Source organism: Amblyomma maculatum, chromosome 10, assembly GCF_055883805.1.
Source record: "Amblyomma maculatum isolate TAMU_Amacu chromosome 10, ASM5588380v1, whole genome shotgun sequence".
Taxonomy (NCBI): Eukaryota; Metazoa; Arthropoda; class Arachnida; order Ixodida; family Ixodidae; genus Amblyomma; species Amblyomma maculatum.
In genome coordinates this window covers 30,807,557-31,020,056 of record NC_139353.1, presented here as the reverse complement: position 1 = coordinate 31,020,056, position 212,500 = coordinate 30,807,557, and the positions used below count along the sequence as shown (strand labels likewise).

The 212,500-nt window shown below is 45.8% G+C and overlaps 5 protein-coding genes and 1 long non-coding RNA gene across 9 annotated transcripts in view; 1 reads left to right on the top strand and 5 right to left on the bottom strand.

Moving 5' to 3' along the window:
• LOC146176055 (uncharacterized) overlaps nucleotides 1–20,396 on the bottom strand; it is a 34,280-nt gene extending 13,884 nt beyond the window's left edge. The window contains exons 1-4 of the mRNA XM_084581244.1: nucleotides 20,114–20,396; nucleotides 19,903–20,038; nucleotides 19,524–19,766; nucleotides 18,481–18,859 (exon numbers count right to left, since the gene is read on the bottom strand). Of these exons, the coding sequence (XP_084437370.1) occupies nucleotides 18,481–18,859; nucleotides 19,524–19,766; nucleotides 19,903–20,038; nucleotides 20,114–20,220 (865 nt within the window). The 5' untranslated portion in view covers nucleotides 20,221–20,396. The remainder of the gene's footprint in view (nucleotides 1–18,480; nucleotides 18,860–19,523; nucleotides 19,767–19,902; nucleotides 20,039–20,113) is intronic.
• A 25,544-nt stretch (nucleotides 20,397–45,940) lies between these two features.
• On the bottom strand, nucleotides 45,941–69,783 carry phtf (putative homeodomain transcription factor). The gene is made up of 20 exons (XM_084582385.1): nucleotides 69,470–69,783; nucleotides 68,598–68,665; nucleotides 68,039–68,095; nucleotides 67,850–67,919; nucleotides 67,346–67,442; nucleotides 65,722–65,830; nucleotides 64,576–64,700; nucleotides 63,988–64,214; nucleotides 62,569–62,832; nucleotides 61,134–61,492; nucleotides 60,450–60,581; nucleotides 60,222–60,264; nucleotides 59,679–59,761; nucleotides 58,570–58,781; nucleotides 57,248–57,344; nucleotides 55,681–55,812; nucleotides 53,880–53,966; nucleotides 50,359–50,514; nucleotides 50,014–50,109; nucleotides 45,941–46,886 (listed from the first exon to the last, which is right to left on the bottom strand). Exons 2-20 carry the CDS (start codon nucleotides 68,634–68,636, stop codon nucleotides 46,737–46,739), a joined length of 2,535 nt encoding a protein of 844 aa, XP_084438511.1. The 5' UTR covers nucleotides 68,637–68,665; nucleotides 69,470–69,783; the 3' UTR covers nucleotides 45,941–46,736.
• A 12,248-nt stretch (nucleotides 69,784–82,031) lies between these two features.
• Pabp2 (poly(A) binding protein nuclear 1) lies at nucleotides 82,032–84,465 on the bottom strand. The gene has a single exon (XM_084582384.1). It carries the CDS (start codon nucleotides 84,240–84,242, stop codon nucleotides 83,574–83,576), a length of 669 nt encoding a protein of 222 aa, XP_084438510.1. The 5' UTR covers nucleotides 84,243–84,465; the 3' UTR covers nucleotides 82,032–83,573.
• Nucleotides 84,466–84,930: 465 nt separating this feature from the next.
• Nucleotides 84,931–174,052, top strand: Lpin (phosphatidate phosphatase LPIN). 4 transcript variants are annotated; one of them, XM_084582381.1, is made up of 18 exons: nucleotides 84,931–85,140; nucleotides 143,095–143,325; nucleotides 144,560–144,655; nucleotides 145,201–146,027; nucleotides 149,177–149,445; nucleotides 149,672–149,840; nucleotides 150,600–150,761; nucleotides 151,540–151,704; nucleotides 153,916–153,985; nucleotides 154,557–154,682; nucleotides 155,799–155,935; nucleotides 156,624–156,795; nucleotides 157,377–157,525; nucleotides 158,524–158,763; nucleotides 160,599–160,716; nucleotides 161,053–161,156; nucleotides 162,448–162,716; nucleotides 172,638–174,052. In XM_084582381.1, the coding sequence occupies exons 2-17, from the start codon at nucleotides 143,146–143,148 to the stop codon at nucleotides 162,650–162,652; spliced, it is 3,189 nt and encodes a 1,062-aa protein (XP_084438507.1). In that variant the 5' UTR covers nucleotides 84,931–85,140; nucleotides 143,095–143,145; the 3' UTR covers nucleotides 162,653–162,716; nucleotides 172,638–174,052. The 4 variants fall into 4 exon arrangements, with proteins under 4 accessions (XP_084438507.1, XP_084438509.1, XP_084438506.1 ...); XM_084582383.1 differs by lacking the exon at nucleotides 84,931–85,140 and adding an exon at nucleotides 108,577–108,639; XM_084582380.1 differs by lacking the exon at nucleotides 84,931–85,140 and adding an exon at nucleotides 115,483–116,213.
• On the bottom strand, nucleotides 155,950–176,140 carry LOC146176051 (uncharacterized). The gene is made up of 3 exons (XR_014701490.1): nucleotides 176,017–176,140; nucleotides 156,860–156,937; nucleotides 155,950–156,093 (listed from the first exon to the last, which is right to left on the bottom strand). It is a non-coding gene; the product is annotated as an uncharacterized LOC146176051 (long non-coding RNA).
• A 14,232-nt stretch (nucleotides 176,141–190,372) lies between these two features.
• The window catches only part of LOC146176050 (prolyl 4-hydroxylase subunit alpha-2-like), a 25,786-nt gene continuing 3,658 nt past the window's right edge, over nucleotides 190,373–212,500 (bottom strand). Inside the window, exons 2-7 of the mRNA XM_084581243.1 lie at nucleotides 202,799–203,030; nucleotides 200,559–200,807; nucleotides 198,698–198,863; nucleotides 195,227–195,418; nucleotides 192,381–192,656; nucleotides 190,373–190,642 (exon numbers count right to left, since the gene is read on the bottom strand). Of these exons, the coding sequence (XP_084437369.1) occupies nucleotides 190,412–190,642; nucleotides 192,381–192,656; nucleotides 195,227–195,418; nucleotides 198,698–198,863; nucleotides 200,559–200,807; nucleotides 202,799–203,030 (1,346 nt within the window). The 3' untranslated portion in view covers nucleotides 190,373–190,411. The remainder of the gene's footprint in view (nucleotides 190,643–192,380; nucleotides 192,657–195,226; nucleotides 195,419–198,697; nucleotides 198,864–200,558; nucleotides 200,808–202,798; nucleotides 203,031–212,500) is intronic.

Sequence of the window (212,500 nt, the reverse complement as noted above, 5' to 3'; positions counted from 1 at the left end):
AGCGGGGCGACAATATGCATGCGGGTAAAGCTGCGATGAATGGCCGAAGGGCGCGGCAATCACCCTAAATGTGCGCACTCACACCCCACTGTTACTCCCCTGATGGGGCTGGAACAGGTAGGTTACCGCCGCTTGCGGCGGGGGCTAGCCTGCCACAGAATTTTTATTTGTTGTAGGCCGTCATTGCACCCGCCACCGTTTCGGTGGTGGACGACGGCTGTTGTTGCGGAGCGCGTCTTTCTCTCCCTCTTCCTTTTCTTTCTTCTCTATTTTCTTTTCTGTCTGCACGAGGCAGCGGAGGTGGCTCAGCTACAGAGCCGTGCATTTTCTTTTCCTTCTTCCTACAGCCACAACAACAACAACAACCCAATTCCTATAACTGATAGAGTTCTAAATCTCCCCTAGTCTCTCATTCTGAAGCACGAGGTGGCAAAACGACTGCAGTTTGATTCCAGGCTCTACTGATTTCCTGGTAACGTTCTTGTTTAGGGCAAGTCGTATAAAGCGTTTATTGTAAGCTGTAATAGCACTTGAATATCTTCGAACAGTTCAGCGAGGTGTACTCGCTGTTTTTGACATGTGTTGCTCACATATTGCGGGAGCCTACAAGGTTGATGTGAGCTCTTGTTAGAACTTCTGCATTACAAAGGATGACAAAAATATAGATTGACTTTATACTCGGATGATGCCCTCATTGAGGCTGGTGCCGAATCCACAAATGTTCTTGTAGATGAGACTGCTTGTAGGAACGCGAGGCACTGGTCTAATAGTTCGGAGGGAACAAATGTGCGCGACACTATCAAAATTAATAGTGCTTACGTAAAACTGTATTGAAGGCAATAAGGAAAACAATACTGTCAAGTACGCTTATGTTTCATATTGCACCCACACGCAGTTAAAAGGTCACAAATATTTAGGCTTAGGAAATTAATAAATCAGTCCGCAAGACATGGCTGAAACAAACGAGAGTACATCGGCTAACATGAAGCCAACATTTAGCTTTTAAGAGAAAAACATTATCAATGAGTATTAATGTGGCTTCAATATCCCGTATAGTTAAAAAGTATTTTCATCTGATGCGCATGACGTCATACTTCCCCGTCCATTAGAACCCGTACGTTCACTGAGTCGCCCCGAGAGTGTTAAAGAGCTACAGAAATGGGTAGGTTTAGGATCACTGTTAAATGTTTTCAATGTGTTGAACGAACGCTTTTGAGCAATCGCCCTAAGTATAATTCATTGGAACAAAGTCAACGATTTATTATTATTTTTAAAAACGGCTTTTTTTTTTAATTGGATGGATAGATGGATGGATGGAATATAGGAGCGTCCCCGTTGAAACGGGGTGGTAGCAGTAGCTATCATGCTCATTTTTCGCGGGCCGATAGAGTGGCGCCTGGTGGCGAACTTTGTAAGTATTCTTAATACCACTGACGTCACTGGTATCAGGCTGCCATTCGCTGCGGCCACGACGGCCGAGGCATCACAGACTCCGTTAGCTGCGAAAGTCGTCTGCTCGTGCCCTGCGTGAACCCCTGAGGTACAACGTGAGCGAAGTCAATGCCTTGGTGCACATGGTTCAAGCGGTCTCACACACCGCGGAAAGACCACGATGGGAAAGGAACTTTTCGGAAGCATGTCGTTGTCGCCCGCCAACTTGCTCTCCGACAACTGGGCAATAAACACTGCGGAAACTTGTTGCTCATTGCGGCGTCCTTGTCGGGAGCCGCCGCTCGCTTAGACACAATTTCGCCCGAATACCAAGCTGTGAAAATTAAATAGCGCAACAGGCTTTCCTTTAGCCTTAGCTTGCTTTGGCGTAGGGGAGCACGTAAATGCTCGCGGACATCGTACAGATGAGGCAACGCTTTCGTGCACAAGTGTCGCTTTCGTGTGTGCGAATCTTGTGATTGTGGAGAGAACATTCACCAATTTTAGCGAATGAAAATGGCCATCGAGCATAACTTCAGTGAACTGAATTCGACGATTGCTCACATCGCAGGACACGCATAGAATCACCGTTGTGACGCGGTCCGCTGAACGATACTGCAAGCGGGCCGGCAAGAGTCGTCGACGATACGTGTGGACAGCAAATTAAACTTATTGAGGACGGTTGCTGAACGCTCATCTTATCGAGATTATTTTATTATGAGATAGGCTTCCCTGCAATGCGGTGACGAAAGAGGCATGTTTGTTGCAACGGTGAGGCCGCTGACCCATTCCGAAGTGCCGTCCACTGAAACTGACTAGGCCTAGCGACGAGTAGGGCAGTCAAGGGGCGGGCTTAGAACAGGGTTCGCCTGCGGGAGGTGCCGTTACCGAAAGCTCCGAACTTCTGCAGGCATGCTGCTGTTGCGCAGAGCATAGCAAGCAGTCTTTATGATAGCGTTTGTCTTTTCTGATACGAACGTGTACTGCATCAAACCACACACAGCTTCACTGCTGCACCGCTCCGTGATCAAGGCTATGGCGACTGAAATTACGCCGTTAGCCAACTGTCACCGCGCCGTCTGCGGCAGCCTTCCCACAAGTTTTAGAGGGTGAAAATGGCGATCGAGTGTAGTTTTGGCTATAGTGAGCTGTAATCTAGAACTGCTTAAACGCTTACAGTCTTCACGAAGCGCCGCTATGACTAGGTTCGCCGAACATGGAGGCGGCCGGTGAGCTGTCATATTTGGTCATTTTTGCAAACGTAAGCGGTCACCGTGCGCACGTCTGAATAGAGAGATTTAGCTTACCGTGATACGCGATCCGCCACCGTGACCCACTACCGTGCGTGGGCGGTGCGCACACGCGGATTGGCCCCGACGCGTCAGGTCTGTGTGCCGACATCTAAAGCCCACCGACATCCAGTACGTGGCGCCATCTATCGGCGTTAAGGGGATCTGGGCATGCGCAGTGGAAGGCGCGGTGGCGGATCACGGTAGCGGTTCGCGGATCACGGTAAGCTAAAACTCTCTAATAAGTCAGCTCGTCCTCAATTCTCTAATTACCGCTGCCGCATATTTCTATCAGTGGCTCCAGAGCCATTCGCCGTGTTTTGTGCGTCCGCTGCTTCAGCTCGCGTCCACGTTGGAGAGACGCCGCAGTGCAGTGTTTAGCCGCAGTAGCCGAACAGGCGAAACGAGCGGAGCGAGCGCTCCAATCGTAATTAAACAAACCAACTGTTCGGTGACATGTTTGTCGGCGGAGCAGGATCTTGGCTTGTAATCTTCCTTCTTTTTTTTTTCCGCTTTTGTTGCCGCGCGCTCCAGGCGTATCATTCTTGAGAGGTAAAATTCAGATGTCATTTTCGGTTGCCGCTTTCTCTGGTTCTCTTCAAGCTATATAGATCAAAAATTCTTGCGCGATGGTGATGGAGCATTCAATATCTATCAGCATTTTCACTTTTCTTTACCTCAAGCCTCGAATACCGATTGGGTATGTCTTCCGTACAACTGAGTATAGACCATACGGAAGGCACGGGTTCTAACAGAAAGAGACCGTAAATCGGCGTTTTTCTGCAAAGGTAAATGGCACTGGCTCACCCAAAACTTGCTATAAAAACATCTAAACTTTTACATAGTGACCGTCAGTGGAAGCGCCGAAAATTTATGAACCATCATGCTCTTGGTTTGCTTTTTTACATATGTGCATATTCAATCGCCATTTTGAAGTGACATCAAATAGAACAGGAGTTGGGATTTTTCACTGTTCAGTGACATACTGTTCGAACGGAAGGAGTTGCCGAATGACATTTCAAGGACATTCTAAGTTTATATTACGCAAGGCTTTAAAAAAATGTTTTCACGTGAATGCGTATTCAAGGCAAAAAGTGAAACGTGAACAAGAGAATTCAGATGCCTTCACGCACGCACGCACGCGCGCACACACACACACACACACACACGCGCGCGCGCACGGACGCATGCACAAAAGGAAATTAGCTCATCGAGTTGAAAATAAATTGAATTGCATTTAATTGAATTTAGTTGAAAGTAAGCAAGTTTTAGATTTCTGAAAGGCATTCTTCGTGCCTTCCAAGCAAGCCTAGCCTGCGCAAGTAATGGGGTTTAATTCACCGGGTTTTTTTCTTTGTTTTTTTTTTTTTGGCGTCCGTATTTTAAATCTTCTTTGTTGTTGACAGTTCGGCGAGGGTGTAGCCAAGTGACTGGCAGTACAGGGAACAAAAAGGTGGCGCAGTAGCTAATCTGTCCAACTCTACGCTTCACTGCCGCCGGGTAATATTATAGTGGAGAGAATAGTACAGCCGTTAGTGTTTTGTCATACGCCCCGCAATGGCAAGGCAAGCAAACTAGAGCACAGTAAGCCAAAACTGTGGAGATCAAAACAAAGGGCACGCAGTGATTTATAAACCTCAGCGTAACCACTCATAGCCACAAATTTAATTGCGAATGCATTCGTTATAATTATGTTCATTCCTTCGGCACCCCGCTAACGGCATTAAAGATTTTAAAAGCTGAAAATCTGAAATGCTCACTTACTCTTTGTCGTGGCATCTGTTCGGGAAGAAAAAAAAGCAAAAGAAGAGAAACATGACCAATGCTGTTAAACACTCATCGGGAGGTGTAAGTGTATTTAGCTGTGAAAAGAGATCGAGGAAGCTCCTTTTTGAGCTCGGTGTCGGACGCACTGACATGATGAGCAGTAAGATTGATTTCTAAGGGTTACATGTAATGCTAATTTTCGAATGCAGACTTGAAAGTTGTCTTGTTTCTTTCCAGAATTGCGTCTAGCCCGAATCAGCCTCTAGTTAATGCGAAAACATGTTATACAAAGTCTGCACAGGGATGAATTAGGAAGCAAAAATATTACTTTTTAAACACATACTAGCTTTAACAGACAGGGTACAATTAGGTAACTTTGTGGATCGGCACTGGTTGAAGTAATAGAGCAGATAAGCGTCTAACAAGCTTACAAGGAGAAACTAGCAACATGAATACAGAATTACAATTATAAAATAAAAAAGAGCAAAACGAGGTTCTCACATTGTCATTGGTAATTGTAAAGAATGAGCGCCTTAAGGCATTTTAACCAAGACTGATAAGCATTTTTCAATTTTGAATGTAGCGCTTTCAGAAATGAAAATGATGAAATGATAAGTGTAATCCACCAAACATCCCCGCTCACCAAACTATTCGTTGACGCGAAGCGGGTACATAATCTTTCTTACGCACATACCCTGCCATCCATTGCATCGATGGCAGCTGAGCTAGATTAGGCCTAAATTAACCCATAGCAGCCTGTTTCGGGAAGTGGGCCGTAACACGTACGCGCTCGTGATTTCTCTTGACAGTGGAAAGAAGGAATTGAACGGCGGCGCAACACGGAAACGGACACAGACAAGAAGGGGACACCACATTCTCTTGACACCATTATTCTCTTGACAGTCCACATGTATACCCCGCTGTCACTTCGGTGTTAGGTCCTAATACGCGCCACCTAGATAAAAGACGTTCAGACCGTATCGCCTAATGACGCGCCACCTAGATTAATGACGTTCCGGCCGTATCGCCTAATAGCGCAGTTTTCCGATATCCACTAAAACGTGGGCAAAAGCTGCGCTTGTGCCTCTCCCTTAGGAACTTATACATTATGTTCCTACGTGGCTCTTCCAAAGGTCGATGCCGCATTTCAATGCTAATAGCTCATAGCAGTAAGAATCATTCAGTGAACAATTTTCGCCCATTACTGAGAGAAACCCACCCGAATTTCAGCAGGAATTACTCTGTTACTTCGAGTGCACACTTCGATGTTAATCCAATAGACTTTCCCTCTAACTATGGGGCTGTTGGTGATACCATTACTCTTCTACTTCGCGTTCAGGCTTCGACGTTGTTCCACAAACCTTTCCTTCTAACCATAGGACTAGCCCTGAGACCATTACTCTGTTACTTCGAGTGCACACTTCGATGTTAATCCAACAGACCTTCCCTCTAACTATGGGGCTATTGGTGATACCATTACTCTTCTACTTCGCGTTCAGGCTTCGACGTTGTTCCACAAACCCTTCCTTCTAACCATAGGACTAGCCCTGAGACCATTACCCTGTTACTTCGGGTGCACACTTCGATGTTAATCCAACAGACCTTCCCTCTAACTATGGGGCTATTGGTGATACCATTACTCTTCTACTTCGCGTTCAGGCTTCAACGTTGTTCCACAAACCTTTCCTTCTAACCATAGGACTAGCCCTGAGACCATTACTCTGTTACTTCGAGTGCACACTTCGATGTTAATCCAATAGACCTTCCCTCTAACTATGGGGCTATTGGTGATACCATTACTCTTCTACTTCGCGCTCAGGCTTCGACGTTGTTCCACAAACCTTTCCTTCTAACCATAGGACTAGCCCTGAGACCATTACTCTGTTACTTCGGGTGCACACTTCGATGTTAATCCAACAGACTTTCCCTCTAACTATGGGGCTATTGGTGATACCATTACTCTTCTACTTCGCGTTCAGGCTTCGACGTTGTTACACAAACCCTTCCTTCTAACCATAGGACTAGCCCTGAGACCATTACTCTGTTACTTCGAGTGCACACTTCGATGTTAATCCAATAGACCTTCCCTCTAACTATGGGGCTATTGGTGATACCATTGCTCTTCTACTTCGCGTTCAGGCTTCGACGTTGTTCCACAAACCCTTTCTTCTAACCATAGGACTAGCCCTGAGACCATTACTCTTACTTCGAGTGCACACTTCGATGTTAATCCAATAGACCTTCCCTCTAACTATGGGGCTATTGGTGATACCATTACTCTTCTACTTCGCGTTCAGGCTTCGACGTTGTTCCACAAACCTTTCCTTCTAACCATAGGACTAGCCCTGAGACCATTACTCTGTTACTTCGAGTGCACACTTCGATGTTAATCCAATAGACCTTCCCTCTAACTATGGGGCTATTGGTGATACCATTACTCTTCTACTTCGCGTCCAGGCTTCGACGTTGTTCCACAAACCTTTCCTTCTAACCATAGGACTAGCCCTGAGACCATTACTCTGTTACTTCGGGTGCACACTTCGATGTTAATCCAACAGACTTTCCCTCTAACTATGGGGCTATTGGTGATACCATTGCTCTTCTACTTCGCGTTCAGGCTTCGACGTTGTTCCACAAACCCTTCCTTCTAACCATAGGACTAGCCCTGAGACCATTACTCTGTTACTTCGGGTGCACACTTCGATGTTAATCCAACAGACCTTCCCTCTAACTATGGGGCTATTGGTGATACCATTGCTCTTCTACTTCGCGTTCAGGCTTCGACGTTGTTCCACAAACATTTCCTTCTAACCATAGGACTAGCCCTGAGACCATTACTCTGCTACTTCGAGTGCACACTTCGATGTTAATCCAATAGACCTTCCCTCTAACTATGGGGCTATTGGTGATACCATTACTCTTCTACTTCGCGTTCAGGCTTCAACGTTGCTCAACTAAACATTGCCTCTAATCATGGGATAGCCACTGAGACCATTCTTCTGATACTTCATCTGCATGCTTTAATATTGTTCCACTAAGCTTTCCCTCTAACCATGGAAATACCACTGAGACCATTGCTCTGCTACTTCGCGTGCAGATTTCGATGTTGTTCCACTAAACCTCCTCTCTAACCATGGAACTGCCACTGAGACCATTACTGTGATACTTCGCGTGCACAATGTTCCACTAAATCTTCCCTCTATTATGGGACTGCCACTGACACAGTTACTCTGCTACTTCGAGTGCACATCTCAATGTTGTTCCACTGAACCTTCGCTCTAACCGTGGGACTACCGCTGAGACCATTACTCTGCTACTTCGCGTGCACACTTCAATGTTGTTCCACTAAACTCTAATTGCGAGACCGCCATTGAGACCATTACTCTGCTACTTCGCGTGCACACTTCAATCTTGTTCCATTAAACCTTTCCTGTAATTGCGAGACTGCCACTGAGGCCATTACTCTCCTACTTCGCGTGCACACTTCAGTGTTGTTCCACTAAACCTTTCCTCTAATTACGAGACTGCCACTGAGACCATTACTCTGCTACTTCGCGTGCACACTTCAATGTTGTTTCACTAAACCTTTCCTTTAATTACGAGACTGCCACTGAGACCATTACTCTGCTACTTCGCGTGCACATTTCAGTGTTGTTCCAATAAACCTTTCCTCTAATTACGAGACTGCCACTGAGACCATTACTATGCTACTTCGCGTACATACTTCAATGTTGTTCCACTAAACCTTTCATCGAATTACGAGACTGCCACTGAGACTGTTACTCTGCTACTTAGCGTGCAGGTTTCGGTGTTGTCCCACTAAACCTTCGCACTATCCATGGCGTGCGGCATTTACAATTAACCATTCTTAATATAATAATTAACTTCCATGCTCCGCCACCGAGTCATAGCAATTCGGGGCATGTTATGACACCCTCTGGACTGCGGACTGAATTGGAACAGTAAAATATATGCTCCATTGACTGCCCATCACTCTCGCGATACTCGCGCGAGCAATAGGTGCAGCCTGACAGAGAAAATGTGCAGGCGTTTACTTACTTGCAGCTGTTTTGACAGGAAGTGAAAACAAGGCGAAAAGAATATTCAACACAATAATCGCGATCACGCATGCACAGAATTGAGGCGTGGCGTATGCTTCGTGACAAAAAAAAAATTTATATCAGTGTTTATCAAATGGGGATCCGTGAGTGTTTTTCGGGGTCCGCGATATCCACATCCACAGAAAAAAAAGCCAGAGTAATAGCTCTGGCCTGGCTGAGAGCATTTTTGCAGTTTTAAAATCTTAGAGGTTCAAAGCCGACTTTTATTTCCTAAATGCGAAAGAAACGCGAGAAGGGCACGGATACGGAGAGGATGTGCAAGAGAGGGAGAGAAAGCGGGTAGCTTTTGTTGACACCGGCATTGGTGAAACTCGAGCTCTGGTTGCACTGCTCGACGGGGCTGCAATGCGAAGCGCCTCTGGTTTCCAACGAGCGATAAGAATGGTATTGGGAAGAGTCGAATTCCTTCTTACAGTATGCATAACGGTGCCGCTTCGCCTCTAATTATACGGTCTAATTATACGGTATAATTATGATGCGGTCGAGGTCATGCAGCCGTTATGATATGGTGGACACGGTGTGAGGAGTTGGTAACTTCGAGTGGCAAGCGAGGTGTCTTGAGAGTTCTAAGATCGCGCGTTACCGAATTCCATTAACGCCAGCCATCGGTTGCAGTGTGCCGGTAACGCCATGTTAAAACGGTTTCTTGTACACTTCTTCTTCTTTCTTCTAACCTTCTTCTTCTAACCTGCGCACGGTTATAAATCATCTCGTAATAAATCTTCTCATGAAATGAAAAACAATCATCGGCTCTCTCGCCTTTTCTGCTTCGTGTGACTGGGCCTGAAAATCAGTGCAACAAATGCTATCTGTGGCTGTCGCACCTTTTACTGGCGTCCAAACTGCCTTACGAATGGACAGTGACAGCCAAAACACCATCGGGCAGCGGCTCATTCCTGCCAACCTCTGTTTTTGTCTCTTACTCTAGTCGCTCCACAGAAGTAGCAATTATTATGAGCTGCTCATGATGAGAACCATTGATAGTAAATTTCGGACTCGTAATCCTTAAAATTAAAATCGCCTCGCTCGTTATGTGCAGAACTGTAACCCCCCCTTTATGTGGAAATGGAACGGAAACAAAATAGGAAGAAAAGAACGGTATAGTCTTAATCTCAGTGTCAATGCGCCGCTGTGGCAGCGGAAGGCAGGTGAAGAAAAAAAAAGATCAGTTCAGTCAAATTTTTACTGCCTTATGTAAACAGGAAAATGTATTCACATGATGTGGCGAGGAAAGCCGGATGAAAAAGAGAAGAATTGGTTTAGTGACATTTTCACTCGACTTGACGCAGCCGGATGAAAAGAAAAACGCTCTCCGGCTGCGACGAGGAAGGACAGACGAGGAAGAAAAATGAAGAAAAAGAATGTTTTAGTGATATTTTCCCTCTTTAGTTACTTTTGCAGCCTGTTAAAGAAAAACACCGGCTGTGACGAGGAAGGGCAGAAGAGGAAAGAAAGTGAAAAGGTTTCATACACAATCTTAGCATAGCCTCACTCGTTCTATTCTGTTAAAAAAGAGAGGACTGCACTTACTTGCTGTCACGTGAAAGGGCAGGCAGGAAAGAAACAAAATAATAAATGTTAGTCATACCCGCTTAGTCTTGACGCATATGATAGATATTAAACGGCTAACAATAGGTCATAAATGCTTTTCTGTCACGCTTTTTATTCACTTTTTTTGTCGCCCTAGCTTCTTTTTCGACACAGATTTTTATTTCCTTGGTAACAGGACAAAACATAGAAGGTATGACCGCACACAAAACAGCCTCAGTTTTTTAACTTGGTTTAGGTTCTATGTGGTTTCTGCCCACCCTTCCGGCATCTCGGTGTCTCGAATGACGTTGGGCAAAAGGGCATGAAATCAGGTGCCATTTCGTAATCGCAGCACTGCGATTTTTCTTTTTCATCGACATCGAATAAAATTACTTAGACTGCTTCAAATAAACTACTAAATAAAATAAAACTGCCTTTTTAATTTTCACAAAACGGTTACGTCAGCCCGCGTAGCGGGGTGTAAACCAGTCCGTCTACAATGACGTATATATGTCATGGCGCAGCAAAGTGGTCTAACGCTATGTTGCACAGGTGAATGTGTTGGGATCTTCGCTGCCACTCTATATATGTAGAATTGTTATGAGCGGAATCAAAACCCCGTGCACACGACTTGAATAGTTAGAAGCTGAATAGAAGTTGTTGTGTTGTGTTGGATTTTATGGCACATAGGCAACTAAGGCCACCATGCGCCAAACTCAGGGTGAAGCAGTTCTTGTTAAAAATAACTCAGAGTTTGTTCATTAGCTTTACATCTTAAAAAATCAAAAATAGAAGAAATTTTGACAATGGCATTCTCTCCTAACAAAAGACTTGGATGAAATGGAATGTGTTTATTATAGAAACACATGAAATATTTCCTCCTGATTTCCTCGTATTTCGTGCATGATATTAAAATGTGGTTTACTGTCAGTTGTTCATTGCATGTCTCACATGCAGGTTTTTCTTGTCAGAGGAGTATGAAGTTGTGTGTGAGATGTGTATGTCCAATGCGGAGGCGGCACAGGATCACTTCAAAAAAGCGCTCTTTATGACTCGATGACTTCCATTCTTGAACTATAGGCTTTACGAAGTGTAACTTGTTATTTGTTTCATTATCCCATGAAGCCTGCCATTTAGCTCCTAGTTCAGTCATTATAAATTTTGTGCAGTCTTTACGGGGTATGTTGACGTGATTTATTTCATAGATATGTGCGCGTGATGCGCATTTGTCCGCTTTTTCATTCCCCTGATCCCCACGTGGCTGGGGACCCAGCACATGTTTATAATCTGTCCTTTTTGATTGGCTTTGACGACATTGTGGATGATATCTCTAATTAAGGGCTCCGTTGCATTTTTGTGGTGCAGTGCTGTAATTACACTTAAAGAGTCAAAGTAAATAACACTGTTTTGTATGTTTTCTTTCATAATTATTTCAACCGATTTTTTTTTCATTTTTTCATTTTTAATTTTTATTTTAATTTTTTTTTTTCAAGTAGAATAGAAGCTCTGGCACAGAAATATCCGTGGTGCCCATTGTCCCAGCTCACCAGTTCGCTGCCTTTGCAACGTTATGGCTGCTATGGAAATTGTGACGAGAGTGAGACTCCAATTAACGACCATCTCTTGGACTCGACGCCTCGACATACGCTGGGAACCGAACCCACGACCTCATGCATGGTCGTGTGACTCAGTTGCTATGGTAACTGTATCACATGACCATGCATGAGCTTCTATGCAGCTGTGCCACAGTTGCACACAGCATAGTTGACACACTGTTTCCATAGCAACTGTGACGCAAGCGAGGGCATCGAACCCACGACTTTCTCTGGGACTCGAACCCTCAACCTCATGCAAGGTCATGTGATGCAGTCATACATCGTTATTTTTAAGGTGTGTACTTAGTTCGGGCAAGGTCGATATCTTGAGTTTTTTCCCCACCAACTGCGCACTTCCTATCTCAACATTACAACTACGATTTCCCGTTTTATAGCTCCCAGTGCTTTTCTTAGTTTATGCACAGCCGTTTTTTGTTAGCGCTTCTTTTTTCGCCTCATAGATCAGTACAAGTAAGACATCCCTACTGAAAAACGAAACGTTCTACGGGGCAATAACCTCCCACAATCTCATCAAATCACATAGACTCTCATACGGTGCACATCATTATCATATCTTCCATAATTTATGTTAATGTGCAAGTAACTATGAGATCTTACGCAATTATATGCGACTTCTATGTGATTTCTTACGTGAAATGAGTGAGACTATGTGAGAAAATGCGAGGTTATTGCCTCATACCATTTTTGCAGTAGGGATCAGTTGCACACTTTACTTTTGGGGGATACTGGCAGGCTGCTAGTGACGATCTGTGAGTGTTGACCAAATGCATATAGTCACAGTCTTATTCTCACGGTTCTAGAGCTGAAGGGGTCAACTAGAAAGCGTAAAATGTATTTTACACCACTCCTGCATAAACAAGACGGTAATAAAAATGTACTCACTCCCTCCTGAAGTGTTGAGAGAAGGAAGAAAGAAAACATAGGAAAGCAGTTTAGTCAGTCGTAGCATATACTTTCGAAATGTAAATAACTAGACGCACATTATTTGTTGCGATGTTGCAATTGCATTTCTGTCTTTTTTTTACTTTCCGTGCTGTAACTTAAAATATAAATCAACCTCATTCTTTAGTCGAGCACAAATAAGTATGTCTTTCCGAGTTAGTTACGCAGGTTTATTTCCTAACCCTCCACGACAATTATCTTATTCTCCTGGTCCTTCCAAATCTGAAAGGTTCAACTAGAATGCATATAATTTATTCCACTCCTGCATAAACATGTCCGTAATGAAAATTTACTCACCACCCGCTGAAATATTGAGAGGAAGAAAAGAAGAAAGTATAGGAGAGCATTTTAGTCACAGTCGTAGCATATACTTGCGGGATGTAAATAACAAGGAGCTCGTTAAATGGTGCAATACTGCAACTACATTTCAGTTGTCTTTATTTACTTTTCATGCTGTAACTTGAGCCTTAGTAATAAAGAAATCTATAAAGCAATATCTTTCACTCGTAAAGTATCATTAAGAGGGTATTTCAGGGTTAATTATTACCAAGGCTTATTTCCGAACCCTCCAAGGCGAGTCGGTCCGGCAGCAAAGCGTGTAGAAGATATCCATTGCAGGGCAAAGTCCCTCTCATATCTCTCGAATTAACCAGATCCTCCGCTGGCTGCATCCACTTAATATTGATGTCAGTGTGAAGAGGACAATGAAGAAGAGCAGAAGACGACAAAGTTCCCGTCTCGCGATCTGCCTGGACGTCCCTGGACTACGCTAGCACCGGCTGTGTTACCGGCTCTGCGGCCTTCACACCTCTTTTAGTCAACGTGTCATCTGATGGAGACGTGCTGGGCATATCTTTCATGTACCGGACGCCCCCTTTAAGCCGCGACTCCGGCCAAAGGCACTCCCAGGGTAGACACGCCTGTTCACCAGGGCAGCCGGCTACTACGTGGCCTATCTCCCGAATCGTCTTCGCCCCAAGTTTTTCAGAGCACATTCGTCGGCTAGTACTTCAAGCTATAAAGTCTTCCGCCCTTACTTTAAAGGCCAACAAATGTCACTTCGCCTATGAGGAATTGAAGTTTTTAGGCCACGTTCTCAACAAGGAAGGAGTTCTTCCCGATCTCGAGAAAACTGTTGCACATTCGTCGGCTCGAGGCAGTACTTCAAGCTATAAAGTCTTCCGCCCTTACTTTAAAGGCCAACAAATGTCACTTCGCCTATGAGGAATTGAAGTTTTTAGGCCACGTTCTCAACAAGGAAGGAGTTCTTCCCGATCTCGAGAAAACTGTTGCACATTCGTCGGCTCGAGGCAGTACTTCAAGCTATAAAGTCTTCCGCCCTTACTTTAAAGGCCAACAAATGTCACTTCGCCTATGAGGAATTGAAGTTTTTAGGCCACGTTCTCAACAAGGCACTGCTTTGGTAGCCATGCGGATTAAGGCGTTGATTTTACCTTTGTCTGCACAGGAGAGGTTCAGGTAAGGAGAGGTGTAAAGAATGCGACTGAGCACAAATGCATGTAGTACCTTTAAATTGTCAGCTTCATCTACCTACCGAAGACCACTAGCACGGACAGGCTCTTAAAGCTAGGACTGCACAACAATATACAAGAACTTATAGAGGCACATCGGTACACACAGTACCTTCGGTTGGCTGGCACGCAAACAGGACGACATATACTGGATACTCTCGACATTCGCATACCCGCACATGCTGAAGAGTTAAACCCTCTCCCTCAGGCCGTGCATTCAGCGCTTATCCTCAAACCTCTTCCTAAGAACGTCCACCCAGAACACCATCAATCCCGCCGCGTGGCGCGAGCCAAAGCTCTCCATAAACACTATGGGACTGCAGAGGATGTCCGCTGGGTGGACGCTGCATGTGGTTCAGACCGTTCGGTAGCTGTGGCCTATAATCCAGCAGCCCCCCCCCCCCCCCCACTCAATCACTTCATAGACCCTCCCTGTAACTCGGAAGAAGCAGAGGAAGTGGCTATAGCCTTAGCAATCGCCCAAACAGATGCGGCTTACATACTTAGCGACTCCAAAACAGCCATACTTAACTTTGCCCGCGGACGCGTCCATCCTCCCGCGTGGCAAATATTGAGAATGTGCACCCTGAATTCTGACAGGCGTATTGTGCTTATATGGGTGCCGGCTCACTCTGGCGATCCCGGAAATGAGGCCGCCGATAACATAGCCCGAGGACTTATTAGCCGGGCAAATGGCGACCCATGCCGGAATTTCTCGAGGGAGCGGGCACATACATTTTCTGAGCTCACACAGCAAGCACGCCTTGCCCGCCGACTCTACCCCCCTCCCCACCGCCAGCTGTCTCACTCCCAACAAATCCTCTGGAGGCGTCTTCAAACCCGAACGCTTCTCACTCCTCAACGCCTATCCTACTACCGACCCGTTTCCCCTGAGTGCACTCTCTGTGGAGAGTTGCACGCCACGATGGACCACATTCTTTTCGGCTGCCCTGCCGATCCTCCCCCGCAGGGACAGCCCGCCATCGGATCATGGGAGGAATGGGAGGCCCTCCTTACGTCGCAGGACCTGGACATACAACTTCGCTGTGTGGACCGGGGTGCCAGTGCCATGGCCCTACGTGACCTCGTAATGTGAGTGCCGTGCGGTGGCCCTGGGCCCTTGAAGGGTCCAAACTCGCTCGTTTAATAAAGTTTTTTCCTCCTCCTCCTCCTCCTCAACAAGGCAGGAGTTCTTCCCGATCTCGAGCAAACTGTTGCACATTCGTCGACTCGAGGCAGTACTTCAAGCTATAAAGTCTTCCGCCCTTACTTTAAAGGCCAACAAATGTCACTTCGCCTATGAGGAATTGAAGTTTTTAGGCCACGTTCTCGACAAGGAATGAGTTCTTCCCGATCTCGAGAAAACTGTTGCCATCTCGAATTTTCTGCCGCCACAAGACCAGAAGGAAGTTCGGCGCTTCCTCAGATTATGTGCGTACTACCGTCGCTTTGTGCCAAACTTCTCCAAAATCGCCGCGCCCCATACGTATCTCACCAAGACAGATGTACAGTTCCAATGGGAAACACCGCAGCGGCAGGCAATTCGTTAGGCCTAAATGTTCGAGGTATCCACTGCAGGTGAAAGCCACTCTCATAACTCGAATTAATAAGGTCATCTGCTGGCTGCATTGCACTTAATATCACAAGATTCTTAATTTCATGCGCCCACCCAATTTTCTTCCGCCCACAGCTACGCTTTCCTTTCCTTGTAATCAAGTGTGCTATACCATTGGCGTTCATTGGTTATCTTCTCTTCGCATTACATGTCCTACATTTACCATTTTATTCTTTTGGATTAGGACTAGGTCATTAACTCGAGTTTATTTCCTTGCCGACTGTACATTTCATGTCGCTTAATGTTACGCCCACCATTTCCTGTTCCATAGCTGTCAGCGATTCTCTCAATTTAAACGAAATCCTTTCTTTAGCGTCCCCTTTTTTTCTGCCCCAAAGATGAGCCAGCCGTTATATTCTTTCTTTTTGAGGGATATTGGAAAGCTGCTAGTCATGATATGAATGGGCTTTTAAATGTGTTTCATATTTCTCTTATTCTCCTAGTCCTTTTAAATCTGAAAGTTTTAACTATAGAATGCGTAGAAATTATTTTACGCCACTCCTTCGTAAACATTACTGTAATGGAAATGTATACTTACAAACCGCTGAAATGTTGAGAGGGAGAAAAGAAGAAAACATAGGAAAGCATTTTAGACACAGTCGTAGCATATTCTTTCGTAATTTAAATAACAAGATGCTCGTTATATGCTATACAATGTTGCAACTGCATTTCAGTTGTCTTTCTTTACTTTCCGTGCCGTAACTTGAACCTTAGTATGAAATAAATATATAAAGCAATGTATTATATTGCTTAAGCACAAATAAGTGTTCTTTGCGAGTTAATTATGCAAGTTTATTTCCTAACCCTCTAAGACGAGTCGGCTCGACTGGAAGGCGTCAGATTAGGCCTAAAGGTTTTTCATGCACTCACACATTCGTGTGGACAGGATGGAAAAGGTTATAAAAAGTGTACTTACATCCTGTAACGGTGGATAGCAGAACAGGAAAAAAGGACACTTTAGTCTCATTTGTCAACAAAATGTACAACTTACAAACAAAACGGTAGCCACAAAAATGTTTCTGCCGATGCTGAGGCGCATCTTAGTGTGCCACGTCACGCCGCTGCGGCGCATGCGCAATCAAAAGAAGCCCAGAAAGTTACTACCCTACTGAAAAACGAAAAGTTCTACAGGGCAATAACCTCACACAATATCCTCAAATCACATAGACTCTGATACGTTGCACATCATTATCATAATATATCTTCCATAATTTATGTTAATATACAAGAAGCTATGAGATCTTACCCAATTATATGCGACTTGTATGCGATTTCTTAAGTGAATTGAGTGAGACTGAGAAAATGTGAGGTTATTGCCTCATACAATTTTTTCAGTACGGTAGTTTTGCTTTAAGATGCAGTGCTTGTCGACAATGGCATCTCTCTCCGATACGAAGCCAGGAATTCGAACAAGAGCTGTCACGTTCAGGTGCCCAGCTTCAGCGGGTTACAAAAAAATCCCTGCTGCTTATGCGCGGGAGGCTTTTATACAGGCTGCCAAGGAAAGGCATTTCTTACGCAAAATAGTGCTTGTTGAGGTATATATACAGGGTGTCCAAGCTGAATGTAACCAAGGTTTTAGGAAAAATAAAGGGCCGCGTATCTCGATGACAGTGAGAGCTCACGGGCGCAGCGGCACCCGAATCTAAGTTGCCCGCTAGATCACTTAGTGTAGTGTAGTGACACGGCCGCTCGATGGAAGCGCGCACTAGGTGCGGCCTGCTACATCGCCCGAAACCCGCGGGAGGCGCCTACTTCCCGTCGCCACCGCCGCGGCGCCACCGTTCGGGGACAGCCGCGCGCGGAGAGCTGCGCCTGGCTGCGCTTTGAGCGAGGCGTCGGTACGGTCGGAGCTTACTGTTTTAAGGATTTAAGAGCTCCGTTTCACACAATTTTGAAACATGAATTCCTATATACTGTCATGTCTAGTGTGAACATGTCAGCACTACCGCGTTTTCTTCGCAAGGATGTATATACTGGCGTGTACACCAAAAACTTATTGTGACGGTAGTTCAAAGCCGCTCGATAGTTCGCGCTTTACCGTGATGTGCATTCGGGTCAAATTGGTTGTCAGATGAAAATTTCACTCGTCTGTCAGCAATTGGAAGCTGTTCAGCGGCCAAGGTAGCACAATGCATTATCCTTTACATCACAATGTCGCGAATTCATTGCGTGTCATTTTCATACCGTTTACTCATTCTTGCATAAAACGCGTATACAAAAGATTGATGTCAACCTCTTCTATGCTGCCAGCGCAATCCAATAACAAAATGTGATCCTACTGTGACTGGGCGACTGTACTCTACTGTGCAACTTACAGCTAGCATTCAACAATTTCTAGTCTCAAAATTGCGCATCAAGTCTTCCAGTTTGAAACTAGCTTACCCGCGATCAGAAAAATTGCTTAATGCTTCGCTAATATTCAGCACATTTCCGTGGAACATCAAGGTTGTAAACTGTTTTAATTTAGAAAAACAAATGCATTTAGTATAGTGAAGTTGTGAATTTTTCTAAGCGCAACTGGAGCCGAGGAAACCACAAACTGCTTCAGCAAGACTAGATACATTTATTGCACAGTTACACAAAAAGAGGAAGAAGACGTTCACAAACGGAGAACCTTCCTGGAGAGAGGTTTACGGCATAACCTTAAAAGTCGCTCCACTGTTGCGTTGAGATTCCCGGCCCAGTTCGCTATCAGTGGGCGCAGCAACTTACTTAGGAATATCTTGCAAAGCTCCTCTGTGTGGGCACGGTTGTTTTTTTCGCAGATTAGCTGCGGGTACTGTGTAAAGTGCGGAAGCAAAACTGAAATGAACAGTTCACACAGCTTGCTGCTTCGCCGGACCTCTTGAGATTTCATTATCCGGTTAATGAAGACGCACGTAAGCTGACAAAGCTTGATTGCTTCCATTTTGGGGTATACCATGCCTCCTTTGTCCATGTTTTTCATTAGCCCGTAAACAGGGTCGGTTGGCTCTGGTTCCTGCAACAGGGTCTTGCACGACTCGCACGTCACCTGAAAACCATCAGAAAATATCACATAAACCAACAACTTGGTATAGTGGTAGACAAATTTGGAGCTTTCTCCTCTTACGGATCCCCATTAGCATATATGCACTTGCTACCCGCTTATTAAACACATCCCTTAATTACCGCCTCTATCCCTCTCATGCATACTCTTTAGCATACAGTCGGAGGCAGCCACATTATGTGAAATATACCACCCGACACAGATATAAAGCCCCGCTTTAACCAAGTCATACGAACGTCCCTGTGTAGTCTCGGTGTAGCGTGCCTGACTCATGATCCAAGGATCCCGGTTTCCATTCCCATCTCACCCTCTCATCTTAATGAAGCTGCAGAGTTCGCGGCTCCTGCCAACTTTATCATGTCATGTGGTCTCGTTGCACCACACATCCCGCCGAACAATCAGGGTCCGGCCACATCACCTGTAAAAAACCTCCTGCCACAGACATTCCCACGGCGTTTTGCCGACAAGGCGGTCACCATTGTTTCTGCAGAACGGGGCTTTTAACGCTATCGCATTGGCTCCTACTCAGACAATCTCAAGAGTATAAACAAATATTGTATGCATAGGTTTCTTTGCTTCCAAGGCCGTTCAGACAAGAGGAAAATTTAAAACAATGTGTATGTTTATGTAAAAAAAAAACAGTTCATACCTTTTCCTGACATGTTCTAGCAACATAACCAGCGAGAAACGCTACTGGTGCCACCTCAAAGTGTTCCTCTGCTTCAGAACACAGCGTTAAAGATCCGAGTTCACTGGTCAGCTCCCTGGTAGCAAATTCAATGGCAGTTGGCAGGGCATATGTTTCAGCATCTGGACTTGTTACCCTCAGCGCTGCTTTCATTTCAGAAGAAGTGGGTGCATTGCCACTTCTCGCTGCTTGAAGGATGAAAACCTGAAAAAAAAAAAGAGAGGAATGTGACCTTGCATATTGTACCAGCGAAAGACACGGGGACACAAGAACTGGCCCAAGTGATCACCATGTTAACGTGACCTTGATGAGCACACTTTGGAATATTTTTAAGCAGTACCTTTAGCAGTTTCTCCGCTGTCAAAAGTGCAGTCCTGGCATCCACCCGGTCGTTGCCGCCGTTGAACTGCCGAAGACAGCTAAATAGCGATTCCACAGGGTCACTGTTTAGCCCGCGTGTTAAGACATAGTGGAAGCTGCAACTATGAAATTCATTTGAGTAACCTGTTGCAAACAACGTAAAACTGAACCGAAAAAAAAAAAGAACCTACTTTAGGTGGTCAAGAAGATATTCAATCAGTGCCACTGTTGACCGTGTTGTCAGGAGTGTGGCTTCGTAGGTCTCTTTTGTGATTCGCCTCGACCGCCCAGCATTCATTTGGAGGTCTTCCAAGTAACAGATGAAATCTAGCTCCAGTCAGGAGAGTCGTTCATCATCTGTTAAAAAGAATGCTTTCTCATGCATCCCGCTTGCCTTCACTGCACCGATATCATGTAGGGCATACCATTTCGCAACCATTCGCATGAAATATATTGTAGCCGAGCTGTCTTTGAAGTGGCATGCTTCAGGATGACATTCCGGGTTCTCTTGAAGGAATTGTAGCGTTGCTATTACTGCCGGAGAAAAGGTTTGAGTGGCCCTGCAAACTTTCATTTTCTCCAGGTTGTTTGGTTCAACGTGTGCACGAGTAAGGAACCTGACTGGCTTAACCAGTAGCTCTGACTGAATTTCGAAGAGCTCTCTGTCATTCTCTGTGAAATGTAAGGAACATACCAGAGACCTGTAGCTAGGCGCCCACTTGCTACTTTTTCCCGCTTGTCTTTGGCGGGAGATATTCTTGAGCCACGCTTCACTACGCTGGAGGTCGCATGGGAACTCATGATACCTCACGGTAGGGTCTTTTCTCGCGTTTGTGTCGCAGAGCGGCACACAGCAGTTTCGCGGCATTGCGCCACACGCGTGAGACGGACCACCGCACGTGCGCACAGCAAAAAGCACGAAGCGAGCCCAGCACACAACGCAAACGCGTCCCGTCTAGACGTAAACGAGCTCACACACGCGCACACAATAAAACTTGAGTTGATTACGCCGATCTGAGGCGAACGCGTCCAGAGACCAACAAAACCGCGCGCCCCGAGCCCGCAATCCCGACGGTGACGTGTCCCTGAACAGTAGCGCCCTCAGCAGAGACAGCGGGCGCAACTGTAAACTCCCTAAGGACACGCTCGCCCATTGACGGCGGCGCGATGCAGCAGGCCGCACCTGCGTTTCCATCGAGCGGCCGTGGTAGTGAAATGATTAGGGCAAATCAGTGGAGGCACATACGTCGATTCCAATGCCTATAGATTAACTGGGCTAGAAGACGCATCCCAATCAGGTAGCCAAATAGCATGAAATCACTCGGAACGCTACAAGAGAAACGGTTGAGTAACAGTTTTGGTAGGAGAAAGAACAAATCTGGAGCCATATTGAAATGATGCCTAAGGAACAGTGTTTATATTGTGTTATATTGTGTAGGCGACCGTAGCGTTCCGCACTTAGTAGAGCATCATGGTAATGGAATGCATCAGCGCTTTATTTACATACAGCGCATTATCGATCCTGTGCACTGAAAAACCAAAAATTCTACAGGGTTCTACCTCAGAAAATCTCATCTAATCGCATAGACTCTTATATGATACACATCATTATCATAAAATATCGTACATAATTTATGATAATGTACAAGAAACTATGCGACCTTATGCAATTATGTGCGACTTGTATGACTGAAAAAATTGTATGAGGCAATAATCTCACATTTTCTCACACAATCTCACTCAATTCACATAACAAATCACATAGAAGTCGCATATAATTTCATAACGTCTCATAGTTTCTTGCACATTATCATAAATTATGTACGATATTTTATGTTAATGATGTGCACCGTATGAGAGTCTATGCGATTAGATGAGATTTTAGGAGGTTATTGCCCGGTAGAACTTTCGGTTTTTCAGTAGGGAGTGTGTAGCAAGAAAGTACAGGGGCAGCTAGGTCAAGCCACTGTAACCTATTTCGGTTCTAGGCAGACTTTCTTTTCTTGTCAGTGTCGGTTTCAACAACCGAACGATGGCACGTCAAATTGTTACCCTCAGCGACCATCGGTTATCCTCCCTTTGCGTTACATGTCCTGCCCACATCCCATTCTCCTTGATTCCCATTAGAGATGAAATCAACTTATTGCACACTTCCTGCCCCTTCAGGCTGCACTTACCATCTTCCGTTCTCTGCGGTGTCCTCAATTGAAGTAGAACCCTTTTCGTAGCCTCCACGTTTTCCCCCATAGATGAGTACCGGTAATACTGCTGTCATATACTTTCCTTTTGAGGGATACTCGTGAGCTGCTAGTTATGACCTTAGAGCTAATGCTTGCCAAATGCGCTCCACCGCAATCTTATTATCCTAGCTGTAGAGCTGAAAGGCTGTACTATAAAGATTAGAATGTATTTTGCATCACTCCTACATAAACACGACTGTAACGAAAAATGTAGTCGCCCCCTGAAATGTTAAGAGGGAGAAGATAACGTAGAGAGGAATTTTAGTCATCGTCGTATACAAGACACTTGTAAACTTCCTTCGGAATATAAATAAATACAAGACACTTATAACATGCTGTAATGCAGCAATTGAATTTTTGTCCTTTTTTATTTTCTTGTTGTAACTTGCTGTTTACTTGAACTGTTATGATTAAACCGATCCTCCTCCGCTCACTAAGCATATGCTTTGGTGTTATTTCCTGTTTATGCAGTTCATTTCATGGGCTTTCGTGTATCATTCAGTCATGCGAGACGCCAGGTTAACTTGCGGAGAAAATACTCGACAAGAGATCATATGACACCGTCTGTATGGTAATGAAAAAAATGCGCCGCATATATCGGGCAAAGCCCACCACTTCTACTTCAAAAAGATCTTTCGCGTTGGCTCTTGGCGCACAATAATACCAACATTCTCGGAAGTCAAATAACTGCTAATTAACGTTTCCTAAGGTGTGGCTAAAAACTAATCCAAATAAAAGCATTCACGCTCTATCTAAATCAACTGTACATTTAGATAATCAAGTTCTTTTGCTCGAATTACCTTTTTTTCCTATATCCCAGGACTCGTTAACTGCCACCTGCGTTGAGCTACTGTTATTGTTCATAACCCACTTTAAGCCACTACCGGAAGTTAGTCTTGTCTTTATTACATCTTTACACAACACATTGTTGTAACCACCATGAACCATGTGTGTTACTACAGTATTACATGTCACTACTCGCTGTCCGGCGCGACAGCACATGAGAACACGCGTGATTAAAAACAGATTTCCGCACAATATGTGCTTTGTTTACGCGAACAGAGCATGGGCTAGCACTCGTGCATTTTAAATAAAGTATTGGAAGAGTATCAGGAGCAGGGTACACTGAGAAATATGATAATACTGAAAATGATAACCGCAAACACCGGAGTTGCCCTGCACCACCGGCTGTCGGTAACGACACAGATGAACCGGCTGAGTGAACTGCGAAGCAAGTGCAACGCCTGGATGAACTTTACTTACCGGAGGGACCTGTTAAAGGAACAAGAAAAATGGGAGCTTAAGCTTCGCCCTGATAGTAGACGAGATAGCAACTAATATTCCAGGGGTAAAACCTTTAAAATCAACTGCCTATCCTGATTTGAAGTTTAAGCCCGGTAGAGGTTAAATCGAACTTCTGCGGCAGTCGGCTAAGCCAAGTGTTTCGCATGTGTATATCACAGTATAGTTAGTGCCGAGTGCAAGTATATAAGATAGTTAATAGTTAATGACGAGGTAAGCAATGCAATTAAGCATGTAAAATATATTTAGTGAACCATGCGACATATCATTGGATAGCTACTGATGAAAACAATTATTATATAATGGTTAGTAATTACTATAATTATTTGGCTGCATTAATTAGTGCAATCAATAGGCATTCAAATATGGTGCGTAATGCAATGCATCGTTCGATAGCTACTGACGAGCACAGTTGCTCGATAAACCACATGTGACCGTGTTGACCCCCCCCCCCCTTCCCCCATTTTTTTTTATCCACGACGCAACTACTCAGTACCTTTAGTACGACCGACTACGGCAAAATGACTAATCACTTTCAATTTTTTTACGGCACAACTCACCACTTTCAGTTACGATGGAATACAACACGACACGACAATTTGTTTTTTAATTAGAATTAAAATAATTAGAATAACATTGTGCTACGCCTAGACCTCGCTCGCTTAGTCTTGGTTTAGCGTGAAAAAAGCGCCGAGTTTTTCGCGTAGCAGAGCTTTAGAGAATAAGTCATCATCCTGTCGTAAACTCGCTCCACTGGCACTAACGAGCAGACTGCGTTAAAGAAAGGTTAATTAGCGGATTTTATCAATTAGCTTCCCAATTAGTATCGTTTCTACAGTAACCAACATCCGCCGTGACTGAAGGTTTTTTTTTCCTGAAGACATGTTTTCCATTTTGAACTTCCTCTTCATAGAAATTTTCTAATGTGTTCGTTTAAACAGCCAGTGTTTAACTCGAGTTTCAGATCAAGAACACTCGCTAACCGTAACAAACTCATGCCCCTATATGTTTGGCGCTTCGCCTCAGTTCCAATTCCACAAACCTCTCTTCCCTTACCACAACTATTGTTACTCCTGAGCTCCTGCTTCACAGCCGGGTTTAAATCGCTGGCCTCTTTTCCATCGCAAATCTAAATTCACATTAGGTCTGGAGTGAACTCGCGACGTGAAAATGGATAACTTAGGGCAACCTCCATCCCCGGCTGAAAACGACGACATAGATGAGCCGGTGAGGGCTGGGTGAACTGCGCCCCAAGTACAATGCGTCGATGGGCTTGCAAAACTTTACTTACCAGCGGTAGCTGTTAGAGGAACAGAAAAAAGAAAAAAAAAAGGAGGACGCTTAATCTTTGCCTTAAGTGTAGACACGATAGCGGGCGTTTCTCTGCTTCATCGACTATTTGAGCGTAATTAAGCCCGACTACTCCAAGGGTACAAACTCAGAAATCGATCCTGGGCGATTTTAGCGCCCCCATCACTCTCTGGGGATACCCCGTGAAGAAGAACGTGGCCGTACGCTGGTGGAACTTATGTCCCTACCCACCTTTACTTTTCACACCGACCCTGCCCACCCAACTCGCGTCGGTGACTCCGTGACACGTATCCGGATCTTACCCTCACCAGAAACATCCAGTATGGCTGCTGTAAATTGTAAGGGGTGGCCCCTTAAGGACCACCTTCATTCATATCCAGCTTTAACTTTAAGCCTGGTAGAAGTCAGATATGACTTAATCTCTGTAGCAGTATGTATGTATGTATGTATGTATGTATGTATGTATGTATGTATGTATGTATGTATGTATGTATGTGTGTATGTATGTATGTATGTATGCATGTATGCATGTATGCATGTATGCATGTATGTATGTATGTATGTATGTATGTATGTATGTATGTATGTATGTATGTATGTATGTATGTATGTATGTATGTATGTATGTATGTATGTATGTATCACAGCATAGTTAGTGTTGGTACAAGTATCCAACCTAGTTAACAAGCTAGTGACTAAAGGCTAATCAATTAGGTATAATCAATCATATGTGGTATAATTACAGCACTATACAATGTGTAGGTAGATGACTACAGACGGGAGCAAGTATAACCTGATAGTAATTGTTTTAATTCATTATTTCAATTGATTGCAAATACTAATATATTATATATTATTAGATCACTAATGTCGAGAGCAAGTATAATCTAATAGTTTGGTTAATTAAGAACTACAATTAGTGCAATTCATTAGCATTGAAATTTAGTTTATCGTTCGATAGCTACTGGTGAGCCCATATAGTTTCAGCATTGCCTAGTCATTGCCAAACCACGAAGAACAGAGTAAATTAGGTTTCACCGTGTTGCACTCCCCCTCCCCATTTTCTTTAGCTACGAGGGACTACGAAGCGATTGATAAGTACTTTTATTACGACGGACTATGGTACAATGACTAATCACCTTCAGTTTCCTAGATAGAATGGACTGACACACGACGACTCACCTTTTCAGTGTTTCAGCTATAGTTTTGTTTTGTTTTTTTTTTTAGTTTTTACAGATTTAATTTTTGATCATTTTTATCTATAATTGATCAATTAGCCTTAGTATTCATCACCCGCTCCGCTTCTCATCCATTACCTTGCACTAATCGAAAAACGACAGGCCTTTACATTTACTGCCCCGTTCCGAATACTTACAACTCCCGACAATACCCGAGTCGAAACGACCCCCCCCCCCCTTCCTTCCCCCACCCGAGAAGGTATCGCTAGATTTCCGAACCTTTTTCCGGAATATAATAAAAGCGAGAATATCATGCAAGAAAACTAACTTCGACTTTCGTTCTGTCATCTCACTGCAAACTTTATTTCAAGCTCCCTTTCATGCAATACGCCATCAGCCTTCGCTACAAGTCTTTTCTCATCTAGTCGTACCAGTCGTCATAAAGCCGGAATCAAGGCGTGCAACAAGGAGGCCTTCAGTTTATTATTGTAAAGCATTGCAGCATTTAAATTCGCTGCAGACAGCTGCATCTTACTGTGCTTGTATTTAAGTATCTGGCCCTGAGCTACAATAAGCAAGCATACGAAGAGTTCACTGCTAGCCTATAGGCCAAACGTTTTTGTAAAATTTCCTGTTTTCCTCAGCGAAGTAAGAGCAATGTGAACGCTGAAGTAGACGTCAAAGTGCACTTACTGGCCTCCGATGACGATGAGGCCTCTTTGCCTGCGAAAGAAAACGAAAATAGTCATTTAAGTAGAATACTTAACAAAGCGACAACTGGCGAAATTTTCGCTATTTTTCAAAGCAGCGCGGCAGGAACTGCACAGAGTGCAAACACACTACAAAACGTGGACAGAACAATTTAGGAGCGAAGATCTTATTCTCCAAGCCGCATATTCGGCGTTTTCTCTCTAACCGGCACTAATCATCCCTGCGCTAATCAATGGCGCTAATCATGCCGAACATGACTATTTTCAAATAGCACATTGCAATAAGTACAGTCTTTGCCAAAAGTAACCAGGCTGCGTGTTCCGCTTCTCATACGGGTAGTAGAGAATTCGTACTTCTTCTGAACCTGTAAATCTGTGCAAAGTAAAGGCAAGCTCCTGTCCTCACGTATTAACAAGTTTTGACACTCTGGGAATCCATGTTGGCTTTAGAATACAAGCGACAAGCAAATCTTGCAGCCTGGTTACTTTTGGCAAAGACTGTACGTGTTGTGCAAATGCGCACATATGTATCTTAATTGCGGCAACGGGCGATCGAAGTGCACTTGATCATGAAGAGTATAAAATCAGCATGCATCACATCGTATGCGTGTGTTCACTTTAGATGTGATGTACGCGTAGCCGTTTTCTTGGCGATATCAATTGTGGCCTTGTTGACAGGTAGAATAAATAACCCGGGCCTTTTCGCCGTTCATTACACCGCACAAGCAAAAAATATCCCGGCTGGTTAATGACAAAACTTCTTTGTCATGTACTATATTAAAAATCATCAGATTAACCGGGATTTTGGCGTCGGTTGACGCGAGTTGCACACAGCCGACCGCAGCTTGTTGGCGACAACAACGCTAGCAGACGGTCCCCCGGCCTGCCCTCTACCATTTGTTTAGGAAGCAGCCAGTGCCGATTCTGCATCTGAACTGGTGTAACTTGCGCTGCACGCTTAAGGCACCGTCGCAGAACTTTACTGAACTGGGGCAGAGAGTGCAGCTGAATCGAACGTACCTATAAGCACGGTTCCTGTACACGCTAGGCACAGCCATGGAGGCCGGGCCTAACGAGAGAACGGCTCGGTATATAGATACCAAGCAAAACAATGTGTAACCTTGTTTAACTAGTGCTTCCGCTCGTCACACTGGGTATAACAGAGTTAAACCACATTCTTTTTTATAATTTGCAAACTTTTATTTTTAAACCTGCAAAATAATTATAAAAATGTGGGGCGGTTTGTGCAAGTGGGTTTTACAGTAAGGCACACATCATATATTTGATAGAGTTTGATGATTAGACGATTAGCTAAAATTACCTGACTATTCATTTAATTATTTATAGATACTGTAATCTAGTACAGATGATAGGAGGATGGGAAAACATTAACTATACAGGCATATAAACACTCAAACTCGTGACTTTTGCAGGCACTTTTAAAACGTCAGTACAGAATTCTGGGTAACAGTCTCGCTTTAGGTTTATTTTCATCTCCGTAATCGCCCCCGAAAAAAAAAAAGACTACTTAGAGCAGTTAGATCGCGTGTTCAAAACGATTATTATTAGTTCATGCCTTAGTCTTGTTATAACCTGAGGAGTAAGCAAATAATTGGAAGTATTAACATCATACTGGCACTCTACAAGCTGAAAGAGAAACTGATCAGCACACATGACTGCGCTCACTCACTGGGGTAGTCCGCTGCGATTCACGAGCTCAGTGATAAATACAAGTCGATCAACAACGGCATTTGCGAGAACGCGAATACTTAGAGGCAATATAATTTCTGAATGCGAAGAAAATTTCCTGTCAGAAGATTGCAAAATACAGCATTTGAGTTGAAAATACAAAGCCTGACCCGACCTAAGAACCGAACTAAAGGTAGGCAGGCCGAGCAGCAACTCACCCCCCAGCATTCCAGTGGCGAAGAGCACTCCAACGACGGCAACTATGCCCACGACTAGCAGAACGAGGAGGATGACCATTCCGCCGCCACCTCCGCCACCGCCGGCATCCTTACTGCGGAGAACGACACACATACGCACACAGCTCATTTCAGTTTCTGGCGCGCAGCAAATACCTCGCGGGACACATTCTTTAACTGGCAAGACCAGATAGAACGATGCTATAATTTTTTTCCTTTCTTTCTATTCGTCTTTATTAGTCTAAATGGAATGCGTTTGAATAAGGATTTCAAAAAATACAGAACGTCAACAATTTTGTTCATCTGCCAAGATAGGGAGCACAAAGCTGGCAAACTGACATGCGTCAGTCATGTCCTACTTGAGGTGGAATTGAAGGAAACAGTTGTTGCCGCTTTTCAGGCACAAAAAGACGTCACATTTGGCGCACTAAGCCTGACACGCCTTTATGGCAGACAGCACAGCGCCCCCTGACCTGCTGCGTTGACTGCGACTTCCATAAAACAGTGTTGTTTCCATGGCTACAAGAAGATAATTACGTTACTTGTCGGCAAAAGAAAAAAATATGAAGTGATTAAAAGCTAACGTTGCGCGGTGCTCATTTCACCTTTATATGAACACGGGTACTCAGATTCCCGCCATAAACCCTTCTTACAAAAAAAAAGTGACCTTGAACAGCTCATATACAAGCGGTAACGCAGGGATAGTTCTAAACAAAGTTTTTTTGTGTGTACCTTTACGTGTCCTGTATCAGTTTCAAACCAATTGTGGATATAAAAACGAACAGCCGACTGCACATTATTGACGGTAAATGTCTACCTTATTCTGGCAGCTCAACAATTTTGTACACTATGTATTTTGTCCTGCACTGCCGCTTCTGTTGCAAAATAGGTTATACTATTCTGCAAGGGCCACTTTTAGAGACGCCTTTACAAAGAAATAAAATTGTCGCCACCCTCAACTTCGAATATCGGCTCCTGCTGAGGCCAGAACTCTGCCAACGTGGCGCGCGCGCGAAGAAGACGACGACTACACTTGGGGTTTGAACACGGTCATCACGCGCCATCTATTTACGACTCGTACAACTTTATTTCAGAGCCTACTTCATAAAAGGACTAAATTTAGATGAACACGTTCTAAATTTTAGGGAGAGGCGTTTTGTGGCTGCCAATAGTGGGTCAACAATATTGTTGATCTGCTGGTTTAAGGGGGCCCCAGAAAAGGGTACGTATTTCGAATTCGCGTTGTTTTCAGAAAAATTGTTTTCGCCCTTACACCTAGAGTCATCTGACTGGTAGAGACACCAGAACCCAGATATCAGTTTGGTTGCCATCATTTCCGGTTCTGGGGTTAGCACCAATCAGATGAGGGCGCAAACGGCGAAAACAACACTTTAATAAACAACACGAACTCACAATACGCTCTCAGCTTCAATTTTGTTCACTCAAAAAATTTGTCCTGTTGCTTTTTCTGCCGTTGAATTCCTACAAGTGACGTAAAGTCTCCATATAAGTTTGCGACAGTATGCAAATGAGTATGTGTGAGAAATTGCAGGGGCAAAACTTAAGGGATTAGTCCTAAGAGACTATTAAAGTGTTTGTACTCGAATGAAAATCCGCACAAGAACCACAGACGTGTGATTCACGTTCCTTGTGAACCCCAATTTTCGGTGTAGTTCAAAATGCTCCTTAAAAGAAACAATGACATACTTTCATATGTATACTACATAAATATGTATTACAGAAATTAGCCTCCTGTATAACTCGCGGGCCAGATGCATTAAGATAAAATAAAGTGAGATCCCTTTAAACTTTCAAAGCTAAAGGAAGAGCTGTGACAGCTGTTTATATGTTTGACAGTTGTACTGTTATTGCAAATGTGAAAGGAAATGTGAAAGGCCGTCGAAAATTCCCGACACGGAGTCCAGCAAAGTTTTCTTTCGAACATCGTTCCGCGAAGTGACTAGCAAAACTTCACATAGGGTGCGTTCCAATTCCTTAGACGTCATCGTAGACGTCTACACATTTGAGTAATGAAAAGCGTCTACCAATCTACGCTTTGCGGTACCTCGCGGCATGAAAGAACTAAAACGTTTGAATAACTATTTAATGATTTTTTTTTAACTTTACGATAATACAGGTGAAAACCACGTTCTTAGTGGTTTGCCGATTTTTTTGCAGAAATAATATTGCGTGTTTAATCATCACAGCGCAAATCGAATATTGGTCGGTCTACTTGTAGCAGACCGTACCGACCGTACAACTGAAAAACCAAAAGTTCTACGGGGCAATAACCTCATAAAATCTCATTTAATCGCATAGAGTCTCATACGGTGCACATCATTATCATAAAGTATCGCACATAATTTATGATAATGTAAAAGAAACTATGAGAACTTATGCAATTATATGCGACTTGTACATGATTTTTTATGTGAATTGAGTGAGATTGTGTGAGAAAATGTGAGGTTATTGCCCCTTACAGTTTTTTCAGTAATGGACCCGCTCACGGCAGCTTGACGAAAGAGAATGTTAGTGACGTTTATACTCTTATTACTGATGCTGAAGTGTACGTGCTTCTCGAATGTGCTGATGTACAAAGCTGTAAGCATGAAAAAATGCAAAAAAAAAATGTAAACTTTAGAGGATTACGGGGTGAAAGTGATATCCGGCTACAGCAAAAGAAAAACTTTGTGCCATTACGCCTGTCGTCTGCTGTCATTAGGCGAAGAAGCCAAAGACAGCAACTCGTTTTAATAATATACAGGCACGCTAAAATCAACGCGCAACAAGCCGGCATCGTCAAGTGTGCACTTTCTTCCGAGGTTAACTGAAAATGCACGAAAGAGTTTGCCACGGCTACTACAGCAAGAGAGAAACACATGCGTGCCGTACAGCAGCCGTCCTGACTCCCGGCGAGGTGCCCAGAAAGCGACGAGTACGTCGATAGCATCGAGACTCAATCTATAGTCATCGCCAAATTAAAATTCGATCATGTAACCAAACCAACAGCATCAAACTCTTTAGCAAACCTCTCAACCGCGCGCTTTCCTCTAGTGCGTGATTCAAGAATCTACAGTGCTATGAATCTCACGCCCATTAAGGCAGCTGAACTAGCCTCTGGCTAGCGTACGCAATGACGCAACTCATATTCGAAAGATCGTGCATATGCATACTGTGGCGCTCGCAAAGAGCACGACCACCGCACAGCCACTGTAACCACCGCAAGAACGACTCGCTCAGAGCGATCCGCGCACTGTCCGCCATGCCTATATGCAGCAAACTAGCCTGCATCGATGTTGACTTCGGCGAAGCAGTCTTCGTGAGATTGATTGATTGATTGATTCGATCGATCAATCAATCAATCTCACGAAGACTGCTTCGCCGAAGTCAACATCGATGCAGGCTAGTTTGCTGCCTATAGGCATGGCGGACAGTGCGCGGATCGCTCTGAGCGAGTCGTTCTTGCGGTGGTTTTTCGAAATTTCCGGAGTCCTCCACTACGGCGTCTCTCATAGCCTGAGTCGCTTTGGGAAGTTAAACCCCATCAAATCAATCAATCGATTGATTGATTGATTGATTGATTGATTGATTGATTGATTGATTGATTGATTGATTGATTGATTGATTGATTGATTGATTGATTGATTGATTGATTGATTGATTGATTGATTGATTGATTGATTGAAGGGGTTTAACTTCCCAAAGCGACTCAAGCTATGAGAGACGCCGTAGTGGAGGACTCCGGAAATTTCGACCACCTGGGGTTCTTTAACGTGCATTGACATGGCACAGCACACGGGCGCCTTGCTTTTCGCCACCATTGAAAAGCGGCCGCCGAGGCCGGGATTCGATCCCGCGTCCTTGGGAGCAGTAGTCGACCGCCGTAACCACTGCGCCACCCCGGCTTCGTGAGAAGTGAAACGCGTCTCAAAATGGCGCCTCTCCGGCTAGCCGTATAAATAGACGTCTACTAGGGGGTATTGGAACGCACTCATAGTCGTCTCCACAGAGTCATATCGCTTTTAGAAACAAAGCACTGTGAAGAACCGATGTAAAACCACCAGTACCTAGCGATGGTATAGTACGCTCCCACATCTCCCATCACTTTCTGTCCCTAGGCAAAGTGCATTCTTCGTTTCCTCTCGGAACGACAACCAGGAACGCGACAACCTTAACCGACCTTTGCCCTGTCAACTACAGTCGCCATCGCTGCCGTTTGCCGATGCCCCAGTCCAACGTTACTAGAACGTTGCCCCAGACTACACAGCGCCGCGCCGCGGCCACCAATGGCGGTGCACAGAGTTCCCCCGTAGAGTCACGTCTGAGCTTCATGACCAGAAAAGAAATTGTTTGCGTGTAAAAACGGCTGGCAGTGAAGACGCCTGTGTGTAGCGTTTGTTAACTTATTCTTCAGCAAAATAAGCCTATTTGCTATTACAATTCAGCAATTATCGATAAATGTGAACTTAAATCTCTCCCTTTTGCCCCTTTAATTACTGTCGCCCAAAAGAGCATGAAGAAAATGACCCCCCCCCCCCCCCCTTGCTTTTCATTTCCAACTCTGTGCTCCCCTAGTCTTACGAATTTTAGCGAACCATCATAAGGGTAATTTCCTTTTATTTTTTTCATTGCATTCTATATTTCCGAGAATAATTGGCATTTTTTTTAGCAATTCACGCCATCGGTTTTCAATACTGCGCCTCTGCCACAAAATCACTGCGAGTACTGCATCTAACGGTACCGGAGGAGACTCCTTCCCGGAAATAACCTTTCTCGAACTCTAGCCCTTTGTATGTGACGTCACTTCAGTAAAAGTTGAAGTTCGTCAGTAAAGATAGATAAGTGCTTTCTGAGCTAAAAAAAAAAAATAAATGTCAATTTTTGTCTGGGAACAGCGCTTTTTCATTACGAAAAAGGAACAAAAGTACAGGAGCCCCAGTACTAGCCATTTGTGCAAGGAAGTGTAACTTTGTAGGAAACGTTTGTCACTGAAACGATATAAATAACATATCAATATAATAACACACTTTCTGACTAGATTGAATCCCGAACCTCGTCTCCTTCATTCGCCCTTCAGTGTATTAAGTTGGCTTCTTCCTGCTACACAGTAGTCTAACAGTGAAGCCCACACTCTTCCACTCCATGTATACCCGGATATGGAGCACCTATTCGACGTGGAGTTCTGAAGCCGGCATCAAATGACGGTTACCGATAATGTGAAAGTAAGAGTCACAAGGTGATCAATCGGTCCTGGTTATGCGAGCAGTTTTGTGAAGTGCCACGCATCGCCGTCTCTAGCTATAGTAACCAGTCATAGTGAAAAGCGCCCTTCAGTGTATTAAGTTGTAAGTTGGCTTCTTTCTGGTACACAATAGTTTAACAGTGAAGCCTACACTCTTTCATTCATGTATACCCGGATATGGAGCACCTATTCGACGTGGAGTTCTGAAGCCGGCATCAAATGACGGTTACCGATAATGTGAAAGTAGGAGTCACAAGGTGACCAATCGGTCCTGGTTATGCGAGCAGTTCTGTGAAGTGCCACGCATCGCCGTCTCTAGCTATAGCAACCACAGTCATAGCGAAAAGTTATGTGGCGATGAGGCATCATTATGCGCTAAACGCAGGCAGGCATCGTGCAGCAACTATTAAGTGTCCTCCGAACAAGTTACCTCACCGCAAAAACACTGCGAGATTTGTGCCAACTGGTACATACATGAGGAGGAAATCAGTCATAAATGCGAAGGATAAGAAAAAGGATGTACTAACAATTTGTATTTATTGAAGAACCACGCTCCCATTTAGGCGAATAGAAGAAGCGCAGCGCTAAAAGAACAATGATAGTCGGCAGACAGAAGTACGAGCAAATATTGCTTGTAGTCTAAAAAGAAGATTTGAATGCTACAGCATTAGAAGCTTTATTACGAAAAACGAAACTGCATGGACACCTTTATGTGGCTATGGATACGAGGTTACAAGGGTGGGGCTTTCCGCATATCTAATTATACTGGCACAAGTATCGCTCCTCTATAAAATTAGGAAAACTTTTACGTGCAAAATGTTCTTGCTAACTGATGGCGTACTGCTATCTGGGCAAGTTTTGCGCACTGCTGCTTTTAAAAAAAATTTAACTAGAAAAACTGAACAAAATGATGTAAGCGCAAGCTTGGTCATATTTCTGGGACCTTACCGCGTTTTTTTTTTTTTGTGAACTATCATCAGCTAAGTTGCGACGCCTTTTTTCATTACGCAAATCAATGAATTTGCAGCCATTATCCGAGGAAACAAAGTGAGAAGATCCTGTGCTAGTTCTTTAAATGCCCAGCGAAATGTGCCACCTCGGAGCAAAAACCGTGTCTGAGAAAAAAAGAACCGAGCTCAGAGACAACACTTAATGTTCCCGGAGAAGAGGTATAATAAAAAGAAACTACGAAACTTCATACGGTAAACAGACCCTGTCAGTGTCACAGCAGTTAAACCCCAAACAGTCGTCAGCACGCCTTCCCCTTCTCACTTTCCTTCAGGGCTCAGACATAACGTTTCTAGATATAACTCTACAGACTGATAGTCTAAGTTGGTGAAGAAATGTAATGACTATTTGTTAGGTCTACCACAGATATGCGCGGGATATTTTGCTGCAGGCAGAGACTAATTCAATAATAAAAGAGCGATACAATGAGATGTCGGGATCTAGCGCTTTAGACATGCCCTTAAGAAATATCCTTTCATTCTCTCTCTGTTAGCTCGTCAGTTGATGGCTACAAATTTTAGTTTGCGACAAAGTGCCCAAATATGACAAAAGCACCAAGCTTTCCAACTGGTAATCTGCAACCTCCGCTTCGTTTTGATTAAACTTACCACGCTTCTCGTGAATAAATTTAGAGTGAAGCACGTAGACTTACACCATGGACTGTTCCGATCCTCCGGCTGTTGATGGCTCCGCAGTTGAAGCTGAAAGATGATATCATTATCATATTTATCCCGTTTAAGTACACAGAAGAATAAAGACTAACTGTCCTCGCGAACTTTCTTATCTTACTGACCATGCACATGGTTCCTCGTCGCCTTTCTCTGAGCCTTCATCATCATCATCATCAGCCTGACTATACCCACTGCAGGGCGAAGGCCTCTCCCATATTTCTCGAATTAACCCGGTTCTGTGCTAGCTGCATCCACTTGACCCCTGCGAACTTCTTAAACTCATCCGCCCACCTAACTTTCTGCCGTCCCCTGCTACGCTTTCCTTCCCTTGGAATCCAGTTTGTTACCCTCAGCGACCATCGGTTATCCTCTCTTCGCACTACATGTCCTGCCCATGCCCATTTCTCCTTCTTAATTTCCACTAGAATGTCAGTAACATGAGTTATTTCTCTGACCCACTCTGCACGCTTCCTATCTCTTATTGTTACCCCTTATTTATTAATGTTACTCTGCGCCTCATTTTCTCTTAAAACCTATTTTATAACTTCAGTAATCACAGTTTGTTTACCCAAATTACTTGCTTTAGTCATGCCTACTTCTCTTTGATGTTAACTGGGCTACCATTCAGTGGCACTTTTTTTTTTCCACGTCAGCTCAGCTTTTACTCATTTCCTAACGATAGTACCCTAGATTATCCGCGTCAAGGCACTGGCGTTCTCTGTCACTGAAGCTGAGGACCATTTAAATAAGAATGCGACGACCAAAACGCAAATAGATGCTTCTTGAAGTGCAGAGACGTACTAGCGTAGGCGTCAGCAATATAAAAAAATGCTACTTTTCGGAGACATCTAGCGGCATCAAAATATTCAGTCTCTCCTCTCTTAAAAAAAAAAAAAAAAAAAAAAAAAAAAAAAAGACGAAACATGCCATAGATGCCTGCACCACAGAAGCCGAGTCTCAAGATTCATGCAACATCACAACATGCAGCATCTCAAAAATCTTGTCCTCCATGAGGGTAAATATCTTTAACGTCACAGTGACACAGAGCACAACATAGCCCGGGCCAGGACAGGCAATCAAGTCAGCTAAACTTTTCTAATCTGAAACACTAGGCAAATGTAATGAGTTATGCCGGCATGCTGCCACACCTTGTCTTTTTCGAGCTCATTGAAAGGCGCTGCATTGCGGCTGGCTACGAAATCCATAAGAAAGGAAAACCCATAACAGAGTTAAATATCCAGTCCGACGTGCTGAGAAAAGCCGAAATTGGCGCTCCCACTCATGTCACGTGTCAATGCAGCAACTGGTACAAAGACAGGGATGCGACACGGCATAGTGGCACGAGGGCAGGACGTCCGATCACAGACTACAGCGAGCCAGAGGCAACTATGAGCGAGGGAAGTCTGAGGCAATGATTTCGAGAAAACTACTCTGTGTCCACTAAACCGTTAAACCTCAAGCACTAAATATTAGGGCTAAAGCAAGCGTGTGCGGGAGGCGTCCTGCCTTTGTCCCCATAGCGGCAGTTAGACGTAGAGGCCTGACAATTTCCAACAAGCCTAATCGGGCAATGCTTGGTCAATTTCTCGCCTATTCGCGTACACTCAAGGGGACGAAGGAAGGGATACTACGGTCAAAATAAAAGGCTGTACTCACCGTCTCCCATAGTTGCGGCCGGTTGTGGGCTCGGAAAATCCTAGGGCGGAGCTGAAGACGAGACGCGCGACCACCGGTTACGGGTGCGTGCGCAGGTCTGAGGCGCGCGGGCACACGCGAGGGACGCTGGTCGTCCCTCGTTTTTCTTTCTCTTGGGCTCGAGCAGGGACTGGCCATGCCTTTCTTCCTCTTTTTGCCATCAGGGAGCCTATGCGCACAGCACATATCTACAGCCTGATGTGCCTTAGGCGGTATGGAATAAGCCTCATTCTAATTTTTGTAACATCGTCACCATCGTCAGCCAGACTACACCCACTACAGAGCAAAGAGTCCTATATCCCTTCAATTAACCAGGTCCCGTGAAACCTGCATTCATTTTATACAGCCGATTCTAACTAAACCACATGCCTACAAATAATTCTGCTGCAATTTTGCAATGATGGCTGCGTGGAAGACTTTCTCCCTGTTAAATAACGTTGGCGCCATGTTATGTCAAAAGTGGGCCCTACAGAGTCAGTCTGCTACAAGTATGCTGCACATCTGGCCGGGACTAAAGCCATGCTAAGCTTCTGAGTATACTGATCCCCCATCTAGATGGACGCCCATTGAGTGAAACTAAAATTTTAGGCCCCTGGCCACGGCGATCGTCTGCGGTGAAGGCCTCCCAGGCACTGCTCCGCTTTATGAGAACTACAGGCCTAATCGAAAGACTGAGTTTGCTATGACATGACTGTGACGTGATGTGATGTGGCGTGTCTGTTATGTGACTATGTGGCTGTAGTAACTTCAACTATCCCTCTCTGGCAACTTTTATGTCCACTTATCCCCTTCCCCCAGTGCAGGGTAGCAAACCGGTTGCTTTTACTAGTTAATCTATCTGCCTTTCCTCCTCATCTTCCTCCTCCTCTTCCTCATAATAGCTCACATGTAGCTTTGGGACGTTAAGCGCCATATACCGTGTCGTGCCATAACTTTTCATACCGTACAGAATATGGTATACAATACAATACTGCGCAGTGACAAACAGGATATATGAGCTCGCGGGTGGGCACTCTCAGGAAAGCTTTGGGCAAACAACAAAGTATGAGGCAGACGCAGCAAGAAATAGCAGGACAGGAACAGCCCACACAACGATGATGATTAAAATTTATTCAACGAACAATAACTGCACAAATACGGAAAAGGCAACCACGTTAAACCCATATCAAGAATCCACATGTTTTCAATGTGGAAGTTGATGTAGGTGCATGGCTAAAGAATTTTTTTTTTCTCATGGCAGTGATGGCACACGATGAGAAAAGCCTCGGTTATCTCTGGACAAAGTCGATTACAAGGGCGTGGCGCAGAGTACAAGGTTGGGCCACTTCCGGTCGTGTGGTTCATTTAGCACGGTAAGTCTAGTACGGATGCATATGGATTAAAGTCACCGACATCGTTTCCTTCTCTTCGCACCAAGACATTGCCGAAAGTCTAGGAAATTATTTTTCCGCTAATGTTCAAATTGCTAATTTGTTTCACAGAGCCAGATATTGAGGGGAAACTTCTGCAGTTTCTGTGTTAAGATCGAAATGAAATTGTCTATATATTTTGCACAGTGTTCGATTTTCCAAGTGAAATTTCTTACCTCGACACGGTGTGGTTTTCCCGCAATCAAATTTTTGAGATAATCGTCCCTGTCATGAGCCGTACTCTGTGCTGAGGACGTCATGGGTTGATCTGACGCGCGCGGAGCACGAATTTTCAAGCGGTGTCGCGACACAGGAGTGTACTCACAGTGATGTTATGAATACGCTACAGTAATGGGTCACGGGAACCTTTTGCTCTGCTGAGGGGTCCTCCAGAGAAGGACGTACCTGGAAGCCCCCCCCCCCCCCCCCCCCCCCTTCCTCTCTACGTTAGGGCTCTGATTATCGCCACCCGTTTTACGACCGTTCGGCGCGAGCGCCTAATTATTTGCTTTGGACATCATTTGGGAAATTATCCACTACTGCATAACAGCACCTGGTAGGTTGAGTTGTTAACCCTTTTCAAAGCTCTTCCAGATTTTTTCTTTGTTTCAAAATAATTATGATTGTTACTCTACTCCAAACATTATGTTTATTAATAAGTATTAGTGTATTAGCTTTATTAGTGCATCGATACACTTCTTTACTTTCCCGGTTTGCGTCAATGTTTATCGCATAATCATCTATGAAAATACCTTTTCTGCACGCCACTACAGATTCGCCAAGTCCCCACGGTGAGTGCGTGCCATGTTTCAAGAGGCCAAAAACAACAGCAACCACTGCGTGCCGTCCGGCATGCACGATTTCTGCAGCAGTGCATAATTAAATGTGTTATCATTCCCGCGTATGAGTGGGCTTTTTTCCTTTTTTTTTTTTTTTCGCTTTTCTTGCCTGGTACAACATGCAACCAGATACTGCTGGTAGTCTCATAAAAATAGCGAAATGCATTGATTCTTGTCAGTTTGTTTCAAGACTCTAAAACATAGGTTTCATTTTACATGTGTCATGCCTTTCAATTCACATACATGCATGCTTTTATATCACATATTGATAGTGTTGTCATTCTACCTTGTATGTCTAAAAAGCTAGTCCAATAATTTCCCAGATAAGCGCAGCGGCACGATGGACAACTTGAAGGCAGTAGTAACACCTGTAAGCGTGATCAGCATGTTAATTATAGATCATACGGTCGTACACAAAATACATGCGCACGACATGACATGATGGTTTGGTTTGTTGGGTTTAACGTCCCAAATCGACTTGGACTATGAGAGACGCCGTAGTGGAGGACTCCGGAAATTTCGACCACCTGGGGTTCTTTAACGTGCACTGACATCGCACAGCACACGGGCGCCTTGCTTTTCGCCTCCATCGCAAAGCGGCCGCCGAGGCCGGGATTCGATCCCGCATCCTTGGGCACAGTAGTCGATCGCCCTGCACCACCCCGGCGTTTTTATCTTTATTGCCATCTTCAAAACCATATTTTACACATGCAAAATATTACGCTACAAACACACCACGTGGGTTAAAAACCACGCCAGCTCGGGCTGCGTGATCCATTAAAGTTCAGGCATGTGCAGCAACGCTTCAATTCTCGGAAGCCATTCAGACACTTGGTCTTGTGTCTTGAAAACATCAATAACGCTAGCAACGGATTCTCGAAAATATTGCCGTATTTTCCTCGCATCAATGTCTGCATGCCTGAAAGACATTCTGAATCGCCAGATACTGTGCAGGCCCAATAACGTGATCATGTCCAGGGGTAGCCCACCATCATCTTCAATTGGTAAAAATCTAATTCCGAATGCATCCACGGGTAGGTCTTTTTGAATCGTTAGTTGTAGAATGTCCCAGAAAAAAAAGGCTTTCTAACAGTCTAAGAAAACGTGTTCGATAGTTTCCGGCTTGCGGCATATGAAGCAGTGATTTCCCCAAAGTACAAAAAACCCCTTCATTTCTAAATAGGTCTTAACTTCTAGTGTATTACTCTGGAACTTGAAGAAGAAAGTTTTTGCTCCTCCTGGTACAACCATATTTTTCAATCGTTTAAGGACTGAATTCCATGGACCTGCACGATAAAATGATCTGTACAATGGGATCGGGAGAAACACATCGCACAATTCCATATAATGTTTCTTTCGCGTCGTAGCGGATAAATATTCAAGTGAAAATCGGGCTTGCAAGACACGACATGACTTGTACCCTTGTTTAAGGATTCCAAAAATTTTCCCTTGCATGCTCGCCGAACTTACAACTAAATTTGACAAAACTCTTCTCAACCTAACCTGACATAGATCGTAAAAATGGGTCCTTCATATGTCAAAAGAACGCAAAACGGTTAACCACTTGGCGCAAATACAGAGCGGACGTGATGAAACAAGCTGGTTCGGTTGGTGCGCTCCCAAGTACTTCCCTACACAAAAATGGCGAACACACGGTACAATCTCTGCACGTATTCACACGAGAACAATGCAGTGTTTGTAACACATACCATATTTTGGTAACAACAAATAAATTACAAATCGTAGCTCGTGCAAACATAGGCCAACCGAATCATTTTAGACTCTCGGCCTTCTCACGCACGTCCAAAACTTGGTCGGTAGTTTTCCAGCGGCACTCCTAAATACTTCACTGGGGTTGTTACCAAAGGCATGTTCACGAAATTCGTCGAGGTTGTGGGCCACTGCAGTCTCCATGCTAGAACCCTAGGCACTTATCCCAATTCACAGCACTGCCGCTCACAGAACAAAAGTCCACCAATTGGACAACATTGCGCGTGCTTTCGTAGTCGGCATAGAAGACAGCAATGTCATCGGCATACGCGAGTATTTGGACTTCTGCTGCATGCAGACGGAAACATCGGACACTGCTGCTCTCGATAATGCTCAGACAGAATGGTTCAATATACAAGCAGAAAAGCAATGGTGACAGGGGCAACCTTGAAGTACAGAGCGGTGCATTTGGATGCGCTCACCCAATTTCTTGGGTGAGAGCATCGGATTCGAACAAGCGATCTTTACTTGACTTGAACCGATCTTACCGAACCTGAACACACGACCTTCTCGGCCTCGAACCCTAGCTGATGTAGATATTCCATTTCCATTATCATCCTCACTATATTTGACAATAACTTTCATCGCTATCACCACTATCTTCTTTCAGTACAAGCTATTTTAAAAACCTTACAAAATGTCATGCAGAGCTATGCGCCACTGGATGACAAAGCCTGGAAATGATACGGTTTTTATGAAAAAAAAATATGCAACAAGACAAGGATCCTTTCCAACTAATTAGCAGCGATTGAATACCACCGAGTTGCCTTATTCCGACCATGGAAAATACCTAGCGAAATAATGCGACAAAATAGTTTATAATGGCGGGCAAATTGCACCAACCTGTGCTGTTCGCTTTCTTCTGTTTTGTTTATAGCGTGGACCGATCACATTCTACACTGTTCGACTCGGATCCCATTCCACAAGCGGGCATACCACGCTACGTGAAATGACGCCGAACATACATTCTTCAAAAAACGCGAAGCGTGCGGTCTATTGTTTGGCCCTTGTTAGCGAGAGCGGTGTAGTCCTGCTTTGGTCAACTTTGATATGCAGGAAAGCCCACATGCGAAATCTTGCATGGAGCTTTCAAAGGGGAGCCGATTCAAGCTGTCACCGACAGGAAAGCATACATTGAGAACCTCTGACCTCTGACGTACGCGTAGCAATTAACAGACGTGATGATGATGATCGAAAAGTCTACGCCGGCTGCGGCCATCAGCTGTGAATTCGCCATTGGACCCTAGCCGGCACGCTGAACTGCATGCGCTGTTCGCGGCATGATCGCTGTTTGTTTGATGAAGCCCGCTCGCAACGCTCTCGAATTTTAGGCTTTAATTTCTTTACGGATTAGGAGAGAGTGTATAATGAATTTACCTAGAAAATCCGGCATTTTGTTCGGTTTCGTTAATGAGGTTTGTTATCAATTTATCAATCATGTGGATTTACTTGGGTGACAGACCTCCTACCAACGCTCATCCTATCTTTCACGTCCCAGCATGCAAATTCCTCGGAATCACCCTCCAACGGCGCTCGCAGCGCGGTCAGCCCTGTGTCTTTTGATTTTTCATCTAGTTCGGCGAAAGGTCAAGAGGCATGTGGGTTTGCACGAGAAACAGGCATGTCAGCTCACACACGTGGCACCTCATTCAAATCCTCTGCTCTGCACACCCATATTTTCATCTCACCCAGACCCAATACACCAAGCTATCAGACGCCCTGCTATTCATTTATACCTGTTTGCGTATGCATGCCTCCATCCAAAACCCCAATATCGCGTTTCTGTTTCTTCCTCTGGACCTCGTCAAGCTCCACGTGGACCGCCAGATTGCCCGGCTCTCAGATCCTGCAGCAGGCTGAAATTCTTTTGCACCGACATCCCTCAATATATTTCAAACGCCGTGCTCTCATAGAATCCCCGCCTCGCCCCCATATCGCACGAAACATATGCCCCTTATCCTACACAGACGGGCCGCCGAGAGGCCCGCCCTTCACGTCATCCCGACTCTCCTTTCTCCCGCGTCACTGCTTTTACGCGGACGACACCCTGCCACCCTGTCATCAAGCGGCAAAATCGAAGGTGCCGCGGATTGCGTCTACGAACCGCAATCCCTTTCACCCATCTAGGGCCGGCCTTACTCCCGAGGCCCGTGGTTCGCGTAGGCCGATCAGGTCTACGCGACATCCGTAGGCCTGATAGGCGCCCCTTTCTCGATGGCGCCCTGTGCAACCGCACTGGACGCCTACACCTAAAGACGGCACTGCTCCCACCACTTGCATGGCAGATCCATACACAGCCCTCTCTACAACAGAGTCCTTGAGCTTCTACCCATCGCTCATGTCATCTTTCACTCATGTCATCTTTCCATGCTCTTTCTCTTACACCACATGAACAGACTCAATGGCTGCAGTGTGATTGTGTTGTATGCAATTCCGCACCCCTGCCAAATACCTTCACAATGAAATTCTGATGTTTCTCTCCTTACAAAACCCCCATAGTAATCGTTATGTGGTTACCATGGCCTAGACGGCGTTTACAGATAATGAACGGATATACCAGCTCGACAATACTCTACACATGGCACTTGCGATCCCCTGGTGGAGTCTGCTCTCCGGTGAGGATCATGAAACACTACCCTCACTTGCGCGAATCTCTACAAGTACTTCTCTTTGTCTGAATCTATCCACTGGTTGTATCCATTTGCTTGGAGGATCAACGCTAATAGTCTAATACTTCCCACTTTCGGTACTTCTATACGTGCCACCTCAATCAGTATGTCCATCAATGTTTTGGATTATACACAAAGAGTTCAGATTTTTGCGGCGAGAATAAGAGCCCCCTGTCAGCTGCATACTCGACAATGGTGTCAGTAGCAGACTGCAATAGGTTCTCGACTTCCACATCGCTTCCATGGTTTACCCAAAAATTGATGTCATCCACAAAGACGTTAAATTTTAGTACCTCCAACTCTGCAAGTTTACTATAAATAATTAATGCAAAATGTGTAGCGCGACTTAACGGTCGCCATGTGTCTGAAACAGATTTACAAAGTGATTGATTCCGCTTAAATAAAAGTTTAAATGGAAACACCAATGCTTTTTTAGACCTCGGATTTTACTGGAATTTTCACTGTTCTCTCCAGTTTGCTTGTCATCTGTACAAACATTTTGCAGCAGTTAGATGCCTTGTAGGCATGATGTCACTGGATGCAAGCCCACTCCAGGACAAACATTTGAGCTTCTTGTAATCACTTCTGACAAAAGGGCCATTTTTTCAAACTACACCAGCTACACCAGTATAGAAAATCTCCATACCTCCAATGGATTTTTGCTACACTAGTGTAGCTGGTGTAGGTTAAAAAAATGGCCCTAAATAGTTGTCAGTGCAACTATAGTCATTGCGCATATGGCACGTTTTGTGGCCCTAACAGAGATATCATCAGCTGGCCTGTCATGACGTCACAGGCTGTTTGAAGCATATTTTCGATTTCCCAGTCCTTGGTTATGAATACTCTCACTCGACCTTTTGAAAAACTTTTTTTGAATCGCAGAGAGAGGGCTCAAAGGAATGTAATAAGATTATAAAACTCAAAATACTCTCGGAGTTGCCCTTTAATGGGGCCATGGGGCCATGAGAAGCAGTTTACTAAAAGTAGAAAACGTGTGCGAACCATTGGCATTCAGTCAGTCCTCTCTGCAACATTCTTAAGCTAGGTGTGTTAACAACGCCAATACCGGCTGTCAAAAATGATGCTTCTCCCCTCCCACCGCAACTTAGTGCACGACCGCGCACAAGAGAAAGTCGGGAGAACCCACCGCGATGACAATCACTGCACCCCGTCTCACTCGCATCACTTAGGAGTGCCCAATAAGATAGCGCACGGAGAAAACCCTGTTGCCGTCAACGGAAAAAGGGCAGCTGCGAATGGGCGTTGATGTGCACTTTAGCGGTGAAGAGCCGCCCTAATAAGTTGAGAGCGATTGTCAGGAGCACTTTTTAAAATTACTTTTAAGTTATAGGCTCCACGGAGATTTCTTAGATTTGATCGTAAAACTCACAAAGGTGACCACTATGGATTTCTTGCATTAAAATATTACCACGAACAGTTTCAGGGTCCTTTTAAGATTACTCCATTGAACCTGTATCTGGGTGTTTGCAGTATAAACTGCGCATCCTTCGTTCAATTCGTCAGCGTGGAAGCACCGCAGAGGACCAGCTAGAGGTAGTTATCGATCACAACACTGAATTGCTCAACTTTGTTCTAATGTATAAATCTGTTAAATATTCGATTTAATAGTCAAAGCCCTCTTCTCTTTGTATTCATATTATATTTCAATAAGAGATTTTCAATGTTAGCAATTCCTTGTGTCAGTTCAAAAACACCAGGTAGCATACCGACGACTAGTATTGAGAAAAGAGTTGTTTAATGAAAGGAAAGGCGGAGAGACTAGTATTGAAATGACTGAGCAGCTAAGGCAGACAAAGTTTTGTGCCAAAACAGCACTTTATTCAACAAGAACCAGAACATGGGTGCACAAAAATGACCCCAAAATTGCCACCCACAGAACCGCACGCAATGTTCTTGCTCAACTCGCACAACACTTTAAGTCAACAAAAGCCACATGTTCCCCACAAACACACCGGAAAAAGATGGATACCTTAAATGTTTTAAAAAGTGAGAAAATAATGCTGAGAAAACGAGATGCCTGTAAGTATGTATGTGTATGAAATTTTTTTTTTTTCAAAATATCGCAATGTTTTTTCCTCAACAAGGAAGCATGAGCAACTCCTTTTCACTTGCTAAGAGTAAAAAATAATTGAAAACATGTTGGGGCTTAACCTTAAGCATCACAATTTCAGTGCGTACACCATAAAAGCCAGTAGCCAATGAGTGTGGCGTTTCTTCCTAAATTTAACGTACTACTGCGAAACCTCAACCGATGAAATCTAAAATATCTCCTTTTGAGAGCCACCAATGATCTTGAAAGATCGCTAAAAGCTATCACATTGTATTTGCAACACACCTACACAAACGGTCTCGTGAGATTTTTTTTCTCCCCTCATCACAAGATCAGCTACAACCAATAAATTTGGCAAAAACATACATGAATCTGCATTGACACTAACTTTGGTTTGGTTTTAGCTGTACAACCTTGGTTTACACTTTGGGTGAGGGGTAGTGCTCTAGTGAGAAAAAAAAAGAAAAACGCTTCGTGGAGTGCACACACAATTAGGACAACACTAGAAAGCGCGATTTCCTGGCAAGGCTAGTGAGGCTCAATTTCCTTTTTTCTTTTGTACGTTTTGACATGGCATGATTACCGTTGAGGAAAAAGGAACTAGGGTAGTTTTTCTTTCACAACAGCAGCAGCAGTGACAGTGGAGTGTGTTGAGTGTACTGTTCTACATGCTCAGATCTCTTGTCTCGCACTATATCCCGCTACCTTCCTCTTTCAATTCCTGAGTGGTGGGGGCACAGCAACATTGTACCTTAGGGACGCGAACTCAACTCTTCACTTGATTTTGATTTTATGCAGCTTGAGCTTGAAGCCAAACAGCTCGGTGAGCGCCGCTGAAAACGCCGACAGGCAGACCACTTTGGTGATGTTGTACAGGTAAGGGTTGGCGCACAGACCTGAAATCTTGAATGGACTTTCAAGTTCCTGCAAAACAGAGATAGGAAAGAATTTATTTTTTTTTAGGCAGTGTGCCTCCTTAGTTAGCCTGACAACATGCTCTCCGCCCTTAATTATACTGCGACTACTTTTTCCAAACGTGCTAGTTGCTGTTTTTCAGAAAAGATTATGCGGAAGAGTAAAAAATTTAATTTTTCCTTTATTTGGAATTCATAATTTTCTATATTAAACTCTAGCTTTAAGTGTTTCTAAGAAAACTTCGTAACTTGCTGAACTGTAATTGTAGTAGCAGTAGTGACAAACTGCTTTTCTCTTTTTTTCTTTTCATTTTTTTTCTCTCTTTTTTTCATTTGGCCTGATATGTGATTGTATCGAAATATTATAAGCGTGCTAAGCAACTGTTACACATTATATACCCTATAAACCGGAATATAGGTCGAGATTTTTTCGCAAAAAAAGCAAGCTAAAGTCACCCCTCATCTTATATAGCGGTCTTTAGCGGAATTTGAGGCACAGTCTGGCAACAAGTGGCAAGCCTGCTCGTGAATGGACAGCCAAAACCGTATCGACATCCTGCAGTTTCTGGCATTTTGTCTTTCCGTCCCAAGCCCATTTATCTTCGCGTAGGCTCTTTCGGTTGACCTATCAGAGTATGAAATGCCTCTTTAGCAATGAATAACAGCATGTGGATGCAGTTTACAGTGGCTTTCCAGAAAGAGTGATGTTCGCTGAAGCGAACGGCGACATGGCCGCTCTCTCAGCGACAGTTTGGCATGTGGTGCTGCAGCTGTTTGCATGCAGCCTTTCAAGAAATGCTGCGTAATCAACACGCTTGATGGAACTAGATGACACACTCTGGGAGGTGGTGAGCAGCAAAGAGTCGTCTTCCAACGATGCTGCTGAGATCGTAGCTCCGGTGATGCAAGGACAAAGCCGATGTAAATATGTGCACTTCTCTACTTTTTCCTTGTTTAATTTTTATTTATTTTTTTTCACTTCAAGGTAAAGGGGTCGACCTATGTTCCCACTCGACCAATAATTCGGTTTATACCGTACATGAAACCTTTGTAGAGGATCAAACCAACATATGTACAGCAAAATTTACACGAAGCTACCCAATAATACAGTGGAACCCTGCTGTAGCTTTTTTCAAGAAACCACAGAATAGAATAAACGCATCAGCTGGTAGACATGCAGTACTGTGCAAAAATGGAGAGATAATGCGAACTGAAATAAACTGCATGCCAGCATTCTATGACGGTGAAGATGCTGTTGTGGACACATGCATTAGGGTGTCCGCCCTTATGTGCCTGCCTGCCGTCAGATGTGCCATTTCACACAGGAAAAGAGTAACCATAGCAATTGTCGCGGTCTTTCCACTTTTGCGCCCGTCTGTGCTAGCAGAAAAGGGCGTGAAAAATTGTTGCCAGCTGCTGTAATTTTTTTTTAATTCTTCCGAGTGCAAAAAATTTCCCTGTAATGAGGTTTTGTGGCTCTGGCCACTGTCCTTCATGTGCAGGTTGCCAACATGGCCTCTGACTGCTGTAAGGCCGACCTGAGCAGTCTTGATGTCCCGGAACGGAAACAATGAGGTGCCAAGACCAATAAGGTTGAAGCTGCGGCAAGCGTACAATACTTTCGCAGTGGTCGCTACCGTCATATACAGTCCTCTCCTATTGGAACCTATAAATTACATCCTTTAAACTGCAGCAGACAAGAAAAGAAGCAGAAGAAACAAAAACCTTGGCGCCAACTTATGCAACCCCATCTCTTATAGTGCTGCCAGCGCTTTTGGTCATTCACTGAACTTGTGTCGAAGCCGCAACAGAAATTCACGGTGTTTAGCGCATGTTAAGCAGAGACAGTCAAGATACTGCCACAGTGTGCAACGTTACCGCAAGTTCAAATTCGCAACGAAGCTTGCATTCGAATGAGAAACACTGCCATAACTGTGACCTAACAATTGCCTTTGCATTGTATAAGTTTCTATGGGAGCTAAAGCCGAACTGGCTCACTAGAAAGCAGCAGCTGAGAAAAGGTGACACCCGGTAAGGTAACAGTTCGGTCCTACTGCAGCAGCTATTGGGCTGTTCAGAAAGGTTCTCATTTAGGAAATGCAAAAGATATGCAAAAGCATGCAAATGACAAATCTGTACACTTTCAAAGGTAGTGACTACCACAACTATACAGAACGTTGACTTTTGGCTCAAGTAGCTTTAGTACAACAAAACAATTTTATAGTCAGCATTGTCAGTATCTAGGCAACACATCCAACTTAACTATCTTTGAGGCAGACAAACAGCACACCTATTTACCTGTACCAAAAACCTAAAGAAAAAAAAATATGTGCAGCTACTTTTGTAGATGCATCTTAAGTTTCATAATAAACTGATGCAAAAGAAACAAAAAGAAAAACAATGTATTAGCAGGAGGCAGATCACCACATGGTATCCACCAATGACTCATTTTTTTTACCACTTAACTTTACAACTAAATTTTTTTTCTTCTGATGTTTCAGCTCTGGTTTCAACACCTGGATGACAGCTATGAAGACATAAATTATAAGTGGTCATACGAGGCAGAAGAAAGCCGCAATACATCTCTGCACTTTCATTTATTGCCTACCTGGCTACTGAAACAGGTTGGCCGAATGGTTTGGTGAAGCAACAAAATAGCAATTATATTAGTTTCCAATGAAAATGACCCTTAAAATATGCCATCCAATTATTAAGCTACAAATTTGATCATTGACTAATTACAAACTTAGTGGGCAAACATTATGTGTTGGGTCGTGCATAATGATGCCTTATGCATCTTTATAAAGGAGAAAACAGCATAAAATCTACACCTATAATCCTTTATTGTGGCTGCCTTTCTCTTCCTCAAGGAAATGTTAACAACCACACTGTCCAAGTTAATCCTGGCTTCTTCATCGGAAAGCAGATCGAGCTGTATTTCTGTAAATAGGATAGATAGGATTTCTGTACCTGTAGATAGTAAACCCAACTGTACTTCTATACATAGCCGTGTTCCCATTAAAAATCTACCACTAGACTATTTAAGCGTCCCGACAATGATCTGACAAGGATTACACCTCACACTCAAGAAAAAAAAAAGAAAGACTCAGCAGTTTCATTCGTGAAAAGAACTTCACCTTGAGTAGGTCGGCGGCCAGTTTCAGCACGTTGTTGGCGAGCATTAGTTCTTCCTTCTTGTGGGGCTTTTGCTCCATGTGCAGATAGAGGTTGATCTAGGTGGGGTCGACAAGTGGGCAAGAAGAAAAAAGGCAGCTGAGAAAAAAAACATGCGGCAAAGCAAAAGATGCCGGCAGCACAAGTCAGGAAACAAAAGTAAAGTTGCGGTTCATCGTCCTAATGGCATGACGTGCGTGCTTACGAAAATGGTGTACCGTACTCCTATCTCCTTAGCCATAGCCTGCTCTTAAATAGTATAATGCGCAACTTTCGGCCGCACGAGGGACGGGCGAGGGTGCCCTCACCTGCTCCGTGATGAGCACCGAGAGGTTTCGGTACTTCTTGTTGATCTTGGAGCCGAGGATCATGAAACGCATGAGGAAGATACCCAGGCACATACTCCAGCAGACCATCTCCCAGCAGTAGAGGCGCTCGGCAAACTGCTCGTTCTCCTTCAGCCACTGTCGGCAGCAAGAGAATTACCAAACGTGCACACTGTCAGTAAGTATGAACTACTCAATTCAGGAAAACAGAAGACCCAGGGCAGAACAAGCATGCAGTGCCAGAGGACACCTTGCAGCCTTACCAAACTCTAGGGCACAGACACTATGCACTTTCTGTACTCTCTTACTGTGCAGTTTCGTCTGGCTATTACTTACTAATCCAGGCCAGTATATTTATTAAAGACGGCGGTTCTCACTGGTCAAAATTCGTGTGCTTGCAGATAGTGGCAACCCCTGCGGTCATTTAAAGTAAACTGTATCTGAGTTGGAAACTTTCAGATTCTTGACAAATGCACAACCACCTGACAAATAAAATCAGTCGAAGAGCTGTAGCGGGAAAACATTATTAGACACAGAAGCTGCAGCGACAACATAGACGAAGAAGAAAAAGTAAAAGAAGCGATTTGCAGACGCATAGCTTTTATTGGCCGGTCTAGGTGGCGCCACAATTCATAAGCATCCAAAAATATGTACTAAAACTAGTCACTTTTTGAAGTAGAGTTTTCCAAGTGGTGTAATCAAAAAGCTCTGCCCACAGCCACAACACAGAAACTGAATTTCAGCCGTCCTGCTTGAGACAGTTTGCCACTACTTTTCCTGTCTTCCTAAGATTTTGCCGCATCAAGCCACAACATGTTGAGAAATGATAGTGAGAAAGGTTGCTTCTATCCCAAGCCATGCCAATGTAGTCATTCAAGTGCAAGGAGTCCCAGCTTGGGAGCAAAACGCTTACAGATATAGCGCAAGGAGAGTGTGCCAATGCTGAATGGCAGTACACGTTGTTTGTGTTAAGTAATGCCTCTTTCAGACAAGAAGACTCAGGTGCAAATGGTGCTATCTAAAGTGTCAACATCGTCCACAGAAGGAAAAAGGCATTACACACTTTACAGGTCTCTACGAGTCGTTCACTCATTTTCATCGCATACTTTTAAACACCAAGCGCTAGTATACTTGGTTAATACCAATGAACCCCAAACTAAGTAGCTCTTCAGCAGTCAACTATGACAGCTTCATCCAATCTCTGAAAAACAATAATTTTCTATACACTGTCTGCAGTCTGCTAGTTTTGACAATGTTGAAGTAGGGAGTGCCATTTTTAAGCACTGGTTTTGGGGTTTAACGTCCCAAAGCATCTCAGGCTATGAGAGACACTGTAGTGGGGAGCTCCGGAAATTTTGACTACCTGTGCTTCTTTAACGTGCACTGACATCGCACAGAACACGAGTGCCTTGCTTTTCGCCTCCATCGAAAAGTGGCCGCCGCGGTCAGGATTTCGCATCCTTGGGCACAGCAGTCGAGTGCCCTAACCATTGCACCACTGTGGCAGATCCCAGTGATGAATAGGAAGTTACAGAACTTGGAAAATACTTCCATGAGCATGACTCACTTGTAACGACAGCAGAGCAAGTTCTATTTAGTAGAAACTGGTGCAAAAGCAACACAGTGATCGACTTTTGGGTAAAGAATACGGAAATTTCTTTCCCCCAACCTGGATAAAAATAACACAAGAGTAGACAGATTGGCTAGTTGGTACTGGGTCACTTTAACAAACAGCAAAAAGGATGGGACAAGAAAGACAACAGGACCAAAAAGAATAGTGCAATTCTTAAAGAGTAGAAAATTTTGCTATTCGCAATCCCAACAGCAGTGGAGAGAAAGTAATGCCAAGTACATAGCATGCTTAGCAGGCTTCAAAGCCTCCACGCAACTGCATGTGCTCTGCGTGCATGAATACGGGCTCACGATGACGTGAGAACTAACTTCTCTCTCTTGCAAGCATGTCAAGTATGCGCTGATACCCGCACCAACACAACTGACAAAGACTCTGATGGGCAGCAGTTGATTTCTTATGAGCCACACATGAGAAATCTTTAACTCCTACTCACTGCACCGGGAAATCATGAGCATCAAGTGACTCGATGGGATGTGCACATTTGCCATGAAATGATGGAGTGTTAGTGCCAAAACCTACACGAAATAGCACTTTTGTTCCTCACATTAACTTTGCCTTTACTGCGGAAACATGGAAAAATTTGCCTTTTCGAGCAAAACCGGAAAGCGGCCTAGCTGACAAAGCTCAGAGCAAATCGTGCTGAGGCTACTATTCTACTCGCACGAAGAGAAATAAACAGTAGAGTGGAAGACGACCACAAGGTAGCAAACTGAGGCATGGTTCGTGCACGTACATAATGAAGACAGATTGGAAAAGAAATAGAAAGAAACCAGAGAAAAGCAGTGCATCTTCATCCCTTCTGCGTCCTCTGCTACACTGCCGCTCCTCTTCTTGCCTGGCATTACAAAAAAATCCAGCGTAAAAAAAATTATTTCGGTGAGCTTTCTTCATCTCATTATATGCGAAAGAAGAGCTTTACCCTTTTTGCTATCTCAAGATTACCCCCCATATTATATGCGAGTTTTATTTATATTTATTATGCGAGAGCAATAAATGCTTAAACTGCTGTTATTCTTTTCCTATAAGGCCAATTCGTTTGTTCTCATTTAAGTATCTGGACAAATTCTGCATGCCTACACATCATTTTTGGAAGCACTCCTGATAAGACAAACTTCAAATAAGATGAACAATTTTCACGGTCTCTTGGAGTTCGTCTTAAAGAGAGTCTACTTGGCACGTGTGCTACCTGGCATTCATGATGAACGGTGCATAATGAGCTTGATGGCGGCATCACTGTTAGCAGCTGATGCAATGAGCTGGTTCAATGGATGACACTGACAATCACTGGCATTTTCATTCCACCTTACAGCACTTGGAAAAAGTGTGCATGGCGACTATGCAGTTGCCCCAACTTTTTCACAAGTATGTCAATGCAATGGTACACTGTGGACACTGGCAGTCCTTTTGAAAGACGTTCTTTTCTCAGAGATCACAGAGGCAGATGTATACCAATTTGAGGAACATGGGGAAGCAAAGATTCTGCTGCATTTCTAAGTTTTAACCGACCATTGCAAAAAATTTATTAATAAAATGCAATGTTGCACTTAATTAATTACTGGGACCACTTCACCATAATGCTGTAACATCCAAAGGTAAAGGCGATGTTTGAAAAGAGCAATTATGTTGCACATCAACCCTAAACAGTCCGAAACTGTGAGCCGGCTTTGTGACCACTGTGACGTTAACGCCACCAGATATAGATGCGTGGTATTAGAAATCATCAATGGCTCACAATTATCAAATACCAGTCACACTTATCAACACAGACCTCAACTCCTCCAATGGGAGGCAAAAATGAAAGGAGGCTGGGTAAAATGACACTACTCGCGAAATGACGGCAAATTCCTAAACAGAAATGCTGTTACCATACCTGCACACAGAGTAAGGACAGAATGCACACGCCAATGATGAATGCCGTTGACACAATGACATCCACTGATCTCTGGGGGCCATGTTTCTGTAAAGAGAGGAAAAACGAAAAGGACGGTTACAATTAAAAACCCCAAAAAGAAGAGACACAGGCGGAATAAGCAGTAGGTTAAGCAAAATGAGGTGAATAAATTAGGTTAATAAAAACAAAGTGAGCAAAATAGAGCAACACTGGCAATGAGTGATATGACCCTGCATGGTAATTTTTTTGCACTTATTACAGTACTTATTAACATTATTAACAGGAACAGCTGTAAGTACTCTTGGCCGTAAAATATTTCACCAGTTTAATTTTAGAGCGATGGCGCTACAGGCACCATTCTTCAGAAAACACTGTCGACATAGTCAACATTTGGTTCCGGAAGGTGGTAGTCGCCATATGGTCAGGTACTCATTGTCAATGGGTTGCTTGATGTAACGAGACCACATGATATGATAAAGCTGGGAGGAGCTACCAACTCAGGTAGCCAATTTGAGTTGAGAGAGTGGGATAGAAATCAGCCACCCAGAACCCTTGAATACCAATTAAATTAGGCCAAGTGGCATGTTACATCAACTGCGCTGATGACGACTGTGACGTACAATGCAGGAACGGGCACCCAAAAGCTGGGCTACCAAAGAGGCACAAATTAAAAGATTAGCGATTGTCATAAGCTGCCTCACATATACACCAGAAGTTACAGGATCTCCTGCCTCACATAGAGAACGGAACGGGATCTCCCCGCTTTTCCGAGCATGCTTCGACATGATTCTCAGGGGCAGCGACCGGCAAGCGCGCGTCCTTGACGATGGGCCGCAGCGCAACTAGCCGAGCGTATAAAAAGGCAGACCGCAGCATGCCCACGGCAGTGCGCTCTTCCGGGCCTCTCTCACGGCCACTCGTTCTGGGAAAGTGTCTTATTTTTTCGCCGAACCTGTGATTAACTCATCGTTTCCCCTCATCTTAGAAGGCCGTTACTACCTATCAACTCTGTGCCTATGATGCCTCATCTAACAAGAAAGCCATGAGAATTCCTTTTTGCCAGACTGTCGGTTAACTGAATATTGTTTTCGCCTTTGTTTATACCTTGATCTGGCTAGTATTTTTTTCGCTGTGTTTTCTGCGTAACTCTTGCACCTACTAACTATATCTGGAATACTCGTATTGTTATCTTTATAGTCTTCTTTTATCGCAATGTTTTGTTCAATTTCGGGTTTTCCCTCTTTTCATTTACCGAGTCACCTTTTATCACTATCGTGCTGTGGCATTTCTTTTTTTTTGTTTGTTCAATTATTATGCAGTGTAATTTGGACTACTAACTATAAATATCCAATTTTTTGCAAACAAAACAGTGACTTTCTTGAACTTATCCCTCAATCACACACCGACAAACATACCTCACAGGTTGTCCTGCCTAACTTTTAACTGTGTCCTCAAACCTCATAGAGGTGTGGCGGGTAACTGTATAGGGGATCCCGCGCCTCTGTTGACCGCAAAGGCGGGGGTTTGCGACAGTGATTAAAAGAGTAATGAGATTCGTGCATGCAAACGGGGGCCCGCAATAAGAGCCAGAAGGTAAGAGAAGTAAATGCTGTCGCATCATACCCTTAAAGGCGAAGCTTAAGTGTTCCCCGAATTTTCCCCAGAGGTTGAAGAGTGCAGTTTTCATCCCAGCCTACTGTTTTAAAAATGATGCACACACAAAGAAAGTATGCCCCTTTCGATGGGTCTGTTATGCCTTAAACTTGAAGTACCACTTTACCTTGAGGTAGGACCGCACAGACAACCAGGTCTTTATGTTTCGCACTTTGTTCAGTCGGAAATGAGGCAGGTCTGAACGCAGCGCTCTTCTTGCTGAAGTAAGGTGGCAGAAGTACTTGGCGTAGAGAAACCTCTGCAAAGAGGAAAGGAGGCAAGAAATTGAGGCTCACTGTTATGAATACTATGAGGTGTCTAGTAGAAGCTACTGAGTCAATACACACGAAGACAGCTCCTGTTCATGACTGATATGAAGTTCAATAAAACAGAGTTGAGCTAGTTGGTATATACTGAAGAGAACAGCAGTGCTTAGACAAGAGACAATGAAGGAAGACAAGACCGGCAACAAGACTGGATGAAAAGGATGTCTTTTTTTTCCTAGACTCTTGTTATTTGATGCCGGTCCCCATGTTCTATCCTGACATATGGTACTGCACCAAGTACTGATGCCAAAGAATAGCTATTTTCAGGGTTTGGCGGCTATGAAACCATTCCCAAAACCATGGAATTATACAAACTTTGACTTCTGAAATTCCACGTGGCATCTGCATTGGTGATAACTCCTTTGCAACGCTCCTTTCTATAATTTAAAACAAATCTGATAACTGTGACGCTGCCGCAATCAGCTGGTAACTGATTTTTGCTTATGACTAGCTTTCTTTCATAACTTTTCTCATGATAATGTTTAGAATTCCTGGCCTCCCCCACACCCCCAACCCCCTTTCACAATGACCAAGAGGCCTGTAAAGCTTTTACATAAATATAAATTAATAAGCACACATGAGCATCCTGTGGTGTTTCCTTTGCAGAATACTTCACCCCACCTTAATTTTTTTCTTCAAGCAATGTGAATATGTCGCTGCTGTTGGCTTGGTAATATTTGCATGTAGCACGCTCTGTTCATGTAACTGACACAAAGAGCAAACTCTTCTTATGAGACAACAGTTTAAGCAGCTATGCAGCCATAAATATGCAACCATCAGGAATTGTAACTTGAAACCAATGAACATTTAGTCAGATTTGCTGAGCTAAGATTTAAGGAGGCATTATTAATAGTACATCAAATGCTATCGGGACCAAAGTGTCAGTTTGAAAAAAAAAACTGGCTGTTAAAATTATGTAAATTGGAACTAAAGATTTGGTTTGGTTTGGTTTGTGGGGTTTAACGTTCCAAAGCGACTCAGGCTATGAGAGACGCCGTAGTGAAGGACTCCGGAAATTTTGACCACCTGGGGTTCTTTAATGTGCACTGACATCGCACAGCACATGGGCGCCTTGCTTTTCACCTGCATTGAAAAGCGGCCGCCAAGGCCGGGATTCGATCCCGCGTCCTTTTGGGAACAGTAGTCGAGCGCCGTAACCACTGCGCCACCCCGGCGGGGCAAATTGGAACTGAAGAAGTTTATTGTTTACAAATTGGAACTAAAGAAGTCTATTGTAAACAGTGTATGGATCTCCAGTAACTACACTACACAACAAGTGTTTGGTCACTGCAGCTGGTGGCAAACTTTAAGCCTTATTATAAGAAAAAAAAAAAAAAAGAGAGACGTGTTAGGGTACTCGTTTCCTACCTGCTTGAAGGTTCTCTCAGCGACTGACAGCAGGAAGAAAAATACGGCTCCGAGAGAAAAGCGCTCGATGAGGGAGATTGTCACAAGTGCGGACGAACTGTAGAAAACACAACATGAGCACTGATCAATTTTAGTCAGTTTTATGATTTGTCACAGAATATATTTATATGTTTAAACAAGAATGGAATCCTCCTTTATGCATAGGAAATGGAATACCTTTAAAAAAAGGCTTATGCTCTGACACTAGGAGGCAAATGAGAAAACTGGACACCGTAAATGAATTCAACATAGCGTTGTCCTGTGTTTAACCAAAATAACAATGTAACTTAATCACATATGAGTAATTAACGAGCTCATTCCATGAGAATCCAGTGGTTCTCATGGAATTGGATTCAGTTCACAAAGGGATGTGATGCGTATAGTTGAAGTACACTTATCAGTTATACTGGTACTATAAGAAATGGTCTTACGCATGTCTTATCTCTCTCCAGTCACCAGTTTAGCTTCCATTTTTCTTTCTGCACAACAGATCCCCACCTCTGTTTACAAGATGCATTAGTTGCAAACCATGTCATTTTCCAGTTTGTAAGAGTGCTACAGCTCTTTCAGGCCGCCATTTCTGCATCACAGTCACAGCAACACCATGAAGGGCATTCCACTGGCATATGCCACAGTGACATGTGTGACGGTGATGTTCAAGACACCTGTCGGTCGGCTTCACAGCACACTGCAGAGAATGCCTACACACTAGGTTCAAATCGGCATGCAGTGTCACCTGAATCATGCATATTCGACAATGGAAGTGATTAAAATGCTTACGTCCATATCTAGATGTCACACTTGGACACCGAAATGCATCTCAAATAACTGCATCTCTCTAAAAGCTTGCTTGCTAATCTGTGCAGTGACTCAGATACTTACAGTAAATATATTTGGTACTGCACACTTAAACGATTCGATGTTGATGAAAGAATGACTCCCCTTCAAGATCTTTATCGTGCAGCCACCGGAGACGACATGCCTACCATGATGGCTCAATTTTTAGGGGTTTGGCGACTGACCCGCAGTTACCAGATTTGAACCAAGCCGCAGCAATAGTGCTTCGATGGAGACGAAACAGTTTAAGCAAGCGTTAGGTATCCCAAGGCGGTCCAAATTAATCCATAGCCTCCCCTTGAGCACTCCTTTCTCTATTTCTTTTTTCCCTCCCACTTTCCTCTTTACCCTCACAGTGCAGTTTGGATCTTCACCGACAGATAAGACAGGTACCAGTGTAAAACTGTTGCAGGGACAACATGCCAAATGCAATATGGCATACGCACCTCCATCTGGATTGGTAGAGAACATCTTGTATCACTTCAGGGATCTTGCGAACTTCCAACGGGAGCCCCAAAACAAGGGCCTCCGTATCTAGCTGAACACTTTCTAGGGCTGACGAGCTTTGTAGCCTGAAGAGCAGCGGCAGTGTTGCTGTCACTGCTGTCAGCACCAAGCCCAACAGGACATACTCTCCACTGTGTATCATGCAGTCCACCTTCGTGAAAGAGGGCAAGGGACAGAAAAACAGTTTTGAGTTTACAATACCTGTTTGACAACACTCAGTTTTATGTGGCCCTGCCTGAAATGCAAGCAAGACAGACCTTAACGCTTCAGCAAATGTGGCTCATAAGACAGACACCAAAAAAAAGTTGCTGCTTAGTGTACAAGAAAACTAACTGTGTATTGTTTACATGGAAAGGTAGGCAGGGTTAAGAGGAGTCCTGGAGTATTTTTCACTGCAACTCGTCGCAGCTGCCATGTCACTCCATATGACAATTTCACGTTTTCTGAGGAACTTCTGCTCTGCTAAGATGTGTGGAGCTACGCTCGCTGTGCAAGATCTATGGTTTTGCTGACAATCAACTAGTGCTTGCCAATGCCACCAGAATCATCACTACAATGGTAAACGATACTAAACCGACCACTTCACCTCTGCAGACTTTTCTAGCCCAATTTCTGCCTCTGAATTTCGGTTACTCAGAGTTACATGTTTTTTTTTCCTTTTGTGAGACATTTATACCACACTGCTTTTTCTTTTTTTCCTGCCGCCTTTCTCAGCAGTGAAATTGCAATTGCACACACTTCTCCACCTTCCCCAAACAAGGGCAGTGAATGATTACGTTTTATCTTTGGCTTTACGGTAAAGGCTACAAAAGGATATTGGAAGAGGTTAGTAAAGTTAACCATGGCCAAATGCTGCTGTTAGGGTGAAAACTAACTCCCTCGTTCTATTAACCAAACTGCTGTAACGCCAAAAAATGACACTTACTTCTTTCAATGCGACACTACGCATATAAATTACGTAATTTGCTAACAAGACACAACAGAGCTCCGTCTATGCTGCAGACATGTTTCTCCAGGTAGACAACAAATGATGTGATTGAAAAGTCACCTTGTGTACTATGGCTGATGCTATGTCCATCACAGTCAGGTCGACCTTTTTGCACTCTCCATCTTCCCATATTGTACAGCTCACTGCAAGAAGAGGTACATAGAAGGACTACTTCCCACAATGCACAAAATGGTGTACAGCTTTACTATCAGCCCTCCCGTTTTCAGTACAGCAAACTACAATTAACGGCAAGGAGTTTAGCCATAGATAATATTTTACGTTAAGATATCAAACGCCTCTGGTACTTTCAAACAAGACGTGGAATTCACACTAACTGTTTCACAGCCCATCTGAGACAGGAAATGATTAAGGCGACTCTGGCTTTTAATGCAAAATGCATCAAGCTCTGGTACAGTGCAGGAGCCAGGTTGGCTGCTTTGAAAACATAGGCCAATGAAAGAGAAACCATCATGTTTACAGCATGCAGTATGTTTCCAGGTTTGACATATAGTGCACAAAGGGTATTTATTATTATGCTTTGCGCACGACAGCAGATATGTTGAAGGTTTGCACACCAAACGTAATCAGCTTAGCACTGCTTACCTTTGTCTAGGCTTGCTTGTCCTCCAGCAAGTGGACCAGAGTTCTTTACAAGACAAGGCAAAAAAACAAATGTTGAAGATGACGCACAGGTAATGCAACTAAGATCAGCTAGGCACTTTCTCGTTCTTCGACACAACAAGCTTTCTTACGGACCAAATATTCAGTACTTAAATGTAAGAAAGAAATAAATTGCCCACTGAGCTGCAGAGAGCAATAAAGCAAACTCACGTCAGCTCCGTCCAAGCCAAACGGGTCCTCTGGCACATCCTCTTCATCGCCATCAAGCCCCTCGGAACTTGACGTATAGCCGTTGCAGTCAGTGTTGGAGAGCAGGGGCCACTCAATATCTGACGCTGGAGGCTGCAGTTCACAAGATAGTACAGAAGTGTTCACAGGTATGAGTCGCGACTACCGTCTTGCAGCTCGCTTAATTCAAATTTTGTTAATTTGTGCCTCTATTATCTCGCACATATCAATCAGCATAAATTCATAAGCTACCACATTACAAGAAATACCACCCGATATAAATATACCCATAAAACCCACACCTGCGTGGCCTGACGGTAGCATGCCTTACTCATCACCCAAGGGTACCCGAAGGTTCAATACCCATAGCACCCATCCATCTCGAAGGCGACGCCCTAGTAGGCAGCTCCTGCCATGTCATATGGTCTCGTGACATCACACAAACCACCGACCAATCAGTATGGGGCCATGTCACCTGCCAACTACCACCCGCCAAAGCCATACTTGTGATTTTTCGCTCAATGCCGACGTCAGATTTTCTGCAAAATGGTACCATTTAACACTATCACATTATAAGAAAATCTAGCTATTTCGGATGTTAAATTTTATAGACAACTTTTGATTCTGCATGAAAACCTTCCAGTGTGAAACATTACAAGGCCATACCTTGACGGGAGTATTGGGAACAGTGGTGTCCTTGTCCGAGTCGCACGAGCTGTTATAGTCACACTGTGGCAGGCGGATAGCAGGCAGCGCCGGAAACACGCTCGCCGACATGCGACGGTTGCGTAGGCTGGTCCTTAGCTTGGCGCACTTCTTCGGAGGTAGGTCGGGAGGTGACGAGCGGCGCCGCTGAGGTTCCAGCCTGTCTTCATCGTCCTCCTCTTCGTCTTCAGCACTCGGCCTGCCGAGAATGGCCGTGCTTACCGCATCCTTGTTCAGGCAAGAAACGGGACTGGCTTCCATTGGCGCCGTCGAGCACCACTGGCCAGGGAAGCTGCTCGCTTCAACAACGTCATGGCAGACTGAAAGAAGTTCACCGTGTCATACTTTTTTAGGATGTTCAGTCATGCCCTCAGAGACCCTATGCTAGACCAGACACCACGTTTGCCATTCAACAGTTTGGGGATGCCTTAAAGGACAGAACCAATAAGCTCCAGCTTGCTGTGCCTGCAAACCCCTGTTAATATTCATGGTTACCATCATACTAGTTACCACCAAGGTTCCCATCATTAAGGTGGGCCATAAAAATAAATAGGCAAAATAGTACCCTGTTCACATGCCATGGTTGCCAGTGGGCGCTGGACTCAATTAGAGTTTTTTTCGGAGTTCCATTATCCACCTCTCCCAACCACCAAATCAAGAAGGTATGTACATAGCTGTCATTGCCTAACACTCTGAGCAAAATGATGATATTTGTCGTGCCCTGTAAACCAGCCTTTGCAACGAAATTATATTAAGTGATTACATTTGTGTAATGCAAATTCTCTGCAAATGTTTCTGCACGCTGACTTGGCAACATAGTGCCAATGTAGTCATATTCCTTTCATCCACAGCAGAGCGAGCAAAAACAATGCGATAATCTGAATGTTTTCCAATGGCGCTAATGATAGCCATTTTCAAATGTCACCTACCATTTAGAAATTTAATCTCCTCCCATCCCTGCTGCTGAACTTTCTAGAGAAATTTCGAATTCTGTTAAAATTCAAATTAAAAAAAAGCATATAAAAGGAGAAGCTTGGTGCCAGCCAGAAATGCTCATAAAAGCAGGTCACACTCATAATATGTGTTGAATATGCCTCCAAGTTCGCAATATGATCTCAATTTGAATTTTCCTGGAAAGTTCACACCGCCAATGTCTTTCTTAAAAAATATCTTACAGCTTACCACTCATGTCCAATTTGCATGCAATCTCAAAGGAATGGTGTCAACTACTTGTCAGAAATATACAAAAAATTTGAGTTGCACTGAATAGGTGATGATCGACCTTAAGACAGATATGCAAGCTAAATGATGTCTTTCTCTGGCTGAACTTCACTTAATTATGTGCTACACATAAGCCTCTCAATTACATTTGAGACAGGATGTAGTCATTGCTTACCATCGTGGCTTCGGGAACGTTGCTTCCTGGCCACAAAAAACTCTTCGTCATCAGAGCTGACATCCCTCTTGGTAGATATGTGGGTCGCGGATTGATTGTTGTCATCTTGCCCTATGACTGAGTGACCGCCCACCTCCACTAAGCTTGACAGCTTGTCCTGGACTTCCTGGGGCACAAAGTGTTCCTCGGGTCCATTGTGATTGGACAGACTCTCAAGGCCACTCTCTTCGTCAGAGTTCTTCCGGTCATCTAGGTGGGCAAAAACTTTGAACAGAGGAGACAATACAGCATGTTAGCTCACTATATCATATACACGCCCACTGGTTGTAGATTAAAAAAAAAAGCTTCCTAGGAATTTTATTAGTGGCAGCTACCAGCAACGGGACTGTCAAAAAAGGGACCCTCTGTATACCCTCTCGCCAAACTTGATCTTAACTAAGAGCGAGTAGTGTTCCTACAAACAGAATGCAACCGCAAAGCTTCTTTCGTTTCTTGCAGCTATTCCATTGTGTTCACTAAAGCTTATAATAACTGCACTTCTGTTATACTTGCTGCCACACTGTGCAAAACATAAGTATTGTTATATAGTTGTCATTCGATTCGTATTTAAAAATGCAGATTTCTGAATATGTATGCGAAAACTACCAAATTACACCGAAAATTTTCGAATTCACCACAGTTTCACTGCACTGCGCGCTTCACTGCAATGCTTGAATGCGTGACTGTGGAGTGACGCACTCTCAAAATGCAACGGGACCGTTTTGTAATGATCTCTTTTGACAAGCTGGCCTTCCCTACAGTGTGGACAAGGTACAACAAATGACGAAACCGAGAAAAAAAATGTTCTCACTTTGGCTTCACCTCAAATGCAGACAAACATCGCGCAGGTGTTCATCAGATAAAGGTAACGTGATGCAAACGGCTTTCAGCTGTTTTTTTCATGGCTATCTGGTAATTAATTCGAGTTTTTGGTTAACTCAGACATTGTTTGCTCGTCCCTCAAAGGCTGAATAAATGAGAGTTTACTTTATTGAACAGCAATATGACAGCTCCATCTATAATTCATGCAGATCCTTTCTGTACAAAAAATTAGTATATAGAATCCTGTATGATATTTATACTGAAATTTTAGTAGGGCGCACATTTCTGTTAAATTCTTGTTTCATTTCATTCGCAAATGCCATGTGAATCCCACAACAAACGAGATGAACAATGTTAGCTACTTTTCAATTTTCTATCTTTTCTTATTAATCAGATATCGATTCGCTATTCAAAGGCATTTTATGTCTATATCCCCATTCAATTCATATTTGAAAATTTCTATTTTCGCACACCCTTATTTCAGATTACCTGTATCACGCTGTGTGGCAAAGATTCCTACAGCAATTACAAATGCCAGAAAGCAACAGAATTACTCACTCTCCCCATCCGGCTGATTGTTTTGGTTGTTTGGAGCCATAGCCATGGAGATGCGGCTCGAATTTCTAACTACGTGGCTCATGTTTTCAGCGGCAGATCCACAGGACGTCCTGTTGACTTGAAACTCGGACCATACACTGTCCGGCTTGTCTTCTGACGCTGTTCCAGGAGATGACTTCCCCTCGTAGTTGCACCTCAACCTGGCTTTGCGTTTGGGGCGCTTCCTCCTAGAAGACGAGTGAAAACTATATCTGTTAACACTTCACAACAGACCTGTGTCCACTAACGGCTGGTGTGTAACCCACTATGGTGGCTCAAATCCTTAGAATGGAGTCAACAAATGATGGAGATAAAACATAAAAGACACCTGCATACCATACCATGTTATAGTGCATGCCTACTTCAGGAACACCGAAGTCAAATTGAACTCGACTACAATTACAGAGGATTACTATTGAAAATTAAGCCTTTATATACGACAAAAAATCAACACACAAAATTTGGATGTCTCCCACACTATATAAAGATGAATGATGGCAAACAAAAAATATATAAGAGCAAACGCAATGCACGCAAAAACGAACTCACGCTTTGGTCCTTTGCATGGGATTCAGCGGCCCGTTGGTGGTGTAAGTGGCCACAACTTGGGCGTGCATAATACCCAGCACCAGCATCATGGCTATGGGCGTCAGCACCTCCGTCAACGTGTTCTCCTGCAACAACCAGCCCATTATGTGATGACACAGTACAACGACAAACTGTCGCACGTTCGTAACTCAAGAGAAACACAGCAACTTCAACTGCCCTCCAGATCGGCAAGTGTTAACATCGGTGAAGGTGTTTTCTTTTAAAACACCGTAACCTCCATGCTACTGCAGCTTCAGACCGAGTCGGGTGATAATTGCATAAGGAATAAAAAGATAAGGACATCTGGAGAGCTTTTTTCGAAAGTTGTCGAGAACTCAAACCACACGAGACCCATATGCAGACACAACATCCAGCATTCAGAACAAGGAAAATAAAATTAAAATATCTTCTGCCGCAGCCCAGATTAAAAAGAGCAGCAAAAATTTAAGCCTCTTCTCACAACTTAAGAACCAGGCTATAAATAGGGTGTTATGTCCGTTTATGTGTTCTTGGCTACCACATCACGTCTTCAGACCAAGTTATCCTGAATCTATATAGTATTTAAGTGAGCGAAGCATATGTCTGCTATCATTTTTATTTCGTTTGCTTCCCGAAGCCTTGTTTTGATACAGGTGGACAAGTTAAGCACTATTGCTTGTTAATAGTGCCAACGTTACGCTTTTGAGTATGCTTGGCGAATGACCCCCCAAAAAAAAAATACTCAAGGGTGCAGATAAATTTGTAACCCAATTTTCATGTGCATGCCGTGAAATGAAAGTATGAAAAAGAAACAAACAAGAGCATTTTTCCAAACAGCATGAAGGACGGGATGAGAGATAGATGTGACCTTCTGTGGTTTTTCTATTGCCCAGCCTAGCAGCCTCTGAGTGGTTTCCAAGAGAAAGCTTACACCTCCATGCACAAGTCCAACTTTTAATGCTTGTGTAAAAAAAAATTTTTGAAAAGATATTTTTATGCTGGTCCGGCAACCTCTATTAACATAGCCCCTTCATCACAAAAAACTGCAAAAATCAACAGCCTGCTGATCCAACAGGGCTCTGCAAGATTCTACTCACGCAGGACAGTTTGGAAAACGTTCGAACTCACCGCAATGAGAGCATCATCTTGCGATGAATGCAGGTAGACGGAGCATAACTGTAGCCCGTATAGGACGAGAAGAAATAAGCATATGCGGCGGCTAGTCTGCTGCTTCCACCTGCAAAAGTAAAGGGGGTCGCAAAAGCAGCTTCAACCTCGACTCAGACCAAATTCTGATAAAAACACGCTGAAACTATGCATACACTTCCTCTGATGAATGAAACCTCCGTATCTGCACTGTCTGCTACAAAACACATTGAAAAAATTCTTTTGACATTCTTTCAACAAAATGCAGCTACAATCTCGACTCTCACACACCGAATTTTGATAAAAAACACGTTGAAACTATGCATATACTTCTAGGTACGAATTAAACCTCTGAGGATATCTGCACTGCCTGCTACAAAACACAATGAAAACATTCTTTCAATGGTAGACCAGCAGGCACTTTATATGGCTTGCTTCTAGTTCTCAAGGAAAAAAGCGTCTACTGTGCAAGCAATCATGATCAACCTTTTTCATAACAACAAAGTGTAACAGTGCCCAGCCTGTCACAGATGCAAAAGAATGCTGGAATTTCCAGAAACTCTATAAATCTCCAAAATACATTAGCAGTGGATGCATGACTGCAATATAATTTTTTTTTTACTTTGCCCATTCAATCTTCACCTGTGAAAAGCTCTCACTCATGATAACACAACATAAAAGTGTGTAGATGATCAGGATATTTCTCCCCTAGCCACCTAAGAATGTTTCTGTAGCTTTTTAAACAACTTCTAGTCAAGCGCTCGCCCCCAAACCATAAAAAACAGTGCAAGAGCAACCAACAACAACTGGCACTACTAGGTCACGTTAACATGCACATGGTATTGAGCACTTTCCTGAGGTCATGTTCGCTCAAAATAAAGCCGTGGCAGTAAAGTCACCAAGTTGATTTCTTTATGAATTCTTTTTTTACTATAAAACCAACAGCAATTAATTTTGCTTATTCTATATTGACTCTATATGCACACCCTAAACAAATGTCTGGAGACCATTCCCCAGCATTTATCCACAAGAATGCCAGTGCAACTGGATCCTTTATCAGCACTGATGCGGCAAGACATTGCTGCAAGCAGCGCTGCCTTCTTGCTGGACATTGCATGATTTCTGGCGACTGATAAAAGATAACAAAGAGTTACAATGAGGGGCATCCTGTTTACTGCCAAGCAGAGACATACGAAAGTAAATGGTTGAAGTGACCTCGACGAGACAGTTAAAATGACCATGCAGTGTATGTTGAACAGAATATCAAGAGTCTTGGCTGCTTGTCCTGGCCTTTGGCAATCCGTACAAGAAATAATTGCGTCAGGTAATGGCATCATAATATCAGCGTGTTATTGACAGCAGCTCAGAACTACTTCACCATTAAAATACCGATAACTTCACTTCCCACTCTGAAACTAATAAAATGATACATTTTGTTCATCAATGCAGTGGAAAAACTTCCAGCCCCTGATTAACTTAGTCTCTGCACTGAGGCACATATGGAATCAATAAATCATAACCATAATACTGTCACAGAGGAAAGCATCAGTAACAAACAGTGCTACGGCAGGTTAAGCCAATCAAAATGTCAACACCGAATACGCACCAGCTATAGTAGAATGGGAACAATAATACTCTGACGACTCCATTAGTTGCTAATGCCAGCCAACTGTTTTGTGGCTTTGACTTCTTAAATGTAGATCCTAGAAAACAAGAAATGAGTCAAAGGTGAATGATAAGCACGCTGTAGAGAGGCAAATAAAAACATGCCCCAGTGGGGGCTTGAATGGGAAGCAAGTGAATGACATTCTTCATTATGCAAATAGATATACCAGTGCAAGTATGTATGCATCCAAGAGGCACAGAAAGTAAACAGAGCATGGTACTATGGTTTACCGGCACCTGCTCGTGATTTAGTGGATATCAGGAAGCACAGCGGCCAAGCACAGCCATAAGCTTAATGTAGCTGCATGCGAGCCCGTGTTGTTTGGGATACCTTTCCACTTGGTTGTGTGGAAATGTGGTCAGAATGCAATGCCATGCTCTATTTGATTTTAATGTCACTTGCGTGCTTTGCAGCCCAACATTTAAAAGAAGAGGTCGCACCTACCTCGAACCAAGTCAATGTCGATAAGCTCTGCCTTTATCCTGGCAGTCTTCTTGGGTATTGCATTGACACCCTGGAAGTAAAAAGAAGAAATATATCGAGACTCGAAATAGAAAAATGTCTCAAACCTCAAGAGCATGAACAGTGGTGATATATTGATTCCAATATCTCTCACAGGTTGCGTGTACTTACCCTTAAGATTCGCTGTTCTAAATTTCGGCCCCATATGTCCTTGTCATAGGCACCAATCTAGGGGGTGAAAAAATGGTCACAACCTATGCTTGCTTGATACTCATACGGAGAACTGAACCTAGCCTAGAACATCACAGTTTTGCATTCTTTAGAAGCTTGGATGTTGCATTCCTCAACTTTTTTCTCCATTTCTTTACTTCATCCCAACACTGAGTGTGCATGAAACTAGTTCAAAATTAATTTATAATTTATAAGTTAATCTATACGTCTTAGAAGTTTCAATATAATTATATTTTTTGCAACTGTACTTTTCCAGAAAAAAAAATGACACAATGTTAACAAGCATGCCCTAGCAGTTCCATACCATCTAAATCTACTACATATACTGGTTTTTCTCAGATTGCATAAAGAACTAGTTTCACACACTAACGCATTTTAATCAGCAACACTTCACTGCACCTAAATAGCGGAATAACAATGAGGTGCCAAATAAACGACACAGCCTAATTCTTAAGAACACGTCTCTGGGATTGACGAAGATACGGAACGTTTTCCTCACCTTCTTCTGATACCATACCAGCGTGTCATCGAGCCCCATATCATTATCCGGCTCTCAGCATTGAGCACCTGCGAGTGTCATAAACGGTGATGCAGTTATATAAGTTATCTCGTAGTTATATACAGTGGACGGCGTGCAGTTATTTGCGAACTCGCTTTGCACGTTTCGTAACGCGGCTCTGTTTCGTCGTTTCGGGGAACAATCAGTCTCCTTTCAAGCGCAGCCGAGGAGCTGGTTGCGCAACTCTACTCCTCCTCGGCGAGCGAACAGCGTCACACGTCTCTTTCTTTTCTTAACTCTAGAGCGCTGGCGCGGGGACATCCTTTCGCTCGAACCTAGTGGAACGGCGGGCAAAAGAGCCTACGGCAACAGCTTCGGCGCGCGATGACGGCATCTCCAAAAGCAGCACGCTGCCCTGTGCAGCTGACTTTCGTACCGGCGCCCGCATAAAGTTTTTGCGCAACGAAAACCTGCAGCGCGAAATCAATATCGCGTGGGAGATTCCGTTACCTCTTTCGCGGCGCACGACGTGCGCCGGCGTAGTAGAGGATTGAAAGAGTCACACAGCAAAAAGAACTATGCTTCGGAACGATCAAACTCATGGGAGGCGCAGATTCGCCGCCAGCCGATAGGCGCACAGGCGTGCGCTCTCAATCAATCAATGAAACGAGATGTGGCATCGCGAATCCTCCGCGTCAGCTCAATGAACCAAAACCAACACGATCACCGCGGTCAAACGACGAGTGTTCTAAATTCGCGCGAATCGTGCGGTTTAAGAATGCTTCAAGCTCATCAGGAACAAAACGCGACTGGCTATGCAAGCACGACAAAGCTATTCTCAGTCGCGTTTTCCCTGTGATGGATCGGCTCACCTCGGGTGAAACCGCAGTCCCGATCGCAAGCTTACGATGTGGCGACTGTCGTTCCTCCCAAGCGACGTCGACGATCAGCAGCTGTCGGTCACAAAGGCGTTTTACGCGCGGTGGTTGCTCGACAGCAGTTCTCCTCTGCTCAGCTGACTGACGATTCGGACCCGCCGGCAGCAGCGCCTGTGCTGCTCTTCCCGATCTTGCCGCACTGCCCTGCGGCTGAACGTCGCGCATCAAAATAGAGGTAGCGCAAAAGACGCTGTAGGAAACAAGGAGACGGGGGCGAGGAGAACTGGTTGCCGGGCCAACCTAAGGCCGCAGCCAGCTGGTCCAGCCCGCTCTCCTCCTCATCGCCATCCCTCCTTTTCTTTCGCCAGACTTTAGAAAATCGTCAGCGTGCCCGCACAGCTATATGACAACTATATACGCGTACACCAAAAAACTCCGCTGCACAAAATGTGGCGCTACGGTTGGTAGTGACACTTTTTTTCCAAGAACTTGCTTGCAGCAAACTTTTCATGTTTATGGTACACACACACACACACACACACACACACACACACACACACACACAAATATATATATATATATATATATATATATATATATATATTATATATATATATATATATATATATATATATATATATATATATATATATATATATATATATATATATATATATATATATATTAAGAACCACAAACAACTACTCAAATTCATTTTTTTCCCTCGCTCTGCAAGCCGGTTATATTACACATATATATATTAAGAACCACAAACAACTCCTCAAATTCATTCTTTCACTCGCTCCACAAGCCGGTTTCCATTTTCGCTTTCGCTGCAATCTGCTTGCACGTGCGCACGCTCTAACGGATAGCTTACCATTTGTGCAAAGTCGGGCGAAAACGCCGACAGCGATCGTCTGGGATACTTTACACCACTTTTTTCTTCAGCATGCAGCCCTTACTGCTTTTTTTTTTTTTCGCAATGGCGTAAAGGCCTCCTGTCGGGGAATAGCCGATACGATAAAGGTACAGATGTACTGCGCCGTCCCTTCTTCAAAAACCAACTCCAATGCTGTGCGCTGTCAGCGCACGTTAAAGATCCCCAGGTGGTCGAATTACTTCGAAGCCCTCCACTACGGCTCCCTCTCTCTCTCTTTTCACTTTCACTCCCACTTCCTAGTTCATTTCCCTTACGGCGCGGTTCAGGTGCCCACAGTAACAAAACTGCTTGCAGACATCATATAGACCAACACCGATCTGTGACGTAAGCACGATGCGGTGGCGCTTCTAACGCTAGCGTGGTCCGACTGGGGGTGAAAAATAGGCTTAGCTCCCATAGGAATACATGGAACCGAAACATTCTAAAGCAGTTTTCTCATTTCACGGGTCATATGTGGTGTCGTTATTCGGTACAGAGCAACCATGAACGCCCTGGAATTGATCGTGGAAGTGTGAGATCTCATTACCGAGGCGAAGTATTTTTAAAACACCGCGAAACGTATGGGGGTGCGAGTTGGGAGGGCGACCCATACAAACGCATGTAAACACAACTTACCGCAACATTTTGCTCGGTTCAGCAACGTTGAACCCTTCTCATTTTTTGGTGAACGTCTTGTACGACGCCCCGACGTCATGTTGCATGGCACACTACATTCCCTTGCAAGTAATGCAAGTCTGACGACTTGCGGGATCGTTCACAACGCGATAAACTGACTGCGCATAGTTGCAGACGACCATACACCACAGGCGCTGTCGCTAGCAGACGCTCTGGAGCTGGAGGCGGCCGCGGCCAGCTACGCTGTCGTCTGCTGCAATGCACGAATCTCGTTCGGTTCATATTGTCGTATGGCGTTTGAAAACTGCTTTTTAAATGTAATTCTGTCTATGACTAACACCGGAGCGACAGTATTATCAAGCTTATTTACCCTATGTGGCAACATATCAGACTGTAAGCAAAACAGCGCGATTCGCTACACCCAGCTTGCTTTTGGCGGTGTCTGGTCATAACACAGGTTATTCGGGAAGTTTTTAAAAGTAGACTGCCTCCGTAATGACGCACCATACTTTATCATACACTTCTTCAAAGCGCTGGTCAACTTTTAACGACCGGCCACCACTTCTGATGCTCTGCGAAATGAGAAAAATGTTCCGGTAAGTTGTGTTTACATGTATTTCTACGGGTCGCCCACCCAACTCGCACCCCCACATGTTTCGCGGTATTTTAAAAATACTTCGCCTCGGTAATGAGATTTCATATTTTGACGATCTGTTCTAGGATGTTCATAGTTGCTTTATATCGAATAACGACATCACAGGTGCCCCGTGAAATGAGAAAGCTGCTTTGAAATATTTCGATTCGATGTATTCCTATGGACGCTAACCCTATTTTTCACCCCCAATCGGCTGCGGCGCCGCGAGCGCCCCCTTTGTTTGTAAACAAGGTGTTGGTCTATACCCTCGTTGCCACCTTGGTCACACCATGAGAATATGGTAGATCCTCAGCTACAAAAGTAGTTGGTCAAAGCAGTTTCATCAGGATTGCATTAATTCTCCAAAGTTGAAGGGTTACTTTTGTATTCTGCACAACTCACAGTGGCAGCATTAACCCTGCAGACTGGATGCATCTTTTGTAGTTTCTCCTTCCACTTCATGAGAGAGAAAACCTAGCTGCACAGTCTAGAAACAACCTTCCACACATTTTGCGTGATGCAGCCTACTATACTTACGAGAAGGCAGCACTTTAGGCTGCCAGTGTCAGTCTCTCTTACTACTCTAGCCTACAGCTGGCTATTCTGTGTACCAACCTTGGCACCATCTGCCAAGCTTGCCACCTGGCTGTCAGCAAGTGGCAAGTATGTCACCCCTATAAGGTTTCCGTTGCAATGGGTTTTTTTATGCAGTCACGCAAAAATTTCTCATAGCTCAATTGAAACACTTAGCTCTAAGGACTCCATGAGTACTGTTTGGAAGTAAATGGCCTAGCGCCAGAGATCCAAGGAAAAAGTACTGGCACATTGCAGCTTGCCTACAAAAACGAGTAGTGGAAGTGGCATCTGCATTTTATTCTTTTTTCTGCATTATAAACACTGCTATTAAATTAAAAAAGGTGTCTCTGTCACGAGAATATGGTAATCTGTCAGTCCAGGCCAACTGTATTAGTTTAATCTGCAAAGTGTGAAATTTCTATACACTACCTTTGCAAATTAAGTCAAAGGAGCAAGCCACAGATTCTACTTACCAAAGGGATTAGCACGGCTGTGTTCTCTTCTGTGCAACAATGACATTTATATATGACACACAGTCTTGAACAGTATGCTGATCATAATGCTTCACTGTAGAAACAACCGTTGTACATACTGCTTCAACGAGTTACGCCACTGAAAAAGTAGTGAGCGACATAAAAAATTCCTTGCACAAATGCATTAACGGTACCCTAGACAAGTGTGCCAAGAAATGCGTGCTTTTTCAGAGGAACTAGCAATCAAAAGCCTCAGTCTCACACCCGCAAGCTCAATCGTTTCAATGATTTATTTCTGTTTGTTAGAGGATGATGGGATGGACCCCCCAATCCAGATGGTTTCCAAAGCAACTGGCTTCCATGTTTGCACAGAATGATGAAAATACGTACCAGAGAACTGCAAAGAAACAGAACTTTAGCCAGCACCGAAATTTTGCTTCAAACCACCCCTTTTTACAAAGGTTATAATCAACTGTGTTACGATTGGCTCAAAAGCTATTGTGTAATCAAGTAATGAGAAAAAGCATAATTGCAAATATCACAGAAACATGTTTCTAACCTTTCAACTGTACAGTATACACCATGCAGGCATGAAAGGCAACGGGTTCCAAAGTGTTTCCAAATTCAAACTGAAAGGTAACATAGTCTATGATAATAAATGATTTAGGAACTATTCTTCGTAACTAGGCTTCCTCAACTTTACAGCGCCCTCATAATGAGAGTTTCTTTCACAACTAACCGTTTGTGAGGCATTAAATTCTGTGAAGCTTCACAAGCATACAATTTATAAAGTTGCACTTTGAACGACTCCAGAAACCGAGTGGCATTAATTTCAAGTCAATTCAACCACTGGTGTTAAAGGAAAAAAAGTTGTAAACATCTGTACCATTCATAAGAACTCAAAAGTGGTACACGCACTTTTCTCGAAGCATAAAAAAAAAGCTCCAAAATTCCACAAGAAATTTTCTGAAAAGTGCTTTTATATCCACTATTACAAAAATTTTATAACCAGTTTACTACCAGAATGGCTTAAAGCCTTAACCATCTGATAAAACTTGGCATTTAGCTTCAGCTTAGAAAGAGCGTTATAATCTGCGTTTCAGTGGTTGAGCCCCTTGGCACAGCGGGGATTGCTGATGGTGCAGATCCTTACGCTCAATCATAGACTGAAAGGCAGGAGAAGTAACAGTAATAGTAATAGCCTTCCTAGGTTTTGCAATGATGCAACCTTTATAACAGCACCACGCAAGACTGGCACATGTCATTTTTTTTTTTTTTTTATGGCTTTTACAATTGCAACGAACCATTTCACTTTGGAACAGAAGTGCTCCAAAGCCGATCGTTGTTTGACCCCTTTGTCTGCAGGCGCCCGCTCCAAAATGAATTGAAAATGAAATGAACCAAATTTGTCTTTGCTGTCATCTTCACTCTGAACAAGTTTTGTTAGAACGAAGCATCAGCTTGAAAAGTACATATTTCCTATATTAAGCTTGAAAATTTCCCCATCTGTCAGCAAAACTGAATTACTGACATTAATAATGCAAGCGAACCTCATAAGGGAAGTGCTGTCTGCCAAAATCCAACCTGATAACAGTATTGGGTTGGTCAACAAGGTTTAACGTCCCCAATCAATTTGGGCTAAATTAGGTTTGCACGTCGCCGGTCGGTAGCCTATGTGCATCTTCCCACTGGAGGCTGTTTACTTGGTCCTTGTTTTCAGTCTCCAAGTGGCGCCCTCACCCCGGCTGCCAATTCCTCAACTAATGGGGCAAATGCTTAAGCAAAAACAGTGCCGGCAGCAAAAGACACTGGAAGGAGACGCGTATTCGGTGACGGGGCCTGTGTGTCGCACTGCCCCGCATTGTTCGCAGGCAGCCTATCGTCTTTTTTGAAGAAGCTTGCGCTTGGCCAGTTGGAAAGTGTAGTGCATGGAAGGCTATGGGCATATATTTCATGCTAGAAACACATTCAAGCAATCTCACTGAAATGGATGCCCTTACTTCTTTTTTATATACGACCAATAGTCCGCTAGGCTCATTTTTTTTATTACTGCTGTTTCGAAGATGGGTTTATTTGCCATCCAAGATGAAGAGCTAAAATTAATTTGTGGAACGGATGCTGCGAGCACCAGCATGCCATTGATCAGTTAAAATTTAAAGAAAACTCCCCAATTTTCTACGGTACGCACATTTCCGATTGACTACTTAACTGGCCCCCAAAATGCTGGGAAAACTGATTTAAGGGAGTGTTCTGGTGCCAGAAGGGCAGGTTTGGGCAGGGGCTCTTGGTGGAGAGTCGGAGGAGAGAGTTCGGAGTGGTTCAAACTCTGCACTAAAATCGCGCTTCAAGAGGAATGAGGAATCGTTACGTGTAGCGCAAGCCATGCTGGTCAACCAGGACAGGGTCTCGTTGCAGGCAAACTCTGGCCTGACATTTCCAATCATTTGACATGGTAACGACTGCCTGGTCGAAGTGTAAAAAGTTGTAAATAGTATATAATCAGTTGTACATATGTGCCAAGAAGTATGTGGAACGCACTCAAATAAACCACATGTTTACCAAGGGTCGACATTGCAAAAAAACAACTGGGGTGAAGACCAAGCCTAACTGGCTACGATGGATGCCATAAAAAGCTGCGGACAATTTTGACCATCTTGGGTTTTGCAACATGCGCAGATATCACAGAGCCCACAAATGCCTTGTGTTTTATCTCCACTGAAATGCGGTCGCCACGGCCAGGATTAAACCCAAGTCCACGGTCCAACGGCTCAATAGTCAAACTCTGTATGCACTAAGCCACCGCAGCTGGAAAGCAGTTTTCTCAATAACATCATCATCATCATCAGCCTGACTATACCCACTGCAGGGCGAAGGCCTCTCCCATATTCCTTTAAATAACCCGGTCCTGTGCTAGCTGCATCCACTTGACCACTGTGAACTTCTTAACCTCATCCGCCCACCTGCAGCCCCCTGCTACGTTTTCCTTCCTTTGGAATCCAGTTTGTTACCCTAAGTGACCATCGATTATCCTTTATTCGCACTACATGTTCTGCCCATGCCCATGTCTTTTTAATTTCCACTAGAATGTCAGTGACTTGAGTTATTTCTCCGACCCACTCTGCATGTTTCATATCTCTTAATGTTACCCCTCAGTTCAGTTCAGTTCAGTCGTTCAGTCGTGTCCGACTCTTCGTGACCCTATGGACCATGTCACGCCACGCTTTCCGGTCTTTCACCATCTTCCTAACATTACATAACTTCATCTGCAGTGCCTCGAGGATGCCATCTAACCATCGCGTTCGCTGCCTACCCCTTCTCCGGCAACCCTCAACCTTTCCCAACATCAAATCTTTCTCCAGCAACTCCTCTCTTCTCATCAGATGACCAAAGTAGCTGAGCTTTAACTTTAGAATTTGACCCTCCAATGAGCAGTCAGGGTTTATGGTCGACAATATCGACTGATTTGATCTTCTGGCAGTCCAAGGAGCTCTCAAGAGTCTTCGCCAGCACCACAATTCAAATGCGTCAATTCTTCGGCGGTCAGCCTTTTTCACAGTCCAACTCTCGCATCCATACATCACAACTGGAAAGACCATAGCACGAGCTATATGGATCTTGGTTGGCAGACTAATGTCTCTGCTCTTTACTAGGCGGTCAAGGCTAACCATTGCTCTCTTTCCCAGAAGCAGGCGTCTCCTAATTTCATGGCTGCAGTCTCCTTCTGAGGTAATCTTGGAGCCCAAGAAGAGCAAATCTGTCACAGCTTCCACTTCTTGTCCATTGATGCTCCAGGACTTGATAGGGCAAGACGCCATGATCTTTGTCTTTTTAATGTTCAGTTTAAGCCCAAACTTCTCACTCTCTTCTTGTACGCGCATCAGAAGTCTCTCGAGTTCCACTTCACTTTCTGCCATTAAAACGGTATCATCTGCATATCTAAGGTTGTTGATACGTTTTCCAGCAATCTTCACTCCAGCTGAAGACTCGTCCAGACCGGCCTTCCTCATGATGCACTCTGCATATAGGTTAAATAGGCAGGGCGACAGTATGCAGCCTTGCCTCACTCCTTTCTCGATCGGAAACCAGTCAGTAAGACCATGCCCAGTTCTGACTCTCCCATGCCCAGTGGCCTCTTGCCCTTCATACAGGTTCCTGAGGAGACAGATGAGGTGAATTGGAACTCCCATCTCTTGGAGAGCTTGCCACAATCTGCTGTGATCTACGCAGTCAAACGCTTTTGCATAATCAATAAAGCAGAGGTAGATGGGTTTCTGGAACTCTCTTGCTTTTTCCCCTACCGTTTTTCTTTCCATAGCCCTCTGTGTTGTCCTCAACTTAAGTAGAACCCCTTTTGCTGGCCTCCACGTTTCAGCCCCATATAGGTAAGACGCAACTGTTGTACACTTTCCTCTTGAGCGACGCCAGTAAACTGCTAGTCATAATCTGCGAGTGCTTGCCAAATGCACTCCATCCCAATCTTACTCTCCCTGTTATTTCCCTCTCGTGGTCCAGATCTGCGCTTACTACCTGTTCTAAGTAGACATATTCGCCTACTACTTCCAGTGCTCCGCTACCTAACATAAACTGCTGCTCCTTCCCTAGGCTGTTGAATATTACCTTAGAATTCTTCACATTGATTTTTAAGCCTACATTTCTACTTTTGCTGTCTAGGTCATCAATCATTCTTTGCAGTTCATCCTCAGAGTTACTTAGCAAGGCAATGTCATCAGCAAATTGCAGATTACTGAGGCATTCTCCATCTACTCTTATCCCTAACTGCTCCCATTCAAAGTCTCTGAATAATTCTAAGCAGGCTGTGAATAATACTGGGGAGACTGTGCCTCCTTGCCTAACACCTTTCTTTATAACTATGGTTGCTGTGCAGCCTCTATACAGTGTGGCGGAAAAGTATTCCAAGACGGTTCCAATAAAGTTGCAGAACACTGTATATATATATTAGAGCACTTTCCCGTACGTACGGCTCATCTACACCTTGATTTCGCAATGCCTGCATGACCGTTGAGGTTTCTATTGATGTCAAATGCTTTTTCGTAATCAATGAATGCTGTGTATAAGGGCTGGTTATATTCCGAGCATTTTTCTATCACCTGGTTGATGGTATGGATATCATCAATAGTACAGAACCCTTTCCGAAATCCTGCTTGATAACCTGCTTGACAACAGTACACTCTCAAGGCCCAGTAAATTTGCTTAGAAGCTATGCCACTAAGTATCGTTTAGAAACCAGCAAATTTAGACACTTGGCGTGCATTAGGAAATGATCTTTCCCTGCAGCTTCAGTGCACCGAGTCAAAACTTACATGTGCACTTGCATAAACAGACAGCACATTGGTGACATCACTTAGCGAAAAATAACAAGCTGTTTAAAAGAGTATAGACACACAATTTTGGGGTTCGTGTTTTCTCCTTTGTAATGATGCATAGGACATTACTGTACACGAATCACTACGGCATATTCGCCTATGACTGCTGAATAGATTACAATCAAATTACTTTTCTCACCTGTTTCGGTTTCAACATCTGAGAGATAGCTGTGACGTAACAGTCAAGTCTAGGTCACGCGGGGGATGAAAATATAGCAATATAATCATTGCGCCATTTGAATTCACTACAATGATAACGCCAGCCTGCCTCAAGAGCAGAAATCTCTAGAAGCGAAGAATCAGCGATTATATTGCTTTTTTTTTTCGTGCCGTGCATCAATACATGGTTGTGACGTCATAGCTATTTCTCGGATATTGAAACCGAAACTGGCAAGAAAGCGAAATTCAATTATTAATTACTCAGCTGTCGTAGACGAAAACTGCGTGCGGATCGATATACAGGAATGACTTACGCATCATTAAAAAGAAGTATGCCACCAAAATGCGGTGCCTATAGTCCTTTAAGAGTTCGACAGATAGCTGCACACAAAGACTGCTCCATGGGTGTACCACTGTTTTGTCTGTGTAGATGAAGAGCACAAGTATCGCTACCCAGCCAAGGGCTAGGTAGCAGTTCGATTCGAAAGCATCGAAGAATGTAACCTAAAAGGCAGAACATACCCACAGCAGGTAATGAAAACGTTGCAAGATTTTCTCAATATAAAAAAACAACAGAGCAACAAGTTGTTTTGAACAAGAGGATTCAAAGTGCAGCCTTTTAAATACACCATTTATAATGTAATAAACTGGCATTTCGGTGTTTATTTATTGCATAATGATGTGCTTCCCAGTGCATCGGCTGCACTGAAAATTGGTTACTGCTACATTTTTTTTTGTATTCATAATGGAGAGCACAAATTAAGGTAGTCGAATTGAGTAGAATTATGCTACACTCGATATACGAGCGTGAAGACTTCTCTTAAGGCAAATTCCACTGGTATACCAGCAACAGAAAAAATGACCTGCAAAACATATTTTTGCAAAGTTATGTTTGCAAGTTTATGTGGTTATTTATTCATTTTATTTCACAAAGAAATAATAAGAGCGAACTAGAAGCAGGTTGACAACTCGATGAGATGGCATCTTGCTGTTACGTAAGTAGAAGTCGTCTTACTCAAGGATAAATTTCACCTAAGGGTTTTTTTTTTACTACAAAGAAAAAAAACAAAGGTGAAAATTATTGAAAGCGACTGTCTAAGAAGCTTAATGAAATCAATCTACATCACGACCAACTACTGTTAGCTTTCTTTATGACCAAAGTTTGGACATTTAGGTTGAAACCATAACTAGACGATAAATTTAAGCCGAATTCTGTTTTTCACACGGCTTTAGCCAAAAAAGCTTAGTAGACTTTGCATGAACAGCATAGTTAGCTTACTGCTTAATGCGAGTTAATGCTCAGTGAATGTTGACAATTAAAAAGAAGCCAACTCAGTCAAGCAGGTTTATTACCTGCACGTAGACACAGGCATGAAATTGCAGATCTGCATTGCAGAAAATATCACGTCCTAGCTACCGTGACAATTGAGAAGTTCCATAGCTGCCATCGAAAAGTAGATTACGTGATGTTCTGCTCTCTGATTCGATACAGCATGGCAACCTATTTTAATGATAAAAGCTATTTCTTCTACAAGGATAGTTCCAAGATTTATCATGTGTACCAGAACTACTGGCAAATTAACCATTCACGTTAAAAAAACTTCGAGATAACTGTTGAATAAAAAGGATTGCTAAATTGCTGAAGAATGGCAGTAACTCATTCACCAAAAATATATATTCTCAAGAAAAAAATTTCATTCTGTAATCAACACTCCATAGAGTCAGCCTAACATACAAAAAAAGCCCTACCTCTATTATAACCTTGTCAGTATATAAGATAGTAGAAATGAATGCATTTCCCTCAAACCATAAGCATCCTTGGTTTATCTCTAGGTTCAGGAATTCCTTTCATTTCAAGACCCTACCAGACCCTCAGATCATGCCACAAGTCCTTGTAATATAACTACCTTTTTCATTCAAAGCAAATAAGTCAGGTCCGCCAAAACGTGGCTGATGTTTACGGAGCTGACTTACAGAAAAGCCCTTCCCAAACCAAACCCCTTACAGACAGCTACAATGCTGCCATCCAGCTGGACCTCTCATGCAGATGAAATTAGCAGGTGTTTGTTGATAAATATGCGTTCACACCGCTGCATAAAGAAGAGAGTCAGCTCAAACACCTAGGTAAGATTGCCACTGAATATTGACTAGCACTAATTTGCCCCAATAAAAGAATGAAATAGTAAAAGCCATGATGAACATGCTGGCCGAGAGCCCGTACTTCAAAGATTTCAGTTTAAGGGAAAGATTAAATAGCGCCAACAAAGACCTTTTAGGGAAATACACGTTTCATAACTGCCTCGGTTCCTCTCGTGCATTTCCGTAAAATAACTTGGTTGGAGTCATTCACCTTTCTCCTTACCAACCGACAGATTTCTGTCGAATGTTTCTTTAGACTCTGTTGGGAGATTTTGCAGTCCCACAGGCTAGACTATCAAAGGGAAGTCTGGAGAGCAGCAAAGGTCGCCTCCCTAGCTTCTAACGAAAAACTTGCTTCTGTCGCCATATTCTTCCACCAAGGCAATAAATCCCATCCCCACTGCTGCCAGCACAAATGAAAGAAAACTCTGTAGATGCTGGCACGAATTAAAACATTCGCAACGATTTTAATTGATACTGCATGCATGGCATCAAGACTCCCTTTCTTCCATTTTCCACCTTTCCTTGTAGATTGGAGGAATGCAGCTTTGCTGAAGCTGGAAGTAAATCATCCCGAGTGTCAGGAAAATATTAGCAATTCCGAGTGCCGAGGCTAACGAATCAAGGAGGAATTGTCTGCGTTCGTTACCCTAAAGCATTCGACTCCCATCAGCGAGCCGAGTTTCTCGTAAGATGGTTCATGAAACAAAATACACTTTAATGAAACTCGGATTCCTTTCTGCAACGTTCTCTGGCACCATCTTCGTAGACCACCGAATGTGCTGAACTTTTCTGTGCGACAACGGCAGTTTTCTCATCACAACCGCCCACCCGCGCATTGAGCTCAATGCAGCCAAGCAGGACAGTGGGACCCAATATGCCGCAGGTGCTGTCGTAGCAAAAGAGCTACAATGAGATGGGGTCGAGTATAATCCCCTCCCACTCTACACCTGAACATATTCTGTGCACAGGTGTGCACGCCAAACATTGTGAAGTCTGCCTGCATCCAAACCCAACTGCTGTCGTTTCCTGCATTCGCCGGCTTTGAAGTAGTGTAAAAGTATCCGGTAATATTAAAATTTAAGTGGTTTTGCACCAAATAAACTGCAACAGCTATGTCGAATGTCAGACTGCCTCTAGCAGTGAATGGGAAAAAGTAACTACCTTTCAGAATGCGCACCGCTGCCTGGCAGTTACCATGTAAAAAAGACGAAGTGATGACTACATCACCACCATTGTGACCACACAAGAGTATGAAAGCAGAACAGCAGCCTTTCTGCTTATCGTGCAGAGCATGCGGATGCCAACTTATCTTTGATAAGGGACTTGTTGCTGGAAACAATGCTGGTAACTGAAAGGAAAAATGACAGTATGGGGTTCCCTCAATCTATCTCTTTATCGCAGAAATTGTATGCACACCTGCAGTCATGGCAAACTGTGCACATGCGCAGTGCCACCAATCATGTATCATGTACGGCCTGCATGTATTACACGTTATGAAATATAAAATGCAATACTACTATTCTACCCTACTAAAACAAACACGGTCAGTCTTGTAAACATTTTTGGAAACACAGTGACCAAAGGTTAGTGTTGTGTACAGAAACATTTTTTTTTATTTTTGAAAGATGAATGATAATTTTTTTTTTTTTTTTCACTTGTGGATTGTAAGGACTCTTCTTTTGGGCAATTTTGGTATACTCTTCTTTTTTCAGCATTGTCCTTCAGCAAAAACATCCATATTGCTCTTTTCAAAAATTTGAAAAAGGTTGCTGTCCCGTGCACACTTAATGGTGAAAGAACAAATGGTCGAGGCACACTCAACTGATTTGAAGCTGATGTGTAAAAAAGCGAAAAGGGAACAGTGAAGAACAAAAAAATAAGATGAAAACTGATTGAAGAGCACCTTGATCTATACCTCTGGCAGGCAAAACAAAAATGCACATCGATGTAAGCACACACAAATATGATTGCAGGAACCAATGCCATGCCTTTCTATTTTTCATCTAACAAATGACCGAAATAAAATGAGTAGGCAGCTTTTCAACTGCTAGACACCCATAAATGATGAAAACATTTTCAGCTAACATCACACTTAGCTCCTCCTTCCACTGCATGACTAGGCAGGGCTTTTTTTTCTTGTTTGGGTTCCTCGTGATTTTAAGAGACTAGGCACTAGTCATTGCCTAAATTAGTTTCATGTGCTGAACTGCACCACCTTCAGTCACCTCGCGTTTCCTTGCCCAACTCCCCTTAATGTACTACTGTCACTCTCCTGCAGCGGCATAGGAATGGTTTACAAGCAACATAAACAGAACAAGGAAGCTCTCCCCTCTCCCCCCACATTTCCCAGTCTCCCTTTAACTGTGCAGGCCAAATGTGAACACAAAATCCAAAAAACGGCAGGAAACAAAGCAAAGCCAGAAAGCAAGCAGAAAGAAATGCCCAAACGAGCAAATGTGAAACACAACTATAACAAGGTACCAAACAAACCTGCCTGGCTACAATTAACGTTTTCATGGACTCTGCAGAATGAGGTCTTCCTTGCCTCGCCTAAAAAAAAAAAAAAAAAAAAAAAAAAAATATCTAATAACATTGACGAGATGACTGCTTTCCTTCTGATGGTAGGCATTAAGCGTCAAACAGACCTCCCTGAAATGGCATTCACATGAAGAACATCAGCTGGAAGCTAACGCGGCAATGCGAGTCGCTGGCACCCATTTTCACGCATAAAAACGAAAACAAAGAATGTTAGAAGCTTTTAACCCACCACCCAACAATGGCGAGATAGTCCTGCATTTTTACCTCCTCCGACCCAAGGAGGGCATGCGCGTTTCCCGCACCACTGCCCAAGAATACTTCACAGCAGCATTTCGGCGAGACAATTTCTGCTAAGCGCAGGAAGGCTTTCTTTTTCTTTTTACCGAAGCAGCTGATCTAACCAGGACACGGAAGCGGTGGTCATTTAAGAATTCCGACGCTGGGAATTTGGTATCGCAAGGCCGGTCCAGTGACAACCACCGTTTCAGTGCACTGGCACAATCAGCTGCGTACTGACCGAATTGGAAAGGGGGTGAAACAAGACGAACAACAGACAAAGGAAGACGCGCGGGGTGAGCAGGAAAAGGAATAAAAAAAAAAAATTCAAGGGTCGTCCGAAGATGCGCGCGTTCGCGGTCTAGTATGGGTAGAACCACGTCGCCCGGCGCGGCCTGTAGGCTCGCCGGGGAAAGCGGTAGCCACCACCGCCGCCGCCGTAGTACATGCCGCGGCCGGGCCGCCGGAATCGGCCCCGGGGCGGCCTGTTCGTTGAGCTAATGCCGGGTCGGTTGGTGCGCTTGGTCATCACCTTGATCTGGCGGCCACGGAAGAGCGACTCGTCCAGCGCCATAGCCGTCTGTATCGAGTCCTTGTCCGTGAACTCGATGTAGGCGAATCCCTTCGGGTGGCCCGAGAACTTGTCGCACAGGATGGTCACCCGGTTAATGGAGCCGCAGCCGTGGAAGTGCTGCTCCAGTTCTTCGGCCGTGGCTCCGTAGTCAACGTTGCCTACGTAAATGGAGCGCGCGTCCACTTCGATCTTTTCTTCCAGAGTTAGGCCTAGCGAGCCTCCCGGCGGGCTAATGCTCATCTGCTTCTCGACCTCGCTCTGCATCTGTTTGAGCTTTTCGGCCTCCTCTTCCATCTCGCGTACGCGGGCCTTGATGGCCTCGAGCTCGGGATCATCCAGGCTGTGCTCGTCGCCCAAGCTCTCGTCCAGCAGTTCGGTCGTCGAGTCGTGCGGATGATCGCCGTTCTCCTGGGCCTCGGACAGCGCGTCGCCGTTCTCGACGGGATTGTCCGCCATGCTTCTCGTATCGCTTCGCTGTGCTTTTTCTACCACTCGGCCGACACACACAAAAAAAACGCACTGCAGCCCACCACTTGACGCCGGGTTGCGGGCGGGCGCTGCACTTCTCGCTGATGTCGCAGACGGAACGCGCACCGGCAAAAAGCTCACATGAAATGCTACTTTCTTTTTTTTTTTTTTTTTTTTTTCCTACGCGGCGACAACCACACACAACCACACAAATTGAAAGAGCAACCTTTGTCTGTTAATTGGATTGGATTGGATTTGGATTGGATTGTTTGATGACAATGGCTAGTGGTGATGGCGATTTGATTGCTCGAAGCCAGGTAGTTTCGACCGTTTCGACGTTCATGTTCATCCTTGAAAAAAAGCAGCAAATTATCAACCAGCGTTAACAGCGCACTTTATTGGCGACAAAAATAACGCGTCATTTTCAACAACGTTAACCACTATAATAAAACTAATTTACTTGTTTTTATTTTTGAGCAATCAAGAAAGCTGAAAAATGAATTTTTGTTATTATTAGTACAATAAAGTGCAATAAAAATAAGTTTAAATGTATATTTTCGCTCACCATTGTTGATAACACAAGCTTCAAATTTATTTTTAAAGAAATGTAATTTGTTGCCTCGCTTTCGCTGATTGCAGCGCCTAAAGCGGCAAGTGGCTGCAGTGCGCGGCGTCCTGTTTTTGCAGCTCGCGATGTCTGCACTATGTGTGTGTTCTCAAGCGGCTAGATAAGGTTTTTCAGGCTGTGGACGATGGGGACTCCGCGCATTGTAATTTTTCTCGTATGACTACCCGACGCATCCACCGTTGGAACGTTTCGTCGGTGCTGCCCTTCGAGAAGTCCTCATGGAGTGTCGGTCTCAAGTGAGCCAATGCTGAACGAGAGGTGAGGATTTCCTCTCGGCTGGCGAACAGCTGATCGTTCCGCACTTTCACTGCACCTCTCTCCTGTGAGCTGATGCAAATGTCACGTTAGATTTCCGTCGAAACATTTCGTTAACGCTCCGTGTTCCTGTTACGATTTACACCCTTGTCATAGAGCACATCGCTTTATCAGAAACTTTTTACTAAGCATCAGCTCTGCAGTGCGACGTCGTGCCGCGTGGTAGTTGTCTAGCTTCGGATAGCGGGTAGTGTAGTTTGCTTTTCTGAATGCGAGAGTTGAATTTGAAGAGGTTGGCATCCACAATTCATGTTGCGACTTCCAAAGTATTTTACTGGCTCAGGCCGGTTCGCGTTTTCGTGTGGGAGGTTCATCCGGCTCGCAAGTAGTGCCGGACCAAGCAGGTGAACGCGCTCTTTTTTGTAGTTATCGATATCGCATCGCTCAAATAAACACCTGCAGCACGGCATTGCCACCCTGTCCTTCACCACAGTTCTAAACCATCCGCAATTTGAGTTTTGCGAAATCCAAGACGTGATCGAATATTTGCGGCGTAGTGCGCCTTGTTTTCTTCCACGGTTGCCCTTAGGACGGCCGTGAAAACGATTGATTTTCCTTCCTTTGTTTTTTTTTCATACTTGCATTTATGCGGCATGCATCGTTTTCAGTAACCCACTTGCCAAAGTGTTGGGTGCATTCTATCTTGCATAGCTTGTAATATGTGCTCGTGCTTATTCTTCGTACGGTGAATTTTCCACTGTTATGTATGCGCCTGAAACCGGCGCATGACTTGTACCGAGGCGCGTAAGTGCAATGGAGGCGCACTCGATCGCCGGCACGCTGTGCTTTTGACTTTGGGAGTGCGTGATAGCGAGGTCAGTGTGTGTATTTTTTTTTTTTTTTTATGTTTACGCGAAGGTTAACCGTAGGCATGTTGTTCACCATCGATCGTCGTGGGATTCGTGACTTCTTTGCTGAACTGCTGACGCGCTTCACTTTTTCTCAGTTCTTGGTCGGCCAACCCTTTTTAGTTTGTTTTTGTAGAGTCCGAGCGTGCGACCGCACGTGTGGCTTTGTGGGGATCTCCGTGACGTGCCGTGGATGTAGGTCGCATGGCACTGAAAATGGCGTATCGCGTGTCTTTTGTGTACCTACTCTCTCGTTTTCTTTCTTAATCTGCTTGGTCTAAGGAAAAGTACGATCTGCAGAGGATGACAACAAAGGGATGCGAAGCGGGACATGCGACGAAGAGCCTGCGCACATACGCTGCGCCGCCGTCACTCTAGGGCACTGTACCGTCACTGTGCAATTTTTCTGTGCACTTTCGCTCTTTCTTTTCTTGGTTGATGTTCATGACTTGGTTGGCTTCACGGCGTTTTTGCCGTTGCTTGTGTTATATTCGCTTTCTCGTGCCCTTTTCCGCTGTGCGCAACATTTACAAATGGTGGTTTTCTCTACTCTGGTATCAGAAAGCAAGCATTCTGCGTTCTCCTTTTACGGACGAACGTTCCGTTGGTCGAGGACCATACGGGGCAGCACCGAAACGTTCATTGATTGATGAACACTTTATTTTTACGCATGCGTTCGGCGTTGGCGACATTGCATGCAGACCACTGCTGACAAAGAGGGGCAATATTTGGTCAAATCGGTACCGCTCGGAGATCAGTCGTGACTCGTCTGCGCCACCCCATGCCATGCAGCCATAGGGCTAACACAACTGAGCCGGCAGCTCATTGATTGGCTCAGTTGCGTACTAGTCATTGTATACTCTACTAGTACACTTACTGGCACCGCCGTCATCGGCGCTGTAAGGAGCAAAATCTTAACCAACGCGTTTTAAAGTAGGAAAAATAGTGAACTCCAGAATGGTGCCTCCCGTTGCTCCATGGCATGGATGTTACGGTGCATGGGGTCTATATCTGAGGGCATGTCCGCATAATGAGGGTGATTAAGTTTATGGGTTCCTTGCTAACGTTACAACGATGTTTCTTGGAGTCAGACGGTTAACCTTCGCGTTAACAGTATTTCTAAAACAATGATCCTCCTGCCGCGCTGGCTGGGTGGTTATGGGGGCTCAACTTCTGGTGCCAAGGACACGGGTTCGATCCCTGCAGAGGCGGGCGGAAGGCAAAAGGGCCGTGTACTTTAAAGAATGATGGAAAACATAGCAGATCAAACAACAACACAGAAAACCACAGACAAGGACGATGATGTACTGACAACTAAATTATTGAGCTCCGCGTACCTTCTTCTCTTCACTTCATCTACTTGCAGCTAAACTTTTTTCTTCACTTCATTGCCCTGCAGGTATGCGTAAGAAGTCCATTTCCTTCTTCATTACGAATGCAGAAGGCGTACTGACACATTGGTTGGTTGGTCGGTTGATTAGAAGAGGGGGCTGGGGGGGTTAACGTCCCAAAGCGACTCTGGCTATGAGAGACGCCGTAGTGCAAGACTCCGGATATTTCTACCACCTGGGGTTCTTTCACGCGCACTGACATCGCACAGCATACGAGCGCTTCGCCTCCAACGAAAAGCGGCCGCCGAAACCGGGATTCGACCCCGCATTCTTGGGCATAGTAGTAGCCTTAACTACTGCGCTACCCCGGTGAGGCGTGCTGACACATTGTACATCGGGCATCGTGATAGCCCAGGCTTCTAAAATCTGTCACGTCAACTTAGCCTCGTTCGCTTTCAAAACTTGCGCGTTGTGAAGGTCGGCTGGGTGTTTTTCGCATCACACAATCTTTGCAGTGCACCGCTAAATGACCCCAGGTGCTCGAAATTTCCGGAGCCCCCCCCCCCCCCCCCCACTAAGCCGTTCCTCATAGCGTGTGTCACTTTGGGACGTTAAACGCTATAAACCAACAATTTAGGATCCACGAAGCAAACTATCCACAATGATAACTGAAAGCCCAGACCCACTACACACAGCATTGGCCAACGCTTTTGATACACGCAGTTGGTAAAGCTTATTTGGAACTGATACCATGGGCCCCAGTCGAAAAGCGTGTCCCATGATCAGTAGTAGTGAATTCGTAATGTAACACGATAACGTTAAATGCCCCGTTTTTGGCGTTGTAATCGAAAAATCATGTGCGTTCACGTGGCATGACTGCGGGCGCTGATTGGTGGGCAGGTTGTGTGAAGTAATGATGGCACATGTTGTCGCAAGGTTGGGAGGAACTGCCGACTCGGGTTGGTCATTTGAGGTGGGAAGGTGTGGTAGGAATCAACGTTCTAGAGCTATTGAAGAATGCAGAATCGGGCCCGCTTTTCTTGGGCCATGTCGTACGTTCGTGCGGCATGGCTAGAACGTGGTATCATATCTACGTCGGGTGGTCGCTTACGATTGGTACCTACATACCCTGGTAGCTTAGGACTGTGTGTTAATGAGGATGTTTGAAGTATTAGAGACGCAATTCGGAAAAGGGATTGTGAACTAAGCGAGCAGAAACTACACGTTTGCGAGCGAGGAACCGCAAGGAGAGCCACAGACGAAAGCCATTAAAGCCCATAATTTTAAGGCTGCAACTTTTGCTTTGCGTAAGCAGTCTTTTGTAGGGACATTTTAGTTGAAAAATGCCAGTACCCTAGGAACAGCGTTCTAAAAAGCTCTTGGGCATAATTTTACGAAATGTTTGATCCTCATGATTGGCTGGACCAGCGGATCGCTGGAGCCCGGTTAGCAGTCTCGCGGACGTGCTCATTACACAGCTTATTTCCATCAATTTCTTGGCCAGGAATCCACCTTCCGTAGTCGTCGTCAATGTTTAGAATACACCCTTATAAATGTCTGCTTCGGGATCATCTCGAAGGCGCTTTGGAGGATTTTTCTTTTTTTTTTCAATATATGCAGTATCCTGCTGTAACATGTACTAAAATATAGCTATTTAAATTGTCTCTAAAGCACGCACAAGAAGTTTTGTTTAATAGTTATACACGACATGAAAAAAGAAATAATGGCAGAATTTTAACGTGATGAAATCATGTGGGGCGTGCGAAAGGAGGAGGAGGAAAAAACATTTATTTAAACCCAATAACTAGGCACTGGTGATTAGGAAAGCTTCGGTCAAAGCTGGAAGTTTATGGAGACGACTACGTGCAATGTACAGCGTGAGAGTGTGTTGCACTCTGCACGCGGGGCGATACAATGTTATGTGCATATTTCACACGAGAAATTCCTGGGTCCGAATCCACTCCCCTCAGACTCGTTTTATTTTTTTATTATTATTATTTCTTTGCCTGAGTTCGGCTTATGCGAGGCACATCTGTGTTTGAATTGCTAGCGCCAGGGTACGTGGGCTGTGACGTCATGACCTGATGGGCCAATCAGGATTAAGTCGCACAATTAGATCCAAGGTCGTTTCTCGGTCGTGGTGTCCTTTCGCACTAAAACAGGTTTCTGCGTACCTGTTGGAAAAAAAAAACAAAAAAAAAAAAACGAACAGATGCAAAAGGCATGACTATACAAAATGTGCTAGATTATCTCCTTTCTTAGTTGCGATAATTTGGCACGCCCATTTGTAAGTTTTTCTATGGGGCCTATTGCTCGCAATCAGTGGTCACTACCAAGTTCGCGCGGCAGTTGCTGGAAGTCTTACTGACCTATTCGCCTAAGTACATCGATAACATTTAGTGACGCCAAATTTTAAAGAACGCAAATCATTAAAAAAACAACAATTAATATATGGTATGCGGTGAAGTCCATGTTGTATGCGTTCCAGCCTCGTAACCTGACTATATTGCCAAAAGCGTTGGTGTTCAGCTCGATCGTCTGCGCATATTACAGTTTGCACAGTTCCTTGCGTTCTCAAACGTTTGTGCTTTTATGGTCGGCACATTTGCGGAGGGTGGCACGTTTCGAGCTGGTTTGCCATCAACATTGAAAACTCGCTCGAGGAGCCCTTTGGAAGCTATGTTGTCAAATTCTATACTCAGTGTGGCTGAAAAAACTTCGCACTCGGTTGATGTTCTGAAAAAACCACCACCACCAAAGCTGGAGCTTTCGCTGTTTCTGGAATTCGGTATTCGTTGTTGAAACCTATGGCGCATGCGAGCTAAGTTGGAAGTATGCTTACCTTGGACCACTAATTGAACTTGCAGGCTGCTCGTTGCTTGAACCATAATCGGAGCAGAACTGAGAGCTCGCTAAGTCTTCTTCGGACCATTTGCTATGGTGTTTCTTTAACCCGTTGTAGAAGTAGGGGGGATACAGGTGCCGAATTATTAGAGAGCTCGACGCCGTTTCTGTTGACATTTGAGTCTATCTCACTCTGAATGTTTTTATCTGCGATGTCGCTGCATACAAGAAAAAAAAAAAAAAAGAAATAGTGCGCTACTCGTGAACCTAAACTGCCAAGGTCGATCTGCCTCCTAGAAGGGTCCTACTTGCTGCACTTCTAGGAAATTGGAGCATTGATAGCTCGTGCAGAACCATCATGCAATGTGGTCAATGACCCACTGGTCGGTCTGTTAATCAAGGGTTAATACTTCTAGTTAACGCGTTAAAATAATGCCGATGGTATAACGCCCATACTTAAATCTTAGTGCAAACAATGTAACGCTTCATTCTCTCAATCATTTTACATTGCAATTTAGCGATTGTATAACGCTATTCAGATATTTGGTGCTACCTCTGACTGCAGCGACACGTGCGGGAAACTCGGGCAAAGCGTTGCCTGTTGACCTTGCGAGCTGATAGCGCCGAATGAGATAACGTGTCTAACACTGGGACGTGACAGTTGAGGACGTTACATATTGCCGCATGCGTTGCACCGGTCATCCTTTGTTCATTGGCTGTTCACGCAACGGTTGGTGGTGTATTTCGCAAACTGTTTTTTTTTATTTTATTGCCTCGTTTAAACACGCATTCGTACAATGATAGCGGCTTTCGAGTTGTGGACATTGAAACCGTTATCTAATCGCGGTGCTTGTCAAGTGGAAGCTCCGGTATGCCGGGCATTATCAGCAGGGTCCTTCTGCGCCTGTAGTACGTGTTTCGCGCCTATATTGCAGGATTGCAACAATCGCTGCCTCATGAATGTGCGTTGATTTTGAGTTACGTTAATACCATTACCCGGGGATTAGAAGTACTCGTTGCTGGAGAGTTGGTTCGTGGGTTCTGTATAAGCAAAAAATAAATAAAAAACTTGCGCAAAAAAAAAAAAAAATATTGAAGAAAGAGACGTGACGACAAGGCAGAGCGCTCTGTCCTGTCGTCACGTCTTTTTCTCCCTCAACTTTTTTTTGCGCAAGTTTATTCCTCTTTTGGTAATATTGACCAACTCGCCCAGACGAAAGCACCTGTTGAACTTGTACATAAACAGGAAAATGCGCGAACATGAAGAACACGGAAGACACGAGGTCAAGTACGGTCTTTTATTTGTCATTTATGTTTGCGGATTTCCTTGTTACTCATGCGGCATACCTGCCAACTAGCTGTCGCTAATTTTCTGTAAGCTGCGAGCTAGAGGCCCAAAGGGCACTCATAGCACACGCAAGCGAGGTGGCCCGACTCAGTGGAGCCCTGGACTAGGGGCCCACCCACGGCCAAGGAGGACACAGACTTCAAGGCGAAGAGTCCGTCCTCTACCGCTACTACCTCTTAAAGAGCCGATAAAGTTTTTATTCACTCATTCATTCTGTAAGATGTACGAATCTGGAGTAGTCTTAGGACTGACGAACCGTGCGTCAAATTTTGTGAAAAGAAACTTGTACATCAGTCGGACGCCAGGGGGAAACAGAACGGTTGTTTTATTGATGCGGTGCCCCTTTATAGGGCGATGAACGTATGTGACTCTGTCTTCTGCTGCTTGCACGACTGATGTGAGATACTCATGGAAATGCAGTGTCAGGGGGAACATGCGATCAGTACATAACTTGTGTTTGCAAAAAAAAAAAAAAAAAAAAAAATAATAAAGTAATAAGTAAATAAGAACGGTGCCATCGCTGGCGGTATCACTATATAGCCGTCACGAGAGGGTGACATTTATAATCCGTGGAATAATAATCAGCCGCTGCAACGTTGTGGTGACCTCTGTCGTATATCCGAGGGGCCATGATTGCACCTCCAAAGTTCGATAACCGCCTTTGCTGCGTTCCGACTCCTAGCGGCAAACAGCGCGGTTTTAGCAGGCTAGAGAAATGCTACTAGAGAAATGAAATGCTGCTAGAGAAACGAACGTTGTTGGTGCGTGGCGATGCGCCCGCGCCCAAAGCTGGAGGCGCTAGTTGTCAACAGCAACGTCAGTGGTGACTCCTGACGGCATCTCTGCAGGTTTTATGCTTCACTAGGTGTTTTAGCGAAGCCCGTCACAGTTTTCAGAAATCGCTTTTTGAGGCAAAAATGTACAGCATTTCTAACACAAGTGTTGGTGGATGTAAAAAAAGAAAAAAAGCGGATCGTGTAACCACTTATAATGCAACTAGGTTGCAATAATTAACCATTTAACTATTACCAGAATCCTTCCCAGCGTTGAAGGACTCTGTTGTTAAAAATAGGCTTCTGGCTACAATTAGGGAATTGTGGCTGCCCACTAGGAAATTAAATTTTAGTTTTTAGAATTTAGGAAAACGGAATTACCCTCAGAACTTTGTCCCGACAAATTTTGGCGCTAGGGCGCAATTTAAAGCTCGAGTTTTGATGGTTTGGTTTGGTTTGGTTTGTGGGGTTTACCGTCCCAAAGCAACTCAGGCTATGAGAGACGCCGTAGTGGAGGACTCCGGAAATTTCGACCACCTGGGGTTCTTTAACGTGCACTGTCATCGCACAGCACACGGGCACCTTGCTTTTCGCCTCCATCGAAAAGCGGCCGCCGAGGCCGGGATTCGATCCCGCGTCCTTGGGAACAGTGGTCGAGTGCCGTAACCACTGCGCCACCCCGGCGGGGTGAACCCATATAGTTTTGAACCCATCGAGTTTTGAACCCATATAGGAAATTACCGATATTTTACATATGTATACGATTAGCACCGCGGACGGTCGCTTTTTCGAAATTCTGAAATCGCCATTGCTAATGGTCACCTACAAATCGTACTGATTGAAACCAGGTGCATATCTGTTTAGATAAAAAAAAAATAACTATCGAGTTTAGTTAACCAGGTTTTTATAGTGGGTCAGAATTATTTGGACAGCAGTTCTCAACTGTAGTTCATTGTCTCCGGCATTTTCGTTAAACGAAATAAACTTTTTAGCATTTGAATACGCCAAACCAAAGGCATAGGAAATTCTCGACCCAGTCATTTCACGTGATTGTTACCTTTTTGTTGTTTTTTTCGAGTTCATGTCGAGGCTATGTCCGCAACACTAGAAATCTCGCCCACGCTGCATTTCCTTGCCCAAGATCGCCATACAACGTGAAAACTGTAATTTTCTTGTACACTGTAGCGAAACTATCATCCCAGAACCGCAGCCCTGCATGTTTGGCCGTCGCCCGGCGTATATGGGGTTTGCTTTTGTCGTTATCTGGAAGCGGCGCTTGTTCCTTTGTCGGTTGCACGCTGCTGTGGGCGGGGAGAGTTTCCGGCAAACGGCGCTGGTTGGCGATCGCTCGCTCTTTAGCGTCCTGTGCCGTTGACCCCAACTGGAGGAGCAATGGGGTGCTTCAACGTCGGCTTTGGCTTTTCTGTTCTCAAGAAGGAGACGGCGACCCTAGCGACAGCCCCGGCGTACGTGCTCTTTCCCTTTCCTTTGAGGCCGCAACCCCTCCGGCTGTGCTGCTGACTCATTCCTTTGTTGTTCTTTCGTAAGAGCATTCGCTACAGCTGCGATGCTCATTCTTTAGATGTACCGTATCATCGCCGGTGCCCTTGTTGGTTCGCGCAATAATGGACGTGTTACTTGCTGTAGGGGGATAAGTGGGTCGCGGGATTTATGCCCTTTTACAATGTGTCACGCGAGCGCAGCTGCGCTGGCTGTGCGCTCAGTGTGTCCCTCGGCATCCTATGCTAAGGATGCTGTAATAGCTCACTGTACGACCTTCCGACGAATAGCGGGCGAACAGACTACAGTGTCTCGCCTGCTTGGCCGAGCTATTGCGCCATGGGGTCCAGTGGCGTATGTGTCCGGCTACTAGTCTGAGTTGCGGACTGCGGACGTAATGAACCGCGACGAATGGTCGTGACCGCCGTCGCCCGTTCTTTTGTTTTTGTTTTACTTTGTGCGCGTGTCTGTGTTGCGCGGTCGCCCGTGAGCTTACGTAATGGACCGTGTGTCGCTTTTCAAGGGAACCAGACAGAGCTATCGGGTTCCTGGGGGCTGTGGAGGATGAAAAGCTGGGCTAGCCGATCAGGAAGTGCGCGAAGCGAGACGAGCTCGACAAAGGGAGATGGAGCAGTTAGTACTGGAACGGCCTTGGGAACGAATAGGGGGCGCGTCTGTCTGTCGGTGTGCATTGGCTCCCTCTCCGATAAAGTGGGTACAGAAAAAAAAAAAATCAATATTATGCTCATGTCCTCGAGCTTTTCTTCCCACGTGTTTAATTACATGAAAGCTTCTCGCGCGGTACTCGCAGTCCAAAGGCGTGGCCGGTTTTAAGCTTACGCTTTGGTAACTATTTGGGCGTATCGTTTGAACGAATCCGACAATATCCCGAATGATATCACTCAATGACAAATCACAGAATGGGAAAACGTGAAAAGAAATAATTTTTTTGAGAAAAACGGAACGGAACTTGTTCTCGTTGGCGTGAGTGAAGTAAAAGCAACCCCCCCTCCTCCTTCTCCCCTCGTCCCTGACCTATCGAATTTATCGCCTGTGATTTTCTGTTATCCCGGGGAAAATTAAAGTTGTGTGACCGAACCGAATATAATGCTCTTTCAGTGAGTATTTCTTTAAAGTATCATTCATGCCCCCCCCCCCCCCCCCCCCTTCCCTACTCGTGCGCTCATTATGAATTAATCAGAAATATGCTTTCATTAGTCCTGCTGTTTTGTCAGTGACTAACTCGAGTAAAGAAAAATATACCCTGCGTCACGGCGCTCTTTTACCGAAGCAGCCCTTGTGGCATAAAAACAAATTTTTGTCGTCTTACTTTCTTACATGATAGCGGGGGATCAGGAACTCCGCAAGTGCATATAGTCCATTTTAATATTTTAATGCCAAGTGTCTTATAAGGTCAAGATTTTTTCCAATGCATCTGCGCAGTTGTATAAAATGTCATTGGTATTTCTGAAACATACGCCGTCGAAAACAATTTCTTTCTGCAGTCAGCAGTCTTACCGGGTTTCACCGCCAGCCCGGGCATATAGCTTCAACCGAGTTCAGCAATATAGCATAGCAGATTGCAGCGTGAGACAACATTGGTTAACTACTCCAGGCGCAAACGGATTGCGCGGGAATTAATTTAAACGTAGTTAGTGTATACGTTTACGTTACGAGGCGGGGGGGTGACGAACCAGGGGTGACAGTTTCCTGTAAGAAAAATTTGCTGTGGGAAAACCGCGCTGGAACTTTTTTTTTTTTTTTTTCCACGAGATTATTCAAGAAATGCTGCTTCAAGTTCGGAATAACCTGTGCAATTACACCTATCATGAGGGACAGTTTCCACGTCCTGTCCCCCTCGGGTCTCACTAATGGCTCCGAAGTTCGCACCGATAAATGCCAACTTGATAATTTCAGCAGACTCCGTTGGATACGTACTCAATCAGTTGGCACGGCTATGCGCTTGAGTGCCAACTGAATGAATGTTCTGTATTTGGCGGACGGTCTCTTCCGCCCAGGTCGCGTAGCGGTGGCCTTCCTACACCCCTCCCCATCCGCTCTCTGGTCGAGGCGAAACCGTCGATACCAGGCGGCCTGTCTGCCTTTCTCGTCTTACGCGTGGGCGCGCCTCAACATGTACCCGCCGCAGTCGATAACGTGTAGTTCGCGAGCGTTGCGGTTAAGGCGTGCCAAAGATAGCAGCCTGCCGAGGAGTCCGTCTATACGTGCGGGCGGAGGACTCCGGCAGATGGCTATCCGCCGCGTACACGTAATATGGGCTCCGCCGCGTAGTACTACACGCTTGGATGCGTACGCACGTACTGCCGCGCTCCGATATGTGCCTCTATGCGACTGCAGGAACTCTTATTTGTATTCACGACCGAAGGAGGGGCTCCTCGCATCGCAGTTGGCGGTGATTTGCTTAGTTTTCCGGTCGAAGGGTGCGCGTCCTGTGATGCATATCTTAAGTTCATCGATGTAGGAAGAACAAGTTCGACTAGCTGCTATGGCAGAAAGAAAGCGCACGCATGCATCCGACGAGAAAGCAGCGCGCGGTGACCAAAAACTAGGGATTCGCTTGGCTGACAACAGGCGCGCAGCCGTACTCAGCAGTGTCACGACTCACGAGGTGGCTGTACTTACACCGGCCGGCTAAAGACTGGCAGCTATGGGCAGACCAATCTTCTCACGCCTTACCTAGCGGGAATCGGGAAGTTACAATGCATATTTGTTGTAACAAGCCGTCGGCGCACTCGCGTGTCAGCCCCGTAAACCGTCACATCTTCTGTACAGAATGCGTGAGAAAGTTTCAAACGCATCCGAAAGTTTGCTTGTCTGCGACGGCCATAAGCAGCTGTAGAAACGTCTACGCCCCGCCGGGGTGTTGCGGTGGTAAGATGCGCCCGACTACTGTGCCGGAGTTCCCGGGTTCGATCCCGACCTCGTCGGCTGCGTTTCGATGGAGGCGAAACGAAGAGTCGTCCGTGTGCTGTGTGATGTCAGCGCACGTTAAAGATCCCCAGGTGGTCGAAATTACTCCGTAGCCCTGTTGTTGTGGCTGTAGAAGGAAGGAAAAGAAAATGCACGGGCTTGCTACTGGCTCTGTAGCTGAGCCACCTCCGCTGCCTCGTGCAGACAAGAGAAAATAGAGAAGAAAGAAAAGGAATAGGGAGAGAAAGACGCGCGCCGCAACAACAGCCGTCGTCCACCAACGAAGCAGTGGCGGGTGCAATGACGGCCTACAACAGATAAAAATTCTGTGGCAGGCTAACCCCCGCCGCAAGCAGCGGTGACCTACCTGTCCCAACCCCATCAGAGCTGACTCTCCGTAGCCCTGCACTACGGCTCCTCTTTCTCTATATCTACTGTCACTCCCACCCTCCTCCTTCCCTTACGGCTCGGTTCAGGTGTCCACGGAAATAAATGTGACAGATATTGCGCCTTTCCCTTCCTGTGAACCATATATTATTATTATTATTATTATTATTATTATTATTATTATTATTATTATTATTATTATTATTATTATTATTATTATTATTATTATTATTATAAACGTCTACCGTTTTACCTTCAGTTGGGACCATGCGCGGTACTTATCCTGCCAAAGTCTATACCTGTTATGCATGCGCACGCCGCACACACGTCTGCTTCCTGCTGGCGTGCCTACTGAAGCGAGCCGACTACAGCGGCATGGTATGGGAAGCGGGTGGCTTTAGCTGTAACCAGTCTTCCCTTTTTATGCTTCATTCGCAGCTTTACTACGACGCTACCTGCTTTATATCAGTGCCTTATCTCTTCCTGAACTTCAGCTATAGCTTTCGGCGTTGTAGCTTAATTCTGAGTTCTTGTCGGTCTGCAGTCCATTAAGCCCGGCGCTGGGTTGCGTCCCGAGCTCACTGTACTCGCGTTGTGGCTGCTGCAATCTCATTACCACGGCTACTGAGATGCCACTGCCGCTGGCATCAGTGGCCGCCGCGTGTTGTGGCGCACTACGGCTGAGATGCGTCCTCTTCTTCGATGCGAACGGGGCCCCGTCCGACGAACAGGTGAGCTGTTGAATTCCACGTGTGTACAGAGGCGTCCGTGCGCTGTGCGATGTCAGCGCACGTTGAAGATCCCAAGGTGGTCGAAATTACTTCGTAGCCCTCCACTACGCCTCCTATTTCTATCCACTTTCACTCCCACCTTCCTCCCTTCCCTTACGGCGCGGTTCGGGTATCCACAGAAGTAAGTGTGACAGATCGCCCTTTCTTTCCTGTGAACCAATTATTATTATTATTATTATTATTATTATTATTATTATTATTATTATTATTATTATTATTATTATTATTATTATTATTATTACGTACACCGCGCGTCTCCATCGTCGGCTCTAATTAGAACTGCACCAGTCCGAAACTTCGCGGCTAAGTTGTAGACGTGCTCGGCTGCACCCACGGCACAAACTCGTCATTTGGCGGTGCAAGTCACGTGATCACCTGTGCTAGCCTTCGGGCTGGAGCAGCGGCCCAGGTAATACAGGGGCGCAGGCCACGTGACACGTGCGCCGTCTAACGCTGCTCGTGGCGTCCGGGGCGTGGCTGAACGCACGCGGTTTTCGGGTAGCATCGGATGCATGGGTTCAAAAAGGAACACTTAAATCTACACAGTGCCAGATGTATTAGCCTTATATTCCTCCGGCTTTGCACTGTCATCGTCCCATCCGCGAGATCCATTGCGCTGCAAACTGATAAAACTACATGCTGCGAGCGTTAAATTAAACGCGAATAGTACACTTGTAACGAGATCAGCAAAGTGGTACAATGTGTGTTGGAGGTGGGAGGGTGGGGGGGGGGGGGGGGGAGGTGAATGCTACCACACTTGATTTTAACAGATGGATCCAAGATCGATTCGTGGCGGCGGCTTCTCTTTCATCTCTCCAGCAGGTATTATTTTTGTGTTGGCGCCTTATAGATATCTTGTTCGCGTTTCATTTGATGCTGATGATCGACAGCCCTTGTGCCAGTCTCTATTTTGTCAGCTATAAGCCAACCATGTATAACCTGGTGCGCTGACACTTTGCATCAGTCTCAAATTCTGGCGGCCATTGACAGGCCACTGCCACTACTACACCGTAATATCCCGAGTCATAGCAAACACACCCTCCCACCACTAGAGAACAGGCATACACTCAGATTCGGGAGCGGGAAGGGGGGGGGGGGGGGGACTTGCTCGCGACATTCGTAAGAAAATCCGCTGCTTTCGTCGTGTGAGGGTAGCTCCAAAAAATATTACAATGCGAAGCTACAGCGCGTCTTTCATAGCCCGAGTCGTTTTGGGACGTTAAGACCACATAAACCAAACCAAAACAAATCAAAGCCGTCACTGCGATCCGCCTGCGCCAAAAGTGAACGCCGTACAAAATAGAGTAAAAATATCGAGAAAAGATTAGAACAAAAAATGAGCCACCAGTAAAAACCTAGGGAGAAACGCATCCGAGTTACAAGTGAGGGTATTTTTCGTAAACTTTCTACAGATGGGCGATGACATAGTTTTGGCATAATCGATGTTTTACCTAATTGAAGGGGGGGGGGGGAGGGGGGACTTGACGTATTACGGCACTATTTTTCAAGCTCAATGGCAATGGCAGTCATGCGTATTGCCCTCACTTTGTTAACCATTTCGACAATCTTTCAGTTCAGTTCAGTCGTTCATTCGGGTCCGACTCTTCGTGACCCTATGGACCATGTCACGCCACGCTTTCCGGTCTCTCACTATCTTCCTAACATCACATAACTTCATCTTTAGGCACTTACGAGGTGGGGCCGGGGGATGAACCGACCGCGGCCCTCCCGAGACAGACATGTTACTCCTAAGCCATGCGGTCACATTCATACGGCTTCGTTAAAGCGAGGCTTCATTATTTGTGTCGGGTGGTCCAGGTATAATGTCGTAGATTACAGGTGTATGCTATTGACTTTGTATAACCAGAAACCGAAATGACAACACAAGTGTTAGCGCACGTAATTTGCATTTGGCTATGCAACCACGCACTTTGGCCGCCCTGTTCACTTTAGGGACGGGCGCGGACTGTAGTGTGCTTCTGATGACTTTCACTCGACGTAATGAACTCTCTCCACGCCGTGCGCAAGCGTTTCTGCATAGCTATGGGTAGCACTAAAGCTCTGGGATGGGCTGGTTTATTCCACTCACACTGGAAGAATTGAGCACGGTCAACACGAGAGCGGTGGAACTGTCATGCAGGCAGTGCACGTCGGGTGCAGTTCTCTCCTGTCATTACATGTTTGTTTTGTCTTTGTTTTAGCCCCGGGCAGTGTGTTGTTGATATCAACAGGCTACTAGGTGCTGTGCGTAGCGGGGGAAATGCGAACAAAACACGCTGCGACAGAATCTATTCGAGCCCCCGGCCGTTGTTTCCCGGCGTCAGTCGCCGCCCTAGCGTCAGCAACGGCAGCTGTCCCCCGCTTGACTCCCGGCCAGATAAAAGCTGCCTCGTCACGGCGCTTCAACCGCGCACGCGACCGCTGGGTCCGTCCCCACCGAGCGAAAGACAATGGCGGTGTAGTGCCCCTGTTGCGCCAGCCCGCGGTGGCAGCGGGCCAAACAAACCCTACTGCCGAGCGCCGGGAGGATGGTGACGCGCGCTATCTCGCTCCAGGGTGGAGAAAAACAACGCAAATCCAGAGCATATACATGAGGCTGTACGTGTCTCTCTCTGCGATGTGTGCGTGAGGGGCATTGCATTTTCTGCCCCGGCGGAGCTGCGACCGTGTCTGCAGCCACGCGTACCTCGTGGAGAGGAAGCCAAGTTTATTTGTTTTGTTTTTTTTCTTTAATTAAGGGGAGCTGTTTTCGCTGACGTTGTAGGTATCGCCGCATACGTGACTATCGGTTCCCTGCCGCAGTAGGGAATGGAGCCGAAACAGGGAGGATGAAAGTCTCGAGAGTGCACTGCGTCTAAGCAGGGCCTGGAAGCACCTCACGCCCTTTCCGTTGTTATCTCGTGAAAGTGAACTGCCTTCGTCCTTCTAAGCTTGCTGTCTTTCGGAATGCATCTCGTAGCGACTCCGCTGCATTACCTGGTGATACTGTCGTGCAGTGGTACATTCATCTCAGCTGTGTATGCACCTATACCTTGTTTTTAATCGCGATCGTAGATTCGCTAGCGTTTTTCACGCTTTCCTGCGTTCTGACCGAACTCTATGGTGCTTTGGCAGTTAGAAGTTGTAGGGCACTGCTAATACAAAGGACGTTGGCCGGTTTCACGACTTCCGGCATCTACGCAGTTGCTGCTCCCGTGCACAAAATAAGCGCAGGTGGGTATAGAGTATATGTGCAGACTAACGTGCTCAGTTCAAGCGATCTCCGTGGTCTGGTGCGCGCAGCACGCGCTATAGATAACTCGATAACGTTCAATCGTGCGACAACTGGCAGCGTGTTCGGTAGTCGTCTGATGTGATAGCGTTACAAAGACCCCGTTCTGGAGAAAGTGGGGCGCTGTAAATGAAAAATCGCGGTAATGTCTCTCGCAGGTGGTAGCTGGCAGGTTGCGTGGCCTGGCTCTGATTGGTGGGCGGGTTGCGTGACGTAATGATGACACATGCTGTCGCAAGGTTGGGAATAGCTGCCGACTCTGTTTGCTCATTTGTGGTGGGATAGAAATCAACCTACCAGGGCTCGATCTTGGATGCCCTGTCAGGCACGCTACATCTACTAGACCACGCAGGTATGTCCGTTACGGCTTGGTTAAAGTGGGACTTTATGTCTGTGTTTTAAGTGTTCCTTGTAACCGGTAGCTGGATAAAGTGGTAGCTTAGAAATATCTACTACTGCGGATGTTTGAGATATTAGAGCTGAATGTTAATAAGGGACTGGAGCAAAAAAAAAAAAAAAAAACGAAGATTCGCAAGGGACATCACACACAGAAGGGGGACGCATTAACGCTAGCGTGCCCCACACGTCCTTGATGACAAAGCTTAAGTGTCCACCATAATCCAGAAGAGTAGCGATTTGGGCCGGTTGGTAAATCATCACAAGGTGTGGAAGCGTAAAAAAAAAACAAAAAAAGAAAAGAAAAAAAACGCAAGGCCCGGGACAGGTAGTGGACGGGACGAGCGCTAACCTTCAACAGAATTAAAAAGACGTACCCCATGATTATTTCCTCCTATGCATTCGGAGCGTCGTATGACTTTGACGCCGTTTGCGAACTCGCCAAGTTCAAGTTCAAGATAACTTTATTGCCGTTGATGTAGAGGCCCCTCCAGGGGGTTTCCAAGGGAGAGGGAGCCCAGCAGGAGGACATATTTCGCAAAGCGCGTCCCGTGCCAGACGGATTGCTCGAGCGTGTTGCTCCAGAGCCCGGAGGAGAGCATCCAAAGTTTCTTTCTCTGCGATTCCATCAATATGCGCGGGAGAATTCGGGGCACTTCAAAATGAGATGATCCTGATTGGCTGTTGTCCCACATTTGGAGCAGCTGGCCACCATCGCAACGCATTGGGCGGTTAAAAGTGGCATGCACTTTGCATCGAGTCTGCCAAGATGGTCGCCGTAACATTCACTCCTGTACGTCTCCCACCGCAAACACGTACCGCGTACGTGCGGTGCAGATCCTCCGCGCTCCGTCCGAGATTAGAGGGCGAACATCTTTGCCGCCGCTGCCGCCGCTCTCTCCAAGGTACAGTTGTTTATTCAGTATAGGCAACAGCTTGGCGGGAGCGGCGGCCGACTTGCGTAACACCGCCAGCTCGCTTCTTCTTCTAATCAATGTTTGTTTGTTGTTTTAAACGCCCAGTGTTTTCTCTGGGCCACGTACACGACGTATGCCATTACGAATACTTTATTTGTTGTTGTCGTGGCTGTGTTCGCGCCCGAACGCGGTCCCGTTTTATCGAGCGTGCACTGCTGCACGGTTTCGACACCTCTCCGGCGGGTGCGTTTTATGCCGGCGGCAGCGTGTATATACGCATTGCGCCTCGGGCCATGCATGGGGGCCACTGACTCTGCAGTCATGACGTCACTGTGACGTGCCGCGCCGCCTGTGCGCGAAGCGAAATTTGTACTGGCTGGAAAAAGTGTGCGAGTAGGGTTGCATATCCTTTTTGGCGGCCGTTTTATGTCTCCATCGAACATGAATATTTTCCCGCCCAAATAATGTAATACGACCTTAAAGGAGACAGCTCAAAATACCAGCTGTTGATCTTTTGAAGGGATGTGCGGAATTGCCCTCAAATGATAAAATTGATGGAAATGGCAACATCGAAATTCCGCGACTTACTAAGTAAACATTCGGAATGGTCCTGGGTATATGTTTTTTCTGCGGTGCTTATTAGACTTGAAATAGCCGTGGAAAAAAAAAAATTATATATATATATATATATATATATATATAATATTGCTGCAGTAGCCGCAACATACGCTTAAAATTGTCAGACAACCTGCGACTCCGCTCACCCTTTCGCAAAGTATTTATTTATTTATTTATTTATTTATTTATTTATTTATTTATTTATTTATTTATTTATTGTACCCTCAGGGCCAAAGGCATTACAGTCTGCCAAGATCACTGCGTTCGCCTGAAACAATGGTCACAGCTAAAAATAGTACCAGCTGCAGTCTCAGAAAAAGCTGCGAGTTCACTTTGTGGACAATTGTGTACATATAGCGTGTCGAAGAGATCATAGTCTACTCAACATGGCCGTAAAGACGCAGGACAGCTCAGCCTACGCTGTTTGTACTCTATACATATTTTTATCTTTCTTGGTAAGACGTCCTGCGGTATCAGCCTAATTTAATCAAACTTAGAGCAATAAAGGGACATTGAAAAATTAATTTAAGGTGGCCTGTATCGATCTGTCTATTTGTTGTTGCATTTTAATCACTGGATTCGAAGAAGGCGGAGCTTTTTGTTCCCTGGAAAGGAAAAAAAAAAATAATAATATGCTTCCGTGTTTTCCACCAGCATATACCGCAGTGTCTCAACGCGTCTACCACACATATAACTCAAGGTGGTTAATTCCAATGTGTTTATACGTACGGCCACCTTGATTAATTGACACCGGCGTCCACTTCCCGCCGTGTGAGCGTACAGCAGCAAGTCTTGCCGTCATAATCAGCGCCGCGTCTTCTATAATTCAACGTAATGCTGAAAGTAATTTTTTTTTTCAACACCAACTTTCCTGCGACAGTGACTCTGTCCTGGCGAACGAAGCTTCAGGCGATCGAGATTTAATGAGAAAAACTGCAAGGAGTTGCCCGTGGTGTTGCTTCACGAAAGGCGCGCACATAAGCAGCCTTTCCCCCCCAGCTGCAAAGAAGTGTGTATCGCACTTGCTTTCCCTGAGTTACCTGCGGCGCTTGTAGATTGACCCTGTCGCATATTATTCATCGTGCATGCATGCACTGATAATTGCTGATGCCGCTGCCTCTGATACAGGCTGCTGCTCTTTTTCGGCTGTACTGTCAGTTCGTACGCAACATTGTGCCGTACAGGCGTGGGTCAGTGCAACAGTGTGCCGCGTATCATAGAGGAAAAACCCGAAGTATGTACATTGCGTTTCGCTCGTCCGACTCTTAAATGCTTGTTAATGCTAAACTCCGGCTAACAGGTATCTTGTTGCTATTCTTAGAAGGAGAGTAGGGGGGGGGGGGGGCATAACGCCGCTACGGCATATACGACAGCGGCGTAGTTTGCGCGCCTTTTTCAGAACTGGCCTTGAGTAGACTTCGAGAGGCTTTGCATTATTCTCAGGCCATGTGTCGGGAGCATGATTATGCCGTGCGCGCGCTGGTTAATAACGGCTGCAGCCAATCGAGCCGCGCGTGCTCTCGGAGCGGCTGAAAATCGCCCCGGTTTGTAATTACATGCGCCTCCCGCTCCCGCAAGCCTGTCTCAGCCGTCGGAGCTTCAATGAGTTATGTTTTCGCCCTGGTTCCGCCGAACGGTTTCGCTGTCGGGCGCGTTCTTCGTAACGCAAGGTCAGACGATATGAAGAGGGTGCGGCTGTTGACGTAACTGCAGCCTCCTGCATCACGCGTCTGCCTTGTCGCTTCAGCGTTGTAATCACCCTTCGTAGAACTTGTTCTCGTTTGGTTTCCACTGGTTAGACGCGCGTATCCCACACCGCATGCGAAAAGTGTAGGCGCGTCAGTGCAGATTTGGCGTCCGTTAATTGTCGGTATGTAGAGAACCAGGAGCCAGTTGCCGACTGTAGTCATGCGGGTTTATGGGGTTTAACGTCCCAAAGCGACTCAGGCTATGAGAGACGCCGTAGTGGAGGACTCCGGAAATTTCGACCACCTGGGGTTCTTTAACGTGCACCGACATCGCACAGCACACGGGTGCCAATTGCTTTCGAAAAGCGGCCGCCGAGGCCGGGATTCGATCCCGCATCCTTGGGCACGGTAGTCGAGCGCCCTAACCACTGCACCATCACGGCGGGGCGGTAGCTCACGAGTATAAACTGATTGTTTTCATGGACAAAGTATAGAACATAGAGAGAAGATATAGAAAACTGGTGATTATGACGGGACTCAGGGAAAACAAAACTTAAACTTATGGATACAAGATATCCTGTAAAATATGCACTGCAGAAACGAATTGCTAGCTCTGGCTTGGCCGGCTTGTGTACAAGTAGTCAACTTTGCCATTTTGGTAGTTATTCGCATGACTAGCTGCCCCGGGTCAGTTACTGTTCTGCGTGAGCCATAGGGGTCCTCAGGAAAATTAAGGGTTTGCTTCTATTTGACAAATTCTATTATTATTATTATTACTATTGATAAAGATTGATTGATTATTTATTATACAAGTACGTTCTTAACCTCTGCATCGCATTTTCCATGGCGCAGTCTTGATTTACAGCCCCGCCCATTAATTCGTTTTTAGGACGTACCGCGATGCCAACGAAGAGGGGGTCTCAACAGCTCCTGTCAATCGAGCCACCACTGCAAGAAGCCCCACTGCTGCAACGAAGAGATGTGTAAAATTCATACTCAAATACATACTTAAACATCCAAAACAACCGGCGGAGGTCCCGGAAGAATTATGTCCTCGCATAGCCCTCCTGCTCGCATTTTGCCCGTGTGACATAATTGGCGGACCTCCATGCGACGACTGTTTTCCCGTCTTTCGTATGAAAAACTGTGACGCAACCGTCCGTCTACTGCGTTCCGGATGACGTCACATGATTTCTATTTGCATATAGCGTACATCTTCTAGCCATTTTGGAAATAGCGCACGACAGGAATTCCTGCCGACGACATACAAACTAAGCAAAACGAAAAGAAACTTAATTTGGTTTTGAGGGATAGAGCAAGACCTGTCTCACTTCTCTCTGGAGTTCTAAATCGCACCGTGAGGGAAACGGGGAAGGTGAAAAGGAAACAAGGAAGAGGTGCCTTAGTGGAGGGCTGCGGAATAATTTAGACCACCTGAGGATCTTTACATGCATGCTCTGACATCACGCAGCACGCGGGCGCCTTTTGCTATTCCTCTCTGTCGAAGCGCGGCCGTCACAGACTGTTCGAAGCCGGGTACTCGAGGTCAGCAGCCGAGTGATCCAACGACTGAGCCACCGCATCGTTTAAGCATTAATGCATTCGCCTTTACAGCACGCAAGCAGTCCAGAATGGCACACGTTGATGTGGTTATTTAAACAGTCGTTCCTCAGAATACGCAAATTAATCCAAGGCAGATGGGCTATAACATGACCAATCGTCCATAAAAGCAACTTTTGCTCAGGTCGTAAGATAGTAGGAGCCGTATGGTGAAAACTTAGTGCACTGGGTAGCTGGCCAAATATTAAACTGAGCATGTGCATAATCGCCGTTCTCAACAGATGTGGCGCGGGCAGCATTGCACTTAAAACAGCCTTCTTGAAATGAGACATGGCGACCTTCGCTAGCTTCCAACTGTCCGAGCTTTTGCGGTATAGTCCGTCCCTAAAACTCAATTATGGCGTAAGAAGACCGACACCTTCCTTCACTGCCAGTGGTTTGTCGCCGCAACTGTGCATCACGTATCGGTGGACACATAAGTCGTGCAGTCTTCATTTAATGTTGTCTGTTATCGACAATATAGTCGACCTAATCTCCTCACCGCCAAAGTTCCGGTCATTCGTTGACCGAACTGCCTTACTGCTTCTGTCAGGACATTTCAGAACACGCACGCACACACACGCACACATGCACGCACACTGCCCCGCCGTGGTGGTGCAGTGGTAGGGCGCTCGACTATGTATACTGTGCCCAAAGATGCGGGATCGAATCCCGGTAGCGGCGGCCGCTTTCCAAAGGAGGCTTGAAAAGCAAGGCTCCCGTGTGCTGTGCGATGTCAGTGCACGTTAAAGAACCCCAGGTGGTCGAAATATCCGGAGCCCTCCACTACGGCGTGTCGCATAGATTGAAGTCGTTTGGAACGTTAATCCCCGTAAAAAAAACCGAGCCAAAAATGTTATGTTGATAAGGTAAACGAGCTGAAAGCTTTAACAAATGCCATTCTGCGCCGTGTAAATTGTTGTCTCGTATGTCGCCAACCAGTGTGGCCAGTTGAAAACGCCGTTTACAATTAGGATGCTGACACCACCAGAACTGCTGAGCAGGTGTTCGCGCGATGCTCGAGCCACCTGTTCTGGGCAGTATCCTCCTAGCCTCTTGTCCCCTCTTCTTTTCCCCGTTTACTTGGTTCGTCACGTTCGTGTTTCGACAGATCCGGCAGCGGTGGGAGCCATCAAAGGCGTTCACTCGCGCAAACGGCTTCCTCTTCCCACGCCGTCGTCGCACGCACACACGGCGAGCGCAGCGTCGCGGTAATGAAAAGGCCGCTGCTCTAACGAGCTTAGAACGACTGCAGCGTCCGATTACGACATCGACGCGCGCGACGCGACTGTCCGGAACTCATTTTCGAACTGTCTGCGACGACAGGCCGCGCAGTTGCCCGAAGAGAAAATATTTGCAAAAAAAAAAAAAAAAAAAGACGCCGCACAGTTGCCACCCATCTATATCGTTCCTATTGGGTTTACATTCTCTCTCTCGCACACACACACACACACACACACGCACACGCACGCACACACACACACACACACACACACACACACACACACACACACACACACACACACACACACACACACACACACACACACACACACATTTCGCACATTATCTCGAAAATGCAGAGCTCCAAGTCGAAAGCTGGTGCATTGTGTGAACGTCCGCGTGTCGGCATAAAGCCCGAACGTCCCTGCGTGGTCTAATGGTTCCATGCCGATTCGGGGCCCCGGGAGGTCCCGGGTTCGACTCCCACCTGAACTTTCCGATTGGCAGCTGCCAACTCGCGTAGCGTTCTATACGCCCCTTCGATTCCTGTAATCCATATGACGTACCAGCTTCCACATTTCAAGAAGCATGCTGGCGATGCTTCGCTCACAACGTCCACCGCTACCGAGGCAGCTTCCTCCTCCACATTCCACCTTTACCTTGTCCGCTGCTACCTTCGACTCCTCACGCATATCATCTCACTGGAATTCGGGAGACCGCCCACGCGGCACACTGGATGCATGCCAAGGACACCGGACCGAACTGTCTGCAGGGCGTCCACAGACTCGTACCGGAAGCTAGCGAGACAAAGCACGTACCCTTTCTGCACCCTTTCTTTCATTTCCCTCTCTCCGTCTCGTCACCCATCCTCAGTTGTCGATCGTTCGTGTGTGAACAGCAAGACCACCGTTCAGTGAAAGCCGCCTTTCCCACGCACAGCGACGCTTCTGGTGTAGCGTTGGTCACTGCCCGTCAGGTTGGTGTCCGGTCGCCCACCCGTCGGCCGTGTTTAGGGTCTGTGCGTCTGCAATGTTATACGTCTGGGGGTTGTCGGTGACTTCAGTGCGACGACACTCTGTCTGGCAGGAATTTCAGGGCCCGCTGCTGGATGGCGCTGCCGTGCTGTTCGCATGGTGTAGTGCGTGCCAAAGGGATTTTTCTTTTTTGCGGTATGTTTAACGTGGTTCCCATTTATTAAAGTTCTAATGTGGCAAAACCGGAAAACTGTGCGGCATCTGCGGACATTATTTAGAACTGGGGTCTCGATCTTATCTCTGCAAGCAGGCCGAATTGACCAGCTGTCTCTCTCAAGGGCCAGTATCAAAACATCGAAGGCGAGGACAGTAATAAAGGAGAAAGGGCAACGGATTTCTCATGCCAACTATGATCACCTTTTTTTTTTTTAGCTTTTCGCCGCCTTGAATATAACATGACAATGGGGATTGCATTATACATTGCGACTGGCCAAAATATATGTATGCTTAGTTCATGCTTGCATGTAAGACAATGTGAGCAACAGCAGGCTCCAAATTACAGCGGTGGTGAGGTACGGATCAAAAAGAAACCGAGGCGTTATATCAACATGGCGCCATGGAACGAAGTGAATCTTTTAGGCCCTGTCAGGTTACTGGGGCCTCTACTTGAGGGGAACCCGACAGTGCAGGAGCGTTTCCTGTCGCAGTTATACTACTGTTAGTACAAATAGTATTAGTAGTAGTGTGCATTTTGTTTTGCTCTTCTGGCGAGATTTTGCGGTTGACTTGATTTTAATGAGTCGCCCTCTTCGATTGTTCTATGACAAGAACAGTCGCAGATCTCAGTTTACCCGTTTTGACGTACTTCCCATTTGTTGAGCGCAGAGCCGCAAGGTGCCGCCACTGAATAGCTGTGGATGTAGGTTGCGGTTGTAGAATTTATGATTTTCAATAGGTATACCGGCACACATCGTGCCTGACGTGCGAGCATTGCGGTTGGGCGGCCGGTGCTCTTGTGTCACGCCGTAGTTCTATGGGCCTACTGTCGGCGTACACTGATTCACGAACTGTTTGCATGGGAGTGAGGAAGTACTTCGAGATATGGTATCTGCATTCGCCGTCGGCGTGCCCCACCGGCGTCATGCACGTGTCAGCAGTGCTGCGCCCTCTTCTTGTCGCGTACTGATCTCAACGGAGCGATAACTATGTAAGACGTCGTTCACTTGTGCATGCACCCTTTGGAGTTAGTAGACATATCTGTGCGCGTTCAGCACGAACTGTACAACGCGTGGCCGGTTCATTCACTGTGGTTCGCACTTTATGGCAGATCAATGAGGCAGAGAGTTCTAAGTGTATGCCTGGGTGAAGAAGAGCACGACAGGAAAACCATCTTTCTCAGCAGCTTACGTAACTTTTCAGCCTACGACGTTACACAGATGCGTTGTACGCGTTCTGGCCTCGTATATTCATTTCGTGTTGTAGGTTTTACTTGGCTCGACTGAACTGAGATTAGAGCCGAAATGCCGCTAGAGCAGGTTAGATGTGCCCGTTTGTCTTTTTCCCCTTGGGGCCGTCATCATGGTTCCCGTGACTTCGTGCAGGCCTTCTAGTACAGTACCGGCTGCGAAACTCTTTAAATCCTGCCGGAGACTGCAGCTGTTAGATGGCTCTGAGCAGTATCGTGGCGCCCCCGTATACAAGCTTAGCAGCTAACTTCTATAGTTTCATACCTTTTTCGCTGCATACAGGGTCTGTTCCGAAAGTATAATGAGACATTACTGGTGTTGCGCACTTTTGAATGCAATTGGGATACCAGTTTCGGTGGATGGAAGTCCTTCAGCTTCATAATGCGACAAATTCAGTTGACTTCGAGCAGACAAAGCGAGTGGAAGGGCTTGAGCTTGTACCCGTGTTTCGGTGCATCGAGGAAACTGAAGCGAACGTCGGAAGAGAGATACGCGGTGCAGATGGCAGTGAAGCCGTCCAGCCCAGCAGCGGTCCAGCTTCCCGCTGGACCGCTTTTGATTTTGCCTCTGTAATCTCACACATACTCATTAGCATACAGTGGTAAGTTATATATCAAAGACCGCCTGACGTAGCTACGCATCTTCGCTTTAACCAAACCGTATATGAACGTGCCAATTCGTTGCCTTGGGGCAGCGTGGCGCATTCCGGTTTCGCCCTCCCGTCACGAAGGCGAAGCCCGAGTTCGAAACTGGGTCACACCACGTGATCTCGTGACGTCACACAATCCGACGACCAATCAGCGCACGTCCATATGTCACTTGCCGACTGCCGTGATTCTTCGCTTACAACACTAACGCCGAGTTTTCTGGAGAATGGGACCTTTAACGCTATGGCGTTTAGTCTGCTTTAGAATAGGTTCGGTACGAATAGGGAGTAACCGCACCCTGCTGCACCATTTGCCCTTTCAGCGTCTGCGCATGCGCATTTGCGCCCCGCTATTCACCTACAGCCCTAACCGACAGGGTCGCAGATACTTCTGAAACCAGTTCATATCTTTTCTCAAGCCTGATCGTTCCCATGAACGTATTATACGTACATGTGCCGTCACGAGTAGATGGGAGGTGACTGTCGATAAAATTTAATTCACTTGAATACGGAACCTGATGGTCGAGATTTAATGGTGCACTAATTTGTCTCCATATATCTATTCAAAGATGCATGAAACAATTGCGATAAAATTGCCCCGCCGGAGTGGCGCAGTTGTTACGGCGCTCGACTACTGTTCCCAAGGTTGCGGGATCGAATCCCGGCCACGGCGGCCGTTTTTCGATGGAGGCGAAAAGCAAGGCGCCCGTGTGCTGTGCGATGTCAGTGCACGTTAAAGAACCCCAGGTGGTCGAAATTTCCGGAGCCCTCCACTACGGCGTCTCTCATAGCCTGAGTCGCTTTGGGACGTTAAATCCCACAACCAGCCAACCAAATTAAAAACAAATTTGCTAACATTGCCTTCTATTCAGACACGCGTGCGTGCGCACTCACACAAAATTTCAACCGGACGTCATTTGTGGCCTTCCTCCATGCTGTGTGTGTGCTTCCGGCCTCTGCGCCTTTAGAAAATGCAACAAGGTCTTATGACTCACATTCAGCTAAACGCATCGGCACAGTACGTTTCGATTTATTTCCATGCTGACTGTCTAACGTCACGCTCTTCGAAACAAAGTGCACGGTTCTTTGGATGTTTGTTTGACAAATCCCGGCATTTCAGCATTCTAACTCTCAGCCGTTACACGGCCGCTCAATGGAGGCACCTCCATTGAGCGGCCGTGGCCGTTGTTACACCGTATAAGAGACTTTGTGCACGTTTACAGAATACTGACCGTACGACTGAGATGGAGAAATATGCTTTCAGTCGAAACGACGAGCGACGCGTGAATGCTGAGCTGGTGTTTCTTCAGCTCAGACTGCTAAGCTCTATACAAATCAGCTTATCTCCTAAGCTTTGTCGTTCCGCGTGGATGGAAAAGTGTGCGGGCTTAATCAGCTGGTGGATTCGATGCGAGGCGGTGTGTTTTGAAGGTCTTCGCGGATCAGTGTTTACTTCGTGGTGATTTTTTACTTGTTCTTGTATCCTCCTTCCGGTGAGGCCATGGATCGACCGGAAGTTCAGCCGAGCGTGCGCGTCTCTTCCGCGCACTGTTGCGTGGTCGTTTGCTTCGGAGTATTTATGGCACGTATGGCCGCGAAACGCCCAAGTGACTTTCCTGTCGTCAAGTGCCTTGCCGCTGACACCGCGCGTTAGCGCTTCTTTTCCGGGCTGCTAAATATTACCCGAGCTGAATGACGTTAGGTCAAGTGCTTGAGACATAGGCGCAGTATCTTTTGAAAGCCCCTCGTAACAGCGTCGACGCCTCGCTTAGCGCATAGCGACGTAGTGATGACGGATGTCGTCGGACGCCGGAAACGGAGTCACGGAGCGGAACCGGCGCTGCGTCCGCCTTGGCTTCGACGGTCGTGTGCTTTCTCGCGTCGGGGAGTTTCTTGCGAATGGCGCGTGGTACTCTGTCGCGGATTGAGGTCGCTCATCTCCTAGTTCTCGGCGACTTGGATTCACCTTTTCTTAAGTGTGCCTTATGTGGGCTGTACTATTCAGTTTGGCTGTCAACCCGCGGTCGAGTTTTCTTCGCCTTTATCCTTCGTTCCTTTGCTGTTCCTTCTGTCTTAGTGAAAGGCCGACGGTTCTGTGTTGCGCTGTGGAGGGTAGTCCTCCCGCGTCACCGCAGCAACAATTACGTGGAATGCTGCACACCGATGATGATAATGACGATGAAAAAAAAAACATTTGTTTATTCAAAACAAGGTCTGGTCCTCTGTGTGCGAAGAGGGTTCCTCAGTCTGGGCTCTTACGCATTTTACTGTCATCTGGGCTCAGCGCCAGATGTCGCTGTCTTCCAGGGTGGAGCTCGTTCGGACATGTTGGTGCTCATTTGTCCGCATGCCGACTCGGCCGAGTCACTGTCATAGGCGCCGGAAATATGAGTTATTAGCTCTTCATAGTTCGCGCTCGAGAACAAAATTTGCGTTTTCTTAAACACCCGTTAAAGGGGTCACGGCTGCAAGAAACCGGCTGAGAAAAATGAAATGTGACCCCAGAGCAACCTCCATGAACGGGCAGCAGCACATCGTGAGAATCTGCTGTTGCTCCGGGTTGCTTTGTGGATAAGGCATGGTTCGCCCCGTTTGACTGTCCGTGCCCCGACCTGTTACGTTTGAATAACGGACCGGCCAGTCCTGGCCGCCCTGCTTCGGACAAGACAAGGCGTGGGCCGCGGCAAGAAGAAAAAGCAGGGCGCCGTGTACGCGGCGTACACTGAGGGCTGCGACTGGATCGCTATGGCGGCCGCTCCACCTCCGAGTCTCTCTCGCGTCTTTCTCCACCCAGTTGCGTTGTCTTGCCTCTGAACGTGCAGGTAGTTCGTCGTCGTTGTCGCTGCTCTCTCCCTTGCCGTGACCCCGAAACGACTTGTGCCGGGCGTGTCCACGGGCTGCCCGGCGGCCGCCAATGGCCTTTCCTTTCTTTCGCTGGGCGCCCTGCGTGGTCCGGCTGTCTGTTGTCTCCCGCTGTGGAGCGGTCGGGCGCTGCCCTTGAACTTGTCCCGCTTTGCGCTGGCAATTTTTTCTTCCTGCGGGGGTGGATCGGGCTGGCGCCGGTCCGTGTTTTTGTGGACCTTGCTTTGTACCGGGTCTAATCGCACTGCACCTATTTCTTTTCTTGGTGGGAAAAAAAAAAGGGGGGGGGGGGGCTGCCTCAGATCAAGATGTTGGTTTACTCTACAGTCCCGTGGCTGTCTGCGTAACGCGAAGCGATATCTCTTTTGTGACGCGCCGAGATAGAGCAGGGAGTCGATTACCATCAGTGTCCCGTAGCGCAGTTGATCGAAGTGGACGGGTGTGGGATTAGGAAGCTTGCTTATTCTCTACATGATAGTGAAAGGCGACGTGTGATTAATTTGATAATAGGTTAATTGGCAATCAGGGCGATGTGTTTTTGTCACACAGTGTTCGCAGTTCGGAATAATGATGGCAGTGGTGGTGGGGTCAAAGCCCGATACGATGATAGCAAACGTTGGTCCTTCGTATACGCCCAATTTCAACGCCAATTCACTTGAGCTGCGGTTGAAGTGAACGGCAGTTGAGTGATGGCTCGTAGAGCTGTCAGCGGCAGTATACTCTGTGCAGCTTAGCAGGCGCAAATTAGTTCTCTCAACGGTTGGGTCCCGTAACTTTTCTCCTCACTGGTTGCCTCCGAGCGAGTTAAAACGGTGATTGTTGCTGAGAGGTGTCTCTGAACGCAACCTAAAGGTAACATGCACTCATTCAGGGGAGGAAATAATTACGGTGAAGCTAATTGCTTAGTGTAACCGTCGTCATACCGTCACCTCCTGGCTCTGTTCACAGATGGTTTTGAGTTTGTTAAGGGTAATAAAAAAAAATCGCATAATGCAACTTAAAATGGAAAACACTCCAGGAAATATGTTGGTGACGGCTGCGTCGTTTTGATGAAACGAAACGCAAAGGTGCCTGACGTCAGTGTACGTCTAAAAAAAATCTGGTCTGATTACTCCGCTACGGCGTCTTTCATAGCCTGTGTCACTTCAGGGCTGTGGCTATGACGGAACCCATTCTATCTTCTCTAGCTCGACGGCATGGGTGTTTTTCGCACGATCCCACTTTCCGACCCTGTTAGTCGTATTATTGGCGCGCACTATTTTCGACGTGTTTTTCTTTCTTCTCCCCCCGGGCCGTCATGTCTTTTGTATCGCGCTGCAGCTGCGATTTCGGGCGGCTGCAGCTGTTGCATTGGCGGTCGCCGTTGCCACTTGGCATCGAATGCTTGCCTCCTCGGGCGGCTAGGCGCCAGCAGGGGAGACAAGAGTGACTACGCGCGGGCCCCGGAGGGAATTCCCAGCACCTGCCGCTTCTGCAACAGCAGTCAGCTAGCTAGCCAGCCGTTGAGGCGCCGTCGCCCGAGCGGTTTCGTAACTCCTCGGTCTGGCCTTTCGGTTGCACCCGCGCAGTCAGTCTGAACGGCGGCGGCGCCACCACGGCCGAACATGCCACCCCTTTCTAACGGCGCCCACCGAGTTTAATTCCGTTGCCAACACCACCCACCTCTGCACGCTCCTGTTTTGCCTCTCGGTGTCTCTGCCGTCGACTACGTACGTCACGCGCACAGACACACTCGTGCTCCTTGGCTCCCTCCTCTTCCGTCGACTCCCTCTCCGCACACTCTCCTCCGCACGTTTGTCTCCTCGCATCAATCTTCTAGCGGACACCGTTTTTCTCTCCGAGTGTATTATACTCTGGAAACGTTGAGGTAGCTTCCCATTACGTTGAGGACGGCGTGTGAGTGTTATTTTTTTTTTCTACGTCGTACTGTTTACGTGGAGCTCGCAATACCACGGAGCTCTTTTGGCGCCGGCGTCCGGATTTGGTGTGATAGCGGAATATCTTCTCCTCCGCATCTCTCTCTGTCTTCTCCTGCGACTGTTTACTACTAAACGCCGGCCCGCGTGTCATCGTTCGCCGACGCATCGAGGTTCTCCCGTAACCGCGGCATTCTCGTGGTGGTTGGTGGCTGAGTCGCGCTGCGCAGTTTGCAGATCGTCAGTGACTGGGACCCGGCGCTAGTTTGGAGGGGATGATAGTCGGAGTGGTGTGATGTAGCGTGTAGAACCGCGCACGTGTACGGTCATCACCGCTGACGGCGAGTATACGCTCTAACCTGCGGATTCTTGATTTGTCGTCGACTGGGACAGCACGAAGACTGTGGTGTGTGGCAAGCGTCAAAGGTCGTGCATCTCAACCTGCGTGTGCACCTTCTACGGCGCGAGGTGATTGTGCGGGATCGGGACTCCGGTGTGAGCCCGTTCCGTTGTTAGTTCTCTCTTTGAACGAGATTTCGCGCTGCTGCCAATAATCGCCAGGAGACATGGACCTGGAGCGCATCAAAGTTCCGCGCAGCGCCAGTCCAACGGTGCCTTACCTGGCTTTCCAGGTAATGGAAGGGCTCATGCAGAACAAGGGCCACCTCTGGAATCTCCTCGGAAAGGTTGGTATGTTTGTGTGTCCGCGTATAGCGCGCGATGTACATTTTGTGATGCCGCCCGATTAAATTTTTGTTCGCGTAATGGTAATGGTTTGTGAACTAGTCCTTAACGCGTGTAGACTTATTTTTTTGCTCTATATTGCAAAATTTAGGTGCGGCGTTTTTAGGGAAAGAAAAGCACGCTTACTGGCCCACTTTCTGCCGACACAGGAACCGTGACGAAGGAAGTCGGACAATAGTGCGTGTGTGTGTGTGTGTGGGGGGGGGGGGGGGGGGGGGATGCAAATTTAAGATACGTTGCGCGCATTTTTATAGTTAAGGGTATACATGGCAGCGTGTTCCGGCTTAAATATAGTAAACAGATAAAAAATGTACACCTCAGAAACACATCATGATCAAAGAACAAATAGCCGGCAAATGACCTTAACAGCGCAGAAGGCTGGGACGAACGAAAAACCAGACAGCACTGCAAAGAGGTGCACATTAAAAAAAAAAAAAAAATCAATCGTGGTTGACTGGAAATAACTGGACTAATTTGTGCAATTCGAAACTTAATACTCTTGGACGAAGTATATGGGTCGGTTGCTTCCGCATTGCATTATCCCCCGCCTACGTCCCCTTCCTTCCCTAAATAGTGCCCCTGCGTGTGGCCGTACAGTTACTTCAGGGCGTTTATAGTTGTATCACGCTGTTGAGAAAGAGAATGATAGTTTTACTACAGGGACAGATTTAGCACGAAAAAGGCCTCATGTGTGAGGCTGAGGCACCGTAGGGGGCTGATGACGTCAAATATCCGCTTGGCGAAGCAAGGCAAGTTATACGTACACTGTATGCACGCTGCCTGCCTCAGCGTTTTGTTTCTTGAAAGCCCTTGCCGGCAGCGGCCCGTTTTTATACGATGGCGTGTTCGAACCGTGCGTGCTTATTGGTCACGCTTCTCTTTTGATCGGTTCGTGCGTTGACTTTCGCTGGAATAGCTTGAACGTATACTCCAGCGGCCTCGGATCCTTATCCAATTTGCATTTTCTTTTTTTTTCGTGGCGCGCATTTCCTTATTCACTTGGTGTCGAAGTTTGCTTTTGCTCCTTGTCTTAGGGCTCAGTGCAGTGCCGGTGTCTCGTTCCTATTTTTTTTTTTGTCAATTGTTTTTCTCTCGTTCTCGGGGATGTGTTCTCTTCCTGCGAAATCCGTGGCTTGAAAGACGTGTGTACTCGTTCTCGTGTGCTTATCATACGTTGACGATTCCTATACGTTGAGCTGTACGTACCTCGCTGGACCGTCGCGGTGCTCTTTATTTTATGCACTTTTGCAAGCTTCACCGGAATCCTTTCAGATCTCTTATTTACGTCTGTTCGTTTCCGTGTTGCGCTTTTTTATGCCGGCACGAGCGCGTGTGGCGTCTTTCCACATCGATCTGAACGCCGCTGCTTTGGCGCATTATCTCGCGTAATGAATGCTTATTACGTGTGTGATCATTCTGGCGCGACCACTGTCCGTTGCGTGCCCGAAAGGAACGCATTAGGGGAGATGTCGTCTTCTGGGACCAGACCATGCATGGTACCGCGCGCATCACGCAGTTTCTTCCATGACGTCATTGCAGTAGGCATATACCATGCGCACCACCGACCGACCGCTTGCCAAATCAGTTTTACCTGTTTACCTCGTTGCGTATATGTGCCTTTCGAGAACTTCCTTTATCCGCGACCGCTTTTAAGAGTGTCTACAAAATGATGAAAAGAAAAAGAAAATACCAAGAGCGGCCGTGTTTACGCCGCTAACGTAACGTTCCTTAAATTTGCTGCTAGTTATCTTTCACAGCACGAAGTCGTTCACGGTTTCTCGCGTTTAATTTACTCCTTGGGCTGCGAAGTGTTGAACTAAACTTCGATTACCACTTATTCATCTAGTTGTGACCAGAAACAAGTACAGCGGCAAGTGTCACCTTCGTGGCGCGTGTGCGTGAATCCGGTCGCACTCGCTGTGCGAACCTTTGGCATGATCTGTATATCGTCTCGTATTGGGGACGTTTTTTCCGGGGACATTTTTTTCCGGGGACATTTTTTTCCGGGGACATTTTTTTCCGGAACGTTTTTACCGGATCGCGCTTGCTGGGATGTGCTGCTGTCTGCATTATACGACATACTCTGTACCATTTTAAACGCGAACCATTGCGCCTTAACACTTCTATCACGTGACCGTGGCTTGCGCCACTGCACAGAGTAGAGGTCGTGCACGTTCCATGTGCGCAGCTTGCACGATGGCGTCGGTTGTGTTCCATACAATTCTGTTTGTATTATTCAAACGTCAATGCCTCTGCGTTTTAGTAACCGGCACGCAGCGTGCCTTCGTGTATTGTCAGCTGCTCGTGTGGTTCAACCCCCTTTCGTGACGACGTGCGCGACTAAGCGTCAGGTGGTTTTCCCGCGTCTTGTGCTGTTACGCCGAGGCAGCTGCGACTCTTATTGCGATAACAGGGAAGTGCTGCGTATGCACTTTCCTTCGCTGTGTTTCCTGCTTTTGCGCCGTTTTTCCGCGCGCATTGTGATGAGCGTTGTTGAAAGCTCGTGGTTGCTTTCTCAAAGTGAATGTTGCGTATCTCCCGACGATCGACTGCATCACTCTGCCACCTTTATTTTCTTTTTTTTTTTCCCCGTCTTTCGACTGTAACCTGAAATTAATTTTACGAAATCAAGACCACCGAGGATTCTGTGGCCAACGCTTAAAATAAATAGCGAGTAAGGTTCGCTGTAAAAAGTAGCCCCCCCCCCCCCCCCCCCCCTCATTTTTTATTTGTTTTTCTTCATTAGAATGAGTTAATCCTTGTGAATACAGGCGAAGGAGTTCAGGGGTCGGAATAATGTAACTGACTCTTGCCGAACAGATTCCATTTTTGAATTTCCTGTCATAGTCTTCGTCCCAGTAGACAAGATCAGCACAGTGCAGCATATGCTTGTGGCTTTTGGCTGCCTTGAACGAGCCTGTACCGCTGCAGCTACACTGGCTGTCCCCAGCGGCGTTACAGGCGTCATTTTATCACGCGCGCCGCTGAACGGTTCGGGTTCGATTCGAGCGGCTGAGACGAAACCGTTACGGTGACCAAGTAACGAACGGTGTTGTCGATGCCCGAACTATAGCTCTAACTATACATTGTTTGCCGGGCCCGCCATTTCTTTTTGTTTGTTTTTTGTCGCCTCGTGATGGTCTTCCTTTTATTCTGAATATTTCTATTTCTTTCTTCATAATTTTGCTATTTCCTTCCAGTTCTTTCCTCTATTTGCGCTGCCTTCGTTGCATCTGCTTCCGCCGCTGCTCACGTCGTGCTGGAGTCGTGCGTTGATCCCGTGCGAGCAAGTGCGAGCGACCGGGGAAGCCCCCTAGCTAGCGCTCTCTCCTCGTCGTTCGCAGAGACCTCGGCTCCTTTGTTTTCGCGCGGCCTCCCTTGCTGCTGCGGCTGTTGCCGGGTGACCTTCTTTCTCTCTCTCTCCCTCCTCCAACTCAGCCTCGTTCCTTCCTCCCTTTCCGGCGGCACCCCGTTGCTACCGCTCTGACGAGCGGGAGACATCTTCCGTGTTTTCAGTCACACACGTGTCGTTACTGCGTCGCTCAAAGAGGGAGCCAAGTGCGTCGGCTCTCTTCGGTGGAGGCTGTCAAAATAAATATCTTTTTCTCTTCGAAGAGTCCAGGTTTCAAACGGGCCCGAGGCTTGAACGTTCGGGCGTGTGATGCTTTTTTAGAGGCGAGTTTGTTACTGCAGCGGCCTGGCATAATAAGCAAGGGTCCGCGTTATTCTTCCTGCCTCTCAGTCTCCGCTTAGCGTCGGCGTGGCAGAAAAGCGGGCCAACTGTGACGAAGTTTAGCTTTTATAAGACTGCTTTAGGCGACGTCTCCTTCGCTTCTGGTTTCAGCCTTCCGTTTTTGTTTTGTTCTTTTTTGCTCTTCTAAGGTGAAAAAAAGAGAGGTCATTCTTATCTGGCTTGTAGCCTTCGTAAGAAAACTTGCTGCTGTGCTAGTTTGTGTTGGCTTCAATGAAACGTGTTTCTAACACGCGAAAAAAAAAAATAAATAAAACGCCGAAGAGCGCCGCGCTCGCCTATTCAAGCCTTGATGTTTTTTGTTTTTTGTTGACAAAGCATACTTCATACCAGCCTTCACTTAGCATTTGTGAAGGTTCTGTTTTTGTTTTTTTTTTTCTATTGCAGTCACAGTACTATAACTTAGGTTAGGAGGGAAATTGCTCGGATGATTAGAGCGCGCGACGTCCTTCTACAACTCGACGTGAACTAACCTCGTCTGGGTTCTTTTCCATACCTCCTTTCTCAGCGCCGCCAACTTGCGACCTCGTAGGTTAGCTCAAGGCAGCCACCGCCCGGCATTACTATCTGGAATGCTTGTAGCACTAATAGTGCACGCACGTCTCGGTTATTTGGAACGTGAAGGAAGTCACCATTGGCAGCAACGCTAACGATCATTGCCGTCGTCAGCTGAAGTTGACGTCAATTAATTTCAGTGCGTCATCGTCTAACGTGCAGTGAGTGCCGGACGAGATTAATCACTCGGCAAACTTGAGGTCCATATCCTTGATCAGAGTATAACGTGTCGGTGGTTTTAAATATCCTGACTAGAAAATAGTTGTCGCTGCCTCTCTTCGAACTGCTCCCTGTATTTAAAGCGAGCTATCCAGCACGTACCCTTGCTAATTGATTTTCAGCCCCCCCCCCTCCCCCTTCCTCACACACACAAACAGAACACGCACACACGGACACTTTATTTATTTATTTTTCCGTGTATGGTTGGATCAAAACGTGGAACCCAATGGCGTCGAATATCTGTCCCACTGCGCTAGTGTCGTACCCGCTTGGGAATTAGACAACTCCTTCGGGGAAAACGATGGATATCGCCTAAACAGATGAGGCCTTTTGCATCGTTCCAAATGCAACACATGCTGACTGTAGCGTTGACGATTAATCGCCGTGTCGTTCCTAATAAACACGGTATTCATCCCGCACCCAGACGTCACTCGCGAGGTGGAACTGAGAGAGAGAGAGAGAGAGAGAGAGAGCCAACCTTGCTCTTCGCATTCTCTCTCTTTCTCTTCCCGTGAGCTCGCGTTAGCAGCGCGTGATATCAGTGACGTGCTGCGAAGGCGCGTGCTCGAAGGGTTTCGTCAGGTGCCCTCGTGACGTCACGGCCTTCGCCGCGAGGGGGGTGACACTCCGGCGCCGCCGTAGGCTCGGGCAAGGCTGCCGAAGCCGCTCTTGGGGAAGCCGCCTGATGCAAGCGCTTTCGTGAATCAGACATTTTCCATTGTTGTTGTTGTTCATGGGGTGTCTCGCTCAGCCGATTGCCGGCTGTGCTGTGCTGTTGGCGAAACGTTGGCAGTCACGAGGACTAATATGATATGCCCCCTTTCCTCTGACTTTACCCCTTCCCGTGTACGTGCGGGGATCAGGAGTTAACGCGTGATGATCTGGATATCGGAAGGTTCGACATCTGAGTGGAGTTTTGCTCAATCGCTCGTGCCTCGAGATGTTCCTTAGCCCCCCCTCCCTCCCAAGGTCGGAATTCTGAAACCGTGGAAAGCGCACGATTGCGGATCCGCCCTTAATGCGCGCGTGATTCGTCGCAGTGGCGTGAGACGTGACGATACCCGTCACGCTACGTAGTACGTGAATCCAGAGGGCGAAAAAAAAAATAATGAAAAGCGTTGCAAATTGCCGGCACTTTGAGAAGCTCTTTTGCGTTTCTTAATACCGGCTTCACACGGGCGCGTAAAATTTTCCACTCGTGCATGCTGCTTGCTTTGTACTGGTGATGAGAGGTGATGTTTTTTAGATATTAATCACAGTTAAGAAATATGCAATGCATTTCGAAGGTGATTCAGCTAAAACGAAGCAAATATAGAAAAGATAGCACACATCTAGCTAATTGAAGGGTGCAGCCAGCTACGAAGGCTTCTTTCGCGTTCGATTATTTGATAGAATTGAAGACGAGTACTCGTGAACAAGTTTCATGTAAGCATTTTAATTATATCTTGTTGCGCCATTTCGACTTTAGATATGTCGTTTGTGGACTCATACGATGGGTTGGTTCAGCCATCACCACCACTAAGTCTCGGTGGTGACGATTCAGCTCGAGTCTCGTTGAAGCTGCGTACCTTTGCGACATATACACCCTTTGCTCTACACTCCGGGGTTTCCAAAATCTACCGTTTGCCCTTCTCTCTCCATTGCCTCTTCACTTCCCATTTTATTTCCTATTTTCTTTTATATTTTTTTAAGTCACCGTTGGAGTCGGCATACGCCCGATGCACCAGATGTGGGTGCTTGACATCCGGGTACCGCAATTTTTTTTTTTTTTTTTAAATCTGCCAGTGCAGCGTCCATGATCAACGCGTTGGTAACGGCACTGAATGTATATCTGTTGCAGGCTGCGACCGAAAACGGCGATGAAGGCTTTTTTTTTTTTCCTATTTTTCTTTTTTTGTTGGTGTTGCGTTTCACGAACTTTCGTCCTCGAGGGTAAGCCTGTTGTTTGAGGTAGTGATTGGTGCAGCATCCAACGAAAATTATCGCACACTCGCTATGATTATGCGCTGCATGGGGGAAGTTGTTTCCTTATTCCTCCAAGATGCGCTCTGTCTGCGCGTCATTAGATTCGCTGTTCATTTTTTCTTGGGATAGTTGTTAGGCAAGGCAGTTTCGGGCGTCGCCTTTGAGATGCGCGGAGGCTTTCTTTATATCATGTCCGGCGATCTTTCGCATACTTGGGTAGCTTACGAATATAAAATGAGTTTGTGGGAGATAATAGAGGAACATAATAAAAGATTACCGAATAAGCGAGTATCAGAATGCATGTGTACCTCTGTGTGTGTGTCAGTTTGGAAATAAAAGTTGATTGATTGATTGATTGATTGATTGGTTGATTGATTGATTGATTGATTGATTGATATATGCGATGGCGCTACGCGCTAGCGGCACATATTGCCACTATTGGCCGGTGTGGTTGCTTGTTTACAGTTGAGCTGCGGTTGGGACATAGCCAGCCGTTTGTCAAACAAGCGAGCAAACGCCTGTTGAGTCTGAATGTTTGCGGTTAGGTTTGTTTAGTCCATGATCTTTCATTTTGTATCTGTTATGACCTTCGTTCACAAACAGAAAGTTTAGGCGGATGAAAAAAAAAAGGGGGGGGGGGGGAGGAGCAGCTGTCTGATGGGGAGAGATAGAGGTTGTCAAAAAGGGCGATGATTTCCGGTATACTTCGCAGCGTTATGCGCGGTGAATATTTGTTTTGCTCGGGGTGTGACGAAGGGTGTCACGAACGCGCAGATAGCAGGAAGTGCAGACGTGTCGAGAAATTAGCAGTTTACCTCATAAGACCGATTTAGTTTCCTCTGATGACAGTTTACCTCATAAGACCGATTTAGTTTCCTCTGATGACAGTGCGCGTCTTTGCTGTGGAGCTGTCACATTGTTTGAAATTCCGTCGTCGAAGTCTTTGGCTGTCTAGGAGGGGACTTGTCGATCAGCGAATCTATAGTTTCTGACTCCCTTCACCTCTTTGCAATGGAGAGACGTGGCTGTGACGCGCCTTTCATATGGTACGTGCCCCGGTAACTGCATGCGCGGCTCTACTCAGTGGACACTAGGTCGCGGGCGCGAGTCTCGCTGTTCTGAAGATCACGGAAATAGAAATACGTAGCGACGCTTTGTTTCAGCCTATAGCACGCCACTAATGATAGCAATGTTGTGCACTCATGGGTCTGCAGAAAAAGCCATGAATATAATGCACGGTGAAATCATGTCGTTGGCGTCGCCTGGAGTCTCCCATCTCTTCCTCGTTCTCTGCCTCTCGCACAGTCGAATTAACGTTCCTCTTGCGTTGCCTTCCACACCTCATGGATTCGATAGATCAACGACGCTGAGGGACCATTCTTGATACATCCCTGCCTTGCACCCCTTCCTTACACCCTTGCCTTACACCTTTCTTTACACGCCTTACGCCCCTGACTTACATCATCATCATCATCATCATCATCAGCCTGACTATACTCACTGCAGGGCGAAAGCCTCTCCCATATAGTAACCCGTCTTTCTGCTAGGTGTCTCCACTGACCCCTGCGAACTTCTTAACCTCATCCGCCCACCTAACTTTTTGCCGCCCCCGGTCTTACTCCTTCCTTACTCTTCCTCACACCTCTTCCTTACACCGCTTCCTTAACCTCTTCCTTACTCCACTTCCTTACTCCTCAGCCTTACTCCCCTTCTTAACACCCTACCCTACACCCTTACCACACAGGCAGCGCTATCCCACACGCCAACCCAAAGCTACTGAGCACTCCGACAGGCATCAGTCCACCTTTCGCCTCACCCCACATTTATTAAGCACTTACAAAGGTAAACGTCCGGTAAAACACTTTCATATTTCTACTTATTCGAATAACGTGTAGTCGTTTTATGGCTATCACGGCGCGGGCGCTCACTCCAAAATGCCCACACAAGGCGCGCTCGAGGAGACTTCACGCAGCCTTTCCGTGCCAGTAAGACAACGGCCAACATTCCAAACCGGTCCTTCGCCGTCTTGCGCGAGCGAAAGCGCGTTACATCGGCCTTCCGGAATTCCTCCAGAAGGTCGCGGGTTCGCTCCGCTGTCGCCGTCACTCCGTTGGCAACAGAGCCCGCTGCGAGCATCAGGACACCCAAGGCCTCTTTTACTTTGCTGTAGCCGCGCCTAGGTCGACGCTGTGGAAAAAAGGTCACGCAGCTGTTCTCTGTTGACACACACGCTCGTGCACACGGACGTCGCGCGACTGTTCGCCCTTGTTGTACGATCGGATCATCAGATCTTTTTTTTTATCTTTTTTTTTCATATATAACTTTTCGCGGTCTGTCTTTCTATTTTTTTTTATTGGTACTGATCTGTCTCTCTCGCTGAAAGCCTTGCATGAGTGATATTCGTTCCTTTTTTGACGAGTGGTGGTGCTTTCTGCTTCAACTGAACTCCGCACGCGTTCTATGCGCGTCGCTGGTGCGTATCGGGGTGACAGTGAAACCGCAGAAACAGACTCATCCTACAGGTCCTCCCCCCCCCCCCCCCCCCCCCCCTCCTTCCGTTCCTTACGATGTCTTTATTTTTTTTTTCTTTACCATGTCAGTCGATCTGACTTTTTATTAAGGCTGTAACACGCTCAATTTGTGCAGTTGTTGCGGCCTGGTCGGATTCGCGAGGTCCTGTCAACTTGAACACCGAGTATGAGCTCAGGCTATCTATATACTATCGTTGCTAGCGTCGTTTAATGACGCGCGCGTTCTTGGATATGCATTGTTCCGGGGCGTTAGCGTTGGCCTGTTTATATAACGACTCCGAAATCCACTCAGGAAGAAAGTGGCGGATTTATACGTATATGCTGTCAAAAGTAAATGGAAGGCGACTCTACCTCTAAAAAAAGATTTTCTTTAAATCCAAAGCCTGCTGATAGAGATTTATTGCTGCACGGGGTAGTCCGCAAAATGGCATTTTGTCTGCTTACATCTATCAGAAAACAGTTAATAAAATTATGGGGATCAAATTAAATGTTATTGAAAATATCGCCGGCCATTTACTTTTGACAGTACCACCTGCTGCATACACGAAGCGTGTTAGGCGCGATGCCCCAGATGTCGTTTGTACTTCGCGTGATGTTGGAATGTCGCTATTCGCCCTCTTCAATTCTTTGACTTCGGCCTATATATGTCTGTGAAGACACGTGCCTTCCGCTTTTGACTTCACTCTACCTCAATTATTCTTACTTTTTTGTTTTGCTTAATGCTTGCGTCTTAATTCTTAAGTAACCGCCCGTGCAGCAGCATGTTTGTGCTGATGTTTATTTTCTTTTATTAATTTGTGTGTTATATTTTGAAGACTTTAGAGTGACCGCGGGCTCGCATAATCGCAACCGTTGAAGGGAATCACTTAATGAATTGCTTCACATCAGTCGTGACATGTCCGCAGTTCATTGAGGTGTTTTGGACCAGTGTTTTTGGAGCAGTAGACTATGGGCCCAAACAATGGTTGAAAAGTTGTAATGGCGTGATTCGATAAACGGGAACCCCTATTAGGGATACGGGCTTCTTGCTCTTGCTCGCTCACCTATATATCGTGTGGGACAAAATTAACGCTAGCGCTGAATAACAAAAACGGTTAAAATCAATTTGGGCCGGTTATCAAAGCGATTCTCTAATGGAGCAGTCAATCTCGCTCGTGTTTGTTCTACCAAAATGCCTTGTCATTCTGCTGTCCACTATTAATGTGTCGTTATATCGGGCCTGATACCGCTTCGGGAGGCGTGTGCAACTCGGTGTTATATCAAAGCGATCACGCCACAAGCGATCACGCCACTAAGTGCAATTGATGTTCATTGCCACTTTCGAGGAACTGTGCGTCATCGTGCTTCCCTTCTCGCCTCAAAAATAATATTCCCATCCTGCAAATCGCTTTTCAGTTATCCCGTTGCTCAGCATTTCATTTGGGCTTCTTAGAAAATCCATGCATAAACAGTACATTTAAGACCAACGCTTTATTAACATGCGGGCGAGGATCACACGCCAGTTGTCATCTTAGTTTTTTTTTTTTTTTTTTTTTTTTTCCGTAGCAGGTTTTCCCTTCGGAGGCATTGCCCTTTAACACTTTTTGAAGTTAAATGCCGAAATAGTAATGGTATGGTCTAAACGACCTTCTGGCTCAACCGTGCCAGACACGTGTCCGCTCCCGGCGCTGTTACGCAAGAGTCCAAGGTGATCTGATCATTGCGAGAAAGCTTGAGATCGAGGGGAACGCGTTCCACTTCGTTGGGGTGTGTGTAACCGATTCGCGTATACACTCCTTCGACGGCGCTCTGTAATTACGTGCAGCGCACGTAATTTGCCTCGGGGCATGAAATAACTCGCGATTCCCGGACATGCGAAGCCGGGAGTGTGGACGAGTCTTGCGCAGCGTGCGGCAATGCGAAAGCAAGTTGCGGCCACGGAGAAAGAAGCCTTCGTTTTCTTTCACTTGGGGGCGATTTCTTCACGATATTTCGGCTCGGGGCGTTAATCGAATGAGTTTCGAATGTGAGTGTTTCGTCATACGCGTCCGGAAACCTCCCTCGGGTTGGGAGATGAAAAAGCGCGGAAAGAAAAATAATAGAACTTGCAGCGTGTTTGCACGTTATGGGTTAAGGATTGGAAGATTCGAGCTGCTTAGCCACCTCCTACACGGGCGCAGTTTTATGAGCACAGCTGACGAGTTTCCGTATGAGGACATCCGCATGAGCACATCTCCACGTGCCCTACAACCACAAGCGGTTTCTGAGGGCTTGCGAATTTTTACAACAGTGGCTTAATTCGCTGTCGTCTTTACCAGCTTTTTATTTATTCATTCATTTATTTACACGACATCGCAGATCTTACAAAAGTCAGTTCGAAATAGAATGGTTGCATTCTCCCCTGCGCAATAACACGTTATGCAAATAACGTTCGTGTATGAATATATAGGTGTGGGATATTTTTATTATGTCGCCCCTAAAAAAGGTTGCAAGATGCAACTGTGAAAAACTACTAGCGGTGAAGCGTATTGTTAATGGCATTTTTGAAATTTTGAGGAGCGCAAAACTCTTCTGGCAGTGAGTTTTAATCGCTTATTGTTGTTGGAAAAAAAAAAGAATTTGTGCATGTTGGTCTTTGCGAAATGGCCAATTGGTTAATTAAGCTTAGTTCGCGAGTGCGTACGTGCGTGCGTGCGTGCGTTTCAATTGAGCGGCCGTGGTCGGTCTGCGTCCCTGCTTGTGTATTTTCGGGTTAATATATGGTGTGACAAATTTTGTTGAGATTCTGGACTCTCCGTAGTGTAAAACTTCCAATCTTGCTACATTTCGTCGTGTACAGAGCGGTTTTGTTTGAAACCGCAAGTAGGTCAGCGTTGCCGGTCCCTGAAGGCGTCCTATATGTTCCGTGGCGTCGTTATTTTTGTTGTCGTGGTTACTTGTTCTTGTTCGCAGCCGCTGAAAAATGTTTAGTCGCGTAGGTGGCGTGCGTCTGCGTCGGATGAACTATAAGAAAGGTGATATTTTTGAACTGATCGAACTTTTTACCAGTATAAAAATAACTTCTGAAAGAAAAAAAAATAAAGAACTTTTTGAGTTGTATCGGACATGGAATGACATTTATAGTTGATGTGAGGACCCGCATAATTTACACTGGGGTGTTGAACCTAGGTGGTGTTGGTTGAACTCGCTTTACGAGCAATTTTTCAATATAGCTGCTTCGGTTGGTGACATTCGGACGTCATTCAACTAGTACGTACCTTCCCGTTCTCCGCCGGATCAGGATTGCGCTGCCCACGTGCTGGATGCGACTGCCCGCGTTGTGTTCTTGAGATGTGACTGGCCATTGACTGCACGGCGCTTTGCGTGCGACAGCAAAGAAAAAAAAAAAAAAAAGAAAAACTTAAGTGATAGAGGTGTCTCGTTTCAAATTGTCTGAATGGTTGGTTGGTTACAGGCATAGGTTCGCATGTTTTGGAACGTTGTTTGCTTTGTGAATTTGCTTCATTTCTTTTCACTTATTTTATCCGCGGTTTTTGAAGCGAAGCCCGATGGCGCTTAATTCAATGAGGCTAGTGTAAATGAACAAACAAATTCAGAGGAACGCCTAATTACATAACGTCTAGGCTGTGTGATAACATTAGAAGCTTTTGATATCTTTACATTCCGTTTTGTATCACTATGCCATCGTTGTTTGCGGACCACTACACGTCTGGCTGCACGTATGTCTCCCCGGAGGAGTCATGAGGCTACGCCACGGACGCAGTGAAGAGTGTAGTATGTCAGCCCCGGTTCGGTGAGGTCACTTCCTTCCGGAACACTACCCGTGTGGTGACGTCTCCTCCCGCCATGTCAGTCACGGAATTTTGTAACACTCAAAGTACTTACTTGTCTACGAGGCACCTAATAGCAAATAAAAAAAAAAGTAATGCTGGTATCCTAGTTTTAACTACGTGCTTGTTGGATAAATAGCTCCATCTCCGCTGTGATTCCACGATGGACTTTCGAGTTGTCGCTCACTCTCGAGTGCACTGCATTGCTTGGTTCGGCAATGGGAGGCACCTTACACTGAAGCTGCGGTCAAGGTGGCGCGAGGCATATACTGCCGGCAGCAAAATTTATGGTATGCGGGTATGCCAGGTGAAAAATGCTTATTTCGGCGAAGTTGCAAGCTCCGCTCGCGCTTACCAGTCTCCTGTAGTTATGAGAAGAAGAAGCGCTCCGCACGCTCCGCACGTTCCACACACTCCGCACGCTGGTGGCGGATTCGCTAGACAGCGCTTCATCAGAAACTTGTTCCCGGACGCACATCACCCGCAAATGTTTCCCGGGGGCAGTGGAAAGCGGCCAAGTTAAAAGTACCTTTCTTGATTTTGTATTGTATAGTAAGGCAGAGTTAAGCGTCCCGTGTGCACTGTTACTCTACTTCGCATGAGGAATACAAGTGGCTATAATTCGAAGAGAAACGTATTTAGGGTCACTACTTTGCTCATTGTCTTAGCAAAGGCGGCAGAGTACGATTAGTGCCTTTTTACATTTCAATTGATGCACTGTGGACATTTCGTTGTGGATGACTCTGGATAAAGTTGTGTCATGCCCATAGTTTAACGGGTCCCAAAACTTTGTCATCGGGCTGTCTGTTTCTCTATTTTTTTACATTTTTTTTTCTTCGTTGCTGCAAACGGCCCCAGCTAAAAATTGTACGGCTGTTGCGAGCGAGGATTGGGCCCTGTGTATACCTCGTGCAAAGCATGGCAGGTTATCCTATAGATGAAAGCAAAATTGTTTTATATGGGGAACGAATCGTCGCGTCTCATCTGCACCGCGCTCTACATCTGCACGAGTAATCACCGTGAGAGAATCGTATCCAGCCCTCTTGTCTGAAATATAGGTTACGCGCAGGAGCAGGTGCCTCTTACGCAGAGGGTTTCCTTTCAGGCCGGTTCTCTTGGCCGCTCGTAATGGAGATAAAAGCAGCTGGTTTTATACCACGCACGGGCTCATCTGCGCAGCCTATCAACGACGAGATTCATATTTCACAAAAATAATCGAAGGAAAAGAGCAGATAAAGATCACCGGGATCCGTGGGTATACCGTTTTCTCCAGCACGTAACGCCTGTCCACCTCATCGCCGAATGTTTTGTTGCATATAAGCGTTTGCGATATAGGTCCGTATGCATGTTTTGGCTTTGCTGCCTGTGCTTTTTAAGTGTTATACGCTCACATAGCTGAAGTGCATGGCTGAAAAATGCCCTGGCGTAGCAACCTCAAACTAGGGTGCACCTCGATGTAGCGCGCCAGCGTACAGGAATGGTGGTGCTGGCATCGAGGCACCATAACATCAAACGAACCGACCTTCACCGCCATTTCCTCGCGAAGAACTGTGGTCTTACGCTTGTGCCATGCACAGAAAATCTGCACGTACGATTCTATAGCTTGCATGGATTCCACACCATATACTGCGTAGCGCTCAGCGTCAAAAATTACCGCGGGAAATTTGATTGTTTCGCGCACCCTACTGACCTTTTGTGACTGTCAAAAAGACCGTGTGAACTCAGGACACGTTTCGCGAATCGGGTTCCGTGGCCTATAATACGAAGGGTTGATCATTACTATTAATTGCGTACAATATATCTCACCGAACCTAAAAGATGGGCTTCCATCAAGTACGTTCCGTTGCAGGCGGCCAACAGATGACACTAGTTCGTGAAGGTCTGGAGGGTTGGGCATTAATAAAGGTATTCTTTTTTTTTTAATTTCATAATGCAATTGTTTTTCATCTATTTCTGACGGGCTTAACTGACTCCGCGTCCTTGCCTTCGCTCGGCTTGAGCCAGCGACGAAAGGACAACGCTGGACGGGCGTTGGAAAAGTCGTACAAAGAGGGAGAAGGGAAATAAAAGATTTAGTGGATTAAAAAATGCAATGTTTACGTTGCACCTGCTCTTGCCTCAAGTAGGACTTCGGCTCTTTGCAGACAAGTTGCAACGTGAAGTGCCTTGTATACGTGTGAGTGGCGTTGAACTCTGCTGTATAGTGCGTGCGCTGTGCACTTCTGATACTTCCTCGAGGCGCTCAATCGGCTGAGTGCAGTGCATTGTGCCTTACTGGCCTCTCTCGATAATCGCCGCTGCCCCCGGTGCCCTACTTTTTATCTTATTTTTGTCTTAGTATCTGTCTGAGTCTGTATCGCCCTTCTTTCTCGGTGGTCACCTTGATTCTGTGCGCCTGACCTGTTTCATTGAGAAATTGGGATTTGCCCGCGTTCAGCTAAGCAGTCCTAAGAGACAGTTCTGTCACGCGATGAAAGCAGCGCGGGAGATCGGAGAACAACATAACGACGGGCGCAACGCGTATGTATTGGCGCTGTGTTGACGTTACTTTCCTGTCCCGTCTGCTGGGCCATTTTTTTTCTTTCTTTTTTTTTTGTTCGTCATGGAGCCAACCGGCAAAGGAATCTTCCTTATTGCAGCGAGCTCTGCCATTTTTTTATTGCCGAAATTACGGCTGAATGTTTCGGCTGACGATGGCTGTTGGTTTGGTTGTGACAGATTATAAGCTTGTTTAAAGAGAAAGGATCAAGGGCAGACGCGGTGACTGTGTACACCTCAGTGTGCGCCAATAAAGGGAAAGTAAAAAGTAAGGCAGAGACTTGCAAGACACAGCTCGAATCATTTGGTTGGAAGCACTTCACTAGCATGGTGTCGGCATTTCGACATTTACTCCCCACTTCGTGCGTTGGTATTCCTTGTGCGCGTGTGAAGAACCCTGGCTGGAGTTGTTGTTTGAGTGAATTGAATTGAGTGAACATGAATTGTTTGAGTGATTGGAGACGACGCAAATATAAATATAACAATGGTTAGAAGACTGAGTAACGAGTGTTTTAACAAAAAAGACGATGTGGGTCACTGTGCACGGTGTTGCTTCGGGCCGTTAAAAACTGGGAGCAGTCGTTCCTCCATTTTTTAAATTTCTTTCTATAATCTAGTTGATGGGTGGATTTAATAATATATCAATAAGTCTCCAGATCTCCTTCGACATCTTTGTGTTCTACAGGCACAGAACTTTAATTGCAAGTTCTGCGTGTGCACTAGTTGTTATTTTGTTGCCTGGAAGTCAAACCGGTGACTCCGTCCCGGGAATAATATATTATCTCGAGCAGCGGCGTAGTCATCGAGACACCCTGTAAAAATGATCACTGCCACTCGCAACCGCCACATGATTGAAAGGATATGCGATTAGAATCCATCCACTCATCCTACATAACGCTCGGCAGCGCACATCGCCACCATGGGGCGCTGAAGTCGATGTCGACAGCCCGCGACACCGTAGACATCGCTTCGCGCGGGTGCCCGGTTCTCTTATTAAACGTGGGAAGACGGAGCCAAAAAGCTGTCGAGCCAGATATTAAAGCCTCCTCTTAGTGGATTGTGAAGGTCGATAGAATTCATTAAGAAAGGTCCCGTTGCCCGCGGCGCCCCTTAAAACGCGATTCGATGCGGCACTCGTTGGGCGGCCCGGCAACAGCGACTGCAGCAGCGCTCGATCCGCTTGCCCTCCTCGCATTTGGGGCATTTGCATTGCAAAACGGTCAAGGTGGTGCGATCGTTGCCGACGCCGAGGCGTCTGTGTTGCGAAGCCGTTCGTTTTCCTCTTCCCCTATTTCCCTTTCCCTCGCATCGACCGAGCGAGCCGCCGGTTGATTTGTCTCGCGATGGCCGAGTGTGGAGGTGATGCCCTGGATTTCGGACTTAGGCGCGGCGGTTAGAGGTTTCTCCCGCCTTGACCAGCTAACGTGCACGTGGCATATGCGGGATCACGTTTTCGTTGTTTTATTTTTCCGTGCTTCCTCCGAGCTTTGCAATTTGTTTTCTTCTTTCCACCTTCCGGTATTTCCTTCTGTTTGTCATTCTTCTGTCCCTTCTTTCCTTCTTTCGAGCACTGTTCATATGCGGATGATAACAGGGTTCGAGTAACACCGGATGTACACATCGGTTTTTCATTTGGGCGCGCAAGTCTTTCCTGGCCTGGTCCTGCCTCGTTTTCTCTGCAGCAAATATTTTGGAAGGAAGGGTATTTCGCTTCGTGTTGTGCAGACCAGTGGCATTCATTGACCTGACTGGCTTTTTGCAGTTGAGAGTCGAAATCATCTTTCTATTCTCCCGTCATTCCATCTGTCGTTCTCGCTTTTAGAAATATACAGGGGCTTGCATGAAAGTCGGTTGGAGTGCATTACAGCGATTCGCATGTGTGTCTGGAAATAATTCAGCTTCGTCTTTTCTCCATATATGGTTACGCTCCGCTTTGCGTCCTGGAAAAAGATTCAGTGACATTCAGCGCGTTTGAGTTTTTCTTACAGGGCGTGGGCAGGAACTTCAGCACACGCTGAGAGACTTTAGCCCAGATAGAAGATTGAATCGTTCATTAATTAAAAGGTCACGCTCTGATTAGCCGGCTGATTGAGATCTCCCTCTCTCTTTCTTTGCTACGCTGAACTGATCTGCATAGTGCTGATTCATATCGGCTCATTCAGCACCATAGTTGGCAGTGAGTCGCAATAGCTTCGCCAGAATGCAACTCTACTGCGGGTTGCACACTGTCCTTTCAATGTGCGGCTCGACCGTGAGGAGGTTGGCCTGTAATCCCAATGTGAGTAAGCTTGAACGCATTTCAAGTCTGCGAGGAAAGCATGCTCCAGCTGCCCTGCATTGCATGCCTTTTCCCTGAGCTGACGTGATGCGCGTTTTGATGTGAAGAGTAATTCGCGTTCATTACGCGATGATCATCGCGGTTACCAGTCGATGCCTCTTTCAGGTAGTGAACAGCTTTCGCGCTTCAGTTGATGCGCATTCTTAATGAGTCTCCATTCAACGTTCTTTTTCTGCTTGCACTGAGGGCGAAACATATGTAGCGTTTTCGCTCGCGCTATTGTGTCTTGTAACATTCTTCGTTCTTGGAGCGCCTGGCAACAGTTGCCAACAACAGTGCAGAGCAGCTGTCGTACTTCTCGCCTGGCGTTACTAGTCGGGGAAAACTTAGGCACTCGCGTTAGGTGGCTAATCTCAGGCGTAGGGGTCTCGCATATATTAGCATCACATCATTAAATGTGCGACCGCCTACAGAGGCTCACTAAAATGAGTAAAACAAGGAAGTAAGGCACGAAGTCCATACAGATTTGTTCAACGCAAAACCTCTTCAAGGTTCGTCAGTGTGTTCGGATTGCGGACTAACTGTGCAAATATATATCTGCTTTATCGCAGTGTTTACCGTATTGAGCCTGTTCGATGCTTTCCGGGTGGTCAGTAATCAGTAGTGTCGCTCAAGGCGCCCATATGGTGACCGCAAAAGCGCGTTTGCCGCAAATCCCGGAACTCCCGCGCAGACGCGCCTATTTTGGTTTCGGTTTTCCCTCACTGCTCGTTTCGCGCGTCTTCTCTTTCTTTTTCGCTCTCTGCGCAAATGCCTCTCTTCCAGGAAGCGGGGCAGTTCGTTGTTTCTCTTTGCTCCTTCCTCCTTTCCTACATTTCGTCACGTCGTGTCGCGAGTGACGTTACGTCCCGTCCGCTCGTCCGATTGGCTAGCGCGGCGCGCCTCCGTCGTCGTCTGATGTTCGCCGGGGGAGGCGTGTGGCGCGATCACGCGATCGGCACGGGGAGTCGCGCTCGACAGCTGGCCGCCGCTCGCTGCCGTGGAGAGCCGGCCAGTGAAGTCGAGCGCGGGATACTCTCTTCGAACAGCCTTGTGTGAGTGAGCGCGCGCGCGCGTTGGTGCTTGTTCGACGTGCACGTGAAGAGCACCTGGCTGTGTAACGTCCAGCGGCCGGCAGCAGTGCTCGTGTGCTGCCTTGTAATCGCACGGGGTGTGTTCGGCGACGGCATGATACGGCGTTGGTGCTGCCCGTTCGACCTCTAGTGATAACGGCGTTATCGGGTTTTATCTTGTGTGTCTTACGGCTTCCCGAGTCGAGAAGTGCCAAGCCTCCAACGAGCGCTCGTGTGAGTGGCTGCGCTGCCTCAGTGGAGCAGACGTTTTTGTGGCGGCACTTGGTGATCCGACAGCTCGCTCGAGTCGTGGAGTTCGAGAAGGAAGAGACATGATTGACGTGGTGTAGCTCCGTCAATTTGTTTTGGTAAGTTCGGATCGTGATCACTGTTATTGATCGCGCTGTGTTGGGTCTTTGATCACCCCACAGAACGTTCAGAACCATTCAGTTTGATAACTCCAGTTATATTTATCTACTGGCTTGGACAGAACGTCTAAATTAAAATAATTCTAAGGTTTTGGCCCAGGGGTAACGGGAACGAGACCCAACTGGCAACGTTTAAGTTAAACTACTTGAATTGGGATCAGTTATACATTTTCACGCGTAACACCTTAATTTTACATGACGCTGAAGAACAACACACATCGCTTTCACCAAATAATAGCCCCTTGTCTTCATGCTAACGTTTACTCATCGTTTCCATTTTGTGTGTGCGATAGCCTGCGTTTTTCCAGCTTTGTGCATTTTTTTTTTTTTTTTTTTTGCATGCCTATGGCTTGCACTGAGTTGGGAATCCTTTTCGCAGGGATTTCCCAACGTGTCGGCCTCTGCTCTACTGTTGTATGAGATAACTTTGCCGCTCGGTTATCGCACAGCTTTGTTTCTTTTTTTTTTTTTTTTTTTTCGTTTTCACACAGACGGTGGAGTTGAATTCGCAGAACGAAAATTGTGTTACAGCTACAACTTCACAGAATTTATGATTTTTATGTGGGCTTCAGCAACAGGTCGCATTATCTGGCATTTTTTAATCTATATTGTTCAGTTTAGTTTTGCACCATTCCTTATGTGAAGACTCGTCGCAACCTAAGTAGCACTTCGAATTTTTAAATGTCTTGGGTTTTGCTGGTTTCGAATAGATGCTCCATCTGAGTCTGCTGTCTCAATACCGTTGTGAAACACTTTATGCTGCTTTTCAATTAAGTAGAAGCTTCAGAAGCGCCATGCCTCGTCGCATGTAACAAAACATTCCTTCATCTTGGTACTTTATTCGCCCGTCTATTATTTTCAAATGTCTTCTCGATCCATATGCTCGCATTTGCCCCTTTTTGCAGAAATGTTGGCTACACAAAGCGCGCAAAGTATATGACTCACATGTTTCATTTGATCTATAGACACCAGACGTTTTTTTTTTCTTTTTTTAAAGAAAGCAAACTACAAAATAAACATGGTAGTATCTATGCGTTGGTTTAAGGATAGGATTATGTTCATGGCACAAAGTTTGCAAAATGATCTGGCGTGTTTATGGTTATTCTGTATTAGTCGACCTTTTTTCTATATTATTCAAGGTACAGTGAGATAGTAGGAAAAAAAAAAAGCGTGGCAAATAGTCTATATAAACCTGGTATGCCTTGGTCATAATAACCGTGGGGCTCAGAAAAAAAAAAAAAAAACTTTTTCATATCAAAAAAGGGCGCTGCCGTGGTAGCTCACGACTGATAAACTCACGGAGTCGGGTTCGAACACCGGCTGCGGCTAGCTGCTCCTTTTCTGAGGAGGCGAAAAGCAAGGTGCCGGTGTACCTTGCGATGTCAGTGCACGTTAACTTATCCAGGTTGGTTGGTTGGTTGGTTTGTGGGGTTTAACGTCCCAAAGCGACTCAGGCTATGAGAGACGCCGTAGTGGAGGACTCCGGAAATTTCGACCGCCTTGGGTTCTTTAACGTGCACTGACATCGCACAGCACACGTGCGCCTTGCTTTTCGCCTAATTTCCGGAGCCCTCTACTGCGGCGTCTCACATAGCCGCTTGGACGATAAACCTTATGAATTATAACTTAAAAAGCGACGGCCGATTTAGCGAGGTTAGGACAAATGTGAATGCGATAGCACTTCGGTTTCCGCTTCGATTTCGCCTTGCTGTCGGTTCGCACATACTTATTTGCGTATGTAGTCGTAATCTTCCATGTTATGTAAAATCCCCGCTTTAACGAAGCCGTGCGAACGTGCCTCCATTACCTAGGAATATAGCACGTGTCTGGTTCCGGGTCCAAGGATCTTGGGCCCGTATTCTGAGTTTGCGTCTTATCGAAGTGTCGCTATCTCACGTGACCTCGAGTCATCCGATTGGTGGAATCGCCGGAACATGATGATGCTACCTTTCCTAGTCCTATATAGTGGCAACACCCGGTTCCGGCGTTTCGACCAATCAGATGACTCGAGGTCACGTGAGATAGCGACACTTCGATAAGACGCAAACTCGGAATACGGGCCCTGGTGGGCTCATCTCAGGAGTGCTGCCTAATTTGGCAGCTCTGAGCACTATCGGCTGAACAGGGTAGAATACCCACCGGCAGATAGGACACTAAATAAGTTCCAAGAAAGCATTTGGAGGCGCTTAGAAACAAAGACTTTTCCGAATCCATCTAAGTGGTGCCCGGAACAATTCTCAGATAGGTGCAAATTATGTCAGGATAATACGGATCTGGTACATATGATATGGACGTGTCCAGAAATAAAAAAAAAATATAAATGAGCAGACAAAAACGGAAGAATTTTGGGAGACTACTGTTCAGCTCACACCCTGAGACTCTGCTAGGTGTAATGCGAGTGGCCGAACACGTCGCCCGGGTCCAAGGGCTCCAGGCCGTCGTGTAGGCGGATAGGTTGACGCCTATCGTGTATCTGTTGGAGATTTCTACCGCCACCACCTGCGAACCGCTTTACGGCTACAGACAGGCACAGGCGAAATCGGTGAGTGGACTCTTGTAGCTAGCTTACTGAAAACGAAAGACGGCAGAAAGTTTTATACGGGGCTTAAAAAAAAAGAGAGAGAAGAAAAAGCTGCTTTCTCTGCCATTCTGTCATCGGCAAGCGTAGTTGGCATAATTTGACTTTGCAGGCCTATGTTTTCCTCCCCTCCTTTTTTTTTTTTTTTTTTTTTTTTTTTTTTTTTTTTTTTTTTTTTTTTTTTCTGTTTCCTCCATATACCCGTCAACGTAATGGCCCTTGTGGGTCTTTGAATAAACAAGCATACCGGATTCATTTCTCCTTGTTTTAGTGTATTTTGGTATTTCAGCCATTTCTTTCCGTTATGCCTCTATGGTAAAGGTGGGGATCTCTCAACGTTTCTAAATGCAGGAGCTGTCTGCGTCAGACATCACAATACCCAGCAGTTCTAAACTACATTTGTTGCACAGTCACTGATTATATATATTCGGTTTCAACAGCGAAGAGGACTTCGCAAGCTTATAAACCATTCTTTACGCTTAATCCTGTTTTGCTGACTCATTTTGTCTTTTTTTTTTTTTTTTTTTATAAAGTAGGTATCCTGTCGTCTGATCAGGCCTAAAACACACTGCTTTAATATTATCACTTGTTTTTGAAAACAAGCGTTTATATAAAGCCCACCGCGATCGTGGCTGCAGACTTATCGTACGGCCTCTCGATGGGAACATATTGATCGCGAATGAAGCCACTGGAAGTTTGGCGCGGCTTGTACCGGAAGTAGGCGTTTACTTGCTGCGTATCCCAGTGCAAAAAGTCGCATTTTTGCATGGTGGTCGTCTGATATTTGCAGCTATATCAAATGAGTAAGCAAGCACAACGCGAGAAGGGGGGCATCGTTTGAAGAGGCCTGCTGTTTCATAGAAACCGGGGGAAACATGCACGCATCTACACACTATCGGGAGGCAATAAGCCCCTGGAACACATCAACGGCAACCGAAGCAACATTGTTTTATTATAATAAAGCTATATTATATAGTTTTATTTTCAAGCAGTAGCTTCTAGCCACACGGATGTGGAATTTGGACTATAGAGTTCTGTGCCTTCAGATCGCGCTTCTAGTCCAAAATCGCCAGATGCGCGTTCCAGAGACATATGCCCCCGATCGTATGCATTATATTACGTTCTTGTATTCAGGTTGTAAATGAGCGCTGCTGGAATGGAAATAAGGCTAAGGTCACCTTAAAACCGAATCTTCGCGTAGCAAAGAAAAAGCAGACGATGACGGAAATTCTCGGATACTCTTGTATCTTGAGCGACCAATATATACTGTGGTCGTTTCTATTTGCACGCGACGGATGTCTCGCTTCAACGATGCAGGTTGAAGTTGTTTATTGAACTATGTCATTGTTTACCTACCAGAATGCATGCTGGGTAATCCGCCATGTTGTCGTTGGCAGCAGACGACGCGCAGCGCAGCCAGGCTAGTTTTCGACGCTCCAACAAGCAAACACGTGGCTGCTCGATCGTACGATGCTCTTACGTGCGTGCAAGATGTAGGCAGACTCCCGAGGAACGTATGCGTCGGCGCTGTGCCCGAAAGATCGGACGCGTTATGAAGAAACGGTAAATCAGTGCAGCGTATACGCGCAGACGACTTCGCTTATCGTCCACATCGCGGACATTCATGATTTCTCGTCTGGCGACTCGCGTCTGTTGGCCCGTGCGAGCCATTCGCGTTGGCGTCGCTCAGAGAGCTCTTTCGCCTACTTGCACTCGTGCAGGCGTATTTTCGGAATCGTGGGGAACTCGCAGTCGGCCTGCCCGATCGCACCAGCATCGTCTGCGGCCATGTAAACGCGGCTGTGTTGCAGTGCGGACGTGCTGCTGCGTCGTCTGCTGCCAACGACGAGAACATGGTGGATTACCCAGCATGCATCGCCGTTCGATGTAGCATTGCATTTTATCGCTGCCACGTCTTTCGTAGCGTAACGCGATGACGTAGAGCAGATAAGGCCCACGTGTGCGCAGCGAGGTCCTGTGGTTTCGCTATTTGCAGGCTTTTTTCGAAACGTCTTCTTCGAAGAGCTTGCTGTTTACCTCATACAGTTGACTGGGCAACAGATAAGCATTGCTAAAGACTCTACGAAATGCTAAATAAAAGAAAAACTAAACCACGGTGACATCCCATTTCGTGGACTCGTGGACTGTCATGAGACTGACTTCCGGGAAAAGGCTGCTTACTTCCGGTCGACTTTCTTTCGGTAGGATGTCTCGATGCCAGCGCTACATCGAGGCACCCTAGGCCAACGTTGCCCTGGGCACAGGGGCTTTATGCACCCTAACTTTCGGGCAGCTGATGGACCACCCTACTGAAAAAATTGTATGAGGCAATAACCTCACATTTTCTCACACAATCTCACTCATTTCACATAAGAAATCAATCTCATAGTTTCATGTACATTATCATAAATTATGGAAGATATTTTGTGACAATGATGTGCACCTTATGAGATTTGATGAGATTGTGGGATGTTATCGCCCCATATAACTTTTGGTTTTTCATAGAATGTATATAGTGGAGATGCAACGTGCGGAAGTGTGGCCATCGCGGAAGTGCGTCAGCGTTGCCTACGGCGTTCGGCAACCCTAGCAACCCTAGTGTAGCAGTGAGGTGCGTGAGTGTGTGCGAGCAGGAAAAAACTTAAAAGAAAAGGTAGAAAAGCCTGTGCCTGTGCACTTATATAACAGGCAGCCGGTGAGGGATATGAACATGTCTCCTCGACCGACGTACCCTCAGTGCTTGCAGGCAGTAGTTTTAGCGCCGCCGCGCGTCTGTTCCGGTCATGGCTGCTGTGGGCTAATGACTTCTCGCAAAGACTGCGCTTTTCCCATACATTATAAAATGGCTTTTTCTCATACGCTGACTGCTTGCCTCTGTTTTGTGCGGGTTTATTTACATTTTGATAAGATAATGGAGTGTCATTTGGTCTTTTTCTCGATGTTACAAAGACTCTTAATACTCCACATCATATTTTTACTGAAAAACTGGTAAACTGGTGGTCCGTAACTATATATATATCCGAGCGATTTCAAACGAAGGCACTTGGACCTGTGCGAGCAGAATTATAAACTGGCGCAGCGGCGTTCCCCAGGATTTCATCTTGTCACCTGGCTTATTTAATATCTATGGAAAGCTATTTACTAAATGTTGAAAACCCGCACATGCGACAGGTATCGCATCAGTATTCTCCACAACGCAAAATTTTTAAGCGAGCTTCATTAGCACCGAACATATCGGCGATGAAACATTGTTCCTCCTCTCCCCCTCAACTCAGCCCAAGCCGTCGTGCAAAAAAAAAAAAAAAAATGAAAACAAGTCACAACGGTGCCCCACCGCGCCCCGTGCCGCCCACATCACTTAGGAGCGTCCAATGAGTAGGCACAGCCAGCCAGCTCCAATGACGTCATTGAGAAGGGAGGGCGTTGGAAGGTGTTGCCCTAATAGGTTGCTAGTGAAGTCCCTCATAAACCTTAAAAGACTTCAGTCGCGACTGGTCGCCTGGAATACTTTTTAAAACTTTTTTTTTGTAAATTAAAGGCTCCACGCAAATCTTTTAAATTTGACTCTGTTTCTCATAAAGACCACCTCTATGGATTTCTTGCAGTGTAATGTTACTGCAAGCACCATTTCAAGGGTCCTTTAATGACCTTCATAGTGCTGGAACTTCTGCAAAAATTTGTCAGTACACTGATGCCACCCTGCTTATTTCAACTAATGACGATTTTTTATGCGCATTTCGGGAACTTCAACAGAAAACTACTAAGCTGTATGGTTGATTCCAATGTAACCTAATTGTGATCAATTTCCATCAACCTGCACAAACTTCTATACATTTTTTCGCAGAGCTCCAGGTACAGGGTGATCCACTTCTAGCTATAACACGGCCACTGCTTTCAAAGCATCATTGCGTCCGACCCGGTCATTCCATAAAACTAGGCGGCAGGCCGTGCGAAGCTTCACTTCCGCGTCTCACTGTGCATATATCGCTTTGCTTCGATAAGCGCCTGCATCCGATGTAATGCTGCTTTGAAAGCAGTGACCGTGTTATAGCTAGAAGTGGATCACCCTGTACATCTCTTATTCTTGCTCTTTTTATACCTGCGTTCCACTTGTAATATATTTTGGTGTACACATAGACAGTGATTTATCCTAGAATACACACATGGCCTACCTGAGCATGAAGCTTACAAAGGTCGCATGCATGTTTTATACTCAAAAGGCTTACCTGCCTTTTACAATTAAACATTTAACAGCCCAATGTTTGAGCCATACTGCAATTAGGTATTGCATGTGCTGTTTTAACTATTCTACTACATGAAAAGCAGGACAGACTGTCTTCTTAAGAACATGACTAAAAATATTTTATATCCCACTCCCAACAAATCTCTAAGTGTAATCCTTTTCTTAGGCTTGTCCTCCTTTGATACATTGTTCTCACAAATTGTTGTATGTACTAGGATATTTCTGGAAAATTCATCTTGTGGTGGGTAGTATTAACAGTTCCATTATGCAAAATCCCTAGATATTTGTTCTTAGAGTGCGAACTCATTTCGGAAATTGCATAAGGTCATTCATTCTGTGTTTTACATGTATATAATGAACTGCCTGTGGCTGCTTTCATTTTAAACACTCGCAGTGCGGTTACATGATGGTATTGCTAAACTTGAAAAATTGTAATACTTAGCTTTTTTTTTTACACACAATAGCCTAAAATCGAGAGGTTGTTGTTGCGATTGGACGATAACCTACAAGCCCAGTTGTGGCTTTCGCATTTCTGCATCTTTTACCGTGGTCCTGAAGTGAATGAACTATAATGATTGCTATTGTGTATAAATTAATATGACATAAGTTTCACATGAATCAACCAGGATGCACAAATTAGTGTACCATCTGTTGCAAAAGTTTACTATCCATTGTGCTATTCATTGTAACAGCACGGTGGACTGTAAATTTTTCCAGCAGATAGTATATAGCCCTGTAGCATTTTGCCTGACTCTTTCCCCAGTCTGTTGTTCTGACTCTAAATGTGGGCCTTGTCCACATGTCGTCTTTGTGCAGGTGAGGGACGCGCTATCACCAGCGCCGTCACCACCACACTCCTCCAGAAGGATGAACTATATTGGACGAATCATCACCAACGTGCGGGAATTCTGCAACGAGATCAATTCTGCAACACTGACGGGCGCCATCGATGTGGTGGTCATCGAGCAGCCCGACGGGTCCTTTGCCACTTCCCCATTCCACGTCCGATTTGGCAAGATTGGCGTTCTTCGAAGCAGGGAGAAAATTGTGAGTGGTATTAGAACTCGTGCTAGAGTGCAGGCACAGTGTGATGTAGTTGCTGTTAGCAGGGGTCTTCTGTGGCACTTTACCAGCAGGTAGTGTTGCTCTCGCGGTAGTGTGTGACAAAAAAATCCCCTCATTTGAACTTGGGGTGAGCAAAAAGTCAAGGAGCATTGGAAGTGTATTTTCTTTGTCTATACGGAATTGCTATATTTCTTAGTGTCCGCAGCAGCATATGACCTTTTATGCAGGATTTGCCTGCTAGGCTTTGGTAGATCTATGTAAAGTGAAATATACATAGGACTTAGACGTATGTGGTTTTTTTTTTGGTTGCACTAAGTTGGGTTTGAGTTGGTAATAGCAGGAGTGGACTGATAAGTAACTTTGCCAACTCTTGTGTACATATCTTGAAGCATAGCCTTAGTAAAAACCTCTAATTGAGTGTGTTGCTGTACAGAACGTATTGAGTGCCTAGGCAAAGGAATTAATCGCTAGAGTCGTTCCCGATAGATGGAGGAACATTCAGTGTAACGAGTCTGTGAAGCTGCTGAAACATATTTGACATCAGTTTTTCTTTTGCATGTTTCATTGGTCACAGATAACATGCTTTTTGCATTAAAGCGGACGTGCAACACTGATGTCAAATTGTAGTTGGCCTTTGTTGATAGATTACTGCTATCCAGTAACAGAGATGCTGCTATCATTAAAAATAGTAAAGGTAAAAAAAAAAAAAATGGCATGCAAGCATCGTCGTAACTGGTCCGTTTCACAAACTGCCTTTCATCAAGGCAAGTATCTTGTGTCGCAGGTCCCGTGGTCTAGGCTCTGTCACCATATGCTTCCAAATGTCAGTCAAGTCTATTTTTAGGCCTTGGTGGCCAAAGAAAATTCTGGTCTCATTTCCTAAGCCGCTGGACAAACATCAGCATAGCCCGAAAAATCTGTAGAATTAGATGTAAGGTTTTCATCAGTGTCTCTCTAATGAATTTTTTTTCCTGTGTATGCAAAATGTGTGTGGTTTGTTTGAAATTTGTGCACAAATGACTTGTTATACTTGTTTAAAAAGCATTCATTGAGAGTGAAAGAAATGTATTTTCATTTGTCATCAAAGAGGTATTGCAGGAATCCTTGGATCATATTTATCATGTCTGTCTTTCTTATCAGCTCAGAAGTTAATTATTGTGTTAAATTAAAATTAGGACACTGTGTATGTCGCTTCAGTAATCAACCTTCCTTGCAGGTAGACATTGAGATTAATGGGAAGCCTGTAGACATCCACATGAAGCTTGGGGAATCTGGTGAGGCATTCTTCGTTGAAGAAGTCACCGAAGATTCGGTGAGTATATAGCCAACCTCTCTGGAAGTGATGCTAGTGCGGAATATAAGTTTCGATCTTTCAGCATTCCTTGACCTGATTTTTGACATACTGTATGTTTTTTCTTTTTTTTTTTTAGCAACAGGCACTGTTTTGTAGTTTGACTCCGCGTAGTCTGACTCCGCTTTTAATTGCGTTGGCTATTGTAAATTTGCGTCTTTCAGTAAATTTACTCACTGGTTAATATAAAGAATGCATGTTGATCTGCCTGGTGTTGCAGTCATTGCATGCTTCGTTGGGACTTGAGACCTGATCTAGGCTCTGCCCTAATTCCACCATCTTAAGAAATGTTTTGATTCCTTTAATGTTGGGAGAACCGGTTTAGCACATCCTGGCACTTGTGAGCACCTTTTTCCGCTGCCATTATCCTATGGCTTATGGGCTAGTAGGAATCGCAGCATTTTTAATACAATATTGGTGCAAAGACACCATTGCACGATTATGTATGATACATGATGCAATACATGAAAGAACTTGATATTCATAAACAACTTTTCGTTGAACAGGACCATGTGCCAATCCATCTAGCCACATCTCCACTGCCGGACTGCCATGACATCGGTGAAGAACTGAACAAGCTAAAGGCAGCACTAAGTCAGCGAATGGACGAGGGCAACCGTGCTGAATGCCAGGCCCAGGTGGATTTTGTGGCCACTGATACTGGCGACGAACTGCCTACCATCACCGGCACAACACCAGTGTCACCAATCCCCACCACTTCCTCCACAGAGCCACGGCGGCCTTCTACGGCGCGAGTGCACAAGCTATCTCCCATTTTGCTGTCACGGCAGAAGCCTCAAGAGTCCATAGGCGTACAGACAGAGTCGGAGATTACGGGCTGTGAAGAGGACGAAGAGGACAGGCTGGCTAACGAGCAAACTGAGCAGCCGGACGAATCAAAATATGTTGTGTCAAACAGCCAGCACCCCCCTCAGCAGCAACCGCAGCAGGGCAAGAGGCGGCGAAAGAAAAAGCACCCCGTTCGGCGGCGTTCTCGCATCAACGAGGACCCCCACAGTCGCATGTCCACTCCATCCCACGATGACCAGGACATCTTCCAAATGGACAGTGACTTTGAAGATGAGCGCAGCGCAAGCACGGCCATCGGTGTCACTGCGCCTTCGTCTTCCTCGCCGTCACCCCAAATGACGCCGTCGACCTCCACGGCTGCGGCAGCCATGTTTATGAGCCGCTCTGTCACCATGCCGGCGGACCTCAGTGCCGCACGCGAGGAGTGGCAGCGCACCATGACACCAAAGAGGCTGTCGATTACTTTTCCAGCTGGCGGGGCGTTCCACCCGTACAGCGATGGGGACCTGACACCGCCTCACAGGTGAGCTGTGCTAGCTAGATTGAACCTCTACGTGGCGAACTCCACAAAGTTTCTCAGTTCTCACTGATGCCCCCATTAACAAGTGTATTTATGAATTTCATTCAATGAATGCACTGCAAGATGTAACTCCATATAATGTATTCACTGCCCAAATATATATATATATATATATATATATATATATATATATATATATATATATATATATATATATACAGTCGTGCCTCGTTAATATGGACACTTTGGTTTCCGACCAAAACTGTCCATAAAGCGAGTCATCCATAATAACGAGTCGTGAATAAAAACAAAAAGGATTTTATTGAGAAAAAAGAATTGTAATTAACGACTGCTTTTGTACATAACGGTGTGCACTGGACTCAAAATTCCACAGAACACCGGCAATTTTGAGTGCATTATCCTTTTCATTGTTGTCTTAAAAAATTTTAGTGCAGTCTGAAGCGACTCGCTTACCATGACACCCGTGATGTTGGGCTTTGTGTTGGTCGAACTTTCGAGCACGAACTCCTCACTGGCCGATGAATCAGCGTCTGATTCTCTACTCATTGCCACATCCAAAATGGCCTCTTCACTGAGCAAAGTAGCCGCTAAGTAGCTGCTTGAGATTCTCCTGAGGTGAGGAAACAGCTGAGCTGTCGATACTAGTCCCTCGCAGCTTGGATTGACTGAGATGGCTTTTGCCGCTTGTATTCACAGATTTCTTCGCGTCTACGTTCAGCTCTGTTCTTTTGCGTTTAACTCCCGCCTTGCCAAAAGCCAGACTCAAGTTGGGGGCTACAGGCTCCTGATGCTGTGCACTTTTTTGTCTAGTTAACTTTTCTGCCTTTCCGTTCTGATTCTTTCTTTTTTTGCCGTGTACTGTTTCTGTAAGGAAGCAGGCGAATCAAGTTGGCGAGTTGCTATGCAGAGGGCTATCGAACATCCCATCTTCTTGGCGCCGTTTTTATGTGTTCCCATAAAACAAACACTGCAAGCTGAAGTACAGTTTAGAACGACGGCTAGCCGACTACGACGGGCTCAGACCTTGTCAAGGCCGCATCGTTGACTAAAAGCGAAGCCGACATATGGACCGCCTAGTGTGCAAAGTTTGTCAGTTTGGCAGCGCAACAGGGACGAAAACCAGGAGCATGAGAGGGAAGCGCGTCCAGGACGGGACGCCCGGTCCCGGTTGCGTGTTCGTACGTCGCCTTTCTTTTGTCGTCGCCTTTCTTTTGTCGCTCTACTTTGTGAGTGTGTCTTAAGTCTCACCGAAAAGCGTTAACGGCTTCATGGAACACACATTGCGCTTTGGGAAAGAAAACTTCAGTTCCCACCGCCACTGTAGGCACTTGTCTTTCTTCCTGTCATTTCTTTCTTACGCTTTCACCGGCCTCTCTGTTCACGTTCAGCAGAATTTATTGCAACCACATGTTGCTGTTTTCCCGACTGCGGCGGCACTTCCGCTGCACCCAGAAATCTTTTGGTTCCCCCCTTTCGGGGTCTTTCTTACGCTGACCCTCGGTTTTCTGTGTACGTTCCGCTCCGCTTTGCGCCCTCCCCCCCTCCCCACTTCCTTAGTACGGCGACACACAGGCTTTGGTTCTTTCCAACCCCACAGGACTCGTTCAGGCATCCTGCCGTATCAGCTGTCGCGTAGGTTCGCGAGCGGCGCGCCCTTCTTTAACTTGCATTCGGACTACTCTGCTTTTTTTTCAAGCACTGTACATATTAACGAGACAAAATTACATGGGCCCAAGTGGGACGCGTGCATCTTCCCCTGTCTATTGTCCGGACAGTGAGTTTCCATATTAACGAGGCATAAATACATTGAAAAGGTTTCGTCCCCAGAAAAACTGTCCATAATTCGGGTCGTCCATATTAACGGGGGTCATATTAACGGGGCACGACTATATATATATATAGCTACATGTAGCACTGTATTACTTGAAATTCAGCCTAATGGTGCAAAGGCATAACAGTGACGGGACACACACAGCCGTGGCAGAAGCTTATGTTCCAAAGCAGCACAGAATAAAGAGGTTCTAGCTAAGAAGAGGGAAATGGTTGGTTGGTTTGTGGGGTTTAACGTCCCAAAGCGACTCAGGCTATGAGAGACGCCGTAGTGGAGGACTCCGGAAATTTGGACCACCTGGGTTTCTTTAACGTGCACTGACATCGCAAGTAGTAAGTGCACTTTGCTGCCACTTGTTTGTTTCAAGATTCCAGCATCAACGGTAAACGCTCGCTTAGAGTGGTGGGCGGTGAAAAGCACAGGTGCTGCAGGCAAGGACAGGGTCAGTTTCCTAGCTAATGGAAAGAGTGTAAATTTTATTGAACATGTAGCCCCTTGTTCAAGGCCTTTTAGCAGGATCAAAAGAAGGCGCACACGGGAAAAAGAGAGCGCGCATATCCAAACCCGACACCTGCTCTACTTTCACGCATAGCAGTGTTGTTTGAGCTGTGACAGATGTGTTGGTGCTGCTGCTGCTGCTGTAGTGGTGTTACCGCTACTTAGCATAATTGTGCCCAGACGGCACTGCTTGTGCTGCCTGGGTGGTTTACTGTATTAAACATTCACTAGGTGATTTCACGTTTATTTGGCATCGTTCGTTTGAGCAGTCACACGAAATCTGCTTGTAACAAAAAGTTGTGGCCATTTTGTAGGAGAGTCCACATTTAACAGTATTATTTAGATGCGATTTGATTGGGAGAGACAAAGTTGAAACACTGCTTCTTTAACAGGCGCAGTGGATAGAATAGCGAGTTTTGTTAATGTGGGCCAGATGTCACTGTTTCATGCATTATAGTTAACTTGTTAAGACTAAAAGCTACCTCGATGTACCTCCTGAAACGCTTCTTTGTTTCTGCAAAAGACGTTCTTGAGAAAAAGCACACTGTCAGGCTAGGAAGAAAGTGTAAAAGTAGTCAGCATTATATCATAACTAGCTAACGTAAATTTTATATGATGCTCTTTCTTGCCATCTATCTGTATATCACAACAAAGGTGAATCTTGGAGAAGTTGAATGCATGGCAGTGGGAAGTGATCTCACATTTGCTGGTTTGATGGCAGACAGACAAACAAAGTGGGCCTAAACGGTAATTGGGAAAAAGAAAATCGGTGCTAAACCTTTGATAACATACTATATTGCAGCCCCCAGCATAGCAGACCGTCCAGTCCCAAGTCGGACACAGAGTATGAGAACCAGATGATGGACTCCAACAGCCAGACCGAGGAGAACACCATCAGCTGGACTTGGGGCGAGCTGCCGCACATCCCGAATGCCTCGCGCTTCTCCCAGGAAGAGATCAGTGCGGCTACGTCGGCCATGAACGGCACCGTCCGCAGACTCTCCAGGGACACCCAGGATTCGAAGCTCTTACCTCTGTCCTCGGACGAAGAGGATGCCGTTGAGAAGCTGGGTGAGCAAGATTGTACTGGCAATTGTCACATTCAACGCGAAAAACTGCAAGAAATATGGAAATATCTTTTTTGGTGTCTTCTATGCAGGTGTAAACTGCTTATTCAACGTCGCAATTAGCTTTTACTAAATCTCATTTTATACAGGTGTAGTTGCTGGCAGTAGATTGTTCATTGCCCCCTTCCTCTCTTCTTTGTCATTTACTTGTAGACGCGCATTTTGCACAGGTGGAGAAGGTGGCAAACACTCGATGTTGGGTGGTGTGCTCAGCTTTATGAAGCCCACCAAGAAGCAGAAGGAGGAAGCGGCAGGGGCCAAGGATGGCATTTTTCTAGATGACCTTGACCCTAGGGAGCTAGACCCAGAAGTTGCGGCCCTTTATTTTCCAAAATTTAGGTAAGCAGATCCTTGCTGATTCCTTTGTTTTTGCCTCGTTGCACATTGTTCTACACATACATTGCTCTTCATGTTCGTCCACAGAACGTGACATTGTTGTGCACATTGTTTCACTTATTGTTCCGTACATTGTTTTGGGCATTGCTCCATTCATGCCATTCTGTACAGTGTTCCTCGCATTTTTTACCTTTGGAAAACATTGTTGCATCTTCAAAGCACGCGCCTGACACACAACGCTGATGTCATCAGTAGTGCTGGAATTTTTGTGTTCCACATTGAGTCTAACTGCTCTGTCATGTTTCTCATCATGCATAAATGACTCTTGTAAGGTTCTAGAACTGTGTAATCAGTTGCAGATGGCATTAATTGCCTCACTTTTCATGCTGTACTTGGAGGAGTGCTGCGATTCTGAAGTTAGGGTGGTGAAACTTCATAACAGTAACACAAGAATTGTACTTCCTTTGCGCTTGTGCTTTAGGACAGACTGGTTGCTGATTTGCCGTTTATCTTCGTGGTATAATTTGTGCTTTTTTTTTATTTCCTATTCCCTGTTGTGCTCTTGTTCCAAGTTTTTCCACTGAGCCTGCAGTATGTTAAATTACTTAATAGAAAGTACCTCACATTTGTATGCCAGTAATTTATGAGTTAACATAATTTTTTAAAATGATGGCTGGCTGTGCAGCTAGTACTTTAAATGGTTCGCCATTATACTTATAGTCTCAGTGAAATGAGAGGTGCCCATTTGTTTCTTTTACCCAGGTCGGCGCACTCGCCGAGAGGCAAAGACGACGATGCCGAGTCCGGCAATGGTCCGTCGTTGTCCCAGTCTCCCATCAGTGACCCCGGCGCTAGCCACATAGCGACACTGCATGGCCTGGATAGTGACACAGAAGAGCGGCACACTGTCTTCGACTTCTGCAGGTGGGGAGAAAGCACACCATGCGAGTGTTGTGTCACAAAGCGTTGGCGATAATTTTGCGCGTTATGCTTGCATTTCTTCACTGCCGTGAGTGCTCGCTGAATAAATGGACCAGTATGCATACTACCATGCATTCGAGATACGGGGACGAATTAATGGGGGCGGATGTTCTTGTTCCTAATCGAGGAGCCATGGTGTTTCTTTTATATGTTGGGTGCTTTGCGGATGTGAGGCATTGCTGAGTTGATTATTTAGTTTCCTAGTAGCATAGTGTGTGCCGCAGGGAGCTGAATTAAAAACTTCTCTAATTTTGGATAGTAATGTATATTAGTGGAAGGCAAGGCTACTTGCATTAGCAAAAAGTACTACTAGTTAGGTATAATTGGTAAAAGGTGCTGTATTCTCATTCAGAATCGGCACACAAAGGGCACTGTGATAGAGGGGACGAAGGAGGTAGTAAAAGAAAGCAAAGAGAGAGTCACTGTAGTGGGCATGGAAGTAGTGTGTGTTTGTGTATGTGTGTGTGTGTGTGTGTGTGTGTACGCGTGTGCGCGTGCGGTGGAAGCACCGTAAATACAGTAGATACTTTGAATGCACAGAATTTTTGTGTCAAAAGTGGATGCGTTTTGCTTCCAGTGGCTAGACATCTGTTCTTGAAAGATTTCTGTTCCTTGTGCTACTATCTTGTTATCTTGAAGCTGTGGCCCTTGAGTGGTGTCGTCAAAGTAAACCTACCTCTCACCTTCTTTCCTTCTTTCTTATCTGTTTCCCCCAAAACAGGAACAAGTATTCGGACCTTGCCATGTCCCTTTGTGGGGGTTTGCAAGACTGCGAAAAGTCCATGATGGAGGAGAAGTTTGCCCACTTCATGGTCACCTACGACAACTTCTGCGAGAACCCTGATGTGCTCAACAACCCGGACCTTGTCATCCGAATGGGCGGAAAGTGAGTTCAGTATATGCTGCCTCCTTCTGATCTCTTTCTGAACGATGTGCCAAGCAGAAGCTAACTGTTATTATTTATAATTACAAGGGTAAGAATTACAATTGTTTTCCTAAACAGGCTTGAAATAGGCTCATGATTATATTAACCATATACAGTAAAAGCTCGTTAATTCAAATTCCACGGGGCCGCCAGGCCAGTTCGAATTAACCAAAATTCGAACTAATGAAAGTGAGCAAAAATGAAGGCGTTTGATGCCCGGAGGGCACGAAAAACATTTATTTAGCAAAAAAGTCTGTTATCATCTTCTGCTTCTTCTCTCTGAGGGCTACCGTACTCACTCGGTCTTCTAGCATGCGAATGCGACGCAGGGAGTCTTCTTCCCCCTCTTCAAAGCTGAAGAAAAGGCGCGCGACATTCAGCGCTCCCATAACTTCTGCCGCGGATGGACGCACGGGCTCTTGCTCCTCGTCTTCTGCCTCTTCTGGGACAGACTGCTCCCCAAAAATTTCAGTGACAATGTCCTCATCACTTAGGGCACCGCACACTGCTGCATCGCTGTCTACTCCAACGTAATCATCAAAACTGACGTCCTGCAGCACAGCACGCACAGCCGCAGGCAGAGGCTCCGGACTCCCATTCTGCATCCACTTCTTTGGCTTCTCCAGACAACACCCGGAAGACAAGATTATGTCTGTCTCTAAAGCGGTGAAACCATCCTTCGGAGGCGACAAAATCTTCCACATTCAAGCGCAGGGCGAAATCGGCCGCCTTCGCCATGATAATTGGGCCGCTCAGTGGAATGTCAGCGCTTCTCATTTCTTTCACCCACGTGATCACAGCGGTCTCAATTTCCGGATACTTGGCTAACCGAAGCCTTTTTCTGTTGCTGGCGAAATCTTCGGCTTCATAGGCATCCTCGATGGCCTTCCTATTTCGGACGTACGTCGACAACGTGCTTGGTGGAATCCCGTGCTTTTTCGCGATTTCCACTTTGCTGGCCTTCCGTTCATCCACCTCGCGTAAAATAGCCACTTTCTCCTTCACCGTCTTGGCACAGTATTTCCCACGCGAACACATCTCGCGGACACAAGCTCACAACAAGCGGCGTGCAAAACGAGGGCTCACGAAATGCAACACGAAACCGTGGTCGATAACACTAAAACGTCGTTCCTCGAAGGAGTCGCGGCAGGAAAGACTGTTTAATACTTATTCCAGCACCCTAGCGGCGCCCCGATGGTTGTGCCATCTATCGTTCTGCCGTGAAAGCTTCCAACGATGGTTTTTAACAGCGCCGCTTGGCGGCGCGCAGTTCGAATTATGGGTGGCGGCGCCAATTTTTGAGTGAATTAACGAGCTGTTACGCGCATAGACTTCTATGCACTGTGGACCGGACCACGATGACTATTTCGAATTATCCAAAATTTCGAATTAACGAGTTGTGAATTAACGAGCTTTCACTGTAGTATTGCTGTCTTGCCAAGAGTTCCAAAATTTTAACAATAGTACTGTAGACATTGTTCATTGATGGAATTGACCTGCTACTCAAACATTAGTGATATCCTATGCTTGCTGTGGCCGGTTGTTGAAAGATCTTTTTATTGTTGATCTAGTATGTTCAGGAGCTCCAAAATTGTAACAGAAATAGTTGTTGAGAGATCTTTTTATTGTTGATACAGTATGTTGTATTCGTTGTGTGGTTACCTGTATTCTACATTATCATCATAATGCAGGGCCTTCATTCTTGACTGTTTTTGTTTTAAGGAGTAAAGTACCAGTTTTTTTAAAATCTGATGTAGGTTTTTTGTGATACTCAGAGGCAAAAAAAAAAGGACTGCATGAAAAGTGTTCAGCATAGCTGACGCCTAATGTTGTGGCTGTATTTGATTGGTTGTGAATACCGCAAGGACAATACACGAGTCATCTGATGATTGCCAAAGATGGGTCATTATAGCCGAAGGAGTTGTTGGGTGACATTTCTCAGCAGGTTTGATTACGGAGCTCCGTCAGACAGATGGCTGAAAGCTCCTCGGTTGTTTTGTAAATCAAGTGGCAATTTACAGCCAATTTTCTTCATGACTGATAGTTGGCATTAGGGTGTCTTCGCTCGCTCAATTGCTAACTTAATTGTCGGGAAAAAAGCGCCCAATTAACTCTTTTTTTCTTTTTTTACCAGTAGTGGTTCTTATGTGCTAAAATCCTAATACCTTGCAGGTATTACAATTGGAGCGCCATTGCCCCACACCTGTTATCCCTCGCCATGTTCCAGAGGCCCTTGCCAGAGGTGAGGTGGTTCACAAATACAAATTTCCAGAGCTTTCAAAAATATACCTTTCAGGTATACACATTGCATTAGTGTGTAGTACATATAATGAACTCCCATTGGGATGAACTAGGCAATGCCATTTTAAAGTAGAATAATGTAAGCTTATCTGGTGCCTTTAGTATCTTCACTCGGTCTCACCCACTCAGCTCACTCCAGAAACAGTGCATCTATCTGACTATGCATGATTATCTTCCCACTGAAAGGCTTTGTTTTGTTCTCGTGTAACTTGTATTTCAATGCACCTACCATGCTTTGTATATCTCCACTTCCGTTAAGCAACTTCAGATAAGACATGGCCCCCTCAAGTTCGTCTAGAGCAGAGTCTACTTGTAAATATTAGCAGGTGTGTTTAGGAGTGCAATGTTTTATTTAGAAAGTGTACAATTAGATACGGAAAGTAAGAAAACATTTAGAACCCCTTTGGGAAAATGAATCCGTGGCAGTTTTCTGTGTAACTTGATGCCAGTGTTAGGTTAGTTCGCAAATAAATATATATATATGTGTGTTTTTTTCTCTTGATGCTCTTCAGAAAACTCTCGACAGGCTGGCGGACATCCACATGCCTAAGAAGAAAAAGAAGTCCTCCTACTCGTGGTGGTCGTGGGGCCGCACAGGAGCCAAGCCAGATGGTGTCGACAACAAGCCAGGCTCTCAGGTGCATCTTGTTACTTGCCACCAGGGTTGCTGTTTTTCTGTCCATTTTCTCAGCAGCAAGAGTGAACGATGTGTGCTCTGCTGGCCTACTTTCTTTTTGCCATGGTATTGGCATCACAAGAGATGAGTGCTCGCTTTCAGATGCTAGTGCACGACAATCTCCTCTTTGTTGCTGTATTTCATGTGGAACCTGTGTAAATGGTTTATGTGAAAGAAGACTGTATGTGATCATGTTTCTTTTTTTTGTTTTGCTTTTTTTTTTTTTTTTTTGCTATTGTGTAATAATTTGCCCAATTTGAACAGGAGTGTTGGTATTGCAATTTTCGAACAACTAGTATGAAGCAAAAGCTGTTTTGCATTTGTAGCAGAGTGCTAGAGCCTTGAGAAGCACCTTGGGTACTAAATCTGGATGTAACAAATTTCCGCGTAGCGAATTCCTCGATGTTAGTACTTCAAATTCCTCAGTGCTGCTTCTATTGGGGCACATGTGTTTGATAAACTTCAAATAGTTTGAATTGTGAATGCGCAGTGCGAATCGAATTGGATGGCAAATACGATTTTAGAACTATTCAGAATTTCAAGTATTTACACACTTCTAGTTACGTGAATTTAATTCAATGGAAATGTTATTTTAATGAGATAGTTAACTCATGGCCTTGTTACCTAGGAAATCTAGTGTCATTGTTGTTAGCGAAAGATCACTGGCAGCTGGCATGGCTGAGAAATGGTTCCTCAATGGTTTATGCGACTTAACAAGATCACATGATGTCAGAAAGTCAGGAGGAGCAGCCGACGAGGGTTGCTCATTTGAGGTGGGAAGGTCAAGTAAGGATCAACCTTTCAGCAACACTTGGATGCTGAGCACATGTACGTGAATGAAAAACCGCTACCATATCACACCCTTTTTCTATTGAAGTTTTTCTATTGAATCTACTGCATAGAACACTCTGCGAAGAACCGCTATCGTTTCATGCCCTTAAATGCAAAGCTTAAGTGTCCCCTTAGTTTTTCTACTGAATCTACTCTATAGAGCCCTCTGCTGTGAGTCTGGGATTTTGGAGCGCTTTTAATGATTTTCCCATGTTAACACGCTTTATTCTTTTCCTATTCCTTCCAGCATAGCGATGAAAACTTGGGTGTCAGCGATGGCAGCGAAGGTCTGGAGGTGGTGGTGAAAACCGCGGATTCCATTCCTCCTTGCAGAGATGAAGTGATCCTCATTGAACCTCCCCACTCCACTCCGCTTGGCAAAATGTGAGAATCTGGGCATTGCATGTTCTGTTTGTTTTCAGCGAGAGTAGTAAAACCAGTACAGCTGTAGGCGGGGAGGACTCAAGTTGTCTGTATGGGCCTTGAAAACAGCTGTTGTTTTTCGACCATCCTAGTGGCTGTTTCCTAAATTTTATGTGCAGCTGAAAGAAACAAAATGAAAATAAGATCACTTGGCCAAAATTTTTGGCGAACATGGAATAAATTTAGCACATCAAGTTCCATTGAGCTTTCAAACTGAAATATTGCAAACAGTTTGACACGTTAACTAATGCACCTATTTTATTTTGGACGAGCCTATTTTACATTGTCTGCTAGAACGGACAAACCTTGTCAAAATAAAACTTCTCTTCACCTCACTTCTGTAGGCACATTCTGTCTAATGTTAGGGTAGTGCTATTCTGCATGGTTTAGAGGTGTCTTAACTCCTTACTGCCGTTTGCAGTATACAAGTGCATTACTTATGCCCTTTCAAAGGAAGCGTTGTCTTTTAATTACTCTAGAGGCTACACAGCATAAACTTTAATTGTGGCATGACAGATTAGAGGGACTACAGTGTTAGGCTAAAGATTTTCACCAATGCAGGGAGAGGCTGCCTAATGAAACTGGCTACCCAAGCTGGCGTTAGCTCTTCCGAAGTACATTTGTTTGCACGTTTTTTCACACTGCGCAGTGAGGTGTCACGTGAATGCAAGGAGGAGCAGTATGCGTCGACGTCGAGCGAAGCGGAGACCTCTGACGCGCACGGCAGGGTCGGTTCTGAGCAGCGCAAGATGCCCCGAGAGAAGCGGCCCTACTTCTGCGACAAGTTCAAGAAGTCTCTTCGCCTCTCCTCCGACGAGATTGTGAGTCTCGTGTCGTGTCTTTGTGGGGATCACATAGAGCTTTAACCACGCCGTACAAACGCACCTGTGTTGCCTAAGGGTAGCATGTCCAACTCGGGATCCAAGGGTCCTGGAAGGCTGCACTCCGGTCTCGCTCTCCCATCTAAACGACAATGCCCCAGTTGGCAACACCCAACAATTCGATGATGCAGGGAATAATGATGGTAATAGGGAGGCCGGTTCTATTTGAACCCGAAGGCACCCCTTCAAATTCTGCACATAGTGCAGATCACACACCCCGCACCCTACTATTGACGTCACTAGGTAATACTAAAGCTATGATGGCAACTCGACCATTGCAAGCACCTTCAAACATTTTTTTTTCTCCTCTGAAATGATGTGTTAAAAACAAAGCATACCTTTGCCTTGATCCATTCAGCTACCTCACAGAATCACTATTCATTGTTACTTGCGATGCAGTGTTATTTGTGGCCAAGAAATTCCGTTAACTGTGCGCAAACTCTTGATTGTCACAGGAGCACCACTATGCCGTTTTATCTCTCCACTGTCTTGCTGACTGTGCTCGTGGCTTTGTATTGCAGGCCAGCCTGAACCTCAAGAGCGGCCGCAACGAGGCTGTGTTCAGCGTAACGACGGCCTACCAGGGCACGACTCGCTGCATGTGCCACATCTACCTCTGGCGCCACGATGACAAGATTGTCATTTCGGACATTGATGGCACCATCACCAAGTGAGCATGACGGCCTTTGCTCATTATTTTGCTGGCTTAATTTTTATTTTTCTTGGTCTTTATGTAAATGAGCAATGTGCTCTTCAGGTTTGAAAAACGTTTGTTGTGTCCGTTTTGGACAGAATTCAGGCATGTTTAAGCACTGAATCGATAATTGAATGCAGTGTTTTTTGCACTGTTTTTGTCTGGAGTCATGATCTGACACACAATGACAGCGCAGATCAGTTTCATCATTATTGCAGACTGACAGACTAATTGGAGGGCACAGTAGGCATTAACTGCATTTTGGTTCGGTATTCAATGACTAATGCATTGTTTCCAGGGTAGAATGAGAGAAAGAAGATGGCTGCACAGTTTGAAACGAGGGTTGAGGGGGAGCCTCGGTTCGCAAGCCGAGCCAATGTTTCGGCAAGTGGACTTGCCTTCTTCGTGAACGAAGACAAGTCCACTTGCCGAAACGATGGCTCAGCTTATGAACTGAGGCTCCCCCTCAACCCTTGTTCACTGCTCTTTCATAATGCATTTCTTTTCCACTCTTTGCTTTGCTGGCCAATGCGAACTCGCTGGTGCATAATACGCTGTTACAGTTTGCATGTTTACCTCTACACTACATGCATAGCTGAAGGTTGACAGAGCTTCTATTTATAACAGTACAAGATGGGCACTACCTTTAACAGTTGGCAGCTGGTAAGAACAACAGCAGCGCAGTAGCAGTGCAGTAGCAGTTCAATAGCAGTTCAATAGCAGTTCAATAGCAGTTCAATAGCAGTTCAGTAGCAGTTCAGTAGCAGCAGTTCAGTAGCAGTGCAGTAGCAGTGCAGTAGCAGTGCTGTAGCAATATGTCAGACAGGTTTTGCAATACCTCGTTTCATCTGTACTGTTATTGAAATTAGTTTTGTCACAAGAGCTGAAAAACACTCGTTTTTTCTGTTGAAGACTATTCGGATAAATCCTGTTAAGGAACTGAATTGCAATGCCCTCCTTCCTCTCTGTGGCAGGTCGGATGTGTTGGGTCACATCATGCCCATTCTGGGCAGGGACTGGGCCCAGTCTGGAGTGGCCAAGCTGTTCACCAAGATCCATGCCAACGGCTACCACTTCCTGTACCTGTCGGCACGGGCCATCGGCCAGGCCCACCTGACGCGCGAGTATCTGCGCAGCGTGCGGCAGGGCGACCTGTGGCTGCCCGACGGACCACTGCTGCTGTCGCCCACCTCGCTCATCAACGCCTTCCACAAGTGGGTCCCTTTGCATTGCCCTTACCTCTGTAACTTTTTGGGATGGCAAAACCTGTTTTTTTTTTTAGTTTTAATAGCTGTGTGTAGTGGTAACAATGTAGTGACATCTATAAACAAGTTCAGTGGTGTAACAGGATGGGGGTGGACTTCAGTCACGATGACAATAGTGGGCTACACAAAAGGCATTCTGCATGTTAAACGCATGGGCAGTAAAAATTATATTCAAATTATTATCAATTTTAGTGACATGATGTTGGCTGGGAGAATGTACAACCTTCGGTCATGTTATTCATTCATCCCTCAGGCTTGGTTCACTCGTGGAAGAATTTTGGGAAGAATCACTACAGTTGAGAAAAGTGGGACGCCTGAAAGATTTCTTGTATTACGCTTCTTGCGAAAGCTAGAGAGCTGGATTGCTTGTAGATAGAAAGTGATTTCCCGTAATTTGTGCCTCCATTTTCTCTCACTTGCACGCTGGTGTGCAGTTGTAAGCTACTGCATTATGTGAAAGACCGCCTGACACAGGGACTTATAAAGCCCCGCGTTGACAAAGCCGTACAAATGGCCTTGAGCAAAGCATGACTGACTCTGTTTCAATGGCTCCCAATGAGTTCGATTCCGTCTCGCCAAGTTGGCCGTGCGATATGCACTTGTAACACCGCACATCCGACCACCTTGTTACCTGCTGACTACCACCTGCCAGAGACATGCCCGTGATTTTTTGCTCACAATGACAGCGTCGTATTGTCTGGAAAACAGGGTCTTAAGCGCTGATTTCAGTCCTAACCATAGTCTTCATTTTTAGCACCCTTAAAAGGTTCAAAAGAGAGGCATGTTTAAAGAAACAAGACATTGGCACAAAATATCGCAAAAAGTGGCTATTGCCAGTTGTATTGTGCACGCATTTTCCTGCTATCCTTTGCAGAGTATGTCATATATGGGAGTCTTGTCAGAAAAACCTACATCTATAGAAACTCTTTTACAGTTGCATATGACCATATTATTTAAGGCCAGAATCCTATTGATTTTATACGTACAACCTTTGATATCATATGAAATGGCATTTCACATGCTTTTAGGGGGCGGGGGTCTTGATGGCCCGAAAGTCATGAAAATTATGTTTTTTTATGTGACATTTTTGAAATATTTGATGCATTTCCTACATATCTACGAATTTATTCATTCCCTGGGTCAGTACTTTCACTCTAATTCCACTTTATAAACTGAATAAATCTCATCTCTGTTTCTCCTTGTTTTCTTAAAACACAGTTCTTTATTGTTTGCTAGTTTACAAGAAGGATAACTGCGTCTAGAGTAGACAGAAAAATAATTTTTGTTGTATCTTGCTGCTAAGTGATTAAAGTATACAATGTTGCAAACTGATTTCTGGATTTTTGTTTACTATTCTTTTTTTGTAAATTAAACTGCTTGTTAGTTAATCCTTTCTACATTGAACTTCAACAAGTGGTAAAATAAGCAATATTGACTTAATCAAAAAAACATTTCCTACATTGTATTCCTTGTATTGTATACTACCCAGCCACATGTTAACAATAGTTTTCAAATCAGTTTTTTTTTTTCTCGGTGCTTTTGCAGGCAGAGGAATGAAAATGTCTAATCTCTTGAAAACTTAGTGACACATCAAAAAAGCGATGAAATATTTGGAATCAAATCAGCATAAAAATACTGATTAAGAATGTGAATTTTTATTGCATTAAGTCCAGGAATAAAGAAAGAAAACTCTTAAGGTGCCTGTCTCCCATTTAGTCATGCATGCAGCTGATGTAGGTGCAGTAATGTCTACATCTGCCCATTTTGCGTGTGCGTGGTTTCAGGGAGGTTATTGAGAAGAAGCCAGAAGAATTCAAGATCAGCTGCCTCAGGGACATCCAGGCACTTTTCAACAACATCAATGGCAACCCATTCTACGCTGGCTTCGGCAATAAGATCAATGTAAGTGTTCGACTGGCGTGCCCATTCCCAAGGCAAACTATGTATAGCTAAAGCAGTTCAGTTTTCTTTCCTATGAAAGGAATATTGAACTGTTGAATACCAGTACAGAAAGGGAAGTTGCAGTCAAAAGTGCAAATTCATATTTTATTTCAGAGCAGTTATTTATCCTTTTTTTCGAGTGAAAGTGATGTCTTAATGATGAGAGCATGGAAACCATAAAGCCGACGAAACCTGGCAGTGTGGCCTCACTCGGGCAATCGTGAATTTGATTTTGCGTGGGTGGGGAGTGCTTACACTCGGTAATTTTTGTTCTGTTTTTCCCTCTGGTGATGACAGGACACCCTGGCATACCGTGCAGTAGGCATCCCTGTCTCGCGCATTTTCACTATCAACCCCAAAGGGGAGCTGAAGCTGGAGCTGATGCACAATTTTCTCTCCTCGTAAGTATCAGTGTGTTAATCCCGTGGTTTTTGAATGTGCATTTTTATCATGACTTTCATATCATTTTCACGTCGTGGTCAGCGGGTACGGTGTGTGGGTTACAATGCGTGCAAGGCTACGCGCTCTCCTTGCGCAGAAAAGCAGACACCCAAAGCGAAGTGTGCTACGAGGAATGCTTTGCAGTGGATGACTGTGGATTAGTTTCGACCAGCTGGGGTTCTCTAATGTGCACTGGCATGGTACACGGGTGCCTTCCGTTTTTGCCTCCAGCAAAACACGGCTGGCACAGACTGGTTTATCAAACCAGTGTACCGAGGCTCAGCAGTCGAGCGCCTTAACCCGAGCCCCAGCGATGGGGTGATGATGAAATCATAATTCACAGCACAATCAATAATTAGTCACCCTTGTCGGCCTAGTTACTTGTACCATAGGACCTCTGTAGACCTCCGCTTGAGTCTCTATCTTGCATTACCCTGTAGCCATCCTACACCTGCTGCTCTCCTAGTTTCCTCTTCATTTCCCTTTTCCTTAGAGGTCCACTTTGCTGTCCTGCCCGTTGCTCTACGATGTCCTCTCCTACAGCCCTCCAGTTAATCCTGTCCTGTGCTGGCTGTGGCCATGTCATCTGCAAAAACTTAATGATCTCACTTGGCGATCTCTTATGGTCTGTCCGGCGTATTTGTAGACACTTGATTTTAATGGCACTGACTACTATGCATAGGCTGGAAGCCTGCGTGTTAAGAGCTAACGGTCTAAAATTGCATCCTATCTAGGTGTGGCACTTGTAGTAACACGAGGCATTCCACATTTACTACTGTAATTGGTGCTGATGAGCACACTCAAGATTGAACAGCTATGGCTGGAGCTTGGTGAGGACCATACGCAACACGCACGCAGGTCCAGGGATCCACTTGCAGCATAAGGTTGTCGTCTAATTTTCCACTTTCCCCCACCGTGGTGGTGCAGTGGTTAGGACTCCCGACTACTGTACCCGAGAATGTGGGATCGAATCCCAGCCATGGCCGCCACTTTTTGATGGAGGCGAAAAGCAAGGCGCCTGTGTGCTGTGCGCTATCTGGGCGCATTTAAGAACCCCAGGTGGTCGAACTTTCCGGAGCCCTCTACTGCGGTGTCTCTAATACCTTGGGTCACCTTGGGATGTTAGACCCCGTAAACCAAACAAATTTTTTAATTTTTCTGTTATCCTTTGCACAACTGTGAAGTCACGCGGTGCTCCAAATAGACATCAGCATAACATAATCCCCTTAATTGTCGCCTTTTGCCATGCAGGTACCACTGCCTGAGTGACGTCGTCGACCACGTGTTTCCACCACTTCACAACCACCCGGAGCAGGGTTTCTGTGGAGCGCAGTCATTCTCGGCGTGCGAGGAATTCAGTTCATTCACGTACTGGCGGGATCCCATAGCACCCGTTGAGATAGAAATCGAGGAACCCAGCAAGCCCACCACCAAGCCTGCCAAGCCTACCAAGTGAGGACGTCGGGGTGCAGGCTTTTCTCACCCTCCACGACCATCGCCAGTATCTGTCTAGTCGCCAGGTGTGTATTTTGCATCTCTGGAAACATTTTACAGTCATATCTCAATATAACGAATCCCGTGGAACTGCAAAAAATCGTTTGTTATTTTGAAATACAGTAGAATCTCGATAAATGGAAATCGGTTAAACGGAACTACCACTTAAGGGGGGACATGGGTCTTGAGCAAAATTTTCTTAATATTTGTCCTGTCAGTATGAAATTTGCAGGGTTTATGTAAATTCTTGTGCTGGTTTCAAATATGTTGTTAGTTTTCTTCTACATAAATTTGCTGAGTAGTTACAGCAACTTTGCTGTTGCAGACTTGCGGGAAGCTTGTAAAAATATCTACTGAAGGGAAATTGCTAAAATGCACATGGATCTGTTCCTGAATGTCTAAGGAACACAATAAAACAAGTTTTGTGCTCCTGCCTTACTACAAGCCAAAGTTATGGAAGTTTTAAGTTTCAGCTTCACAAGTGCAACCACCCCCTTTCTACATCTTCGTATGTTTAAAAATTTTTCATGCAGTTGAGACCTTGTATAATAGCTTTATTGTGTTCCTTTAACACTCACGAGCCAGTAAAAATAAAAATCATTACAATCTAAGGAGTAGGAGAGCCACAATGCCACCCGCAAAATAGAAGGGTAGGCAAAATTTTCATTTTGAGAAAAATGGAAAAAACGAATTGCAATGTCAAACACTAATTTAATCAAACAAAAACTGTAGAAATGCAGGCCACTGTGGCCTAGAAGGCTCCTGGACAGTAATCTGCATTGGGTTTGCCCTTCTGCTTTCGTTTTGCTGCAGTCTGAAAAGCTGCAGAGGAAGCACGCTTCCTCTCTGCTCTCAGACATTCACTGGTGCAATGCACACGTTTACAATTTAAAATGGCTATAAACCTCCAGGAATGTAGTCTCTTTGCTTTCCAACGTCCAAGTGTCGCCTCTTTCATTTTGATTTGCAGCACATTCAGTTGTCACTTTTTCGTTTCGTTTTGTTTCGGTTTTTTTTTTTTTTTTTTTTTTTATACGTACGTCGTTTGGCTACGTCCTCGCATCAAGACCGCGGTGAGGAACGTTTATTGCGGAAAAGAAATGTAATTTGGAGCTGTTTGCTGCTTCCCAGTGCTCTGCATTGCACTGGAAGCAAGTGAATTCCCTAAGGACTATGAACGAGGTCCGATCGGCGCAAACGCGCGGCGAGCTCTACGAAGACGTGTCCCGCAGTTTACGCATTGGAGAATAAGTTTGACGGCGATTCCTTATCCCCGTTCACTTTTTTAAATGCCAATATCGCCGCCGTATGTTTTACGCTTCGCCAATCTCGGCAAACTGTTTAGATCTGACGATCGTGAACTCCGCATCGCCAAGCGGACTGTCCGCCGCGCTGCCGTCATCGTTACGAACACAATCCGTCTACCGCTTCGTTGCTGGAGTTGGCGAGAGTTCAAGCTTTTCCTGTTTTGAGCTTATCTTTCTGGTCATCTGCGGCCAGCGTTATCACTGTCGCGGCGGGTGCGACCGCTGGCAGTAGCAGTCCCCCGTGCTGGGGAACACGCTAGGCCTACTTCAGGCTCGTACACACGATCGTTCGGCGCACGATTTCCGTCGGCCTGAGCGCGCACAGCCGGGGCAGGGCATCACTTGAGATGATTATTCAACTATTTTTTTTTTACTTTTTTCACAAATTCTTGCCATGAACGCACCTCGCGGTTCGGAACCAAGCGCGGCCGGCGTCACGTCTCCGCCGTCTCCCCGCGGCTCGGGCGCGCCGAGCAGACGCCGTCAGCCAGCTCCACCAATGCGGGGACGCCTTATCGTCACGTGCACCCCGAAAGCCAATGGGATTGCAAATGCCACTTTTTTGCTTTTTTTTATGCGACCAATGGGCGAATGTAAACAGCAGAGGCGGCAATTTGAAGACGAAAGGCGGCTCTTTCGAATGAGACCAAGATGGCTACGGTGCCGCGCACAAAATGGGAGCTACGCCTCGTGGAAAATGGTTGTTTCGGGGTCGTTTTCGGCCCAAATTTGGGCGACATCGATTATATAAATTGGCATTGTGACTAAAATACCGACCCTAGAGATGAAAAACTTAGCAGATAGGTAGATAAAGAGCTACTGATTTCGCAAATCACATTTTCTAAAAAGTGATTTTTTCGCGATTTTTTGGTCCGCAAGACCCGTGTCCCCCCTTAAACGGAACAAACGCCTCGCGATTGGTTGGTTTTGTATTAAGCCAATGTAAAAAAAATCTCGTTAATCGGAACTCAAATTTTGCGACCACCTCGTTAACGGAACCGAAAAACTCGAAACCGCAACTAGTTGGACAAGCGCAGTGCCATCGCGGTACGTATCAATGCTCCCCTCCTTCTCCTCCCCGCGTCACCACTCCGGCGGTTTCCGGTTTGCTCGTACACTGCCCTCTGCATCGCTCGCTCGCGTTCACGGCGGTTGTGTTCAGTTAGGCCTAAGCCCTAGAGCCCTAGAGCTTTTGTTCGGTCCAATGGCAGCGCAAAAACGACCGCACAATGCACTTGCGTTGGAAAGGAAGAGGGAGATCATCAACGACTTCGAGAGTGGTGGCTTCACGAAAACGGCACTAGCGACGAAGTACGCCGTCCCCAAAAGCAGCCTAACAAGAATTCTTCAGGACAAGGACAAGCTGCGGGAGGCGTTCGAGACGTCACGCTTTGGTCCTCAAAGAAAACGACTGCGAGCGGCTGACCACGAAGACTTGGAGAAATGCCTGGTGCTTTGGCTGCGCAGAGCCCGCAGTGAAAACATCCCAATCAGCGGGCCACTAATTTGTGCAAAAGCGGAAGAATTTGTTCTTCACCTCGGCATCGAGGGTTTCTCGTGCAGCGAGGGGTGGCTGACCCAGTTTAAAGAGCGCAATGGACTGGTGTTTCGTGCTGTTTCAGGGGAAGCTGCCGCTGCTGACGCGACGGCATGCGGAGACTGGCGAGAAAGACGGCTGCCCGAGATTCTGGAGGAATACGATCCAGAGAACATCTACAATGTAGATGAGACTGCACTCTTTTACAAGTTGCTCCCCTCAAAATCGCTATCATTTAGAGGAGAGAAATGCACCGGAGGGAAACTGAGCAAGGACAGGCTGACCGTCCTTATCGGTGCCAACATGACGGGCAGCGATAAGTTGAAGCTGCTAGTGATCGGCAAATCGAAGCATCCTCGTTGCTTCAAAAACGTCGCAACCTTGCCCGTTTCATACCAGGCCAATGGCAAGGCGTGGATGACGCAAGCCATTTTTAGTGAGTAGATTTATCGCGAGGATGCGCGCTTCTCTTGCAACAAGCGGAAAGTTTTGTTCCTGGTGGATAACTGCCCTGGACACGGAACTGTGCCAGGTTTGAAGTCCATACAGCTGGAATTCCTGCCAGCGAACACCACAGCACTGCTGCAGCCTATGGATCAGGGTGTGATTCAAGCGCTCAAGTCGCGCTTCCGCAAAAATCTTCTTAGGAGGATGCTCTTATGCATAGACCAGGGGAAGGAGTACAAGGTAGATGTACTGTGTGCCGTTTACCTCCTGGATGATGCTTGGCGGCAGGTTAGTGCAACCACCATTGCCAGCTGCTTCAGGCATGCGAGATTTGCTGCAACCACAGAAAAACCCAGCACACAGAGTGAGCCTGATGATGTTCACGACAGCCGAGGAAGATTTGCTACTAGAGAATTGTGCTGCGATGGGCATTCAACTTGATGAATATGTCCAGATCGACAGCGATGTGGCAACATGCCCAGAAAATACCGTGCACAGCATTATAGCTGATGTCTGCCCCCCTGATGAAAAGACGAGGAGGAAGAGCTTGAAAACGAGACCGCTGACTCTGATCCTGTGGTGACACCTGCGCAGGCGCGATCGGCAGTCCAAATGCTGAAGAGTTTTTTCCAACGAGAAGAAGGTTCGGAAGTGTTTCTGCACAGCCTGTCAAGTATGGGTGATGCCATTAACAAAAAACAGCTGCGAGAGCTCAAACAAGCAAATATAAAATTCTTTTTCACTAGCCAATAAGTGGTAATTCCCACTCTTTTGACATTTTTTTTTTTTAAATTTCAGTACTAGTACTACTGGAACAAAAATTCACTGCTTATTTTTCTTCAATAAAGTTTGTTCTCATAGTGTACCGTTCTCCTTATTACCTAGATTTCGCAAATTGAGATCCGCTGAGACTGCCAACTGCGCGCGCGCGCGCCAGCCGCATAGGGTTCACGCGGAAGCGGATTGCGCAATGCTGAACCTATTCTCTCTTTAAACGAAACTCCTGATAAACGGAACATGTTTTCCCGGTCCCTTGAGGTTCCGTTTAACGAGAGCCCACTGTATTGTTGTAATGAAAAATCTGCAGCTATAGTAAGCCAGTGGTCAAATCTAGGTATGAAAATGACGTACCTTGGTAGTAGGCACGTTTGTAGACAAGGAAAACCTCAAATGAAAATGTTGCACTATCTTCAAAGCTGATATATTTGAAGAATCAATTATTTTCTTCTGCCGCGTGCAGCAAACACAACCACGCACTACACTGCACCACTACAGTACATTCACCTTCCACTTCAACACCTCATCGGGTGCGTGATTGCACCGAGTGATGAAAGTGCGCACTTTGTCCATGTGCAAAAAAACACCAGAGTTCAATATGACCTCATATTCAGTGCACCCTGAAGTGTGAAAATCTTGTCTTGGTCTTTGAAAATGGTCGTGGCGGTTGATGGGGCCATGCTAGCTGCCTGCAAAGGCCGATTTGCTTTTTTCCTGCATCGATTTCTGCAGTGAAAGCTGCGTTCCTATCCTTTTGGCACTTCGCTGGCTGCAATCATTGTCAGATCTTGCAAAAATTATCCAAATAAAAAAATATACCGCCCCATATGCGCGAATGGCACAAAAAAAAAAAAGGCAGACTGCTAGGCATGCTGGCTACTACCACAGCTTTGTGGTGGCGCTAGGAACTGGCACTAGATATGTTGATGATGATAGCTATAGCCCACGGACTATACACACAGAAACAGCGGTTGTTTCACGCAAGAGTTTCGAGCTGCGCCGCTGTTAATCTCAGCCGCATTTGTAATGGTGATGTTCCTAGATTATAGAAGAAGCAATAAAATATGTATGTTATTCTGAAATAGTTTTAAATGGAAAGGTAGGAACTCTGCTGAGGATTCTTAAAAAATTTGTTAATGTGGTGTTTGTAGTAACGAGATTTCACTGTAGCACCTGATTTGGCTGACAAAATAGAGTGGTCACATTAATGTGTGGTTTACGTGGGTGCAGGTGCAATGTGGCTGTCTTGGGTTCAAGTCAAACTTGTGTTTACTCGGGTGGAGCTGCGTTTGCCCAGACTAACTTATATGGACAGGGTTGCTTGGACTGAAGGATAGTATATAGCTATTTTGGCAGGTTGGTGAGCAGCACGTGTTGGAGCAAACTGCGCAAAAGCAAATATTCTTTTTTATAGGCAGCCATCATAACCTTAGACCTTTTTGGTGCATGCGTATGCTTGACCTGCTCTTATATACTGCTCTGTGTTTGTGTTTGGGCTGACAGTCTGCCTTTGTGTCTGCCTTTACTGTAGTCTGCGTCTCTTTTGCTGTTTTCCTTAGGGTTTGCTTGCTTGTACCGTCTGACTTGTGTCCAAATTTGAAATGAAATTAGCCTGTGTAAATGAAGCCATCAGTGGATCCAGTTATACTACAGTCGAACCCCGCAATAACGAAACCGCCGGGGAAGGAAAACCTTTTCGTTGTCGCGAGAATTTCGCTGTCGCGAAAATGGACAAATAAGCACACCCATTACCTTCCAGAACCAAGATTTAATTAAAAAAGTCGCTTATTTTGCTCTGCTTGACATTGCTGTGCAGGAGCTTGACGACTGTGGCTTCGCAGCTTGATAAGCTATGCATAGCTCCGTCGTCGTCGTCGTCGTGGTCGCCGAGAAAAGTCCGGATCACATCGAATGCATCAAGCACATCACGCAAGCTTACTTGCTTACCTTGTGCTTGGTTTTCGCTATCTTCGTCGTCACTCGCCTCATTTCCTTTGCGCATACTGTCGATAATAGCGTCGTCGCTGAATTCCTCGTGCACGATCAAGTCGGCGTCCGCACACAAAAAGTCCTCCAGTTCAACAGCCTCTGGCACCATTGTATCTACACTGCGAAGCGCGTTCCATGCTTCGGTTAGTGGCTGCAGATCGTCACCGCTTGCAGCTTCCGGTTCTGCCAAGGCGTGCTGACCAGCTGCGAAACCGGCGTGCCTGAAGCAGTTCTGGACAAGCGTGGCCGAAGTAGCAATCCACGCGCCGGCAAGCATCTCCAGCGCCATGAAGAGGTCAACTTCCGTCGGTCGCTTCATTTCGATGTTTAGCAACATCCGCTGTATGAGCCTTCTTCGGTACGCAGACTTCACACTTTTGATAACCCCCTGATCAAGAGGCTGGATAACGGATGTGCAGTTCGCGGGGAAAAAAATCAAGCGGATGCTCGTCAGGGCAACGTCTTCAATGTGGTGCGCACTGCAGTTGTCCAAAAAAAGGCAGACAGATCTGCCCTGCTTTCGCATGTCCGTATCAAAGGCTTCCAGCCAGCTTGTGAATATTGCGCGCGTCAATCCACGCTTTTTGGTTTGCAGTGTACTGGACCGGAAGCTTTCGGTTACGTTTAAAACACCGTGGAGTCTTGCTCCGGCCGATCACGAGGAGGGGACGCTTGTCAGATCCATCCATGTTTGAGCATGGTGACCCGCTTTTTGCTCAGCTGGCCGCCATGGCATTTTTTTCCATTCAGGTCTAGCGTTTTTGAAGGCAACATTTCATAGAAGAAGCCCGTTTCGTCCGCACTATAAATTTCGGAGGGCTCGTACTCGTCCATTATGCCTTCGTAACTTTTCTCCATCCAGGAAGATGCTGCTTCAGCGTCTACGCTCGCACACTCCCCCGACAACACTTTGGCGACGATGCAGTGCCGCGCTTTAAATCGACTTAGCCATCCGGCACTCGCCTTAAAGTTGTCATGCCCCAGAATGCACGCGTAGTCAATCGCCTTTTGCTGCAGGAGGCTTCCAGACAAAGGCACCTTGTTCGCTCTCTTGTCCAGGAACCACTGAAATACAGCTTTGTCCACGTCTTCGTAGACCGGCGCTGCCAAAGTCTTGTTCTGAGCGCGCGCGCCATTTTGGAGTGCCGCCATGATGCCATTCCTTGATTTCAGAATCGTAGAAAGCGAGCTGCACGGGATACCGAACTCCTCCGCAATATCAGTCTTCTTCCTGCCTTTTTCAGCTTCGGCGATAATTGCAGCCTTTTCGTGCAGCGTCAAAAACTTGCGCTTCTTTACAGGAGGCGGCATGTTTCCGACAGTAAAAAAAAAACAACAAAAAACACTGTACACAGGCAAGTCGCGAGCGGCACAAGGCGGATGGCGAGATCGGCGAGATAGCGTGGTCGCGTGGTCGGCGCACTAGCGAAAAGAAAAAAAAAGGAGGTTCCTTGCTCTTCCCCGGTTGGCCGGCGGTGTCGTCACGTGGCGTGAAACGTCACATACATGCGTAGTGGCCAACAGACAGGCTAGCGAAAAGCCGCTTTCAGCGGGCAAAAAAAAGAAAATATGCTTTGCTATCATCATCATTACCGAACCAACCGAAAGTAAACAAAAATGGCTGCGCCGGTGCTTGTTGGCAGGTGAAATGAACGGGCTCGACTTGTCGGATGAGTGTGCTGCTGCAGTTTCGCCCGTTCTATGTTCCCGACTGGCTGATGTGCCGAAAAAATGTTGCAGATCACTATCTCAAACTTTCGTTAATGCGGGACTGCTTTTTAAAAACCCTTCGCTGTTGAGAGGGGACAAATGCATTGAACCCTATGGGAGTTCGCCGGGGGCGGCAGAATTTTTCGTTTTCGCGAGAATTTCGTTCTTGAGGGCTTTCGTTATAGAGGGGTTCAACTGTATATTAAATCCTCATTAATTTGAGCCCAATTTAATTTAAAAATTGTTGTGCTGTGTTGTGCTGTCACGTCCTTGTTTTTGCGCTGTTTTTTAGCACCAAAATGCTCTCTTGGATGTCCCTTAGATGTCTCTTGGTTGTCTCTGGTGTTTCTTCCCCCCCCTCTCTTTCTCTCTCTCTCTATACAGCCCTTTTCTTTCTGCTTCATTGTTGCTTCCCTCACTTGCATCCGTGGCATTCCATTCTTCCTGTGTGCCAAAACTGCGCACATGTCACTTGCAGTTTGCTCTTTGCACGGTGAAGCCCGCTCGCATGCAGTGGTGCCGCGTGTGATGAGTGGGATGCGGAAGGGGTTTGTAACTTTCGAGCTGTTCTGCTTGGATGCTGCCTGCAGCATGCTTGCAATATAGCATTGATGCAAATCTAAAAAAAAGAAAAAAAATGCCATTGCTGAGCTGTTCTCATGTCAAAATTAAGCGGGTATATTTTCCAGTCTTTCACTGAATAAAGTGACTTAATGCGAGCAGTTCTGGGCAGTTTCTTTAGAGCCATTCGATAATTTGGAATTTTTTTCTGATTCTTTCAATTTTGGAGTAACAACCTTTTGCTGCAGTTGATGGCAGCTTGTCGTGGGCATCTAGCTTTTGGACACTAAACCCATCTCTCACAGCAGAGAGTTCGGCATGGAGACTAAGCTGAGAAATGAGAGCATAAAATCTCGAGGAAGCCATGTGTGACGAGCTTTCTGTTTAGAACAATATCTTTAAGCAGGGGTGTGCGAATATTGAAATTTTTGAAACCAAAAGAATTATCGAATGGGCCTGAAAAAGCTGCCAAAATCCGTTTGCGTGACAGTAGTTATATGTATGATGAACAGCTGCGCAATGGTTGACTGCATTTAAGATGAAACCCAAGTGAAAGTGACGTTTCTTCTCTGTTTCGTCAAGTGCTCTTGTTTGCACATAATGTCTGAAAGGCCCATTTCACAATGGAGAAGGTCCTTCCTTACAAAACAGCCCCGTCGTGTTTTGAGGATGCTTCACTGCAGAGTCAGCGCAGTCAATCGTTGCGGTGAAATGTGCAGTGCGGTGAAAGTGTGGTGGACTCAAAAATATTCCATGCATTCGGAAGTTTTCGAATGTTTGAAATTTCCGAATATCAGTTTAATTTGGTGAGCAAATGAATTCAAAACCATCCATGACACAAATTTGAAGGTCAGCTTTTCATCTGAGCAGCGCATCCAAATTGCATACTTAGCAAAGAAAGAAAAGCTGAATCATATTTTTTGTTACCTGTTGTCAATACTGTGGCTGTTGTTTTGTATACTCAAACAATAACGCTATTATCTGACTTGCTGACTGCCACTTTAGCAACCTGTGTTTATGTCGAAAGCACAAAACAGGTGTCAAAGGCTGTGCTGTCGAGTAGCACTCATTGAGCTACTCTACAGTCGCTTGCTGACAAGTGTCAGGCAAGACTGCTCTATCTTGAGCCATGAATATTGATGCGAAAGCATTTCTTGCTTCATCAATGACGGGAGCAGAAAGTGACTGTCCGCAGAATGCATAACCAACAAGTCGGGACCTTTAAAAAAAAAATCGTCTTCCACTGGAAATCAAACTCGTACCCCTCCGATCGCCAGCTGAACGAGCTAACCAACTATGCCACACCGGGCACGTGAGAAACATATCTTAATTCTACCTATCCAGCGTTCCCACCATCTTTAGTGATAATGATGATATCAGCGATGATGATGATGCTTCTTTTAGTGATATTGATGGTACTATAGCGGTGACAATGATGGTGGATTTAGTTGAGGATGATAGTAGCAGTAGTGATGATGATAGTAGTAGGGATGAAAATGACGATGCAGTTAGTGAAAACAGTTCTGCTAAGTGGTTTTCACCATTTCCGCTCTGAAGCAGGCTTAAGCGTAGCCTTGTAATTTTTGACCACCTCACTGGTTTTGGTTTGTCTCATGCAGGTTCTTACTCACAATCACCACCTTCACCCTTTCCAAGCCAGCCATTATGGGTCGGGTGAGCGACACCAAAGACCATCATCCTTTCCTTCGTCTCCTCCCTCCTGCCCTGCTGTAGGCCAGGGCCTTCGATCGCCACCATTGTTCGGAACATTGCCACAAGCCATTGAACGAAGTTCACGAACAAATCGTAGTCTGTGCGTCTGAAGTCTGTGTTGTTCATTCTGTGATATGCCTTCCTATGTTTTTTTTTTTTTTTTTTCCCCTAGTTTAGTTTCAATTCTTAACCACCTTTTGGCTTGGTCTAATGGGCAGATGGTGCTGAAAGCATGGGATTGGCCTTGTAGGCTCTAAAGGGCTGGACTTTTTCAGAGCTTACTGTTTGGCAGAGAGGCACAAATGTATGGGTTCTCTGTCAGTTCTTGTCTTATTGGAACCATGAATTTTCTTTTGGGAAAATTTGAGCTATCAGGGTTTGCAGTAAGGTAAACTGCGAAGGCCATCTTGGTGAATGCTGCGAACAGTGGTAGGTGTATAAATGGCACATTTCTGCAGTATTGTTTCTTAATATAGGTATATATATATATATATTTATATATGTAATACTATGCTCCAGTGCTGTGGGGGCATGCACACTTTTTCCTTACAAATCATGTCACACTTTTATTTAGTAGCGCTCGGAGACACATTACCTTGTGGGTCGTCTTGTCACCGTCGCACTTCGGTCTCTGTGGTCGTCTGTCGGTGCTACTTACGTTAAGTGTTTTGGAAACTCGAGGTGGATCCTTGAGGCATCATTTTTCTCTGTCTGGTGCAGTAATGAGCCATTATCAACCATTTACATGCTCTTATTTTCATCCGGTGCTTAGAGAATGGACGTAGTCGCATTTTATTTAATTAATGTTTGCTCTTTTTTGTTTTGTTGCCTTTTTGTTTTTCATTCTGTGATGTGCTGCTTATAGCACCTGACGAGTGGTAGTCCCAAAATGCCTTTGTAGTGTAAAGCCTACGCTGTGTAATTGAAAGCTTGGGGTCAACAACCAAGTCAGTGAAGGTCTCTTTTGCATGGCATGAAAAAACGAAGGTTTGAGATTCAAAACATCATGTGATGCATACACGTTCCATTCCTTGAATCATCTAGACAATACAAGGGTAGCGCTCTTGTCATGTTCCTCAGTGCCGAAACTGTTACAGAGAAATTATAATGGTCGAGCATTCTTTTTTTTGTGTAGTTTGAAGCTGTTCATCGGTGTATCTGCTTTTTTTTTTCTCGAGGTGTTTTTTGTTGCTGTAAATATTGCAGTAGGAAAAGAAAAAAAAATATTTTGTGCCCGTTGATGTATTGTGAGCAGATGTTTTGTTCCCCGCTCTAGATTTTTTTTTCTGTTAATAAAAATTGTTATTATTACCCTCTTCTTTATCTTTGCAAAGTGGTTGTATTGAGTCTGTCACATTCACTGTCTATTTTGAATCCTTAGTCTTTTTTTTTCATACAATTAGCATAATATAGAGCGTAAATGGGTCATGTTCGTTTGTTCCTTTATCATGGCTACTGAATTTTGGCAACTGCCTTTGCAGGAATCAAGTGTTTAGTCTTGTGCTTGGTACCCGACTGCTCTTTTCATTCAGTTTCACTTGGAGTTCACTATTGTGAACCTTTGACATGAAGAGAGAAGGAAGAAAATACTTTGTAGAGCTCTGACAACATATGAGAGTAAAATGAGTGCCTTCTACATTACTTGCATAGCATTGACGATGCACAGTCTGTAATCCACGGGTGTTGCTACATCTCGGTGAAGTAAGTCCCTGGTAGAGCAGATAACCTTCTTGTTGAATGACATTTGTATGGCCTGAAGGGCCACATGTGAAATGGAGAAGCCAGAAAAACACAGAGGCATTATTTTACATTTTGCCAGCCTTAGTTGGCCGATATTTTGCCGATATTTCACCTTTCAAGCCAATGCTGTTGTACTGCACTGCCCTCGACCATTGGAAGGCGAAGGAGAGAAAGAACGAAGTGAAGCAGCTGTGGAAGAATATGAGGAGAGGTGTGTAAATGTTTGGAATTTAAGAAGTCTGTCATTATCATTTTTCGGTTCATATTGAATTCAGGAAAATGGCAATCACAATAGGCTCCATTCACTGGTGTGGGACGCGAGCTCTCCAGAACACCTAATGCCAATCTCTGGCCATGTCAAGCACGTATTAGATACCTCCATATGTACAAAACCTTGCGAAAAACTGTTCGAACATGAAACATACAAAATGTGCTGCTGCTCGGTGGTAATTGGCTTCACTGCTTGCTGGGTTTGTCTGTACGCTTTCCTCATCCCACATGTTTTCTGATCTGCCAACATAGTAATAGTCTTTACTGTGTAGCAGTTATGTTTTCTGTAGTGCCTTCCTTTGCAATTCATGCAGTCTATCAAGTTTTACAGCACACCTTGCATATGCAAATGCAGCTATGGGCACTAAGCACAGACTTTTATACGGGTACACTTGGTTCGAGAGCGAATGAAGACAGCACTCCTGTTTAGGCCACCATTACGCTGTTGTAGCTGACTGTGTATTGGGGATACATTTGGAGTGGCTTTTGTAGATGTGTACACTTCGGTGACCACCCAATTTTCTACGTTTACTTCATCGGGACAATCTGTTGGCTCTCCACGAGAGCAGAAAGGCTGCTTGTGGAATTCTCCAGTGCGGTATTATGGCACCCCCTATGGGAAGTGCTAATTTTTGTATCCTTATGTTTGAATTTGGCTAGATAATAATGAATAATTACTCTCTGATTTAAAACTGGCACAAAAATATTTTGAATAAGCAATGGCTCTAAAATGCATTATTTAATAATATTGTCATTGCTGACATGGTCTAACAAGTTTTTTGCTATTAGCTCTAAATACAACAAGGCCTTTTTTTGAAGGTTGTTTCGGATATACCCTGAGAGGAGTTTGGAGAACTCCTTTTGTTGCTAGGACAAACGTGTGCACAGCTATGTTTGGTAATTCTGTGCATATTACAAGGCCCATTTCATTTTGTTTGCCTATAGTAGGCATAATTACTAAATGCGCATCACATGCAACATAGTCGCCACCCTGAATTGTGTGTCGTGCCTGAGTACAGCTTTCCATGTGGGCCATGGAAATATATTTAGCAGCTTGACGAATTCTTAGTGACTTAAGGCCAAAAAGGGTTCGCTTTTCTGGCTGGCATGCCATTTTTGAGTGCAAAAAGTAAGACGAATCATGCATGGCCTCGCACCTGGAGCGTAACACTTCATGCAGGCCGTCATGGCAAGGGGTGCGACGTGTCTGCTACGAAGCAGCGTTTGGCGCAGCGTGTACCGCCAAGGTTTCTGATAGGGTTGGACAATATTTACCGTGCACTGTTACTGCGAATTTGCAGATCGCTCCGTGGGCGCCAGGTGCCGGCCGGCTGCGCGCCGCACGCCTTCCACGACCAACAGGTCCACGCGAAACATGGTTAGTTACTGCGTACGTAAGCATACGCAAGACCATTCTGCATGCAGACAGCCTGCTTGCTGATTACTAGTGTGGCCTAGCTAGCAGAACTGTTCAGTATTACCAGTTGCGAAACTTCCGATAGGGCCCATTTTTCCAACAACCGCGGTCCAGGTTTGTCAAGATTCTGATGTCTACAGATTGTGGCGACGCCCGCGGTCCGTGAGACCACCTGTCAACAGAATCAGTTGAAAAGATGCAGTAGCAAGACTAATGGGTATTGCAGCCCAAAAGATAAGAGGTAAACAGAAAACTCGCATCTTACTGTGGAAGGCTGAGCATAGTCCTTGTCTCTCTGTCTGTGTGTGTTGAGGGCATTTAGCTGAATTTTTCATCATCTCAAAGCCTCTACTGTCCGTTTCTAGATGGCGCTACAATACGTAAACCGAAAAGCGTTTCTTAGCTAAATTAACAGCGCATGCGTCATATGCACGCTGCAGCTTGATCGCGCATACGTAGCGTACGTGCAATCTGTCAAAAAGTTTAAAACACAACGGGTTTGCTTGTAATGGATCCACACCGTATGGCTTCTAATGCAATCCCAGTGTTCCTAGATCTCTTAAACGTAAACTGATTTTTTGTCCTCCAACAGGGAAGTACTTCTATATAGGAGCCCTACTACAGGACTTAGAAGCAGACCCCGGACTCTGTAAACTTTTAACAGAGACTACATACGTTGAAATCCCGACCTTTGCGTTAAAGCAGTTAACCGTTTTGGGATTCATCCTGTTGGAAATGAGGGTAACGAGGAAACGCGATACAGGTTTGAGAATGTCGGCAAGCTGGCTGCGCTGCAAACGTGCTGCACCTGCGTTTTTCGATTGCATATTACTTGAAATTGCTGCATGAAGGTAACGCTGATCTGTCGCAGTGAACGGGAATCGTAAACCATGCACGTGCAGTATGCGACGCACGAGCTGTATTCACTTCACGCATTGCACGAACGTTGCGATTTGCTATCGATGCTCGTGGTATCTATTTTCCTGTAATCTTCCGTGTGCAGGTGCAAATACGGGATTGAGTACATAATCGTGTTCAAATGCTTGGACCAGGCTCAGGGTGTCTGTCTTGTTTGAGCCACGACTCAACGCAAATATCGGCGCCGGCATAAAAGGGCGCGTGGTGGTTGTCAACGGCGACCGCGGTATTTCAGCGGAAAGGAGCTTACACAGGAAGCTGAACGGTTTGGCTTGCCGCCGTGGTCGTCATGTTTCGCCGTGGGGAGGCAAGAGGACCACACTCGGGAGCTAAGCCGGCAGCTCGCCTTGAGCACAGGTGTGTCCATGATGTGTAGCTGGAAGTTGGAGGCACCTGGAAGCTCTTTGTACATGGGATAGACCCAGCATGTCCACCAAAATGTCACAGAAGCCGGTAGAGATAACTGGTACTAACATACAAGCACTGGCGAAAGAACTTAAAAGACACGCGAGCGAGCTTCCAGAGAGAAGACGAAAGCGCGCGCGTCTCCCAAGTTCGGCCACATGGTGGCGCCAGTAAGTATTTAACATTGAGGCAATATCCTTTATTGTCGGTAGTGTATGATGACCCCAGCGGGATGCTCCTCACTCGTATGTACCAGTTGCAGGCCGTCATTGCAACCGCCACCGCTTCGGTGGCGGACGACGGCTGTTGCGACGGGCTCTCCAAAGCGGGGAAGTTATATGGCGGCGCCTACAGACAGGTACATATAACCATGGCCTCCGAGATCACCGCGCACGTGCGCGCGGAGGTGATCTCGGAGGCCATGATATAACACACCAGCCCGTTTAAACACAATGCACCCCGGGTTCTGCGACCCCAAATGCAAATATTGCGGGGAGCAGGCAGGCCTGCACCACATGGTGTGGACCTGCCCAAAAAATCCTCCAGATGACCCGAATGCAGTACCAACAATTGAGGGGTGGGAGGCTGCCCTATCCAGCTCTGGACTAGAGGCCCAATGGGCCCTCGTGACGCGCGCGGATAGCAGTGGCAGCCGCTGGAGTCCCGGACTAGAGACCCCACCTACACACCTCCTCCCTTATCTCTACTCAATAAAGTTTTTCACTCATTTACTCACACGTTTCCCTCTCTCCCTCCCTTCTTTTTTCTTTCTTTTTTTCTCTTTTGTTCACACAAGGCAACGGAGGTGGCTCATGTTACAGAGCCAGCAGTAGGTCCATGCATTTTTTTTCCTTCTTCCGACAGTCGCACAAACATGACCCTAGGCATGCTATAATAAGGCTGGTGTTTAGCCGAGTGAAGGCTGTCACTATTTATTAGCAGCTGGGGAGGACGGTGATCGCGTACAGGTTCAAATTAACAACTATATCACACTACAAAAAATAACGAAACTATGTTTAAATGTAAAGTCAAGAAGATGCATATATAATACTTCATCTCGTATTCATCACGTATAGCGAAACAAGCGCAAAGAAAGCGTTCATCTTCATGAATGTCCGTTGTCAACGAGAATTGCGCCGCAAGTGGGTCGTCCCACGTGTCCGAGCGGGACCGTCGATGCCATGGCGGAAAAGGCTTATATGCGGTGGGAGATGCAGCAGAAAGAACTGCTGGAGCATTTCAAAACCACGCTGCTGTGGCGGAAGACGCCGCAGAAAGACGCAGGCGACCCGAGGGAGACGCCGTGAAACACGAATGCCACGCGTCTCTCCGTTCCACTACCTTCATTCACCCCTCTGTTTTCCGACACGTCAGCATTTGGCAATGCGCATGCTGACGTGCATCACTTTTTCGCTACGTCGACCTTGACCCACACGTGTGCCGGCGCTGTTCAGCTGATGCGCTCGTTGACCCACCGCGGTGGCTGTGCCGGAGTATATGTTCGAATCTGACCTCCGGTGGCTGCGTTTCGATGGAGGCGAAACTGAGAGGGGTATTATGCTGTGCGATGTCACTGATGGTGATGGTGGCTTACCCTTTGCAACGGGTCGCCAGCGCCTCGCGACGCGGCGGAGTCAAACAGTTCTATAACAAATAAATTAAAAAAAAACAACAAATAACCACGACCTAAACGTCACATCCACCGGCCTGCTCGTCGGTCACAGCCGCTGAAGCCCTCCGCGCGTCCTCGCGCCGCACCGCACCGCGGTGCCACCAACATTTCAAGCGTTTCTTCGTGCACTCCACCACAGACCGATTGGCCTGCGCCGCCGCCGAAGCTTCACCATCGTCGCTGAAACCCAGGGCAGTAAGGAGGTGTCGATGCCCCCGTGGGAGGAGACAGAGCCGGGCACTCCAGGACCACGTGGCTGATTCTCTCTTCCTCTGCTCCACAAAGGGCACAGTCGGAGCTCATACCACTCACAAACCGGGCGCGCCACACGCGTGTGCGTAACACTCCGCAGCGGGCCTCAGCCAGCAGGCCGCTGCCACAGGAGTTGTCATACCAACTCTCCCTGCCGATTGTGGTTTTAGCGGCACAGTAGAGAGCTAAGGAGGACTTCGCCATCGCTCCACTGAGCCACTCCTTCGTTTCGGCCGTCCGCACTTGCTCCTTGATCTTGCACTTGCCGCATGATCGGGCTCCACAGCAGAGTTGCCATAGGCACGGGCGGCACCCCAAACCTGCGTTGAAGCTGCACAGTCCGCCTCGTCCACCTCGTTGCGAAGCCCTTGTAAATGAGGTGCACCATCATACCCCGTGCCATGTCAGTGCACGTTAAAGAACCTCAGGTGGTCGAAATTTCCGGAATCCTCCGCTATGGCGTCTCTCATAGCCTGAGTCGCTTTGGGACGTTAAACCCCACAAACCAAACCAAACCAAGTTCTTGGTGGGCAAACGAAGGAGCCTGGCCTTGTACCGCAGCTTAGAGACGACTTCGCGTGCCGCAAACGAAGACCATCCCAGGTCCCCCATGAATGCCCTCCACCTGTGTACTCCTAGCGCCATCCGCCCCGCGTCCCTCTGCCGCCTTTCCAGGAACTCTCTAATCCCAGCCGGGAGACACTGCACCGCATTTGCATATGTTATACTCCGTTTCATACATCAAGTGCAACACTACCAAAGCTACAGCTCTTGTTCGCGCTCTCCGCATCCGCGATAAAAAATAGTGCCTGCTCTTGACGAGAAAAAATAATAGTTGCTTTGTCTGCAAGCTTAATACATTTTACATTTGCCATCAACTTCATAAAAAGCACCTTTTTTTGGAAGAAAAGGTCGGATTTGGCTAATTTGTATGTTTTTTTATGTCGTTTTTGTTCGTGCCGCGTTTCGCTGCCCCGCAACCTTGCCAGCTGTGCCACCAGATGGCGCTGGCTGTGCCCTCCACGCTGCTCATCTTTTGAGAAAATGGTTCTTTGGTGCGCATTTTTTCTATAAGATCCGCTCTGTGAAGATGTCTAGGCATGCGAAGCAAGTTATTGCAAACGTGTATGCTCGAAATAGAGCCCATTTCGGCAGGAACCACTTGCCTACAGAACGAGCGCGTAGTGATACGCCTACAGTTATTTTTCTTGCAGACTACTTGCGTAGCTTTCGCTGCGTTGCACCTGATGTATGAAACGGAGTATAGTCCTGGCACCGCTACCATCTTCCACAACGCGCGCACCACCTTGTATTTATTATACGCTCACAAGGACTGGCGGCCCAGTGCGCAGTGATGCCGTTGCAGTAGGCAGGCATAGAATCTGTGATTATATAGGCGCAGGTTTGCGTTTTCAAACGTACGCCCCCTTGAGACCGAAAAAAAAAAAAGAAAGGGGTGTATTAGGGAGCTGAGGAGGGTGCCCATTATATCAGCTGGGCCAGAATCTGAACATGCTGTGTGGGTTTAATTCGCTACCTTCGGAATATCGCGTCATAGTGGCGTGTACCGTCTTTTCCATGGCTTTCCCTACTCAGGATGTGAAATCAAGTGGTCGTGGATTGTTAATTTGAGGGGTTCCTGGTATGGGGATGAAGTGAAACTCCGCAGTCTTTCACTTGTCTGGTAGTTGATCTATACGCTAACAGTATTAATGCCATTCGTGAACTGCGTGAGAGCTCCTCTGCAGAAGTTGGCGACAAGTCCCACCGTGATCGTGTTTTTTGTCAAGAGCTGTGCCTCTGCATATGTCTTAATGGCGGCCCTTTTGGGGCCGCGGTAGCTGTGGAAGGCCATGGCGAGGTTCTTGCGTTGTTTGCGTTTGGCGTTTGTGAGGTCAGTAAGGCATCTGAGATAGCCCTTACTCCATATTTGTTTAGAGCTAAGGTGAAGGTGACCTCTCGGGGAATCGGCGTTGAATGGCGCGTTACGCGGAAAATCCGGCGTCACTGCTGTGAGCGAAAAATCACGAGCATGGCAATGGCAGGTAGTAGTTTCCATCTGACACGGCCAAGCACCGACTCTTCGATGGTTTATGTGACGTAACGAGATCTTGTGATAGCATAAAGTTTCTTTGGATGTCAGAAGCTCTGGTTGCTCATTTGAGGTGGGAAGTAGCATAAGAACCAACCTACCTGTGCTCTGGGACTCGCACTATATTTCCGGAAATCCCCTACACTGTCGCGTCGTAACATTAGAGATATTTAGCTTACCGCGATCCGCCAGCGCGACCCTCTACCGCGCGTGGGCGGGGCGCACAAGCTGATTGGTCCCGACACGGCAGGTCTATGTGCCGACATCAAGTATGTGGTGCCATCTATCGGCGCTAAGGGGATCTGAGCATGCGCAGTGGAAAGCGCGGTGGCGGATCACGGTAAGCTAAATCTCACTATTAAAGGCAGAGCTTAAGTGTCCCACATAATTTTTATTTGGGCCAGTTGGAGCGGGCCAGGCCTCATACATAGCCCTCCGCATCTTGCGTTATGGTTCTATTTCGTTGTTTGAGTGTTATGTACTAGATATCCGTGGGCATTCAACAGTTGAAAGTCGACAACAGCGTGGATATGTTCTGAGCGTGTTGATGTGCTGAGAGCACAGGTGACTATAGAAGCGTAATCTGATGTCTGGGTGCTCATGGTTGGCTTGATTTTTTCATGAATGCGGTCCAGTCAGTGAGCGTGGCGATAGCGCGCTGCTGTCTGTGCGTTTTGCGTGTACGTTGGATGGTCAGAATGAAATAGTCACTGCCTGAGCTAACGGTAATTTTCCAGCAGCGCCGCCGCCCATGCAGTATTCATCGGAGGAATGAATTTCTACTGCCAAGACGGTGGTCGTGGATCACTCGTTCTTCTGATGGGCGCGAGAATGCGTTACCGATACCTTTGCGCTATCATTATCTTCTCTATGCGTGAGGTTGTTTTGTTATCATGCAAACAGTCGTATAAAAGCGCTCTTAATATACATTTTTGCAGGAAATAAAGCCACAAACTTCTTAATGTGCCGGAGGAAGGGGACAAGCACCGTGGTCTTAATTGCGTGCGTCCACCCTTTATATATTGTAGTTCTCGGTGCCGCCACAGTGTGACGTCGAAAATAACCTGCTACTCGTTGACAGCTGACAGCCGTGTGGTGCGGACGCGTGTTCCATCGCTCCTCCGATTGCACGTGGCTACCGGAAACGGACGGACTGGCGACAGCGGGAGCTTCCGAAAGCGTCAGATAGATGAGTTCTTTCTTTTATAAACTTTATTTGGTTTTCAGCTAGTTAGGTTAGGTCCAGCCTAAAGAATAGATTTTAGCTCTTTGTCCGAGCGGCCTGGTTTTTCGTGCCGGCAGCTAGGTTTTCTCGGCGTTCATTCTTTAATAATTTTGCTTAGATAAATATTCCTTTTTCTAGGCTATCGGCATTCGCAGAATCTATTTTAACGTGTGTTTGCTAGTTGTTTTTGTGTTTTCCTTTTGCAGTCGGTATATTCTGAGAATTCGTAGTATAAGTAGTTCATTTGATACATGCTTAAGATGTGCAATCAAAAGAAGGTAAAGTGTACTCAGTGTGAGGCGCAGGTTAATCTGAAGGAAACGCGTTTTGACTCTGTAGATGAAGCGGAAGGCAGTGACCTTTTGTGTCGGTGTTACGTGCTGAGTGCGCGCCTAGATAGATTTGAACGAGAAAAGGGCAGTTTAGTGTCTCGTGGGGATGATTTAGAAAATGAAGTAGGTTTGTTAAGGGCAGAAAATCAGAAACTGCTAGGACAGCTTCCTCAAATGGAAAAAAAAAAATAATTACCGACTTTGTCCTTGGAGCCAACGAGGACGGACATTGCAGTGCGGGCCACGTGGCTGGGACCAGCACTGGCATGGAAGGCATAAGCAAAGTAGGTCAGGCGGATCCGAACTGACAGAGTTATTTATAAGCAGCTACTAAGAAGTCGGAAAAAAAGGAAGAAGCAAGGAAGAATGAAAATTCCAGAGAGAAGGACACAGATAACCGAAAGCAGGAGCCAACAGCTGGGAGAGGGAGAGAGAATGATCAGGTGCTTATCGCCGGAGATTCTAACATGAGCAGGTGCAAGCCAGATATCTTGGAACGTGTAAAGGGTGACAAGCGAGTGTTAGTCGGAGCCTTCCCAGGGATGACAATGAGGGCAGTGCTGAAAGAGAGTAAAAATAGGCTGTTGAAAAATTCCGCAGAGCGCAATATGGTGATAGTAGCCGCGGGGCTAAACGATGTCCTAAATGGTGACGCTGAAGGAGTGATGGAAAGTTTAGCTAAGGGACTTGAGGACATCAGGCAGATAACACAGCAAGCGCAGGTAGTTGTATGCACACTACTGGAGGTGCTAGGATCGAACGGAAAGCTGGAAAAGGACGTGGTGACAGTTAATCAGCACATAAGAAAGTTAAGCCTGGAGAAGCATTTCGAAGTGATTGAGGTAAACAGGGAGGTGCATAGCAGGTTTTAGCAGGGCTTTTCAGCGAGATGGCATTCATTTTAACAGAAGGGTGGGATCAGAGATCAGCTGGCGCCTGACAGGCAGGGCTGTAGCTTTTTTAGGGGGTCCGCGAGTGTTCCGTGCACAGAGGTAGGTAGAAGTGAAGCAGAAAAGAAAGCGTAATAACTGAGGCTGAGCCCAAAAAATGGCAAGGAGGAGGTCGAGAAAGAAAAGTACAAAAAAGAGATTTAACACTAGGATCAGCTACATAAACATGCAAGTAGGTAGAAAAACAGCGAAATGGCTAGAGATAGAACATCAGTTGAAGGATGAAAAAATAGGTATGTACGCTCTATGCGAGACTCATCTCAGGGATCTAGAAGATCCGCCGTTTATAGAAGGCTACGTCTGGGAAGGGTGCAACAAAAGAGAATGGAAAAAAAGGGTAGAGGGGTAGGTATGTTGATACACCAGGGAACAAATTGGCAAATAATAAAATCTTGTAAATAATATACCTGGGTATCAGGAACAATTGCCGGCATAAGGACATGGCTAGGGGTAGTTTATTTAGGAACAGGACACCAATGCAGGCAAGAAAACAAGGATCTTGTTGAATGTCACAGTGACGATATAAGCCAGTTTGGAGACGGGGCCGATATTATTCTGCTGGGGGACATGAACGGCCACATCGACGATCTGAATGGATACACGGATTGTAACGGGAAGCTAATGCTAGATATCTGTGAGCGACACGACCTAGTTATAGTAAACAGAGAAACAAAATGCGAAGGACAAATCACGTGGGAATTCCGCAACAGGCAGACAACCATAGACTACTGTCTAATGTCGCAGGGAATTTATAGCAAGGTCACAAAAATGGAAATAGACGAAGAAGGGGTGTGTAGTCTGGGAAGTGATCATAAACGTATTAGTCTGCATATGGGGCCCTTGATGAAAAGAGAAATGGAACTTAGACAAAAAGTAAACGCAAAATTAAACGGCGATCAAATAGCGCAGATAGCAGCAGGCATATAGGAAGCAATAGAGAAACGGCCCATGGAAGACGGGTTATAAACTGGTAGAACTACTCATAAGGAGGAAAATTAAGGAGGTTAAAGTAGCAAACCGCTGGAATGGAAAGAGGAAGCCACGGTGCTGGTGGAATAAGGAAATCAGGGAAGCCATACGACGGACTGCTTCAAGGGAACACCGAGAGGCAAAGAAAGCACAGGTATTTCAGGAGGAAATCGACCAAAAATGGAAATCATATCGACAAAAGAAACTTGATGTACAGGCCCTCGTCCAAAGTAAAATAAAGCAGTCCACCGATCGCTGGATGGCTGACATACATCATGCCTCTAGAGGCGGACCAAGAAAATTCTGGAACCATATAAGCTGGCTAGGTAAGAATCAAAGAAAGCAGGACCGGATTCAATATAACGAGGGAAATTGTTTAAAGGGAGACAACGCAGTGAACTACATAACATCAGTTATAGTCGAGTCATTTAAGAGCGACAATAGGGCAATCTCCGCAAACCAGGAAGCAATACAAGATAGCAAAATACAAAGCAGCTTAGAACTGACCAATCTAAACGGGAAAAAGGCAGAAAAAAATATTCCTAAAAACACATCTACAGGAATAGATAAAATTCCGATCAAGCTGATTAATGAACTTGGTCCAAGGAGTAAGGAGACGCTGATAAAAGATTTGGAAACAGTCATAACGAATAAGCAAATTCCGGACAGCTGGCGGCAGAGTAAAATGAATTTGGTTTATAAAGGGAAAGGAGACAGGATGCACATAAAATCCTACAGGCCGATTACCATAACATCTGTTATGTACAGGTTAGCCATGCAGGCGGTGAAAATAAAGGTGCAAGCATGGGTTGAAAGTAACAAGATACTCGGAGAACTTCAGAACGGCTTTAGAAATGGTAAGCGCTTAGATAGCCTGTTCGTGCTTATACCCAATGCATCGAAATATCTAGAGTGGAAAATAGACCTTTGTATTTGGCCTTCCTGGACATAAACGGGGCGTACGACAACGTAAGCAGGGAACTCCTGTGGAACGTATTAAAAGAAGGTATCGGTTATGAGATAATAGCGTTCCTACAGGAAATATACCGGGATAACAAAGTAGAAATTACGTGGGAAGGGATAAGACGTACGGAGAATGTCAAAGTATGCAAAGGATTAAGACAAGGCTGTCCTCTATCACCGGTGCTGTTCATGCTTTATATGATAAACCTGGAACGGAGGATACAAGAAAGTACCTAACCTAGGTTTTAACCTGTCGTATAGATTAGGTGGAAAGGCGGTAGAGCAGTGCCTCCCCAGTTTGACGTATGCAGACGATATTGTGCTGCTAGCTGAGAGACTGGAAGGATTGCAAACTCTAGTTAAGTATTGCGGAGACGAAGGGTATATTCTAGGCTTCAGTTTTAGCGCAGTTAAGACGGGTCTAATGATTTTCAACGGCTCAACTGGTTGATCAGGGTCTTAAAATACAAGGCCATGAAATACACAGAGTAGCAGAATATAAATATCTCGAGGCATGGGTAAACGAAGGATTGGCATACATTGGAAAGGCCAAAGGGCGAATAAATGCCGGTATAATGAAGCATAGGGCATTGTGGTGATACAACAGGTATGAGGTTTTGAGGGGTATTTGGAAAGGAATTATGGTGCCCGGGCTTACTTTCGGAAATGCGGTTTTGTGCCTAAAATCAGAGGTACAGTCGACATTAGAAATAAATAAAAGCCGTCGGACGATTAGCACTAGGTGCCCACGGCAAAACCACAAATGAGGCGGTGCAGGGAGATATGGGCTGGGCATCTTTCGAAGTACGGGAAGCTCATAGTAAAATATATGAGGAACGCCTGAGGAAATTGGACAGTAACAGATGGACAGCTAAAGTATTTAAATACCTATACCTAAAACGTGTTGACTCACAATGGAGGAAAATAACTAGGAAACTAACTAGTAAGTATGCTGGTCACAAGGACGAAGAAATCAACAGGTTAAAAGCACAGAAGGTAAAAATTGGATAAATTCGATGGAAAAGAAACAGAGTGTGGAATTATACCGAAAGTGGAAAAGGCAGATCAGGAAGGAAGCTTTCTTTGATAACTCAAGAGGCAGTGCCCTACTTTTTGAAGCTAGATCAGGGTGCCTTAGAACACGCAGCTACAAAAAGAAATGTAACAAAGAAGATGACGCATGTGCTGTATGTGGTAACTCCAGTGAAACAATTGACCATATTATACTCGAATGTAATGGTATCCATCCGGAAGTCGATGCAGGCGCAGTCACTCTTCCTGAAGCTCTGGGGTTTAGAGATACCAGTGGCGGGTGAATAAACCGGCGGTGGAAGCTAGCAAAAAACGACTGGAAGATTGGTGGCTTAAAAGCAGAAAAGTGACAATGTTAATAATGTAGAAACAAAAATTCAATAAATAGAATGATGGTATAGTTAACCAATCTAAAACAATAATTAAGATATTGGGAAAGAAATGAGCATGACAGCTACTGCTATACCACCCCGTTTCAAAGGGGACGCTCCGATATTTCATCCATCCATGCTGCATACGTACGAATATTCTTCCAGAACTTCAACACCAGGCCGCGGCGACGATAGATCGCGTATACAGCAGCCGCCTTTTCACATCTTTCACCTCTACAAGTGGCATCAATCGTCCAAACTTTGCACGTAATCAAGTCGTCGGTGCCATTTAAAAGACCTTCACTGAAGCTCTGGCACTTTGTCCTAGAATGCTAGAAAGCCGTTTGAAGCAGTGATTGGTTGTGCAGTTCCCATGCAAGGACGTAGCTGTGGGCAAGACGCCTCGTTTCACTTTAGGGCTTTGCAGTGCTTGAAGTCTGGCTCCATCGAAAGGGGGTCTCTGCTGATTCGAGCACAGGTGGAAAACGGAATAAATAGGAAGAGAGAGACAGAAAGCGGAATGTGACCTGCTTCGCACATCGTTTTATATAAAGGGAAGAAATTAAATTTCTTTTTTCTGGATTTTAGAAAATATAATAATTGTTCTTGTTAGAACTAACTGCTATGTTCTGACAACAACAGACAAGAATAAAATGTGGCAGCATTGCTTTGCATTCATGCAGTCCTTATACAATCGAGTGTGGGGGGTCTCAGACTTTGCCGATCCAAAGTGTTTGTTTTGCCCGAGGTATAACACGTTCTGGTAGGTTAAAAAAAATGCTATTGTCCCAAAGTAACGGTGATTGTATTGTCGACGTCTACTAGCGTGCTTAAAGGGAGTATAGTGTCAGTCGACGTCATCAGAACACCGCGAGATGTACATACTTTTGTGGTCTAGTCATCTAGTCTGCAGTATTAAGGCGAAAGCCTTACTATGCTATGTTGTATCCGCAGAACCCGTCCGCAAAATTTGCCATCAGAAAATGTCGCTGGATTTGGCGTCATCACCTGGCGATGTCATATTGAGTAGTTGGTCATTAATAGTAATGACTGATGATAATAAAATATATTGACACACATAGGCGTGCGCATGGTTCTGCATTAGGGGGAGCGAAGTTTCATCGCAGCGCCCCCCTCCCCCTTTCAAGGCCTCCACAGCCAAAACACAACGCGAAGATGAGGAATGGTTATAAAACATTTATACTAATGTCGTGGAATAGCAACACATACAAAATATTGTGCGCTTAAGAAACGAAACAAGCGTCGCCCTGAATGCAAAATTGAAAATTATTTGACGAAGCGTTTCTCACAGTGGTTCCTTAATTGTGTTTCCGGCTTTTCGGGGGAAAAAGCGACTTGGAACGCAACAGCAAGAGTCCTCGGCCTCCAATATAGCAAAAAAGACCTGCATGACCATAACCCTGCGCTTTTAGAAACTATGGCACAAGTTCGACAGAGTGAAGGTATAGGGGCAAACTTGGCGCCCCCTTAGGGCGGACCAACATGGAGCGATTTTCCCGCGGCAAACCTTGCGAACTGCCGCCCGGCGGCCGTTCGCCGGCTATCAAGCCGGGCCAGATATTTTCGCCTATGGCCAGGCGAACGGCCGCTCCTGGGCGCGACCGCCGTGAGATGGCAGCACTTGCTGCCACTCCGCGCCGGCTGCAGCTCCGAGTCGTGCGCACCGACGATAAGCAAAACTTTAGAAAAGTGTGGTAAAGTTTGTTGCTCCCGTAAATAATAAGCGAAATGTCAATATTGGATCCTCCCGAGGATCGCTGACCCGTACCGAGTGGCTGATATAAGAAGCGACAGCTGCGATTCAAGCAAGGTTCTGCCCACAACCAGCTGCCGCCGTTGCAGCACGGCTGCTCCGCTCCGCTTGCACGCCGCCTCCGCTAAAAAGTGGAGCCGAAATTAATCATATTTTGCTTTTATTGTTAGAGAATGGGATTGAGAGTTAGGCAGTTCTATGAGTAGACCATTTACTATAGCACGAAGGAATTTCATAGCACCGTTTCATGTAGTACTGCACCATCGATGCGAAACAAAATAGGCCTAGCGACGACTAGGGAGCAGCGCACGGCAGAGCATTGTCGTCCTCCGCGCCAGCGAGCGGCACTGCTATGGTAAGGTCCTGCCATAGGGTGCTGTAAGCGCTGCGATTTTGCCTACTCTGATGATACAGCTGAAGCGGGAGCTTTTTCGACGTTCAGCTCAACACTGGCCAAAACCCTGCTTGAGAGAGACGTCTGCAGTACGCTGTTGCTACAGCGTCGGACGTACACTCGGAGGCAGTATAAAAGCGCTGTCGGGCGCAATTTGAGACGCTGCCTATTTTATGTGTTGCTCTTGAAATGTCATTTAGTGTGAAAAGTGTGTTGTTGAATCGATCCCAGGTCGTGCGTTTTCTCACTCGGGCGCCGACGCTGCCGACGCCGTCAGTTTTTCGCTGCATGTGGTTCGGCACGGCGACGGTGCGTCGGCGTTCCGTCGCGCCGCATGAAGTTCGCAGAGAAAGTTCGCTCCATGTGGTTGGCCTATGCTTGTTGGCCAAGCCTACGTTGGCACAAATAATACAAGTGATAATTGCTACTAGTGACAAATATTAATGATAGACAATTAGTGACAGGTAGTTAATGCAAAGATAATTACTGATAGGTAGTCAGTGATATATAATTATGGATAAGATAGTCACCATAAGATTATTAGTGACAGGGTAGTTAGTAATAAGGTAATTACTTGGTATTGAGGTATTGGAAATAAATAAATAAATTAGAAATAACCTAATTAGTGATAGATTATTAGTGACATGTAGTTAGTTATAGGTACTTGGTAAAAACGTCGGGGCAGCGCTAATGCTTTCGCATACTCCCAATTCAGTTTCTGCAGTGAGCTCTGTCTTATCATTATTGCCCAAAGTCCTATATAGCTCGGAGGAGGAGGGTTAAATGAATCGAGTAGAACTCAGGCTGTGTGACCCTCACGCGTGTGGTTGCATGTCAATCATAAAGAGAAAAAGGGCAAAGCGAGCAACACTCCGAGCGCACGTGCGAATGTAATTGCGCTAAGCTAGCGAACAGGCCCAGGCCAGTCGTAGGGCAAGCGAGGCTGGCCCAGCTCGTGGATCCACTTGGTAGCGATCCACTTTGATCCCACGAGAACGGGGCACGCTCCATGCGTGGTGCGGTCGTCGCCCACGCTTCGCGTTCTGTTGTATGGATTGCGCTCGAAGCGACTCCTGTTGGCTGGGTTTGGCAGCAGGTTGATCCAGAAGAGAGCGCGTCCTTCTATGGCGTCCACCTGCGTGATGCATAAACTATAGTTCACTATAACGTTAACGTGGACTCAAAAGGGAGAGTAGTGACAAAATTCTCATTCATCGATCCTTATTCTAGTCAATGAGAAATAAAAAGAATTAGTAGATTACAGGATACTAAACGAAAAAAAAAGAAAAGGAAAAGCGAAGAATTCCGCATATCGCCAATATTCTGCCTTGCTCATTTTCCTTTGCCACCTCGAAAGTGATAAAAGAAATCGATGATTACTCACCGTCAGAGACTGGTCGATGAAAAGCTCTGAAGGAATGTATTACGTATGCCAGACAGAGTTGAGCTGGCACATTGATTTCAGAACAAAGGCTGCATTCATTTGGGCCCGTTGGCCGCGTGTTTGAAACCCCTGCGCCTGCGACTTCCCGTGTAATTTCCAGAAGCTGCATTGAATGCTGCGTCGCTTATAGCGTACCAAAAAGTTCTCTCGGCCTAACCGCTCGCTTGTCCGTGGCGCAAATTTTGCGAAGGTGGGTTTTAGTCGCAATATTGTTTTATATTATTACGTTTAGGTGATGTACTTGTTTCATTCCGTCAAAATTATTCATTAAGGATTCGTCTGACGCGACGGCAAACCAAACTTGTTTTGCTGTCACGTCAAGCGAGCGTTGCTTAAGAAATTTTATTTTTTTTTAATCAAAAACCTCAGCAGTCCCTTATAATAATATAAGACCCTTATAATAGACTCTGTATATAATTTTTATTTGTTTATTGTGCACCTCAAATCCACCGAATAGGAGCATTGCATCAAGGAAAGTACAAGGCAACACAAAACACTAATACATTCAATTACTTTTGTCACTACTGTAATCTCTAGACGTGTTGAATTTGTCTATAGATTACCTCTACATAACCTGTTCGTTTCTTTCTGTCTATAGACAATGCAGTATTTATGCTATACGTATTCTTTCGCCTATCTCTGGGCTATCTATAGATATTCTGTAGACCTCTTTGAAAGGAGGCTGTGACAGTCGATGGACAGCAATTTTTTTTTTGTAAAGGGTAGTATTGGCACCATCTTGCAACAATAGTAGGATAGAGCATTTACCTTGAAGGCTGCGACGATGGAGGTCTCACTCCTTTGACAGGCGCGCGATGGCGCTACCAGTATCACTGCAGCGAAAGTTATTTGAGTTCGCCGTTGCATCACATGATGCACATTTGTTTAATTCTGACCACATCGGGTAAGTTCCATTCCCTTAAATGTAATATCAAACAAAAATTACGATTAAGTACCACCTGTGTACGTAATTTTAGCCCGAACGAGTGAAAGTTTAGCCGAGCAAATATTTGGTGTGTGTGTATATATATATATATATATATATATATATATATATATATATATATATATATAGACATGGCTTGCTTGTTACTAATGGGCCAGAAGAGTTACATTCAAACAGGATGTCACACAACGTTCCCGATTATCTATTTTATTCTAACAACAGTTTCGGACAGTGGGCCGTCCGAAACTGCTGTTAGAAAATAGATAATCGGGAAAGTTGTGTGACATCCTGTTTATATATGCTCTGAGCGACGCAACAGTCACCCGGCAGTTATTAGAAGAAAGCCGGGGCGCATAAGGGAACGTTCAAATCTAGCTGCTCTCCTCCATGGTAGCACTCTGCTCATGCGCAGTGGTGCACCGCTATTCCCTAATACCCTTAACCGATAGGCTCACACTATTCGTATGGGCACATGCGTGGTACCTTCAGTCCGAGTTTGGGGAAGACGGTGGCCCCTCCCCTGTGGACGTCCGACAGGTACATGAGCCAGGTGGCGGCCCGCTGTCCCGCCTGCATTTCCTCCTCGCCGGGTTGCTCGTGCGCCCGCGTGTAGTCTGCGTGCGGTGAGTAGTGGCCGCCCACGCCATAGTTGACCACCTGCATTTCCTCGGCGCTGTCCAGGCGCATGCCGGTCACCGCAGACACCGCGGAACTCAGCCGCGCCACCATGGGAACCTCGTGGTCGCGGAGCCAGGCCACCTGCACACGGTGGGGGTCGCTGAATGCAGCAGTACATAGCAGTGATCCTTCTGTGAACAGCGCGGCGGTCAACAGAAGCTTCTGAAGTCCTCATGAGGCACTGTATCGTATATGTAAATGATAAGACAACGGCAGATTCACAGGACGGACTATCGGCAAGCGGACAACCACGGGCCAAACTTCACATGACGTCCCACTTCCGCTCCGTGAGGTTTGCACCTAGCCCTCAGTGGCTCCAATATAGCTCGGCGAAATAAAGCTCCCACGTATGGGCGCGAGCGCAATCACTGAAACGAACAGAGCTAGCGTCGACCTAGAGGAGCAAGTGGGATCACGTGACTCCTCTTACTGCTGCTGGAGCAGACACTCGATTGAAATTGTGCGTTTTAAACGCTAATAGTCGCGTTTTTTCTGTAGTTTTGCTCGTTAACGATTGATTGCATTGCACGTTTTCATCTTGCATCGCTGCTGAGGTTGCTGCGTTTATTTAAGCTGTTGCCACGGTCCGTTATTGCTCTGTATGTGGACGTACGCGACAGAACACGGCGTAAGCTCCCATTGCTGCTCGAAATATAACCTCGCGGAATCTTTCTTATCCAAGATTTGAAAGGGAAATGAAGCGAGTGGTCATTCTCACGTGTGCAGTAGACATTTCAGCGAGCAAGGTTTCGCCCATGGAGTTCGCGCTAAACAGTTCGTTGAGTAGCGGCTGAAGTGACGGCACGCGCGTTTTAATTTGCGCTTACCCATTGTGAAGCTAACGAAAACCTATTGCTGGCAAGATGGAAAAGATGTTGCCTTAACGGGGTAGTACGCTTTCGGAACAAGGAACGATTGTGCGAAAGACAAGTCTCATTCTTCTGAATGGTGGCGTTCGCATGTAAGTTTCAATGTAGTTAACTAAGGATCGGGCAGCGGTATAGTACATGATATGAGTGGTCTCAGGCAGCGTCTGTAGTGCTGATGTAATTTCAAATTTAAGAGTACGTGAATAAACTCGGAATAGACCATTACATATTGCGATATATGCTGCGGTATGCGTCAGCAAAGCTACTCTGCGCGGAAAAAACAAATATTTGCGCTTGCTACTATGTTTAAAGGAGCAGGTGAACGGCACCGCTTCAACCGGCGCTTTTAGAAGGCGCTCTGCTTCCTCTAGCAGATCATTCTTTTATTTGAGATTCACTGGCAGCTTGCTGCTGACCGGCTGTGTGGAAGCTGCAGTTCCTTCTATAATGGCAACAACAACGCTGGCCGGTCCGCGTCCTCGTCCTTATCGGCCGGGCCCACACTTCGGCAGCTTAGCTGATTCGATGAAGTGCTGTCCTGCTGAATGAGCGGGCCTAATACCTCAAATGAAGGTTAAACAGACCCAAACCGAAATGTAAATAAATAAATATGTGAATGCAGCATTAGCGGCGCAACTAAACTCTACAGGAAACCATCGCACAGCAGCAGTTCAATGTGCATTATCCCACTTAGTGCGTGACGCGGATCTGCCGAGAGGCGGCGCCACAGTATGTCCTCGCGCCCAATAGTCAGCTATTTCGCCACCTGTGAAGAGGAAGGCCAGATGAATGGCAAACATGGGATTGAACTTGAGCGCGGCTGTTTTCCCATACGAGGGCCAGCCACGAACTTTGCAGAGCGGAAGGAGAGCGTCGCGTGATGCCTGGTTCGTGGACCAACAATCCGTCATTCAGTGCACATTAGCCTTCCGAAAACCCGTGATGCGACGGCATTAGCGATTTCACGTTTTGCGTTGGTCATAAAGGGCGCTGATTGTTCGAGATGGCGATGACGTCTTATGTTCACGTGTGAACGGGGCTAAGGACATTCCTAACGGGGAGCGTGCAACTGGGAAAGGGCGTCAAAGGGTTGGAAGATGTTCTCGGCGGTTCCCATGTCAGTATGCAGTTGCTCGTCGTTGAGCTGATACCTGCGTCTGGCCATCTGCAGTTGGCACAGATCCAAAAGCTACGTGTCAAGGGACCAGTCTTGTCCACTCTGGGATGGACCCAGCTTGATAGCGTGCATCCCAGAATAGACTATACTGATCTCTTAGCGCTACTTTGTACTGCGCATTTCAGACCAGAAGCATCTAAATTCGGCAGGTGTATTTTGGGAGCCGGTGAAAATCTGCTACTAAGTTTATCCACAGCCATGCGCAGTACAGACTCGCTCCCAAGTAATACAGCAGCGGAGGCTCTACCCAGGAGAGTAGGAAGGCCAAATAAATACGTCGTTATTGATTTCGGCAGCAGCGTGGCGACATCGAGCAAATCGGGCTGTGATGACAAGCATCTAGAAACAACATTCCTTCTAATGCACTCCTATCATTCATAATGTTTTCCTTCCCCTTTCTCCTTTCCCCAACCTGAAGTACTTGAATAGCATCGGGCCATCTGGACGACCCGACGAGAGCTTCGTCGAGATACAATTCTTTGTTGTGAATCCTTCGTAACCCGATTTCAGTCCATATGTAGAGCGGCCATCTTGTTAATAAACTTCCATTCGTTCGTTTCTTGTGCGCTGATTCTCTTAACCAAAAGTCCCGATAGAGTACATACCTTGCTGATGCGTACTGACGAATGCCTCTGCTCTCTTTTGGCATTGAAGACCAGGGCCCGGTACAATAGTGGCGCCGCGAGCTTTCGGAGGGCACGAGTGTGGCGCTTGCTGAGGAAGTTGTGCACGAGCCCAATGCGCGGGTCCTCGCTCAGCACTTCCACGTGCAGTGGACGCAGGATGAGCATGGGATGCTGCAGTAACGCACATGTAGTGATGGTTGATAATAATTTTTTTCTATACTGAACTGATCAGATTGCACTATGTTCCAAGTTGAAACACACCGTGTCCTCTCAATGAATGGTCGCAATGACCGAGAAAATACACATCATACGAATTCCCGTTGACTTTTCACATTGTGCTTACACTTTAGCAGTTCACAAAAAGAAACAAAAAAAACTTTGATATTCAAAACAAGAAAAAATAATGGGAAATGTCAGCTGAAAATCTGGTTTAAGGCTGTTACTAAAACACAGAAGGTATTGAATGTCTGTTGAGTTCCTTTGTACTCATTAAGAAAACATTAAGACCAAGCCAGAAACTCAAAACCCATTTTCGTAAGGGCAGGGGGGCCATATACGTGGAAAACAAATTGTAGATGTCAGTGCGGACTAGAGTACAGACACAAGCTCGTAGCTTGGGATGATTGCATGTAGACTCTGATGAGTACAATCTTTCTTGTTCAATCAAGTTGTAGTTCATAGACATATGCTCTTCATACCTAAAGTTTCTCCATGATCGTGTGATGCGAGTGTGGTGATTCTGGTGGACTCAAGCGTGCCTCGGCAGTATATGCATGCGCAGCAATTCCCTCTATTATATATCAGCCGACGACATCAGCAACTCCTCTCGACAGGGAAACGCAAATGCACAGTTTAGATGGTTGCTTCCGAACCACACCGTTTGGCTCGTAATGTTTTCCTAGTATTCCAAATCTGCGGAAGGTAAGAAAAGTTTTGTCCTACCCGCTCTGATTGGAAGATTCGGTTTGGTTTATGTGGTTTAACGTCCCCAAAGCAACTCAGGCTATGAGGGATGCAATATTATATAGCGAAGGGCCCCGGAAATTTTGAACTGGGTTCTTTAACGTGCACTGACATCGCACAGCACACGAGCGCCTAGGTTTTCGCCTCCATCTAAAAGAGGCCGCCACGACCGGGATTAGATCCCGGATCCTTCGGCACATCAGTCAAGCGTCCTAATCATTGCGCCACCGCGGTGGGGCTCTAATATGAAGGACTTCATAGATGCTAAGGGATACCACTGCATGGCTTAGGAACAGACTCTCTGGCTCCTAAACTTTTGGTAAAGACTGTGCCTGCACACTTTGCCATGGGCACAGAGCTGAGTAGATGTCGGTTTGGGACGTTAAAACATCACATACCATACCATACCATACCATACTAAATGCGATTTTAACGCGATAATGTTGTACCCCGCTGAAAAACATTATCCGTCGGCGGAGTCAACCATTTGAAGCCTTGCAGACTTGAACAACCACGCGTATGAAGCTGACATAATTTGAATGCGAGAGCGTTAGTAACCTCTTCATCATAATCCGGATTATAGCCACTGCAGTGTAAAGGCCTCTTCCATATTCATCCAATTAACCAGATCCTGTGCTAGCTGCATCCACTTGACCCCTGCGATTTTCTTAACCCCATCCGTCCACCCAACTTTCTGCCACCCCCTGCTACGCTTTTCTTTCCTTGGAATCCAATTTATTGCCCTTAACGACTATCTTTATTAATGCGTAAGCATTAAGTGGGTATGTTTTCAAGGATTGTGTCACCAGATGTTTGTCGGCAGGATTACGTTCGAGCAAAACGAGTGATAAAAAACAAATGGAAAACTAATGGTTGCACTAGATAGAGGATAAAAAAAATCTCGCTATGGAAAAGATTTGGTGCATGTAGATTGATTAGTTAATTAATTACAGCCAGTTAAGTCAATCAGACGTCGGGTACGTCGTGTCACCAGAAGTTTGTCGGCAGGGATACGTTGGAACGAAACGAGTGATAAGAAAACAAATAGCTGCACTAGATAGAGGACGAAAATATCTCGCCGGGGAAAAATTGGTGCATGCGGAGTAAACAGTTAATTAATTAAAGCCAATTAAGTAAATAAGACGTCGAAATAGCCTAGGATGTTATGTCGACATCCATGTGGAGTCGCATGGTACCCAACATTCATAGGGTGGTATGTCATAGTGTGACGTCATAAACCGGAAGTCTCTTCCTCTTCCGTGTCTCTTTTTTCAAAGAGTGCTTACGCATTCCCCCAATGCGGGTTCCGCAGTGATCTCAAACATTTTCGTTTTTCTTATTACTGCCCTTGTCCGTTTCTTCTTGATTTCGACAAGAATGACATGAATTCGGTATTTCTCCGACCCACCCACTGAGTGAATGGAATTAGTAATACAATGTCTTCAAAAATTGTCTGGCGAAATCGTCGTCAAGTCTTTGACGTCCCCAGCCTCGAAAAATCACGGGCATGCATCAGATATATGCCATTTGGGAGCGTTCCACTTTTCTGATCAAGACTATGCGATCCCTTGAGCCCGAAACCTTTGTCTAAAAAAAATTTTTAGCGGCTACTAGTCATATCATGTGGTCTAAGTCATACAGAAGGAAATTACCACCGCACAACAAATGATTCATAAATAAGCGTTAATGTCTCTGATTTCTTTACATTGGCGATAACACCATCACGTAGCGTGCTGTTAAATTAACGCTGTCGCGTGTGTGCCGCATGGATCTCATGGACCGTTTCTGAATTTTAAGACGAAAGCCTTTATACCATGCTGATGAGTATGGACAGTACTTTTGCTTCCGCGGAGGTTGCCACACGGTCATTGCCGAGCAATTAATTGATTGATGAGTAAATGAAGGATGGTGTGAGGTAGAGGGTGAAAACATGCGTCTGTGTGCGAGTTTTTATTGATATGGAGTAATTAATTACAGCCAAAAAGTCAATTCGACGTCAAAGTAGCTAAGGACGTCGATATAGTGTGCAGACGTCAAAACAGCCCCGGGCGTTGAAAGTTTGCTAAATTCGTCAAAACTGTGCAAAAACATGGGAATAGAGAAAAAATAACCAAAAGAGAAGTAGAAAGGGTAAAAAGGGAAATAAGCGAAAACAGAAAAGAAAAGAAAAAAAAAAGAAGCACTTGAGTGAGAAAGCGGCAAGTGAGTACAAAGAGTTGCAGGAAAGGCTTTCGCCTTACCGCATTTAGAGATCTAAGTGCCCCCAACGATTTTTTAAAATTCTAATCAAAATTTTAATTTCGATCCTATTTCCTGTTCAAATTTCAATTCCAGACCACACCCTCTCTACTTCTCCAGTCCTCCTCCTCCTCTCCTCATCTGGTGGCCTTTTTCAATACATAGCGCCACACACTTGACAAACGTCGCACGCGCGCTTTTAGTTCCAATGGTATCACATTATTATGCCGGGGACATCGCCGCACTGACCGTGAAAATGTGAAGTACAACGCAGCGCAACCCAACTGAAGCAGCGGACGTTGCTTTGTGGGTGGGGCCCGAAGAACAGAGGCTCTCGAAGCTGGCCGCATCGACCGCCACCGACGAGTACTTCAAGCGGGAGTCGTCTTGCGCTCTTGCCACCAGTCTCGCGCGCCTGCATACGCGACCGAGACACCGACATCTTTCTAATGGTATTTTAAGTATACTCTAAGTGAATAATAAGTAAAGGGGAAGTAAATGCAAAACAAAAAAACATAGTTCCTGTGACTAACAGTTTTCCCGTAAAATACCGCATAAACTCGATCTCCTTGTCCAAGCTCTCCTTGCCTGTTTTTTCAGGAGTCTCACATTTCATCGCACTGTAATAAAGTGTCCTCCCACTACTGCTGCCCACACATAGGCCAGTCCCCGCCCTAATCCCCCCCCCCCCCCCTCCGCCACACACACGAAATTTTTGTTTTTGACTGCCGCTTGGGACCCACACCAACGTGGACGCATTGTTCTCATTCAATCGGCCCGTTCGCCATTTAATTGTTCGTGGATGTAGATAAGAGTTGCGTTTTTACCTCAAAATTCATGCACCACGCGGAATAAACTAGAGGTCGTCCAGTGGGACAGCCAGAACAGAAAGGATGTGCACCGAACATCTCGCCACGTATAGTTGTATCGCAAGAGAGTCAGCCCTGTCAACTCTGGTAGCTCCTTTGAGATGAGACGTTGGGATAGTGAGATTAAAATCGAACCCTCCGGAACCCTTGGATCCAGAGTCGGACTCTTAGGCCGCTCGGGCACTTTCATTACATCGCAGTAAGCGAAAGCACGAACAGTCGCTTTGGTCAAGCGCATTATGAGAAAATATAATCGCAGAGTCAGTTTCCTTTTGTTGCTGTCGAACAAATACAATTAATACAAGGAACCTGCATGAATATCCAACAAAAGGACCATAAGAACCCAGAGCCACTTAATGCACTATAGGATCCTCTTCCATTCTGTCGATCAATCAAAACATATAGAAACCGCATGAAAGCACTCGCTGGCTTAATCGCAATAGACAATCGAGCGGAATCAGAGTTTTCCAACCGTGAAAACTGTGAAACTACAAATGTGTCCTTTGAATCAAAACCTGTCACTTGGTATAAAACGAAGTTAGGAATTAGCTGACTGCCACGTCGCCTGTGGCATCAAACGGTTGCAGTGAGCAAGGAAGAGCTGTGACAGAGCGCCATGAAAGCCTGCTGCTTAGCTCAAAGGGTGATTTAGCCTATTAATTTCCCAGAGCCCCAAAAATCTGCGCCCTTATAAACCAGCAGAATTTTCATGTCTTTGGGACAGGAGAACATCGAATAGCACTGCTAGAAGGGCGTCATGTAGAAACTTAGAAGTGCGCACGACAAAGGTCTATGCAACCTTTGTGACCCAAAACGGCGCTTCTTGATCAAACAACAGATGTCACCACTCTGTAACGTAGACATTGACGTCGAGACACTTAATCTCTGGAGAACAGCCTTAGCGGCCATGTGTCAGGCCCGAATTTTGACTGAGAGTTTCGTTATTGGAAGTTCAAACAAACTTTAAAAAACCGGAGCTGTCCTAACTAGCTCAGTTGGTAGAGCTAATGCCCCGAAATGCAATAAGCAGGTTCGATCTTTGAAGTTGATTAGCTATTTATTCAGCTACGAAGTTCGAGTGCAAGTTGAAAACTTTGCTTTGTTGCCTCATGGCCGGGCTTGGGTGGTCGCTAATGAGTAATCCGCAGTTCTCTTATTTCAAATCTTCTCCGCGTAAATATGTTTCCCTAAGCACACTGGTCTAGCTCTGCACACTTAACAGGTTACAGCGGCTCGCTCACTCGTCGGCCGATGCGCCATCGTGGTAGGCCAGGAGGAGTCGCAGGGCGGCCCTCTTGTTCTGGAGTCGCATGGTGATCCTGGCCATGGTATTTAGGATGGCCTGGCGATCGTCACTGGGCTCGTCCCCTTCTTCGGCCAGGGTGTCTAGGCTGGAAGCCCACCATTCAATGGCGCTGCCCACGTCATCCGAGTCGAAACATCGTTGTGCCACCTCGCGTCGGTCGTGTGCAGACACGTTCAGAGAAGGGCTACGAAGAAGACGTGAACGCAGTTTCTTCTAGGGCGTCTTCATCAAGAGGCGGTGAGGTGTTTAAAAAGAACCAGCTACGATACTTCATGGTTAGAAATCCGACAAGCTGACTATAGCCCAGATTTAGATAATGGAATGGATGGATGGAATATAGGAGCGTCCCCTTTGAAACGGGGTGGTAGCAGTAGCTATCATGCTCATTTTTCTCCCTATTCATTAATTATTGATTTTGATTGGTTAACTAAACCATCATTCTATTTATTAATTTTTTGTTTCTACATTACTAACGTTATATCACTTCTCTGCTTTTAAGCCACCAATCTTACAATCGTTTTTTGCTAGTTTCCTCCGCCGGTTTATTCACACGGCCACTGGTATCTCTAAACCCCAGAGCTTCAGGAACAGTGATTGCGCCTGCATCAACTTCCGGATGGATACCATTACATTCGACTATAATATGGTCAATTGTTTCACTGGAGTTACCACATACAGCACATGCGTCATCTCCATTGTTAAATCTCTTTTTGTAGCTGCGTGTTCTAAGGCACCCTGATCTAGCTTCAAAAAGTAGCGCACTGCCTCTTGAGTTATCAAAGAAATCTTCCTTCCTGATCTGCATTTTCCACTTTCGGTATAATTCCACACTCTGTTTCTTTTCCATCGAATTTATCCAATTTTTACCTTCTGTGTTTTTCACCTGTTGCTTAATGCTCTTTATTTCTCCGTCCTTGTTACTAGCATACTTACTAGTTAGTTTCCTAGTTCTTTTCCTCCATTGTGAGTCCACGCTTTTTAAGTACAGGTATTTAAATACTTTAGCTGCCCATCTGTTACTGTCCAATTTCCTCAGGCGTTCCTCATATAATATTTTACAGAGGATCTCTAGCGCCCCCTCACGGCATTCAGACCAACTACTTTGCGGCATGAAATCAGGAGTGTCGTATAGCACCACTCATAGCCAATTCGTGTCCCCAAAGACAATGGCGCGCGACTTTCAACCTTAAAAATTAGGTCACGAGTTATGGGTGAACTTAGCTCTAACTGGATCTAATATATATTGCATGTGAACATCCGATAACTGTGGTTCGCGTAAATGAAGGGAAATCCGGGCGGGAGCTTCGCCGACGATATTGAAGCCTATAGCTATAACGGAGAATCTAAATCTCCTTTCAATATATGATCCTGTTACGTCACAATGCATCGTACAACAAAGCCACCAGGTGTATAAGCGCACATCTCATCCGTGAAGAACACATCTGTCTTAAAGTGGGGCGATGAAATAAGATTCAAGAGTCTCACTCATTGGCAGATTTTGGTGGCGAGAGAAACTGCGGTTTATTCATTTACTAAATGTTGACGAATTTAACATACATCCGGTCTGCCAGACTTTCGCAATGCAACATAAAACATATTCGACCTGTATTTTCCCGCCCCTAGCCACAAATACTATAGTGAACGTAAGTCCTTATTAACGCCATAAAGCATTTCGAGGTTTTGGTTGCTAAAGTGCTACGCCTACATATCTTAAAACAGCTCTCTAGGTATTTATGGGGAACGCTGCTTCACAGCGGTAACTAGAACCATGTTCCGGATATCTTGTTAAACGTACTCTCTTAATCTGGTTCCACATTCGTGCCAAAAAAAGTTCCAGATATAAGCGGAAGTTCCACTTAGATCTGGAACTTTTTTGGCACGAATGTGGAACTAGATTACGAGTGTATACGCTGCCACAAGCAGATCCGTCCATGCGCACGTGTACATCAAACTGCACAGCTAATACAGCCTCAATTGACGCTGCACGGATAGTTTCTGTTATTAAACCTTCGATAGCATCGCATATTATTTTTTATTTCTTGCAAAAAATAGCACCGTTAGTTCCTGCGCCGCATGTGCCGCTTGGTGGCAATACAATTAGTCAACCCCTGTTCCGAACTCACAGTAAAGGACTTTGCATTTACGGAAAAAAGCATATTTTCAGCGCAGGCGTACCTCCGTAGCTCGACCATCTGCCGAGTGCTGAGGTTGTAAGTATGCTGCAGTCGGCACAGCCCCACCGCGGCGCCGGAAAGGTCCTCCTCGCTGGGCCACCTGCCCGTCTGAGGCAGCGGCAGGTACAGCAGTTCACCGTTGTCTGCATTCTGCTCGGCCTGGTCGGAGGCCAACTCGGGCCAGTTATGCGCCAACCACGTCCTCGTTAGATAGGAGCGCAGGACATCCTCCCATCTGCGCATGCGCGTGGATGCTTGAGCCTCGTTTTCTTAAAAGTTGTTAGGAGTCGTCAGTTATTCAAATTGTCTCACTACTGGCTAAACACAGAGTGCTAATTTATTCGTTTTTACCCGTTGATTAATCTATTTTTTTCTTTAGTAATCGGAACACTTGGAGCGTGTGCATAATCCCGATGTAGCGTCTGTGTATAACACGTATTGCAAATGACGCCCATCCAGATGACCAAGGTGTCTTACTCGCTTATGTAAAAAATAATATGAGAGCCATTGTTACGAAATTTTATATGCGGAATCGCATCGAATTTGCTCGTTCAGATAGGTGGCTTGTGTTTTGTGCATGTAAACGAAGTGAATCGAAACTTTTTTTCTTTTCCACCCTCTTAATTCTCTAATGGCACAGTGGAACTGACCACATAGTGAGCCAATTCTCACTATTTCCTTGTTTTATATAACTTACCTATAACGTAATCGAAAACAAGCAAGCTTTGTGGACGCAGCCAGCTGTTCGGTTAACGCCAGCCTTGTAGATTTCATAACGCTGTCTACACTGAGCAAGGCGAAATGTATACACATGCTGAGGCCGTCGAACCGGAATCGCGAGAGGTCGTGTTCACTACTGAACACAAGCGCGGCGCTGTCAAAACGGGACGCCGAAACACCCCTTCGCGCCATTCCTAGTGAAAAGCCGTTATTGCCTGGCGATTTTTCAAAAGCGGTAAAAGATGGCATCACTTGAGAGGTGTTTCGTAATGCTCTACGAAACAACGTGAGACAGAGCAGTAACCTGCCGGAGTTTTATGTAATGCCCATTTGATAGCTCCTCTAGTTTAATCAATCCCCCCCCCCCCCCCCCCCCTCCTCCCTCCTGGTCTCTCTTTCGCGCAGGGGTAATGTATCTGAGTACACGGGTAAACATCGCGAGCCTTTCAGCTCCTTTCAGTCCAGTACTATTCGTGTTTTTATTTCCACCGTGCAAAGCTTACCTTAAAAACTATTCAGATTTTAATCTGACTCCAATAACAATGATGACTTTTCAAGCCACGGGTTTTATAGTCGTCGCTGTTCAAGCACATCTTCAGTCTCAATCTCGTACTTTCAAAGCGCATGCATAAATTACACCGAGGACAGGGTAGTTGAGCGTGCAGCTTTTGTCCTCAAGGATACAAGCACGAGAATAAGTGCCCTGGGAAATGTCGCGTAATGATCATAACTATCTTCTGCCACTATACACATTTGCTGAAAATCTACAGAATTACGGGCTAGACAGATTAGAATATGTTAAACCATGCACCGGCAAAATTAAGGAAGGAAGAAGAATAAATAACGTTAAAGGTTACAAATTAGCACCTGTAACACTCACTGAATAAATTCATGCCTGCTACCCAGAACTTCACAGGCCACAATGCCGGCACTGTGGAAAACTTCCGGATCTTTGCCACATACCACGGTCATGATAGAAATAGAAGACCGTATCTTCAATCTCTCCCCAGCCTCTAAATAGTGGGAGGCTGCCCTGTTCAATGCAGACCCTGAGGGCCACAGTGCGCTTGTGTACACAGGGTTACTGTAGCAGATCCGAGTCCGACCAATGAAAGCTTGAAATAGGCACCCCAAAACGCTGATAACACTCAACTTGGACAACAAATCTTTTCAACATCAATTAGCATTAGAAACCACATCAGTTGAAAAAGTCAAGTGTAAATGTATGGAAAGTTGCGACTTGCCAAGAGCCACCCGCCACTCGATGAATGCAAGGACTCGGCAAAAAGCACACCAAAGTAGTATCACAGCAGTTTGCTCAGCAAAGTTCAGCTAAGCACCTTTTTATGAGAAAAAACACGCATATAAAATACACAAGGTCATATGCGAAGGTAAAAATTGCATGAGAAGCAACTAAAACCAAAAAAGGATACTTATAACGATAACGCATTGTCATCGCATAACGACAACTAATCGTCCCCGTAATTTTAACTCAAGAGCGTTAGTATACACCCCTGTCGGGAATAAAAAATGTCAGGCGGCGTCGATGTTGGCGATTCGAGGTATCGCGGTCTCTGAACGCGCGAGCGTTATAATACCCGTACGTCATAAATCATGATCAAGCCTCTGGAAGGTGATAGTTGCTAGGTGAGAAACGCCAGGATTTTTACACGCCATGTTTGAGTGTCAAAGAATCTAAAAAATCGCGGGCATGCTCCGAGTATGTGAAAGGAAAGTATCCAATTCTTTGGCTAACAGAGTATGATGGTCCCATTGAGTTTGAAGCCTTCACCTGAAGGAAACCTCCTGATCCTGAAACCTAAACCCGAAAGAAAAAGGCTACTGGACATTCTGTGTACCGACTGTTGCAACGCTAAGCGCGAACTGGAATATGCGTCTATCGGTTAAATCGCTCGCTTATTCGGGCTTGAATTCGGCACACAGATAGCATACAACATTCTACCGTTTTTAATACCACTTTAAATGATATATACTTGTCTAATTTAATTACAATTTATTCAACATCCGCATCGCCTGCAGTATTTCTAATGAATTCCGATCGAATCAAGCAAAGGCATCATCCACATTGGCATTAAAAACAATAGACGATTTTTTGCTATATGTGTGCCGAATTTCAGCTCAAATAATCGAGCAAATAAACCGAAAAAATCCTATTACGGTTAATTATGTTGCCACAGCCTAATAATTGATTCAGAAAAGAGCATTGATGTCCTTGTCATTTCTTTAAACACGCGATAAATTATTAACATAGCAAGCTGTAGAAAAGTAATGCTCACTCTTATACACAGCATGAATCTCACTGATCGTGTTTTTTTTTTCATTTTTGCTTTTTTAGGTATTGGTTTATACCAATCTATGTGCGTAAAAAAAAAGTGAAGTTTGCGCAAGGCGTCTCCTTTCGTACTGCAAGGTTGTCGTAACCTCGCTCCTGTCGGTACTTTTCCGTTGAACCTAAACACCTGCGTAAATATTGAAGGTGTGGCGTGGGAATGCACTACAGGTGAATGCACTACAGGGAGAAGGTAGCACCAATGAAAGGAACTGTTTACCGGAGGAGACCCAGCGCAGCCTTGATGCTCATCGTTACTGGCTTCAGCGCAGATCGAGCGAATTCATGACTATGTACCGAGGAAACCTCCATCCAATTATTGCTCTCAGTAAGAATTTATTGTCCCGTCCGGCAGCATGATACCTTATTCAGTGCCAAGAAAATTGAGTTTAAATATTTTATCGGCAGTCGATTCAAATTCTCGAGGCTCTTACCTAAGAGAACGGGTTCGCATCGTTTCGAAGGGAACGACGGTGTCTGCTTCTGGAACACGCGAAAAAAAAAATGAAAAAATAGGTGCAGCCACATATATTTCACTTACGCAACTGACCGGTAGTGGCGAAGCGCGTATTTTTTTTATTTTTTTATGTTTTGCAACCTATAAAGGCACTGCTTTCGGTGAGAGAGACCTCTTTGTAATAGGAACGTGATACCTTATCGATAAAACGCCAACTTCTATTTGCGCTGTGTCCCTTCCGCTCCGATGTCGCAGGTACATTACCCGCCTGTTTAACCTGCACGCTCGAATATATACACGGCCTGAAGCCGTGTTTACATGAAGGCGACAGTAGCGCATCGTATCGCATCGCATTTAGTAGCGCCTCACGGTAATTTGATGCGACAGCGTTTACATAGCGCATAATCTCTAGCGGTGGTGGCGGAGCACGGTGTCGCCTATTGAGATTGAGAGGGGTAAGTAGACTTACCCCTCTAAATCCAGCCCTGCTTGGCACATTAATAATATGCGCTTTCCTAGCGCATTACCCCTGTTTACATGAATGCGATGCGCTATGAACCGGTTGCGATGCGATGCGCTAGCTGTCGCATTCGTGTAAACGCGGCTTGAGAGAGAGAGGCTGCTTAGCAAGGTTATGTCGGTGTCTTCATAGAAATAAAACAAGCTCTAAGACAGCGTATTCGATAGATTTAGTGAAGGTGCCAACATTCCATCAAATGGTGCGTTACGATTTGACCGAATGCAAACATGGTTGATTACGGGTGACGCGGTAACACGCAGAGGGAAAATAGAGGCCGCTCTAGAAGACCGGGACATGGAAACAACATTAATGCGATGAAGCGCAATGAAATAGAAGAAATTGTCCTACCGATGTCGATCATGTAAGGCTGCATTTAACGCCTGACCTGTCTTGTTCTGCGTTTTCGCGCTTTGATTATTCAGCGGTGTTTTCACTCTCTCATGCTCCAACCAGCTTATATGGACAGTTTTATTAGTGCACTATTTCTTTTAAAGAAGAATGGAGCCAACATCGGTTGTTATTAAGGGTTATTCACTCGCCAACAGGTTTAGGTTATATCATTAATTCTTCGCATACCATGCAACACAACTCGCCCGGTGAGGCTGGTTCGTTTGAGTCGGTTTGGTTGTTGGCGTTTGATGTTCCAAAGTGGCTGAGGTAGGAGAAGCGTCGTAATGAAGCACACAGGTGTCTTGCATTTCGCCTCCATCAAAACGTGGTCGCCGTATAGCCGGTGTCGAACCCACATTCTCAGAGCTAAGTAGCTGAGCGCCGTAACCACCAAGCTACCGTGACGGTCCGGTCCAAACTACGATGAAGCCCTACGGCTAAACAAAAGAACAGCTACAATGAGCCGTCCATACGACGCCACAGACAGGGTGCATAATGCGTAATGAGAAGAAAGAGGCGCTGTCGGAATTGACTGCCACACTATATTTTCACACAAGAAATGCATTCCACGACACATGTTTCTCTCTATTCCGCGTGCGCATCCCGCAGCAGCACATGTTATGTCCGCCCAGCAGATCTCACCAAGGCATTAGCAATCCCAATAAAAATAAATACTATGTATTTGAAAGTGTTGTCTGTATGCATGATGATGACTTTGACTCAAGTGTGCTTCTTAGAAATGAATGAAGAGAGAGAGGCGATAATAAAAAAAAAGCTTAAAAACTACATGACTAACTGGAAGATCGGTCAGTAGGAAGGCTGCCCTCAAACCTTCCCGCATTTCACTCTACGTTGTTTATGAAAAATGATGTATTTATTATCTATTTACTGAATTTGCGCTAGAGTTCCAGTAATCATTTTGTTTAGGGTTTCTTTGCAAACGTTTCTGTCCTTCGCAGCTTTTCGAACAGAGAGTAGTGGAGAGGACCCCTATGGCCAGCGGACAAACGTTGGTTCTACGTGTACACGTGGCGATTCGATCGTGTGAGAGCGAGTGCACTCGGGGCATCGGCCTCTAAAGCCCGCACACTCGTGGCCCTGGCGTCGCTACGCCGCCGCGGACGCGCGCTGCATGAATGCGAGGACCGTGTCTCGCGGAGACTCAACGATCAATCATTCCTTCAGGTTCGCGCCCCTCTCTTTCAGTCCGTCTGGGTGTGCCCGAAATAAAACGAGGCGCGACGGAGGAGATAAAGGAGGAGGAGCAGTGGCGCGGCTCTGCGCTGCTCTGTCTCATTAGAACTGTGCATCGCCCAGGAAACCAGGGTCGGGCCTCGGGTAATGCGACGACTCTGTTCCAATTGTTACATTCACTGGCACCTAACTGAAATAAGGAGCGTCATCCTGCCCGATCCCGAATGAAACAGAATTTCAGAAAGAGTACAGACGGATACGCGGCTCAGTCCGGGGCAAAGGACAATGCGTTTTGTATGGCCTCGCTTTTGTATTATGTCGCGATGCAGCATATATGTTATTGCTATAGACAGGAGCAATTTTCGGGGAACGTTGTTTTCAAAGTTTCCGCTTATCGTCATCCGCAGTGGAAGCAGCAGTCATATTAGGCTTCATGCAGTTTGCCTCGTTTTTCGTTTCCAATTGAAGTAAATGAACTGAAAGAGAGGTATATGCAGCAGTTTGTGTAATTCTAGGTCAGATATATTTTAACCGAAGACTTCCCCATTCACGCGCTTTGGTGAGTCAACGGAGCCCAGCCGGAAAGGCGAGACATGCACTCCTATAAGAAGGAACCCTGTGTGGCCGCGTTATGATCCAAGCGAGAGGAGAAAGTGAGGGCCGGAGAGGCGGTTCTGGAGCAGTCCGGAGGGGGTTCAGGGAGCGTTTGTAGCTACGGTTGCTACTTCACTGCGGATAAGAGCGAGACGTTTGACATCTGCACGTTCTGTTTCTTCTTTTTAGACCTTTCCACTGGGGCGCGAGGGAGGTGTCAAAATTTTTCCTCTCTTGCCGATCCGTTTCCCTAGAAAACCCTTATTGGACACGTCTGCTATACTTATTGTTAACGTCTCCGTCGGTGCTGTTCCTGCGCGGCGTGGTTCATGTGTCCCTCAAAAGAGTGTTTGGAGAGTGAAGCAACGGCGCTTCCGCTCTGGAGTCGGCCTATCGGATTTGTGCTTGCTTATCGGCCTCATGGGATTTAGGGGCTATGGCAGGTGATACAAGCAAGCTTATGCTTATCGCGACTCTGGCGCCAAATACGAAATCGGGCGAAAGGAATATACGCAAGTTGATTCCCAACCGGGAACACCCGACCACTTCGGCTATGTTACTTTACTGCGCTTACTTCATTCCTGAAAAACGAAGTAACACAATTACTTAAAGGGCAACTCCGGAGGTTTTTTGATACTTTAATATTCTGATAAAAATTTTACTGTAGGTTGTTCTTTCTGTCCTGAAGCATTCCACCAAATTTGGGCGCCGTGCGATAAATCATTCGCACGCAATACGATTGTAAAATGTGCAGTTTTTGTGACTTCAGCTGCGACGATTTGTACGGGCAACACTGCGTTTGTGACGTCACAAACAGTACACACGCGTTACTGCTCGCTACCCGCGTGATCAATAAATTTTGAGGTCTGTATTCGGCTATCGCAGACATTTTATGTACTTCATCGTGATTCCCATACTTTATTTCGACCACCCAACGCGCGTGCGAGTGTTTTTCAGATACTGTACGTGACGTCACCGTTTCGTCAACTGGAGCGTCGTTTCTGGCCATGAAAGCAGCTTAGATTTCGGTTTGCTTTTTTCGTTTTTAAAAACAGTTCTACTTGGAATTCAGGAAGACGGTTTTTTGTGTTGGAGTCAGAACACATAAGCAATGTAATGCAATCAAAAACTAAAAATGTTTCCTTACGGCGCGGTTCAGGTGTCCACAGCGCAAGTGTGACAGATACTGCGCCTGTCCGTTCCTGTGAACCAATTATTATTATTATTGAAAAAATCACCGGAGTCGCCCTTTAAGAAGCTGCCTGATAGGAACTGCAAGCTGAACCGTCAGGTATAGCTAGCTAGCTTAGCCTGACCAGTAAAGCTTTATGCCCGCTGTTCTTTCAACCACTCCCCTACAAAAAAAAAAAAAAAAAAAAAAAAAAATCACACTGCGAGGATGAAGAACCGTTTTGTGATAGTGGCGTCTGTTTAAAATTCCAACATCATCAACGTTATCGAGGCACATTTTCGACCTGACCCGGCGTGTGATAGTCTGTATCCCTTGTCTGCCTATTAGGAGTTCGAGCGATCCGATCAGTGCACCGACAGCTGTATTACGATCGAGGCGGGACACAAGAACGACCGTGTGCTGTCCGATGCCAGTGCCGCATTAAATATTTCTATTCTATCTATTGGTTCGCAGGAAGGGAAAGGCGCAGTATCTGTCACACTTGTTTCTGTGGACACCTGAACCGCGCCGTAAGGGAAGGAATGAAGGTGGAAAGAGAGAAGGGGGAGCCGTAGTGGAGGGCTACGGAGTAATTTCGACCACCTGGGGATCTTTAACGTGCGCTGACATCGCACAGCACATGGACGCCTCTTCGTTTCGCCTCCATCGAAACGCAGCCGCCGAGGTCGGGTTCGAACCCGGGAACTCCGGACAGTAGTCGGGCGTCTTACCACTGCACCACCCCGGCGGGGCGCATTAAATATCATGTGATCTCATTTCGACGCCTTCCACTGTGGCGGCCTCGTCTCTCTTCTTTCATTCCCTCCTCTAACCGTTACATCACGGTGCGATTGTGATACGTACATTCTATTTATTTATTTACTCTGAAGAGTCGCGGGCATTACAGGAAGGCGAGACATACAAAATCGTAGGCACATTCCTTGAAGAAACCTTAATCCTATATATGGTGCGTTGGAGGAAGGAAGTTGGTTACAGTCGTTTCTGGTGTATGAAAAGCAAGAATTTAAAAATCTCAGTCCGGCATGGAAGAACTATTGCTTTTAACAGATAATTCATTCGGCAGGGCACTTAGAATGACGGAACAGTCGATTGCCCTTAAAAGTGGCTTTATCATAAATTTTATGAAACCACAAAACCGAAAGTACCAGCTGTGGAGAAGAAGACCAGGGAGATTAAGGGTTATTTTCACTGAAGATACACTAGCAGTTCTTGAGTATAGATAGAGACTAAAACGGGTCGCACGGCTCCGAATGAATTAAATGCCTTGTGATAGGATTATATAAACGGGGCCTCAAAATGAGTGTGTGTTACAATTTAGGCTCCATTAGATCTTTTTAACAGTGAACTTCGACGGGCGCGGTGACAGACGATAAATGACGGCGAATGAATCCAAGCGTACGGCTAGCGTTATTAGATACGCATTTTCAATGAAAGATTATTTGATACATAAACGCCGAGATGTTACAGACGCTATAACTACCGAGAATGGAGGAGGTGGGATTGTCGAATTAACCTCGCGATCCTCGCATTTATTTACGCTTAGGTTAACGGTCATTGACCTAATCTATACACAAAGAAGAAATCGAATTAAGTTCATCTTGCCGATCATCAAGTGTCACCGAGGCCAAATATAATGCGATAAGGCACACAGTCGAACGCAAAGAATTATATGTGAGATGTTATTTATGTGGGTACATCATTAATGTAAATAAAAAAAAATCAAATTGGGCCTAGCGCCGAATCTTACGGAACACCGGTCGCATATTTATCAAGCACAGACACTTTACAATTTTGATGAATACACAAATTTGGCGCGAAGTATTGCACTGTACTTGGGCGTAATATTTGATTTTTGCAAGTGAAAGTTCACTAATCGTTATAACCCGAGTCACAGACCTGGTCGACAACCTTGCTAAGGATATAGGCCACACTGCACGGTTCCGCAGAAGCGGAGGGCAGCGAAAAGAGCATAAAGAAAGGGGGAGGGGTGGGGAGCGAAGTAGGAGGAGCACAACCTTTGACTGCCGCAACACCGCGGTCACCGGCGGCAGTGGAGCGGGCGTTAATTCTGCCCGCTTGCTATTTAGGGATGGGGTCACCACCAGCACGTGCGTACCGGCGGTTCGCGTAGTTGTAGTAGCGGTGTGCGGGCGAGCTCTCTGCAAATCGCACGGCCACCAGATGTGCGGCCCGGCAATGAAGGTGCACCGTTTTACGGGCAGGCCACTGGCCCGCACCCGAGCTCAGACAAGTTTTATGAGGCCGACCGCGACCGCGGTATAACGC

Bases quoted from the DNA above. Each gene is read 5' to 3' on its own strand.
- phtf (XM_084582385.1), bottom strand. From the start codon at position 68,636: ATGGGGCTCGATGACACGCTGGTATGGTATCAGAAGAAG. The intron at 64,701-65,721 runs GTGAGTTCGAAC...TGGTTGTTGCAG, and splicing joins AAGATGATGCTCTCATTGCG to GAGAACACGTTGACGGAGGT. The intron at 50,515-53,879 runs GTATGGTAACAG...TGCTGCCGACAG, and splicing joins TGTCCTTACTCTGTGTGCAG to TGGCTGAAGGAGAACGAGCA.
- Lpin (XM_084582380.1), top strand. From the start codon at position 116,094: ATGGACCTGGAGCGCATCAAAGTTCCGCGCAGCGCCAGTCCAACGGTG. The intron at 160,717-161,052 runs GTAAGTGTTCGA...TGGTGATGACAG, and splicing joins GCTTCGGCAATAAGATCAAT to GACACCCTGGCATACCGTGC. The intron at 161,157-162,447 runs GTAAGTATCAGT...TTTGCCATGCAG, and splicing joins ATGCACAATTTTCTCTCCTC to GTACCACTGCCTGAGTGACG.
- Pabp2 (XM_084582384.1), bottom strand. From the start codon at position 84,242: ATGGCGGACAATCCCGTCGAGAACGGCGACGCGCTGTCCGAGGCCCAG.